Source organism: Gorilla gorilla, chromosome 3 (genome assembly GCF_029281585.2).
Source record: "Gorilla gorilla gorilla isolate KB3781 chromosome 3, NHGRI_mGorGor1-v2.1_pri, whole genome shotgun sequence".
In the NCBI taxonomy this organism is placed as follows: Eukaryota; Metazoa; Chordata; class Mammalia; order Primates; family Hominidae; genus Gorilla; species Gorilla gorilla.
This window is the reverse complement of record NC_073227.2, coordinates 13,230,246-13,459,233: the sequence shown is the minus strand read 5'-3', so window position 1 is coordinate 13,459,233 and position 228,988 is coordinate 13,230,246. Positions and strand designations below refer to the sequence as shown.

At 53.8% G+C, this 228,988-nt stretch overlaps 1 protein-coding gene, 1 long non-coding RNA gene and 1 other non-coding gene across 14 annotated transcripts; 1 reads left to right on the top strand and 2 right to left on the bottom strand.

The window, feature by feature from the left end:
* Positions 1–9,755: 9,755 nt before the first annotated feature.
* ABLIM2 (actin binding LIM protein family member 2) lies at positions 9,756–212,263 on the bottom strand. 11 transcript variants are annotated; one of them, XR_010133313.1, is made up of 23 exons: positions 212,077–212,191; positions 159,818–159,961; positions 150,408–150,591; positions 141,311–141,426; positions 133,746–133,872; positions 130,721–130,814; positions 114,103–114,190; positions 107,374–107,432; positions 98,089–98,166; positions 89,141–89,287; positions 85,125–85,157; positions 82,129–82,249; positions 80,258–80,356; positions 72,923–73,024; positions 72,325–72,378; positions 63,057–63,176; positions 61,702–61,754; positions 60,711–60,852; positions 46,546–46,607; positions 38,544–38,598; positions 36,957–37,247; positions 20,433–20,568; positions 9,756–19,572 (listed from the first exon to the last, which is right to left on the bottom strand). XR_010133313.1 is itself a non-coding variant. In XM_031010278.3 (22 exons), exons 1-22 carry the CDS (start codon positions 212,084–212,086, stop codon positions 20,455–20,457), a joined length of 1,971 nt encoding a protein of 656 aa, XP_030866138.2. In that variant the 5' UTR covers positions 212,087–212,191; the 3' UTR covers positions 9,756–20,454. The 11 variants fall into 11 exon arrangements, 1 of the variants encoding a protein (XP_030866138.2); XR_010133322.1 differs by having other exon boundaries at positions 9,756–20,568; positions 212,077–212,263; XR_010133314.1 differs by having other exon boundaries at positions 9,756–20,568; positions 60,711–60,849.
* MIR95 (microRNA mir-95) lies at positions 57,952–58,032 on the bottom strand. Its single transcript, NR_106230.1, has one exon. It is a non-coding gene; the product is annotated as a microRNA mir-95 (primary transcript).
* LOC109026659 (uncharacterized) lies at positions 163,997–174,254 on the top strand. Of its 2 annotated transcripts, none has more exons than XR_008679266.2 (3): positions 163,997–164,214; positions 173,297–173,631; positions 173,753–174,254. It is a non-coding gene; the product is annotated as an uncharacterized lncRNA (long non-coding RNA). The 2 variants fall into 2 exon arrangements; XR_002005710.4 differs by having other exon boundaries at positions 173,297–173,641.
* Positions 212,264–228,988: the final 16,725 nt, after the last annotated feature.

Sequence of the window (228,988 nt, the reverse complement as noted above, 5' to 3'; positions counted from 1 at the left end):
CGTTTGAGCTCAGGAGTTCAAGACCACCCTTGGCAACACGGTGAAATCCCATCTCTACAAAAAATTACAAAAATCAGCCAGGCACTGTGGCAAGTGCCTGTGGTCCCAGCTACACGAAAGGCTGAGATGGGAGGATGGCTTGAGCCGCAGGAGGCAGAGGTTGCAGTGAGCTGACACTGTGTGAATGCGTTCCAGCCTAGGCTACAGAGCCAGACCCTGTCTCAAAAAGTAAAAATGAAAATAAAAATAAAAAATAAAAAAAATCAGCCAAGCTAGATGGCTCATGCCTGCAATTCCAGCACTTTAGGAGGCTGAGGCAGGTGGATCACGAGGTCAGGAGTTCAAGGCCAGCCTGACCAACATGATGAAACCCCGTCTCTACTAAAAATACAAAAATTACCCTGTTGTCACGGCACGTGCCTGTAATCCCAGCTACTCAGGAGGCTGAGGCAGGAGAATCGCTTGAACCTGGGAGACAGAGGTTGCAGTGAGCCGAGATCACGCCACTGCACTCCCAGTCTGGGTGACAGAGTGAGACTCCATGTCAAAAAAAAAAAAAAAAAAATCTTAAAAGCAGCCATAGGAAACAAACATCACATCATTCTAGGTGATAACCAAAGGAAATACAAGGGATTTCTCAGTAGAAATAATGGAAGCCCGCCGGGCACAGTGGCTCACACCTGTAATCCTAACACTTTGGGAGGCCAGGGCAGGCAGATCACCAGAGGTCAGGAGTTCAAGACCAGCCTGGCCAACATGGCCAAACCCCGTCTCTACTAAAAATACAAAAATTAGCCGGGCGTGGTGGTGCATGCCTGTAATCCTAGCTATTCGGGAGGCTGAGGCACAAGAATCGCTTGAACCCAGCGGGCAGAGGTTGCAGTGAGCCAAGATCGTGCCATTGCATTCCAGCCTGGGTGACAGAGCAAGACTCCATCTGAAAAAAAAAAAGAAAGAAAGAAAAGAAATAATGGAAGCCAAAGGTAATGGAATAACAACAGTCTTGTCATGTTGAAATAAAAACAAAAAACCCTTGTCAATCCATCTCCTGCAAAATCTACAATCTCTACTATCACTCACACACACTGTCTTCAGTCCCCTTTGTGCACATGACATAATATGAAAAGAGCCACTTCCTGGCTGGCCCCAAGCAGCTCACGATTTTTGCACTACTTCGTGGCAAACTCTGGTCTATCAGGTTATTATGGTGGTGTGGTGTCTTGGCATAAGTTTGAGAGTAAAAACAATCATGTTTTGGAACCCAGCTGTAACACCTGTATGACCTTGAGCGTCTCTTTGCTTCTCTGAGCCTCAGCAGCTATATCAGTAAAATATGTATAATACCTGCCATGCCGGAGTTTTCTTAGAATTAAATGACATTGCATAGGTAAATTGCCTATCACATAGTAGTCACCTCATAGACGTAAGTTTTTGGTTTTGGTTTTTTGGGTTTTTTTTTGAGACGGAATCTCGCTGTGTCACCCAGGTTGGGGTGCAGTGGCGATAAGGGCTCACTGCAAGCTCCACCTCCCAGATTCAAGTGATTCCCATTTCCCTTGCACCAGCCTCCCAAGTAGCTGGGACTACAGGCGCCTGCCACCATGCCCAGCTAACTTTTGTATTTTTAGTAGAGAGAGGGGTTTCACCATGTTGGCCAGGCTAGTCTTGAACTTCTGACCTCAAGTGATCTCCCTGCCTCGGCCTCCCAAAGTGCTGGGATTACAGGCATGAGCCACCACACCCAGCCAAGCTTTTGCTTTTTTCTGGCAAGCAAACTCCTACCCATTCTTCAAGACCCAGTTCAAATGTCACCTCTTCCCCAAAGCTGTCCCAGCTCCTCAGGAGGGCATCTCTGCCTCTCCACCATCTCACAGCTGCCCTATCTTATCGTACTTCACACCTCATACGATCACAGTCTGTTTCTAGATCTGTCTCTCCCATGCAACAGGGAACTCATCCAGGGCAGAGACTCATCCTTATCTTCCTGGCTGGCACCCACGAGGTGCCTGGCTCCATAGCACACACTCCATGAATGTTTCTCATTTGACTGGAAACAGTTGGGGGTTAAAATGATTGTATGCTGAGCATTTCTATGCTGCAAACTCACCAGCCTCCCAGCCATCCTTTCCAACTCCCTTCCCTGTTATCATGGAAGGAGGGACTTCCCCTCCCCAGGTTTGACTTGGTTGTCACTTTCACCGGCCACCGTGTGTTAAACAGCACCTCTCGTCACTCTCTCCCTTATCCTGCATGTTTTTCCATAGCTTGTATCCTGCACAGGGATCGTCTGTCTGCTCCCCACACCCTGGATAGAAGCTCCAGGGTTTTATCTGTCTTATTCACTGTCACATCTGAAGATTCTGGAGGAGTGCCTGGCACCTGCCAGCACTCAGCAGTTCTGTGTTGAATTAATCAATCAATCTTATGCGGCTGTCTAGAGGTCTAAGTCTTCACAATGGTGCCTGGCGGGACTATGCCCTCAGGCTCTCAGCACATGCTGGTTTTGCTTCCTTTTCTTCCTCCTGCCTTCCCTCTCTCCATCCTTCCTCTTCCTCTTTCCCCTTGGTACTTGTGTGCTCAGGTCTCTCTCATTACAAGATTCTACATCAGCCACGCATCACCCATATGAACAGGCCCTCCGCCTCCCCGCTGCCCCCGTCAGCTGCCCCAGCCTCTCCACTCACCCCGATGCAGGCATGTATGCCCTGGTGGGCTCTTCTGTAGCCCCAGATCCTCCATCTCTTCTGCCTGGGTTCTGCCACTCCACTTGACAAAACTCTCCTTGCCAAGGTCACTGAAACTCTTTAGGACAAAATCCAAAGGACGCACTTTGGTCCTAGCTGGCTTGATCTCACCTCACCATTGCTCTCTGGGTCCCTCCTTTTCACACCTGCGACTCCCTTGCCCTCTGTTGTGCCATATGCCCTCTTGAGCTTCCTCCTCAGGCCTCTGCCCATCCTCCACGAAGCTCAGAAAGGCCCTGCATTCCTCTAAGCTGCTCCAGGCCCTCAGCTCTGCTTGCTGAGCTTTTGTCTCCCTGAGCAATCTCACACAGGTGATGACACTGGCCATCCCTCCCAGGCAGCTGTGCCCACCCACCCCTGTCTATTGGGCCTCCAGCCTGTGGCTCAGTCTCTCTTGGGCACCTCCACCTGGGCAGACATGGGCGGGTACATCAAACACAACACCCAGCAGACAGAACACATCTCCTTCTGCCCACCCCAGGCTACTCTTCCTGAGTTCCCGCTCTCTGAACAGCCCCCCCATCCGTCCCCTTGCTCACACCAGAAGGCAGGGCCCAGTGAATATTTGTTATTTGATTGGAAACAATATTCAGGGGTGCAGAGGGAGGCTGCACCCCTCCCCCTCCCTGTCCCCGTTCCACATCACTGTGAGGCCGGATGAATCTGTCCTCTGGATCCGCGTCCTCCTCCCCAGCCCTTGGCACTTCTCTAGGCCTTTGCTTCTCTCCACAGAGGTATGACAGAAGCATCCCTCAGTCTCCCCATCTCCAGACCTGGCCCCTCCAACCCATCCTCCTCAGGACAGCCCAGAGCAAAGGAAGAGGGATGCTAGTCATCCTTCAAGAACAAATCTTAAAAGTCCTTTCCTTGAGGAAAGCACCTGTCTAGGTCTGGGAAGCTGCCTTGAAGGACGCCTTTGATGGGGAAGCCTCTCCGGTTACAGGAGGATGGGCTGGGGCAGAGAAGCAGATAGACAGCGGAGCTACTCTGGAGGGACATGCCGGCCCCCAGGGATGGGGAGCAACACAGGGAGCAGAGGACAAGGGGAAGGGTGGGGAGCAGGGAGGAAGAGGAAGGGGCTTGCGGGAGAGTCCCCTGGTGGGAATCGCCTGGGGCATTTTGAGAACAAGGATATCTAAAGATTAGTCTTGTGCTCTCCCAGCTGTGTGGTAACCTCCTCCTCTAGGCCGTCACAGGCCTGACTTTTGTGAGCCATACTGGGAGGGTTCTAGTACATAAAAGGAGGGTGATATGGTTTGGCTCTGTGTCCCCACTCAAATCTCATGTTGTAGCTCCCATCATTCTCATGTGCTGTCGGAGGGACCCAGTGGGAGGTAACTGAATCATGGGGGTAGGTCTTTCCCATGCTATTCTCATGATAGTTAATAAGTCTCACGAGATCTGATGGTTTTAAAAACAGGAGTTTCCCTGCACAAGTTCTCTTCTCTTGTCTGCTGCCGTGTGAGATGTGCCTTTCACTTTCCTCCATGATTGTGAGGTCTCCCCAGCCATGTGGAACTGTAAGTCCAATAAACTTCTTTCTTTTATAAATTGTCCAGTCTCAGAAATGTCTTTATCAGCAGCATGAAAACGTACTAATACAGGGGGCCTGGTTCATGTCTGGGTCAGCTTGGAGCTGGGAGAGGGGCTGGCTGCAGGAAATAACACCTCAGTGTTCTCACCAAATCCTTCAGAATTTCACACTCTTACCCAATAAGTGGATTAAACCAGTCCAATCAAAGCATCAAACCCTATTTCACTACTGGCTTTTCTGAGGTCGTAGGGTTGGTACATACATGGCATTCTGACTAGCCAGACTAACAGTGACAAAATGCAGGTGTGGAACTCCTGCCCCGAAAACCCTAATGATATTTCCTTCCAGAACAGCTCACAGCTCACATCAATATCTTGTTTAAAAAAATTTGGGTCCTCCGCACAAGGACTCATGCATTTAAGTTCTCACATGGGGACTGAACCAGCTTAGAAAACCTGGGAGGTGGCATTAGGGCTCCTTCCTGGGCTTGGGGCTGGAGTAGTCTCTCTCCGCTTCCTTTGGCCTTAGATTTTCCTCCTGCAGAGTCGGGACATGGGACTGGATGATTTCTAAGGCCTCCTATACCATGGGCACTGCTCCTAGTCTGGTCTGTGATGAATATGATTATTTTAATTAAGCTCTCCATCCATCTATCCTTCCATCCATCCATTCATCCATCCATCCATCCATTCATTCAATGTTTATCTTTTGGCAGTGATAGGTGAGCTGTGCATCTTGACACAAGACAATGAGGCCAGGCACGGTGGCTCATGCCTGTAATCCCAGCCCTTTGGGATGCCACCTGAGGATCACCTGAGGATCACCTGAGGTCAGGAGTTCGAGACCAGCCTGTCCAACATGGCAAAACTCTGTCTCTAGTAAAAGTACAAAAATTAATTGGGCATGCCCCTGTAATTCCAGCTACCCAGGAGGCTGAGGCAGAGAATTGCTTGAACCTGGGAGGTGGAGGTTGCGATGAGCCGAGACCGCCCCACTACACACTCCAGCCTGAGTGACAGAGTGAGACTCCATCTCAAAAAAAAAAAAAAAAAGAAAGAAAGAAAATGATTTATACAGCACCTGTGCTAGCAACTAGCTTCCTTTAGAGCTCTTTACTGAAAAAAATGGCTGCACAATGAGCATCATCCAGGGCTGGAGAATGTGGCCCCGTGTGAGGAAGATGGAGAGGAGGAGGGTCCCAGGAACTGGAGAATGCGTGGGCTTAGAGCTCCATGGTCCTGGGCTTGAATCCCATGCCGCCATTCACCAACTGTACAACTGCAGACGTTGCCTTGTGTCTCTGAGCCTCCATTTGCTTGTATGTAAAATGGAATGCGTGTGCTGGTTCTGTTACGTGATCAGTCACAAAAACTCCCAGTACTGGGCCTGACATGTGGCCCATTCTCAAACACGGTGACTATAGAGCTTAAAAACATGGCCGTTGGCATCAAAGACTCTTTGCTTTGAATCCCAGATCTGCCACGTACTAGCTGCATGATCTCAGGCTGTTTACTTAGCTTTGCTGAGCCTCAGTCTCCTCATCTGTAAAGTAGAGATAATAATACCTGTCTTACAAAGCTATTCTGTGAATTGAACTGTACAATGCTGTAAAATACCTAGCCTGGTTTCTCTCACAGAGCAAGCACTGAATTAATGGTAGTTGCTGATACATAAAGATGAGGAGGAGGAGGAGAAAGAAGAGGAGGGTGAATACTTCTGAGAAATGAAATATGGGTAGGCCTTGATTGAAAATGGTAAGGTGGCCGGGTGTGGCGGCTCACGCCTGTAATCCTAGCACTTTGAGAGGCCGAGGCGGGCGGATCACCTGAGGTCAGGAGTTCAAGACCAACCTGGCCAACATGGTAAAATCACGTCTCTACTAAAAATACAAAAATTAGCCAGGTGTGGTGATGGGCGCCTGTAATCCCAGCTACTCGGGAGGCTGAGGCAGGAGAATCACTTGAACCCAGGAAGTGGAGGTTGCAGTCAGCTGAGATTGTGCCACTGCACTCCAACCTGGGTGACAGAGCAAGACTCTGTCTCAAAAAAAAAAAAAGGAAAAATTAAAAAGGAAAATGGTAAGGCTTACTTAGCTTTTAGATGCCTCCTCTCAACAGAATGATTTTTTTTTTTTTTTTTTTGCCTTCTGCAAAACAATTTCCTTAAGGCAACATTTCCACTTCTGGTTCTCTTCAGATTCGAATTCTCTGTACATATTGTTTTCCTTTAATTATATTTTATGTGAAACTCCCATTGATTTCAATGGGACTCCTTTAAGTACTGGCAAAAAACACATCCTGCTTAAGTGCTATCTAGAACAATGAAAGACAATGTCTCTGTTTTTCTAATTTCAGCAATATGCGTATGTTGAGTTTATTTATATAATTCCACTTCCCATATTTTTTTGCAGTTTCATGATTTCCCAAAAACGTGTAGATAATATAGGCACTTCCTCTAGAGACTTCTGTGAAAACATTTTACTATACACTAATCTTGCCTATGGTTGTTAAAGTAAAACTCTTCAATAAAACATCAACAAAGAGAATTCAACAGGACATCAAAAAAAATCTAATAAGATACTCGATTATTATATCTATTATTATATTCTATAATAATAATATTTTTTTGAGATGGAGTTTCACTTTTGTTGCCCAGAATGGAGTGCAATGGTGCAATCTCAGCTCACTGCAACCTCCCCCTCCCAGGTTCAAGTGATTCTCCTGCCTCAGCCTCCCAAGTAGCTGGGATTACAGGCATGCGCCACCACGCTTGGCTAATTTTGTATTTTTAGTAGAGATGGGATTTCTCCATGTTGGTCAGGCTGGTCTTGAACTCCTGACCTCAGGTGATGCGCCCGTCTCAGCCTTCCAAAGTCCTGGGATTACAGGTGTGAGCCACCACACCCAGCCTATAATGATTAAAAAAAACCAATAAACTCTGACCAGGTAGAGTTTATACCAGGAATGCAAAGATGGCTCAATATTAGTAAATTCAGGCTGGGCACAGTGGCTCACACCTGTAATGCCAGTGCTTTGGGAGGCAGAGGCAGAATCGCTTGTGGCCAGGAGTTGAAGACCAGCCTGGGCAACATAGCAAGACCCTGACTCTACAAAAATACTTTTTAAAAAATAGCTGAGTGTGGTGGCATGCACCTGCAGTCCTAGTTACTTGGGAGACTGAGTTGGGAGGACCTCTTGAACCCAGAAGTTTGAGGTTACAATGTGCTATGATGATTGCACCACTGCAGTAAAGCCTGGGTGACACACAGTAAGACCCTGATTCAAAAACATAAACAAAGAAAAGAAAATTTATTAATATATTAAATCATAGTAACAGGTCTTTCAAGGAGAAAAATCATGCAATCATATCCAAAAGTTCAATATTCATTATTGATGTTTAAAAAAATTCAGTAAGGCTGGGCATGGTGGCTCATGCCTATACTCCCAGCACTTGGGGAGGCTGAGGCAGGTGGATCATTTGAGGTCAGGAGTTTAAGACCAGCCTGGCCAACATGGCGAAACCCTGTCTCTACTAAAATAAACAAAAATTAGCCAAGTGTGGTGGTGTGCACCTGTAATCCCAGCTACTCGGGAGGCTGAGGCAGGAAAATTACTTGAACCCAGGAGGCGGAGGTTGCAGTAAGCCAAGATCGTGCCACTGCACTCCAGCCTGGGCAACAGAGCGAGACTTTGTAAAAAAAAAAAAAAAAAAAAAAAAAAATTCAATAAAATAGAACTGGATGCACATGAATGTTCCCCTAGCCTGGTACAATATAGCACTCAAAAGCCAGCATCAGTTTGGGCACAGTGGCCCACACTTGTAATACCAGCACTTTGGGAGGCTGAGGCGGGTGGATCACTTGAGGCCAGGAGTTTGAGATCAGCCTGGCCAACGTAGTGAAATCCTGTCTCTACTAAAAATACAAAAAAAAAAAAAAAAAAAAAAAAAAAAAGCAAGGCATGGTGGTGCAGGCCTGTTATCCCAGCTACTCAAGAGGCTGAGACACGAAAATCACTTTTACATGGGAGCCAGAGGTTGCAGTGAGCCAAGATCATGGCACTGTACTCTCACCTGGGTGACAGAGTGAGACTCTGCAAAAAAAAAAAAAAAAAAAAAAAAGCAAAGCAAAGCCAGCATTAGACTTTCGGCAGGGACTTGTAGAAGGATTCCTACTGAAACCCATCAACATCACCTCTATTTAAAATTGCACTTGAGCTGTACTGTTGAACCAGAGATAAGACTGGAGACGGGTGGAAGAACAAGGTGGGTTATCGACAGGAATATAAGAAAGAGTGTTGGCTGGGCACAGTGGCTCACGCCTGTAATCCCAACATTTTGGGAGGCTGAGGTGGGAAGATTGCTTCAGGCCAGGGGTTCCAGACCAGCCTGAGCAACATAGCAAAACCTTGTCTCTACAAGAATAAAAATAGGCCGGGCCTGGTGGCTTATACCTCTAATCCCAGCACTTTGGGAGGCCGAGGCGGGTGGATCGCCAGAGGTCAGGAGTTCATGACTAGCCTGGCCAATATGGTGAAACTCTGTTTCTACTAAAAATACAAAAATTAGCTGGGCGTGGTGGCAGGGGCCTGTAATCCCAGCTACTCTAGAGGCTGAGGCAGGAGAATTGCTTGAACCCAGGAGACGGAAGTTGCAGTGAGCCAAGATCATGCCACTGCACTCTAGCCTGGGCGAGAGAGCAAGACTCCATCTCAAAAAATAAAAATAAAAATAAAAAATAAATAAAAACATTAGCCAGCATGATGGTGTGTGCTCAGGAGGCTGAGTTGAGAGGAACTCTTGAGTCTAGGAGTTCATTAGCTGAGGCCTATTCTGGAACGTGCTACCTCCCTGGTACTCCAGGCCTGCCCTACATGCAGGTTGAGCAAGATCCCACAGCTGGAGACGCAGATGTCTGCATGAGAAGCCTATAGGACACACAGCAATGTTGAGTGCCCTGGGGCTGCAGGCATGGTGGTGTGTACAGGGAATTCCGAGCTGATACAGAAAGTGTCCTAATCAGGCACAATCAGGGCATTGTGGAGCCCTGAGGAGGGACTGACTCACCCTCCGGCCACTCTGGCATGGCTCCTGGATGGGCCGTGAAACTTCCTGTCCTGAGGCCTTTGCCTGTGCCATTTCCTCTGCCTGGAAGGCCCCTTCCCATCCCTTCCTGGCTGGGGCCTTGGCTGGCTGACCCCTGCTTGCCCCTTTGGATGAGGCTCCATTGGAACTTGGTGCTGGACTCCTCCCAGACACCCGGCTTCCCTCCTGACGAGGGTTTTTCCACACCAGCTCTGTCTACACCAGCACCGGCTGCCCTGTCGCGCTGGTGTCTGCTCCTTGGATGTCTCCTCCACCAGTCTGTGATCAGTCCTTGAGGTCAGGGATGGTGGCTTATTTATCTGCATTATTAGCACTCAGTTCAGTAAATATTTGTTGATGAATTGTGTCAACCTTAAATAATGAGATTCAGAAAATATGATCAAGTGCAGAGTTTATTTGAGCACAAAGCTTGGGTATGGCCACCCAGGAAGGCACCGACTCTAGATGAATGGAGTCAATGTTCCCAAAGTGGAGGAGTTAAGATTTCACTTCCAGAGTGAAATCTGTCACTTCCAGAGACGGAGAAGTTCCAGTAGGGTTACAGCATTTTCCATGCAAGACCAGGTGCATATGCCACAGTGATTTAGTTGGTTACAAGTTGCTACATTCCCAGCAAGATTACTTTATTACTCTGTAAGGAGGGGTAGTGATCTGAGGGAGGTCTTATCTCTGGCGCCATTTGGTCATAATTATTTACAGAAAAAAAAGGGTAAAAGTTGCAGCTGCATGAGTGTGACGCAGGCTGCATAGTCACATTTCTTCGAGGCTTAGGAAAATTTAAGTTCCAACAGCAGTAAATTCAAATTATCTTAAATTTGAATTATTTAGTTTTGCAACCGGATTATTTGGGTATAACAGTTGTGGGAGGGGGAGTTGTGTCTCAGCTGGGTACTGAAGGATGAATAGGAATTTGCCAGAGGGGGCATTCCAGGCAGAGGGAAGAGCCTTTGCAAAGGACACGGTGTTTGAAAAGCAGGCGAGACGGTGCTGCTCAGCAAGGAAGGGTGCAAGAGGGAAGGGCCAGGAAGAGGCTGGAGAGGGAGGCAGTGGCCAGATGATGGCCAGTGAAGGAGCTGGGGCCTCAGCAGGGAAGAAATTCGTGAAGTGCCCCCAGTAGTGCCAATCAAGTCTGCAATACATATTGCTGTGGGCTGCTGAGCAGACGATAGACTGGAGGGTGAAAGAAACCGAGATATTTCACCCCAAAATATACATCTTTGACACATTTCGAGATTGCTATCTGGAAGGGATGGAGCTGTAAGAATAGCCAGAAAACTTTTTTTTTCAGACAGAGCGTTGCTCTGTTGCCCAGAGCTGGAGTGCAATGGCATGATCTCGGCTCACTGCAACTTCAGCCTCCCGGGTTCAAGCAATTCTCCTGCCTCAGCCTCCCAAGTAGCTGGGATTACACGCGACCGCCACCACACCCAGCTAATTTTTGTATTTTTAGTAGAGACAGGGTTTCACCATGTTGGCCAGGGTAGTCTTGAACTCCTGACCTCGTGATCCAGCCTGCCTCGGCCTCCCAAAGTGCTGGGATTACAGGTGTGAGCCACCACGCCCAGCCAGAAAACTATCTTTTGTTGGGGAGATTTGCTTCTGTAGGGAAACCTGCATTGATGCAGTCCAGCTTTCTCTGAGGCCTTCCTTGGTCCGGATCTAGGAAAGGTTAACTAAGTCGGACGCCTTTAAAGCCTGAAAGAAACATTTCCCATCTATCCTGAGGACTGCTACCTGCAAGGTTTCCTCCTCTTCCCTTCCATAACCTCTTTTGCTGAGATCCAAGCCCTTATTTTTTCTGTAATTTCAAGATGGTATAAAAACATCAACTATTTTTCCTTTCTTTGAGAGCTTATATTTTGCTCCACAAGATAATGTTTGCCTCTCGGGCCCATTCAAACTCCAAAGAGAACCCTTTACAAGTTAGTGTCTTTTATTTTAATTGTTTTAACAGGTGGGGATACTCAGCACTATACAAATAGGAGAATCATTTACAAGTTGATTTTATTCTCCCTCATATTCAAGTACTGCTCCTCTAAAAATCCCCTACAGGCCAGGCACGGTGAGTCACGCCTGTAATCCCAGCACTTTGTGAGGCCGAGGTTGGGGGGTGGGAGGGGATCACCTGAGGTCAGGAGTTCGAGACCAGCCTGAACAACATGGTGAAACCCGGTCTCTACTAAAAATACAAAAATTAGCCCGGCGTGGTGGCATGTGCCTGTAATCCCATCTACTTGGGAGGCTGAGGCAGGAGAATCGCTTGAACCCAGGAAGTGGAGGTTGCAGTGAGCCGAGATTGTGCCACTGCACTTCAGCCTGGGCAACAGAGTGAGATTCCGTCTCACAAAAAAAAAAAAAAAAAAAAAAAAAAAAATCCCTACATCCTTTATCTCCACCCTCCCCTATGAAAAAGGGTAGAAAAGCTTCTGCACCCCTCACTCTGTTGCTCCTCCCAGCCGCCCCATTCATATGAATAAACATGTATGCCTTTTCCCCTATCAGTCTGCCTTTGTCTGTCGACTTTCAGTGAGCCTTCTGTGGGTGAAGGGTCCCCGTGGCCCCTGCAAAGGAGTGGCATGGTATACAAATGTTACAATTGAGAGAGACTCAGGGTGTTAGAGGAAGGGGAAGCTGGTAGCAGGCAGGGCTTGCTAATGGAGCTCTCAGAAGCGATGTCTGGCTGAGGAATGAGCCTCACAATTCAGACATGAGAAAAGGAAAGCTCTTCTCTTTATGAAACCTAGTTCAGCAATAGGCCCGGCAGCCTCTGCTGGTACCCCAGGGAAGCACTGATTTCCTCTCCCGTTTAATTGCTCGGAAGGGCTTTTATGCTTAGGGACTTGCCCCTCTCGGCTCTGTGGTACAGAAACTGCTGAATCCCAGGCTTCTCCACAGAGCACCCGCCCTAACCCCAGCCAGTCTGCTTGAATGGGTGGGCTACTCCCCCAACACCAGCCTTCATCCCCTCTGGAAGGTGGAGTTGGGAGGAGGGCAGTGGGGACCAGATTCTGGAATGATGCACCTTTAACTTGTGTAAGTTGCATTAGCTTAAGTAATAAATGGGTCTCCGGCTGGGCGCGGTGGCTCACACCTGTAATCCCAGCACTTTGGGAGGCCGAGGGTGGGCGGATCACGAGGTCAGGAGATTGAGACCATCCTGGCCAACATGGTGAAACCCTGTCTCTACTAAAAATACAAAAATTAGCTGGGCGTGGTGGCGGATGCCTGTAATCCCAGCTACTCAGGAGGCTGAGGCAGTAGAATTGCCTAAACCAGGGAGTCGGAGATTGCGGTGAGCCGAGGTTGTGCCACTGTACTCCAGCCTGGTGACAGAGTGAGACTCCCTCTCAAATAAATAAATAAATAAATAAATAAATAAATAAATAAATAAAATGGGTCTCATCTCCAGGCAGTGGGGCAGCCTGGGAACCCAGAAAGGGGAGTGAGGTGGATCACAGCAAGGAGAGGCCAAAAAAAAACAGGGTAGGGGAAGGCCCTCCACAGGCACAAAATGAAGGCAGCTTAGGGATGGCTGCTTTGGGAGGGACAAGGGAAGGGACCCAGCTGGGGTTTGGGGCCAGAAGGAAGTGTACCTGCTAAAGGCATGGCCAGAAGCAATGGAGCACACGCAGTGTTCCCAGGGGGACGGAGACCATCTGGGGAGCCTCGAGAACCAAGGGTGACAGGAAGCAGCCTCCCCGACAGGGAACACCAGGCTCCACCATCTAGGACACAGCCAGCTGTTACCCTCACTAGCACAGTGGAGTGCTGTCCACACAGTCCTGTCCACACAGTTGGACCCACCTGTCCACACAGTTGGAGCCCAGGGGTCCAGTGTCAGCCCTGGTGACCTATTGAGGAAGGTGGGTATTTGGAAGGAGGTAGCCTTGCAGGACCACCCCTGGTCCCCCGTCCAACCTGCCACCTGCTCCTCCCAGGCACATGAGGGGCTTCTCTGATTGGTAAGATACCCGGCTGCCGGCGGCCCACTGTAAGGTGACCTGCACACCAAGCTCTGCTCCTGGCCTCTGGGCAGGCTTGCTCAGAAACACTCCCAGGCAAGATGATGCATCTTATCGCAAGCCAGAGTGTGGGGTGTGCAGTGGCATGAGTGACTGGATCTCTCACCCAGTCGTTGACAGCTGGGTAATCCTGAGCAAGTTACATTGCCTCTCTCTGTGCCTCAGTTTCCTCATTCATAAAGTGGGGACTCAGGAAGGATTGGCCTCCTAGGATTCTCTGAGGACCCTGTGGGGATAAGAGCGACTTTATTTTAAATCCTAATCCAGCATGTGACTCCTGACTAACCCAAGTCCGGGAATGCCTCCAAGATGTCGAGTTGATGTATTGCTCTTTATGTAGAAACACCTCTTCACCAGCCTTTCCTCCAAAACAACCCTTGGTGTTGCATACACGATAGGCTGTGACGCCTGCAGCCACCTACACATTCCTTCCAGAGCACGTATACTTTTCCCCCAATCTGCGGGTCTGTGTGGTTGTGCTGCAGAGATCTACTGCCTTGTGGCTGCCCGAGACCACACTTCTGTTTGTTAAGTTCCCCCTCATAAGTCACCCTTTACTGAGAAACTGGATTTGTCTGCCTCTTTCTTTGGTTTCTTGGCTCCCTCTGCATTTGGGGGCCAATTTGCATATATGGCCTTTTCAGGAAACAGGCCCCACGTGGTCAGAGAGGAAGAAATGCCTGCTGTGATGATTCTCTTCTTCACCTCCCATGGGGGCTCCCGGGCCAGGCCCCAGGTCTGGGCTGGAGGTGGGCCTGGGGACCCATGCCTCTGGGCTCACAAGCAGACTTTGTCCCATGCAGCTACCTCTTCTTCATCCTGCATGGCCAGCTATGACCCTGGAAGGACCTAGGTCCAGGTTTGGGATGAGGATGGGGGTGGGCCACAGTGGAAGACTTTTCTGATCTAAAATACACTGAGCAGGGGCTGGGTGTGGTGGCTCACGCTTGTAATCCTAGCACTTTGGGAGGCCGAGGCAGGAGGATCACTTGAAGCAAGGGGTTCAAGACCAGCCTGGCCAACACTGTGAAACCCTGTCTTTTCTAAAAATAGAAAAAAATGCCTGGGTGTAGTGGTGCATGCCTGTAATCCCAGCTACTCAGGAGGCTAAGGCACAAGAATTGCTTGAACCTGGGAGGAGGAGGTTTGCAGTGAGCCGAGGTCGTGCCACTGCACTCCAGACCAGGCAACAGAGTGAGACTCTGTCTCAAAATAAATAAATTAATAACCAAAAAATAAAATAAAATACACTGAGCAATATCTTCCAACTCAGTCATTCCAGAAGCTCTGCATTTCAGGATTTGGGGACTGGTGCATTAGGGAAACTGATCCTTTCCCTGGGCCACGATCCCTCTCCTCATGCTGGTTCTCAACTCAGAACCCAGAGGGGGCCAGGTGCGGTGGCTCACACCTGTAATCCCAGCACTTTGGGAGGCTGAGGTGGGTGAATCGCCTGAGGTCAGGAGTTTGAGGCCAGCCTGGCCAACATGGTGAAACCCCATCTCTATGAAAAATACAAAAAATTAGCTGGGCATGGTGTCTCAAGACTGTAGTTCCAGCTACTTGGGAGGCTCAGGCAAGAGAATCACTTGAACCAGGGAGGAAGAGGTTGCAGTGAGCCAAGATCTCACCATTGCACTGCAGCCTGTGTGACAACAGCGAAACTCTGTCTCAGAAAGAAAGAAAAAAAAAAAAAGGCCGGGCACGGTGGCTTACGCCTGTAATCCCAGCACTTTGAGAGGCCGAGGTGGGCGGATCATGAGGTCAGGAGATCGAGACCATCCTGGCTAACACGGTGAAACCCCGTCTCTACTAAAAATACAAAAAATTAGCCGGGCGTGGTGGCAGGTGCCTGTAGTCCCAGCTACTTGGGAGGCTGAGGCAGAAGGATGGCATGAACCTGGGAGGTGGAGCTTGCAGTGAGCTGAGATCACGCCACTGCACTCCAGCCTGGGCGACAGAGCAAGATTCCATCTCAAAAAAAAAAAAAAAAAAAAAGAACCCAGAGGGGAGGCAGGATGCGCTTAAGTGCAGCCCAAGTGGTCAGCAAAGTCCACCAGACTCTGCCAGCCCTGACGCCCTCTGGGCTCCCCTCTTCCTCCTCTCCTGGTGAGCATCTCTCCTTCCGCTTCTCTTTACCCATGGCCTCTGCTGGCGCAGGCTTCTGGCTGAGTGTTCCCTGCCTTGCCCACCCCCCATCAACTCCCTGAGTGTTTCATGACCTCCCTGGGAGGGCTTCGGATTGGGTAGATCAATGTCCACATAGAGCAAAGTCTCTCCATGGGGCACAGCCGTTGCCCTGGGCCACTAGGGATCCACTCTGCCGATGGCTCAGGGGCCATCCTTGATCTGATCACCTGTGCTGGGGACAGCAGGTCACAGAGGAGAACATGGTGCTGTGTGGGTGAAAGCCCTCCAGGAGGGGGCACTGCACACGGCAGAGACTCGGGGGGTATGGGGGCCAGGCTGGAGCCAGCGTGCAGATCTGCGTGGATGAATAAGTGAATGGCTCACCCACAGAGGACGGTGGCCAGGGCAGGGGAGGGCTCCAAGTGAGTTCACACCAAGAGCCACCGAAGGCACTGGGGCTTGGACTTGGGGAAGAGAAGATACCCGTGTAGCCTCGGCTGTAGTTGGTAAGGCTTGCTCCTGGTTTTCATCCTCCCTCTTCTTAGACAGACGAATGCCTGTGCTCCCTAGACCCTTTTGCAGCTGGGCAGGGTCATGTGACTAGTTCCAACCACTAGAGGTGAGATGTGTCACTTTTGAACCAAACACTAAGACCCGTGTGAGATTTGTCACGTTCTCTTGCCTGGCTGCAGTGAATTCTGAAGCTTTTGGTTCAGATTTAAGTAGCTTGGAATGCACAGCTGCCCTGGGAAGAAGGGCTGAGGATGGAGGCCCTGCAGGCACCGATGTCTCCCTGCCCATCTCTCCCGGGAGTTCCTCACACAGGCCCAGGTTGGTGCTGATCCGGGAAGGTTGGTGCCACCGTCAGACATGAAGACTGGCATGGAAGACTGAGCCAAACCGGCTTAGAACCTGGGGCTCTGAGATTCAGATGGCAGACGTCATGAGCCTGGAGGGCAAGAACTGTGCCAAGCACACCTCTGCACCCAGGACAGTGCCAGGCACAGATGCATGCTCAGCAAGTGCATTCTCAATTGATCCTATAGACCAGGCACCAATGAACACTTGTTGCGAGACAAGAGTGACAGATCCCAAGGCCTGTGGACATGCATGTCTCAGCTTAGGGCAGCAGCAGTTTCTAATCCTCAGGGTGCTGCACTGTCTAGTATGCAGCCAGTAGCCACACGTGGCTCCTTAACTCTAAATGAGTTACATTGAAATCTCCGTTCCACTCGCGTTGGCTGCATTTCAAGCGCTGGTGGCTGCCGTGTTGGACAGTGTGGATGTAGAATGTCCTCGTCATCGCAGGCAGTGTGATAGGACGGTGCCATTCTAGAAGCACGAACGCCATAAGACTCTTTGGGGAAAGCACAGAAACCAGATGGACTCCAGCCTTGCTACGAAATACTCCAAAGATATTCCCAGTTCATAGACAGTGGTTACAAAATCGTCAGTCCTCTCGGGCTTAGGGTTTGATGGAGGGAAACGGTCAATAAAGCGAGAAAGAAGAAACTGTGGGCCGGGCGCGGTGGCTCACATCTGTAATCCCAGCACTTTGGGAGGCTGAGGAAGGAGGATCACCTGAGGTCAGGAGTTCCAGACCATTCCTGGCCAACATGGTGAAACCCATATCTCCGAAAATACAAAAAATTAGCCAGGTGTGGTGGTGCATGCCTGTAATCCCAGCTACTCGGAAGGCTGAGGCAGGAGAATCGTTTGAACCTGGGAGGTGGAGGTTGCAGTGAGTGGAGATCGTGTCATTGCACTCAAGGCTGGGTGACAGAGCGAGACTCTCTCAAATAAATACATAAATAAAATAAAATAGAAGAAACTGCTGATACACAGAGGGCATGAGGAGGTACCGTGAGGAGCGTGGGGATGGGTGGCAATTTGGAAAGTCAGCAGAGGGCCCTGTGTGACAGGGGAGCTTCTGAGTCGAACTGAGAAGGAAGGGAGGGGCCTGTGTGGAGAAGCAGCAGAGCTCCCCCAGGAGGGAGATCATGGGTGAAAGCCGGAAGGCTTGGTGTCTGCAGAACTCAGAGAGAGCCACAGTTTGGGGCTGTGACCACGGGGACAAACACAGGGGCTGGGGGGGACGGGAATGGCAAGTGGGGGTCACATAAGTCCTGGCTCTTGAGGCCACGGAAGAAGGCCGCTGGGAGCTTGGTGTGATCTGACCGATGTTTTCAAAGCATCACTCTGGCGTTGGGTGGACAAGATTTGCCCAGGGGCAAGTGTGGGAGCAGATGGCAGAGGAAGGCTGTGCTATAGTAGGGGAGGGGCCTGAGTGTGGCCAGGGTGCCTGCACGTTCTGGCTGCCAGGGCCAGACCAGGCTTATACCTGTGTCCAGGGTCATGGGTCAGAGTGCCACCTCCTGTTCTCAGCATGTCCCACTGGATAATTCCACGGTGGTGTCTGTGCAGGTGGAGAGCTGTAGGTCTATGCATGGGAGGCGGCACTTACCAGGGCTTGCTGACAGCTGTCCTTGGGGCCGTGGGGAGAAACCAAGGAGAATGCTGATTTCTGAGTGTGTAACTAGGTAGACGGTGATGGCAGGTTGTGTGTATGGACAAGCTTTTTGGGGGAAGACCCAAAGTTCAAAAGAATTATGAATGTCATTGGAATAAGATTAGAGATGATGAGATGTTTAATCCCAGCAGGGCACTGTTTAATCTCCCGTGGGAGCCCTGCCTGCAGTCACTTTCCTTCCACCCTTTTCCTTGGCCCTGTGCTCAGCCATAACCAGCCACCGAATTTTCCAGAACCTGGGAGGCTGTTTCCAGCCTCAGCGCCTCCACTACTGCTGTTCCAGCTGCCCGGGATGCCCTTCCCTTACTGGGGAGGTATTTATTCCCTTACCTCCCATTTATCAAGACTTAGTTTGGGCAGCATCTTGCCCAGAAAGCCTCCCCTGACCTAGGGGTGTATTTGGGACCTCCCTGGGGCCAGCTCCACAGAGCAGCGATCAGCCTGGCTGCCCTTGTCTCCCCAGCCTCCGGGGCAGGTGCCTATCAGGTTTCCCTCATCACTGCCATCAGCAGAGGGCCTGGCCCTGGTGAGGGCCCAGGAATGTGTCTGTGCAAGCTGTCTCTGCGGAATGTCCTACAGGGCCCTAATGCAGACACTTGGCCCCTCCCCAAGGCCTCACCTGCCCCATGCGCAGACCCTGCATTGAGCCTGGAACGGGTGCCCTCCGCAAGCACTGCTTGCAGAAGGGGCCTTGCCTTTAAAATCACACAAGTTCATAACAAGTGATCTTGTACTTCCGCAAGTTATAATGCATCGTCTTTTATTTTCCAGGCTTCCTGGGATCAGATATGACATTGCACTAATGAGAAATGGGGGTTTCCAGTTGCTCAGGCTCAGATTGCGCAATGGCAGGAAGCATATTAGGTGCTAAAAACTCCCCCTCCCTAGCCGAACCAGGCGGGTGAGAAGCCGAGTGCGAAACGGGACTTGGCGTGTCATGGGCGCTAAGGAAACGGAGTAAGGCCGACTCACAGGCGGGAACATCGGGACACACAAAGAGGCAACACCCACTGCGGATGGGGAAACAGACTCTGGTGTTTCATCCACCTCTCAGCGCGCTTATCAGCATCCTGTGACGGCCGGCGCTGAACCCTAACACACACCTAATGACAGACACCAACGCCTTCGCTTGGGGAGCCCGGCCAGCCTCCTGCTCCCGGATGCCCTGCTGGCTTCAAAGATGAGAAGAGCCACATCTCCATCCTATCTCCATCCTTCTCTCCCCAATAGCGTGTGGTTGTCTGTTTCAGGGAGCACATCGCTCCTGGGGCGTGTGGGGTTTATGTTTCAGGCTGAGACACCGCCAGCCACAGCACAAGGACGGTGCATCAAGAGCTACGTCGGGTATTAGGCGGGGTACGTGGAAACCCTTGATTCCAGGGCTTTGGCCATCAGAGGAGGATGTTTTCTCCCCAAGACTTGGAAAAATAACAGCAAGGAAAACAGTGGTGGCTACACCTCCCATGTATTTACAAAGCGTTCTTTAGAGGGGTCTGTCTTTAAGGTTACCTGTGTGACGAGAAAAAGAAAAAAGAAAAAGAAAAGAAACTAGACAAGGAGCTCTGTGTATGAGGACCACACCAACAACAGACTGAAACCACACCGATCCGAGCGGTGGAGAATAAGGCTGGAGGCCGCTCCCCTGCGGAGGGACCGTAAAATTAAACTCTATATATGTCATCTCGCGTTTAAGTAGGCTATACTTTTTAATAAAATAAAAACTTCTGTGTTACTTTAAAGATATTGTGTAGGCATCTAGGGGGCGATCTGGAAGAGGAACGCAGCGCATGGAGGGGCGCTGGCGGAAGGTGCCCTGTCTTGTCCCTTGTTGACATTTGTGCCTAAAGAGACCCATCACAGACGCCTGCAAAAATCACACACCCCACTCTTGGCACTGTCCCAGACGCTCACTGCCCTGTCTGCGTGTCTGCCTGTGAGGCCAGGCTGCCCAGGCTCCGAAGGGCCGTGTGCCCACCCCCGATGATGGTGTCAGCACCCGTCATCAACAAGCCTCACAGCTCATGTTCCGGCCACCTCTGTCCCCCACGTGCCTAGCACCGGGGCCAGGGCACCTCGAGAATGCTGGGAAGGTGGGCTGGGCTGCAGCCACCTGTGTGCTCCATCTGATGCCTGACAGCCACTCTGCAGCCTCTCCCTGACACCAAGCCACAGCGGGGAAGGGTGGTGTGAAGCTAGCCGTCTCGGCCCTAAACTACCGGCAGGAGTGTCGCTGGCAGGTGCAGGGGCCGCACCTGCTGGGGGACCCCCTCCCGCCCACCCCATCGACACAGAGAAGCCAGAGCAAGGTGCGTGGGAGGGGTGTGTGCGGTTCTCGCCAGGGGCCCCTCGCCTCGGCACCCGGCACACACCAGTGGGGCAGGCTGGCAGCCGTCAGAACAACAGGGCTTTCTTCTTAAGGTCATTCCTCTTCCAGAGGGCCAGGCGGTCAAACTCCTCCACGCTCATCCCAAACACTTCCTGGAACTCCTCGGGCGACAAGTGTCTCTTCAAACAAAAAGGCAAAACAGAAGGGACCAGTTAGCCACGCAGCAAGGGACACCATTGGGCAGTTTGCTGCCACCAAGCAATCCAGGGGCAGGACTGCATTGAGGACGGGGTGGCCCTCAGCCTGCTTGGCCTCCTGGCGGTTCCTGACACCCTCTCTGCAGTGAAAGAACTGAGCTCAGAGGACAGCGACCCTGCCAGGGACACACAGCACCCAGTGGTGGAGCTGGAGCCAGAATCTTCTGCTCTTGACTCCTACAAAGGTATCTGCTGCTGTGGACCAAGTTCATTAACATGTCCCGGAGCAGGACCCCCACCTGCGTGCAAATGTCTGAGCTTTTATAGATTTCCTTCAGTGGTCATATTTGTTACTTCAGTGAGTGGTCACAGCTGCCATCCGAGAGCAGGAGGTGGAAGGTTTACCCCCGGGACTTCATAGCCCAGGAGGGTAGAGTGCGGACAGTGAGCAAGAATGCCAGGCACGGCCCAGGCCCAGGCGCAAATCCTCCCTCCACCGGAAGCCCCTGGTGTGTAAGCGTGAGAGAGTTATTGTGCCTCTCTGAGCTCAGCTTCTTGTCTGTGGTCCCCGTGGAAAGGCACATAGCTTGGTGGTCAGGGCGTGGATACCAGTGCTTCTGGGATGCTATAGGAGTGAGTTAGCCCCTGGAGCCTCAGTCTGCTTATCTGTGTAATGGGGTCCCCTAGAGCCCACACCCTGGAGCTGTGGGGAGGAAGGCGTGGACATAGGTCAGCACTGGCTGTGGACTGTACCCGTGGGTGCTGGCTGCATGTGTTAGTATGACCTCAGCCACCGCAAGCTCTGTGGAGCTCCTTGCCAAGCAGCCACCTGCCTTCTAGCTCTGCCTTGCAGGGCCTGCAACCCCTACTCTCCTGCCTGTCTTCCTCAGCAGGCTGTGAGAAACCCCGCATCCCTCAGAGCTGGCTCAGGCGTCCCCTCCCCTAAGGAGCTTTTCCAGGGAGCCTGGGACTTTCCATCCACGGGGATGCTTCCCTTTACTCCCCTTGCCTCGCCTGGGCGGGGCTGAGAGGAGGAACTGAAAAGAGGCTGGAGAGGGCCAGTGACAGGAAGAGCCCAGGCTCTGCCTTGAATCCCCATCTGCTGCCCTCTGAAAAGCGTGGCTTCAGTGCAGCTCTGTGGGGAGTTTTCTGTAGTTCTGCGACAAGCGACACACTCCACACAGTTATCATATGCCCCAGCCATCCGCTCTTGGACAGACACCCGGAGGAATGGAAAACAGGGACTCAGAGAGATGATGGTCGCCCACGTTCCTAGCAGCATTACTCAAAATCACTGCAATGTGGAAACAAACCAGGTGTCCATCAATGGACGAATAGATACACAGAATGTGACATGTCCATGTGACGGACTAGCCTTCAGCCTTAAAAGGTCGTGAAGTTCCGACACATGCCACAGCGTGGACGAGCCCCAAACACACTGGCTCCATGAAGGAAGCCAGACACCAAAGACCACATAGTATATGATTCCACTTCTCTGAAATGTCTGGAACAGGCAAGTCCATAGAGACAGAGCATGGATTCGTGGTCGCCAGGGACTGGGGGAGAGAGGAATGGGGAGGGACTGTTTAACGGGTATGGGGTTTCCTCTTGTGGTGAAGAAAATGTTCTGGAGCTGGAATGTTCCGGAGTTGGAATGTTCCGGAGCTGGAGAGTGGGGTTGGTGGCACAATGTTGTGAATGCACTGAACTGTACTGAATGGTACACTTTAAAATGGTTAAAATGGGCCGGGGGTGGCAGCTCACGCCTGTAATCCCAGCACTTTGGGAGGCTGAGGTGGGTGGATCATCTTAGGTCAGGAGTTCAAGACCAGCCATGGCAAACCCCATCTCTACTAAAAATACAAAAATTAGCCAGGCATGGTGGCACATGCCTGTAATCCCAGCTACTCGAGAGGCTGAGGCAGGAGAATCGCTTGAACCCAGGAGGTGGAGGTTGCAGTGAGCTGAGATCACACCACTGCATTCCAGCCTGGGTGACAGAGTAAGACTCCATCTCAAAAAAATAAATAAAATAAAATAGTTAAAATGGTCAATTTGGATGGGCGTGGTGGCTCACACCTGTAATCCCAGCATTTTGGGAGGCCAAGGTGGGCAGATCACTTGAGCTCAGGAGTTTGAGATCAACCTGGGCAACATGGTGAGACTCCATCTCTACAAAAATTACAAAAATTAGCTGGGTGCACTGGCGTGTACCTGTAGTCCCAGTTACTGAGGAGGCTGAGGTGGGAGGATCTCTTGAACCCAGGGGGTTGAAGCTGCAGTGAGCTGTAATCACACCACTGCACTTCAAACCTGGGTGACAGAGTGAGACCCTGTCTCAAAAAAACAAACAAACAAAAAACTCAAGTGCTATATTAGAATCACTGTGATTAGCAAAAGAGAAAATGGAAGTGGAGACATCTGGTCAACTATGAAAAGTGAAAACCATTGCCATTCACGCATTTCACAAGAATCACCAAATCTGTGTGGTATGCCCTGGATTTTGGAGCCCCAGTAGTTGGCGTGATCTGGAGGAGGGACTCAGGAAATCCCCCAGAATGCCATGTTTTAGTTGAATCTGGGCTCAGAGTCAGTCTCTCTTTCTCTCTCTCTCTCTGACACACACACACACACACACACGCACACACACACACACAGCCTATCCAGCAAGTCTGCCAGGAAGAGGCCCTCAGCTGCCTGCTGCTATCTCGAGTTTGCAGAGAGGAAAAGAATCCTGTTGCTTGCCAGAAATGAACCACTTGCGTGGTGCTGAGATCAGGGTTTCTTGGTGCTGAGAAATCCATCAGCCAGTCCACAGAAACTTAGAATTGTCATTTCAGACCGCGTCTCTTAAGACATTTGACACTCAATGTGTCATTTAGATAGCAGCCCTGCACTTACAGGTACAAAATCACTGTCTTCTGAATTACGGTGGAACAATCAAGACGGATGAGATCAAAGGAACGAAAAAGGAAAATCATTTCTAGCTTTATCCAAGACCCGGTGATACCAGACCTTGTTCCAGACATGGAAAGTCAGAGACACAAGGCCCCTGGCAGGGGTAGGCTGGGGTGGTGAACTGACACGTAAGTAAATATGTAAAGGAGGGGAGGCTGACACCGGAAGGGCGAGGAGAGTTCAGTGCCTGTGCCTGGAGCAGGCCTCCCTGTGGCCACATTCCTGCTTCCTGCTGGGGGAGGCTAAGGGAGGGGCACAAAGGTGCTGGTGGGCAGAGGGAAGGTGTCAAGGGGGTGGTGTGCCCCCTGCCATCTGCAATCGCGTACTTAAAGGGAGGAGGACTGGTGAGTGAGTGGTCTCTTGGGTTTAGCTGGCATCAGGTCTTTGCCGGAGGAGGGAGGAGTGGAGAGGGAGCGGACGGTGGGCAGGCGTGCCCCACATGCTGGGGAAGGAGAGAAGGGCAGGCGTGAGAATGACACCGTGGGCTCCAGGCTGTGGGAGCCTCTGGGGAGGGCGATTCGAGGAAGACTTGGAGCTGGCGGGCAAGCAGGAAGGCTGGCAGGGTGTTGGGAGGTGGGTGTGGGAAGCAGAGGTGCCCTTGGGGATGACTGTAGGGGGGCGGTGGAGGGAGCATCCGGGTGGCTTCTGAAGTTGCTGGGAATGGTTACCTTCTCTGGGAGTGTGGCACTGGGACTGGGACGCTGCATCACCAGAGGCCCTGGGGAGCAGCCTGGTTGGGCAGACCATAGCAACAGGGAGGGGCCGGGGGTGTCCCGAGCATGTGGGCTGGGCCAGGCCACTCGTATGTGGCCTACAGGGCCCAGGACTTGGGGCCACGGGTCTAGGGGGCTGGCAGGGACCACTTCCCCGCAGGCTCCAGTCCTGTTTTCTATCTGCAGCATGAGAGAACTTGGTTGCCTGGGTATCCGGAAGGCTGGGTGAGGGTCACATGAGGGGCTCTCCCCAGCAGGGGGTCTGTTCATAACTCTGGGCTCCAGCTGTGGAATTCTGAGTGTCACACCTCACCTGGCTGAGTCTCCACTGCCTCCTAGGTGAGAAGGGCTCAAAGGTCCTTACTCTGTGGCCAGCTGCAAAACTGGCATTCAATCTCACTCAGGGCCAGAAGCAGGCAGGCTTTCTCCATGGGTCTGCCAGGGCAGGCAGGGTGGGTGAGGCCCAGCTGATCCCAGAGACTGGGCCAGCATTCTCGCCTCAAGCCAGCTCCTCTGGCCCCAGGTTCCTGAAGGCCCTGCAGGAGTGCACCTCACCCCCAGGGCCTGCGCAGGACAAGCACAGCTGGAAGGAAGGAAGCCTGGGGTGGGTGTCTTTGCAGAGGGTGGGGCGGCCTCACTGCTGAGGTGCACTGGTTTCCCCAGGGAACATCCTGCAGGGAGGCATTTTTGCAGCATGGCAGGGGGACTGCCTCAGGAGGCTCAGGCTCAGAGAGGTTGTGTGACTTGCCCAAGGTCACATAGCCAGGAAGTGGCAGAGCCAGACCTGGGAGCCAGGTTAGGTGGCTTGACCTTTCCTCCACCCTTACTTCCTGCCTCCCACCTGGACCTCCAGGGCCATCTCAGGTTTGCGGTGAAGCCTCAAGGACCTATGCCACCTCCACTCCATCAGGGACAGGTTGCCCTGGCCTACCCCCCTACCAACCTCCAGCCCTAAGTCCCCTCAGGGTACTCCCAGCTCCCCTGACCCCACCAAGTTCAGAGGTACCCCTGGGAGGGACTCTGACACCTCCTTCGTCCACACAGCCCACCAGTCACAGCCACCCCCCTGTACCAGCACAGGGCTGGCTGACCGGGTGGGCCTCAGGTCCTAACCCTGCTCAGCCTGGGCCCCCAGAGCCAGCAAGGGGCCACTTTTCTCCCAAGGCCTGGGCTCCGTGGTGCATCCCACCGGCTCACACTGCCTTGGCCTGCACAAGGAGGCCCTGCATACAGGGGTGAGTCTCACTTAAGCCGGGCCCAGGCCCGGAAGCTCCAGCCCTCCCAGCAGGAGGTCCCTGCAGGACCTACAGTGACATCACTGTCATAATGACGGTGGCCACTGCCCCTCCAGGAGAGCCTTCCCTCCATACCCCGGGACCTCTTCCACAGCCTATGGGGCACAGAGGGGACAGCGGCTTAGCGGGGCAATGACGTGGCTGTCAGGTGGCCCCAGGGCCCTGCCCCTCCACAGCCTTGCACGCCTCTTCTCCACTCCTCTGCTGCACGGTGTACTGTGGAAGCCCAGGGGAAGCACCACGCAGTGCTCCCTCTCCCATTCACCAGCAGCTCTTCTTCATCCTACTGGTCCTGACTCAAGTGTCCCCTCCTCCTGGAGGCCCTCCTGGATTGCGCTCACCAAGCAGGCCCTGGGGCTATGCTGTGTCCCTCAAGGCTGAGTCAGTGCTGACCTTCTCTGGCTCTCAGCACCATGAGGGTGGGCACAGGCCTGTCTGCTCACAGCACTGTCCCATCCTCACTGAGGGACAAGATGTCTGGTCTGCACTGTGAATCTGAATCTGGGCTCTCCCCTCTGCAGTGCTGCCTCCCAACACCTCCAGCTTCCACTGCCTGTCCTGCTCTCTGCTGTGGCGCCATGGGGGCTCCCCTGCCACTGTCCTGGCCTACGAGGCCCCTGCATTTGGCCTTTGCCTGCCACTCTCCTGACTCCCGACGCTTTCTCCCAGCCACACAGTTCTCCTTGTGTTTCTCTTCCTTGTCTTGGCCAGGGAGGCCGGGATTCTGGTGCAAACCCATCTCTCAGACACACCCATGTGGCTCCAAACCTCCTATTGTCACCCTCAGTCTACCAGGACACACCCTCTCATCAGACCAGTTGGATGAGTTTAAACAAAGGAGATATTCTTTCACTGTGGGGCCCTTATTTTTCAGGCGCATTCCAACAATTTGGGCTCTCACTGCTTGAGCAAACCCTTGTGTGCATTTGGCCTCAGGGCCCGGAAGACGACAGTTCAAGAAACCACAGGACTCCAGCAATGAGCTGCTCCCCTTGCTCTGTGTGTGTGTGTGTGTGTGTGTGTGTGTGTGTGTGTGTGTGTGTGTGTGTTTGTGTGTGTGTAGGGTGAGGGATGGCAAGTAGGAAAGGAATTCCAGGAAGGATAAAGTGCATGTGCAAAGGCCCTGGGGCAGGAGGAGCCTTGGCTGCTGGAGGAAGCATAAGAAAGCTGAGGTGTCGGCTGGGCACAGTGGCTCATGCCTGTAATCCCAGCAGTTTGGGGGGCTGAGGCGGGTAGATCAGGAGTTCGTGACCAGCCTGGCCAACATGGCAAAACCCCGTCTCTACTAAAAATACAAAAATTAACCAGGCGTGGTGGTACATGCCTGTAGTCCCAGCTACCCGGGAGGCTGAGGCAGGAGAATCACTTAAATTCAGGAGGTGGAGGTTGCAGTAAGCTGAGATTGTGCCACTGCACTCCAGTCTGGGCGACAGAGTGAGACTACATCTTGAAAAAAAAAAAAAAGAGAGAAAAAAAAGAAAGCTGAGGTGTCTGGACCTGAGCCAGGAAAGGTGAGGACAGGATAGGCCCTGCAGGGCCCTGGACCGTGTTAAGCAGTTTGGTTTTTAGCCTAAGAGCAATGGCATTTATGACTAAGTGTGCAATTTACAAAAACTCCTGTGGCTACTGGGTTGTTTTCCTGCTCAGCCCTGCCCTGCCAAGCAAGCAGAAAGGTCTCAGAGTGTGAATCCACGAGCCATGGACCGGGAGGGCCTCTGGCCAGACAACAAGTCCCTTTCCACCCATCCACCTTGCGTTCTGAGATGGCTGAGCTGTATGTGTCGCCGTGGCTGGGCTGTGGGGCCCAGTTGTTTGGTCATGCATTAGTCTAGATGCTGCTGTGAAAGTGTGCTGCAGATGCGGCTCACACTGACAGTCAGCTGACTGCAAGAAAAGGAGATCGCCCTCAATAATGCAGGAGCCTCATGAAGTCTGTTGGCAAGCTGAAGAGTAAATACTGAGGTTTCCCAGAGAAGAAACCCAGCCTGGAATATCAACTCCTGCCTGAGTCCCCGGCTTGCTGGCTTGCCCTTCATATTGCAGAATTGCCAGCCTGCACAATTGTGTGGGCCAAGTTCTTAAAATAAATTTCTTACTATATGGCTGTGGCTATCTGTCTGTCTGTCTGTCTATCTATCTATCTATCTATCTATCTATCTATCTATCTATCTATCTATCTATCCATCCATCCATCCACCCACCTACCTACCCATCCATCCACCCACCTACCTACCCATCCATCCACTCATCCATCTATCCATCCATTCACCTATCCACCCATGCATTCATCCACCCACCTGCCCACCTACCCATCCACCCATCCACCAGTCCATCCACCCACCAATCCATCCACCCATCCACCAATCCATCCACTCCTCCATTCATCCATCCATCTACCCATCCATCTATCCACCCACCCATCCACCAATCCATCCACCCACCAATCCACCCACCCATCCACCAATCCATCCACCCACCCTTCCACCCACCCACCCATCCACCTACCCACCCACCCAACTACCCACTCATCCATCCACCCACCCACCCATCCATCCACTCATGTATCTATCCACCCATTAATCCGTTCATCTGTCCACCCATGCATTAATCCACCCATCAATCCACCTACCCGCCTACCCATCCACCCATCCACCAATCCATCCATCCACTCCTCCATCCATCCATCCACCCACCCACCCATGCATCCAACCACCCACCCACCTATCCATCCACCCATCCATCCACCAACCCATCCATCCACCAACCCATCCATCCACCAACCCATCCATCCACCCACCCATGCATCCACTCATCCATCTATCCATCCATCTATCTATCCATCCATGCATCCCTCCATTCATCCACCACCATCCATCCACCTAATGGTTCTGTTTCTCTGGAAAACCCTGGTTGATACACTTTCCTATCTAAGGAGCAATATGCCTGTCTGTACTGGGAAGTTGGGGACACCTAAGATGGGTTAGAAATTCATTTTCAGGCTGGACGCAGTGGCTCATGACTGAAATCCCAGCACTTTGGGAGGCCGAGGTGGGAGGATCACTTGAGCCCAGGAATTTGAGACCAGCCAGGGCAACATAGTAAGACTCTGTCTCTACAAAAAGTAAAAAATTAGCTGGGCGTGGTGGCACATGCCTGTAGTCCCAGCTACTCAGGAGGCTGAGGTGGGAGGATCACTTAAGCTCAGGAGGTTGAGGCTGTGGTGAGTTGTGATTGTGCCACTGCACTCCACCCCAGGTGACAGAGTGAGACCCTGTCTCAAAAAAAAATTCATTTTCCACACTGTAATTAACTCAGAAGACAGCATATTGCAGTGGCTCTCAGCAACACCTTAGTTTGAATCTCAGCTCTGCCTCTTATGAGCTCTGTGTGCTCAACCCCGCTCTGCATGTTGGCACCACCTGATTCGTCTGACCCTCTTCCATGGGACAGCCCTCCCAGAGTGGAAGAGGATGATCACGGCTTCTCCACACTCCTCCGTACTTATCCACTCTAACTGAACACCTACTGTGTGCTGCGTGGCACCTTTCACTGCTGCGTGGCTGGGCATCCTGCATCCCCTTGGCCATGCCCCATCAGTGAGTGTTAATCACATCTGCCCACATGCTGCTCCACGAAATGATGTCCGCTCCATCCCCCTTGAAACCAAGGGACTCATCTGATTGGGCCTCCAGACTTAATCTGCCTGCTTGCTTCTAGTCACTTGCTCCTTAATTTTTTAACCTATATAGCTAAAAGTCACGTGGCCAAACAGTATGTAACTAAATTCCCACTAGCTCCCTTACAGATAACATCTCTGATGTGGGCGTCGCTATAGTAATGGTTGCTTAAAGTTGTGTTTTGGGAACTTAGAGTCAGCTCTTGTCCATTTTAAGCCAGTAGAGACCATGAGCCCTTCAAGTAGGCCTGAGCGAATGCCCGCCTTCAGAGGGCCAAAAACACCTTTCTCGGATCACGCTAACAATGTCTTTTTCTTAAACGTATGTCCCACGAAGAACCATGTAGCTCAATCGTGTTCACGCAAAGTCCCCATGCCCTCACCTTTCCCACCAGCAGTCATCTTTCCCACGCCTTAGGCTACCCACTTCTTATTCCTCCCTAGGCCCTATTCTCTGGGAGGCAAGTTTGAGATTTGTTCTGCAGTCTCCTTGCTCAGCAGTCTTGTGAATAAAATTTTCCTCTTTTGTGAAACCCACTGTCACAGTGATTGGCTGCTGCTCACGGGCACAGAGCATCTGGCTGGGTGTCACCATCGCACCCGCACAGCCTGCAGCCACACCTGGGGTACTTTTCCATCACCAAGTTCCGCCCCTTCGACTTCCCACAGATCACCTGCATCCATCCACTTCTCACACTCACCAGTCCACACACAGTGTCCAAGATGCCATCATGTTTTGCCCCAGACCCAAATGGCCCTGAAACAGTCTCCCTGCCTCTACGCAGCCAATCTGGGCTTCACCATGTAGCCACAGGGGTTGTTTTCAATTGCACACCTAGTCATAAATGCCATTGCTCTTAGGCTAAAAACCAAACTGCTTAACACAGTCCAGGGCCCTGCAGGGCCTATCTGGGCTCAGGTCCAGACACCTCAGGTTTCGTATACTTCCTCCAGCAGCTAAGGCTCCCTCCTGTCCCAGGTCCTTTGCACGTGTACTTTGTTCTTCCTGGAATTCATTTCCTACCTGCCATCCCTCATCTTACACAACACATGCACGCACACACACGTGCATGCACATGCATATACACACATACACATATGCAAACATACACACACATGTATACAGACACATATACACATACACACAAGTATACACACATACACACGTATACACACATAGATGCACATACACACATGCACACACATACACACATACACACATACATACATAAACACACACACATGCATATACACACATACATGTATACACACCCATATACACACACATACACACATATCCACATACATACATACACACACACAGTCACGTGTATACACACACACACACTGATATGGTTTGGCTGTGTCCTCACCCAAATCTCATCTCAAACTGTAATCCCCATAATCCCCACATGTGGAGGGAGGGACCTGGTGGGAGGTGATTGGGTCATGGAGGTGGTTTCCCCCATGCTGTTCTCGTGATAGAGAGGGAGTTCTCACGAGATCTGATGGTATTTTAAGTGTTTGCCAGTTCCTCCTTCACACTCTCTTTCTCTCCTGCCACCATGTAAGATGTGCCTTGCTTCCCCTTTGCCTTCCACCATGATTGTAACTTTCCTGAGGCCTCCCTAGTCATGCGGAACTGTGAGCAAATTAAATCTTTCTTTTATAAATTACCCAGTCTCGGGTATTTCTTTATAGCAGTGTGAAAATGGATGAATACACACACATACCCACATGTATACACACATATACACACATGCTAACACACATGCACACAGGTATACACACATACACACACATGCATGCACACAGGCACACAAACGTCCCCTGTGGGAACCACATTCCCAGTGGGCCACCATATGGCCATTTAAAAGGTAGGGCAGGCCGGTGTGGTGGCTCACGCTTGTAATCCTAGCACTTTGGGAGGCTGAAGTGGGGGGATCACCAGAGGTCAGGAGTTTGAGACCAGCCTGGCCAACATGGTGAAACCCCATCTCTATTAAAAACACAAAAAATTAGCCGGGTGTGGTGGTGGGTGCCTGTAGTCCCAGCTACTCAGGAGGCTGGGGCAGGAGAATCGCTTGAACCCAGGAGGTGGAGGCTGCAGTGAGCTGAGATTGTGCCACTGCACTCCAGCCTGGGAGACCGAGGGAGACTCTGTCTCAAAAAATAAATAAATAAATAAATAAATAAATAAATAAATAAATAAATAAAAGGTGGGGCAGATCAGCATTGACTGGCCTAGAAATATCCATGTCAAATTTGGAAGCAAAAAGCAGGATGTCAAACCTGGATATACAGTATGAGCCCTCTTGATCCAAAATAGGATTCAGTTAGCTCTGAGATGATGTGCAAGAGATTTCCAGAAGCATGTCTCCCACTGAGTTATCAGCTGTGACTGGGTGGGGGAATTCCTTAAGAGGTTTATGTCCTTCTTTGTATTTTTCTGGACTTTTATGACAGTTAAAATTTTTTAAATATATATTAAAAATAAAGCTCTTTCCTCTGAAAGAAAAACACCAGGGGTCCCTTTCTCTCCTGCTGGGAGGTGGCCACTCCTGCGCCCCCTCTGGCTCACATCCCACTCCCAGCCCGAGGCAGACAGGCAGCAGCTGCTGAGAAATGAGGGACATTCCCCATATGTGGTCACATTTCCAGTTGCCTCCTGGCTTGGCTGAGCCTGAGGAGGAAGGAGGACTAGGGTCGCACCCTTGGGTGTGTTCTTGGAAATCTGAGTGATTAAAACCATCACCCAGGTGTCAGGGGGTGTTTTAAAAGGATACATTTACAAATGTTCACCACTTGTATTTTACAATTTTCATGTTGTATTATTGCCAAAAAAAAGTTAAATAGAAGTCCCGTCAAGCATACTACAGTCCCAAGAGGGTTGCTGCGAGTCCCAACAGGCCCCTGGTTCCACACCGCTGCTGGGCCACGAGCTGCCAGACATGCTGGCTGAGCTCACCTTTTGTGGTGAGAGCAATTAACTCCAGCACCATTAGACAGCCCAGAGGGGACACGCCCTTTGAGGAACAAAGACACACAGCCAGCAGGAACCCTCCCAGCAGTTCCTGACTGGGTGAGCCACCCACCCCACAAGAGATAACCATTTTACAAAGGTTAGTAGTATTCATGCTTGGGATGGGACCTGACCACACAACTCACAAGGAAACAACTTCAACAGGAGCTGAAGAATGCATCCCTGCAGGCTGCTAGCAGTGTTGGAGTTCCTTTTGGGGTGCCTTCTCTGGCCACTGGGGGATGGTCCCATGTGATGGTAGGCAGAGGCTACCCAAGAGAGGTCTTGAGGATGAGATGGCAGGGGCGCCTCCTGGGTGTGAGGCGGGCCGTACTGGATTTGCAGCCTCACCTGCGCACTCATTGGATTCGCAGCCTCACCTGCACACTCACTCTGTGCAGATGCTGGGCTTCTCCACCCACCTGGTGCTGTCTGGACCCACATGCCAGCTTCCTAGCCAGTCCCTGCTGCCTGGCGTCCTCCTACTGATGACCCATGCACATCCTAACACATCAGAACCTTTTGGTGGCCTTTCCTCTTCTGTGGGGTTAAGTCCAAATGTCCCACAAGCTGCCAGCTCCCCCCGGCAAAGGCCCTTGTGCTATCTGGCTCTGCGGTTCCTTTGCTAGCACGATCCCCACACATCTGGGTGCTCGGCACACCCTGGAGGACTGACCGCACTGACTGGCCACGGCAGTCAAGGGCTTGCCATGTGGCTTCTCCCTCCTCCTTAGCCCCATCTCCCACCCTCCCGCAGGCAGACACTCGCCCCTCCTCAGCCCCATCTCCCACCCTCCCGCAGGCAAACACTCGCTGCCTGTGGCCCGGCATTCTCTTCCCCATCTTTAGGAATGTGAAAACAAGTTGCTGTTCAAAATCTAAGCTGTTGGAAATTTAACATATTTTGAGCCTTAAGAGAATGTGATTACAGGACCTGAGTCATGTGACAGGCAGCTGTAACCTAAGCAGCTGTCACCTTTGTTTCTCTGATTACAGATTAGTCTTTTTCCTTACCTACATTGTTTTGTAAAATGTTGTAAATGACCAAAGGGCACCAGAGAAGACCCCTTTCCTCATAACCATTCGCCTTCATTGTAGATTCACTTCCTTCTCTCCTCTCTCCCGGTTGTCTAAGATGGAGTGTTAAATACGACACCCAGCTCAGGTGATGTCAGCAGCCCTGTTAGCCCAGGCGTGGGCCTATGGCTGAGCCGGGCCAATTAGGGCATTGCATTCCTTGGGTCAAACTAGCTGATTAAAGGGTGGTCATATTACCTACTCAGGGGCAGAGACGGGGCTTTTTCTGGGACTGCTGAGAGAGAGAAAGATGTGGATCTCTTCCCCGCAGATTTAGAGCCTGAGAGAGGTGAGGTAAAAGTCTATCAATAGAGCCAGCACAGAAAAAGCACAGTCAAAAGATAGAAGGAAGGACACTGGGTGCTGGAGACATAATTTAGCCCTTGATTAAGCCACACCTGAAGGAGACATTCAGTCTTGAGAGCCAGCTGTAAGCCAAAAATTAATTCTAAGCCCTGCAATGGATGATTGAGGAGGAATGAACCCCCCCTCTCTGCCAAGGGGATTTCAAAGAAACCTACAAACCTAGTTCAGGCCATGAAGGGAAGAGGGGGCGAGTCAGACATGTCTCATTCTACCCTCCTCCCTTCGGAATTCAGGCACAACTGATAACATTAACATTAAAACAGAGATCTTAAAACTGTAGCCATAAGATACCAAATTCCTGTATGACTCTAGTATAGCATCACATGACAGAGAGCAGGCCCTGAAAGAAATACAAATATTGTACCCCTAAATATATATTTTTTGGCATATTTTAAAATGGCTCTGCAGGCCAGGCATGGTGGCTCACACCTGTAACCCCAGCACTTTGGGAGGCAGAGGCGGGCAGATTACCTGAGGTTGGGAGTTTGAGAACAGCCTGGCCAACGTGGTGAAACCCCATCTCTACTAAAAATAAAAAAATTAGCCCGGCGTGGTGGTGGGTGCCTGTAGTCCCAGCTACTCAGGAGGCTGGGGCAGGAGAATCACTTGAGTCTGGGAGGTGGGGGTTGCAGTGAGCCGAGATTGCGCCACTGCACTCCAGCCTGAGTGACAGAGCGAGACTCTGTCTCAAAGAAAAAAAAAAAAAGACTCTGCAGAGCTGTCTCTTGTGGGGGAAATTTACATTCCAGAATCCCTTTCCCTTTCTAGGTCTTTTTCTGATCCTGAAGAGATTAGCTGAGAGTCTAGCACCTTTTAAAAGTCCGAATAGGAAACATTTGCCATCTATTGCCTCTAAGGAAGGCCACCTATGAGACTTCATCTACGTAATAAGAACCGTGGTCTCCACAACCCCTTATCTTTTTTTTTTTTTTGAGATGGAGTCTTGCTCTGTCGCCCAGGCCGGAGTGCTGTGGCACGATCTCGGCTTACTGCAAGCTCCACCTCCCGGGTTCACGCCATTCTCCTGCCTTAGCCTCCCAAGTAGCTGGGACTATAGGTGCCCACCACAATGCCCAGCTAACTTTTTGTATTTTTAGTAGAGATGGGGTTTCACCGTGTTAGCCAGGATGGTCTCGATCTCCTGACCTCATGATCTGCCCACCTCAGCCTCCCAAAGTGCTGGGATTACAGGCGTGAGCCACCACGCCCAGTGCAAACAACCCCTTATCTTAACCCAGATGCTCCTTTCTATTGATTACAGGTCTTAATAACTTAACTCTTTCAACCAAGTGCCAATCAGAAAATCTTTGAATCCACCTATGACCTGTAAGCCCCCACCTCGAGTTGTCCCACCTTTCCAGACCGAACCAATGTGTACCTTATATGTATTGATTGATGTCTTCTATCTTCCAGAAACATATAAACCAAGCTGTAACCCAATCACTGTGGGCCGATGTTCTCAGGAGCTCTTTAGACTGCACCTCTTGGATGGTCACTCACATTTGGCTCAGATGAAACCTCTTGATGTATTTTACAGTTTGACACTTTTCATGGACACAGTAAATTCCTTCTCTGCTTAAGTCACTTTAGGTCAAGTTCCTACCATTTGCAACAAACAGGTCAAAATGGATGCATCCCATCCCCAGTGCTACAGTCACACCAGTGTCCTGGTCCCCTCCCTGTACTGAGGGAATGCTATTTTCCAGGCCCTGGGCAAAGGGCTTTATGCAGCCTCTCGTCTGCAGAGCAGCTTGGTCAAATGGAATCAATATCCTCATCTTAGAGGTGCAGAAACCACAGCTCAAGAGCACCCGGCCAGCTAGTGCAGGGCAGTGGGTGCCTGCTCAGTGTTCCTGGTAAGGACGTACTTCCTATCTGGGGACACAGCCTGTAGCACCTGCTCCCTGCCAGCCTTTGCTCAGGGGCTTCCCCGGGCCTGGAATGCCTTTCCAGACTTCCCCTTCTGAGGAGCAGCCTGGTGCCTTCTCCCCTCTCTGGCCCCAGCACTAGGGTACTGCTGAGTGCCCCTCAGCTGCATCCACGCCCCTCCAACTCCCTCCCCAGCAGCAGACGGAGCCACTGCCCCTCAGCTGCACCCACGCCCCTCCAACTCCCTCCCCAGCAGCAGACGGAGCCACTGCCCCTCAGCGGCATCCACGCCCCTCCAACTCCCTCCCCAGCTGCAGATGGAGCCACTGCCTGGTGGGCAGTTTGGGCATAGCCTGGCAGCTGGCCCTGTGCACATGGGGTCATACACACTCTCCAGCCTTGGGGCTCAGATGGGGCTGGGTGTCCCCTTTCCTTCAGGAGCCTCACGACCCTTCACTCTAGCAAGAGAGTCTACTGAAAGGCAGCAGCACATTCATGACAGGGCTCAGGAGATGAAACCCCCTGGCTGGATGCTGGGAAACCGTAGGACGGTTGTGAGGAGTAACGGAGGATTGCACGTGCCACTTTGGCACGTCGTAGTTACTCAACTAAGTCAGTTCTCTCAGTCAACAGATCGTATTCAAACACCTACTCCGTGCTGACACCTTGCCAGGGCTTAGAAACACATACTTGCTTTCTGCATATGTCCGGTTATTTTAGATGGGTGTCAATGTGGTCGGGTGGGAAGCTGGGGCAGTTTACTCAACCTCAGTAGGAGAGAACAGGCACCTCCTGCAGAGCTCATTATTATTATTATTATTTTTTGAGATGGAGTCTCTCTGTCACCCAGGCTGGAGTGCAGTGGCGCCATCTCGGCTCACTGCAACCTCTGCCTCCCGGGTTCAAGTGATTCTCTCACCTTAGCATCCTGAGTAGCTGGGATTACAGGCACCTGCCACCACGCCCACCTAAGTTTTGTATTTTTAGTAGGGAGGGGTTTCACCATGTTGGCCAGGCTGGTCTCGAACTCCTGATCTCTGGTGATCTGCCCGCCTCAGCCTCCCAAATTGCTGGGATTACAGGCGAGAGCCACTGTGCCCAGCCCAGAGCTCATTATTCTTACAAAGCCTTCCCTGCCTCATCCACAAACCAGGGTGGTCTTCTTTGCAAAGCCATCAAGGTTGGGGAACATCACCACATCGTTTGGCCTTTGAGGCAATGTGGGCCTGACTCTGCATCACGGCAAGGCTCTGCATCACGGCAAGGCTCTGCATCACGGCAAGGCTCTGCACTGTCCCCCACGGTGGCCCCTTGGGCAACGACCTTGACACCCCGCATCTGCGGGGACTCTCGCATGAGAAATGAGTCCCCTGCCCTGGCAGTCCCCCGCTTACCTCCAGTCTCGTCCGGTCCACGTCTTTGGGCAGTTTCACGCGAATTCGGTTTGTGACGATGAGGGAGTCATACGGATAGATCTGTTGGGGGAGGAAACCACAGGGTCACCTCACGAAGCAAGTGTGTGCTGGCACCAAAGAACTGAGCAGAAGGTCACCGAGAATACATACTTGCGTCTGCACCTGACACACACATTTCATAGGGAAAGCACAACAGAAAGGACTTTTAACCTGGGCAGGTGTGGCGCGGCACGGAGGTCAGGGTGGGAGCGGCCCCGCTTACCTTGTATTCTGTAAGAGAGAGAGAGCGGAGACCACGAAATGGTTTAGAAAGTGCAAGATGTCATACAAGGTGAGTGCAATCCCTGCCCTGGGGTACCCCTGTCTCCCCCCTGCAGTCAGCTGGGCCATGCATGGTCCCCGAGCAGCCTGCACTGGGGCCCTAATCTGAGAGCTGCAGGCAGAGGGGCCCTGAGGGCCTCCCCGGGGAAACCAGAGCAGGAGGCATGGTCAGGCTGGAGGCCAGGCTGCAGGCCAGGCTGGAAGCCGGAGGGCGGCACTGTGCTTTTCAGCTGTGATGCTGTCTCTCTGGTGGTCTGGGCCACCCTGAGGAAGATGCCAGCCTCAGTTTACCTGCCTGTACAGCGGGCATTTCAGGGGAAACTTTTAGAGGGTGTTGTGGAGACTGACATCTTGCTATGTTCTGAGCCTCTCCCATCTCTCACTGTCTTACCTTACTAACTCTACATTTTCTCCTTTTCAAACTACTGAGCTCTGCCCCCTAATGTCTTACTTCCAGACTGAAAGCGTCTTATCACGAAAATGAAATAGTGTAGATCGTAGGGCCTCCACGCACACAGAACCCACAGAAAGCAGTATCTACAGAACCTGGTCCTGAAGCCAGTCTCAGAAGGGAGACCCCGTGTTGGGAGCCGGTCCCTGAGTTTCGCCACTTGCCCCGTGTGGTTCTGGACCTGCTTGCTCTGAGGCCCGGGGACCGAAGGCCACTTAGAGGGAGCAGGCTGTGGTGCACTGATGCTCTCCATCCCCATGCAACCCAGTCCAGCAGAGCAAGGCTCCCCCGCCACTAGCGGGCACAGAGGCTGACAGGAGGTGAGCCTGTGGGAGGTGTCAGGCACCTGCCACAGGACCAGGTGGCCGCTCTGGTAACACAAACCTCCTAGCAGCCCTGCTGAACCCGGAGAGTTCACGCGGTGTGCCGGCAGCCACCCGGGGAGCAAGGCCCAGGCAGGGTTTGGCCCAGCGCCGTCCCGCTCAGACCCTGGAAGCCTTGTGCCTGTGACTCTGCTTCCCCAAGTGACACCGAGTGCCATACAATGCAGGACAGGGCCGTCGCGGCCATGGATGGGACAGAGGGAGCATCGCGGGTAAAGCTAGCTTGGAGTGGAACTGACTTTTGGCCAGGAGAGGCAGGGAAACCAGCACGCCCTCCCCCGAGGTGTCCCCGCCCGGCACTCCCGGAGCCTTCTGCAGGCCGTGGACGGGGTGGTTTCAGAACAAGTCTTGTGGAATGTGTTAGTGACCCCTGCCCCAGCCAGAGACCCACAGGGTCCCCGCTCTGTGTACCTCGCATGCCCCAGCTGGCATCCGGGTCTGCTCCACAGGGGGCCAGATTGGCATTCTGGAAGAGAAAGAGAGGTTGGGCGGCAAGAGACAGGCGGCACGAGGGTGTGTGGATGGGCGGGGACCAGGAGATGTGGCCTCTTGGAGGCCGCGGTCCTCGTGCTGCCTGGGGAGTAGGGTGTCCTTAGTACAGCAGTGGGGCATGACAGGACAGCGACAGTGGCTTGGGGAGAGTCCAGGATGCCGTGCCCGTGGGACTGGCCAGCTTTCTTGCTCATAGGATGCCCACCGCCTGGGCGGTCTCCACAGACCCTTCCTGTGTGGACAGCTCCAACCCCGTTTGAAAGCTGCTCCCAGGTGCCTGAGTTCCCCACTCTGCAGCTGGCACAGACGACAGCCGGGGGCTCAGCACCATTTCTTTGCGCACGCTGCGCTAGGCACAGTGCTCTGCGGTTCCCCGTTGGTGATCTGTCCCCTCCACATGGTGGGTTCCTGAGCACAGCGCCTAGAACCTGCTGTCCCAGGTGCTCAGGGAGCCCCAGGGTCCACCCTGGGCCCTCTGTTCCCTGCAAGATGGCCAAGGGGGAAGACTGGCTGCCGTCTTCTGGCACTGTGCACGGTTGTGGAACTCCTAGGGTATTCTCAGAGCTACGCGGATGCACGTGGCTGTGCGTGCGAGTCAAAGTCCATCCACCCCAAATGCTCCAAAATGAGGGGGCTCCTACCTCCCTGGAAACCGTGGTACTCACGGCAGCTCTGTGTGTGACTGTTTCAAAGGTTAAAGGAGCCCCGTGTCTGTAAGGCCCCTGGCATGTCACCTGGCATGTTGTAAGTACCCATACAGGGTGGCTGTGTCTCTGACAATGACTAAGGGTGACACTCTGAGGGGGGATGGGCCCGAGAGCTCCTGCACCTGTCTCAGGTGGCCGTGGCATTCATCAGCAAACTCTGCCATTTTAGCGCATTGCGACCATTAGTGTCTGGAACTCTTTCCCTTCGGTCCACCTGGAAGCATCATCGACACGTCCTGCAAACCTCTATGGAGGGTTCCTCAACCTGTAAAGCATGCATTGAACCCCCACAGGGGTCGGTCAGTCCTGACCCTGCCCACTTCCTGCCCCTCGCTGGGGCCTGGGGTTCGCACTATGAGCCCTGAGCCATGCTCTGTTGCGGTTGTGCCTTGGCTGCCCGCGGTGGACGGAGCCTGTTGAAGAAAATGTCTTATTCACGCTCCGTTCCCCAGCACCTGGAATGGGGTCTCAAACGGGGTCAGGGCTCTTGGCCAGTGCTGCTGAAACTGGGTACAGGGATCACATTTCAGCGGGGAGAGTTCTGCAGCCAAAAGAGAGATGGTATGCTCAGCCCAGCGGGTCTGTTACAGGGCAAAGTGTTTTCAATGCGAGCTTTGCAGTAGGCGATCAGTGAGGAGCTGGTTATAGCCTAGAGAGCACGAGAGCAGGAAGACCTCAGAGGGCACCGAGTCCAAAGCCCTTTATCTGAAACAGGAAAACCGAGGCCCCGAGGGAAGCTGGACCTTCTTCCTGATGCAGAACTGGAGTCAGAGGGCTAGAGTCAGGCTCACGAGTGGGGTAAGCACCCAGGCAGAGGACTGGAACTGGTCTCTATTTACATTTTTGCTATTTTGTTTATCGTGAAATTTTTTACATTAATTTGGATTTCTAAAACTATTGCATTAAACTTATCTTGACTGCATTTTCTTCTTTAGTGCCTTGCTCCCTCACTCTAGTTCTGGGCCTGGACCCTGAGCCCGGGTCCTCTTGCCTCCACCACTTCACAAAATAATTCTTCCCTTCAGGGGTATTCACAAAGAATTTCTTTTTTTTCTTTGAGACAGAGTCTTGCTCTGTCAGTCAAGCTGGAGTGCAATGGCGTGATCTCGGCTCAATGCAAACTCCACCTCCCAGGTTCAAGTGATTCTCCTGCCTCAGCCTCCTGAGTAGCTGGGATCACAGGCGCCTACCACCACAGCCAGATAATTTTTGTATTTTTAGTAGAGATGGGTTTCACATGTTGGCTAAGCTGGTCTCGAACTCCTGACCTCAGGTGATCCACCCGCGTTGGCCTCCCAAAGTGCTGGGATTATAGGCATAAGCCACTGCGCCCGGTCATGCAAATAATTTTTAATTTTTTATTTTAAGAGACAGAGTCTGGCTCTATCACCCAGACTGGAGTGCAGTGGCACGATCTCAGCTCACTGCAACCTCCGCTTCCTGGGCAATCCTCCCACCTCAGCCTTCTGGGTAGGTGGGACTACAGGCGCATGCCATCACACTTGGCTAATTTTTGTATTTTTTTGGTAGAGATGGAGTCTCCCTTCGTTGCCCTGGCTGGTCTTAGGAAAACTCCTGGTTTCAAGCTATCTGCCCACCTCAGCCTCCCAAAGCACTGGGATTACAGGTGTGAGCCATTGCGCCTGGCCATGCCTGGCTAATTAAAAAAAAAAAGTAGATATGGGGTCTTGCTGTGTTGCCCAGGCTGGTCTCAAACTCTTGGCCTCAAGCAATCTTCTCACCTCAGCCTCCCAAAGCACTGGGATTACAGGTGTAAGCCACCATGTCCACTCAAGAACAATGTTTTGATACATTTTCTTAGTCTCAGACTACCATCCCAGGTGCACCTGTTCTGGTCAGGGAACCTCCAGTATAAAGCAAGGCAACCAGCCATGGCCTTGTCTTTGCCACCTGGCATGTCTGATGTGAAAGAGAAATGCTGCCCCCTAGTGCCCACCGCTCTGCATAACAGGCTTCCAAAACTCGCAGGGCACCACCTTCACCTTGGACGGTTGGAAACTCACTCTCCAGCAGCAAAACCAGCTTCCTTTGGTATTCCAGGATCTGAGATAAGGTGGAGACTCTAGGACGGAGATGAGGCATCTACCAGGTGGAGAAGGGGGAATACTTTTTAGGTCTAGAGCAGGGAAAGTGGGGTCTACTTCCGGTCTTGTAAGTGCAAAGTGGGGATGGGGGTGTGCAAGGCCTCTCAGGTGCAAGGGGTCTTCAGTTACTGCCTTTATGTGTGAACCAGCAGGAGAGCTAAGTGGCCAGAGGGCACCACAAAGACAGCACTGCCTGGCATATTCCTGGCTGACTCCCCTATGCCGCTCAGTGCAGGCACCAGGGATTTTAAAAGCAACAAATGATTTAGCTGTCCCATTTGTTTACTACTTATTTTTATTTTATTTTTGAGCCAGAGTCTCGCTCTGTCACCCAGGCTGGAGTGCAGTGGTGTGATCTCGGCTCACTGCAACCTCCGTCCCTGGGTTCAAGCAATTCTCCTGCCTCAGCCTCCTGAGTAGCTGGGATTACAGGCATGCGTCACCATGCCTGGCTAATTTTTGTAATTTTAGTAGAGATGGGGTTTCACCACGTTGGCCAGGCTGGTCTCGAACTCCTGACCTCAAGTGATCTGCCCGCCTTGGCCTCCCAAAGTGCTGGGATTACAGGCGTGAACCACCACGCCCGGCCTGTTTAGCACTTCTTACGTGCCTGTGGCTCTATAGGTACATTCTCTAACCTTTGCTGCAACTCCAGGAGGTGGGCATTATTATCACTTTACAGATGAGCCTTAGAGAGATTAAATAACTTGTCTGAGCTCATATGACAAATACACGGGACTGTAAATATTTGAGCCCATGTGTTTTATTTTCCAAAAATTGTACTGAAATTGCTAATAGGAATTGAGATTATGGCCATTTGCCACTGGTCACCCTTCTTTCCTTGCTAAAGCTCACATTGGAATGTGTTACTTTACTCAGCAGCTAGTGACATGGAAGCAAGATAGAGTAGGAATTGCTTTTTAAATAATTACTCATGTGGGAACCATGCTATGGAGCTTATAAAAGATTTCACAACTCTAATGTTATTTGTCCTCAAAAAAACCTCAAGAGGTAAGGATAATTTTTTAAAGACTAGAAAAGAGAGACTCAGAAAATTTAAGTAACTTGCCCAAAAACAGAGCTGGGATTTGAACTCAGGGCTGTCTGATGCTAACACATGTGTTCTTTTCAGCATTACCGTTTGGAAATACCAAACTTTTTAAATTTGTTAATGCTTGTCTTGTAGTCACATGCATAAACATTTTAATAAATATTTTCTGAACATGTGAAAATCTGATTCAAGAGATATATTTTTCATATACCTATTTGTTTGCTATTTGTACTATTTAATTTTTCTATGTACATTTAATTTTTTGTTCACTAGACACATTCGTCTTTTTTTTTTTTTTTTGAGACAGAGTTTTGCTCTGTTGCCCCAGGCTAGAGTGCAGTGGAACAACCTCAGCAGCTCACTGCAACCTCTGCCTCCCGGGTTCAAGCATTCTTTATTCTTGTGCTCAGGTAGCTGGGATATTAGGCACGTGCTACCATGCCTGGCTAATTTTTGTATTTTTAGTAGAGATGGGGTTTCACCATGTTGGCCAGGATGGTCTCAAACTCCTGACCTCAAGTGATCCACCCACCTCGGCCTCCCAGAGTGCTGGGATTATAGGCCTGAACCACTTTGCCTGGCCCCATTTGTTTTATTTCAAAAGAGTCATATTCAAATCACCCACCATACTTGTATTTAATCAAGGTGTCTGGCATTGCCATGTTGCTTGGTGCATTTAAGTTGATGAATGCTATAACTGCTTTATTAAATTATGCCTCCATAATGAATTAGTGTTCTCCTTTTATACTATTAATTTTATTAATTCCTTTTAGTCTTAACTTTCACCTTATTTGATATTACTATTGCCACTCTTGCTTGCCTTTTGTGATTTTAGTATCTTTCTTATCCATTTGCTTATCCTTTAAAAGCAGTTTTTAAGTGTGCATCTTATGATAACACATCTGATTTTAAAAATCCAATCTGACAGTCTCTGTCTTTTAATAGGACAGCTCAGTCTCTTCACATTCGGCATCATGCTTTTTCAGAATGGGACTTCTTCCAGGGAGCTACCACAAGGACCTGCTGCCACCAGTCGTCACTCTCTGAATAACAGACACATGGTATGCATCAGAGTCATTACTGCCTCACCCACAGGAAGAGAAGCAGCAGGCCTCTGTTGCTCCGTTCACTTCATGGGTAGGTTATGAGCATCTACCATGCATCAGGCACTGTGGCAGGCTTGGCTATTAGGACATTTTAATGACCTTTAGGACATATTGTGCTTTAGGTCACTGGACCCTTGTAACAAATCCTTCTGGAAGAACACCCAGGAAAGCCTTTGCCTCCCATGATGAACTAATTTCCCCTCTTCCATCAGACAGTGAGGACTACATCACTGACATGATTGCCTCTATGCCTTGGCCACCAGGAAGCTCAGAGATAAGCTTTGACAGCTTTTCTTATGTAATATATATATTTTTTGAGATGAAGTCTTGCTCTGTCACCCAGGCTGGAGTGCAGCGGTGTAATAGCTCACTGCAACCTCTGCCTCCCAGGTTCAAGCAATTCTCCTGCCTCAGCCTCCCGAGTGGCTGGGACTATACGATGCCCGCCACCATACCTTGCTAATTTTTGTATTTTTAGTAGAGACAGGGAGGCAGGCTGGTCTTGAACTCCTGACCTCAAGTGATCTGCCTGCCTCGGCCTCCCAAAGTGCTGAGATTACAGGCATGAGCAACCGCGCCCCACCTCTCATGTAACATTTGTTTGTTTGTTTGTTTTTGATGTAATTTTCTCCATAGTTTCCTCCTCTCCTCCTTTGTGATTTGGTGTTCATGGGATTTTGGTCTCACTGCATCTATGCTTGAGGCCACCCAGAATCCTTTCTGGAAGTAAAGGCAAATCAAGAAACGACCTAGGAAATGACTTATGAGCACTGTCGGCCATCAGCAACAGGGCAGGGGCACGCACTCCCAGGGCATCTCCAGGGGAAGGGCATGAGTCCAGGTGCTGAGCAGGGCCGCCCTGAAAAAGGCTGGTCATGTGAAAGATCAAGTATCTGGCCTTCTCACTGAGAAAAAGGCATAACAGTACATAAAAGTCTTAGAAAGAGTGAAACAATAGGAAAGAACATTAGCAGGGAAAAGAGAATCCCAAAGCAAAGTCATTAATAATATTCACCAATCTCCCCCAGAAGCAACGTGAAAAGCTAAGAATCTCCACGTGATGATGAGTTCTGCGCATATCAGCTCTCCAAGCACATGCAGAGAGCACACCAGCTAACGCTCTCCTTCCCACCCCTTAGTCTGCAGGAGAAACACATTCACAGAAAGTTTAGTTCTTAATTCTGTAAAGCTCGAGGTTCTGCTCTCAATAGTTCTAGGAGAGGGAGTGAGGACCATCCCTGCCAGAAAGTCTGAATCGGCTGTTCTCAAACAGTGCGGCTTCTGGAGACCAGGACCTTCTCTGCAGATGCTGAGAGGCATCAATTTGCATCATTTTAGCATGTGAGCCTAGAGAAGAACCTTCCCAGAGGATGCACAGCCCAGGCGTCAGTGCCGCAAGACTACAAATGCAGAGTGTGCTGTTCTCTCGCTTTCGTTCTATATATTGAGGAAAGTCTCCAGGACCTCACTCGGATGGTGGAACACCTTGGCTTGGTCTGGACTGTGAACACTGTGCTCACCAGCCCCAGGGTCAGAGAACAGCTGTTCCAGGTGAGAAGGGAACATTCTAGACAGTTTTCCCACTGTCCCCAGGACCCCTAACATTGAGCTCAGGGATTTGCCCGTCTTGGTGTCGTTGGAGTCCTGTGGACATTGGTCCAGCTCTCTTATCTCCCCTGCTTTCCATGTGGAAGATGAAAAATGAATTCCCTTGGAGAAAATTCAAAGAAGCATGCCACATGCATGGTCCCCAGTTAGGCCCATTCCAGAATGGGAAGAGCAGTTCGTGGGGTGAGGGGTGGGCTTTGCTAGATTCAAACCATGCAGAGGTGCCTGGGCCCTGGGGGAGATCTGGGGAGGCTGGGCCTTGGACAAAAACACAGCAGCAGGTCTGACAGAGCCTGAAGGAGACGGAGAGAACAAATGCCAGCCCAAGAGGACACCCACGGCTTCTGGAGATGGTGTCCTGTGGCCTTGCCCCTGGGGAGAGTATCTGCTTAGGGATGCCATCCTGGGGTTACACACAGCCACGACTGCTCCAGCGCAACAAAGAGGGGGTCAGTTTTTTAGTGGCCTCGGTTGAGAGGTGAATTGCCTCTATTGACGAACAAATTTCCAGACTAGGACGAGGCTGCCTTGCGCAATGGGAGACCCCTAGGCTGTGTGTGTGTGTCTGTGTGTTGGGGGGTCTGGGACCAGCAAGCCTGCCCCACTCTACGGATCCTCACTGGGGACCCCTGTGATGCTGTGGGCAGAGGAACAAACATAAGCCGCTCTTCCTAAGGCGTTAACTGTCCTGGGGCACAGGGCCTGGCCCCTCTGCAAGGCAATCAGCCCGCAGATTATCTGGGCTCATATTCAGATGTCCCAAGCGTCAGAAAACTCAGGGTAGGAGGTGGCACCAGTCTTCAGCTAGGGGCAGCCAAAGAGCCTGACTTCAAGTTAATCCAATCTCCGTGCAGCCTCAAGTAACAGCCTTGGACGCTAAGGATTATTTGGTGTCATCATGGTAACAGTAATAGCAGGGAAGGCCAGGGCATCCCAGATAAGGAGGGGGGCACTTGGCTCACACTGGCTCACCAAATGCAACAGCCCTTGGTTATCAGGCTCTGCGCCACAGGACGAAGAAGAGGGTTAGGAGGGGCACCTTGGAGCTGCGCCTGATCACTCTGGGTGGCCCTTGTCTCCCCTGCTCCCACACACTGAGCTCTCCCTGGGGTCGGGGGCAGGGAGGCAGAGTGGGGAGGGTGTTGCCCAGGTCTGGTTCGGTCCTGCTAGGGAAAAAGCAGTGGTGGCAGTGGCAGCCCCTGGGAAGGGAATCAGGCAGAGGCAGGTGGGCCGCGGGGTCCCCGGGGCCTCTCCTCCTGCTGTGTGGTCAAGAAGCTGTGGGAAATGTGCTCAGCCTCACAGCAATCGTTAGTACCCTGCGGCCAGGGAGGGGTCAGTACCTACCCGCTGGTCCAAGCCATTCTTTCCATGTCCTGGGAGAGGGTCAGATTTGGAATAGGGGAATCCTGAAACAGACACAGCACAGCTTTGTCACGCGCGCAGACTCGGTGCAGCGACGGGGCTGCAGCCCTGGGGGGCTTCCCACCGGGGTGGGCAAGGCTGGGCAAGCAACACAGGAGAGGACCCCTGAGGACCATGCCCTGCCTCAGTGGTGACCTTCTGTTCCCAGGGCGCTGACCGAGGAGGAAGCCACAGAGGGGTAATGTCCTGAGCCTGCCCGTGACACCGGAAATGCCACAGAACCTCAGCCCAGCTGGCCCCTGTGTTCAGGGACAGGCTCGGGCCTGGGCACCACCTGGCACCTGGGCCAAGCCCCTCACTGTACAGACAGGGGAGCTGGGCAGAGTCAGGAAGGGGCGCAGTCTCTGGAACCCTGGAGGAACAGCAGAGCTGTGCCATCCTGTGCCAGAGGTGGCAAATGGAGGCCCACCACCAAGCACATGGGGCCCGGAGGCAATCTTATTTTAATAAACTTCTTGGCTGGGTATGTTGGCTCATGCCTGTAATCTTAGAGCTTTGGGAGGCCAAGGTGGGAAAATCACTTGAGGCCAGGAGTTCAAGACCATCCTGGGCAACATAGCAAGACCACCCCTACAAAAAGCAATTAGCCGGCTGTGGTGGTGCACACCTGTGGTCCCAGCTATTTGGGAGGCTGAGGTGGGAGGATCCCTTGAGCCCAGGAGTTCGAGGCTGCAGTGAGCTATGCTCACACCACTGCACTGAAGCCTGGGAGACAGAGTGAGATCCTGTCTCTAAAAAAATAAATAAATAAAATCCTGAGTTGCTTGCAATTGGGGGCTTCATATTAAAATCCAAATTTGTAGCTTCTCATGAAATAATAGAGGGCTGGTCTGAGACAATGAACTCTGGATTCCCTGTGGGGCAAGGCTCGCTGGGGCTGTCAGGAGGGGGCAGCCTTTCCCAGCCCCCACCGAGCTCCCTCCATCACTAATGTCCCTGGCTGGCCCTGGGTGGGCCTGGGAGCTTGCTGGGAGTTTGAGACCTCCGAAGTAACCTCTTCAATGCCACGTGAGGGAGAGCAGGGAGGAAGTGAACGCCTGCCTGGCTCAGAGGTGGTGTGGCTGCATTCTGGAAAGGAAGGGGCAGAGCCTGGACCCTGGAGGGGCAGGACCCTCTACACCCAGGGAAGCATCCTTAAAAGACCTGTCCTGGGTCCCTAAACTGTCTGTCTTTCTACTAGCCTGTGGGGCCTTAAAGAGCATGGCTCACACCTGCCTCATCTGGCAGTACTGGGTGTCACCCCAGTACTGGGCCCTGGTGGCGGAGATCAGCCAGGTACAGGGCCAGATGCCCACATTCACTCCTGGGAGCTGCCAAGCTGCCCACGAGGCCTCCGAGTGGAAGGTGGGTCACATCCTTCAGTGCTCACAAGGCCGCATGTCTGTAGCAAGGACAATGCCTCCAGGGGCAAGGCAGGTTCTGTGCACAGAACTGCCCACCCACTCTCTCCGGGGACCTCACTTCTGAGCAAAAGATGCTTCTCCGGGGGCCTTTCATTTGGGGGTTCCTCATGGACTCAATGAGGACAGAGAAGAAATTCCATGAAGGTCACATGGGGACACAGAGAAGCCTGTGGGAGGAGCCTCAGCCGGGGACTTGTTTGCAACAGGGTAGCCGGTGGAAAGGCTCCACATGGCGGTCAGGAAGGTGTTTTAAACATCAAGATCAAGGTCCTCAAACTTCTCTTAGCAGAGAAACTCCCTCGGCGCGTGAGCTTTTATGTGAACCCCGATATGCAAAACAGGCAAATGAGGAGCTGGGAAGACAGACATGTGAGAGGGGCGGGGGTGGGGCGCCAGACCTTCGGGCTATTCTCCCCCCTCCCAGCCCCTCCTCAGCACCCCTAGGTAAATGGCCTAGCCAGCTCTTCTCATGTCACAGAAGGAGAGTCAGGGCCCCGAGACGTGCAGGAACCTGCCTGAGGTCACCCAGCCAGGTAGCGGCAGCCCCAGGACGCCGGACGAGGCCTCCTGCCTTGTACTCCTGGGGTCCTCCAGGAGACACCTGCCTCCTCCTTCATGCCCAGAGCCAGGCATGCTCTGGGATCCCGAGGGCCCCTCCAGCTGCGCGCGGGAGCTCCTTATCAGCAAAGGTGCTAGAGGGGTGGTTCTCAAACTGGCATCCCCAGCCAGCAGCCCCAACCTTGCCAGGGAACTTGTCAGAAATGCAAATTAGTGGGCCCTACCCTAGACCTCTTGTGTCAGAATTCTGGGGCTGGGGTCCAGGGATCTGTGTTTTTACAAGGCTTCTGGACCATTCCGATGCACACTGGCCTACCGCCTCGAGAACAGAGAACACCCTTGGTGGTGTCCTGCACCCCTCTTAAGCCCGAGGGCCTCTACCTGCCTGCCCCTGGAGTCACCTGGACAGCATGCCAGGCTCCCAGTGCCCAGGCTGCCGCCGACCGGTCTCGACTTTTAACCACTTTCCACCTTGCTTCTGCGAAGGCCATTTTATCCTCCCCACTTTGACTACGATAGTCTCAGGGACGTCTTCTGTTTCCCCTGAGCACCCGTATCAGATGGTGCTAGAAATTCTGCTTCAACCATCCAATGTGATATAAGAATATGATTCTTTCCAAGAAGAGGGCTATTATGTTTTGTCCCCGGTTTTATCTATTCCGACGTTCTTCTTTCCTTTCTGAAGTTCCAAGCCTTCTTCTATTATCATTTCCTTTCTGTTTGGAGAAGATTCCTTACGCGTAGGTCTGCAGGATATTTCACTGAACACAGGATTCATGCAGACAGTTCTGCTCTTTCAGCACGTGAAAGACGTCAGGGCACTTCCTGCTGGCCTCTGTGGTTTCTGATGAGAAATCTGCTATCGCTTGAATTGGTGTTTCCCCTCTGTTTTTTCTCTCTGGTTGCTTTCAACATTTTTTTCTTTGTCCTTAATTTTCAGAAATTTAATTATGATGTGTCTTGGTGCAGATTTTTGGGGTTTATCCTCTTTCTTTGGGACTCACTTGGTTTCTGGAACTTGTAGGTTTATGTCTTTCTTTTGCCAAAATTGTTAGGTTTTCAGACATTATTTTTTACATATTTATTTATTTTTTTTGAGACGGAGTCTTGCGCTGTTGCCCAGGCTTGAGCACAGTGGCACGATCTTGGCTCACTGCAACCTCCGTCTCCCAGGTTCAAGTGATTCTCCTGCCTCAGCCTCCCAAGTAACTGAGACTATGGGTGCACGCCATCACGTCCAGCTAATTTTTGTGTTTTTAGTAGAGACAGGGTTTCACCACGTTGGCCAGGATGGTCTCGATCTCTTGATCTCGTGATCCGCCCACCTCGGCCTCCTAAAGTGCTGGGATTACAGGCGTGAGCCACTGCGCCCAGCCGCTAGTATTTCTTTGAATAGTTTTTCAAACCCATTTTCTTCCTCCTCTCTTCCTAGGAATTGAATGAAACAAATACTGTCCCACAGGTCCCTGAGGCTCTGTTAGTTTTTCCCCCTATTTTCTCCTTTGTTTATGTAGGATAATTTCTGCTCTGTCTTCAAGTTCATGGATTCTCTCCTGTCATATTTCGTTTTTTTGTGATTGAACCTATCCAGTGAATTTTTAATCTTGGTTATTTTTTCAGTTCTATAATTTCCATTTTCATATAGCTTATATTTCTTTGGTGAGGCTTCCTTTTCAGTTTCAAAAGTATCTGCAATTGCATGTTCTAGACTCCAGGCCCGGGTCTCCTGCTGCTGCTGGGTGGGAGGTGTGGGGTTGCTGCGTATTTCCCCGAGTCCTGAGACCCCCTCATCAGCTACTGTTTCTAAACTATTTGTAATTGCTTGTTGAAGCATTTTTTAGTGATAAATGCCTTAAAATCCTTGTCAGACAGTTCCACCATCTGATTCTTCTCAGTGTTAGTATCTGCTGTCTTTTCTTTTTTTCTTTTTTTTTGAGACAGAGTTTCACTCTTGTTGCCCAGGCTGAGTGCAATGGCACCATCTCGGCTCACCACAACCTCCGCCTCCCAGGTTCAAGTGACTCCTGCCTCACCCTCCCTAGTAGCTGTGATTACAGGAATGTGCCACCATGCCCGGCTAATTTTGTATTTTTAGTAGAGACGGGGTTTCTCCATGTTGATCGGGCTCGTCTTGAACTCCTGATCTCAGGTGATCTGATCCGTCCTCCTCGGCCTCCCAAAGTGCTGGGATTACAGGTGTGAGCCACTGCGCCCGGACTTCTGCTGTCTTTTTTCATTCAAATCATTGATCTTCGGTGTTCTTGGTGTGATGGGTAATTTTTCTGCAGTATCCTGGGCATTTTGGATATTATATTAGAAGACCGATCTTGTTAAGTGTTAAATCCTCTATTTGAGCAGGCTGTCACCCTGTTTAGGTTTCGCGTGTACAGCCTGTTCTTTTGGAGGCTACGGTTCCAATGACAATTTGCTTTTCAGAATGCTTGCTGAAGTGCTATTCTGGTCTGCTAAATTCACCTGGAGCTGCCGGTCCGCCCACCCGGTCCCTGCCGGTGCTGCCTGTGGGGATAAAATGCCCTTCTTGGGGTGTCCTGTGTCGCTGGGTGGGGGTGGGAGATGCCTGCCACGGGTGGAGACCATGCCCCTGGGTTCACTCCCAGGACTGCGGGGTGCCTGCTGGCCACCTGCCCATCTGCTAGTGTGGCTGCAGGAGGGAAACACCTGCCTCGTCACCTTTTGCCACCACATGGGAGGCTGGGAGTCTGCAGGTCTGGGCCACCTCCTGCCACTGCATGGGAGGCTGGGAGTCTGCTGGCCTGGGCCACCTCCTGCCGCTGGGTGGGGGTGGGAGTGGGCATGCAGGGCTGCTGTCCCTTGAGGTCCCGAGGCTGCCTCGCCAGGCCACTTTGCTGTTCCCACCTTTAGAGTTCTCCTGTGACCAACCGTCTGCCGTATCATTTCCAGGTCCGTTTAGCTGTATGTAGCAGAGAAGAGCAGGGAGAGACGAGGCGACACTATCTCACCCCCTGGACTGCTGTCTGGACTCCTGAAGTTGGTCTCTGTTGGGGTGGACCAGCAATCCGTAGATCTTAAAGGTCCCAGGGATCCTGTGCACAACCAGCGCTGAGAATCACTGGTTTATTTATTTTATTTTTTGAGACGGAGTTTTGTTCTTGTTCCCCGGGCTGGAGTACAATGGCGTGATCTTGGCTCACTGCAACCTCCTGGGTTCAAGCGATTCTCCTGCCTCAGCCTCCTGAGTAGCTGGGATTACAGGCATGTACCACTACGCCCAGCTAATTTTGTATTTTTAGTAGAGACAAGGTTTCTCCATGTTGGTCAGGCTATCTCGAACTCCCGACCTCAGGTGATCTGCCTGCCTCGGCCTCCAAAAATGCTGAGATTACAGGCGTGAGCCACTGCGCCCGGCCAAGAATCACTGGTTTAAAAAGTCCCTTTACATATTCAGAGATTTCACTTGACTCTCACCAGCCTACACACTAAACATGAACCCATTTTACAGATGAGGAAGCTGAGACCTAATGATATCAAGCGATCTGTTCAAGGTCAAACAGTTACTAACTAGAGAGGCTGAGATGAGGAGGGCTCCCTAGCTTCAGGAACCAGTAACCCTATCTGCTCCCAAGCCAGTGTGCCCTGGTCTGGGTTTGCAAGCATGTGGGTCTAATGCATGTCAGATGGAAGCAGACAGCCTTCAAGAGGCGGGGTGTGTGTAGTACAGAGAGAGACCCACAGGGAGAAGGCAGATAGGGGGCCAGGAGCATGGCGGCAACTGGGTAGTCCTGATGCCAGTTACATGAGGCCCTGCAGGCATCAGAGGCCTACCCACTCCATGCCCAAGCTCAGCCAAACCAGGATCCCGGCCGCCTCCCCTCCATGAAGCCTGCCATAGCCACCTTGCCCTCAGCACCCCGCCAGGCCTGCCCTTGGGGCCCTGAGCCTCTTCTCCACAGGTCTGTCCTCTTCCAGGCTGGCTCATCAGAGGTCAAAGTCACCGCTGGACATTCAAGGCCGGGCACCTTGTGGGCAGAGGACTGTGGCTCACACAGCATCCGGGTCTGCTTTGTGGACACCTGACCCATGAACCACTCACTTGGGTAGTTCCCATCCGCTCCTGGGTGCATGGGCAGGAGGCTTGGAGGCTGTGGCACTGCACAGGTTCAGGTCCCCTCTCTGAGTCTTGGCGTCTCCATCTGAGGAAGGGGGGCACCCTTCATCCCTGAGCAGTGGTGAATGAGAGGCCCCTTGGCTGGTCTGAGCTGCAGACTTCAGAAGCAAGTGAGATGGGCCCAAGATGACCACAGAGGGCTTGCCATGGCCTGGCTTGTAGACTCGAGATGCTGAGCCTCAACAACCCTCAGAGTCAGGCCGCAGGATCCCCGTGTGGTCACGTGCAAGCTCCTCAACCCCCACATGCTCCCTGGCAGGACTGGATCATCCCTGTTCTTACAGATGAGGGAACTTCAAACTCAGAGAGGGTTCTCTTGTGCACAAGGTCACACAGCAAGGGACGGGCTGAGATTGAATCATGGGTGGACTAGCGCCCGCATGCAGTGCCCAAGGTCACACAGCAAGTGACGGGCTGGGATTGAATTGTGGGTGGAGCAGCACCCTCAGGCAGCACTCTCTGGGGCCCCCTCAGGTGCTCTTCTGGACAGTTCTGCGGCTTTGTATTCTGGGTGGCCACCTTCATGTCCCCCACCCCACAGAATGAATGCTGGGTCCCAGGAAGGCAGGCTGCTGCTCAGGGAGCTGTCCCCGGAGGCTTTGGGAAGATGCGGCCAATCACAAGCACGGATGGCGAGGCTACTGCCTGGGAACGGGAGGCACCAGACTCTCACGCTGCTCCCAGGCACTAAGAGTCCATGGGGAGAAAAGCACACAGGTGACAGATCCGTGCTCCAGGGCCCTGAGCCTGTTCTCTGAGGGTCTGTCCTCTTCCAGGCTGGCTCATCAGAGGTCAAAGTCACCGCTGGACATTCAAGGCCAGGCACCTTATGGGCAGAGGACTGTGGCTCACACAGCATCCGGGTCTGCTTTGTGGGCACCTGACCCCTGAGCCACTCGCTTGGGCAGTTCCCATCCGCTCCTGGGTGCACGGGCAGGAGGTTTGGAGGCTGTGGCACTGCACAGGTTCGCGTCCCCTCTCTGAGCCTTGGTGTGTCCATCTGAGGAAGACGGGCACCCCTCATCCCTGAGCAGCGGTGAACAAAACGCTGGTTCAGCTGGACTGGGGACGGGAGGCAGAGCTTCCGGTGTGGGGGCCCAGGCAGCATTGGAGGAGGACAGAGGAGGCCCTGGGGCTGTGGCTATGAGACAACATGAGCTCTCAGAGGGACACGGGGTGCCACCCAGGGCCTGTGCTGCTACCCGCAGAACTGGGAGGCCACACCCTGTCCAGTCCCTAGGCGTGGATAAGCCTGCTGAGCAGGGGGAGGTGTGGGGATTCCGGCTGAAAGCTAGTCTCCAGGCAACCCAACGGCAGCGGCTGCTCCCTGGGGCTCCAGAGCCCAGCATGCTCTGCCTGGGGCCACCGTCCTCGGGGTGGTGTATACCTCCAGCCACAGCATCTTCTCCTGGGCTGGGGTCCTCTCCCTGACCTCTGGAGCTCCCTCTGCTCTCTCTGGGGGCTCAGAGAGCACCCTGCCTGCCCAGCAGGAGGCCAGGCCTTCCAGAAAGGTCATCACTGTGGCCCCAGCTGGCCACTCCTCCCTAACAGCCTCTGTACAGAGGGACCCTCCAGCCACTAGCTGGATGCCAAGGTGGCCACGCCTGAGCCCCCAGCTCTCCCTGGGCTGTCCCTCCACGCCCTTTCTGCAGGATCAGGCCTGCTGGCTGCCCCCTTCCCCACTTCCCTGGCCCACTCCCTCTCCTGGCTTTCTCCCTCCTGGGTGCTCCTCCCCACTTCCTCTGTGGAATGTCCTGCCCCCCGATGGCACCTTCCCACCTGCCCGCTTGTCAGCACACACGTGCGTGCTCTCTCTCTCTTTTTCTTGCTTTCTCTCTCTCCTACCAGCATTTTGCTGAGATGGGGAGATGGGAGGACACTGACAAAGAGTAGGCTGGGGGCCAGGCAGGAGATCACACCTGATTTGAGTCTCAGACCCTCTTGAGAAAGGAACACAAACTCAGGACACAGCCACGTACTCACAGTTGGAGTGGCTGGGGCTACCAACTCCCACGGTTCCAGTCCCATCTGGGAGCCGGGGACCCTCAGTCTCTGCCTCCAGCCTGGACCTCTCCTCTGAGCTCCGTCTGCCCCCTGGCAACCCCCCGGCAACCCCCCGGACGTCTCAGGCTCTCCAAACCAACATGAAGACACCCACCTGTTCTCATCCCATCTCTGAATAAAGGTGGCCTCTGCCGGCCTGCACCAGAGCCAACCCAGTGTCTTCTTTGATTCCGTCACCCCCGCAGCCAGTGGTTCCCGAGCTGCCACCATGTGGGCCCTGCCAGTGAGATCCTTCCAGGGCCTCCCACTGCTTTTGTGGGAGCCCTTTTCCTCTCGCCCTGACTGGGCAGCCTCCAGTCCACCGTCTATGCAGCTGCCTTCTGATGTTTTAAACACGGAAAATGCAACATCTCCTGTCACGCTCGTGTCGTGCTGACGTTCCCCTCCCTGGCACTGCGCTCCAGACCTTTCCTGATTGGACCTCGGCCTGCTTCCACCAGCTTCTGGCGAGTCCCACCTCCGCCACCCTCACCGTCTCGGTTTCCCAAGGCCGCCCTGCTCCTGCCTCCAGACCTGTCTACAGGCTGTCTGTGCTGCTTAAATCCTGAGTCAGGCCAGGCTTGGGTCCTCCCAAGGGCACACAAAATGCTCTGTGACCTGACGCATGGCCCTCACTGTTCTTCCAACCCACGGCCCGGCCTCCGCCCTGGGCGAGGTGGAATGCTCTCCCCCATATACGCCCTATTCAAGCATACACCAACTTCAAGCCATGCCAGGTACCGTCTCTCTGCCCTGACTACTTACTGTATTTGAAAGTGCACCCTTCCCCCAGCCCTCTCTAGCCCTCTTAGCACAGGGCACTGATATAACTCGCTTTCAGCTTGTTTCTCTCTGTCTCCCAGCCCCTAGTAGAATGTCGGCTCCCCAGACAGGGAACTTTGTCTGTTTTGGCCTCTGCTCTGTCCCCAGCACCCAGGACAGCACCGGAACACACCAAGCACTCATGAAATACAGAGAGATGCCCCTTGGCTTACCACGGGCTCATCATATCCCATAAACCCAGTAAGATGAGAAGATCAAAAGTCAAAAACGCATTGAATGCACCTAACCTAGCAAACACCATGGCTTAGCCCAGCCTGCCTTAAACATGCTCAGAAACCTGCATTAGCCTTCGGCCAGGCAGAGTCATCTAGCACACAGCCTGGTGCATCAGAGAGGGCTGGCCGTCTCGTGTCATTCGCTGAATGCTGCACTGAGAGTGAGAAACAGAATGGGTGTGTGGATACTGGAGGGTGTGTGGGTACTGAGGTTCGCTTTCTACCCAATATACATCGCTTTCACGCCAGCGGAAAGTCACACGGTCCCATGTCAGAAGTTGGGGACTGCTTGCATCTGTTGACTGGCAGCTCCCACCCACTGTCTCTGGACCACTACGCTCTTCTTCCAGTTTTCTTTTCTTTTCTTTTTTTTTTTTTTGGAGATGGAGTCTCGCTCTGTCACCCAGGCTGGAGTGCAATGGTGCAATCTCGGCTTACTGCAACCTCTGCCTCCTGGGATCAAGCGATTCTCCTGCCTCAGCCTCCCAAGTAGCTGAGATTACAGGCATCCTCCACCATGCCTGGCTGATTTTTTGTGTTTAGTAGAGATGGGGTTTTACCATGTTGGTCAGGCTGGTCTCAAACTCCTGACCTCAGGTGATCTGCCCGCCTCGGCCTCCCAAAGTGCTGGGATTACAGGCGTGAGCCACTGTGCCTGGCCCTCTTCTTCCAGTTCTGATGTCTGCATATTCCACACCTAGGGGGTCTCACGTCTCTAAGCCTGAGGCCAGGTGCCCTGCCCGTCCCACCAGATATCCTCACGAGATTGACAGTAGCACGTCAGGGAGGCTCTTCCTTCAACCACGGACTAAGGAACACGAGAAGAACTCTTCTGCCCCATCTTGCAGCTCCAGAGGAGTAAAAGGGGAAAGGAGGAAGACTACCTCTGCCCTGGTCCCCACCCACCGCCTTCCCTTCTGCTGCCAGGAACAGAAAAGCTGCAGCAGGGTCGCTGTCTCCTAACCCTCCCTCCCAACGGGCTCCGAGACCAGGCAGCGGAGAGACAAGCAGAGACAAGCACGTCCCACCAGACACGGGACTCCGCCCAGTCCCACAGCGAGAGGACACACAGAAGGTGACAGAAAATGCCAAGCCACAGGCAGGTTGGGGGTGAAGTGCCCCCAACTGGGGCCTCCCCTGTGCTGCTGCGGCAGTTAATTCAGAGCTTTCCTCACCCCCACTCCCACCTGGCCAGACCACCCTTGGCTCCCACTATCCCACCTCTCACACATGCCTCATGTGCTGGGATTGGAGGAAAGGGTCTTATTCCCTTCGGAAGTGCTGGGTCCTTTCTAGGGGCCACTGAGTCCTCTGGGCAGTGCCTCGAGCTGCCCAGGGGGTTTGTATTATGCTGACACGCCTCTGACCTTCGAGGGTGGGACGTGAGAGACCTCAAAAGAGAGGATGGGGCCTCAAGGGGCTAGGAATGTGGGACCCCAAGCAGCAGCAGGCCCTACTGCCGGGGACACGGAGTCCACACCACCTTGTGTTCCTCCCCCAAGGCAGCGAGTCTTGTCCTAGAAAACTTCCTATAACATAAAATCAATAGCCTCCCTTCCTGTCCAGAAATCAGGTGCACTGATAATATAAACTACTCTGCACATAGTCCAGATAATGCCCTATGTGTAATATAAACAGGAACAGAAAAGCAGTCAATAATAAAATATAGATTTCACTATGACGCCCTCTTTGGAGGGGTGGCAATGCCTGCTGGGAACTAATGGGATGGGGATGGCTCCCGGGTTTGTCACCGCCATAAACTCCTCTGGCTTCCCTGCTGGGGAACGGGGACTGGGCCATGCTCACCACTGCCTCTTCACTGCCTGGCACCATGCCCAGCACATAGTAGGTGCTCAGTAAGTATCTGGTGGAGGGATGGATGAATGACTGAATGATGAACTCAGTCCCGGGTGAGATGTGCAGATGGTGTTGCGGGTGAGAAGAGTTTGTGATCGGGCCCTTGCGAAGCCAAAGAGGTGCCCGGCGGGCAGGCGGCGGCGGGATGCGCGTGCGCTCGCTCTGTCGGCGTCTCTGCCTCTCTCAGCTCCCTGCATGCTTCTCCAGGTCAGGGACTGCTCTTGTCTTCTCTGTCCCCCTCGGCGCCCCGCTCAGCGTCTGGCACAGAGTGGGTGCTCAATAAATACCCGTTGAATGTAACGCATTTCAATTCAACAGACATTTATTGAGTGCCCACTGTGTTGGGTGTCACAATCCTACCTTCCTTGGGCGCGCTACAGATGGACGTCCCGGGGTGCAGGTGGCGTGCCTTGCTGTGTGCAAATGCTTTGTTCAGTAAAAGCTGTGTGCAAATGGAACTGGTGCCCACGGACTCAGGTCTGGGGGCTACTTGGTGACAATCAAAAGAACCCCGAGAGAAAAAAAAGGGTGGCTGGCTCTCAATCTCCGTGTGCTCCCCTTCCTGCCTGGATTCCTCAGGAGGCCGCAGACGGCAAGGCTCACCTGATCCAGGCACAGCCGGCAGCCTGGGTCCTCGCTGCCATTTGCATGCAAATCGGGAAACAAGGCAATGCCATCGGGACAGATGTAAAGGCACAATCAGAATGGTTAGACACAGCGGGTTTCCTGCTCAGAGGAAGTGGATGTTAGCACACCAGGAGAAAGCGAAGGAAGGACAGCATCACAGCCACATCTTCATAAGCAGGCACGGCCAGGGGAAGGACACATATGTCTGTGCTGGAGCAGAATCTCCCCGGGGAATTCATGAGTGCAGCACGGGCCATTGGAGTCCTGCAGACCCAGCATGCCAGGATGGAGGCAGCCGCAGCCTGCGTGCATCTGCACAGGCAGCCTGGGAGAAGAATGTGACGGCAAGGGGTGGGGCTGGCACACATGCCCTTGCCGCTGAGTGACCACCTGACATCCACACACCTGACATGGCCTCTGGGCCTCGCAAGGCTGGCCACCCGCCAGGCTCGTGTGCTCCTGGGGCAACTCCAGGGCACCTACATTCTGGCATTTTCAAACGAGGAAGCAGTGCACGAGGTGAAGGCCACATGTGCAGGTCACACAGAGTATCAGGGGCACGGGGGTCACAGGGGGCAGCCTGTCTCTAGTCCAGCTTCTCCCACACAGCAGCCCCGCTCCTTTCTTAGTCCTGAGCCACAGGCAGGCCACAAACGTCAGTAGGAATTCTGGGGACAGTAGTTGGCCTCCCTGAAGAGTCTGTGGGGAGGTCATCAAGTGGGGGAGGTCATCAGTATGGCCCCAGCCTTGCAGAGTTCTGCCAGCCACCTGGCAAGGGAAGAACTGAACACTGAACGATGCCACCTTGAGATCCCTAAACACTGATTTCCTGGTTCCCAGGGCAAATGCCTTGATGCCGGGACACTGAGCAAGGTGGGGAGGGTGCTGGGGAAGCTGCCGAGCTGGTGCAAGAGGAGGTCTCCTCCTCTAAACACAACGGCATCTGACACGTGAGTGCAGGGCAGAGGGGCCATGAGCCAGGCCAATGTTCCCTGGCCCGCAGGCAGGTGCTGCACCAGCAGGGGGCAGGGATTCCTGGGATCCGAGAGAGAGGGACCGGAGGACTGGCATGTAGCTGCCCACGGGGGCACAGGTAGGCGCGCGTGGACCAGCCCCATAGCCCCCTTGCCCTGCCTGCAGATGAGGTGGGCAGTTCCTCCGGAAGGAGCACGCGGCCATCTGGGGTGAACCCCTCTCCCTCTGGGGGATTTTTTTGGGGGGGTGGCTTTCCCATGGTGACATCAGCCTTGTGCCTGAATGCTGGGATCCTGGTATTTACAAAGCTGCAGCCCGGGCGGGGGCAGAGGCCCGAGGGGTGCACAGACACCTGCTTACAGAGATCATACACAAGCAACACACCTTTCTTTGTTCAAAGTGATTCTTTAACGCATTGTCATTTCCAAGCTTCTGTGTCTTCACTCTTTCCTGTCACATCGAAACACTTTCCTACTTTCATTGTTAAGTAAGACGGTTTACAGTTTGCAGGCATGAGGATGAGGATGAGGATGAGAAACAGTTTCTGTTTACTGAGCAGCTACTATGGCTGGCCGAACACCACACACATACCCAGTTCCAGTCTCCTAACACCTGGCGCCCATCACACGACGCGTCAGTGGTGAGCTCAGATTTGAACTTGGGACTGCCTCACTGCAAAGCCAGGTCTTTCTTCTGCTCTCACACCCCTATCCATCCTCTCCCAGCCCCTGCTTCCAAGCTAAGCCCAAGCCTTGCCCATTGAAAACTGTCCCCAGCCCAGCCGAGACCTACAGACCGCTTCTGGGAGGCACGGAGTGAGCACTTGCTACTGGTTTTCACCTATGATTTACAGCGGCCGGAAGCAAACAGCATTATCTGGAGTTTTCTCTACATTTGAAAATCACTCCTGATTCAGTCTTCAAAACACCCCTAGGGTCAGGCAGACACCATCACTGTCTCTCTATGAAGCCTGAGGCTGTGCCTCGTTCAGGATGAGTCACAGGGGACAGGGATGGTGCCCATCACCAACTCCAAGTCTGCACTCATCAGCCGGACCATGCCCATGTCTGCTCTGGAGGGAACAGGCCCTGACTTCCGCCCGGCAGCCCGGACGCCTTTCTCCTAAACAGCCCAGGAGCAGGTCTGGGTTTCTGCATTCTTGCAGGCCTTGGAAATCTGTGAGGGGACATGCAGGCGTGGCCCTCGTTAGCACACTGGCCCAGGGACAGTTCTTGGGAAGCCGGAAAACTGCAAAAGCCCCATATTTCCTTCCGGTCGGTCCTTAGATTTGTGGGCTTTGCTTTCATGCTTTTTAACAGGCAAGGCTTAGATGTGGGGGGATAGCTCTGAGTTCTGGGGCCCCTTTGCCGCGAGGCATTTTGTGCACATCACAGCTCCTTCTTCAAAAGAACCACTCACGTGAGTGAAAGCTGTCCCCTGCCATCCTTTGGAGAGGGTCTCTGTCGGTCCCGCTGCTGTGGGACAAGGACTGGGTGTCCAGGTCTGGAGAATTGGTCCTTGTGTCTGCATCCCCCTTGAGCATCAGCCAGCTGCTCTTCTGCTGAAGGTAAAAAACAAAGTCATGCAAATTTCAAGGTCATCTGCAATGGTGGGAACATCTCACTGGACCCTTCTTGTAGCTTCCTTACTTCTAATGTACGAGCTGACCCCACTGTGAGAAAACTCAATATGTGACAGACGCAGCTTTCAATAAAAATCTTGCCATTTAGTGAGACCTACCAAGATGCTATACAGGTACATGGAGCATCTGGGGGAAATGGAGCTGCCCCTTCTTACGGACACAGCCACTGAGGCTCTGGGAGGCCAGGGGCCCACAGGGCTCTGCACGGGGAGAATGAGGGATGCTGCCCAAGTCCAGCCTCAGGCTCTCCCTACGCACAGCCCTGCTTTCCAGCCCTAGCACAGGTAAAGCCCAGCCTGCAGCCTCCTTTTGTCATGAATACGTTGTTGGAACACGGAGATGCCTGTTCGTGCCCTGGCTCTGGCTGCGTTCACAGAGTTCGGTAGCTGCATCGGAGATGGTACAGCCCACAAAGCCAAAAGTACTTACTCTCTGGCCCTTTATGAAGAACGTCTGATGAACCTGTCCTAGAATAATGGATGCCCCAGGGATGCACTTTGATTTATTTCCCTTTCACGGTACACATCTCTTCAGTCACAGAACCATAACCAAGTCACACGGGCATATACCCAGGACCTCAGTAGGAGACGTGTGCATCCTAAATGTAGGAAGGAAAATGATGGAAGGGCCTCCTACCTTTGGCCTCGCAGGGCCCCTAAGGAACAGAATGTAAGAGGAAGATTCAAAGTCTCAATCGGAGAAGCCCTCACAAAACCGATTTCTTTCTGAGCAAGGCTGTTCTCAGCCAGATCTGCTCCCTGGCATTACCTTCCTGTTATCCTGGTCCAAGCTTCCGTCCTCCCCATCGGATCGCCTGGCAGCTGGAAGGGAAAAATCCATTTGTAAAGGCAACACACCATTGCTTGTGGGTTTCTGCCTCATGGTTTCCCATGTTACAGTTATGCTCAAAAATGAAAAATCAATCAAAGAGAAGGTCAGTAGTACAAGTGCCTTTCAAAGGGCAAGGAACAAGGTAAGCTGGAGGAGGCCCCCAGGGATCACGGCCCAGGGAGCATCAGCAGCAGGGGTGTGAAGTGAGGCCTGATTTCAGTTCTAGCCAAACACTCACACAGAGTAATGTTTTCAGATGTAGCCACTTGGCCTTTTGATTTTGTTTTGTTTTTTGTTTTTTTGAGATGGAGTCTCGCTCTGTCATCTCGGCTCACTGCAACCTCCGCCTCCCAGGTTCAAGCGATTCTCCTGCCTCAGCCACCCGGTAGCTGGGATTACAGGTGTGCATCACCATGCCTGGATAAGTTTTATATTTTTGGAAGAGATGGGGTTTTGCCATGTTGGCCAGGCTGGTCTTGAACTCTTGATCTCAAGTAATCCATGTGCCTCAGCCTCCCAAACTGCTGGGATTACAGGCATGAGCCACCGCACCTGGCCCACTTGGCCTTTTGAGAACAAGCATTTTAAAAACCTCCCACGTAACACAAGGTCTCAGTCGTGGAGGCCTACGTGTCTGACTTGGGCGAGGGGCTCTGGATACGCCACTGACTACCCCGCCCACCCCCGCAGGAAGAAGCTTTGCGCCATTTCACAGATCGGGAGACTGAGGCTCAGGGACATGGTATACCTCGCCCAAGGTCACGGGCGAGTGGGCGGTAGGGGCCAACATGAGCCCAGGCCTTCTGAGTCCAAAGTCCTTCCCTGTCTGCCCCACCTGGCTAACTGCTGCTGGCAAACTGCAAAATGGTGACGAGTTCTGCTGCTGGAAGACGTCCACGAGGAGCAGTCAGGAAATGACAAAATTACAGAATGCAACCAGAAATGGACTCAATGAAATAGAACAAGCAAAAGTTCATTTTGCAACAGTTCCTTTACCAAGAATACCATCTGCAGCTGAGCAACGAGGCATCTGGATTTTCCATTCGCCTTTTTCTGGGGGGTTGTCACCCAGCTGGGCTGACATTTCCAGCGAAGAATGAGCAAATAAATCACACAAGGCCATGCTGACATTTCTCGGCATCCAACTTAGTACGTAAAGACCCACACCTTGTGTATCCCTTACAGAAACACTGACCCCATGCACTGAACAATTACACAAAAACCCGTCTCCGTCCCCAGCCCGCCACGAAGACCCAGGCCTCAGGAAGGACACGCCGAGGTGGGCTTCTTACCTGCAGCGGGCGGCGGGCTCGGGCCCGTCTGTCTTTTGCCGTACCCTGCCTCCTGCACCACCAAGGACAAGACTGATACCAGGCCAGAGAGCTTGGAAATTTGGGATTGGGCTACAGGACCTTGACAAGATAAGGCCAAAATTGAAGACTGAGCAGTTCCGTTCCGAATACACTGACATCTCGTTACTCTCAACGGCTACCTGTTTCTCCTTCTTCCAGGAGAGACAGTGATTTTCAGCGTGAAAATACAAAGCCCTGCTCTCCCCACTCACAGAGGCAAATCAGCGCCAAGCCTGCTCAAGAAGTGCTTAATGGAGAGGCAGAGGGGGCAGGGAGCTCCGGGGGACGCATGCCCGCAGCTGGACTCTCCTGTTGCCCAGACAACAGCCGTCACCCGGCAGCGGAGCCCTTGAGTGTGCAGCCATACATCAGCCATGACTCTTGGCAGCTGCCCAGCAGGTCCCAGGGAGAAGGCAGGCTAGGGGCTGCTTGGAGCTCTAAGAGCACAGCCATTGTCCAAGCCAGAGAAGGGCCCTGGGGCTGAGTTGGCTGGCAAAAATAAGTGCATCGTTTCCTGAAAAGCCAGGAGGTTGGAAAGTGGATCACCACTCTTGGAATAATCTGCACGTGCATGGACAATTAAGTCGCTCCAGCTGAAGGGCCCTTGGGGACCTGAAATCCCAGCCCTTGGAATTCAGGCCTGGGTCCCCAGAGGTCAGCCTGGCTTCAGGGACTTTCCTTGGCCATGGAAGATGGGTTGACTGACATATTCTGGCTGAAAAGCCATCTCAGGCCTCAAAAACAGCCTCCGCCATCTGAGAGAGGGATGCTCTGCCAAGATTTAGCAAGTTTCCTTTGCAAACACTGCCAGCTCCTCCAGATGTGCACAGTTTAACCAGACTTGTACCAACGGCTTTTTAAAAACCAGTTTGCTAGCCCACAAAACAGATGACCGAGTCTCTTGAGAACTAGGAGCCTGGGTAGGAAAAGATAGGAAACTGGCATTTCGGATTATTGGTGGCTTGCTTCCATAACAGCTCTGAGCCTCAGTTTCCTCATCTGTAAAATGGGCAAAGGATGCCCACCCCTCCACGTTGTGAGGATCACATGAGATAACCTGCATGGATGCTGGAACATAATAGGAAACTCAGCTTACAGGTTTGAAAAATTAGGAATAAACAAGAGGCTAACTTTGAGGCTAATTTGCAGCATGCTGCTTTGGGATGTCAGAAAAAGATCAACTCAGGACAATCAGAGAAAGAGAGTTTAATATGTCTTTTGTATCACACAGGCAGCTCCTTCTGAGTTCTGGAATGCATTTGCCAATGAGGAACCCTCTTGGGAAAGGCTGGCTTTCTACTCCCTGTATTCCTTGGGAAATCTTTGGTTGGAGGCATCTGAATGAAAGTAAGAGGTCTCAAATTTTTTTTTCTGGATACAGAACTGGCCTGCCTTTCCTCTTTCCCAAACCCCATCTTATAATTCATTCATATCTGAACATCCATGCCAGCCTGTGTGCATCCCTTACTGCTTTATTCGTTTCCATATACTTATTCATTCACCCTTTTACCTACTTATCCATGCACCCACTCCTTGAACTATCTGTCCAATCATCCAGCCAGCCAGCCATCCACCCATCCATCCAGCCATCCACCCATCCATCCAGCCACCACCCATCCATCCAGCCACCACCCATCCATCCAGCCATCCACCCATCCATCCAGCCACCACCCATCCATCTACCCATCCATCCACCCATCCTTCACCCATCCATCCATCCATCCACCCACCCATTCACCCATCTATTCATTTAACTACTCATCCATCCATCTACCCATTCACCTGCCTATACATCCATCTGTCCATTCATCCAGCCAGCCATCCACCCATCCACTGTTCCATCCACCCACCACCCATCCATCTACCCATCCACCCATCCTTCACCCATCCATCCACCCATCCATCTACCCATCCATCCACCCATCCTTCACCCATCCACCCATCTATTCATCTATCTACCCATCTGTCCGTCTACCCATCCACCCACCTATACATCCATCTGTCCATTCATACATTCATCTACCCGCCCACCCATCAACCCACCCATTCGTTCATTTACCCGTTGATCCATCCATCTTTCACTCATCCATCCATCCATCCATCTACCCACCCACCCATCCACCCATCTATTAATCCATCCATCTACCCACTCACCCATCTATCCACTGCCCATCCATCCACCCATTCTTCACCCATCCATCGAGCCAGCCACCCAACCATCCATCTACCCATCCATCCACCCACCACCCATCCATCCATCTGTCCATCCACTTGTGCCTTCACTTATTTTGATATTTATTCATCCAGCTTCCACTTATCTACTCACTCACCTACTCATCCATCCATCCATCCATCCATCCACCCACTCACCCACACTCACGCATCCATCTACCCACTCATCCACCCATCCATCCATTCCTCTCTTTGTTCACTTCATTTCTTTGCCCACTGATGCATCCATTCATCCATGTAGCCCTTAATCCATCGATCAGTCCATCTGCCCGCTGTTCACCCTTAGCGCCTCAACCTTTATCCCCATCTCCCTGTGCTGAGTGCCTACTGTGCACTGTACTGTCTTAAGAATGGGGGATGCAGAAAAAACTCAGACATGACCCTTGTCTTTCAGAAGCTCACAGGCCAGTGAAGTCGAGGCAGAGGTGGATGAGAGGGTTTCTATACATAACAAGAGCTTTGATGGGAGGAGCAAAGTCAACACAGAGACACTTCCCTGAGAACATGCATGTGATAAACACTTACTGAATACCTACTCATCAGATAAGCACTGTATTGTGGTCTGGATAAATATTTTTCCTTTTTTTTTTTTTGAGATGGATTCTCACTCTGTTGCCCAGGCTGGAGTGCAATGACGCAATCTCGGCTCACTGCAACCTTTGCCTCCCGGGTTCAAGCAATTCTCCTGCCTCAGCCTCCCGAGTAGCTGGGATTATAGGTGACCACCACCATGCCCGGCTAATTTTTTGCATTTTTAGTTGAGACAGGGTTTCACCATGTTGGTCAGGCTGGTCTTGAACTCCTGACCTCAAATGATCCACCTGCCTCAGCCTCACAAAGTGCTGGGATTACAGGTGTGAGTCACTGCGCCCAGCCCTTGGGTAAACATTTGTAAAGCATGTTAACAGATAATAATAGATGCTATGAACCTCATTTACAGATAAGGAGACCGAGGTCCGGAGTCTAAGGTCACATAGCTGGTGATTGGAACCTTGTCTGTCTGACCCTGAAGCCAGAGCTGGAGCCACTTTGTCCTCCACGTCAGATGTGTAAATTTTCAGACTCAGGGCTGCATCACCACTGACTTTGCTTCCTGTGACTTGTACAAATCCACCTTCCCACGGAGCAGCTGAAGAGAGATGCTTCCAGGGAAAGGGCCGCATCTGATGAGTCTCTGCACTCCCTTCAGTAACTGATGTGCCAACCTGCAGCCTCAGGTGCACGAAGGAAGTGAGTGAGACGGACATGGCACAGGGGCCCCGTGTTTCCAAGGGAGGGCCCTACCAGCTCCCTCTTTGGCGGCATCAACACACCGACAGCTCTAACCTCCAAGGATCTCTTGCCCATGTCCAGGGGGCCAGCAGAGGTGTGGGGGCTGTTCCACCACTGTGCCAGGGGTGCCAGCCAAGGCTCTGCAGCCAGCAAGTGGTCTGTGCCATGCTCCTCACCAGTTTTCTCTGCCTCCAGTGCAGAATCATTCCTAAGACTGCAAGAGCCTGAGGCAAGTCTGGGACTCTGGCAGCCAGGAGCCAGGACCGGCACCCCGGCAGGTGCTCTCTCTGACAAGGGAAGGAGCTGATAGCAACTGGGGAAGGTGCCCGGGACTTCATCCCTTAGGCCAGAGAGAGACGTCCTCTCCACTCCTGGGACTTCGAATAGCTGTGCAGCAGGCTTTGAGGATTTGTCCCCTCCTATGTCTTCCAGACTTAGCCTCTAAGGAGTTGACCCATCAACAGGATTTTTTTGTTCTTCTCAGAATATCTCTATCTCTACAATTCACATTGAATTGGAATGACATTGAGAGGGAGAGAGAGAGGCAGAGGGAGGGAGAGAATGTGTGTGTGTGTATGTGAGTGAGTGAGTATGTGGGCAGGGCCCAGAGCATGGGCGTTGGAAACTAGAAACCTTACTGAGCCTCTCACCTGTCTGGCCGTGGGCAAATCCACTAGAATCTCAGCTCCACAGGATCGGGGGAATGCAGGGTCACCCATGTATCCCCAGCACTGGGACAAGCCTAGCACATAGTGGGGTGGGTGCTTGAAAAAAATCCTTTGGACAAATTAATGAAAAAGTCACTTAAATCCCTCCATGCTGGGGTTTCTCCTCTCTTGAGTCAGAATAAGAACCTCTGCTCCCTGGTTGATGTCAGGATGGAAAAAGACTGCAGAGGACAAGGAAAGTGGGCCTGCAGTCTTGGCCCCAGCCAGCGCCTTTGCCTCCCTCCCTCTCTCCTTCCGGCCTCTCTCTCTTCCACTTTTCTTCCTTCCTTCCTTTTTTTTTTTTTTTTTTTTTGACAGAGTCTCGTTCTGTCACCCAGGTTGGAGTGCAATGGCACTATCTCAGCTCACTGCAACCTCTGCCTCCCAGGTTCAAGCAATTCTCGTACTTCAGCCTCCCGAGTAGCTGGGATTACAGGCGCCGGCCACCACACTCGGCTAATTTTTATATTGTTAGTGGAGACGGGGTTTCACCATGTTGGCCAGGCTGGTCTCGAATGCTTGACCTCAGGTGATCCATTCACCTCAGCCTCCCAAAGTGCTGGGATTACAGGTGTGAGCCACCGTGCCCGGCTTGTCTTCCACCTTTCTAGGACGGCCTCTCTGCATTCTCTGCACTGCAGAACGAGAGGTCAGCGTGTCTTTTGTATCACACAGACAGTTCCTTCGGAGCCCCGAAATGCATCGGCCATGAGGAACCCTCTAGGGAGAGGCTGAGTTCCTACTCCCCGGCTCCCCTGGGGAGCCTCAGCGGGGGCTTCCCAGTGCAATCCGCACTCTGGACACAGCCTGCCGTTCCTCCCCATCCCGCCGGTCCCCAAACCGAAATGAGACTCCACCCTTTGGGGTCAAAAAGGACCCAAAACCAAAATGAACTCAACCCCACTAGAATCTGGAATCCCAGAGACACAGCAAGGAGTGATTAATTCCTGCTTTAAACCAGGGCACAAAAAGACACAGGGAACAACGTGTGTCCCGTGGGGTCACTTCCACTGTCGGCTTTGGGTGGGCAGGAGTGACAGCCCCCACCTGCCGGGCAAGTGGTGGGAGGTGTGTGTTGGGGGGTGAGGAGAGAGCTGCATTGCCATCTGGTGGCTCATGTTTGCTTAGAAATGAAACAGCAAATCTGGTGAACTATGAGGACTGTCCCTGCATCTGGAGAGTCGAACTTACTGGGAAATGTTGGGGAGCCATCATTTTTCCCTCATGAAATCCTTTTATTTATTTATTTTTATTTTTGAGTTTTTCATCTTTTATGAATATTTTCCTAAATTTTATATAGCAAATCGATGATAAAATCACCACACTTCCTCATTTTATGAGTTCAAATCAGATATGAGACGATCTTAAGCTACTATTCCTGTCTGTAATAAGAGGTGATTTCTTTTTTTTTGTTGCATTTTTTTTTTTTTTTTTTGAGATGGAGTCTCACTCTGTCGCCCAGGCTGGAGTGCAATGGTGTGATCTCAGCTCACTGCAACCTCTGCCTCCCGGGTTCAAGCGATTCTCCTGCCTCACCTCCCAAGTAGCTGGGATTACAGGCATGCACCACCATGCCAGGCTAATTTTGGTATTTTTAGTAGAGATGGGGTTTTGCCATGTTGGCCAGGCTGGTCTCAAACTCCTGACCTCACGTGATCCACATGCCTTGGCCTCCCAAAGTGCTGGGATTACAGGCATGAGCCACTGTGCCTGGCCGGTCATGAATTCATTTTAAACTGCGCACAGCTTCCCTCCCCTGAGGGAATCGATCCACAGAAGGTCCCTGCCCGATGTCAAGTGTCGTGTGTCATCTCCCTGAAACAGCCTCAAAGCCCCACGGGCTATATGGCCTTGAGTCCCATTTTCCAGGGGAGACAGGCTCTGAGAAAGGAAGCTCCCCACGATGTAGCTGGAAGCCAGGGGCTGTGGTTTGCACTGGGTCTGTCTCCTGGGAGGGTTGCAGGTCCCAGGAAGAAATCACTTTTTCTCAGACCAGACAAACTAGAGCCAGGAAAGCATGAGACAGGACAGCTCCTGCCTGCGTGCTGGAGATAAAGACTGTCTCGAGGACTTTCCACAATAACCTCACCAGAAATTCCTTCTCAAGGACCGCAGCAACTGAGATAAGATGCTCTCCACAGAACACCTGCCCAGTGTTGGCGTCTCTACCAATGAATGGACGCCAGCTCCAGCCTCGAGCCTCTGCCACCGATGAACTCTGTTTCTAGGCAGCTTATGTGAAACGCTTTTGCTAAGAAGAGCTTCCCTTTACCCTCTCCTCTTCGGGTGCATATATGGCTTGCCACAGCCATGCATCTCGGATTAGAATCCTCTTTTCTAATTCCTCAGTACTTTCAACATATTTGGAAATACTTCTCTCTGGTTTTTTAGGTCAACACTCCTAAAAGTAACTGGGTTTAATACCGTGAGTGACCCTAGATGGTGTGTGGAAACACAAAAATGTCCACACTTTTTCCTGACCTGTTAAACTTCCTCAACGTTCAGCCCTTGAGTAGATGACATGCTGGTGGGTGGGAGGCCTCCTGCGCCGCCTCCTCCCAGGCCCTCATACAACTAGCCCTGCTTCATGTCCATTCCTAACTGTCCAGGGAGGTGCTCTATTCTTGCCTGTCTTGTGTTCCTAATTCCCTTTTTATTTATTATTATTATTATTATTATTATTTTTTTTTCAGAGAGAGTCTCACTCTGTCACCCAGGCAGTGGCGCAATCCCGGCTCACTGCAACTTCCGCCTCCTGGGTTCAAGCCATTATCCTGCCTCAGCCTCCCGAGTAGCTAGGACTACAGGCGCACATTGCCACACCTGGCTATTTTTTTTGTATTTTAGTAGAGATGGGGTTTCACTGTGTTGCCCAGGCTGGTCTCGAACTCCTGAGCTCAGGCAATCCGCCCGCCTGTGCTTCCCAAAGCACTAGGATTACAGGTGTGAGCCACCATACCCGGCTTACAGCAAAATTTTGGAATGATAAAAGAATTTTGGTCATTGCTTAGGGTTTAATCAAACAGGAATTAACTTGCCTTTGGATAGGATAATCATACATAGCCAGATTTTTAAAAATACACAAAGATGGCCAGGTGCAGTGGCTCACCCCTATAATCCTAGCACTTTGGGAGGCTGAAGCGGGTGGATCACAAGGTCAAAAGATTGAGATCATCCTGGCCAACATGGTGAAACCCCACCTTTACTAAAAATACAAAAAAATTAGCTGGCACAATGGTTTGCTCCTGTAGTCCCAGGTACTTGGGAAGCTCAGGCAGGAGAATTGCTTGAAGCCAAGAGGCGGAGGTTGCAGTAAGCCAAGATCGCACCACTGCACTCCAGCCTGGTGACAGAGTGAGACTCGATCTCAAAAAAAAAAAAAAAAAAGCACAAAGACGATCACTGGAGACAGTAAAATCTAATCTCTCCACTGGATGGTTCAGGTAAAGGACTGAGGTCGAAACTCTTTGTCTTAGATCTGGGTCTGTTGGATGACAATGAACAATTTCATAATCCAGTTTGCTCTCTTCCCCTTTCTAAGGGGCAGACCCCCTCCTGTCCTGCACATGTTAATCACACATTTTAAGGCACCAATCTGAGACAAAATGGGGGGTTAATAAAAGGCCAAGGTAGTCAATCCCAATCTCGTAGCCCCACCAGCACAGAATACACAGCCCTCCAGGCAGGCTGTTCAGGCCGGGTGCCATGATGGAAAGCCAGTCACTTACTATGGCTGCTCCTTCTTTCGGCCAGGCCTCAGTTTCCCCACTTGTAACCCAAGGGAACTGGTCTGGACAATTTCTAAGGGCCCTAGAGTCTATCTAGCCCATCCCGCTCTGATCCCTCTTGGAGGTTCATGCTCTATGCTTCTCTGGTGGAAAGGCAATGGTAGAAGTCATCATTTCTGGAAACTCAAGAGATTTCATTCACTTTTTTCCTTCTTGGAAAGAGGAAAAAAATGCACAAAGTACAGGACCTATTGCCATGATGGAGAAAGTATTTTAAAAGTTTGTATAACCTGATCACTGATTTGTCGGCAAGTCACAGGAAACACACTTTTTATGAGATTCCATCTAAAAGTGTCCATCCAGTTGTCAATGTGGGATGTGGCTATTCGCTTTAGGTACATCTGGACAAGAACGTTTAATATGGAAATGCCTTTTCCCATCGCTAGTGACTTGATACAATTCCCATCATGTGCACAGCACTTTACAGTTTAGAATGCACTTCCCTATTCGATATCCCATGAAGTTCCCACGGTCAGCCTGTGGAAAGGGTGGGGTGGAGGGGATTGGTCCTGTTTTGCAGATGAGTAAACCGAGGCTCAGGATGGTGAAGCAACCTGCTGTCAATCACCCAGAAATCCCAGGAGAAAAGAGAGGGGAGACCATGTGGCCCCGATTCCTGCTCCATGGCCCAAGCAAGCTGCTCCCTGTGCACCTCCCAGGCAGGTTCACGTGGAGCAGAGCTGGGCGTCAGTCCCTATTTGCTTATGCAAGAAATCTCCGTAACGGAAGGCAAGGTCACCCATCCCATCATCAGAAATTCTCAAAACTCAAGACTAAAGTCTCCCTGAGGAATAAACGACCGATTCAAGTTTGTTCTATATTCCAAAGATCAGGCCTGGATCAGATTGTGGTTCTAGAAGCCTCTGTCCCTCACCATCTTGGCTAAAGTCTCTCTGGCTGCATAACTGAAGGCGCCACCACCAGGCTCTTGGCTATAAACCCCCATTCCAAGCCCTGGCTGATGTGCATTAGCCTCGGCGTCGTAACACACAGAAGTTCCTTACTCAGACATACCCTTCACCGTAATTTATCAGAACAGGACTCTCGGGAAGCTGCTAGTGAATTTGCATTTAATAGTCAGACTGCTAAGGGCCTTGGTGGTGCCTTCACTGCATTTATCAGAACACAACAAAAGGATGCATTCAGAAGCAGATGGGTATTGACAGGCATGCGGGGCAAACCACAGCAGCGGGAGGAATCCAACCGTACCATGCTGTCTGTAGATAGGGGGTTTCCTATAGATGTTATCTTTTACGCCAGTGTCTGGGGAAGAAGAAAGAAAAAAAAGGAGAGAACAGGAGGGTAAGCAGCAAGTTGTGATGGTTTCTGTTCTACAGCTTTTTGTAAGCAACAAGCACTCACCCAGATTTAGAATCATCAGGCAGGAACTGGCACCCAGCAAGCGACAGACACCCAGGCCCCAGATCAAGCCTCCCTGACTCCAGATGCCACCCTCATCTGCAGGAGATGGGGCAGCAGCCAGGAACCTTGTGGCCCCCTGGGAAGTGTAGCCAGCTCAGACAGCCCTTTTCCTTCACCCCATTCCCAGGAGGACAGGTGTATCTCCCTGCCGTTTGTGGGAATTTGGAAGAAACTCAAACACACATTGGTTTGGGGTTGTGAAAACCCGTCTGATGGTTTTAAAGAATCTCAGCGCCTGGGGAGCAGTGGAAGAGCCTGGAGTGTCGTCTGGCGCCTTCTGAGTCAAGGCAAGCTGACACTTTGGGTGTGGCCAGTTTCGGTGTGGCCAGTTTCAGTGTGGACAGTTTCTGTGTGAGGAGCCCAGCCAGTGTGTCCCGGAGCCTACCTGGGACGTGGAAGTGGCGAGGTGCCTGCTGGTAGGTGGAGGGGGGCGGCTTGCTGTCAGAGAGCACGGAGAGGCTGGGGGTGCTCCGGCCACTTTCACTGCCTCCAGACGGAAGGGCAAAGGCAGCAGATAGAAGGGGAAACGGGAAAGCAAAGTAGAATATTTCAAGCATGAAAAGCTTATTTGCAGCGAGCCCCATCTCTCCTGTCTGGTGGAGCAGCCCAGATCCCCTGCCCAGGGGAAGGAGTGTGGGCCTCATCCACGTTCCCAGACTGTGTCCAAGGACTTGCTAATCCAACCCTGAGTTGAAGTCTGTCCAGAGTCCCAAGGCAGAGGAGCGACATTGCTGAGGGCAGAGGGCTGGGCGGTGAACTAAGAACACCTTAGGGGGCTCACTCCATCTGCGCCTCTGCGTCCTGGCTGGTGTTTGAATCCAGCCAACTGCAAATTCGCCAAAACAAAGGCCCCTCTTCCTAATTATCCTTGTATATAAACATGCTGTTTTCCTTGAGAATCTAAAAATTAGCTGCTCAGAATAGGATTAAAGCACTAAAATGATCGAAATTGTCCTTTAAAAGCCATTGAGTAAAATTTTGCCAGCTGCAGAAGATAAGAAGAGAATAGTATCCATCCATTACCACATTCTTTTTTTTTTTTTTTGGGGGGGGGACAGGGTCTCACTCTGTTGCCCAGGCTGGAGTGCAGTGGCACAATCACGGCTCTGCAGGGTGCAGACTCCACCTTCTGGGCTCAAGCCATCCTCCCACCTCGGCCTCCCAAGTCGCTGGGACCACAGGTGTGCACCACCACGCCTGGCTAATTTTTTTAATTTTGTAAAGATGGGGTTTTGCCATGTTGCCCTGGCTGGTCTTGAACTCCTGGGCTCAAGCAATCCGCCCACCTCTACCTCCCAAGGTGCTGGGATTACAGGCATGAGCCACCGCACCCTGGCCACATTCTTAAATACAACTGTTTTTTGGCAGATTAAATGGAAAGCATCCTCTGACCCTGCTTCAATTGCTGAGCTCACCTGCAACTATAATTCTGTTTTGCGAACAAGGTTGGATTATCAAGTCACGCATCCAGAGGGCCGAGGTGACCTGGGTGACGCCCCTCCCCCCACACCTGTTTGGGCAATGAGGTGACAGACAGATGCAGGGTATTGAATGCTTGTGATGAGAGAAAGTGTACGCTCGCCGCAGAAGACACTCCCAAGGCCCCGTTCCTCCCGCCTGCCAGCCCCAGGAAGCCCCCTCAGCACTAGGCAACGGGCTGCAAGGGGAAAGGTGCTCTTCACCTGAGAACGTTCCCTCAAGCTGCACAGCCTTTCAGAGCAGCAGGACCCTGCGGTGACATCGAAATGAAACAGAAACAGAACTCTGCGGTGGGTGAGTGATGTGCTGGGCCTGAAGGTGGACTGGCCAGGGACCCCACAGTGGACTCGTGAGGAGGGCTCGACAGACACTGGCCCAGAGGGTGCTCTTGCCTGGTGGTGGGCTGCATGCAGCGGGAGGTCACCTAGGAGCAGGGTGGCCCCAGCCAGGCTGATGCCATAGAAGGGACTGCAGGCTCTAACTTTGAGCATTTTCTCATGCTTGGGCGTGGGTGCTGATTTTGCCTGTCAATGCTGATGGAGCGTCAGATAACTGCCCTTCCCTTAGCAACCTCCCTCCAGAACAGCACGGAACCTTCTAGAGCCTCAGTCGGCTCTACAGGTGCCCTTGCTGGCCGTGGCACCCTTGCTGGTCAGGTCACGCTCATCAGGATGCTCCACGGTGGACTCCTGCACCTCCTGGTGGCAGCAGGGGCCTCACAGCAGGGAGACTGGACTCACGTGCCCAGAAAGGACACCGCGGATCCCTCCTACCGACTACGGCTGTGCTGGACCCATCCCCAGTGGCAGCAAAACAGGGCAGGTTTTAAAAACTGCACCCACACGAACTCTGAACGGAGGAAGATGGTTTGCTTCAGGCACCATCTCTAAGCTGTGTGTGCTCTTGGCACAGCTGGTGGACCTGGGAGGCCAGGAAGGGCTGGTTTCTTCCTATCTGGAATCATGGCCCCTGATCTGCCTCATCCCCCACTCAGTGGGCCGAGGTTCTAACACATCACAGTGTACCTGTCCCTCCCCGGTTCCCAGCCACAGGGCAGCATCCCCTGAAGTTTCAAACCAGAGCCTGTGGACACATGAGCACGTCTATCTGAGGAGGGTCCGGAGACTCATCAGCTTTCGTCAGATACTCGGAGGGGCCTGAGGCCGCAGGGAAGCTGGGGACACAGCCATGTTGGCCCACCTCACTCTGGCCCCCCAGGGCCCTCTAACACCAGCCCGAGTCCTGCCACCCCGGTCCCTCCCTCCCAGCACCCCACCCCTTGACGAGTGTCCTCTCCAGGGCTTCCCACCTGTCCGGACCCTTCCTGGGTCCAGGTTCAGGCTCTGCCTCCTCTGCTCAGCCTTCTGGGAGGACTTGGTCTGTGAGGACCTCTCCCTCCTCTGCACTCATGCCTGCCTGCTGCCTGTGAGGCTTCGTTGGAACAAAATGCATCGCCAGCTCCCACCTGGAGCACTGTGCTGCTAGGCTCACATCCCAGGGGGCTTCTGATATGCTACAGACGGGGATGCTTCAGCATCCTTTAACCTGGGATGCTGCCTGTTAGGAGAGGAGCAGCTTCAGCCCTTTGGAAAAGTCTTCCTTCTCCTCTTCTTCCTCCTCCACTTTTCCCTCTTCCTCCTCCTCCTCCTCTCCTCTTCCATTTTTAAAAATTTCAGTAAATGTTTCATTAGGAACAGCTTCAGGTAGTCCAGGGGGCTCCCGCACCCTCCCGGCCCGCGTCCCTGCCGTCCCCTCTCCCATCACTAGGGTGCCCATAGATTGGTGCCACCTGCACGCCGCGCAGGATTCGGGTTTCCCCGGGTGTCACCTGATGTTCTTCCGCTCCAGGATCCCACCCAGGAAACATGACATTCTGTCAGCACGTCTCCCAAGGCTCCTCTCGGCTGCGACCTTTTGCAGACATTCCTTGTGTCTGAGGACTCTGGCAGTTTTAAGGAGGGCTGCTGAGGGTTTTTGCCTGATGTTTTCTCATGGAGATACTGGGCTTATGGGGTTGAGAAGAAAGCCCATGAGGTGAAGTGTCCTCACCACATCCTATCAAGGGCACCTGCTGTCAGCAGAGCGGATCACTGGCCATGGCGGCCTTGCTGACCGGGTCATGCTTGTCAGCCATGGTGGCCCGCTCCACGGTGGACTTGCTCCTTCTCTCCCGTCCCACATGGCACTCTCGGGAAGGAGCCACTCTGTGTAGCCCACGCTTGTCCACATGTCAGGAGTGGGAGTTAAGACCCCCTCCTGGAGGACGAGGCATCTACTCCCGTTATTTGGAATTCCTCTGTGTGGGAGATCTCGCTTTCTCTCCATTTATTTGTTTACTCAACATTTATGTAGATCCTTGTGGACTGACGGCTCTTGCTATTATACTCTAGTTTACAATCCAATGCCACATCCTTCATCGTGGTGCTCCCAGTGGCCCAGTGTGTCCCTGGTGCTGGCTCATCTGGCTCCTGTGGAGCCTCCTCCAGGTGACACCGCAGAGAGGCCAGCTGGCGGCCCCGGGCAGGCCAGGTAGGATGATGCCCATGCTACAATGTACAGCCACATCCTGGGTCCTCAACCACAATCACCCTGAGGACGATGCTTCAGTTATGAGGCCCTTTTGCAGCTGAGGGAATGGCCGCTCAGCAAGATGAAGAGGCGCTGCCGGGGTCTGGGCAGTGGAGGGTGCGGGCCTGGACCTGAGGCTCCATCCCAGGGCCCCTCCCTCCTTCCTTCTCAGGCCAGGGGTTCAGAGTGGGCCCACCGCTCAGCACATGGAGGCTGCCTGGCCAGCGGCTTCAGCAGCACCGACTCCCCTCCCAGCCTGCACTTCCTGCCCCCACTGTCGGCTCCTCCACAGGGGACACGCCAGGGACTGAAATTCACACAAAAGTGCCCATGGCTGTGGCCAGCACCTCTCCGGAAGCTGGGTCTTGGTGGGAAGGTGTGCCGGGGGTGAGGCCCTGCCAGCATTTGGTGGGGGGTGGGGCCAGGCCTTGCCTCGGGGAGCCGCCCCCGTACAGTGCCGTCCGGAGGGAAATGTCCACTGAGAGGGGCCAGAGACGCCAGAGGAGCCCGTGGAGCAAACAGGAAGGGCTTTCCCAGAGGGCAGGCGACGCTGCCTGGTGTCCAGCTGACCCCTGGGGGCTGCCACCAAGAGGTCTTAGGCTGGGACACACTGGAGCCCATGGCTGCAGAGGAGGACAGGCACCTTCGTGTGGCCTCCGAGGTCGACCCAGGACCTGAGGGTGAACACAATTTGTGAATGGGACCCCAGGTAGAAGCCTGACCCTGGGCTCTGCCAGAAGGAGCTTTGGGATCTTGGCCAGTGGCTTTTCTTCTGAGCCTCAGTTCCCTCAGGAGTACATTCTGGAAAGAGGCTGGGTGTTCCCAAGGTCACGGACAGCCAGGGGAATCTAGTAGGGGCAGAGCATGGGTGCCAGGTTCCCCCACGCCAGACACCAGAGAGGTGGCCAGGTGGCTTTGTGTGATTTCTTTTCTCTGTTTTTTTGAGATGTAGTCTCGCTCTGTTGCCCAGGCTGGATGGAGTGCAGTGGCTCAGTCTCAGCTCACTAAAACCTCCGCCTCCTGGGTTCAAGCAATCCTCCCGCCTCAGCCTCCCTAATAGCTGGGACCACAGGTGCGCCACCATGCCTGGCTAATTTTTTTATTTTTAGTAGAGACGTGGTTTCACCATGTTGGCCAGGCTGGTCTCGAACTCCTGACCTCAGGTGATCCGCCCACCTTGGCCTCCCAAAGTGCTGGGATTACAGGGGTGAGCCACCACACCTGGCCTCGTGTGATTTCTGAACGAAGGGCACTGGCAGGCAATGTGGCCGGGGGAACCAGGGCAGAGATGGGCATCAAAGAGGCAAAAACCTGGCCCCACCCAGGGGAGGTCTCAAAGGGACGGTGCCTCCTGGCCCCGGGAGATGCCCTTGGAGGGGCTGTGGCATAGACGGCTTCGGAGCCACATTGTGGTGGGGGGTGGTGGGTAGGTGGGCAGCCTCCTCTGCTACAAGGCGTGGAAGGAAGGGGAGAGGGCTGCCAGTCCTTGGGCTCTCTCCTTGGCTGTCTCGGGAGCTGAGGAGGGGGCTGCTCCCCAGGGGGCCTGTCCTGGGCCTTCTTCACCCTGAAGTGGTAAGAATTAGACGGTGGACACTCAGGACGGGGCAGAGGAGGGGAGGGTCGCCAGGCCTGGCTCTGGCTCTAGGACCCACAGAGGCTGCTCACAGGGGCTGCCTGGGGAATGGGGTGAGCCTGCCCTCGGCTCTGGCCACGTCCCTCTCAGGGACTCACAGTTGGGACAGCCATACCAGAAGGAGGGCTGAAGGTGGGAGGAGAGCCGGGTGTCCAGGGCCTCCTGGCATGGAGCAACAGGAGAAGCGGCATCTCCTTGGGTGCCCCGCCGTGACTCACCCAAATGGTTGATTCACTCTGGGTTTCAGGACCGCCCCCTGCCACACGACTGCCGTGGACCACACGCAGCAAAGCCCCTGCTGGCCATGCTTCTGTTCTGAGGAGGGGCCCTTTCTGGCTTTGCTTGTTTGTTTGTTGTTGTCTGAGACAGGGTCTTACTCTGTTGTCCAGGCTGGAGTGCAGTGGCACAATCGTAGCTCACTGCAGCTTCAAACTGCCGGCCGAAGCAATCCTCCCGCCTCAGCCTTCCGAGGAGTTGGGATTACAGGCATGCACCACCATGCCCAGCTTTTTTTTTTTTTTTTTTCAGACAAAGGGTCTCACTAGGTTTCCCAGGCTGGTCTTAAACTCTTGGCCTCAAGTAATTCTCCTGCTTGGGCCTCCCAAAGCAGTGGGATTACAGGTATGAGCCATTGCACCCAGGTGAAGACTTTGCTTCTTCTCAAAGGAGTCAGATCATCCCAAAGCTGTAGGGACAGGTCCTCAGAAAAATGAGGACGGCCATGTCCATCAATGGCCAGGAACTCTCAGTAGGCCACGGGGCCTGCCCAAAGCAATGATGATGAGGTACACGGAGAGGTGTGCAGGTCTGAATGAACCCCGTTTGGTGACCATCCAATGATGGAGAGTCCAGCTGCCTGCCCCACCTTCTCGCTCCCTGCGGCCTGGGAGGCTTTTCCAGAGACATTCCCACTCAGCAGCTGCTCAGGATGGGGAATTATTGCATCGCTTGGGGAATTGGCAAGAACATCATTGCTGCCTCCTCTAATGTTCCGAGTGTCTTTCTGTGGTGCACCAGTCAGCTGGGCTGTGTCACAAAATACCACAGCCTGCGTGGCTTAAACAACAGGCATATTTCCCCTCACAGCGCTGGAGGCTGCACATCTCTGAGCCAGGTCTGGCAGGGTGTGGCTTCTCCTGAGACTGTTTTTCCTGGCTTGCAGACATCGCTGTGTCTGCAGTGGCCTTTTATCTGGGAGTGTGTGTCTGCAGTGGCCTTTTATCTGAGTGTGTGTGTCTGCAGTGGCCTTTTACCTGAGTGTGTGTGTCTGCAGTGGCCTTTTATCTGAGTGTGTGTGGAGAGGGAGCGAGCTTTGGCGTCTCTTCTCTTCTTATAAAGATGTCAGTACTATGGGATCCAGGCCTACCCTGAGGACCTCATCTAACTGATCCCCTCTTTAAAGGCCCTCTCTACAGATACAGTCACATCAGGGATTAGGGCTCTATGAATGTGGGGGATGCATTTTTCAGTCCACAGCATACAGGAAAACATGAGCGTGGCCGTTTCCCTGCGTGACCTGCATGTGGGTGCCCATGCAGGGATGTGGATGGCTCATCCACTCCTGGAAGAGCCGAGAGTTGGAGCCACACTGGGTGTGAACCCTGCCCTGGGCCCCAGGAGCTCTGGGGCTGTGGAAGAGTCAGGGCCCTCCGTACAGCGTAGCTTCTGCTCCTGAACACAAACCCTGAGAGCACCTGTGCCCCCTGGCTGACGCATGAAATCAGAGGTGGTGACTTGGGTAGGGGTTCTGAGGACAAAGCCTGTGGGCGGGTGTGCAGGAACCCTGGTCCCCTCTTCCTGTAGCTTTCCAAGCCCTCTCTCCCTTCTGTTCCTTTATGTAACAAGGTACCTAAGTTTTCCTTCCAGGAACATTTGCACACGGACACACGGAGCCAGACACACAAGACACACACAGAGAGGGGCACAGGGCATGAAACAGGGGCTCCGGTAAAGCCATGCGGCAGACACGGACAGCGAGCACACAGACGCCGGGCGTGGACACCCATGAGCACCCACAGCCCACATCACTGCGTGCCTTACCTCGGAAGTAGGGGATGTAATGATGTCTGAACACGGATGTAGGGCTTGGGTGTTGGGACAGGGAGAGGCAGCTACTGGTACCCACACTCACAGTACCAGCTACGGGGTAACAGAGAGCAAGTCAGAGTCAACCTGGGCTGGCTGGTGCAAAGCCACACACATTCCTTATCCCCACTCTGCTAGAAACACTGTTGCTTCCTCTCTTGAGGAATGCACAACTTTCTGCACCTGAAGGTGGTCACCAAACATGCTTTAGACCACTCTCCTCCAGGAGCGAAGAAACCGGACCTCAGAGGACCAGGCAGAGGCCCAGGGTGCTGCATAGGAGCCTGGGGCTGGGGTTCCCCAGTGGGGGTTAGGCCCCTAGCCAGGCCTGTCGCTTAGCATTTGGGGTCTCCTGGGGATCAAGGACTCAGCTGGAGAGCAATTCAGGGAGTGGTCTGCCACCAGACATCGTCACCGGACTTGTCCGGTGAGATGCAAGCTTGGCTCTTGGGTTAGCCTGGGCCAAGCGCAGTCAACAAGCCCAGGCTGTCCTTGTGCTATGGGGATTGAGCCAGCAAAGGGCCCTTAGGACGAGGAGCTCAATAAAGTTGACTGCCCTTAGCTCACCTGCTCATCTGCTCGCTCACTCACTCATTTATTCACTCATTCACTCACTCACTCATTCACTCACTCACTTACTTGCTCACTCACTCAATCACTCATTCACTCACTCTCTCATTCCCTTATTTGCTCATTCATTCAATCATTTACTCGCTGACTCATTCATTAATTCATTCACTCATTCACTTGCTGACTCACTCATTCAATCACTCATTCACTCACTCACTCATTCCCTTATTTGCTCACTCATTCAATCACCCATTCACTCACTGACCCACTCACTTGTTCACTCACTCATTCATTCACTTGCTCACTCATTCCTTCACTCACTAATTCACTCATTCATGCACTCACTCACTCATTCACTCTCTCATTCACTCATGCACTCACTCCTTTACCCACTTTCTCAACATTTATTGAGCAGAATGTACCAGGCACATTGCAAGGAGTCAATGGAAATAACTTTGCAAATGAATGAGTTTTGATTTTTCCACAAAGGCTGCAAAAATAAGAGCCACAGTCCATGGATGTATAAATGGAGGCATGCAGCAGCTGGCCAGGAAGGAAGCAGCTTGGAAAAATCCCTCGAAAGGCAGTGTCTGTGTGGAGCGTCCCTGCTGTGGCTTTGACACGCTCGGGGGGTCGAGGAGTTTCACAGCTACAGGGATTGATACACAGCTGGGCGCCAGGCAGGGGACAAGGCGACACGTGTGGAAAGGACCTGCCTCGGGGCTCTCTCCTGACTGGCAGGGACCTCTCACCCATTCTCCCGTGAGGACAGCTGTCACTGGGTGATCAACCTAGCCACAGGTGAAATGTTAATGGGCTTCATTTTTCCACCACTGACTTTGCTTTCCCAGCTCAAGTCTTCCGAGACCCATATGAGCTTGTAGCTGGCCAACGTCTGCTCTCCTGACACATATGCTGTCTTATCTTCCTGACATCTCTTGCCACCGAATCATTAGCTGGAATCTAAGTGCTCAGCGTGTGCCCCCTAGGCTGTGTGCTCCATGGAGGGCTCCGCTAACCAGCAGGGCAGCCTCTGCAGCTCACCTCGCTCCAAGGCATGAGGAGGTCCTTTTCTTTATGCCACTAAATGAACAGGTTCTCAGCCACCCACCCGCTGGCAATCCCACCCATTTCCATCATGTTTCCAGTTGTATAAGAAAAAGGCCACTTATAACCGAAAAAAAAAAAAAACTAAAAAAGAAAAAAAGGAAAAGGACAGCATCCTGGGGGCTCAGAGGAACCAGGGGGCCAAGTACCTGGACGGCTGTAGTGCTGTGGTGACCGTGAGGTCGGAGTGTAGCGCCCGAGGCTGACCGACCCAGTGGAGCTTGGGCTGGAGGTCCGGCACTGCTTGTAGGACCGGTCATCCTGATCCCCCTGGGAGGGAAGATGCAGCCTGTGAACATTCGAGCCGGGAGCACTTCCCACCCCTTGTCCACCCATCCCCCCACACCATTTGGTGTTTGCCCTCCTGACCCAAGTGGATGACTCAACACGGCCCCGTGTGGGAATCTCCTGCACCTGTCAGGGCAGGTCTGAAGAGCCGAGTGGGGCTGGTGTGGTGCAGACACACTCCCCGCTGTGCCTGCTGGATCCTTGCCACAGGGTGTGGTACAGGGACCCACTGGCGGGGATGCCCCATCTTCCCCTCCTGCCGGTGGGGGCTCCAGCTTCATCCTCCAGGTCTCCTCCTGCCTGACCCTCACCAGCGCCCAGCTCTTAGAACACAGTGTGAGAACCACGGAGACTCCCCCAGTCCCTATGGGGGCTTCTCACATGTGAACTGGGGGCTCTAACAGCCCTGGAGGCACATTTGGAGGTAGAAAGTTACTCCACCCCAGGCCGGGAAGCCCAGTTGAGTCAGACCCACAAGCACCGACATGGCAGACTTCATCCAAGCAGGAGCAGCTGTTTGCAGCAGGCAGAGTGGGAGGCAGGTGGTGTGGGGTGGCGTGGCACCATGGCACGGGGGAGAGCAGGCTGCCTGGCCCACCACAGCTTGGCATGCTGTCCCGGGTCATTACATGGCCCAGCCCAGCGTCCTGCTGTGGGGTGGAGGCTGCTGTTTTGCCCTCAAGGCCAGCACAGTGATGAGCAAAGGAATTCCCGGTCTGGGCCCATGGCTCCCCTGGCCTGTCAGAGCACGTCTCCCACCCCAAGGTGTGCTGTCCCTAACGCCTGCCTGGTGCGCCACCTCCATGCGCTCAGGCCAGCCCTCATGCTAGGTTCCTACCTGCGCTTCACCCTGCTCCCTTTGGCGACTGTCTAACCCCAGCCAGGGGCACACTCTCTCGGGCCGGCTAGTGCCCTGCCTCTCTACCCCGGGCGTCCTCTGCACAGCCCTGTCCACCTTACAGGTGTCCTGGCTCCTTGTTCAGCCTGGACTCGGGGCTTCCAGCTACATGCGGGTTTGGCAGCTCGGTGCAAGTGGCCCCTTGTGTGTTTGGCCGTCACATCCTTGGATCCAAGGGTTTGATGCCCAGCCGCTGCTGGCTCTGCAGGTGGGCCATGTTCTTCCAGCAGAACAGCACCACCAAGGCCCACACTTGCCCTGTTCCTCTACCATCCCCCAGCACTGTGTCTATGGGGACAGGTTAAGGAGCCAAGCGGAGAAGCCAGGCAAGGGGCTCTGCAGAAGATTCCGGTTCTCCAAAGCTGTCAGGACCTGGGGAGGACCTCAGCCTCGGACCACTCCTAAGGGCTGGACTGGGAATCCTGGCTGTGTGCAGGGAAGGCAGGAAGCAGGCAAGTCCCAGTAAGGGTGGCCAAGGTCCTGTGACCACAGTGACCACCTCTGGACCAGAAGCCTGCAGGTTGTGCATGGCTGTGCAGCCTCCCACTGAGCAAGTGTGCATGATTTTGTGCCCCACTCTGGGGTATAGCCTGAGACAGGGGCCTCTGCAGGGAGACCAGGCTCTTCCCAGGAGTGTGCTCTCTGTCAGGCAGGCCCTGCACCTCATCTGGAAGGGAAGCTGACATCCCTCCCTTAGGGGTTCCCGGTGCAGGTAAATGAGGAGATAAAAAGATGCCCGGCCCCAGGCCTGGGACATCAAAAGTCACCGGTACATAGGAATCACTGCTCTAGGGATACAGCACCCAGGTACCATGGCCGTCACAGCTCCCATGGGGCAGGTTGTCTGGAGCAGGAGGCTGGAGATCCCAGTGGGTGAGCATAGGCTCTGAGCCGACCGCTGGGCTGAAATCCTCCCGCACCTCATAGTGCGTGACCCTGGAAAGGTTATGTGACTTCCCTGTGCCTCAGTTTCTCTGCGGTAAACTGGGGAAAATCACAGAACTTGCCTCTGGGTGTCATGGTGGGGGATGAATAAATATACATTTTTTTTTTTTTGAGATGGAGTCTCGCTCTGTCACCCAGGCTGCAGTGCAGTGGCGTGATCTCAGCTCACTGCAACCTCCGTCTTCCGGGTTCAAGCGATTCTCCTGCCTCAGCTTCCGAGTAGCTGGGATTACAGGTGTGTGTCACCACGCCTGGGTAATTTTTGTATTTTTAGTGGAGATGGGGTTTCACTATGTTTTGGCCAGGCTGGTCTCGAACTCCTGACCTCTGGTGATCCGCCCACCTCGGCCTCCCAAAGTGCTGGGATTACAGGTGTGAGCCACCATGGCCGGCCTATGAAATGTTTACAATGGCATCAAGCACAGGGGAAGAGCTCAGGGCACGGCCACTGCCCAGGCTGTCTATTCCTGGCTACCATGACACCTTTCTGCTGTGGCCACCTGTGCGGCCGCACAGACTGCAGTCTGATTGGCAGCTCTCTATGTCACTGATTAATTTTGAGAAACAGAAAAAAAAAAAAAAACTAGACCACTAACAGTAAAAGCTCTTTTGTAGAGAGACACGTCCAGTGTTTCTCCACGAGGACTGGGTGCTTCCATACATCCCACGTGGAGGGGCAGGAGGCAGGAAGCGCTCCCAGGCTCAGCCAGGATCCTGAATTTTCCCCTAAAAGAAGCCACGGCCCAGACCACGATCTGCTCAGGGTAGACCCGTGTCCCAGGCGGCCACATCCGCAGGGCTGGCAGACACATCGGGGAGGCATGCAGGTGCGGTGTGATCATAAAAATAACCAGCAGCCAGGAGGGTGCCCCATGTCACAAGGGCCGTGGCCCCGGGCCCCATGGTGAAGAGCCACCGAGGAGGCCCTTCCTGGGGGTGCGGCTGGGTGGTTATGTTTATAACCCAGGCAGCAGCGCCACGGCAAGCAGGGACAGGCGAGAGGGTGGTGGTTACCTCGGTCGGCGTTGGCGAGAGCAACTGAGGGGACTGTGGACACAACACACAAAGTGGCCGTTAGTGCTGGCGCCAGGCAGAGAGGGAGGAGGGCAGTTCCGTGACTGGCAGGCAACACAGGCGCAAACACCCACACAGAGCCCTGATCCTCCAGACAGGAAAAGAACTCTACCCCGAGAGACACAAGTCAGCATTCCAGAACCTTCTCTTTGGAGAAACATGGTTAATTCTTCCCAGAGAAAGAGGCCCCCGGGGAAACTGATTTCGTGCCAATGAGCCCAGAGCTTGTCTCTACCTGGCCACCCCCACGTCCCACTGTTCTCCCACAAAGATGTGTTTTCCCAAAAGGAAGACACTGGCTCAGGGCACGGGCAGCAACATCCTGAGGGCCCATCAACTCGGTTTTCTCTGGACAAGAGAGAAAAGGTGCTCAGCAGAGACAGAGGGTGACCAGGAGCCTTTGGGTTGGAGCCGGCTCTGCCGTGGGGGTCCTGGGGCCCTAGACAGCAGGCTGACCCGTCTGCCCAGGCTGGCACCCCATCCACCACCACCTGCACATATGTTCAGTGAGGAGCATGGAGGTGGGAGGGTCCCAGAAAGAGCACAGCCCTTGTGAGGTGAGCAAGCATTGGGAAAGAGAACGCCGTTCCCACAGCAGAGCGGGGAGGCACTCTGTTCACAGGAACCATGGTTATTACAGCGCAATAACTCGACGGCCTCTGAGAGGCTGCCACGGGCCCTGTGAAGCCCTGTGCCATGGGAGGTGGGAAGCTGAAGGCCATGGGTGGAATGATGGAATCGAGGGAGAAACCCTCAGGCTGCTCCCGGCCATCGGCATAGAGGAAGCTCTGTATGGACACACCTGACCCAGGAGCCCAGCCCTGTCCACCTGCCGAGGCAGGCCCCATGGGGTCGCACTTTATGGCTGAGAGCGGAAGCTCACACACAGGTGCCACTGTTTAGCAGAGCGGGGAGGCCAACCCAGGTCTCCCCAGAGGGAGGGGGTGACTCCTGAGCCACAGTCCCTCCCTTCCTGCCCCTTCTCTGCCCTCTGGGGACAGGTCCTGGGGTCAGGATCATCCATGGTTCACAGATGTCCTGCCATTTGAGAGGCGCAGCCCCAGAGAGGCTGAAAGAAACCTCAGTGACAACAGCTAAGGGCCCGTGTCCACTTGGGCCTGGAAGCTGTGTCCTGGTCATACCATGAGACCCCGGAGCAGGACAGGGAGAGATACCAGCCCACCCCCACACACATCACCTCTGCATGTGGCCCTTCATGGCCACAGAGCCCTCCCACAGGGACACACGCACTCAAACCAGGAAGGGGTGTGCCCGATGCCCCAAGGCTGCCAGGAGGTGGAGGAGGATCGTGAGGCCAGTCCTCTAGGCTTGAATCGCACGTCCCAGAGAGAGCGCCAGGATGTGCTGAGAAAATAGCCAGCACATCCTGTGGTCTTTGCGGGGAAGAAGGGACTGGATTTGGGTCTTAGCCCTGTGGCCGAGTCGCGAGTCCTCACGGACTCTCTTCCAGCATCTGGTCCAGGTGCAGACCAGATGTTGGACAATAAAGCCAACACACAGCCTGGGCATGTGGTAGGTGGGTACAGGTGGGTGCAGTGGGTGGGTGCAGGTGAGTGCAGGTAGATGGGTGTAGGTAGGTACAGGTAGGTGGGTGTAGGTGGATGCACATGGGTGCAGGTAGGTGGTTGCAGGTGGGTGCAGGGGGGTGTGTGGTAAGTGGGTGCAGGCAAGGTGCAGGTAGGTGGGTGGTAGACAGGTGCAGGTGAGTGCAGGTGGGAGGGTGTGTGGTAGGTAGGTGCTGGTGGGTGGTAGGTGGGTGCAGGTGGGTGTGTGGTAGGTAGGTGCTGGTGGGTGGTAGGTGGGTGGTAGGTGGGTGCAGGTGGGCGGGTGGTAGGTAGGTGGGTGCAGGTGGGTGGGTGGTAGGTAGGTGGGTGCAGGTGGGTGGTGGGTGGTAGGCAGGTGCAGGTGGGTGGGTGTGTGGTAGGTGGGTGCAGGTGGGTGGGTGGTAGGTGGGTGGGTGCAGGTGGGTGGTGGGTGGTAGGTAGGTGGGTGCAGGTGGGTGGGTAGTAGGTAGGTGGATGCAGGTGGGTGGGTGGTGGGTGCAGGTGGGTGGTGGGTGGTAGGTAGGTGGGTGCAGGTCGGTGGGTGGTAGGTAGGCGGGTGCGGGTGGGTGGTGGGTGGTAGGTAGGTGGGTGCGGGTGGGTGGTGGGTGGTAGGTAGGTGGGTGCAGGTCGGTGGGTGGTAGGTAGGTGGGTGTGGGTGGGTGGTGGGTGGTAGGCGGGTGCGGGTGGGTGGTGGGTGGTAGGTGGGTGCAGGTGGGTGGTGGGTGGTAGGTAGGTGGGTGTGGATGGGTGGTGGGTGGTAGGTAGGTGGGTGCAGGTGGGTGGGTGGTAGGTAGGTGGGTGCAGGTGGGTGGTGGGTGGTAGACAGGTGCAGGTGGGTGGGTGTGTGGTAGGTGGGTGCAGGTGGGTAGGTGGTAGGTGGGTGGGTGCAGGTGGGTGGTGGGTGGTAGGTAGGTGGGTGCAGGTGGGTGGGTAGTAGGTAGGTGGATGCAGGTGGGTGGGTGGGTGGTGGGTGCAGGTGGGTGGTGGGTGGTAGGTAGGTGGGTGCAGGTCGGTGGGTGGTAGGTAGGCGGGTGCAGGTGGGTGGTGGGTGGTAGGTAGGTGGGTGCGGGTGGGTGGTAGGTAGGTGGGTGCGGGTGGGTGGTGGGTGGTAGGTAGGTGGGTGCGGGTGGGTGGTGGGTGGTAGGTGGGTGCGGGTGCGTGGTGGGTGGTAGGTAGGTGGGTGCTGGTGGGTGGTGGGTGGTAGGTGGGTGCAGGTGGGTGGTGGGTGGTAGGTAGGTGGGTGTGGATGGGTGGTGGGTGGTAGGTAGGTGGGTGCGGGTGGGTGGTGGGTGGTAGGTAGGTGGGTGCAGGTGAGTGGGTGGCAGGTAGGTGGGTGCAGATGGGTGGTTGGTAGGTGGGTGTGGGTCATAATGCCTTCCCTCAGCTCCCCCCACTGGTCCCTCTCATTGTCAGTGGGGCTTGTCACCCACATCCTCAAATTCTGTGATCCGCGGGGGCAGAAGCAAGTCAGGAGGGCACCTGCTGGCCCTGAGCTCTTCTCACCCTCCCTGCACAGCCCTTGAGCTCGGCAGGTGCACCCAGCAGCCGTGACTTTCTCACCCCACACCATCCACATCAAACGCGCTGTCCTGGAGTCTCAGCTCTTGCTTCCCTAGAGGCCCTTGTTGAAGTCTCAAAACGAGAAGGCCCAAGGGAAACGTGTTTGAAAGGACTGAGCTTCCCCACCCCGGGGAGCCCCCCATGCCTGGCGGCACGCATGTCAAGAGCACACACACTCGGGCCAACAGCCTGGCAACGCCTCCTCCTACCCCAGGCAGCTGCAGTCATGTTGAAACCTCAGAACCACAAGAGGAAAAGCAAAAACCAACAATGCATTCCACAGGAAATGGACAGAGCAGCTCTGAATAAGAAACCTCTGAGGAGTAGGAACGCCGTCCACAGGCAGGCCAGGAAATAACTAATCTGCGGTTCAACCAGGTCGGTTACATTGGCTCATGAATTCATGGGGCAGAGGAGCATGGAGCAGAGCCATGGCAGCGAGGGTGGCACGGGCCAAGAGTCCGCTACAGAGGAAATGCATCTCATGCTTTATGAAAATAATCTAATACTTAAGAAAATTAGGAGATTTTCACTGAGTCACTATCATCTTTCCTACAAACCAGCATGCTTCCTACTTTCTACTCCATTTAAGGAGGCATTCCAGGCTCACTCCTTCAGCAACGGCAGCTTTGGGGCCACAGTGCCTTGGGCATTACTGAAATAGGATGTGCACGTGGCTATCTGATGGGAGTGAAGAGGCTGAGCGTGTGGGTGAGTGGTGAAGATGGAAGTGGCTCTGGCCGCATGGGACACATGCTAGGGATGACGCCTGTCCTGCAGGGCAGCACTTGGGGGCACAGGTGTCCAGGGCCATGCGGGCAGGGTCCATACCTCGCCGTAGCTCTGCCTGTCCCCTGCAGAGTGGCTGATGTAGGGTGAGTAGGAGATCATGTCGGGGCGGTCGATGTCATAGATGGCCTTACTTTTAGGAAGGGCTGCCAAGTCCCTGTAGTCCAGGATCTCACCACCAAGCTTGGCCTGAGAGGGGAAAGAGAATTGCGGAGGGGACAGTCACCAGAGGCACCCCAGAGGGCAGCACCCCCAAAGCCAGATGCATCCCACAGGACAGTGCCCCCAAAGCCGGATGCATCCCACAGGACAGTGCCCCCAAAGCCAGATGCATCCCACGGGACAGTGCCCCCAAAGCCAGAGGGCAGTGGCTGCTCCAGCAGCCGTGAGGAGGCTGCTGGGGTCACAGCGCTTTGGGCAGAGTCTGAGCTCACCCCCAGCTCCTGGTATAGGTGAAATGGGGACGGGGTCAAAAGCACAGGGAACTCCAGAGCAGGCAGGCTTGGGTCCTGAGGCCCAGCCACAAAAGAGCCAGTAGGCCTTGCGGAAGTGTCTTCTGTAAGCCTCAGTTTCCTTCTGTACAAAGTGAGGGAAATGATCACACACGAAGGCTCTGGCGTCAAGGAGGCCATGCCTGTGATGTACCTGGCATGGGGTCTGGCAGGCAGTGAGACTCAGTCCATGGCTTAAACATGTGTACATGCACGCACACATACAAACACAGACACGCACACATGCAAACACACACTGCACACACACAAACACACATATAGGCAAACACACACGCATCCCTTACTATTCATGTGGGATTGGCCCCAGGAACCTCCTCAAATCCCCAAATCCTCAAATGCTCAGGTTGTTAAGTAAAATTATGTGGTTCTTGCCTGTAGCCTGTGCACATCCTCCCATTTGCTTAAAACCATCTCTTGGTGATTTGTAACGCCTAACACAATGCAAATGTTGGGTAAATTGATGTTATACTGTATTATTTAATTTGCATAAATAAAATACTGTATTATTTTTATATTATTTTATTTGTATTATTTTTTATTGTTGTTTGCTATTTTTATTGTTTTTTAAGAATATTTTCAATCTGAGGTTGGTTGAATCTGCAGATGTGGAAGGCATGGATACAAAGGGTGATGATACATACCTACACATACATGTGCACACACATACGCACACATGCACACACATGCACATGCACGCACACACACGCACACACACGCGCACATGCATGCACACACACACGCACATGCATGCACACACACGCACACACATGCAGGCACACAATGCACTACACACATGTGCGTGTATACCCCCACACAGAGAACATGCCTGTCTGAGACTGTGGAAGTATAGACACCCCCTCACATCCCGGCCCACTCCCACATACTAGCACACATGTGCCCACACCCACACACTGACACGTGTTCACACATGCAATCACTCCCCAGGCCCATGGCTCACTCACACACAACCAGCACACCCCCACGCACTGGTACACACCTGCACACCCAGATTCACCCACAAACGTGCATGCACACCTGCCCACACATACTTGCACACAATCACCCCACCCCTACCAAGCAAGTTCACAGTCACCGCCCGCCATGCCCACACGCACTCACACACATTCACATGCTGCCTGCAGCAAACCACCTGGCATTTGACAGGCCAGCTGGGACACCCCTCAGCAGGGTCGGGGGCCCTTCTGTCCTGTCTACCCCTGGCCTACCCTGGCCCACAGTGGCGCTCCTGCCCTTGCTGAATGAATGCGGGACGCTGGGAGAACCCCTGTGTTTGCTCAGGGAGGTCCAGCTGGTGTGTGCTGCTCTCTGCTCTGATTCTGCCCAGCCTTCCTCCGCGGTACCCCACTGTGCACTGTGCACGTGCTCTTGCCCCTGCCTATCCCCTTCTCCCTGGCTCTGGGCTCCCCAGGAGCTGCCGGGGACATTTTCCAGCCACAGGTGACTCTGGTGGAGATCCCTGTTGCTGCTTCTTGATTCTGCCTCAGCCTCCTCTGGACATGATGAGCTGTCTACCCCGAGACATGCGCTGAGCTGAGCCCTCCATCATCTGCTCGCAAAACACAATGATGCCACGAAGGTGTGCTCACAGAAGCTCCTTTTCACAGTGTAGAAGCCAGAGCCCAGAGAGGTTGAGTAACTTGCCCAGAGTCACAGAGCCAGGAGGGTGCAGGGCAGGACATGACCCTGGCTGTCTGACTCTAAAGCCCATGCTCCCCACCACAGCTCTCCCCTTTCCAGGCCTCACTGCTGGGGGGAACGCCTCTCAGGCCCAGATGCATCCCAGTGGTCTCAGCTCAAACCCTCCGGGAGCCCCCTCTTCGGCTGGACAATGTAAGCCCTCATTATGGCCCCCAAACTTGGCCTTCCTGTTCCCGGCAGCTTCACCCTAAGCTGTCTCTTCCCCATGTCCCCAGGTGTGCCAGGTTCAGCCCCCTACTCCAGCTTTCCTGTATTCTTCAGGGTCTGTTAGCCTCCAGCCCACCTCCTCCATGAAGTCTTCCCTGATCACCAGGCTTGAGGGTTCTCCTGAGATGTTGGGTCTTGGGGTGAACCCTGACATTTGTGATATGCATGAAGAGAAAGAAGTTCTGACATCTCAGACCTCTGGCTGCCCCTTTGGAGCCTGGGGCAGGGTTCAAAAGACCTGAGATCCAATCCCGAGCCAGCTATTTGTAATCATGAGATCTGATCCTGCAGGATTTTCAGCAGCTCCCCTCTGCCTTCCGGGAAATTGGAACTCTGGCACTTGTTTACCCACTTATCCATGCCACTTGGCACTCAAGTCCTTTTAGCTTCCAGTCACTCACAGCCTGGGGGCTTTGCACCTGCTGTTCCCTCTCTGGGATGTGCCCTTCCCACACCTCTTCCCTAAGCTCTGCCTCTGGTCCTTCCAGACTCAGCGAAGGCCCCTCCTCGAGGCTTCCTTCCGCACACTCCCGCAACAAGTTAGTGTTGATCTTCATCTGTTGAGTTGTCCCTTATCCCCTCAAGACTGTGGCTCCTAGAGGCCCAGGATTCATCACTGAGTCCCTTGCCCAGCTGTGAGGTTGACAGCAGGCTTGTGAATTGAACAAAAGCCAATCAAGCATTTGCAAAAGTCAGGTGAACTCTCAGCCAGATGCCTGGTGGGGTGTGTTTTGCATCCTCCCTTCCCCACCTCCATCCCCTCCCAGCAGCGATGATCACAGCATTCACCTGTCCAGCCCCACAGCATAGGGGGCCGCCTTGCCCTGGGTTAGCTCCCAGCCTTCCTCAGGCTTCCCTGAACCACCCAGCCCTCACAGCAGGGGTCAGAGAGGGCAGCCTGCACGATGCCAACAGCCCCTGCCCGACCCCCCAGACAGGTTGCTAAGTGGCCTTGCAGATCCACTTCCCCCCATGCCAAGTCCTTGGGTGGTTGCCATGACAACGGGCTGCACTCTCTAACTGGCGGAAGGCCTCTGGAGTGTGTGTAAAGAGTTTTTCCTCTTCGCCTTCTTCCTTCCCACACTCCACCCAGCATAATACACACTAATAAGGCCACTTACAACAGTATCATTACCATATAACCCAGTCAATGATAACACAGAATGGAAGAACGTTGCTTTTATACTCTGCGCTATTGCCATGTTGAAATAAAGGTTACAAAATAATATGTTCAGTGTGACCCCATGTTATAAAAATTACACACACACAGAAGCGAGACCTGAAGCGTATCTCAGAAGCATCGGCAGGGCCACTGTGGCTGGCAGGATGTAAATGCTTTAATTTCCTCTGGTGTGCTGATTACTGTTTTTTTTTTTTTTTTTTAAATAAATGCAGATTGCTTTTGGAAGAAAGAAAAGAGCAGTAAAATAGGTGATGTCCAAAAGCCCCATGGTTTATGGAGGGTCTACTGTGTGCACATTTTATCCTGGAAACTAAGATGAATGAGGCCCAGTCCCTGCCCGCCAAGCCCTCACGGTCCGTGGAGGAGATGCAGCCACTCGGTGGATTCTGGTGCATTCCTGTGCACGTGAATGGCAGGGGGAGCCGGTCTCTTCTTCACGGTGAAGGAAGGGGATGCTGCATTTGACAACCACCCACAGCAGGCAGGGCTGGGCAGCTGCAACCTGCAAAGCACCCGACGGGGACATGGAACGGCCCCTTTCTGAGACCGTGGGGGTGCTCAGCACAGAGCAGGGGGCCAGGCGCACAGTAGGTTGATGACAGACACCAGCAGAGGTGAGATGAAAAGCAGGGTGGCCAGGCGCGGTGGCTCACACCTGTACCCCCAGCACTTGGGGAGGCCAAGGTGGGTGGGTCACCTGAGGCCAGGAGTTTGAGACCAGCCTGGCCAACATGGTGAGACCCTGTCTCTACTAAAAATACAAAAGTTAGCCAGGCACGGTGGTGGGCGTCTGTAATCTCAGAGACTCGGGAGGCTGAGGCAGGAGAATCGCTTGAACCCGGGAGGCAGAAGTTGCAGTGAGCCAAGATCGTGCCACTGCACTCCAGCCTGGGCGACAGAGCAAGACTCCATTTCAAAAAAAAAAAAAAAAAAAAAGAAAAGAAAAGAAAAGAAAAGAAAAGCAGGGCAGAACCCTGGGATAAGGAGGGCTTGCCCACCACATCACATCATCTTGGTGAAGAGCCGGACCGTGTGCAGTGCCCACTCATGTTGCACCAACCCCAAGGTGGGAGAGAGAGCAGGGCTGTTCAGGCTTCTGGCCTGTCTGGCCCCTGGGAGGGCTGGGATGCAGCCAGGCTGGGTGCCGACCATGGTGCTTGGAGCACGTGTCAGAATTGGGAGCACGTGTCCTTGCATTGTGGCTCCATTACTTAGAGGCCGCAAAGTCAGCTCATATCTCAGAGTGGCATCAGCGACGTGGGCACACTGATGGCAGGTCCCTGGGCAGCTCTGAGGCCAAGAGGAAGCAGCATGGCACCCCACGCATTCTCCCTTGTGTCAAACTAAGAGCCGGGAGACTGGATTAATTTGTTCGAGGCCTTCTGTTTAAAACTGGAATTGTGAGCACACCTACTTGGCCGAGCAGGAAGTCCATCAAAGCTGAGACACAGTGCACCAGGCTGCAGTTGACCTGGGTCAAGTGCATGCCCCACTGGTGCAGAAATTCTTTGCCCACCAACATCCCTTGGCAGGCGTCCCACCTGAAACCCGCACTTGGGTCTGCTCTGATCTCTCCTGTGGACGGGAGCCCCTTCCCCTACCCAGAACAGGGATGCCATCTGGCCTGATCGTGGCTGGCTCCCCAGGGCTCCACAGGGAGCTTGTGCTCGCCCATGCTTGTAACTGCCTGATGCAAGAAGAAAGGAGCCACCACGGCTGTTTACAGCACTGAGCAGCGGGGTCTCTTGGAAAAAACCTAAGCCTTGGAGTCACGGAGACCTGTGGGCTCCAAGCCCAGCTCTGCCTTGAAAGTGTTGCATGGCCTTGAAAGTGGGACCATGACAACAGAGGCCGCTGTCACTGCTCACTGCATGCACACACAGTCACTGCCATCCCACGCTCCTTGCAAATGCCAGTTTGTTTAAAAAAAAAAAAAAAAAAAAGAGGCTGGGCACGGTGGCCCACGCCTGTAATCCCAGCACTTTGGGAGGCCGAGGTGGGTGGATCACGAGGTCAGGAGATCGAGACCATCCTGGCTAACACGGTGAAACCCCATCTCTACTGGAAAATACAAAAAAAAATTCGCCATGCGTGGTGGCGGGTGCCTGTTGTCCCAGCTACTCGGGAGGCTGAGGCAGGAGAATGGCGTGAATCCGGGAGGCGGAGCTTGCAGTGAGCTGAGATCGCGCCACTGCACTCCAGCCTGGCGACAGAGTGAGACTCCACTTCAAAAAAAAAAAAAAAACTCATATTTAATGAGCAGTTACTATGTGTCGTGCAGGTTCCAACAACAACAGCAGCAACAACAACAACAACAGCAACAGCTACCACGAATGAGCGCTTAGCAGGCACCAAGCCGGATGCCAAGTGCTTTGCAAATGTTGGGGCTCAGAAAACAATACCCCAAAGTATGGAGCCACAGCGTGCTAAGGACTTTGACCTAAGGGAGAGTGGAAGGCCTCGGAAGCAGGGTCTCTCTGACCGCCTCCTGCCCTCCTGTCTCTCACCCTCTTTCTTCCTACCCCTGCTGAAGTGAGCCATAGCAACCAGAGTTCCTCTTCCCCAAGGCGGGTCATAGAAACTAGAAGCTCCTCCCCAAAGCCAGCCATGAAGCCTAGAAACATGAGTCTAACCTTTCCCTCATTCTGTGCACAACCTGGCCATGGAGCCATTCTCTGACCTAGCTTGCCTGAGAGTGGGTCCTAAGACCCCCTGTGCCCTATACCTGGAGGAAGAAGGACTCCCCAGAGAGGCCAAGGAGCATCTGAGCAGACGGCCCTGCTGTTTCCCCACTCAGTCTGTTCCCATCAGATCACACACCTTTTGTCCAATCGTATTTCTACATGGCCGCGCAGTTATCATCCAATCTAAGCATAAAAATAGGCCAGGCACAGCGGCTCACGCCTGCAACCCCAGCACTGTGGCAGGCCAGGCGAGTGGATCACCTGAGGTCAGGAGTTTGAGACCAGCCTGACCAACATGGAGAAACCCCGTCTCTACTAAAAATACAAACTTAGCTGGGCGTGGTGGCACATGTCTATAATCCTAGCTACTTGAGAGGCTGAGGCAGGAGAATCGCTTGAACCCAGGGGGTGGAGGTTGCAGTGAGCTGAGATGGAGCCGTGGCACTCCGGCCTGGGCAACAAGAGCGAAACTCCAACCCCCAAAAAAAGAACAGTGTTGGCCGGGCGTGATGACTCAAACCTATAATCCCAGCACTTTGGGAGGCTGAGGCAGGTGGATTGCTTCAGGCCAGGAGTTCAAGACCAGCCCGGGCAACATACAAAGACCTCATCTCAACAAAAAATACAAAAATTAGCCAGGTGTGATGGTGCATGCCTGTAGTCCCAGCTACTCGGGACGCTGAGGTGGGAGGATCGCCTGAGCCCGGGGAGGTTGAGGCTGCCATGAGCCATGATCTCACCACTGCACTCCAGCCTGGGCGACAGAGCCAGACCTTGTCTCAAAACCAAAACTAAAAAGGACAGTCCTCCCTGGGTCTTTGGACCCGCGTCCCTGAAGGCTCCTGTGTCACCTAAAACTTCGATTAAATACATCTGTCATGCTTTTCTCTTGTGAACTTGTGTCTTGTTATAGGGGTGTCAGCTGTGACCCTTTCAACGGGTGAGGAAACAGACCATACCTTTGTGCCCCTACACAAACATGATCTCATTCACATGATAATTGTCGTAATCATTATTCATGAGGATGATGATGGTATTATGGACTGAACTGTGTCTCCGAGGTCATCAAGTTAAAACCAGACCGTGAGGGTGGGTCCAATCCAATCTGCCTGGTGTCCTTATGGGAAGAAATCAGGACCCGGATGCACACAGATGACCCGTGAGGATGCAAGGAGAGGACGGCCGCCTGCGGACCAGGGATGGGGAGACCAACCCTGCTGACTCCTTGATCCTGGGTTTCCAGGCTCTGGAACTTTGAGACAATTTATTTCTGTTGTTCAAGCCCCCAGGAGGCTGACACAGATGATGGTAACAGTAATGGCAGCAAGCGTTTCCCACAGCCTTCTTCTGGGCAGGCGCTGTGCTCACTGCCACCCACGCAGCGCCTCAGTGAGCCCTGGACCGAAGGTGCCTGGGGGTCTCCGTGGATTACTGAGGCGCTCCCAGAGGCTCCAGGCGGGCGGCACCTCGCCCAGGGCACGCAGCCAACCTGGTGCCTTCATGCGCCCGCCTAAGCTTCGGAGTGCACATCCCAAGCGCCACAGTGCCACTCACCCTCCAGGCCAGCAGTGCGTCATGGTAACTGAGGACTCGTGCACCCCTCAGTGGCACTGTCAGGATTAAGGTCAGGAAGGACCGTGTGTCCAACCACTATGAGAGAGGAGGGTCAAAAAGAAGCACAGCAGAGAGCGGATCCAATAAATTGTCTCAAAGTTCTGGAGCCTAGAAACCCAGCGGATCCAGCCTCCGCTGAGGCATAAAGAACCCAGGTCCTGGCCTGGCGGGGACGGGGAGGGGAGAAGGGGCTCGTCCCAGTCACCAGCCATTCCAGTGCTGGGTTCTGGTGCAGGGGCAGCCTACATGGCAGTCCCGGGTGGCCCCTGGCCACCACCGCATAAGCCATCCCTCACCTGGCACCTGGGGGTCCTCGCCTAGATAAGGAATTTTGGTATTTACACGAGCAATATTAGCAAATATTAAATACAATATTAAATATTAAATTTACATATACATATGTATACATATATAAATTTAAATATACAATATTAAATATTAAATACAATAATCTCCCATCTCGAATCCCACCACCCAGAGGAAATTTCTGGTAACAACTTGTTAAAATGTTCTCAATCATTTTTATATTTGTATGTGATTATGGAAGCGTATGAGGCGCACAGACACACACACACATACACAGTCTCTCTCTCTCTCTCTCTTTAACGAAAACGGGATCACATAATTTACATCACCCTTAACTTGCTTCTTTTAGGGAACACGCTGGGAAAGTGTGCGTGTTGATGTACACAGATCTGGGCCGTTATTTGCAAACCCTGCAGGGTCCCGCCTGGGTGTCTGGCAAGCCCCAACTGTTGGCTGTTGATGTGACGTGTCTGCACCACTATAAACAACAGCTGTGTACACACCACTGTGTGGCTCTTGTCACCAGATAATTGCGGACAGGTTCCCAGGGGAATTGCCAGGTCAAACAAACATGTCTGTGTTTCAGACTCATAAAGCCTGTACCAAACTCCACCCCGAAGCAGGGACAAGAGCAATGGCCGTACCTCAGGCCCCAGATGATAGTTCTCAGGGAACTCTCTTAGGGGTGGGCTCAGCCACGGCCACCGGGCCCCCCTTCTCTCTCCACCCTCCCACCGCCGTCCCCATAAAAAGGCCCTGACTTACATAAATCACACGGCTCGGAGACCCTGAGGTGCTGGAAGCAGGGACAGAAATGATGCTCTCTGAGGAAGTTCTGGTTTCCTGAGAAAGGAGAGAGGAAGAGATTGAAGGCAGGTACCAACATTTGGGGCCTTCAGAGGCAACTGTCAGGAGTTCCACTCCAGCAGCCGTGCCAGCGCACTGGGGTGTTTCTTTTTTTTTTTTTTTTGAGACGGAGTCTCGCTCTGTTACCCAGGCTGGACTGCAGTGGCGCGATCTCGGCTCACTGCAAGCTCCGCCTCCCGGGTTCACGCCATTCTCCTGCCTCAGCCTCCCGAGTAGCTGGGACTACAGGCGCCCGCCACTACGCCCGGCTAACTTTTTGTATTTTTAGTAGAGACGGGGTTTCACCTTGGTCTCGATCTCCTGACCTCGTGATCCGCCCGCCTCGGCCTCCCAAAGTGCTGGGATTACAGGTGTGAGCCACCGCGCCCGGCCTGGGGTGTTTCTTTAAAGCTGGGGCTGGGCCGGGCACGACGGCTCACGCCTATAATCCCAGCACTCTGGGAGGCCGAGGTGGGCGGATCACGAGGTCAGGAGTTCGAGATCAGTCTGACCAACATGGTGAAACCCTGTCTCCACTAAAAATACAAAAATTAGCTGGGTGTGGTGGCAAGCACCTGTAATCCCAGCTACTCAGGAGGCTGAGGCAGGAGAATCGCTTAAACCTGGGAGGCGATGCTCAGTGAGCCAAGATCGCGCCACTGCACTTCAGCCTGGGTGACAGAGAGAGACTCCATTTCAATGAATGAATGAATAAATAAATAAATAAATAAATAAATAAATAAATAAAGTTGGGGCTGAAGGAATTCTTGGAATAAACACACAGGCTTGGATGAATGACTGAAAAGCTAGCATCAGGCAGACATGGTGGGCCACATGAGACCAGAGTGATGCACAGGCCAAGCCATTCTGCAAACTCCGGTTATGCTCAGAGGCGTCATTTTCCACCGGGATTATGGGGACTCGCTGCAGCTTAGTCCACTGGCCCAGGTTCCTGGGAACACGGGACCATCTTGGTCACCCTGAAGACCCTCTCTAGCTTGGCCCCCGGCTCTGTCCTCCATGCCCTCTGACCCTCCATGGCCCCCCAAGCTTTTCTCAGCTCAAAGAGCACCTGCTCCCACCTGACACACAACTTAGAAATGGCCGTTCGGAGGCCCCTGGCAGCCACTCTCCCCACTGCACCTCTGGGCTTGTCCTGGCCTTTTTGCTGCTGTCACGCCTGGGACCTGTGTCCTCCTTACATGCTCGCTGCTGTCTGGGGCCACTCCTCCCTTCCGGACCACACTCGCTGTGTCCCTTGGGCTGATGGTTTTTGTGACTATCCTGCCTCTCCCCCCACCTCAGCCCCTTCCAGCCCTGCGGACACACTCCTTCTGTGGTCCCCACACCTCTGGCTGCACCTGCTGTCCCTCCCCACCTGCAGGGCAGGGGCCTCTCCTGGTTCAGCTCTCATTGGAGCTGCATACCCCTCTCCTGGTTCAGCCCTCACTCCTGGGCCACCTGCCTGGCCTTCCCCACACCTCCTATTCACCCTGTCCAAAAGAAGCCCATATCCACAGAGGCCTCCCCAGCCCTCAGCAGCCAAGAGCTCAGCCCTCAGTCTCCCCACGGCCCCCACGTCCTCTGCTGCTTCGATGGTTTCCCACCCCGACCACAGCCCCCACTGCAGCTCCCTCCTCTCATTTTCTGAGTAGACCCTTTTCTTGCCACCCCCAACAATTCTGTCCTGCCCATTTAGGGGTCCATCCATGCAGCGGTGCCTGCAGCCCAGGAGGCACCACAGTGGATGGGCCGATCTGTGTCCACATTCGTAGGTTGAATCCTAACCCCCAGGACCTCAGAATGTGGCTGTATTTGGAGACAGGGTTTTTAAAAGGTCACTAGGATGGGCCCTAATCTGTTATGCCTGGGGTTTCTACGAGCAGGGATCAGGACACAGACACACACAGGGAGTCCACGTGGAGGCGCAGGGAGAAGGCAGCATCTACGAGCCAACGAGGGAGAAACCACCCCAGCTAACCCCGTGATCTTGGCCTTTTGGGCTCCAGAGCTGTGGGAAGGTGGGTTTCTGCTGTGCAGGCCACCCAGGCTGGGTGCCTTTATCGGGGAAGCCCCAGCTGCCTGACTCAGGCTGGGCATCGTGCAGCGGCTGGCGTGGGTGACAGTCAGCGCCTCCTACACTCAGCGCACACCAGCGAGGATGGGCAACATCAGCTCCGGATGTGGGGCCACGTGCAGCAGCAGGAGGACAACCCTGTGCAGCATGCGGGTGGTGCCTGGGCAACCCTGAGTGCAAACTTGACTCTGTATCTAGAAAGGAAGGAGAGGAGGGAGTGGGCATGACACTCCACCACCTGTCCGCCACCTCTGCACTCGCCTCCGCTCAACCGGCCCAGGTCCTCTCCATGCCCCGTGTCTCCTCATATCCTAAGCTTGGCAACTGCCGCTGCCACCGCCTCTTCCTCCTCCTCCTCCTCCTCTATGAGGCCTGCCCAGCTTCCTTGTGCCTCCCTCAGCCCTGGTGCTACATACCAGATGGGCATCAACTCTGGGGTCTGCCTGCCCCCTGGGACCACGGATTTCTGCAGGCTGGCAGGGGCTGGGTCCTCAGTCATGCCCAGGATGGCCCAACACCACCTGCTGTTTGCAAAGTAGACAGCTAGTTCTGAGGTATGTGGCATAGGATCTGCTGTTCCCACTGTTCCTGGGCCAGGTCGAATGTCTTACAGGCCAAAATGATGGCTGCATACATTTTATATGAATACATTGAAACACCCTTTGAGTCTCAGCATCCTCGTCCATCCCCCGGCAACAGCTCCCTGAACGGGCTTTCCGTTTCTGAGGATTAGATCAGGGATGAGGCATGTGAGAGGTGCTTAGCACTGAAAAATTCTCCCCACTATTATTTCAGCTCAAGGTGGGCTCAGGAGATGACCTTGACAGAGAACCCTCTTCTCTGCAAAGCAGACGAACACTGGGTGTTTTAGAAGAAAGATTCCCTTAAGCCGAGCACACCACCAGCAGCACAGGAAAGTCTCCCAGGCTCCCGAGGAATGTTTCACAGCCTCCAACTGTGCCTTGGTACAAACGGGAGGGAGGGAGCGTTGGCTGGTTTCAGCACGGGGCCAGGGGCCAGGTTTGCTCTCTGCATGTTTGAGGGGGTCTAGGTGGGGCAGGCAGGTAACTGTCCTCATTCCCTTCTCTGGGCTCAGTCCCCAGCTCTGTGATGGGTGGGGACGAGTCAGAAGGGAGCTGAGTAGGCCTGATTTTCCCCAGTGGGAGGAGGCTGGAGCTTTTTCTGACTTTCTCCCTACCCGACTCCAATCGCACAAAGGTGCTTGGCAATGGAACTCAATATCCAGATGTTCTCCCAGGCCCCAGTACAAGCGCCCTGTTCAGACCCACAGGGACGGAAGGGCTGGGAGCTCACCGGGCTCCAATCCCCACTGGCTTTGCCTGGCCCCGGGGAGGCAGCTGTCATTCAACAGCCACTGGGGAGGCCTGCCATTAGAGTCACATGGTCTGACCCCTCCCATCTCCATGTGAAAGCCGAGGGGCTGAGGCTCAGAGAGGGCTAGTGACTTGCACCAGGTCACACAGCTGGGAGGAGGCAGAGCAGAACTCCAATGCCAAGCCTCGCTCTACCGCCCTTGGCCACCGCGGAGAATTGCTGGGACCGTCTCGCTCCCATTCAGCCGGAACAGCCCCGCGTTTGGTCTCCACAAGCCTGCTTCCTCGTTCCTCAATGGCCCCAACAGTCTCCAGCTTCCTCCTGGACTCCCACCCACAGTAGCCACCACTGAGGCCTCAGTCTTAACTTTTCCGAAGGAGACCCACCTTGGAAACCCACAACCTACAGGACCAGCCTGGCCAGTCCAGGCTTCCTCCACTGAAGTCACCCAGCCCCTGGCCAGAGCAGGGACCCCTCTGAGCTGAGTTGTCCCTGTGGCTACCTTCACCGTTCTTGGGGCTTACCTTGGGCTACCCACAGACACAGGGCCACCCCCTTCTCACCCCAAGGTCCTGAAACCCACATTCAGTCCCCTGAAGATCACTGGTTCCTCAGACACACCACCCAGAGCCAGAACCAGACTGGACCATCAGCTGCAGCTCCAGGAAGCCACCTGTGACCACTGCCAGCTGGGCCCGGGCCCCTCTCGGTCATGGCGCCTCTGAGCATCCTGCACATCGGAGGCTGCCCATCCACGTCTGTCTCCCCCACCAGACAGGGGGCTCCTTGTGGGCAGGGACCCCTCAGGTCTTATTCACCTCTATGTTCACAGTGCTCAATCCCAGAGCACACACAGTAGGTGCTTTGTGGCTTGTGTGTTGAGTGACCATATGATCAAATGCCCGAGGCGGGGGCGTTTGCACTGGGGACAGGGCAGCTAGGACCACATCCTTCTCACCTCCGCTGAGCACCCTGGCCAGATGCCAGGGATGTCTGACATGCTGTCTGTAAACCAAAAATTAAATGCTGGGGCTCCCCAGCCATCTCAATGGACTCTATCCACTTGGCCAGGGCACGCCAAAGTTAACCTGAAAGACTGGTTCAGGCCATGATGGGAAGCGGAGGTCAGACATGCCTCACTATGCCCGCCTCCCTTTGGAATTCAGGAAAAGCTCACCAGCATTTAACATCAACGCAGACCTTAAGTCTGATGAGAAACATCTACAGTCTATTCTCTCTGAAGCCTGCTACCTGGCAGCTTCATTTGCATGACAAAACCTTACACTCCACAAAGAGACATTCCTTTCTACAGATATTAACTCTTTCAACCAACTGCCAATCAGAACATTTTATTTTATTTTTTTTGAGACAGGGTCTCACTCTGTTGCCCAGGCTGGAGTGCAGTGCCATGATCTTGACTCACTGCAACCTCTGCCTCCCGCCTCAAGCGATTCTCGTGCCTCAGCCACCTGAATAGATGAGATTATAGGCACGTGCCACCATGCCTGGCTAAGTTTTGTATTTTTGGTAGAGAGCGGGTTTCACCATGTTGGCCAGGCTGGTCTCGAACTCCTAACCTCAAATGATCCACCCACCTCAGCCTCCCAAGGTGCTGGGATTACAGGTGTGAGCCACTGCACACAGCCAGTCAGAATGTTTTAAAATCTACCTATAACTTGGAAGCTCCTGCTTTGAGTTGTCCCACTTTCTGGACCAAACCAATGTCAATCTTACATGTATTCTGATTGATGTCTCATGTCTTCCTGACATGTATAAAATCAAGCTGCACCCCAATACCTTGGGCGCCTGTTCTCAGGGTCACACAAGGGCTGTGTCATGGTCACTCATATTTGACTCAGAATGAATCTCTTCCAGTATTTTACAGTTTCACTCTTTCCGTGGACAGGTCCTTGTCCTGGGAGAGCTCCCATCCCCATGGTGCAGAAGGGGCAGCCATGCGATCAGGGCCACCTTCCAGGCTGCAGAGAATAGTGAGTGCTCCCTCCTCCCTACTGCAACCTTGCCTGGGGCCAGGTGCTCAGGGGTCGGCCTCTTGCTGAAGAGCAACCCTGAGGCAGGGATGGACTGGCTCCTGTGAGGGTCCTGGAGTCCCCCAGGAGCTGGCACAGAGGGGCTAGGACCGGGAGTCATTTCTCCTCTTGACTAGCAGGTAGCATTGAGAAGCTACTTCCACCTGGGTGTCGGGTTTCCAAAAACAAGTGAGGTTGATGCTGCCGGGAGCCGGCCAGGTCTGCCTGCCTTCTGCATATTCTCTCCTTAACTGGCTTGCACCTGACGGAACAACACAGAGCAGGAGGGCTCTCCCTCCCACCCCCGGGCCAGGAAGCGCCAGGCCCTCCGGGTCAGTTAGCTCCAAGGGGACCGAGATGTGTTTGAGAACCATTAGGCCGGGAGCCACGCCAGTCCCTGGACTCGGCGCTAAGAGGCCAGCCGCTCTTAGCCTGCGCCGCCTCCTCCCTGTGTTGGCTAGAGGCCAACTAGCCCTCTGTTAAAAATAACTGCTTCAAAAGCAACTTCAAACAGAGCCCAGGAAACAAGGACGCCTGCACAGGCCCCCAAGCACAAGGACTCCTTCCTCCTCTGCTGGCAGCATCCGGTGGTTAAGTGACCCGTGCCCGCTAGGCCAGTGACCCGGAGGTCAGCACGGGCTGGCATCAGTGGGGACAGTGAAGCTGTTGCTGCCGCCTGGCCAGTCAGGCCTCTTGCAGGTCCCATGGCCGCTCCACAGTAGGGGTCAGAACCTGGGAGCTGGCGCCAGCCGCCCCCCACTCCGCCCTTGCGGGGACCTGGCTGTGGCCGCGGAGCTCCCTTTTCTAGCCCTGGTCGGTTTCACTGTGGTAGGAGTTATTAAGAAATTATTTTAGGGGCCGGGCATGGTAGCTCACGCCTGTAATCCCAGCACTTTGGGAGGCCGAGGTGGGCGGATCCCGAGGTTAAGAGATCGAGACCATCCTGGCCAACATAATGAAACCCTGTCTCTACTAAAAAAAAAAGAAAATACAAAAATTAGCTGGACGTGGTGGCGCGTGGCTGTAGTCCCAGCTACTTGGGAGGCTGCGGCTGAAGAATAGCTTGAATCTGGGAAGCAGACGTTGCAGTGAGCTGAGATCACGCCACTGGCCACTGCACTCCAGCCTGAAGACAGAGCGAGACTCCGTCTCAAAAAAAAAAGAAAAGAAATTATTTTAGGCAGATAGAAAGGAAAAGGGGTCCTTGGGCAGTTTTCGTTTTCAAAGCAGCTCTTAGAACCAGGCAGGCACCGTTTGATATGCAAATGCAGGCCACTAGAAACTGGGTCCACCCAAACATGGCGATTCCTGTGGCCTTCTTGCCCTTGCCCCACATGTCCCTGGCAGCATGGCTGCCCCCACATATCCACATGTATGTGGAACATCAGGGCGCCCTGCATTTGCATATTAAAAGGCTAGGGTGGGAGGGCCAGCTTTTCCATGGGCTATGGGAATGACATGCCTGGTCAAACCAATCGCCTAAGCCCTATGCAAATCAGACACTGCCACCTCGAGCCCGTGTATATACCTGACTGGTATCGACCCCGCTTGGGGTTCCCTGTCTTGGCTTTGGAGCCCCCCCTCCCTCTTTCTCTATACCAGGGAGCTTCCTCCTTCTGCCTTTCTTCTTTCTTGCCTATTAAACTCTCCGCTCTTTAAGACTACACCACGTGTGTCCGCGTTTTTTCTAATTCTACTTGAGTCGAAGACCCTGGTGTTCCTCCACTCATCGGAGCCACATCATCAGGAGACAGGGTGGTGTCCCCATGCACACGTGCAAGCCACAGTGTGGTCTGGTGGCCTTGGCGTGAGAGACTCCCTCACTCAGGTCCCTTCCACAGGCCTTCGGTGGGCATGGAAGGATCTCACAAATGGTGCGGGCCCTGTGGTCACTTCGGAGTCACACACCGTGGCTTGCTGAGGGAAGGGCTGCTGCCTTGCTCATCCCTGAGACCCAGGGCAACCTCAGGGTACCTTGTAGAATGAATCATGGACTGCAGCAGCTATTTGAGAGGACAACAAAATTCACAACGTGCCAGCTAGCTGCTGCCATCCTGGCCAAGCTCACAGCGGGATTTCATCGCATGACTCTTCTGCCACCGTGGAAGGCAGAAAAGGGCAGACTTCCCCTGGGACCCCCTCCGCTGCCAAAAGCAGAGCCGCTAGGAGAGCATCAGGGACACAGGTGGGAAGCCAGGGCCCCTGCCTGCCCCTGTGCAGCCCTCCAGCCCTGCCTGCTCTGCTAGCCAGCAGGGGAGCTGGCCTTCCAGGAAGGGTCCAGATGCTGGGCATCCTGCAGCTTCGCTCAGACGGGCCTGCGTCGGAATGCTGTCCCGAACCCCATCAGACGCTCTGAATGCCCCACTTTGTTCCCTGCAGGCACAGCTGCTCAAACAAGAGCCCAGACCTGCCGCTACAGGACATCAGAGTCACTCAGGACCCCCAAGGTAGCCTGCTTGGTGGACTGGATGAGGTCTACGGGACACCCCACATTCGGGAGTAAGTGGGAGGCCAGGGGTTGCTGAGATCCGCAGCAGGATGAGGACACGGCCTGACCTGTGGGCCTTAGGGGTGTCCTCAGGTCCCGTACCACCAGCCAGATGGGGCCATAGACCACCCTTGGGTCACAGACCACCAGCCAGATGGGGACTGCCCCAAATCACTAAGCTAAAGGGAAAAGTCCAGCTAGAAACTGCTTGGGGCCAACCTGCCTCCCATTCTATTCAAAGTCACCCCTCTGCTCACTGAGATAAATGCAGATCTGATTGCCTCCTTTCAGAACTCAAAAGAATGCAATCACTTGTCTCCTATCTACCCATGACCTGGAAGCCCCCTCCAGGCTTTGAGTCATCCTGCCTTTGCTTCAAGTTTTCCCGCCTTTCCAGACTGAACCAATGTTCATCTTGCATATGTTGATTGATGTCTCCTGTCTGCCTAAAATGTATAAAACCAAACTGTGCTCTGACCACCCTGCACACATATCACCAGGACCTCCTGAGGCTGTGTCACGGGTGCACATCCTTAATCTTGGCAAAATAAACTTTCTAAATTAACTGAGACCTGTCTGGGATTTTCGGGGTTCACAGACATGAGGGGGGTCTTGGGGACTGTTTGGGCCCCCTAACACTGTAGTTGTTCTCAAATTTTCACGGCCATTGGAGTTCATCAAATGAGAGGAAAGCTCAGCAGGCCAGTCCACAAAGGCTCTTAGATGCCTCTTTGCTATGTACACTCCAAAATTTGTGTGTTGGAAACTTGGTGTCCTTTGTGACAGTGTGGGAGGTGGGGCATTTGGGAAGTGACTGTTCATGAGGGCTCTGCCTTCCTGAATGGATTGATGCCGTTACTGTGGGAGTGGGTTAGTTATCTCGGGAGTTTGGCCCCTTTTTCCTCTTTGTTCATGAGTTCTCGCCTTCTCTCCCCCTCCTGCCACAGGACGGCTCTCATCAGATGCTGCACCCTGCTCCTGGATTTCCCCACCTCCAGAACCATGAGCTGAATTAACTTCTTTTTATGTAGATTACCTTGCCTGCGGTATTCTGTGATATCAACAGAAAACAAAGATGCCCTTGTTCCATCTGTATTATTGCTCACCAGTCTACTTGTTTACCCTCCCCACCTCCTAAGCCTGGCTGCCCCCATCCTGCAGCCCGTGGGACTGGACAGTGAGCCTGTAGAATCTGGTCAGTGTCCTCTTAACTGTACAAAGACGGTGCAGGAGCAGTGAAGAGTACATCAGAGACACCAGTGAATGCCACCAACCTTGTTTCTGTCTTCAGTTCTGGCTGCTTGTCGACACGCCGGATGCCAGATGGAGGAACCTGTTGACAAATTCCCAAGAGGGAAATGATTAGAGTTATTTCCCATGTTGCAGGGGCCTGTGTGGAAACGCAGAGGAGGGAGCTGGTCCATGCACAGACGTGCACTCGGACTCCACCCTCCAAGCGGCTCTGAGCATCCTCTCTGTCCTGGAGTTAGTGCTGGGCAGGGAGTACCCAGATCACAGTCCCCGCCCCTCAGGGGCTCATAACCCAGTTGTGGGACGGAGGCAGGAAACAAACAGGGAAATGGCTGCTGTGCACTAACTGCTCCCACAGGAGGAGGCATAGGGTCTTGAGGAACCTAGGGGGCAGTTGGGGGCATTTGGAAGATTCTTCTCTGAGGAGGGGGTATTTGAAGGGGTTTCAAGTCCCTGGCTAGGATGTAGGATTGGCTGCCTGCATGTTGAGGGCAATGGCTGGGCCCACCTGCAGAGACAGCTGGTGCTGCAACCTGGGTGGGAGCCAGCCTTGGGGAGGAGGACTTGCAGGGCAGGGCTCTAAGCTGAGAGGTAGGAAGAGAGAACCTCAGCTGGGAAGTGGGCCTGCTCCTTAGGGTATGGGGTGAAGAACAGGTGTGTTTGGTGGGAGCTGGGCACAAGGCTCAAACACCGGCCCCACCCTGTTACTAATTTACTCAGTCTCTGTGGCTTCTTGTGTCTCAGTTTCTCTAGCTGTCAGTTCTGCCCAGTCACCCATGTCAACAGCCACTACCATCAACATAACAAGGTCACCCGGCACCAAGTGCCCCCAACATCCCTGGCACTCTGGTCTCTTCTAATTCAACCTCAAACTACCCCAAGTCTTTGTTTTTGTTTTTGTTTTCCACCTAAGAATAGAGCTAATAAGAATTCTACCTTGTCAGGTCGCTGGGTGAATTTAATAAAATCAAGCAGAGGTAATAGAGTATCAGAAAAGTGCTTTGTGAGTTGCTGCATACAAATGTTAGTTGCATTAGTGCGATCCTTCTTGTGCATGGGGGACCCAGTGAATGTCAACTCTCTCTGCCCCCCTTCCCATCCTTCAGGATCTGGGGCACTTGCTTCTCCTGGGGCCTCCCTGAACCTCAGCCTGACCTGCCGCTCCCTGTGACGGGCTGGCACTGTGCTCACACACCCAGCCTGACCTGGCCCCCCCTGCGATGGGCTGGCACTGCACTCACACACCCAGCCTGACCCGCCACTCCCTGTGATGGGCTGGCACTGCACTCACACACCCTCTGCTAGGTGCATGGCTGTGTCTCCATCTCTTACCCATTGCTCCCATGAAGGTGAGGGCTGTGGCTGACTTGTGTATCCCACAAAAAAGCCACACAGGCTAGCACATGGTAGGGGCTGAAAAGTGTGTGTGGAATGAGGGAACTTATCCCATCTCCTGCCTGCAAAGCCCTCTGGGTCATGTGGATTTCACGGCGGCTCGTTTCTAGGGACATAGCAGCAACTCGAAGCTCTGAGAGATGGTGATTGGACTACATGTGTGTGTGAGTGCATAGAAAACATTTCTTGTTTATAAATTAAAAATAAATTATGACCATAAAAGTAATAGGGCTGGGCGCGGTGGCTCATGCCTGTAATCCCAGCACTTCGGGAGGCCAAGGTGGGTGGATCACTCGAGGTCAGGAGTTTAAGACCAGCCTGGCCAACATGGTGAAACCCCATCTCTATCAAAAATAGAAAAATTAGCCAGGCATTGTGGTTGCTACCTGTAGTCCCAGCTACTCAGGAGGCTGAGGCAGGAAAACTGCTTGAACTTGGGAGGCAGAGGTTGCAGTGAGCTGAGATCGGCACCACTGCATTCCAGCCTGGGTAACAGAGCAAGACTCTGTCTCAGAAAAAAAAAAAAAAAAAAAAAAGTAACAGATGTCTCTTATTAAACATTATAGAAACCTTAAAAAATGTAAATGAAATTAAAATCATTTCTAATCTCTCACCCACTTTTTGTTGGTTGCCTTATAGTACAGGTGTACCTACAAATGGAAGGGGTTCAGTGTACATACACAGTTTTTTCTTTCTTTCTTTCTTTTTTTTTTTTTTGAGACAGGGTCTCACTCTGTTACCCAGCCTGGCAGTGGTGCAAATATAGCTCACTGCAGCCCCCACCTCTTAGGCTCAAGCAATCCTCCTGCCTCAGCCTCCCAAGTAACTGGGACTACAGAAGCATAGCACCATGCCCAGCTAATTTTTCATTTTTTTGTAGAGATGGGGTCTCACTATGTTGACTAGGCTGGTCTCAGACTCCTGGGCTCAAGCAATCTGCCGCCTTGGCCTCCCAAAGTGCTGGGATTATAGGCATGAGCCACCACACCGAGGCTACAGACACAATTTCATATCCTACATATTTGCTTAAAAATGTCTTGAACAGGCCGGGTGCTGTGGCTCACACCTGTAATCCCAGCACTTTGGGAGGCTGAGGCAGGCGGATCACGAGGTCAGGAGATAGAGACCATCCTGGCTAACATGGTGAAACCCCGTCTCTATTAAAAATACAAAAAATTAGCTGGGCATGGTGGCGGGCGCCTGTAGTCCCAGCTACTAGGGAGGCTGAGGCAGAATGGCGTGAACTCAGGAGGCGGAGCTTGCAGTGAGCTGAGATCGTACCACTGCACTCCAGCCTGGGCGACACAGCGAAACTCCGTCTCAAAAAAAAAAAAAAAAAAAAAAGTCTTGAACATTTCCCAGTTAATTAAATTAAATATCAAAACATGCAACTTTAAGGGCTACACAATGTGGACAGATAAGAATTTTATCTCTCTACTCCTCTCCTGATCTTTCTTTTTTCTTTCCTTTTCTTTTCTTTCTTTCTCTCTCTCTTTTTTTTTTTTTTTTTTAAGACAGAGTCTCACTCTGCCGTCCAGGCTGGAGTGCAGTTATGCAATCTCAGCTCACTGCAACCTCTGCCTCCCAGGTTCAAGAGACTCTCATGACTCAGCCTTCTGAGTAGCTGGGATTACAGGCATGCGCCACCACACCCAGTTTTAGTAGAGATGGGGTTTCGCCATGTTGGCCAGGCTGGTCTTGAACTTCCGACCTCAGGTGATCCATCCACCTCGGCCTCCCAAAGTGCTGGAATTACAGGCATGAGCCGCTGCACCTGGTCTCCTCTTTTGATCTTTCTAACGTTTTATTTATTTCTAAATGACATTGCAGGGGCTCCACTGCACACAACTGGCACATACTTCCTAGAAATGGAGTCTTGGCTCAAAGAGTGTGGTCATGTTTAGGGCTCTTGAGATTTTTCCGTCAATTTCCCAATTTTCACCCCTACTAGCTGCATAAGAGGCCTGTGTCCTTGACTTCTCACCAACATGGGGCTCACACTTCCTTTTTATCTTTTCACCCCAGTGGGAAAAAGGAGTATCTCATTATTTTAATACGGACATCTTAACAATTAGCAGGATCTAATGCCCCATCCCATGTTTATGGGAAAGTCCACGGCAGGAACGGTGGTGGCATTGCGGGGGTTGGCCTGCCTCATCGCCCCGGAGACCGTGGGGGTTGCTGGGGCCCATGCTTTTCAGAACTTTTATCGCAGCAGGATTTGCCAGCCAAATAACATCTGCATGGAGCCCCGACATCCCTGGAGGCCACACAGAGGGTCTCAGGATGACCAGACAGGGTGGGTGCCCCAAGGAGGCCTGTGCCAGGGAGCAGAGCCTCAAAGCCACACAGCTGGTCAGACCTGTCATGATTCAGACTGAGAAATCCAAGTTAGGAGAGGGGATGGGCCTGGGTTCGACATCCCACAGAACCTCACAGCAGAAGCGGGGGCTGGCCTCAGGCCAGTCCTGAAGGGCGCCTTTGTTCCTGAGATGAGGTTACCCTTGATGTGAACTCGTGTCCCCGAGCTGCTGTCCCAAGGCCATTGTACTCAGTGTCCACCGTGCCCCACTGTCTAAGGGTGCCCTTTACTGTGGGGGCCAAACCCCATGCAGAGCAAGGCCCCTGCCCAGACAGCCTGGCACTGCTGGGACGGTCCCAAAGGACCCTTTGACGGGCTCTTGAGCAGAGACTCAAGGAACAGGCGACACCAGGGATGAGGCTGTCCTGTCTGACATCACCCCGCTGGGTTCGGCCTGAGAAAGGGAGGCCTGTGTGATCCACGGCCCTGTGACAATGGCCGCATGAGGTCATTCAACAGCCCGCAGGCACCTGCACGGCAGACGCTCTGACAGCAGCTCTCCCAGACCTGGCCAGGCCCAGCTGGCCTCTGGGAGCACTGGTGACAGAGAATCTTCAAAAGGGAGCTGTGGCTAAAGAGATGAAGTCTCAATAGCAGACCTGTCCTCGCCGGGGCCCCTTTGCCCCGTCCAATCCATCATCAAGTCTAGGAGCTGCACTCCAGCACACGGCCCCTGTCCCACCAGTGCTCGCTGGGACCAGGCCCTTGGGTCAGGCTCCTCTGAACCCCCTTCTCAATTAGGCCTCGAACTTTGCCCAGGTCTCCACCATCACCCTCCCAACCCATCCAGTCTCAGGCCTGCCTGGCCCAGTTTCAGCGAGAATCCTGCAAAATCAGTCTGGCAGGAATCCCCCAGCCTAGAAGCCTAATCTCCCTCCACTTCTGATTGAGTTCCTCATCCCGTCTTTGACAACTCAGTCCTTAGCCTGTCTTCGGCAACCATCTCGTGGGGTCAGTTCAGCAAGAAGCCCAGTACCTCGAGCGACTTTCCACCTGCTGCCCCAACCCTGCTCATTGGCTGCAACCCCCACCGTCTGCCATATTCAAAATCTCACCCCCTCTCTCGTCCATTGCGATGGTCCTGACTCCTGTTGGGAAGAGTCTTCCTTACCGGTTTTAATGAGTGCCACAATAATTTTCTTTAGCAGGGAGTGCTCAGGGAATGAATAAGCAATACATGGCGGGGTGGTCAGAGTGATAAGATGAAGCATAACTCTAGGTGCCTGTCTGCAAGGAGAGTGATGGGGCTCAGAACATGCCACCCCAAACAGGACTAGCAGGCCAGAATGTGTTGCCCCTGACATGCCCCTCTGGCATAAGGGTTATTTTGAGTTGATTACTGGAGGAAACAGCAGACTCAGAAAAGCATTGAAAACCAAGCAGAAGTGACCATTTTGTAAGGGGAACTGAGATCTCCAAAGGAAACCTCCAACTCTAACGATGTCTCCTCTCTGCACCAGGAAGATGAGGATGACCCGAAGTCCCTGGGTCTCTTCTCAGTGGAGAAGGCACACAGCACTCCTCCCCCTTGCCTAAGGTGCCCCCTGCCCCCCCGGCCCCCCCACTTGACATAACTGTGCCTCCCCACACCTTCCTTCTTTGTTGTAGGGGATGCCGTTGTCTCAGCCTGAGGTCAAAACTGCCTCTTTGATGGCCGGGGCATGGTGGATCATACCTGTAATCTCAGCACTTTGGGAGGCCGAGGCGGGCAGATTGCCTGAGGTCAGGAGTTTGAGACTAGCCTGACCAACATGGTGAAACCCCATCTGTACTAAAAATACAAAAAAAATTAGCCGGGTATGGTGGTGCATGCCTGTAGTCCCGACTACTTGGAAGGCTGAGGCAGGAGAATTGCTTGAACCCAGGAGGTGGAGGTTGCAGTGAGCCAAGATCTTGCCACTGCACTTCCAGCCTGGGCAACAGAGCAAGACTCTGTTTCAAAAAAAAAAAAAACCCCAAAAAAACCCCAAAAAAAACCCAAAGCTGCCTCTTGGAGATCTGCCCCTGCGTGTCCTCATTTCTCTGGGCCACCCTTTGCACGTACACAAGGTGCACATGTTAATAAGCTTCTGTTCATCCTTATCTTGTTAATCTGTCTTGTTACAGGGATCTGTCCCAACTAAGACCTATAAAAGGTAGAAAATTGTGTTTCTTCCCCTTATAAGAGTCATTGTCTCCCTCCTCCCCTGCCACTGGATACCTGCATTGTGAAGGTATAAAGGGTAGCCGAATGCCGCCATCAGAAGCTTAATTTAATTGTGAAAATGAGAAGCTATGAGCTAAAAAGGGTTAATCTGGGAGGAGGAGAGACGACCAGTCCTCAAGTCTCGCCCTTTCTTCAGGTCTGGCAGCCCACAGGACACCCCGCCTTTGTGATGACACTGATTTTTAATGGTGAGTGGGCCTGGGGCATTTCCCATGGGGCCTGTTAGAAGTCCGCTACATTTTCCTCCAAATCCTCCTTTCATCAATGCTCTGTGGGGCTGGCTCTTCCCTTGCTCCTGGAAGAAAGCCTCGGCTGCTGCCAGTGGCCCTCAGTACCTCATTACCAACCTCCTTTGTGGACAGAGGGGTTGCAGCAGGCTGGGGTGGCTGGGGCGGGAAACACCTAAAACTCCTAACTTGGACTCCCTGAGCTGGGGCCGCTTTCTAGAAGGGGCCTAAAGTGGCGACGGATGTGATCAGGCCGCATTTGTTTAAGCTTTGCTACTTGGAGCCAAATAGCCAGCACTTCTGGGTGCTGGTCTTTGGCTCGGCCCTTTTCCTTTCTTGCTGGTCTCGGGCTCGCTGAGATCATTGGACAGACAAGGCAGGCTGAGGAGGCTGGCCTGGCACGTGCCCCTGCCCTGCCCTGCCAGCTCCCCGCTGTGGCTGGGCTGCTCGTGACCTAGCGAGATGACACTGTCACCAACCTGTTCACACCTAGCATGTGTGTGGACCTCGAAGAGGGTAGTTCCTTGCTCTAGGGGACCAAACAACACATTTTAATTTGTACCTTGAAGATACATCTCTTCGCCTTCTGCAAACATCTGGCCGCACCTGACACATAGCGCGCAGGAAGGGTGGTAGTGCTTCTCTCCGGCCTGTAAGAAAAGCACAAAGCAGAATGTTTCTACTAAAGCCAGAAAGGTCGGCTGGGTCCCAGCGCCCGGCATGGATACAGCATGCCCTGCGCACAGGTACTCAGGGGATATTGGAAGGGCCAGCCCCCACCATCGGGACCCAAGACCCCCGAGCAGAGCCCAGACCCAGGGGGTGCCCCCGGGCTGTCCAAGGCGCCCTGTGGGGAGGCAGGGGGAGACCTGGCTGCACTTGCCCAGCCTGCAGGAGCCCAGCGTGCAGCTCCCTGCCGGGGTAGTCCAGGAGGGGTCAGCCTCCTTTACCAGGCGGCATCCAGAGAGAGGTCTTGGTATTTCCAGAGGGAGCGGGAGGGACAGGAGGAGGAAGAAAAGGGGAGAGGGAGGGGAGGGAAAGATAATATGATTTCCCCAGGTGCAAGAATTAGGGGAGTGGGGTGAAAAAGGATGAATACTTTCCTTTTCATATCTCTGTATTGCTCAGTATGTTCAATGAGCATTTTGTTTTTATCATTCTTGAAGTTTATTAAATTAGACTACAAATGCTAATACTGAAATAACCCAAACAAATCACATTGCCTGATTTGGCTTATTTTTGCCTGGAGCAAAAAAAAAAAAAAAAAAAAAAAAAAATCACCCTGAAATGCTCCCTTTACCCCCACGTTCCAGCACACACTTCCTACCCTGAGGGCATGGCGGGTGCAGCCTGTTGCTAAATGTGGATGCTAAATCCCCGTGGCTCATTCTTTCCTAAAACGGGAAGAAGTTTCCTAATCCCTACCTACATCTGAATTTGTAATAACCAGTTTCCTGAATCAGTAAGTAAAGGGCTGAAATGTCATTTTGAGCATCCCGTTTTCCCTGTCCTGTGCCTTCCCTAGGATGAAAACAGCCCCAAGATGGCCCCTGTGTATTGGGAGGAAAAGCCCAGAGCAGGCTTTTCTCCTACGCAGAGCCTGGTGTGGCCTCCTCTGCCAACCTCCGGGCCAGGTGATAAGGCTGTGAATCTTCCAGCAAAGGGGCTCTTCCCGCAGGTGAGGAGGTTGACTTCAGTCCTGCCCAGGACTGAAGGCACCAGGGCCCAGGCCTCAGCACCAGCTGTCCCCTCCACTGGAGCAGCCCTCCCACTCTCCCGCCCCTGCCACCCTGACTGCTATCTCATCCCACCTGCCACCTCCGCTCGGGACCTTTCCCTGAACCCTTCCCCAGTCTGGGCATTCACAGCCCCATTTCCACACTGTTCGGGGATTACTTGGGTGTATTCTTCCCCACTAGACGGCCAGTCTCTCAAGCGCAGGGCCTGGCACCTGGGCCACGGCAGGGAGCACCAGGTGCAGGGATCTCTCTGGATAGCAGGTCACACCACAGCATCTGGCCCCAGAATGTGGGTGAAACAATCATTTTGCTGATCACAATGATTCAAATGCCCAGTGGTCTGGGTAGCACTCTTTTTTTTTTTTTTTTTGAGACTGAGTCTCACTCTGTCGCCCTGGCTGGATGGAGTGCAGTGGCGTGATCTTGGATCACTGCAAGCTCTGCCTCCCAGGTTCACACCATTCTCCTGCCTCAGCTTCCGAGTAGCTGGGACTACAGGCCCCCACCACCACGCCTGGCTAATTTTTTTGTATTTTTAGTAGAGACGCGGTTTCACTGTGTTAGCCAGGATGGTCTCGATCTCCTGACCTCGTGATCCTCCCGCCTCAGCCTCCCAAAGTGTTGGGATTACAGGCATGAGCCACCACGCCCGGCCTGGTCTGAGTAGCACTCTTAAGTGTAAATCAGAGATTGAGACAGCTCTGTATCTTTAAAAATAAAAGTCACCAGGTATCAACGTCACAGTTGTCAACTGCTGGCTCACTGCATTCATAATGAGTATTCCTGAGTTTGTGGCCTGTGACCTGTCCTCACACCTGCTTAATCCAGGTGCCCCCACTTCACACTGACTTCCTCTAACAGCAAGAGTTCTGTGACAGCCACAGGGGACAGAAAGCAACCCTGCAGGGCAAACAAACCCTGCTGTCTACACAGCATGTCTACATGGCACGTCCACATGTGAATCAAGGGAGAACACTGCTGGGACAGTTTCTTTTTTTTGAGACAGACTCTTGCTCTGTTGCCCAGGCTGGAGTGCAGTGGTGCAATCTCAGCTCACTGCAACCTCTGCCTCCCGGGTTCAAGTGATTCTCCTGCCTCAGCCTCCCGAGTAGCTGGGACTGCAGGCACACGCCACCACGCCCAGCTAATTTTTGTATTTTTAGTAGAGATGGGGTTTCACCATTGTTGGCCAGGATGGTCTCAATCTCTTGACCTTGTGATCTGCCCCCCTTGGCCTCCCAAAGTGCTGAGATTATAGGCGTAAGCCACCGTGTCCAGCCTTCTGGGACAGTTTCTAAGACGATGGGCTTGAGCCCTCCACAGCAGCAGTGGCTATGGTCTCCACAGCTCGTGCCAAGAAGCTTGTTACACACATTAACTTGTCAAGTCCTTGCAGCAGTGCTATGGGTATATTATTACTCTCACTGACCATAACAGGCCCAGAGAGGTGGAAGAGCTTGAACAAGGTCACACAGCAGCAGGTGGTAGAGCTGCGGTTACAGTCCAGGAGCCTGGCCCCCAAGTGCAGAGCTTAAGCCCATGCCCAGGCCTGGCAGGCACTCAATCCCCAGGCTGGCTGTCCGCAAGTCCTGCTACAGATCTCAGGTCTGGGGTGTGCACCCCCTGCTCACATGCTCACTGCTACGGCTTGAATGTTTGTCCCTGTTAGATACAGTTAGGTTCCCTCTTCAAACAGCTTATCCAGTTTCCCCATTCTCTGTACTATAATTCCAAATACCCCCCTTGCCTTTGCTGTGCCCCAACTTGTCTGAATAAGCCTAGGCATGCCTGAACTTGCTACAGCCCCAGTCCACATTCCTTTCGTTACTAGGGAATAAGTTACCTTCCTAGTCGCTCCGTAAATGACCCCCTTTCTCTCTCTTCTCACCTCCCTTACATGCCTACCTTATCTAAGAAAGTTTAAATGTTTAGCCCATTGGGACTAGTTTAGACTGTGCAGTCCGATCCTAGCCAATAGAGGAAAGACACAGAAGCAGAAGCTGCATTAGAGATAATAAAAACCCTGATTTCCTTTGTTCTGTGTGTTCTCACCATTGCTCCACAAGCGAGACACGCTCTTCTGCAGAAATAAATTTGCCTTGCTGAGAAACCCTTTGTCCTTTGTCCAGTGCTCATTCTTCTTTGTGGCACCGAGCATTTGTTTTCAACATCCCCTTCAAAACTCATGTTGAAATCTAATCACCAGTGTGGCAGTATTGAGAGGGGGGCCCTTAAGAGGGGAGCAGACCGTGAAGGCCCTGCCATCAGGATGGACTGATCCATTCATGGATTAACAGGCCATCATGGGAGCAGGACGGGTGGCTCTGAAGACAGGAGGAAAGCTCTGAGCCAGCCAGCATGCTCGGCCCCTCACCATGGGACTCTGCAGAAAGTTCCCAACAGCCACAGGACGTGCCCCCTTCATGCTGGACTTCGCAACCTCCATCACTTTAGGAAATCCATCCTTTTCTTTATAAATTCCCCAGGAGTTTCAGGTATTCTGTTACATGTCACAAGAGTGAACTAACACACACCGCACCCTCGTGTCCTGAACGAACAACACGGAGGATGCTGGTGAACTGATCCAAGCCAAGAAGTCGGACACAAGAGAACAGTCCCCAGGTTTAGGATGTTCAAAACCAGGCAAAGCGATCTACATGGCTAGGGTGCCCTTGGGGACTCACGGGGGAGTCTGGAGCACCAGACCTGTTCTCTTTCTTGACTCGGCACTGGTTCCATGGGTGTGTCCAGTTTGTAAAAATGTACCAAGATGCACAGGTATAATTAATGCACCCCTCTGTGTGTATTACATGCCAACAAAGCAAAGACCTAAACGCAAGAGCTAAAACTGAAAAACGATTAGAAGAAAACATGCTGTTAAGAGGACAGGTGCAGTGGCTCACACCTGTAATCCAAGTGCTCTCAGAGGTCGAGGCAAGAGGATCACTTGAGGCCAGGAGTTCAAGACCAGCCTGGGCAACACAGTGAGACACGGTCTCTACAAAAAAAATTGAAAAATTAGCCAAGCATGGTGGCTTGCATCTGTAGTCCCAGCTACTCAGGAGGCTGAGGTGGGAGGATACTTTGAGCTCAGGAGCTCTAAGTTACAGTGAGCTCTGATCATGCCACTGCACTCCAGCCTGGATGACAGAGTGAAACCCAGACTCTTACAGAAATGTTTTAAAAAGGTGGGCAAAGGACCTGAATAGACACTTCTTCAATGAAAATATACAAATGGCCAACTGGTACATGAAAAGATGCTCAATATCCTTGTCATTAAGAAATTGCAAATCAAAACCATAGGAGACACCACTTCATACCCATGAGGGTAGCTACAATAACAACAACACAGAAAGGAAAAGAAAAGGTGTTGGTGAGGATGTCAAGAGACAGGAGCCCTCGTGCGCTGCTGATGGAAACACAAAACGGTGCAGCTACTGTGGAAGACAGTGTGTTGGTTTTTCAAGAAGTTAAACACAGAATTACCAGGAGCCAGGAAATTCACTCTTTGGCATTTAAAGAAAATGAAGAGAAAAGAACAGGAGAAATGAAAACTTGGCTGGGCACAGTGGCTCAAGCCTGTAATCCCAGCACTTTGGAAGGCTAAGATGGGCAGATCACCTGAGGGCAGGAGTGTGAGACCAGCCTGACCAACATGGCGAAACGCCATCTCTACTAAAAATACAAAAATTAGCCAGGCTTGGTGGTGGGTGCCTGTAATCCCAGCTACTCAGGAGGCTGAGACAGGAGAATTGCTTGAACTTGGGAGGCGGAGGTTGCAGTGAGCTGAGATCGCGCCACTGTACTCCAGCCTAAGCAACAGTGCAAGACTCCAGAAAGAAGGAAAGAAAGGAAGGAAAGAAGGGAATGGAAGGGAAGGAAAGGGAAGGGAGGGGAGGGGAGGGCAGGGGAGGGGAGGGAGAAATGAGGGAGGGAGGGAGGGGGCCGGGCGCGGTGGCTCATGCCCGTAATCCCAGCACTTTGGGAGGCCGAGGCGGGCAGATCATGAGGTCAGGAGATGGAGACCATCCTGGCTAACACGGTGAAACCCTGTCTCTACTAAAAAAAATTACAAAAAATTAGCTGGGCATGGTGGCAGGTGTCTGTAGTCCCAGCTAATCGGGAGGCTGAGGCAGGAGAATGGCGTGAACCCAGGAGGCAGAGCTTGCAGCGAGCCGAGATAGCGCCAGTGCACTCCAGCCTGGGCAACAGAGAGAGACTATGTCTCAAAAAAAAAAAAAAGAAAAAAGAAAGGAGGGAGGGAGAGAGGGAAGGAAGGAAGGAAGGAAGGAAGGAAGGAAGGAAGGAAGGAAGGAAGGAAGGGAGGGGTGGTTCCACACAAAAACCTGTACATGATGTTCACAGCAGCATTCTATATAACAGCCAAAGGATAGAAACAGCCCCGGTGTCCATCATGGATGAAGAAATAGTGGCGTATCTATGCCAGGGAGTATTATTCAGCCATGGACAGGAATGAAAGCACTGATCCTGCTACAACATGGATGAACTCTGAAAACGTGTGCAGTGAAAGATGCCAGATGCAAAGCCACGGGGTAGAGGATTCCTTCACTATGGAAAATCCGGAGCAGGCAAATCCATGGAGACAGAAAGCAGGTGAGTGGCTGCCAGAGGCTGGGGGAGGAGGGAATGGGGAGTAACTGCCTAGTGGGGGTGAGGTTTCCTCTTGGGGTGATGAAAAAGTTTTGGAACTAGAGAGAACTGGAAGTTGCATGATATTGTGAATGCACCAAATGCCACCGAACACTTTAAATGGTTAACTGTACGTTACGTGAATGTCACCTCAACTTTTTAAAGAAGAGTTGATCCCCAAATGGCCAACTTTTGAATGACCAACCACATACCAAGCATTGTGTCAGGTGCTCTGCCTGCCTCAAGTTCATCCTCACAGCAGCCCCTTGGGGTGAACACTCTTGTCTATCCTTGTTTTCCAGAGGAGGAGGTCGAGGCTCAGGGAGGCGAGGGGGCCTACCCAAGGCCATGTCATTGAGAGAATGAGGAGCCAGGATCCAAAGAAGGCGGGCTGGATGCTACCTCCTGGGAAGACTCCATGGGCCATGGGGACAATCGGGGACATTTGTGGCTGAGCCCCTGCAGGTCCAGGGCCTCAGAGCGTGGAATTAACTGCATCCTCAGCTCACCGGCTCCCTGTCAACAGCCCTCCTCCCACACCCAACGCACAGACACAGGAAAAGGAAGGGTCGCAGAGCTCCTAGTGAGCTGGGGGCAGAGACGGAAGCCTTCCACGCTGTACGGCCTGGCCCATGGCACAGAGGAGCAGCCTTGGGTCTGAGAAGCCACACAGCAGAGTTAGAGCCAAGTCTGAGCCAGTGCCAGCTCTGCACCCTTTTCAGTGATGGCACAGCCGCGTGGCCAGGGGCAGCCAGCACCCTCACTCACAGTTCGGGCCACTCATAAAGTATGAGAGTCAACAGCCAAACCCTTACATTTTAAGGACGCTCCATGTTCTGGAACAATCCACCCGTGGTGGAGGGGCAGGGCTGGAGTGCCTGTGTCTTCAGGCCCTGGGGAACACCACGGGGCCGTCCAGTGGACAGAGCAAATGCGCCTGCCAGTGCTCAGGCCTGTCCCAGGCTCGTGGCCAAAGCCATGGAGGTGACAGATTCCAGCCTGAGATTCTCTCTTCCTGGCTGTGTGACTCAGGCCCTGTGTCACGTGCTGGGGTTCAGCGTCCCCGTGTATAAGATGGAGAGGACTGTCCTTCCCTCTCAGGCTGGGGTAGTATAACCGGGCTCTGTGATTCCAGAGGACATTTAGCTGGAAGGTACCAGCACGGCACAGGTCACCCCCTCCCTACCCCATACTTCCTGCCGAGAACCAATGGGTCACAGGCGGCCATCGATGGGCTGATGGAGTCAAAAATTAGAAGTGTCCTCATTCCCTGTGTCACCTCCTGTTGTCATTCCCATTCTCTCATAGTGACTGGGGCGTCCCAGTCATCAGCACAGTGGCCACATCCTCCCAACTGCCACCCGAGGAGTGCCTGAAACCTCGGCCGCTGGTTGTTCCACTGGGCGCACGGCTCCCCAGGCAGGCGGAAGTCCCACCCTCGCCCGCGTGGGGCTCATGATGGCTCGGATTTCAAAATATATGAGCAACTGAAAGACTTTGCAGTGAGTGGTTTTAGGAAGACATCTTGTGCCTTCTGAGGGGTGGCTGTCATCTTTAATAAGGCAGAACGAGGTGCCAGGGAAGCAAACCCACAGCCTGTGGTGGCTCAGGGCGACCACAGGTCCTCAGCCAGTGCTGGGTCAGAGGGCAGCGGTTTAAGGGACATCCCCACTGTGACGTGCAGAATAGGGCCAGCAGGACAGAGGTGTGGCAAAGCTGTCCCGCCTCCAGAAACCCCTCCTGTCCTGGCAGAGGAGAGCTAGCGGTCCCTCGTCTCTGGGCTTCTGGAGAATGGATCAGCCCTCTCTGCCATGAGCCCCTCACACCTGAGGCAGGAGGCCCCTTTCCTCCCTGAATCCAACCACGGAATCCGGGTGCAAAGGCCTCCTCTGCCCACTGGAGAGCGGCCACACTTCCCCTCGCTCCTTCCCCGCTCCGGGCTCCCGCTCAGCCGAGGGCCAGGGCTGGGCCTGCGGGCTGTGCCTCCCTGCAGCAGGCAGCTCCCAGCAGCTGCTCCTCACCGTCATCGGCCCAGTTCAGAGCTCTAGTTTCCTTTCTGAACTTCCAGAACTGAGTCCAGGTCTTAAAAGACCTAATCACCGTGATGCACAAACAAAATGAAATTTACAAAGAAACAAATGAAAGCTGTGAGCAGGGGATCCCCCTGGGGGTGTTCGGCAGCCAGGACAGAATCCCCAGAATCCCCAGGGGCCACTGCATCCCAGAAAGAAGGGCCCCACTCTGAGCAGTGCCCAGCAAGGCCCCTTGAGATCTGGGCCCTCCCCAGACCTTCCACACCCTCTGGAACACAGCTCCTCTTGGCCCCAGGCCTGTCTAGCACACTCACTCCTGGCCCCACTCCCTCTTCCTCTCTACCCAGCTCCCGTTAGGGCCTGAGCCTCAGGAGCGCTTGGCCCAGTGGCCTCATTCTCTGCTGTACCCCGGCGTCCCCTCCAGCAGTGGCACTGGCAGAGGAGCTGTCCAGTGGGGACGTTCTGAACAAGGCAACACGGTGCCCAGGAGGCCAGCCTGAGCAGCCCTAGAGGACCAGAGAACTCGACAAAGTTTGGGAAAGGCTATGGCAGAATCCCGCCTGTGGATGTTCACACGCACTGCAGCATGTCCAGGCTCGGAGGGTCCCACCGCAAAGACAGTGATGAGCACATTGCCCGGGGACCAGGGGACGCAAGGGAGGACACGACAGGCCAGCGTGGAAGTGTAGGACCAGGGGCTCTGATGCGCTGCCGGCATGAGGCAAGGCAGGAACGCAGAGATGCGGCGAAGGGTGTGTGCGCATGTGCGTGTCTGTGTGTCTCTGCGTTTTGCCTGGTGTCTGTGTGGATGTCTTTCCGTGTGTCTGTGTATGCATCGTGTGTGCTGTCTTGGTTGTCTGTGTGCATTTCTGTGTGTCTCTGTGTGTGTTTGTGTGTTGTCTGTGTTGCTATGTGCAGTCTCTGTGTCCATGGGTCCTTGTGTTGTCTGTGTACATGTCGGTGTGTCCATGCATGTTGTCTGTGTCTCTCCGTGTGCTTGTGTGTCTCTAAGTGTTGTCTGTGTGTACGTGTCTGTGGGTGCCGTGTGTGTTTTCTGTGTGTCTGTGTTGTCGATGTCTGTGTCCCTGTGTTTATGTTGGTTGTGTGTGTCATGTGTTTCTTTCTGTGTGTTTATTTCCATGTGTGTTGTTTGTGTGCCTAAGTGTGTTGTCTGCACGTCTCGTATGTGTATGTGATCTGTGTGTCCTTTTGTGTGTTTGTGTGTGTCTATGTGCTTTGTGTATGTATCTGTGTATCTGAGTGTGTCTGTGTTTGTGTGTCTGCATGTGTCTATGTATGTCTATAATCTGTGTCTGTGTGTGTACGTCTGTATGTGTACGTGTGTGGCCTGTGTGTCTGTGAGTCTGTGCTGTGTCTGTCTTGTGTGTGTGACCGTGTGTGTCTGTGTTTTTTCCTGTGTCTCTGTGTCCACGTGTGTTGTCTGTGGGTTGTGCATGTGTGTGTATATCTCGTGTGTCTGTGGATGTGTGTATCTGCACATGTGCAAAATCTGAAGGGATGACTTCTAGATGCCAGCAGTAGTTAGCTGTGAGGGTGGCACTATGAATGTTTTGGCTTATTTTATGATACACAGGTACTCCTTCTGAGTGAGAGAAGTTGGGGACTTGAGAAGTCGCTATCACCTCTACCCATCAGAAATGCTGTATTTATTTGGAAACACGGTTTGTTTTCTCCCAATGACGAAAGTCATCCGTGCTTCCTGCCCCAAGACAGACAGGAGGAAGCAAAGAACAAACGTCCCGCAATTGCAAGAATGATGTTCAACTGGTCCCTGACCCAGGGCAGAGAGAGCCTGGGCACCCCCTTTCCTGCCAGCCTCCCCCGTGGCAGGGATCTGTCACCTGCGTCTCCGTGAACCCAGCATCTAGCCCAGGGTGGAACACACAGTGAGGCCAGGAAGGGTCTAGAAGGGAGTGGTTGAGTGGGGAAGGAAAGAGAGGAGGGGCAGAGGGAGGGAAGGAGGAGGGGAGGAGTAAAGGGAGGAGGAATTGATTTGCAGAACCAGGGGGACGCTGGGCTTCTTGTTACCGGGGAGACGGCCCCTGCACAGACTGCACGAGGCACACCGGGCCCAGACCTCAGCCCTGACAGGGTTAACAGAGGGTGGGGCTGGGAAGAGGCACCCCCACTCCCGCCCACCTCTTCAGGAGGTGTTGACAGGGCGAGGGAGGGATGGGGTTCCTGGAAGGTGGGGCTCTGAACACATGGCCAGTGGCTTCTCCTCATCCACACCTCCTCCCTTTATGCAGCCCTGGTCTAGAGGCTGGTCACACCGCTGTCCCCGTGGATTCGCCAGCTGAGTCCCAGCTCCCTCTGTGGGGGCGGTGCCATCCGTCCCCAGCAGCTGGCTCTGCCGCAGTTGCTGCCAGGCGCCACCCACCTCTGCTGCCACAGCCCAGTGCCTCCCCCATCCCTAGCCAGCCATCCCGGCCCAGGAGTGGGACACAGATATCAGCCCCTCCCATGCCCCCACAGGACCCCAGCAAGGAGCTGGCTCATCAGGACAGACACCCAGAGATGGGTGGGATGCAGGACAACACGCATGAGGGTGCTGCACGTTTAGGAGAAACTGAGGGAGAGACGGGGAAGGAAAACCCCACTGTCCCACCAAATGCACATTTCGCGGGCAGGCGGGCACTGCGGGCGCCAGCACTTAGGATGGCACCATGCCCACCACACGCAGACACAGCACAGGCGAGGGCTCGGCTGGCAGTGGGAGCCTGGGATGCTCTGTGCTTGGGTCCTGCAGAGGGAAGCCAGGGGCACTGCCAAGCGCCTTATGGGGCAAAACGGGGGTGGGGGAACAGGTGGCTCCGAGGTCTCACACCTGACTGCTCTGTCCCCAAAAACCCACCCACCCGCAGCCCCGCCTGGCCCCTGTGAGCCCCCATCAGCCCCTTGGAGTTGCGGGCCAGGTTTCCTACCTGCACAGCTTCTGGGCACCAGAGCCCAGTCTGACGGCCCTGCTTGAGTGCCGTGCTCCCTGGAACGTGTGCCTGCGAGGGTGGACACCCTCACCTTCAGCCAACAGTCTGTCACCTGCTCCTGCTGCGCCCCGGGAGTCCACTGTCACCCGGCGGGGCGCCGGCACACTGGGCCGAGCATCAGGCAGTGCCACCGCGGCGGCGGCAGCTCCCCTTCTGCGGAGCCAGGCTTGTCCCCGCCCGCGGTTCCCACCTTGCACCCGGGGAGGATGCTCAGAGCTGTGCAGAGCCCGCCGACTCAGCCACGCCGCCACAGACTCGCCTCCCCGGCAGAGGCGAAAACAAAAGCATTAATCTTCCCCGGGAGGCCCTTTCTCCTCCACAGCAGAGGAGGAGGAAAAAACCCAGACCTGTTTTGCTCCTGTTCCTCGAATTAGGATGGTTCCTTCCCGATGAACCAGGGTGCACCCCAAATTCTGTATTTGGCATTAAATACCAGGGATGCTTACATTGCAGACATGGGACGCTTGCCTCCCAATCCATCAAGGGGAGGGGGGCTGCCTGATGAAATCCACTTTGCTCGCCCAGTGCGGAGCGTGCCTGAGGCAGAGCAGCCCCAGTTTGGGTGGGGTCTGCCCCCGACCCCAGGCCAGGGCCTCTCTAGTGTGGGGGCTGCTGCCCATGGGTGTCAGAAACGCGGGGCAGGTGAGGCTCCTGCACCAGCAGCAGCAACAGCCGCAGCTGACTGCACCCAAGATGCACCCCACTTTAGGCCACCGGATGTTCCAACGTGGCTACGGTATTAAGCCAAAAATGCAAACCTGCATCTGTGCACCAGGAGAAGACAAAGGGTTGGGGGAAACCTGCGCAGCCCAGGCTCCAGTCTGGCTCTGCCACCGGCTCTCAGTGGCTGATGGCCGGGCACGTGGGTGGATCCAGCTGGACGCCCAGGTGAGTGGTGGGAGGCAGTGTGTATGTGGGGGAGGGAGAGTGCCTGCACGTGGTGTTGGCCTGGCTAAGCATCAGAGCCACCAGCGCATAAGAGGAGCAGGGTCAGGGACAGCACCTGAGTGGGGAACGCAGGCCCTGCACGGCCCCTGGGGAAGTAGGGAGGGGTCGGTAAGAGGAGGCTTAAAGGCCTTAGGGTTTCCTGCACACAAAGCCCCCGGATCTGCAGAAGAGCAGGGAGAGTGCAGGTGGAGGAGCACAGAGAGGGTCTCTGAGAGGCAGTGGGGCCACTGCGAAGGAAGAGGAGAGGCTGAGTCTCTGCAGCGGGGACTTCCATACTAGGCTGCTGTTTTTAACGGGAGAGACGAACGCTCTCTAAAACGCCACTGGAGGGGAAGCCCTGGCAGGTAAGGTGGGGAAGATGGGAGGAGACAGGATCAAGCACGGCAGAGGGGGCGATGGCCAGAGGGGCTGGACCCAGGCACAGGCATGGTAGGGGTGGGGGTGGTGTGCGGGAAGCAGCAGGGCAAGGGAGAGAGTCAGGATAGAAATGGGGTCTCATAGAGAGTGAGCCACCCAGGCCGTCCTCGCTGAGGTCTGGCTGCCAACTCTTTGTCAAGCAGAAGACAAGGCCGCTGTGTGGGCAGGGAGCGCAGTCCAGGACAGTGTGGAAGGTCTGGGCTGTTCTTTGTGGAGAACGGAAACGTGGCTTTGGACTGCCAGGCAGTGCATCAGGCCAGGCTCCATCCTATCCTGCAGGCTCCTCCAGAGCCCTCACCATCTCCTACAGGGTGGGGTGTGCCAGCAAGGGCTGAGCAAGGGGAGGGGTGAGGAGGGAGAGGCCACGGCCCCAGAAGAAGGGGACAGAGGAGAGGGCCAGGCAGGACGCCGTCCCTGGGATGCATCACTGGCTGTAAATATCAGATACGATCGCCACCCAGGAAAATACTTATAGGACAGACAGAACATCTGCAGCCTTATGTGATCTGCCCGCACAGAAGGCACAAAGACCCTAAATAGATAAGCAGGCAACATTTACAACAGATAACTGAAATACAAGAATTAGGAATGGCTACAAATGACAAAAGGTCGGGCACGGTGGCTCACGCCTGTAACCCCGGCATTTTGGGAGGCTGAGGCAGGCAGATCACCTGAGGTTGGGAGTTCGAGACCAGCCTGCCAACATGGTGACATTCTATCTCTACCAAAAATACAAAAATCAGCCAGGCGTGGTGGCTCACGCCTGTAATCCCAGCTACTTGGGAGGCTGAAGCAGGAGAATGGCTTGAACCCAGGAGGTGGAGGTTGCAGTGAGCCGAGATTGTGCCACTGCACTCTAGCCTGGATGACAAGAGTAAAACTCTGTCTCAAAAAAAAAAAAAAAAAAGAAAAAAAAGACAAGACTCAGCCTCACTAGGGATGGAAGAAAGGCAAATTAAAGCTAGACCCTGCAGGGTGCCGTGGCTCACACCCCTAATCCCAGCACTTTGGGAGGCTGAGGTGGAAGGATCACTTGAGGCCAAGAGTTCCAGGCCAGCTGGGGCAACACAGCAAGATCCCTGTCTCCAAGAAAATTTTAAATACTATCCAAGCATGGTATCGCATGCCTGTAGTCCCGGCTACGTGGGAGCCTGAGGAAGTATTGCTTGAGCTCAAGAGGTCGAGGCTGCAGGGAGCTATGACTTCATCACTGCGCTCCAGCCTGGGTGACAGAGCAAGACCCCATCTCTAAAAAAAGAAATTTAAAAAAGCAAGATCCCATGTTTCCACCTATCAAATTGGCAAAGGTTTAGAGGAGAAATACTATATCTTGTTGACAAGATTGTAAATCAGAATAATCTTTCTAGAAAGCAATTTATAGTAACCATCAAGAACACTAAAAATGTTCCTAGTTTTTGACTCAACTTCTACATTTCTGTGAATATATCTTAGGAAAAATTAGAAATGCAAACAAAGCATTATTTTTAAAGGGTGTTCACTGCAGTGTTACTGATGGTTGTAAAAAACTGGAAGGCACCATTGTGTCCAGCCATAAATGATCAGCCTGGTAATTCTTTTTTTTTTTTTTTTTTTTGAGACAGAGTCTCGCTCTGTAGCCCAGGCTGGAGTGCAGTGGCACAGTCTCGGCTCACTGCAATCTCCGCCTCCTGGTCCTGGTTCAAGCAATTCTCCTGCCTCAGCCCCCTGAGTAGCTGGGATTACAGGCACCCACCACCATGCCCAGCTAATTCTTGTAGTTTTAGTAGAGACAGGGTTTCACCATGTTGGCCAGGTTGGTCTTGAACTCCTGACCTCGTGATCCGCCTGCCTCGGCCTCCCAAAATGCTGGGATTACAGGCGTGAGCCACCGCGCCTGGCCCAGCCTGATAATTCTGAGAGTCATGATGAAATATGATGCGAGAGTAAAGCTTATGTCCGAACAAACCTTGAAAACATCAAGTTATGTGAAAGAAGCCGGTCATGAAAGACTACATATTTCATGATTCCATTCATATGAAACGTCCAGAAGAGAAGTCTATGGAGACAGAAAGTAGAATGGTGGTTGCCGAGGGCTTGCGGGTACAGGGAGTGACAGCTAAAAGGTATGGGGTTCTTTCTAAGGTGATGAAACTGTTCTAAAATTGGCTGTGGAGATGGCTGCAAATATCTATGGTTATTGATAAAGAAAACCATTGAATGGGCTGGGTGTGGTGACTCACGCCTGTAATCCCAGCACTTTGGGCGGTTAAGGCAGGTGAATTGCTTAAGTTCAGGAGCTCGAGACCAGCTTGGGTGACATAGTGAGACCCTGTCTCTACAAAAAATACAAAAATTAGCCAGGTGTGGTGGCGCACACCTGTAGTCCCAGCTGGTCGGGAGGCTGAGGTGGGAGGATCACTTAAGCCTGGGAAGTGAGGCTGCAGTGAGCTGTGATGACACCACCGCACTCCAGCCTGGGCAACTGAGTGAGACCCTCTCCAAAAAAAAGAAAAAAAGAAAGCCATTGACTTGTGCCCTTTAAATGGGCAAATTGTGAACTCTATCTCAATGAAGCTATTTAAAAAGACCACACAATACCAAAAGAAGAAATGCTTATGAGGAGTTTATAATAAACTGGGAATCTGCTAAATAGGAAATACGAGTTGGGAAACACAGGGATGTTTGGGATACAACATGGCACAGATGGTTTGAGATCAACTATGATTACATGGAAAGAAAAGATGAAAGAAAACTGGCCAGAAAGTTAGGCTAACTATGATTGCATAGTCAGTGGTTTTATTTTCTTCTTAGCACCTCTCTGGACTTTGCAAACTTCCTCACATCAATGAGAATGGAGGACATCCCTCTTGGAGCCACTCCACAGAGGAGTGCAGAGCTCTGTGCAGGGCCAGGACCCTTCCCGTGGGGGCATCCAGCCCCCTGGAGTCTGCAGCCGGGGAAGTGAGACACAGTGACTGGGACTGGGATGGATGTGGCCACCCCTGTCTGCCCGCCAGGTAGAGTTGCTGGATGCGGGTTTGAAAGAAGGCGGCCTGAGGCCAGGTCCAGCTCTCCGCCAGCTGCCTTTCTCTTGCCAGAAAAGCCACTCTGCGCTCACTGTTCCATTCCCCTCCGCATTCTGAATGCTTTTGGGTCCTGGGTACCAGCTGTGGGAGCTGCAGAGGGCAGCCTTGGGGATCCAAGGGTACACCCCACTCCACCCTCTCCAGACTGGCCTCTGCGGCAGCCAGTGGGAGCTCTCTAAAACTCTAATGTGGCCCAGCATTCCCTGCACCAAGGCCTTCCTCAGTGCCCCTCCCTACAGCCTTATCCCCAGCCCCACCCTATACTCCCAGCCAAACCCCAGAGGCCAGCTCCTGCAACCTCCTCGAGAGGGGCTCCCACACCGGGCACAGCTCCTCTCCATTCTCGAGACCCCCCTGGTCACCTGTCGCTTCCCCCATGGACCACGGGCCAATCCAGGGATGGGGACAGTCCACCTGCCTGACCAGCACCGCAGCACTGAGGCAAGGAGGGGCCGCAGGGTCGGGGGGGGTCTGTGAATCCAGAGGGTGGACTACAGGGTGGGGGGGGGGTCTGTGAACCCAGAGAGGGTGGGCTGCAGGGTGGGGGGTCTGTGAACCCAGAGAGGGTGGGCTGCAGGGTGGGGGGGTCTGTGAACCCAGAGAGGGTGGGCTACAGGGTGGGGGGGGGGTCTGTGAACCCAGAGAGGGTGGGCTGCAGGGTGGGGGGGTCTGTGAACCCAGAGAGGGTGGGCTACAGGGTGGGGGGGGGTCTGTGAACCCAGAGAGGGTGGGCTGCAGGATGGGGGTTGGGGGCCTGTGAATCTGGAGGGTGGGGTTTGGTCCTAGTTGCCCCATGGGATTTATCTTATTGAACAAAACGCAGAAAAGGGCATAATGTGTAATTTTCACACAGGGAACATGCCCACATGACTACCTCCCAGACCAAGGCACACAAAGCTATCAGCACCTCAGAAGCTCCCCCTGCATAACTGCTATCTGCCCTGCCTGCTGGGTGACCCCGCTGTGCCTCCTATGGGGACGAGGTCCTGGTGTGGGCTCTCTTCCATCTTCCGTGCCTCTGAGTCCCAATCTAGACAGCAAACGGCTGGGCCAAAACGTCTCAAGGCACTTCCCACATGCTCTGAATTTGTCAAGTGGCACAGAAGAGAGCATCACAAGGCAGGCTTCCTGGAGGAGGTGGCACTGGGCAGGCCCTGGACAGCTGATGAGGGTGTCCATTGGCTGAGCTGGCAGGAGTAGGGAGGTGAAGCTGCAGCCAGACAGATTCTTGCACAAACACACACAAATCTCCCAGTCAACTCCCAGGGGGCAGTTAGGCCCTAGCTCAGAGAGGGCAGGGGCCCGGCCCGCCGCACTTACCTCCAGCACACGCCCTGTGATGTATTTCTCACAGCTGTCACAGCGGATGCCGAACTTGGCGTGATAGTCGGCTTCGCAGTAGGGCAGCCCATCCCTGCAATGAGACAGGCAGTCAACACAGGGCGGGTGTCGCCCGAGGACCCTTGAGATCTAACAACCCTCACCAACAAGAGGGTCTGCCCTCAAAGTGGGGGAATGCCCACCTCCTCCTGCTCAGGTAACAATGCTTCCAACAGGCAGTGTCATTGGGCTGTCACAGACACCAGCCCCATGAGAAATATGACAATGGTCCCATTTCACAGACGGAGAAACTGAGGAGCACAGGCCAGACCACCTGCCCAGTGGGTGGGAGGGGCTGACAGCAGCAGCTTCTGGGAAACGAGAGCTGCTTCTGTAGACCTGGCTCTTCTTTCTGGCTCCTTCCATCCAAAGTTCAACATCTGGGGTGCCTTAGAAAACTGTGAGCCAAAGAGGGGGGACATTAAGGGCACCCACATTGGGAACAGGGCTGGAGAATGACAGAAAGCCCAGATGAGGGTGTGGTAGGTTAGGACAAGACTTTACTGTCCCCCCTGCATCCTGGCCTGCATCACAGCCCCCGAATATGAGGGGTGACAAAGGCTGGCTCTGGTCACACTTGGAGAGGCCTGGCCTTCCACAGTGCAGGAAAGAGCAGGAGGGCTGCACGTATGCGTCCATCCCCTCTCCCCACGCACACGTGCAGCCTGCCTGCTATGTGCCAGGTGCATAGGGCTCAGGGAATTGGTGTCGAATGCCCGTCATCCTGGGCCTGCCCCTCCAGCAGTGGCTTCCTCCGAGTCTCCATAAATGAGCTACAGAGAAAAGCCGTCTGCGGGGTCATCCCTGGCACAGCTCCTGAGCTGATCTTCACACCCGTTATCATGATTATTAAGAGATCAACATGCCAAGATGGATGGCTGTGCAGATGTGGGGACAGCAGGTCAGCAGTGGCCACACTCGGTGTGGGGAGGCGTTGCTCTGCTGAGCCGTGGTTGAGTGAACAGGCCTGTGCTCAAATGCCACGTCCCAGCTGTGTGACCCTGGGCAACTCACTTAACCTCTCTGAGCCTCAGCTTCCCCATCTGCATAATGGGGGAAATAAAAGTAAGGACTAATGAAGAGAACGGCAGGCACTCTCCAAGGTGGCTGAAGCATTGTCATTACTAACCAGGGCTGTCCTCTCAGCCCCGGCCATACCCAGCACGTGCGGGGGTGACTGGCACAGAGCGAGGTGCCTGCCACTCCAACGCGCCCCCCCCCCCAGCATTGCTGAAGTTGCTGTAGTGTTCCAAATTTGGTTTGAGTTTTTGCACAGCTACTAGAGAAGGGAGGATTTCTCAGGCTGTCATGGATTAGACCCCAGCTCACGTTCTTTTCCTCCAAGCTCTGGGCTGTTGCTAGGTCCCCAGGATGTGGGGTCATGAGCCCTGGGCCTGGGTGCCCCTCTCTGGCTGCGGCCTGGAAGTGGCCCACAGCTGGGATGAGCCATCGCTCAGAGAGTGGCAGCCCTTCCTTCCACGTGAGGGGGAGACAAACAATGAGTCCTCAGGCTTACTTCCAAATGCCGCTGACCTCAGGACTCCCGTAATAACCCACCAATGGGTGTATTTGCAGCAAATGGGAGGTTAAAGATAACATCTCCATGGCAACACCAACGCCCTCCTTGTCAATTCTGGGACAGCTCTGGAGGCTGCTAAGTAACATGCACGGTGTGGGTGAGCTGCCAACGCTGCGGGAGGGGCCTGCCGCCAGCACAGGGCTGGGCATTTTCATTTTATATTAAAGTGCTGCGTGCACCACACCGGGCGGTCCCTGGCTGACCGTGACACAGGCGGGGAAACTCATGCATCGCACAGGTCCCTCACCCTGGGTGCAAGCTCACCTTGGTTTGGAGGTTTTACTTAAAATGATGTCTTGAAGATCACTGCAGATTCCCCAGCAGTTGTAAGAAACAATACAGAGAGGTCCCATGTACCCTTTGCCTAGTTTCCCCCAGTGGTGATGCAGAATCAGTATATACCCTCAGCCAGGAAGTCAACACGGGCACATCCGCCGACGTGATTCAGGTTCCGTGTGACACGTGCTCAAATGTGCATGCATATGCGCGCGCGCCTCACTCCATGCAGTTTTATCACAGGGCGTTTTTCATCCCCATCAATTCCTGTGATGATTTTGTTCCCATTGGGCATTGAGAACAAGCACAGCATAGATAAAAGTGGCCAGAAGATCCTCTAGCTCCCAGGAAGGGGCCCTCTGCGCTCAGAGGAGCTGCCCGCCTTCAGCTCGTCCACATATTCGCCCCTCACCTGCGCCATGCGGAAGGCTTGCCTGCCTCAGGTCCCCAATCCCCCAGGGTTAAAACCGACCCCCAGCTCCTGGCCCTGAGCTGCCTCCATTCAAGGCCATGATCTTCCCAGAAGCCTTCCCCGGTTCCCAAATCGGCCACCACCCCAGTGTGACTGCACATTTGTGGGACATGTTTGGTGTCGATGGCAGCTGCCCCAGGGGCCCCCGCTCTGCAGAAGACAGACTGCGTGGCTGTGGGGCCCCAGCCCTGACACCTGGGATGGGTCAGCCCCCTCTCCTCATCCCCATGCTGGCTTCTGCTGACATTGCTTCACCTCCTGCAGGACATCCAGGCGCCAGAAAGGCAGCTGATCCCATGGAGATGGTGGAGGGGGACTGCGACGGGGAGGGAAGGCACTTCAAAAACTCAGCACTGGCAGCCCTGGTAGCTCTGCTTCTCATCCACAAAAAGGAGCCGGATGCTGCAAATGCCGTTAGAGAAGCCAGGGCTGGCCAGGGAAGGGGGACATAAGGCTGTTGGGACAAATTCGCTAAGCTCTGAGCCATGCTTCTCACCCAGCAGCAGGGCAGTAGTAGCTGTGTGAGGAATAGGAGAGACACAGAGAGGGTGGCGCTGGGGACACGTGCAGAGTGTGGGACCCCCACAGAGTAGGGAAGCCTGAGCGGAGGCTCTCACTGGAGCCCTCCCCCCACTTACTTGCTGATGTACTCGGCGTTCAGGAGCTTCCCACAGCTCTTGCACTTAAAACAGCCCAAGTGCCAGTGCTTGTCCAAGGCTACCAGGGCCTGGCCGTTCTTGATTTCTGTGCCGCAGCCCCCACAACCTGGAAGAAAGAGAAGAGAACACAGACACCCCCACCATTGTGAGAGGTGTTGGGGAGGCCTCCTGCTCTCCACACTCCGTGAAGGCCCCTGGGGCAGCCGGGAGGGGCGGGACAGACGAGCAGCCACACCGAGTGTGCTTGGAGGAGTCTCTTACACAGCAGTCTCTGGAGCATGGGGAAGGCAACTGGGGAAGTTTGACCCTGCATGCATTGAGCACTGACTGCATGCAGCCTGGGCTATGAGCTGGGGAAACCTAGATGAAGAAGCAGAGGTCCTGTCTTGCGGGAGAGCGGAGTTGGCTCCTGGCACCGAGACGTACCAGGTTGAACCCAACTGTGACTCGATGTGCCCCCCAAAGGGAAATGGACCATATTAGAGAGGGCCGAGCCAGCCCCCAGCCCCCAGCCCCCAAACCCGTCAGCCCTGGGAGCTCTCCCGCCACACCCAGCCAGCCAAACCCACCTTCTCTCTTTCTGCCATCCCTACGGTGACTGGCGCTCTCCACCCCGTGGCCACCAGCCTCGTGGCACCCTGCCTGGCCTCCTGGTGCCTTCTCTGTCCTTCCCAGCCGTGCCTGCCCTACTCACTTGCCCTGTGTCCCAGGGCCTGGTCTTTGTGCACAGGGCCTCCAGGTTTTGGCCCTGCCCTGAGCCAGTGGCCCACAATCCCTCCACCCTATGAGCCACCACACTGGGGGCTCCACAGCCAGCATCATGGGCGCGCTCCCCTGGCAGAGCGGGTGGAGCAGGCTGGGGAGCTGGGGAGAGCCTGGTGCACGAGCCTGAGCGGGGTGCGTGTGAGTGCGTGTGCATCTGTGTGCATAGCGTGTGACTGTAAGTATGTGGATGTGTCTTATGGGACTGTGAGCATTTGTATGTCACCTGAGTCTTCCCATGAGTCTTCCTGTGAATATATGAGGTCAGGGGCGGGGAGTGGGAGGCAGAGTGGCAGAGATGCCGTGACAGCATCCCCAAGGGAAAGGGCCTCTCACAAGGTGAACACCTGGTGACAACAGCAGCAACTGGGACGGAGCAGGGCCCACTGAGTCAACCACCCAGGTGTGCACTGATTCATGGATCACACACATCCTCACTCCAGGGACCTGCACCTGTCATAGCTGAATGTGCGTCAGTGTGTGTGACTGGTGCGTGAGTGTGTCTATGTATGTGTTTGTGTCCGCATGTGTGACTATGTCTGCACATGAGAGTGTGTCTGTGTGTTTGTGGAAGTGTGTGTCTGTGTGTGTTTAAGGGTGTGGTTGTGTGTTGGGGGCATGACAAGGGCAGGGCCTCGGACCCCGTGATGGACAGGGAGGAAGAGGGTGTCTGACAAACAGGGCCTTGCCGCCTGCAGGAGCCCCTGAGTAATTCACAGACCAAGCAGGGACCCCTCGTGCCCAAGGAAACCTCTACCCAAGATTGAAAGAAGGTGGCCCCAGGGCCCGACGCGCTGGGTACAAATCCTGGCCCTCACTCTGCGCTGGGTCACACTGAGCGTATTCCTCCTGCAGGAGCCCCCATTTCCTCATCGTGGGGTAGGGTGATCACCTCCTCACTTGGTGCCTGCCCGGATCCAGTGCTAATTTACACGGAAGACCTGGCCCAAAGCCTTGCGCATCCCGGGTGAACAGTGAGCATCGGTGAGACCCCCTGTGGGCCTGCTGTGCGGTGAGAGCTCAGCGGAGGCTGCTTCCCTGCGTGGCTTCATTAGTTTCTTTTGGCAGAGGCCTGAGTCATATTGTTTTTAACAATTAAAACAAACGAACACTCACAAAGCCGTTGGTCAAGCTCAGGATTTCCTAAGTGACCACACTGTGCACATTCACATGCTACTTTGGAAAACAGCCAGAGAGCAGATTCAAACTCTGAGGGAAAGGGGGGCCTCTTACTCATTTCAGGACCCTGGATGCCCAGCAGAGGCTGTGGGCTTGAGAAACACGTGGGGAATGAATGAATGAATGAATGGGAACCAAAGTGAGAGGATGCCTCCGCCCTTCTCAAGTCCAGGAGGCGACCCCCACATCACCCAATTTGCCACGCTCCTTCCTGTGTCTCTGCAGAGTCACACGACGCACAGCCCTGACTTAGCCTCCTGGCTTCCCCCACTTAGCAGGTGATAAGGCACATTTTGCAAAGCTCTGCATCAGTGGCTCTCAACTTGGGGCACTTTTGCCCAAGAGACATTTGGCAATGTCTGGCGACCGTTTTGGTTGTCATAACTTGGAGGGGGTTCCAGGCATCTAGTGGGTAGTGGACACAGGATGCTAACCGTGCCAGGACAGCCGCCCTCAACAGGGCTCTCTGGCCCCACATGTGAATGGTGCTGGAGCTGAGATCCCCGGCTCCAAGCCTCTGCTGGCTTCTCTGCATGTCAAGGGAGCACAGCACATGGGGCTGTGTGGCGACCAGAGGACAGACAGCAGACAGCAGCGGTCAGATCCCAGCAATGCCCCCCACCGGCTGTGACCTGGGGAAGTCACTTCACCTCTCTGTGCCCCTGGAATGAGGGCACGTGTGATCCGTGAATAAATGCACACACGTTGACCGGTGAGGTGGGCCCACCTCTGCTCTCACTGCCACTGCTGTTGTTGCCAGGTGGTCCCCTCATGGGTGGCCTGCTCCCTCTGTGATGCCTTTGTGGGCATCTCCGCCATTCTGCCTCCTACCATATTGGCCGGCGCCCTCCCCTGCCAAGAAGCTCCCTTGACCTTGAGCTCCAAACTGCAGGGGGGATGTGAACCTCACACATGCCTCGGCCCCCTCATTCTCCTATCAGCAGTACACGTGGAGATGAGAGCAAGGTGCAAAAGGAGTGTTGCCATGGAAACCACATCCTCACTTTCTAAACACATCCGGAGCTCCACATTGCTTTGCGGGCTCTGCACATGGCAGCTCAGAGTCCTGTGTGACACAGGCTGTGGACTAGAGCTGTCAGCGGCAGGATGTCCCCAGCAGGGCAGAAGGGACCCCAGGACCCCCCAATGTCAGCTGGCCACGTGCCCGTACATCCTGGCTGGCACTGCCATCAGCGGCAATGGCATAACCCTCCTAGAACCTTCCACTTTCCTATTTTCCCCAAAATGCTCCCTCTTCCACAAGATGTGGTCATGGTGGGGGTGGTTGTTGGGGAGTGGCTAGGATGTGCCAGGCAGCCTCCTGGAGCCTCAGCTGGAGCTCAGGGGGTGCAGATGCAGGAACCAGACCCCCTCTGCAGCACCCCAGGTCTAACTGGGGGTCAGGGGAGTAGGGGGGAGTCTCAGATTCTAGATCAAATCTGAGATTGAGTTTTGGAAACAAGGACTCTGACCAAGCTCCAAAACTTGAAAGTGATTGAAAATCCATGAACTTGGCTTGCAGCTTCATTTAGGAACCTGTACTGAGGAAGAAAAGCTGCTGGAAAAGATAAAACACGTTCAAGTTCAGCCTCAGCGCACTGCGGTCAGGACTAGACCAGGACAGACCTGCCATGGGCCCAGAGCGGGATGGGGGCTCCTGCGAGGATCCTGGGTTTACCTCCCAGGCACACCCAGGGGTTCTCCTGTTTCCTAGGCAGCCCGGGAGCAGTGGGAGCTCCTGGGTTTAACCCCGGCCTCACCCCGAGGCTCTCCTGTTTCCCAGGCAGCCAGCAAGGGGGCGGGGGCTCTGGTCTGGGCACCCACCCTCGTAGCTCTACCCTTGCAGGGGCAGAAGACACAGGGGCTCCACGTGCCACAGCCCAGGTGGTCAAGCCCCGTTGCTGGAAGAGTGGAGGACCCCAAAGCCCCATTCCTGGGCCTGGGACCTTAGAACTGCATACACCCCTTCCTGCCCCTTCATCCCTCACTCTGGTGGGGCCTCCCCAGGTCCAAGGGATGGAGCTAAAGAGCCAGGGGCGGCCAGGCCCAAGAAGTAGCCGCGGGGTCTTCTCAGCACGGATGGAGCTGCTCGCCATCCCTTTTCCCCAGGCCAAGCCCATTTTTCCCAATTGCCAGCCTGCCGCCCACGCCCCTGGCTGGCCCCACACCCACATCAAAGGCCCAGAGAGGGGACACCTCTTGTCCTCGGCACACAGTGGTGAATGCAGGGTCCACCCAGGGTATCTGGGCTCAGAGCTACCTCTGGGTCGGCACGGCGCTCGCACTCTGCGACGGCCGCCTTGTGACAGGCTCGTGACCAGCAATGGGTCAGCACTGGAGAGCTGGGGTCCTCACGGGAAGGGGCAGAGCTTCAGGGACACAGGGGACCTCCCAACGAGTGTGGTGGGGAAGCTGAGGCATGTAGGGTGTTTGCTGCTCCTTCTGGAAGAAGCCTGTGCGGCCCACCCTAAAGGATTTCTTGTTCCTAAGTGGCCTGCTTGGGGCAGCAGAGGGAAGCTCAGGGCCACGGGACTCAAGCTTGAGCTCTGCCTCAAGAGCCAGCCACTCTCCCCTCCCCAGGGAGGGGCAGCCGCACAGGCAGCCATATGAGGCCCCACCCTGCTGCCCCCCGGCCCAGCAAGCTGGCCAGGCAGACGGTGCTGCTTCCTACATTCTGGACTGACTTGACTCTACCCCACTCCACAACCATCTATGGCTCCTCACGGCCTCCAGATGTGCCGAGAACACCACAGCGTGGCTTTGGAGGAAGCTGCCATCTGGTGTTGGTGTCTCAGTGCCATTCCCATTCCCTGCCCCCACGCTGCAGCCCCGTCCACTCACACGGGTCTGGGGGTGCCCACGCTGCAGTCCCGTCCACTCACACGGCTCTGGGGGTGCCCACGCTGCAGCCCCGTCCACTCACATGGCTCTGGGGGTGCCCACGCTGCAGCCCCGTCCACTCACGCAAGTCTGGGGGGTGCCCATGCTGCAGCCCTGTCCACTCACGCGGGTCTGGGGGTGCCCACGCTGCAGCCCCGTCCACTCACGCGGGTCTGGAGGGTGCACCCAGCACATTTCACAGGTGTTTAGTCTTTGTACTCATCTGTAGCATCCTCCCCCTTCCAGACCCACCTGCTGGAATTCAGCCTGCGTCTCCAGTTTCAGAACCAAGGCCACCTTGGACAGCCTCTAGTCCTAGTGGGGTGAGCTCACTTGCTTTGGAGTTGAAAGGCCTTGGCCCACCCCTCGGCACTTCCGCCCCCTGATGGACACTGAGAACCCAGCACACCCACCCCTGCCAGGTACAGGGCACTCCTGCACCTGCAGAAGAGCTCCTCCAGGCACAGCTGCTGGGAAAACTAAAGGAGGCTGGACTGGGAAGACTGCAGACATCCACGCAGGAACCAGGACTGCTGCTCAATGCTTTCTAGGCACAGAAATGGTTCTAAGCTGAGGATTCTCACCACAGGCTGGGGGAAGGGGCAGGTTACATTATTAGATATCTAGGGGTCCAGGGAACATTTGTTCTTTGAAAATGCAAATTTGATATTTCAAAATAAATTTACATTTGGAGAGGGCAGAGGCTTTCTGCCAAGGGTATTTTTGAAAACCTCAAAAAAAAAAATCTCAGACAGTGATTCTGTGGTTGGTCATATTTCCATCCCCTCCCACTTTTTTTTTTTTTGACATTCTCACTCTGTCACCCAGGCTGGAGTGCAGTGGTGCAATCCCAGCTCACTGCAATCTCTGCCTCCCAAGTTCAAGTGATTCTCCTGCCTCGGCCTCCTGAGTAGCTGGGACTACAGGTGGGCACTACCACACCAGGCTAATTTTTGTATTTTTATTAGAGACAGGGTCTCACCATGTCCAGGCTGGTCTCGGACTCCTGGCCTCAGGTGATCCACCCGCCCCGGCCTCCCAAAGTGCTGGGATTACAGGCATGAGCCACCACACCCGGCCCATGTTTCCCTTTTTAATTTGGCTGCCAGGAAGCTGTGGACAAACTGTTGAAAACTGATCTCCCCCTTTTAAAATTTGCCATACAGCTTTTGATTACTATCTGAATTTAATTATAACAGTACTACTGTTTGTGAAGCCAAATTCTCAAAGATAGATAAAAGGCATTAAATAAAACCACGTTTACGTTAAAAAAAAATCAGTCAATCCAGGCCCCAGCTGGAGAGAAATTTTTGAATGGAGGACTCTCCTAGCAAGCCCCGAAGCAGCACCCTCCCGACCCGGTGCTGCTGTGAACTTCATCCCAAGGGATGAAGGCTTTGCTTCGGCTCACAGAGTCAAATTATAACCAGCTCCCAGGGCCAGTGCTGCACCCCGGGGAGGCTGGAAGTGGAATCGCCTCTGTAGAGACTCTCAACACAGCAGACAAGGTTGGGGAGAAAGGAGGCATTTGACACAGGAGAGGAAATTAATTGCGGGCAAGATGCTGACCCCAGAAATCAGGAGAAACCCCTCCTCTGTCTGGGGACACGTGGCCCTGCCTCTGGGGACACCCCAGTGACCACGGTGCTCAGAGCGGGCTTCTGCAGCAGGTGCCTGGCAGCGGCGGGGCCTGGTTTGCTGGGCTCCCCTCCCAGAGCCTGTGTGCCATCTCATGATCCGGCAGAGCCACCCCAGATGGGAAAGGCCACCTGGCTGCCCACTCCTTGCTGATACTTGGCCCCACACCTGCAAACCCCTGACACTTCGGCTGGCATTTGTTTTTTTTCACACTAACAACCTCCTGCTTCCTAATTCAGGAAGCATCTTGAGCCCCCACTGCATACACACCTGGCCTAACTCCTGGGAGGTGGAGCAGTAAACCCAAGGGCCCCTGACTGCGGGAGCCCGGAGCTCAGTGTTCCTCTATGGGTTCCCCCAAAGGGGTCCCGGGTGGCCTGGAATTAACAGAGGGGAGCTAAGGGGAGTGAATGCCAGAGGGAGAGGACCTGAAGGAGACCTGGAAGGCTTCCTGGAGGAGGTGTGCTAGAGCTGGGCAAAAGCAGCAGTGGACATTAGATGGGAAAGCAGCAGTGGGCATTAGATGGGAAAGCAGCAGTGGACATTAGATGGGAAAGCAGGAGTGGACATTAGATGGGAAAGCAGCAGTGGGCATTAGATGGGAAAGCAGGAGTGGGCATTAGATGGGAAAGCAGCAGTGGACATTAGATGGGAAAGCAGCAGCGGGCATTAGATGGGAAAGCAGCAGTGGACATTAGATGGGAAAGCAGGAGTGGCACATGGGGTGGAGGAAACAGCCAGTGCAAAGACTTGGCGGCACGAGAGCCCCAGAAACTTCCATCCCTGGCTGCCTCCTCACATTTATTCACAGCGTTCACTGCAGCTGCTGCTGCTCTGGGTCCCCGTGTCTCAGGCTCTGTCCCTGGGCACTGCAGAGACCAAGCCCCCAACTCAGCACCACCCCCACAACCAGCAAGCCCCCACTTAGCATGCCCTACACTCAGCACCGCCCCCACTCAGCGCCCCCCAGCACATCCCACTCAGCACGCCCCACTCAGCGCCCCCCAACTCAGCATACCCACCCATTTAGCAACCCCCACTCAGCATGCCCCCACTCAACACGCCCCCACTCAGCACCCACTTACTTCGGAGGCCCTGGGACAGGTGTGCGCTGCTGCCCACTGATACAGGCAGGGAACACTTCTGGCACATGCATTCCTTCCCGTTGAAGGTCACTCGGTCCCCGGGGGGGAAGGGCAGCCTGAAACAAGAGAGCTCGTTACCAGCCAGGCCCACCTTCCGGCTCCTCTCTGGGGGAGCCCTGTCCCAGCGCAGGAGACCAGGGCCAACGTCTCCCCAGGATCTCACAAAAGTACCACTCACAGGCTGAGGAAATGCAGGGCCTCTCCACCCAGGCACTGCTGCGTCCCCGCAATAGGACCTCAGGTAGTCATCGACATCTGAGCCTCAGTTTCCTCATCTGTACCAACAGGCAGAATCATAGCACCTAAGGTGGTGGTGAGGACCAGCTGAGGGCCAGCCCAGTGCTTGGCACACGGCAACATGCCAGGCTGCCTGGGCGGCCCCTCCAGCCCACCCTGCCTTCCCAGTCACATGGGATGCTTTCTTCATATCAGCTCAGCAGCAAGCGCAGCAGCTATGTACACTGGGCATCTCCTGTGTGCCCAGGGTCCACTACTGTGATAGGTGCCCTATAGGCATGCCTCATGAATAACCCCACGCCATTCAACCTAGTTGGTTTTTGCTTCATGTTTTCTCTATAGGTGAGAAACTGGACTTCAGAGAGGATATGTAACTTTTCCAAGGACACATGGATACGAGTCAGAACCAGAATCAAACCAAGACCTGTCTGGCTTCAAAGTTCCACGATTTAACTACCTGGGCCTCTAAAAGGGCAGTGTCTATAAAAGCACACCTCATAGACAGGAAGATGCTGAACAATCGGATCCTGTCTTTATTTAAAATTCTGCCATTTTGCTCTAAATGGATTTTTTGCATTTATTTCAATTTTTTAAAATATCGCATTAAAATATCATTTACTTGACTACTGAGTTTTTTGGCACCCCCTTAAAGTCCGCCTCCGCAGCAAGTGCCTGGAGCGAGGCCAGGTGAGGGACCGCAGAGAGCCGGCCCATCCTCCTGCAGCCCGGGGATGTCTTTGGAGACTGAGGGATGGCTCAAGTAGCTGCATCTAGCAAGCTAAGGCCAGGCCACCTGCAGACAGGGCCAGAAGCACAGCCTGAGAATGCTGCCATGTCTGCCCTCGACACCTGCTGCCATCAAGCTCCCAGCAGCCACCGGGCCACTTTCCTTCCCCATCTGAGCCTGGCCAGAGAACCAGGTGCTTTTCAGGCAGAAGCCCGTGGAAGTGTCAGACCACGGGTGCCCCTTAAATCCCCTGTGTGGCCAGGCGCAGTGGCTCACACTTGTAATCCCAGCACTTTGGGAGGCTGAGGTGGGAGGATCACTTGAGGTCAGGAGATTGAGACCAGCCTGGCCAGTGTGGTGAAATCCCGTCTCTACTAAAAACACAAAAATTAGCCATGCGTGGTGGTGCGCACTTGTAATGCCAGCTACTTGAGAGGGTAAGGCAGGACAATCGCTTGAACCGGGAGGTGGAGGTTGCAGTGAGCCGAGATTGCACCACTGCACTCCAGCCTGGGCGAAAGAGTGAGACTCATACCAAAAAAAAAAAAAGCCCCTGCTCAAACACCTTTGTTGGGTTCTGTCTGTCTTCTTCAGGGAGGAGACAATGGATTCATTGCTGAATGAATGAATGGGTGAATAAGTGAAGGACTGAAGCTCTCCTAGGGGACCATGCTTGGTCTACTCTCTCCTGCCAAGTCCCTGCCTGGCATCCCACCAGGGCCTGCCAGATGGAGCTCCCTGAAGCTGGAGACCACCGTGCCTTCCCCTGCTGAAGGCCTGCCAGAGCACCCACCTGTGGGGCTGGCATCCAGTACCCTCGGTCCATGCAGCAGGTGTGTTCCTGGGTTCCCACTGGGCCAGTACCTTCTGGGGATCCAGGACAAATACAGGCTGAGCTGAACCCAGGGCCCTCTCCCCACATCCGCTGCCCAGGAGCCTGCATGGCTGTCCCATGCCCGTGTTGCCACCGTGTGAATGCTGTGGTCTGCTGCCGCCTGGGTCTCCGTGCCTTGCACCCTCCCTGTCATGGGGGATCTTGAGACAGAGTGGGAGCCCCTCCCCATCCCTGGATGTGCTTGGAGCGAATCTCTGGCTGTTTAACCTGGAACAAGCTACTCAGCCTCTCTGAAACACTTCCCACCTATAAAGTAGGACTGAGAATGCCTGCATTCCAGGTTTGTATTCATACATTCATTCGCCCACAGGACATCCTGCCTAGGAAGCTCTGGATTATTGCCTGGACCTGGGAGGGGCTGACTCAATGGCAGCTATGATTGTATTTCCTCAACTTTATTGAGGTACCTTGTGACAAATGTACACACCCATATAACTGCCACCACCACAGTCATGATATGGAACATTCTTTCCACTGCAAAAAGCCCCCTGTGGCTGTCTACAATCATGCTGCTCACGACCTCTGGCCCCAGGCACCGTGATCATCATTGTCACCATGGCCCCAGACACTGTGATTGTCACTGTCACCGTGCATTAGATTTGTCTTTTTTTTTTTTTTTTGCGGGATCACAGAGCACGTAGTCTTTGGTGTTTTGTCAGCCTCGCGTTTTTGAGGTCTACTCATGTTATTGCCAATATCGATCCTTTGTTCCTTTGAGGACGGAGCAGTGTCCATCCCATGGATAAATCACAACAGCCATTCCATGCAACTGCTGTGGGCTTCTGGGCTGTTTCCAGTTTGGGGCTGTTACAAATAAAGCTGTTAAGCACGGTTGCCAACCAGCCTCTCCGCGGACACAAGCTTTCCTTTTGGGTGAATACAGAAGATGGATTTTCTGATCATATACTAAGTGTGTGTTTAACTTTATCAGAAACTGACAAGCCGGTTTCCATGGCCGCTGTGCCATTCTGCATTCACAACGGCACTGGAGGGACACTCCTCTGGCTTCACATCCTCACCAGGACTTGCCATGGTCCATCTTTTCAGTTTCAGTCGTTCTCATGGAGGCGTAACGGCATTTCTTTGTAGTTTTCATTTGCATACCCCTGTGACTAATGATGGTAAACACTGTTTCATGTATGCTGTTGGTCATTTGTGTGTATATATATTACATATATAATTATATATCATATATAAAATTACATATATAATTATATGTCATACATAAAACTACATATATAATTATGTCATACATAAAACTACATATATAATTATATGTCATATATAAAACTACATATATAATTATATGTCATATATAAAACTACATATATAATTATATGTGATATATAAAACTACATATATAATTATATGTCATATATAAAACTACATATATAATTATATGTCATATATAAAACTACATATATAATTATATGTCATATATAAAACTACATATATAATTATATGTTATATATAAAACTACATATATAATTATATGTTATATATAAAACTACATATATAATTATATGTTATATATAAAATTATATATATAATTATATGTTATATATAAAATTATATATAATTATATGTTATATATAAAATTATATATATAATTATGTTATATATAAAATTATATATATATAATTATGTTATATATAAAATTATATATATAATTATATGTTATATATAAAATTATATATAATTATATGTTATATATAAAATTATATATATAATTATATGTTATATATAAAATTATATATATAATTATATGTTATATATAAAATTATATATATATAATTATATGTTATATAAAAATTATATATATAATTATATATTATATAAAAATTATATATAATTATATATTATATAATATACATAATATAATTATATAATATACTATATATTATATTAATATGTATTATATATTTATTATGCATTTATATATTAATAATTATATAATTAATATATAATATATATTATATAATATATTATATAAATAATATATTATATATACAATATATATAATATATAATATATTATATATAATATATTGTTATAATATATAATGTATATTATAATATATAATACATATTATAATATGGAATACATATTTATATTATATTATAATATATAATATAATATAATATATATATATTTTTTGAGACAGAGTCTTGCTCTGTCACCCAGGCTGGAGTGCACTGGCACAATCTTGGCTCACTGCAACCTCTGCCTCCTGGGTTCAAGTCATCCTCCTGCCTCAGCCTCCTGAGTAGCTGAGATTACAGGTGCCTGCCACTACACCTGGCTAATTTTTATATTTTCAGTAGAGATGGGGTTTCACCATATTAGCCGGGCTGGTCTCAAACTCCTGACCTCAAGCAATCTGCCCACCTCAGCCTCTCAAAGTGCTGGGATTACAGGCATGAGTCACCACACCTGGCCCATTTGTATATGTTCTTTAGTGAAGTGTGAAAGACAATAGAATCTCAGGACCCCAAACTCACTATGCCAAAGGGAAAGTTAAGCTGGGAACGGAGTCATGCAAAAACTGCTTTCCTTTTGTTTCCAGAGAACTGTAGTTTCACAACCCCATGTCACATGTAAAATGTAAAACAGAATGGCGTATGACAAATGTAAAATGTAGATTTACAGAGGGTTAGTCTTAACTGTTTCCTGGACTCCCTCTTTTCACATGTAAAACATAGATTTACTGAGGCTCTGATTAGCATATGAGATGTAACTATAAAGACTGTAGCTATCTGCCTCATGGTCCTCCTCCTCCTCCCCTTTTTTCTCTCCTTCTTGCTCTTTCCCCCTTAAACACTGAAGTGTCCCAAACCCCCTTTGGAAAAAGCACAGCTCACAAGTGCTCCTGTGGCTTGCGTTTGACCCCAGGCACATCCTCAACCTTGGCTAAATAAACCTCTGTTGATTGAGCCCTGCCTCAATCTCTTTTTGGTTTATAGTCGTCTCTATTAAACTCTTTTGCCCATTTTTTTAAAAGTTTTTTTGAGATGGAGTATCCCTCTGTCACCCAGGCTGGAGTGCAGTGGCGTGATCTCGGCTCACTGCAACCTCCACTTCCTGGGTTCAAGTGATTCTCCTGCTCGGCTTTCCAAGTAGCTGGGATTACAGGCGCCCACCACCACGCCTGGCTAATTTTTGTATTTTTAGTAGAGACAGGGTTTCACCATGTTGGCCAGGCTGGTCTCAAACTCCTGACCTCAAGTGATCTACCCGGCTCAGCCTCCCAAAGTGCTGGGATTACAGGCGTGAGCCACCGCACCCAGTCTCTTTTGCCCATTTTTAACAGTATTTTTGGTCTTCTTATTATTGAGTTGTGAATAATCAATATTTTGTAAATAATATTGTGTAGAGCAGTGCTTCATCGGACACAGGTGTGAGGGTGCACCCTTGAACTCATATCTAACATGGCACTCTCTGCCAGCTGATGGCTTGCTTTTGCAGTTTCTCATTTTGCGTTTCCTTCAGCCCACAAAACTTCCTGTAAGTTTATTTTGGTGCAGATTGGCTGGCAGCAAATTCTCTTAGCTTTGCGTGTCTAAAAAAGTCTTTATAGTGCCTTCGTTTCTCAGTAACAGTTTTGACACTTTATTCACATACAATGTAATGTACAATCCAGCAGCTTTTAGCATATTCAGAGTTGTGCAACTATCACCATAATCAATTTTAGAACAATCTTATCACCCACAAAAGAAATCCCATACCCTTTAGCAGTCTTGCCTTTATTTTTGGAAGTTTTTTGTGCTTAGTCTAGAATTATTTGATATTTTTCTCAGCATTTAAGAAATGTTGTTCTATTGTCTTCTAGCATACATAGTTTCTGATGAGAAGTCTGGAGTCATACATTTGTTCCTCTGTAAATAATTTTTTTTCGTCTGGCTGCTTTTAAGATTTCTTTTTAGCACTGGTTTTTAGCAATTTGATTAGGATAGATTTGGTAGATTCTGATGTGTTTATAGTTTTCACCAAATTTGCAAAATGTTCAGCAATTACTCCCTTAAACACTTTTTGGTCTCCCTTATCCACCTAGATAGAGAAATAGACCTACATCCACAGATCCCTGAGGTGCTTTTCGTGTTTTTCAGTTTTTTTGTCTCTCTGCTTAAGTTTGAATTCTTTCTAATGCTGTGTCTTCAAGTTTACTGATATTTTCTTCCAAAATACCCAATCTACTGCTAATTCTTTTCATGAGATTTTCCACTTCGGCCATTGTATTTTTCATTTCTACAAGTACCAGTGGTTTCTTTTTATATCTTCCATAACTCTCCTATTATGTTCATATTTCCTTAAAATACTTAAACGTATTTACAGTAGCTATTTTAAAGTCATTATTTGCTCATTTCACCATTCCTGTCATTTCTGGGCCTATTGCTGCAGCAGGACAAGCCACAGACAAAACTCCTCAAACACCGAGTTAAAGAAGGAAGGGCTTTATTCAGCCAGGAGCTTCGGCAAGACTCACGTCTCCAACAACTGAGCTCTCCAAGTGAGCAATTCCTGTCCCTTTTAAGGGCTCACAACTCTAAGGGGGTCTGCATGAGAGGGTCGTGATCGATTGAGCAAGCAGGGTGTACGTGACTGGGGGCTGCATGCACCGGTAATCAGACAGGAACAGAACAGGACAGGGATTTTCACAGTGCTTTTCTATACAGTGTCTGGAATCTACATAACATAACCGATTAGGTCAGGGGTCGATCTTTAACTACCAGGCCCAGGGCACGGCGCCGGGCTGTCTGCCTGTGGATTTCATTTCTGCCTTTTAGGTTTTACTTCTTTCTTTGGAGGCAGAAATTGGGCATAAGACAATATGAGGGGTGGTCTCCTCCCTTATTGCTACTGACTTTTCTTCTGGCTTTGGGTCACATTTTCTAGTTTCCTTTTATTAGGTTGCTGTTTTTTACTATTACTTTTAATGACAAAACCCACAATTACTTTTGCAACAACCTAATACAACTAGTAATTCCTTCCCTCCCTCCCTCCCTTTCTTCCTTTCCTCCGTTTCTTTCCCTTCCTTTCCCTCCCTCCTTCCCTCCCTCCCTTCTTTCTTTCTTTTTCTTTCTTTCTCTCTCTCCCCCTACTTCTTTCCTTCCTTCCTTCCCTCCCTCCCTCCCTCCTTCTTTCTTCCTTCCTTCCTTTTCTTTCTTTCTTTTTCTTTCTTCTTTCCTTTTCTTTCTTTTCTTTCTACAGGATCTTGCTCTGTTACCCAGGCTGGAGAGCAGTGGTGCAATCATAGCTCACTGCAGCCTCAAAATCCTGGGCCCAAGCAATCCTCCCATCTCAGCCTCTCACATAGCTGGGACTACAGGCATGCACCCCAATGCCAGACTAATTTTTAAATTTTTTGTAGAGACAGGGTCTTGCTGTGTCACGCAGGCTGATCTTGAACTCCCAGCCTCAAGTGATCCTCGCACCTCGGCCTCCCAAAGTGGAGGGATTGTAGGCATGAGCTGCTGTGCCCAGCCATCACCAGCAAGTTTTGACTGGACACTGAACACTTATAAATTTTATGTTGTTGAATGCTGGATTTTTAAAAATCTTCTTGTGAAAAGTGTTGGGCTTTGCTCTGGCAGACAGTTTATTTGCAGATCGGCATGATCTTTTTTAAAAAATAATTAATTAAAAAATAGAGATGGGGTCTCTTTATGTTTCCCAAGCTGGTCTCCAATTCCTGGTCTCAAGCGATCCTCCTACCTTGGCCTCCCGAGGTGCTGGATTACAGGTGTGAGCCTCCGTGCCCACCCAGCATGATCTTCCTGAGGCTCGTTTTGTGCTTTGGTAGAGCAGGTTCACTGTAGCCTTTCCTCTAGGGCTGTTTTGTCTTCTGAATGAGACGCGACCTTTTGGCGTCCACACTGCATGCCCTGGGGTTCAACGAGGAATCTCCGCCCGGGACAGGACTCAGATGTTTCCCAAATCCAGGAATTGTTTCGCTCGCAGCAACCTGGTCATTCTCTGCCCCACTGTGTGAAATTCCTCTACGACTACAGGGCTTCATACTTGGTCAAAGACTCCAAGGTACCCGTGCAGATCGGCGCTCTTGCTGTGTGGTGCCCCTGCCCCTCTGGTATTCTGCCCAACATGTTCCAGCCGTGCCTGCCTTTCTAGTCACTGTCTCCTGCCTCAGGACGATGCCACGCTCCCCTTGGGTCTCTCCCCCAACCCCACGCTATCCTTCCGGAAACTGCCTCCAGGAAGGAAGCTGGGGCAATCACAGGCCTCGCCTCGCTTAACTTGTTCCTTTCTCTTAGTTCTGAGCTCCAGAGTCTGGAAATGGTTGTTTCATACATTTTGTCCAGTTTCCTAGCTGTTGATGGTGGCTGGACAAGTCCAGCTCCAGTGACTCCAATGCGACCAGGGCTGTCTGTTATTATTTTTTAAAATAATGGATTAACCAGAGGCGATCTTTCAAACCAACTGTGAGATGTCAACCCTCATCTCTAAGCCACGTACACAAAAATCAAACATTCAGATAATCCCTGGGAGGGAGAGGTCTGACCCAGGTCACGCTATGATGACACAGAGTGACTCTCCCTAGACATACTCCTTGTCATCGTCACCTCCTGTCCTTAGCATCCTCTGACAAAGGTTCCATTTCTGTCTCCGGCACATGCTGTAACCACAGGGAACTGCTTTGGAAACAACATTGAAAACGTCCCCTGCAAACAGGGTGTGGTGAGACAGGGAGTACAGAACAGAAAATAAACTGTTTTTCATGTTTTTATTCTTTGTTTTCTAGAAACAGAACATTTCCTCTGGGAGGAACGAGTCAGGCGCTGGGGAGGGAAGGGGGAGGCAGGCACCACGTAGAAAGGCTCCTGCTCAGCCTCAGGAGGTGCAGGTGGAGAGCGGCCGGTGCAGTCTTGCTGCCGGGATGAGGACCCAGTCTCCGCAGCCAGCACTTGCTGCATGCTTGCTCTATGCCATGCACCAGACCCAAAGCGGGGCAGCCCACCCCTGCCCTCACGGAGCTCCCTGTGAGGAGGCCTCTGTATGCACCAAGACAGAAGGGTGCAGACTATGGGGCCTGGGACAGCCTCGCTGCAGGATGCAGAGGGTGGGTCACGGGAGGGAGCAGGAGGAAGAAGGGAAGGGAGGGAGGGAAGGAGAAAAGGCCCAGAGAGGCAGGGAAAGCAGAGGCCAGGTGCCCACTTACTCACCGGCAGACGGCACACACGAAGCAGTCGGGGTGGTAGGTCTTGCCCAGCGCCGACACCACCTCACCCTCAATGAACTGGTCGCAGCTGAAGCAGCGGGTGCCATAGAGCCTCTGGTAGTCCAGCGTGCAGATGTACTCGCCCTGCCGCACGAAGAAGCCGCCCTCGGCCAGGTCGCAGCCACATGCTGGGGGAGGACGGGCGAGGTGGCGTTAGCGGCAGAGGGGACCATCTCCACGTCCCTTAGGCCCGATGTGCACCCCCCTCCACACACACACCACCACCTGACACAGGCACTGAGGCCTCGGCACACACTTGGGGTGGGTTGCTCAACTCTCGGCGGGCCGGGCTCCTGGGACAGACTCCAGCTCTGGCCCCTGGCCTGGTGGTGAGTGGACTTTCCTTACAGAAGCTTGGGAAAGGGCACTGACCGGGACAAGAGCCAGGCTCTCTTGAGGGGCTGCCCAGCCTCCCACCCTCGCTAGAGTGCCCCCAGCCTCTGTGACCCCGCCAGGGATGGTCCCTGAGCCCCTCCTGTCCTCCAGTGGGCTGTTTCCAGCACTGGGCATACACATCAGGAAGGGGCTAACGCCTGATCACCTACTGTGTGCTAGACTCTGTGCTGGGGGCCGAAGGTTCCCAGGAGGACAGACCAGGTCCTTGTGGTCGGTGCCTCCAGCCCACCTCTAGGCTTCCCACCCCCTCCCCCACTCCTCTGGGTCTCCATGCCCTCATGGCCCTCGACGCCTGTCTCCCCACAGTGTGAACAAGGCCAGACCTGCAGGAGGAGAGAGCCTGTGGACTCCTGAAAGGGAAGCACTTTGTCTCTTTTCCCAACACACACCCGGCCCAGGAAGCTGAAGCCCTGGAGCTCCATGGAGGGCTGAGGGATCTCTGCCAGGTAGGGAAGGGAACACTCGCCCTCAGGACAACCTGCTGGTCACCACCAGCTCAGAGGCCCCGAGTCCATGTCCTGAGACCCGATTGCATTCCTCCCATAAGCTTCCCCTCCAGTGCCCAGGCGACGTGGAGGCCATGCATGGTTTCAGAGGGAGCAGCCCACAGCCTCCCCTGACCCGGCTGGCCCAGGCCCTCCCTGCTAGAGTCACAGAGGAACCCCCTGCAGCCCCAGCCCCTCTGGCCTGGTCAGTCCTGGGTCCTGCCTGCCAGGTCAATGCAGCTCACAGCCACCAAGGAAGGCCTTTGAGAAACCATGTAGCCCTCATATATTTTAAACCTGACATCTAAAAGTTTTCATCACAATGTTAATTGCTTGCAAAGGACGTCGTTTCTGCACATTGTGAATATGGGCACCTTTAAAGTTAACTGTTACATCATTCCTTTGAGGGCATCCAGTGAGATATCGAGGCCAAAGCAAGACCCTCAACATTTGCCTGCAAAACCCCCAACAGCGCTCTGGGAACAAACTGGCTGGAAGCACCAGAGTGGCTGGAAAGCCTGCATTCCAGGGTTTACTTGTCTCCATTTCTCCAAAGAGATGTTCGCTCTTCTGATATGGTGAGACATCAGCCGAGCAGCTTAGATTCCAGATGCCGGAGCTGCCAGGATTCGAATCCCAGCTCTACCCGTGTAGTGTGCTGTGTGTCCCTGGGCAAGTTCCTTAACCTCTCTGGGCCTCCTTGTCCTCATCTAGCACACAGAACCTACTTCAGAGGGGTACACGGCAGCACAGATGAGCATCCCGTGAGCCAGTGCGATGTGAGACCTGAGTCCTGCCTGGCTCAGTGTCGAGGCCCTGGCTGCTGCTCTAATGGCTGCTCCTAAGAGGCCCAAGGCCAGAGATGCTGATTCTGAATTCTGTCTCGAGGTAAAAATGAAAACCCAGAACGAAATCCAGTCTAGATGGTCTGGGAGGGATGAGGGCATGGTGTAAGATGCCTGCACTCGCTCCTCCTGGGCGTTCCGGGGTGTTTATGAGAAACAGCCAAGGACTCCCAGCATCAAAGGGAAGCTCCAGACAGGTGGGCCTCAGCCCTGGGCCAGGGCGCCCTTGCTCTGCACTCCATGCTCTGGCTCATGAAAATCCAGAAGGAAACCTGGGCTGAGGATGAAAATGCTTTGTCCGATCTTGCACCATAGCGTAGACCAAGCAAATGCATCCCAACTGGGGAGAAGCAGAGACTTGGGGGCCTCACTTTGGAGCATTATAGTATTCTGATATCAGCGCCACCTGCCCCAAGACAGTAGCTGGATGGTGACTGGGCTCACAGCACTCTTGGCTCTGGGATTTGTGTATTTCTCTATTCTTCTTAAAGACGTGACGGTGTGAGCTGTTCCTTGAAGGAGAAACATGTGGCAGTGGTGCTGGTGCCCCACTCCAGTGCTGTGAGTCCACTCCCGGGAGCACCAGGCAAGTGAGCACGTCCAGCCCCAGCCGTTATCTGGGAGGTTGCTGGCCAGATTCTAGCTGTCCTGAGTATGCCAAGGTCACCACAAGGTGGTTAAAACCCAGACCTCTGACTGGGCACGGTGGCTCACGCCCGTAATCCCAACACTTTGGGAGGCTGAAGCAGGCAGATCACGAGGTCAGGAGATCGAGACCATCCTGGCTAACATGATGAAACCCCGTCTCTACTAAAAATACAAAAAATTATCCGGGCGTGGTGGCGGGTGCCTGTAGTCCTGGCTACTCGGGAGGCTGAGGCAGGAGGATGGCATGAACCTGGGAGGCGGAGCTTGCAGTGATCCGAGATCGCGCCACTGCACTCCAGCCTGGGTGACAGAGTGAGACTCCATCTCAAAACAAAAAACAAAACAGCAACAACAAAAACCCCAGACCTCTGTCTGCTAAAAATAAAATGTTCAAGTTCCCTGGTCATTTTAGAAATCCTTATGGAGACAACACATTGTTCTTATATTGCATTTTACAATTTATCAAATTAGCACAGACACTGGCGGGAGGCAGGGCAGGTGGGGGTGATGGGAGCACCATCCTTTGGGCACACGCTGTGTTCATTTACGAGAAACAGGCAGGAGAGGGTGGCGGCCGGGGGGAAAAGATGAATCAACATCACTTTCTGGAATATCATTTGGCACTGACTCTAAGGAATGTGAAAACTTTTCCCGCCCTTTGACCCAGCAGTCCCTCTCCTGGGATTGTCCCAAGGAAATGACCATGACTGTCACAGAAATTCAGTTGCAACAATGTTCCCTGCATTATGGGTACAGTAAAATGTTGTAAATAGATGCCTGGGCTTTAGAGTCAGGCAGCCTGGGCTTGAGTCCTTGCTTCTTCCACTTACCAGCTGTGTGACCTTGACCAAGTTACTTACCCTCTCTGAACCTCAGAGTCCTCATGTGTAAAATAGAGTTAGCAGTACTGATCTTGCATGGTGGCTGTAAGAAATCAGTGAGATGAAGGCAGGGTGCGGTGGCTCACACCTGAAATACCAGCACTTTGGGAGGCTGAGGGGGGCGGATCACCTGAGGTCGGGAGTTCGAGACTAGCCTGACCGACATGGAGAAACCTCGACTCTACTAAAAATGCAAAACTAGCTGGGTGTGGTGGTGCATGCCTATAATCCCAGCTACTCGGGAGGCTGCGGCAGGAGAATCACTTGAACCCGGAAGGCGGAGGTTGCGGTGAGCCAAGATCGCACCACTGCACTCCAGCCTGGGCAACAAGAATGAAACTCCATCTCAGGAAAAAAAAAAAAAGAAAAAAAAAAAAGAAATCAATGAGATGAGGTCTAACAAGTTGATTAGCCCAGTGTCTGCCTGGAAATGATGTTGACATCCAACAGTGCAAGAGTGACGACTACATTTACTGTGGGGCATGCATTGGAAGGAGTTTGGGAGGATATTGACATGAATGTGAGGAATCTGCATGGTGAGGAAAGTGCCCACACACTAAATTGAAGCGAACGAATCAGGTACACGGCACGCCTTCACATTTTAAAGAGACTCAGACCAGGGGAAACCTGGGAGGAATATACACCCAGATGCGAACAGGGACCACCCAAGGTGCTGTCCACCCACTGCTATTTTTCTATATTGGTGAGTGGAAGACGGAGATGCCAATTCACATCAAAACACAAGAAAACAGAGAACCCCAGGGGCCTGAGTGAGCCTTAACCTGGGCGAGGGCTCCAGGGCTGGCCGGGCATCGCGGCTCCAAGTCTTGGCCCAGCCTGGCTCAGGATCCCCTTCTGTGAATAACAGGGGGATGAGGCAGACGTCATCTGAGATTCCTCCTGCCGGGACTTTCACAACTCTGCCATGTGATCTTGACACTCGTGCCCTGTGCGGCTTAGGCTGTGCGGAACAAGGAGTGCCCTGGGCCAGGGCCAAGGCCCACCTGTCTAGAGCTTCCCTTTGATGCTGGAGGCCCATGGCTGTTTCTCATAAACGCCTGGAACGCCCAGGAAGCACATGTGCAGGCATCTTGCACCAATCCTTCATTCCTCCCAGACCGCCTAGAACAGGCGGCTATTTATAGTCCCAGACGGATGCATCCTCAGGGACAACTCCACCTGCCTTACATGCGTAGCTCACGGGCTCTCCTCCCGGACACACGTCCTTCCCTCCCTGCCTGTTTTCTTGGCTCTTGCTAACACTGTGGACTTGCTCAGTTCCACTTCCAATAGGACCAGAAAATGCCTGCTTTCCCGAGGGCACACATGGGTGTGGCCTCATCTTTTCATCATTGCATTAACAACAGATCACAGTTAAAACATATTCCCAAAGCACAGAGCTCAGCCACCCTTTGAAGGCCAAGTAAAGCACATTTGTTTTTCCAGGCATTCTGTGCTATGCGTTTGACGTATTTATGTTCTGCATGTATTCCCATTTGTAGAGTAAGGACAGAGCCAGCTGGATCTCAAAGACATCCAGAATGAGACACCTTCACACCCCTCATCCCAGCCGCCATCGGCTCCAGCCTAGGTGCCTGCACCTGCCTCTAGCCTCCTCCTGACTCCCACCCTGGCCTCCCTGCACCAGCAAGCACCCAGAGATCCATGGAAACCTACAAGGATGGAGCAGGACCCTCCTCTGTGCTTCCTCGCTGGTGTCAAAGCCACGGTCTTTGCAGGGATGCAGAGGGTCTATCTCCCTAATCCCCTTGGTCATTCTGCTTCAGCCACATGGGCCTCCTGCTGTTCCCAAGCCTGCCTGCTTCCGGGTCTCTGCACTGGCTGTTCCCTCTGGTGGGAATGCTCTTCCCTCACTAACTTCCTCACCTCCTTCCACCAGGCTTTGCCCAAAGGTCACCTCCTCCGTGAGGCCCACCCTGACCACCCAGTTTGCATCTTTCCTTCCCTAGCAGGGCTCACTTTCTAGCACATGATGAAATTTGCTTATTTATTCTTTATCATGTTTATTATCTGTCTCCTTGCATTAGAACTGGTCCCCATCCCCATAACGGGACGTCTGTCTTGTTCATGGCTATCTCCCAAATACCCTGAACAGTGCCTGGCACATAGTAGGTGCTCAATAAATAGTCATTGAATGACTTTTCCTTAGAAAAACTGGGTTGAGACACCTGCCTAAGATCCACATGAGCTGTAGGTGGCAGAGGTGGAATTCGAATGCCCAAGCCTGGGGCAGCCACGGACAAGAGGATAATCATATGATTTCACAGATTTTCCCAGGTAAACTGAGGCACAAGTAAGTGCCTGGGTAGTGGGAACCCAACACAGTAGGAGTTCTTGAATTGTCTTCCCTGCTAACAGATCCTGCTTTGGCTCAACTGGTAATGTGCCCACCTGAGGACGGCCATGATTGGGCTAAGTCAGCCACGATCCCCCCGTTCCTCTTTGCCACTGGGGGTGAAAGTGTGACCGAGTTCTGGCCAATGAGTCATATGGGGAGTCTATGGGGACTTCAGGAAAGGGTTCTCCTCCCTAATGAGAGGGAGGGTTATGTGAGGAGAGAGGCTTTGCCTGTGCACATCTCCAGGCTGGATGCCATGTGGTGAGAACGTGATGTTGGAGCAACAGCAGCCATCTGAGACCATGAGGAGAGGCACTGCTGACACGCACAGGGTGCAGTGTGGGAGAGGGAACGTTTGGGCATCCATGATGACCCTGGTGAGTTGTTTAATTAGCCAGCCCTGGGGTAGGGGTGTGGGGCTACCTCCAGACTTCGTGTTAAGATGACAAATATCCATGTTGGATATTTATGAGTTGGGTCTTCTTTTTATTCATCCCAAAGCACCCTCAATGATTCATAAGCTGCACTCTCATGAGAGCCTGGAGAGAAGATTAATGCAAGACTGCAAGGTCCTCATGCTTAAACAAGTGCAGCTCATTTGAAAGCTTGCAGGAAATCGTAGTTACTCTGTGCCATTCTCCAGCACAGAGGCCACCCACTGAAGGCAGAGCTTTCCCAGGAGAAGGGGTGGTCACTGCCCTGGCTGCCACATCTGCAGGGCCAACAGGCCTGGCACAGGTGCCTGGCACAGAGTGAGACTCTAACTGGCTGTGGGTGGGTATGTGGTGGATTTTGGCACTGGGCCTGCCCTCAGACCCCTGCTACTGCTGGAGTCCATGGTCACTAATCATCTTGGGTGATGGAGTGTGAGTCCCCAGCCCTGGGTCAGCCTGCCATTGACACTGTCTCATCCCACCGCCTGTCGCTGGCGAGGAAGAGGTTATGGTTATTCCCACATCCACTGAAGGAGGCTGAAGTGGCCTGCCCAGGTGACAGAGGAGGGGGACCCGGGGCAGTTTCCACCAGCTATGAGTCCGCTGGGTCACAGGAGGTGATGAACTTGACTCGGGTCTGATGCATTTTGCTGCACGCCCAAGGTCTGTGCTTATGGAAATCCTTTCAAATAAAGTGCAAGCTTCCCCTTTGTCTTTTAAAATAGGCTTTTAAAAAGAGGCATCTAATGGATTTTGCTTTCCAGAAATGTGGCAAATGTATCTTTACGGAGAGCTGAAAAAATTGCACCAGCTAAATCCCACGATGCCCTGGAAAGCCCAAATGAAAAGCATGAAATCCACTAGCTGCAGGGAGAGAAAGGCCAGGGTGGAGGCCACCCCTTCTCCCAGGCAATCGCTCCGTGGCGCTGACACACCCCCTTCGCTTTGCAGCCTGGGCGGGGGATCTCGAGGCTCAGGAGGGCAGGTGGACCACTTGCTTGTTTTTGGAAATGTGGGAGGAGGGAGGCCGGCCACACTCACACCCACAGCTCGTGCACTCACTCTCAGAAAACAAATCCTTCCCCGCGTGTGCCGGAGAGCGTGCTGTTCACTTCATTGTTCTTCCAAAGTAGCCCCCAGAACTGCCATCCTGGGGGTGTCCCTGGGTCCCCCCATGAGGACTGGGCTTCACGCTACCTTTGTCAGGGCAGTGGTATTGGGGTACCTGGGATGCCAGGGTGCTATGGGGAGAATTCACTGAGGGCTGAGCCAGGCTGTGGATGTACAGGGAATCCCTGGATCCAGGTGATTCTTGGGGCATCAAGTGCCCCCAGTGATGTCCCTGATAGTTACCCATGTCCTTGGACAGAGTCTCAGCATCTCTGAAGGTCGGGGCTGGGGTCTGCCTCAGCCCAAGGGATTCAGGGCACTCCCACTCCTGCCAGAAATGGTGTAGCCCCCTTGGGGTCCCAGGGCCAGTGGAGAGCTGGCTGAGCTCAGCGTCTTCCCTAAGTCACCGACCCCCTGCAGGGCTCCAAGTGCCGCGCTGTGGACTCTGACCTCCTCCAGGGCCAGCAGCACCAGGGTTGGTTCTCAGATGGTCCCCTTTTAGCAGCAGAAGACTCTAGACCATTGGTTTTCAAGCTTCCTTTTCAAGCAACAGGACTCTACACACAGTCTTTAGACTGCGCCTGCAGACATGAACCGGACTAGTGGACAATGTCTGCACTCCGATGGGCAGCACTGGAGACAGCACCTGCTCCCCTCCTGCTCCCGCTCACACCCAGGAGACCCTCAAGGCGCCTCCACAGAAACCCAGGAGGGAAGACCCTGGCCCAGGGCTGCAGACACGCCTGGAATGCAAACCCTGGGCAAGCTCCTCGTGCTTCCAGACCTCAGTGTCCCTCTTTCTGAAACACAGTCACATGTCCCCCTGGGCTGCTGGTGTCGGGAGGATTGATTCCCTTCCGTCTGGAACAGCCTTGCTTCTGCCAGGCGGATTTCTACTCTCGAGGTTCTAGCCAGCACGCCACCTCCTCTGCGAAGTCCCTTCTGGAGTCTTCGAAATCCTTCCCTGTGGGCATCCCCCCTACACACACATACGTGGTTTTTACTATAAAAAGCCACCTTTTCAAATCGTATTGCACACCTTACCTAACATTATCTCCCTCAGCAGACAGCGAATGTGTCCATGCTAAAGCTTGTGCCTTCCTGGTCTTTAGAACATTCAAGAGCCTGGCGCACAGCAGGGCCTCCTAGAGCCTTTGTGGAGCGGATGAATGCAGCCCGCAGCCATTGGATGGGGGCCGTGCAACGCCTAATGAAAATCATCATGCTCAATTATCGGCTTGTGGCACATTTCCTAGTTTTGTTTGCCCAGAAAAAAGCAAACCGTCAGCGCACTAGGGTTCATCGAGGGTCGTTATGGTCAAGCGAGTGTGAATCTCCAAATGGCCCAGGGGGCCGTCATACCGAATCCGCAGAAGGCAGGCAGGCACGGGGCCGCACACCGCAGCAGGGATTTGCAGTGTCCTTAATGTGATTCCTTTAAAACTGCAAACTCCTCGGGTCGACATCCATCAAATTGGTTTGATTTGCACATCCCTTCCTCCCGTGCTATTTTTAATCTATTTTTAGAAAATTAGCAACGGCACATGCGTTATCTTTGTATAGGAAGGAGGAACAGGCTGGAGGGACACTCGGCATGGGCCATCTCCGTTGGCGGGGCCCGGTTGGCGGGGCCTCACGTGATTTTTTTTTGTTTTGCTTTTTTCTCATCTTTTCAGGATGATTGGAATTCAGTAGATTATTTACATTATTGTTTTATAGTCATAGAGAAATTGAAGTGATTTTAGTCTGGAGTAATGGTAGTATTCGCAGTGCTACTTCGGGTGGGGGTCCCCGCGTGCCTGGGATCCAGCAAAGGTCCCGCGTGTCCCCCACTATTGAGTTCATGCGGCTGACCATGACTGTTTATTTACCTGTGTGGCTACAGCGCTCAGGTGGCCACCTTCCTCTGGCCGCAGGACCAGAATTCTCTGAGGCTGGGTGCAGCCACACGAGGACACCCCTAGGGACCTGGACCCTCATCCCCTGACCCTCCCCACTCTGGCGATTTCTCCATCACACCCACAAGTGACAAGGCTATGTTGAAAAGATCCCACTCTCCTATGAAGATTCTGTATCTGGAGTGTTCTCCAGTATCCCAGGCCCAGGCAGAGCTTCCCAGGAAGCTTTGCGGGCCCAGGATCGCCGCTGGGAGGCCCGTTTCAGGGGCCACACTGCAGGGGACCGGGGGACACTCACCTTTACAGACGAAGCACTTGATGTGGAAGTACTTGTCCTGCACCCGCAGCACCTCGCCCTTGCACACATTTCCACACGTGTTGCACAGGATCGCCGTGCTGGGCGACTTCTCCAGCGGGCTGGGAGCAGCCTGGGGCTGCGACACTGTTGGGAAAGAGAGAAGAGCAGCGTTCAAGGGTGGATGTGTGAGGCACAAAGGTGAGCAAAGCAGGGGTGTGAGGATGCAGAGCTGACCCTCCCAGCGGGCCCCACACCCACCAGCACGAGCCGCACAGGGCATCGGGGTCGGTCTGTTGTCTCATTTTGCCTGGGGACCCACAGGAGTCAGATTATGCAGGGGTGAGGGGCCAGAGGGTGAAGGTCATCTGGTCAACCCCCAGTGTGGGCTCCTGTCTACAGCAGCCCCATGCAGGGAGGGGCCCGTGCTTCTCATCCACATGCACAACTGCGGCAATGAGGCCATCACCTCCCCACCTGGAAGATGGCCCAACCACTGCTGCCTTAACCTGGCACGACCTTACCCTCAGGGGTCTCAGGGACAAGGCACCCCTCTGTGAGCTCAGTAACCCTCAGCAGCAGGGACCAACATCCTCTCAGCAGCCACGGTCCTCAGGGGAGCTCACTTCCAATTTCCTCTGGGTCCTGGGACATGGAGCTGAATATTGCTGCAGTCCCCTTAAATCTCCCTTAAAGCCACCACAGCACAGGACATTTAAGGAGTGGATGGATGGACAGGTCAGGATGGATGGTCACAGGGCCTGACTGTGGGGCTCCCGGGGACCAGGCAGGGGGACACACTCCTCATCCCCATCTTCACAAAGCATCTGCAGAGACCAGCGCCCAGGACAGAGGGCCACGGCCCAGAAGCCTCGGGTCTGCCCTTTGAGGGGCTCCCAGTGGGCATTAGGGATGGCCAGGTGAGCAACAGTGACCACCAGGTGGCCGACCTGGCATCGCTTTGAAGCTTGAGGAGGAGTTGGTAGATGGAGGTGCAGGATCTGGATGTGGAGCTCTGCCAGGCACAGAGCCAGCCACACAGGACCCAGGCAGGACCCAGCTGCCCGGACAAGTGGAGGCAAGTGCTGGCCTGCGAGAGTGAATCAGCATGGGGACTGAAGGCTCAGACCCCAGGGCAGGCACAGGTGGCAGGCAGGAGGTTCTGTGTCTAGTGCTGCAGTCGGCAGAACAATGCTCCCAAGATGTCCCCTTTCTAATCCCCGGAACCTGTGCATATGCTTTCTGACATGGCCAGAGGGGCTTGCAGGTGTGACTAAGTTAAGGGCTTCGATGGGATATGATCTGATTATCTAGCTGAGCCCAACATCATCACAGGGGCCTTAAAATCAGATCATTATGCGGCTGTGGCCAGAGGGAGGCGTGACTGTGGAAGAAGGTCAGGGAGATGACACATTGCTGGCTTTGAAGGCAGAGGAAGGGGCCACAAGCCAAGGAATGTGGGAGCCTTGGGAAGCTAGAAAAGGCAAGGAAAGGATTCTCTTCCAGAGTCCTCAGAAGAAACCAGCCCTTCTCACACCTTGATTTTAGCCCAGCAAGACCTGGTGGGCACCGTGACCTCTGCAACTGGAAGCTAATAAACTTGTGTTGTATTCAGTTTGTGGTCACTTGTTACAGAAGCCAGGGAAGATAATGCAGTGGTCAACCTGTCAGATAGGTGGGGGACACAGGGGCTGAGGCACCAAGCCCCTCCCCTCTGCCTTCTGCCAGCCACTCCTTGTTTGGGAGTGAGAGCCACCAACAGCAAGGACCACCCCAGTGCAGCAGCCCAGGGCGGGCTTTCACTCGGCTAGGGCTGCGCCCCATGCCTTCTGCTCATGCCAAGTTCACCCCGAACGATCTCATTGACAGACTGAACACACAGACAATGGCCGGGCCCAGAGAAAGGCAGAGCTCAGACAACACCTGCAGCTGCCGGCCCAGGAGTCAAGTCCGGCCACGGTACCCAGCCGGGAAGCCAGCTGCATGGCAGACTCGCAGGGAGGCGACTACTCTCCCTCGACAACCAGGAGGTTAAACAATAACTCGGTCCCACATGGCCAGGACTTGACTCACAACTGGCAGCCGTCCTAATTCGTGCCCCCGCTTTCCAGTTACGATCATTTGGAGAAAGCCAAATACATCCCTAACCAATCACACAGGACGCCCCCCTTCTGGGAGCCGCCTCCAGTCCCCTGAGGCCAACAGCCTCCATGGGGGCTCACCGGGAGCCATCCTTTCCTCTCAGAGGCTTCCCCACCACTTGCCTGCCCATGTGGGCAACTCCCTTGCCACAGCGGCTCTGAGAAAGTTGCCTCCATTTGTCCTCACGTCTTCCTTTATTTCCACAGCAGTCTAATGCCAGCTCCCCGTCTTGGTCTGGGTTCCCATGAAGCCGGCCTTGAGACCAGGCTGTGGGTGCGATGGTCTATTTCGGGGGCCCCAGGCACCAGGCCAGAGCGAGGAGTGGGGAAGATGAAAGCTGGTGGCAGGTGTGTTGTTGAGCTGCTCCCCACGTGGGAGAGGGAACTCAATGGGGCCGTCCAGGAAACCCTGCGTAGCATGTCCCAGCTCATCCCGTGGAAGGAAGGGAGGCCGGGGCACTGGCCCCCCACCACCTGTCCCCTGAGTGCAAGAGCTGCTCCAAGGCGGAACTCCCAGCCCCCTCTTCTGGTCTGCCTGGCGTATAGGCTGAGTGAGTCTCTGAGGCACAGAGCCAGGGGTGCTGCAGATGCCAGGGCTGGGCAGCCTGCAGGTGATGGGGCATGGCCCACCTGGTTGCAGTCGAAACCACAGGTGGGCCGAGGGATGTGGCACAGGCCCAGAAAACACCTGCCCCCCTTCATTTGAGGGCTAAGCGTATTCACGCACAGACGTACTCACTCACATATATTTACCCAATTGCTAAATGCCAGCACTGATTGAGCTCTGAGCCTAGAAGGTCTCCTCATCTCCCTGGTAAAAATCCAGTGACTGCATCTCAGACAGAGGAGGCCATTTCCCCATCCAGTTCCAACCTGCCCCTAAGCGTTCCCAGAACCCCACATCCCGGAAGCCACCGATCTGGCCACCCATCCTCGCCTAGGGTCCCTGCTCACGGATGGAACTGTGACGGGACAGCGCAGAGGAGGAACCTGGGTCACGCTGGGGCCGCAGGTCTTTCCAGGCCAGCGGTTCCAAACAGACCAAGGGCGGTGGGTGTTAGCTGTCTGGGGATGAGGGAGAGGGGTTGGCTTGGGAAGCAGGTACGGGAAAGGAGATGAATGGCATGAAAAATAACTCAGCACCACCCTGGGCCTGCCTCCGGTTTTGCAAACTGGATGGGGCACAGCCCAGTGAGGGTCCCTGTGGGCTCAGTCTGCAGCCGCTGGAGGCCACCGTGGCCTTTCTCACTCTGGTTGAGTCCACAGCAGGCTTGTCCCACGCGCCTTTTGCCTGCGGAGTCATTGTAGAAACCACCTCATCCGTTATTTAATAAAGATGGTGGGGAGGGTACAGCAGGTGAAGGCTTTCTGGGCTGGAATCGAAGCCTCCCAGTACAGAACGAGGATTAGAATTGTGGACTGAACTTCAAATGGTGCCTCTCTCAGCCACGCATGGCCCAGACCATGGGGGCCCCTGTAGGCTGCCACACGGGTGATGCACCCAGTCCACATCTGAGGCTCAGTCAGAGCTCACAGGGGTGGGGGCCGTGCATCTTCAAGACGCTTATGTTCTCATCTATTGGCAACAAAGAGAAAAATGCACAAGCATCTCTTCATGATCCGACAAGGGAGAGGTTCACGCTGCTGGAATCTGGCCCAAATCCAGCCTGAGGGAAGTGTCAGCTTCAGATTCCCGGGGGACAGCGTGGGTGGTGGGGTCAGCTGGCCTGGGATGCAGGCTCAGCTGGCCTTCTGCATGGTGTGACCTCAGGTGAGGCCCTGAAACTCCTGGTCTTCTGTCTGTGTGTCTGTCTGTCTCTCCATCCAGGCATCCATCTTCTTCTTGTGTTACCTGGCCCCAAGGATGCCAGGACCATGAGCAATAATGCTCCCATAGCAACCAACCCAGCAAACAACAAGTGCTCAATACACAATTGTGATGGTTATTTTCAAGAACACTGGCCTGACATCACTGTTTCCAGGCGACTGGAAATATACTTGGTCGGGGGTGGCGGGGGTGGGGTGTGGGGGTGAGGGTTGGGGGAAGCTGCTAAGAGCATGGATTTGCTTGGAGGCCCCAATCTCGCCTGCTGGGGCCGCCTCCGAGGCGTCTGGGGGCTGCAGGGTCATGGCGGAGGCGCTGCCCTCTCGCGATGGGAGATAGACATTGCGCCGTGGGGACGCCGCTGCCTCCATGCAGGTGCCGCTCCTACAGGCTTCCCTCCAGCTGGCCCTTTCTGCCAGGCCCTGGGACCACAGGTAGGTAAGTGGGTATGCGCTTGCCTCCCAAGAGGGTTCATTCCTCACCTGGCTGCAGCTGCCAAATTGTGAGGACGGCTAGGGGGGCAACAGCCAAACCATGCAAAAGCAGGGGCCAGGTGTCATTCTCTGTTCCCCCAAACCTGGCCCAAAGTCAGCCACGTGTTTTACATTAAAAAGAAGTTTCAAGTGGTCCTTCAGCAGGCGAATGGATAAACGAGCTGGGATGTATCCAGACGATGAAATATTATTCACCAACAAAAAGAAGCATGCCATCACACCGTGAGAAGGCATGGAGGGACCCTCAATGAATACTGCTAGCTGGAAGATGCCAGCCTGGAAAGGCTATGCCCTGCAGGATTCCAATTATGTGACATGCTGGAAAAGGCAAAATGAAGGAGACAGTAAGAGGATTGATGGTTGCCAGGGCTGGGATCAATGGAGCACAGGGCGTTTTTAAGGCAGTGATGCTGCTCTGGGCAATACTGTAATGGTGGATCCACGACACTGTACATTTGTCCAAACCCATAGAACCTAGAACACTAAGAGTGGCCCCCAATGTAAAGTATGAACTTCGCTTAAGAATACATCAACGTTGGTACAGTTACAACAAATGCACCTCACCAGTGCAAGGTGTTAATCATAGGGAAGACGGGATGGGAGCACATCGGAACTCTCTGTGTCTTATCTAGAAACGAAGAGATGCTCTGAGAAATAAAATCTATCAAAAAATTTAAAAAATTCTAGGCCAGGCGCTATGGCTCACGCCTGTAATCCCAGCACTTTGGGAAGCTGAGGCGGGTGGATTACTGAGGTCAGGAGTTTGAGATCAGCATGACCAACATGGCAAAACCCTGTTTCTACTAAAAATACAAAAATTAGCCGGGTGTGGTGGTACACACCTGTAATCCCAGCTACTCGAGAGGCTGAGGCAGGAGAATCACTTGAAACCCGGGAGGCAGAGGTCGCAGTGAGCCAAGATTGTGCCACAGCAATCCAGCCTGGGTGACAGAATGAGACCCTGTCTCAAAAAAAAAAAAAAAAAAAAAAAATTTAAAAAGGAATTAACCACAATTGCGGCAGGTTCATTTCACTGCAATTTCAAGATTGGCTCCAATAATTTGGCTTAACAAGTCTCTAACTGTGATAATAACATAAAACATAAACTCAAGTGCTAAGAATCTATCACACAGGGGCTGAGAGTATTTAATCCCTCGTGATAATGAAACCCCAGCCTTGGGAAGCCCCACCGGGAATAACAAAAATGATTGCTGGTGTCGTTAACACACAACCTTCACAACAAAGGGACGTGGCTCTCTCAGGAAATCCCCCTGCCTCCCCCTCCAGGCTGGACTCCTGGTCTGCCACCAGCCAGCCAGAATGGGAGCCAGCAGGGTCCGGTTTGGACCCACCATCAAGGGGCAGCGGTGTGACTTTGGTGAATGGATTTAACTCTGCAAAGCCTCAGTTTTCACATCTGTAAATCAGGGCTTGATCTTAGGAGGATGTTTTAAATGTCCACTGAAGTAGAGAAAGCTCCACGTGCAAGGTCTGACAGGTGGCCGTGAACAGTAGCTGTTAGCTGAGTCCTCTCCAAGGCTCAGAGACCAGACGTGCAGGCCGCAGGGTGGAGGGGTCAGATCAGGGGTGGCTATCAGAAAGAGGAAAAATGATGACTCTGAGGTCCACTCAAGGTTTCCCAGTCCAGAGCGGGAGTCCACAAGCATTTTCAGGAAAAGGCAAGACAGTAAATACAGTGTAGGCCTCAGGGACACCACAGTGAACACAACAGCCACGGTCTCAGCCCTCGACACTCTCGTTTGTTCCATACCATGCCCCATAGGAATGGTCAGTCATCCTCATCTCACAGATGAGGATGCCAAGGCTAGGAGATGGTCACACGGCTAAGAGACTGAGGCCCAGCTCAGGTGTGTCCGAGGCTCCTCCTCCCACCCCTTCCATCACCTGCTGGGCTGCAAACCACGTGTTCACTTGTTCAACAGACACGGGAGCAGACGCACTGTCAGGTACTGGAGAGAGAGGTGTGCCATTCAGCACCACACCAGCGTGACAGGCACAGGAAGAGGGACATGGCAGGCCAAAAGGGCATAGGCAGGGGGGCAAACTCCTCTTTCTGCCCAGCGAACCAGCTCTCACGACCCAGACAGCAGAGTCCTCATCATTCTGTGATCTCTGGGAATGTTTTTTCTTCTCTCGAGGCAGGGTCTCGCTCTGTCAACCAGGCTGGAGTGCAGTGGCGCAGTCTCAGCTCACTGCAGCCTCAACCTCCCGGGCTCAAGCCATCCTCCCACCTCAGCCTCCCGAGTAGTTGGGACCACAAGTGTGTGCCACCACGCCCAGCTAATTTTTGTATTTTTTGTAGACACGGGATGTCGCTATCTTGCTCAGGCTGGTCTCACACTCCTGGGCTCAAGTGATCCTCCCATGTCAGCCTCCCAAAGTGCTGGGATTACAGGCGTGAGCCACCGTGCCTGGCTGGGGATTTGCTTGACTGTTTATTTCCGATCTGTGCCCACGGATCTATATTTAGTTCCACCCTTCTCTGAGGGCCCAGTGAACTTTGGACCTCTGAGCATGTATTCCTGGTTTGGCCAAAGACCACCAGCTGTGCTCGCCTTGTTCTCTTGCTTTCCTCGTTTGCTCTGGAGGTAAATCCACCTTGAGAATGGGCAGGGGACCCCCTTGTGTACTCACACAGGGGAAAACTTGGGGTCTGCCCATGGCAGGGGTTCTCATCGGAGGCCCGCTCCATCCGCCAAGATGATTTCAGAAAGCTCCCCGTCTGCTGTTTGTATCATCCAAATGGCTGGCTTGGGGTTTCCAAATGTCCTAAGGATGTTCTAATAATATTCAGTTTTCTAAGCCTACACACGCACACATGAACTCCAGAGGTCCCGGCTCACCCAGAGCGGGTCACAGGACACACAGTTCCAGCTTCCCTTTCACACCTTTCCTTCTGACCATGGCAACGAGCAGAGAAATACAGAGAGGGGCACAGGGCTGTGTGCAGGCACAGCAGGGAGATGAACCGGTGTACAATCAGGGAGGGCTTCTGGGAGGAGGTGACACGAACTAGAAGCTCAGAGGATGGGCAGGCACCTTCTGGGACAGGAGCAAGCACACATCACAGTGCTCAGCTCACCTTCGTTGTGGCACAGCCCTGACACATGGGTGGCTGCTGTCCACTGGCCTGCCTGCCTGCCTCCCCTGGCCTGGAAGCCCTCATGGGCGAGGGCTGTGCCCGAGGGATTTGTCTCCCTAGGGCCAGGTGCTGAGGAGACCAGAGCTGATGCTGGCCCTGTGCTGACATGTGCTCAGCCAGTCCTTGCCGGGAGACAGGCATGGCTCTCACACACCATGGGGCCACACGCACCCTGTGCCAGCTCTGCCCTGGGGCACAGGGCTTTCTCTGGGCTAATTTTATGAATATGGAATTAAAGCGTACAGGCACACGCACTTTGCATCCTCATGGATCCTGCCACACTGTCTTTTCGGGGACTTACAAACCCCCGCCCGTGCCTTCCAGTGTGTCCCCTCCCTCAGGTTCTCACTTTATAGGTCGTGCCTCGGTTTAAGAGCAGGTCCAGGCCTCCCTACTGCCCTGCCCAAGTGTTACTTGTTAGAAAATCATGCCGGATCACAGGCGGGCACTTCCTTCCTAACCTACTTAAGGGCTGGCTGCTAATTATAACCATGAACCGAGGACACTGCTCTCTGGAGCCGGCCCCATTCTCACCACGGCCATCACAGCCTGGGCTTGGCAAGGGAGCTCTGCAGGTCCAGACAGGGCGACCCTCTGTTCAATCCCCCTTTAAGCAAAGATGCACTGGGCACTCTCTCCTTGCCAAGAGCTAGGCCAGCACGGGGCCGATGTTGGGCAGCCACCGCCCCGTCCCCAAGCAGTCACCAGACAGTTCTGGACACAAGAGCACACAGAAAGCTCATGGTGCCAGTGCTGTGGGACCCCAGGCCCAGGGACACTCCTCCCGGGGCCCACCCAGCTCTATTTCAGTGGTGACATGAGACACCTGCGGGGCGCCCTGGAACGCCCACCAGGAGACAACCTGGCCCTCTTCCAGTTCCCCAGGATTGCAGTCTGGCTTCTCCCATCTGAGTCCTTGACCTGCCCATGGCCAGACCACGGGTCCTTGAGGACCGCAAACAGCTTGGCTCTGCTTTGGGGTCCTGAGGATGGACGCAGGGCTTGTGCGCAGATGTGTGCAGATGAAACTGATTATGGAAAAATACCTCAGGCTCCTGACCTCCACATGCCCCTCTCAGCATCACTGTCACCCCAAACTACGACCTCCTGGGGTGTCATCCACCCTGGCCCTCAGTGCCCTGCTCAGGGCTGGCCCGGACATCGGCAGCCAAACTCCTCTATCTGTCCAGCGAACCAGCTCATGAGGGGAATCACTTGAGCCCATGAGCCACTCCTCCTTTCGCGCTTGCCTGCTGCACAGAACACATCCTTTGACATCCATCTCCTCTGTAGGGCCAGTGGGCTCCATGCCTGCTGGGCTCACCTGAAGGCCCAGCCCCCTGCCAGTGCCTGAACCCTAAGATGTGCTTGGGGAACAGGATGAACCTATGCATCTCACTCTGACCCGCAACCACCTTCCCCTCAGCATGCGACAGTAGCATCCAGCCATCTCAGCACCTCCCACGGTGTCCTTCTGGAAGCCTCTGAGCTTATCCCTCTGAGCTCCCCACGGGCTGTCTGAGCAAAGCCCTGTGGCATGCTGCATCTTCAAAGGTGACGATCACAACAACCGTTCTTACATGCTCTCCTACAACACTGTGTCGACCCTTCTCCTATTACCTGATGGGGTCTAAAGCCCCTCACCTTGAACCTGGGTGGACCTCTGCAACTGCTTTGACCAAAAGGATATGACAGAAAAGACACCAGGCAGCTTCCAAGCTGGGTCATCAAATACCCCCAGCTTCTGCCTTGCTTTCTTAGGATGCTCATTCTGGGAACCTGGCGGCCATGCTGGGACGAAGCTCAAACCACTCCACGCTGTGACCACGCATGGAGCCCACATGCCGCTATTCTGGCAGAAGGACCACAGAAGTCCCCACGGATGGCCAGCAAGAAGTTTCAGCAAAGACGCCAGTGGAGGATTCTGGCTCCCAGCTCTTGAGTCACTCTCAGCCTTTGGGTCGGCCCAGTGAAACCACAGACATTGTGGAGAGGAGACAAGGCATACCCACCGTGCCCTTTCTGAATGGCAGCCCCTCCCAACCCGTGAATGTAACAGGATGTTTGTCTTATGCCACTGAGGCTTGGGGTGGTTTGTTAGGCAGCCATTGAAAACCAGAATGCCACCACAGTGATGGCCCCAGACATCAAAAGACCTCTTTGCAAAGCTTTTGCTCACATCATTTCTATGCAGCTCTCTCTGTGCATGCCCCCCAAGGGCAGGAACCCCATCCCACCCTGCTGAGAAGCTCCCCCTCCAAACCCAAGGCTGGCCACCTCCTCCTCACTCTCCGATCCCACTTCTGCTATCGCACACATGGGCTTACACAAGATGCCCAGGAACGGGTTCTCTAAATCAGTGGGTTTCCACTTGGGGACCTTGGGGATTTTGCAAGGGGTCTGTAAATGCATTTGTACACCATGATTGTCTGCAGACAAATGGCTCGATCTGTGTTGCACATCTGGGGACTATGGTTTTCAGTTGTAGGTAGATGCTCAAGGGATTTTTTAAAAATGAAGGCTGCTAGAAAGTGTTACAAAATCCCCAGTTGCCTTTGTTACTCAATAGTTCTTAAGCAATATAATGATTGGATATAGCACGAGGATGTGAGTTCATTGAGAAAGGGGTCTTCACTTAGGTGGCTCATAACACAGATCACAGCAGCTTCCCTGCTCTGGAGAAACAGCTCCAAAAAAATACTAGGTTCCAAACTGTTCCTGATCTAATTTCTGGAACTTGCCCACCAAGCAAAAAGTTAGGTTTGATGAGGATAGCAGTTTACAGTTTACAAATAAGCCTTATGCATTTTATCTCTGCTCATACAAAAACTCCCTGGTATAGACAGTAGGAGAGGGGACTCAGTGGCGACGCCTGGTCTCCTCACCATCTCTGCACAGCCTGGCTCCAGACCTCTCTAGAGACAGTAAAGTCACTTTCTCCACAGCCAAAGTCCCAAGAGGAGGCACTTGCCATTTTGATCCAAGAAGGGAAATGCCCTTCAAATCCTGGCGTGACCTTGCCTGGAATCTTCACAGCCACTCTTGGAGGTAGATATTCTTTTGCCCATTTGGCAGAGTTGGAAGCTTAGAGAGGTTTAGTGACCAGCCCAAAGCCACACGGTGAGGAGTGGCAGAGCAAGGATTCAAGCCCAAGTCTGTCTTTCTTCAGCTACCCATTTCCAAAGACAGCTGCGACTAACCAATTTGCAGCCCACTGCCCCTACCCACTGCAAGTCACACCCACAGACTCCACCCACAGCAGATTCTCCTGCTTCAGGCTCCACTCACCAGACTCCACCCACTGCAGACTCCACCTACCACAGGCTCCACGCACTAAGACTCCACCCACTGCAGACTCCACCCACTGCAGACTCCACCCACCACAGGCTCTACTAAGACTCCACCCACCAGAGGCTCCACCCCCAGCAGACTCCACCCACTGCAGTGCCGCCACTGCAGCCTTCCTTCCTCTCAGCCTTGCCTGGGATCCACCCACCTTTCCTCTGGCCCCAAAGACTGCTTCTTCTCCCATACCCTGTGATCATCATTCTCCTAAGCTCGACCGAGAAGACCTAACCGTACTGGGATGACTTTATTATCTCCTGGGCATGTTTCCAGAAGCCAGCTCCGCTTACTCTAAATTCAAGCAGGGTGTCCTGGCCAATTCCCATGTGGGCCTCTCTCCTATCCCCCCACGCAGCGTCCTGTTGGCCCAGCTGCTCACCGTGGGAAGAGATGATGGGTTGTCCCCACCCCAGTGATCAACTGTAAAGCTCAGGACAGTTCAAGGGAATCAAGCCCCACATTCTCTGGGCTTCATGCAGGACATCACAGCCAAACACAGCCCCAGGAAGAGGAGCCCTGGTGATTTTCAGAGGCCTGTGTTATGGTCCAGGCCAGCCCTGCTAGCTCCAGGCCACATGCTCCCAGGAAAGTCATCACCTCTGGAGCCTCTCCCTGCCATCTGCGCAGGAAGGCCGCAGCTGTACTGAGCTCTTGGTGATGTGGTGAGAATCAGAGGCCGAGGCTGGACCCTGAGCCCAGCACACAGCATGAGCTCAACACACACCAGGGCTTAGGGGTCCTTGCACACTGACTGCCATCTGGGGAGATGCCAGAGGACAGTTCCAGAAGAGCACTCCACAATCATGTCTAGAGGCCCTTGAGAGCTCAGGCAGGAGCTGGCCCCATGAGACTCGTCCTCCAATCCCACAGGGTTGTAGGGAGGCCTCTGTCTTGCTGGAAAACTTGGAGTAGGTCCCTTTTCCCTCCAGCCCAGTTTCTAATCTGAGTCGGCCTCACTGCGAGGGGGCCGTCAGCATGATGGAGTCCCCAAGACAAGCTCTCCAAGTTGGCAAGGTGGCAAGATCTGGGAGGGTAGCCTCAAGCACAAGCTGCACCCCTCTGCTTAGGTCCCTCCCCCATTCAAGAACCTTCCATGGCTCCCCACAGAACACAGCCCAGCCCCTAAACCAGCACTCTAAGCCTGGTACCCACCTGGTTCCCTGACTTCCTCACTGCCCTCTGATCCCACACTCTTTCCCAAAGTTGTCCTCGATAGTCCTGGCACCAGCCTGGGCTCCCACCATTCCTGCTCCGGGGAGCACTGTGTGCCCATCTCACCTGGGAAGACCCTACCTGTCCTTCCAGGCCCACGTCAAATGCCCCCTCTGTACCGACAGCGTATTCACAGACAGTGATTCACTCTTGTGCTGAGCTCTGCACTGGAGGCTTCAGGACCTGAGCGCCCTTCTTTGCACCCTAACTTTAAGAAAATTGTCCTTATTTTACAGATGCAAAAGCTCACCAGGTGAGGGGATCTGTCTGTTGTCCACCTGGGCCCACTGATGGGGTGACCTTGAGCAAGTCAGGGCACCTCTCTGAAACAGGACGAGCCTCTGGCTTTGTCTACAGTCCCATGGTGCCAGGGCTCCCCTAGAGACCTGTGCTGGGCCTGGGGAACAAGTGGCCCAGCAAGCCTCAGGCTGTCCCAGGACACTTTTGTCCTGGCACGATCACTGGTCTCAAACGTGTCTCAGTGTGGGGTGTGGGGCTGAAGAGAGCCCCAATCTCACTTCTGAGGTGAGGTGAGTTGGGGATGCTGGGTATGGAAGGATCTAGAAGCCCAAAGGAGGCTGGAGAGGGCGTGTAGTCTTGTGGCACAGGTCTCGGGCTTCCTCCTTCTTCTTTTTTTTTTTTTTTTTTTTTTTTTTGAGACAGAGTCTCGCTCTGTTGCCCAGGCTGGAGTGCAGTGGCATGATCTTGGCTCACTGCAACCTCCGCTTCATGGGTTCAAGTGATTAGCCTCCCTTAGCCTCCTGAGTAGCTGGGATTATAGGCGCGCGCCACCACACCAGGATAATTTTTGTATTTTTAGTAGAGATGGGGTTTCACCATGTTGGTCAGGCTGGTCTTGAACGCCTGACCTCATGATCCGCCCACCTGGGTCTCCCAAAGTGCTGGAATTACAGGCGTGAGCCACCGTGCCCAGACTGGGCTTCCTTCTTACTAAAAAATCTTAAAATCACCAAAGAAAATGATTCCATTTGCACAGTGCTGCAAATAACAGTGACACTGTCTTTTAAAAAACAAACAAACAATCAAACTAACAATTTCCTCTTGGGCCCTGGCTCCAGAGGGCTTGGTTGCTTGGACCCTTTGTGAGGTTGGGGCTTTTGAGAGGCTGAAACTCCACTAGCCCCGAGCGAGGCTAAGGGGTCAGGGGAGGGGTTCCCAGCCCAGTGGGAAGAGCAGACCCTTCACCTCCGCTCAGATCTGGGGTGCGTGCTCAAGTCCTGCGGGTGGAGGTGTCCTATAGCTCCTTCCGGCATGAAAGCCCTGTGATTTCCCTATTTTGAGGCAGGGGCCCATGAGGACAAAGTCACTCTTGCCACAAATAGGCTCTGTTCACAGAGCGACAGGCACAGACGTCGGGCGGCAGGGTCCCTGGCGGCCCCCAGAGCCTGAGAGGAGCCTCTCCTCCGGGAGGCAGGAAGAGAAAAACAGCCGAGCGGCCACGCTGCCCCTTCCTCCCAGAAGAGGATGTGGCAGGAAGCAAGAGCGGTGCCAGGGGGGAGCTCGAGCCATCTCTGTGGGCTGAACCGGGACCCCCAGATGCCCATGTTGAAGTCCTAACCCCAGGACCTCGGCAAGTGACTGCGTTCGGAGACGGGGCCTTCAAAGGTGTCGTTACGGTAAAGCAAGGTGATCTGGAGGGTGGGTCCTCATCCAGTCTGACTGGTGTCAGAAAAAGGGGAAATGTGGACACAGAGACAACCCCAGACAATCCCCCGTCTGTGTGTTTTGTCGTGGCAGCATGGGAGACCAGAGGGAACCCGACATGAAGATGTGGGAGAAGATGGCGACTTAGACGCCAGGAGAGGGGCCCTGGGACGGGTCCTTCCTTGCAGCCTCAGAAGGAGCCAGCCCTGCCCGCACCTTGATCTGGGACTTCTGGCCTCCAGAACTGTGGGAGGATGCACATCTGCCAGTCCAGCCCCCATCTGTGTGCTCTGTCTTGGGAGCATGGGAAAGCAGCAGGAGCACTTCTCAGCTTACAGTGCAGGTCCGTCCTGATGAACCCGGGGCAAGCTCGTGACATCACTAAGTGGAGACTTCACTGACTGCACCTAACCTAGCGACCATCACAGCTCAGCCCGGCCTACTGGAAACATGCTCAGAACACCTACACCAGCCTACAGCTGGGCACACACATCTAACGCAAAGCCTGTTTTATAATACAATGTTGACTGTCTCACGTAAGAGTACTGTACCGCAGATTGCTAGCCCAGAGAAAGATGGAAATTCAAAATTCAAAGTATGGTTTCTACTGAATGCATATTGTTTTTGCAACATTATAAAATCAAAAAACGATAGTCCAACCATGGTAAGTGGGGGCCTGTCCACACGCCATCCCTGCAGGCGGGAAGAGCCAGAGCTGGCCTCAGAGCCTAGCTGGGGACTGGTTGGCTCCCTGGTCACTTCCCTGAGCCTGTTTTCCATCTGCAAAGTGGGACACTGATCCTACCCGAGGCCGGGCTTTTGGAGAACGGTGATGTGACGGTGACCACACGGGGCTGGCAGGAGGTTGTGTGAGTGTCAGGTGGGGGCTTCCTTCCAGGGGCAGAGCTGGGAGAGACGGTACTGGGCAGCCACCCCCGCTCAGGCTGGCTGTGGGCTCCGGGTAGACGCCAGCCCAGCTCCTGCTGCTTCCAGGACTCTTCAGGCCTCCAGTTGCTGGCCCAGGCGCCCCCGGCACCCACATTCCTGGAGGGTGTTATTCCATCACCAGAAGAGTGCAGCCGTTCCAGAGCAAGGAGCATCTGAGGAGCTCATGGGAGGTGTCCCGGAGGGTCAGGGCTCAGAGCATGTACACTGACTCCCCTGCTACCCCCCACACAGAGGCAGACAGGGCGGCCCAGCCCAGGTCACGCAGCAAGTCTGTGGCCAGGCCAACACCAAGGCTCGGGTCTGCAGGCTCCCAGCCCAGGGCTTGTCCCCCAGGGTCTTATTGCCTTGAGCCAGAGTGGCCACGCTGGTCCAACAGGTGCCCTCCTCTAGGCCTTCAGCGTACAGCAGATGCCCAGTGAATATTTCTCAAATCTAATAGGAAACAGGAAATGCACTGAGTGACCGCAGGGCACTGTCCAGTGGATGGGGGGGTGATGATGAATAACCCGTGCCACATCATCTTTCAGTTCCTGTGTCCAGGCAAACACCAGGGACTGCACTCAGCACCTCCACCCACAACCCAGGTCACAGAGCTGCAAATGGCAAAACCACACAGTTGGGCACCGGACCCAGACCTGCCCAGACCTCAAGCCAGCTCTCAACTCCCTCTCTGGGAGGAGCTGAGGGGCTGAGCTAGTCCCACCAGGGACCCTACTCTCTCTCCAGGCAGCTGCTGTGGTACATGTCCCCAGTGCAGGGACCTGGCAGGCTAGGGGACCTGACAATATGCCCCCAAGCATATACTGGCCACACCTCAGCTGCAACCCACTCCTCCCCAGGCCTTTGAAGATGGGGCCACAGCCTTGACCTGGAGACACCACACCAGCCTGGATGGGGAGTCTAGCTGCCCCCTGTGCATCTCCATCATATCCGAATGGCCTGGTAAGGATGGCCACAGAGAGCTGGAGAGGTCCCCCACTTTGTCCTCGGCTCCCATCCTCCATTTCCCAGGGGACACCCTCTGTCCTGGTCCGTGTGGGCTGCCAGAACAATACCAGATGTGGTGGCTTAAAAGACTGACACTTATCTCCCACCGTTCTGGAGCCTAAGAGTCTGATATTAGGGCAGCAGCATGCTCGGTCCCTGGTGAGGGCTCCCTTCCTGGCTTGCAGACAGCCGCCTTCTTACTGTGTCCTCACAAGGCAGAGAGCGCGCTCTGGGCAGGAGTCCCATCATGAGGACCCCACCCTCACAACCTCATCTAAACCCCATCACCTCCCCAAGGCCCCTCCTCCAAATACCGTCACCCTGGGGGTTTGGGCTTCCAAGTGTGAATGCTAGGGGAACATGAACATTCACTTCTTAACACCATCCACTGTCAGACCCTACATGGTACTTGCCACTTTAGTCCACTTGGACTTTAGTCTACTTGCCACTTTAGTTCTTTTCATCCTGCACAGCTGGGACCTGTCCTCTCTTCACCATTTACGGATGGGCAAACAGAGGTTCCAAGCAGGAATGCACCTCCCCAGGCCACTGGGACCCAGGCCTCTCTGACCCTGGCCTTTTCCACCATGCCCCACCACGTGGATGAGGGGATGGGAGAGGGAGAGGGGTGAGGGGCGAACCAGCCCTAGGGGTGGCAAATCTGTCTGGGACCTGACCAGTGTGGGACGTCTTCCTGGAAGCCGTGCCTGCCTCCCCTGGCGTTCCCACTCTGCGAGCCTCCTTCCTATCTGCTGCTGCTCTTCCTGGCATGAAGCAGTCCCCTGTGCGTGGTTAATGCCCTCAAAGCCCAGCACTGTGTCCCAGCACTGCTGGAGGAAGACCTCTTTGCCCGGGTCTGGACTCCTTAATCCTAATTGCGGTCCTCAGAGCATTCTTCCCTGGCAGCTGGTGCCCCTTACTTGGGGTCTCTAATCCCTGCCTGGCCCTCCCCTGTGCAGGCATGGTGTGGGCACAACAGCACCAGCCCCGTCTCCAACTGGCATGAGAGGCATTGTCACCCTCAGGCTGCAGGCAAGGGAACCCCAGCTCAGAGATGCTCAGTAACCTGTCTAGATCACACAGCCTTCAACTGGCAGGGTGGGGCCTGGAGCCTGGGCCTCTATGTCAGGGAACTGGTTTTCTGCCTGTCTGCCCTCCCGTCTCCCCCTCAAATTCCTGACCCTTCTCATGTTCTCCTGATCTGCTGATTCAAGGGAGGCTGGTGTGAGGGAAGCATTTCCGGCATGTCTAATTAAAACTGGTCGTCGGGATGGGTGGCCTGGAGCCCAGGGAAAGCCAAGCCAGGCAGGGGAAACTGGTGCAGAGGCTCTGTGACATTCACTCACCACCTGCATGACAGAGGCAGCCAGCCCCTGCCTTAAAGCGGGTCTCCTGGGGGCATCATCCTTGTACTGACAGGGTCCGGCTCACACACCAAAGCCTGCAGGTCTACACATGGGCAGGTAGGGGTATGCCGGCACTGGGTCACACAGCCCAACTGGGGTGACAAGGTCCCGGCTCCACCCGGACAGGCCAAGAGGAGGGGCAGGAGGTGGTGCGGAGAGGGAGCCCTGCCTGGGATCCTTGCTAACCTCTGGAGACACAGTTCCTTTGGGTTCAATGACAAAAATAACTTCGTTTTGATGACCTAAGGAATGCTACTCATGGCCAGAAACCCAAACAGTACATCAAAGATGAAGGGAAATTTAAAATCCCCTGCTTCCCTTTTACTGAGACGACCACTCTTAACAGCTCAGCGGCTGCTCTACCACGTGTTTCTGTAGGCCACAAACAAAAACCACACACTCTCACACACCTGGGACATACGATATGACATCACATCCTTGAATAATTCATCTATCTTCTCATAAGGCAGCACCTCGATGTGCTTTCAGAAACAATATTCTCAGCACCTCCACAGAGCCTAGCCAGCTCTGCAGAAGTGCTTGGTGCACACATCTGAAAATCATAACTTCATTGAGATATAATTCACATAGCAGTACAATTTGCCTGTTTGGAATGCACACTCAATGGCTTTTGGTATTTCACAGAGCTGCGTGCTGATCACCATAATCCATTTTAGAAAATTTCCATTACCCCAAAAAGAAATGCTGCATCCTTTACTGTCACTCCCGTTTTCCCTCCGCAGCCCCTGGTAACAACTGGTCTGTCTCTGTGGATTTGCCTGCTCTAGGCATTTCACGCGAATGGAATCCCACACTGCGTGGTCCTTCGCGACTAGCTTCTTTCACTCGGCGTCATGTTTTCAGGGAGCATCCGTGGTTTGGTGGGCGTCAGTGCCTCTTTCCTTTTGACGGCTGAGAAATATTCCGTTGTACAGACAGACCCTATTTGGCTTATCCATTAGTCAGTGGATGAACTTTGGGGCTGTGTCTACTTTTTGGTGATTGTGAATAACACGGCTGCGAACATTCGAGTGTGAATATTTGTGTGGACATAGGTTTGCACGCTTTTTGGGTAGATACCCAGGAGTGGAGTTGCTGGGTGCTGTGGTCACTCTGTGTGCCACCTTTCAAGGAACAGTCAGACTGTTTCCCACACCGGGTTCTGATTTCTACGCATCCCCACAGCCTGCTCTGGGTGTGCCTGCGATTTTGATCCAGCCATTCTAGCGGATCTGTAATCGCGTCTCACTGGGATTCTGACGTGCCGTTCCCTGTGGGCGAATGATGCTGGGCATGGTTCATGTGTAGATTCTCCCTCTGGGAGTCTTCTTTGTAAAAATGTCGATGCAGATGCTTTGCCCATTTTTTAGCTTGGTTGTCTTGATAGGATTGAGCGGTGAGAGTTATTCGTATATTCGAGATACAAGTCCCGTGTCAGCTTGCTAATTTGCAAAGATTTTCTCCTATTTTGTGAGTTGTGTTTTCACTTTCCTCACGATGTCTTTGGCATCACAGAGGTTTTTGATGAAATCCAGTCGTCTATATCTTGTTATGACGACTTGTGCTTTGGTGTCTTTTCTAACAAACCATTGCCTGATCCACAATCATGAAGATGCGCTTCTGAGTGTTCTAAGAGATTTACAGGTTTTTTGGTTTTACTGTAATTTTACATGAATAATTTTACACAAATAGAATTGCATCTACGTGACTGCTAGTTTTAATTGTGGATACCCTTGCTTCGCATGTGAATCGCGATCTGCAGTGCTGATGGCCGCAGGTTTGCCTGGGGCCTCGGCGCCGGGGCTGCTTCTGGGATGGTCATGGTCGGCTCTGCCATCAGCGTGATGGTCCGGTCCGTCCAGCACAGTTGTCCACAGTTGGAAGCACCGTGGGCCTGAGAAGGCATCGCAGACTCAGCTGAGCTGGAGAGGCCCGCCCAGCCTCTGCCATGGAAATTCCATTTGGGACACGGACATTGTCACCTGCTGTCTGCTCTGGGAATCCACGGCTGTCCTCAGAACGCTCCAGCACCCCAGCCACGCCAGCTCGCCCTCCTGGGCAGGAGGGAGAACTCACACTCGGCTGTGCGTGGGCAGCCTTGGGGGACCCGCCGCTTTTGGGAACACACCTGCATGTCTCCTCTTTTGGTTCACAACACCCTGGGAGGGAGGAGCCACACAGCCAACCCGCTTTTTCTGCGGGCCTCATGGGCAGGGAAGTGTCTCCTCCAGGCCCCACAGTGAGGCCAGGCAGAATCAGGGCTTGAAGCTTCATGGGTTGGACTCCAGGGCCACTGCTACTGCCTGAGCCGGGGCTGCTCCCTTCAGTAACATTCCACGGAGTTTCAGAGTGTGAGGCACTGAGCGGGGAGCTATGGACAAGAGTCCCAGTTCCTCTGTGCAGGGCAGACCCCACAGGCCAGAAGGAGCGCACCAGGGAGGGAAGACTCTGGTCTGGCTGCCCAGAGATGAGGCCCTGCTGGGCACCAGGCCTCGTGCCCACACAGAGTGGGGAACATTTCAGGGGGAGGAGGGAGCCGCTGGAGGTCCTGGCACTGTGTCAGGCCCCCTCCCCTGTGTACCCCCTGCTCTGCTTCCAGGGGTCTGGGCTGCCTCCCCACTGTTCTCCCTCCCCTCCCTTCCCTCTCCCCTCATCTCACTCCCCCTGCCTGCCTTTTCTCCTCTCTCCCTAGCCCCCCAAATTTTGCCATCACCTTCACCCCACAGGCCGCCTGGTCAACACGCAGGATTGGAGCTATTGGACTTGCTGGTTGTTCGTATCTAAGGAGCTTGATGGGCCCTGTCTTTTATGTTAGTATCAGGGAACTGCGGCATTCATGCTGTCCCCCAAGCAGGACACCGGGCCAGGCAGGTCCTACTGCGGGGTATCCTGTGCACCACAGGATGCTCAGCTGTGGCCTGACCCCTTCCCGCCAGATGCCAGAGGCACACCCTCCTGAGCTGTGACCATCAAAAATGTCTCCAGATGGCCGGGCGTGTGGCTCACACCTGTAATCCCAGCACTTTGAGAGGCTGAGATGGGAGAATTGCTTACACCCGGGAGTTCAAGACCCACCTGGGCAACAAAGTGAGACCCCGTCTCTACTAAAAAAATTAAAAATTAGCCAGGCATGGTGGCGTGCACCTTAGTTTCAGCTACCCGGGAGGCTGAGGTGTGAGGATCACTCGAGCTCAGGAGGTTGAGGCTGCAGTAAGCCATGTTCATGCCACTGCACTCCAGCCTGGGTGACAGAGTGAGACCCTGTCTCCAAAAAAAAAAAAAAAAAAAAAAAAAAATGCCTGCAGACATTGCCACATGTCCCCCTGGGAGCACAGGAGCACAGCTGCCTGTGGGTGAGAACCACCACCTTAAAGGAAAAAAGAAAAGGGAGGGAGGGAGGCCCAGACACTGTGGTCAGTGGGTGCTGGAGTCCAGACGCAGCTCCGATACCAGCACCGTGTGAGGTTGGATCAGACTCTTCCCATCCCCAGCCTTAGCTGACCTGTACAATGGGGTCACCCTCCTCACCCCACAGTGCTGTCTGTAGAGAGTGTCCCCGAAGCCTGCACCCACTGGCGCTCGTGGTGCTGGTGCTCATGACCTTCACGTAGGGCACAACTTGACTGGACCCGTCCTTTCCCACCAGACCCCTGAAGCTGATTCATGGAGCTCACGGCTCCCAGTCCCCTGAAGCTGATTCATGGAGCTCACGGCTCCCAGACCCCTGAAGCTGATTCGTGGAGCTCACGGCTCCCAGACCTCTGAAGCTGATTCATGGAGCTCACGGCTCCCAGACTCCTGAAGCTGATTCATGGAGCTCACGGCTCCCAGCCGGATGGTCTGGGCAAAAGCGCAGTTTGGGGATTTACCTGTGTCTCCCCCTGGCACCCCCATGGAGCGTGGCTGCTTGCAAAGGGCCAGCGGGTCGGCGGCTCTCCCTCTGCGTGGCTGGGCCTGGCACCCACGGAGGATCGGGCAGGAGTGGACCGGGGAAGAGCCTCTGCGGCCCACAGGGCTCCCACAAGGTCACGTGGCAGCTGCCACCCTCTGCCCGGGGAGGGGCAGAGCCAAGCCCTTCCCGGCACACTGAAATAGACTCCCGCCACACTATGCGCCAGAGACGCACCTGTCTCCCAGGCATCCGGGAAAGGGGCTCTGAAAAGGCGCTCAGGGTGGGGGAGGAGTGGTGGGGGTGGGGAGCATCTGCTGACCCTTCCTCCATGTGTAGGGGCAGCACGAGTGAGCTCACAACCCCCACAGCCCCGCGTGCTGGGAGTGACAGCCTGCACCAGGGTTCCCTGAAATGGGGGCTTCAAACAACAGATACTGATTCTCTCGCAGTTCTGGGGGCCAGAAGTCTGACATGAAGGTGCCAGCAGGACCCTGCTCTTCACAGGGGTATAGGGAGCTCAGGCTGCCTCTTCCTGCTGCTGGTGGCTCCAGGCGCCCTTTGGTATGTGGCTTCAGGGCTCCTGTTTCTGCCCCCACCTTCACAGGCCGTCTTCCCTGTGTGTCTCTGCGTGTCCTTTTTAGTCTCTTCTGAGGACACCAGTCACGGCATTTAGGGTCCGCCCTCATCCACAATGACCTCATCTCCATCTTTACCATAATTACATACGGAAACACCCAAACAAGGTCACATTCAGAGCTTCCAGGTGGGTGTGACCACAAGAAGACGTGTCTCTATCTAGCGAATCAGAGTCCAGCACCCCGTCATAGGATGCGTTGCACCTGCACACCCAGCACAGCTGCCTGCAGCTCGAAAGGCCCCTGCATACCGAAACATGGCCAGCACCATGCAGAACAGAGTTTTAGATTTTATTTAATTTTAATTCAACCAGGGGACCTGCTGGTTACCAGATGTGCTCCCAGGCTCTAAAACACGAATGCACTAAACCTCCAGTGACCTTGCACAGCAGGTCTCCTTGCCCTGGCTCTAAGGCAGGAAAGAGATGAAGTCATTGTCTAGCCCAAGGCCACTGCCGTGGATTGAATGTGGTGTCCCTCCCCAGACTCACATGCTGATATCCTAAACCCCAGTGTGACAGGATTTGGAGGCGGGACCTTTGGGAGGAATTAGGTCTTGCAGGTGGAGCCCTCATCATGGGATGAGTGCCCTTGTAAGAAGAGGCCAGAGGCTGCCTCGCTCTTTCTACCACATGAGGGTGCGAGGAAAAGGCAGCTGTCTGCAGCTCAGAAGAGGGCCCACCCAGAGCCCGACCATGCTGGCACTCTGATCTTGGACTTCCAGCCTCCAGAACTGAGAAAAATAAATGTCTATTGTTCAGAAGCCACCAGTCTATGGGGCTTCGTTGAGCTGCACCGAGACCACACATCCTACCTGGCTGCCCCCAGCTTTCCCCCAACTGGGCTGCCAGCACCCCCATAGGCTGTGCCCATCCAGGAACCTGAGGCTGGGGGCAGAGGCCCTGGAGGACCACACGTGGTGGGCGTGTCTAGGCACTAGGGGCAGGAAATGTTTCCTTTCAACATTTCCCCAAGCTTTTGACATTTATAATTTGACATCAGAGGAAACACTCTCAATGCCATCTTTAAGGGAAAAGGAATAAAAAGCAGAAATACGTATGCTCCACCCCCTCTGTGACTCACTCAAATCCCCTGCACAAGCGAATCAGAGGCCAGCACCCCATCGTAGGATGCATCCCACCTGCACACCCAGCTCAGCTGCCTCCAGCTTGCGCGGCCCCTGCGCCCCCGAAACACGGCCAGCACCATGCGAAACAGAGTTTTAGCTTTTATTTGATTTTAATTCATTTTAATTTAAATAAACACATGTGGCCAGTAGCTACCATATTGGTTCATGCAATAAGACTAAGACACACTGTAAGACAGGTATTTAAAGATGGTGTTTCTAAGATTCAGGGAGAAATCCGGGGCACAGAACTTGAAACCTTGACACCCCATCCCAAAGCCCACCACACTGTGCTGTCATCGTGACTGTGTTTGCAAGACAAGTATATGCACAGATGAGTCCCCTGCGGACACACCTTTCAGCAGCAGCCAGTGGGGCTGGGAGCAGAGACAGGTATGCTCCCTCTCTGTCTCTCTCTGTGGCTCTGGGGTCCTGGGAGGGCTGGCGTTGAGAAGTGTCAGGGCTAGAAGAGGCCATAATGATCACCGGCCACCCCCCTCCCCGCCACTGTACGGATGGGAGTGCAGGGGCAGTCTGGAGAGTTCTGTACCTAATCCTGAGAGGAGACCTCTTCCATGCTCAGAGACACTGGGGAGCCAACCGCACCAGCCCAGGACGTGGGCCAGGGAGGCTGCTGGAGCCAGGCTTCTGCTAGTCAGCACGGCTGGTGCCCTGTGGGCTCCCAGCACTCAGCACTGCCTGGGGTTCCCATGGAGAAGGAGCCTCAGATTCCCCTGGCCTCCAGCCTGCTGTTCACCCCTAAGCATCTAGTTTATTCAAAGGCAGCCCCCAAGGAAGGCCCTGGTGGTCTCAGCCTGGAAGGGGAACACTCAAGTCTTGAAGGAACTCAGCCAGCAGGTACTGATGGCTCACAGGGCCAGGGATGGAGACGCAGGGTAGCCAGGGTGGTGCTGGATGGCCGAGGCCTGGCCGCGTCTGTCACCAGTTCCGGGATGGCCCATGCTGGGAAACATCACGTTGCTTTGAGGCCATCACCTTAAGGGGATTGTCTGTAACGTTCAGGAGAGGGCCATGTGGAGAGGTTGGCCTTCTGAGTCCTGCCTGGGCCCTCAGGGTCCTCTTGGCTCAAGACCAACAACTACAGGGGCTATGGCAGGGAGAGTGGATGCTGGCGCCGCGCACTGATCTGGGCCTTTCCACAGCTTTTTAGAATATCAAGTTGTCTAAGCTTCCCCAAGACACTGTGAGGTGGCGCCACGCTTGGCCCCGCCTTACTGGGACTTGAAGGGAGGCAGCCTGGCCCGAGTCCAGGGTGTGCTTGACGGCACCCAGGGGAGAACAGGGTGATCTGACCTGGCCTGGAGGGAGCAGGGGGGCTTCCTGGAGGAGGGGGTGTCAGAGTCCAGCTGTGAGATGGAGGAGGAATTAGCCAGGCCCAGGGAGGGGAGAGACAGTCTAGGCAGAGGGCAGTGCAACAAGGACAGGAATACAAAATCGGTGTCACTGGGCTGATGTCAAGGCAGCCCCAAGGCCGAGCTCCCCGAAGGCTCTAGGGCAGGCTGTCCTTGCCTTGCCTGGCTCCTGGGGTGGCCTGCGTTTCCTGACTTGTGGACGGCAAGGTGGCCCCAGGGCTGAGCTCCCCCAAAGGCTCTAGGGGAGGCTGCTATTACCTCGCCCTGCTCCTGGGGCAGCCTGCATTTCCTGGTGATGGCAGCATCACTCCAGCCTCTGGCTCTGTGGTCACCCCACTCTGCCTCTCAGAATAACTGTGATGGCACTGAAGGCCCACTCAGATCATCCAGGATCAGCTCCCCATCTCAGCATCCTGGTGTAAGCCCATCTGTAAAGACCCTTTTTCCACATAAGGCAATATTCACAGGTCACAGGGATCAGGACCTGATATGCTGGGGTGGGGCACAATTTCTCAGCCGACCACATGCAGCAGCAACTTAACTGATACTATATGTAAATGGCGAACAAAAAATTCACAGAAAACACCTTTATTCCTTGTGATGTGCTCTACTATTTTCTACTCAAATCACCTTCTTATATAACGCACACTGCTGCGACCCACTAAACTGATTTCCTGCCAGGGACTGGGTCGCCACCTGCAGTGCAGAAAATTATATCCTAACCTCTGCAGCTGCATCCTGCCAGGGTGGGGACCGGGGCGAGAACTATGATGACTTTAGTAAAAGAGGGGGATGAGCTGTTTCTGCACGCGGAGGGCAGATGGGACTGACAAGGGCCTGGGAGGACCCCCGACCCCTCCCTGACTCTCTCACATGCTCTCAGCCACCCTCTGCTGGCCTGGGCACAGAAGCCTGCATCCCTGAGCAAAGCAGTCCGTATCTCCAGCACAGCAGCCTGCATCCCCAGAACAGCAGCCCGCATCCCTGAGCACAGCAGCCCGCATCTCCAGCACAGCAGCCCGCATCCCTAGCACAGCAGCCCTCATCCCCTGCACAGCAGCCCGCATCCCCTGCACAGCAGCCCGCATCCCCTGCACAGCAGCCCGCATCCCTAAGCACAGCAGCCCGCATCCCCTGCACAGCAGCCCGCATCCCCTGCACAGCAGCCCGCATCCCCAGCACAGCAGCCCGCATCCCCTGCACAGCAGCCCTCATCCCCTGCACAGCAGCCCGCATCCCCTGCACAGCAGCCCGCATCCCCAGCACAGCAGCCCGCATCCCCTGCACAGCAGCCCGCATCCCCAGCACAGCAGCCCGCATCCTCTGCACAGCAGCCCTCATCCCCTGCACAGCAGCCCGCATCCCCTGCACAGCAGCCCGCATCCCTAAGCACAGCAGCCCGCATCCCCTGCACAGCAGCCCGCATCCCCAGCACAGCAGCCCGCATCCCCTGCACAGGAGCCCGCATCCCCTGCACAGCAGCCCGCATCCCCAGCACAGCAGCCCTCATCCCCTGCACAGCAGCCCACATCCCCTGCACAGCAGCCCGCATCCCTAAGCACAGCAGCCCGCATCCCCTGCACAGCAGCCCGCATCCCCTGCACAGCAGCCCGCATCCCTAAGCACAGCAGCCCGCATCTCCAGCACAGCAGCCTGCATCCCCTGCACAGCAGCCTGCATCCCCAGCACAGCAGCCTGCATCCCCGAGCACAGCTGTGCCGGCCGAGCTCAGGCCTCGGGGTTCCTGGACATCCCTCCGTGGGGTGTGGTGTGCTAGCGGGATGGCTCAAGTGGCACAGGAATGACCTGGTTGGAAAGGAAACAGCGTACATGGTCCCACGAGGCTGCGATCACCCCCCTGCTCACTCATGCTCACCCCTCCCCTGCACAGAACCCCTCACTCCCTGACAGCCCAGCGCTGTGGCTGCCACCCATCACAGGGGCATGGATGGGGTATAATTACTCACATCTTCATTTCTGAATGCTGCTTAAAAGCTGAGAAGTAATGAGATCAGGCCCTGACACATGGGACAGGTGAGAGAGATTTTCACTGAGACTTAAAGCGAGGAAGACACCAGTGCTTTTTCAGGATTGTAAAACCTAGGTTTAGAGGGATCTGAGACCATCCAGTCCCTGGAGAAGGACGCCCAGCCCTGGCCTTTCCTGAGCACTGGGCCCCCAGCTCCCTCTGAGTGCTGGATGCCTCCGTGGGGATGCTCCAGGCACCTCACGGTCAGAAAACAGAATGCGGAAGGCCTGCTCACTGCCACCCTCCCTCACCGCCACTCCTGCTCCCCAGCAATGCCGCACATCATGAAGCAAGGCCCCTACCCCGCTGTCTTCCCTCGGGTGACTCAGTCCTGGGCCTGCAACAGGCCCCAACACTCCACAGCCCTGGGACCTGGGCCCAGCGACTGAACCTCTTAGAGCCTCAGTTTCCTCATCTGTAAATGGGGATACCACGGACTGGGTTGCAGGGAGACTAAATGAGATGATGCCTCTGAAAGTGTCTGGCCCCTACCTGGGCACGTGGTGGGCACTCGGTAATTGGCATCTTTGTTCCCCAGTTCCTGACTCGATGGGTGTCCCGTGGCCGCTGTGACACAGTGCCACAGACGGCAGCTTAACAACAGGCATTTACTCTCCCCGGTTCTGGAGGCCAGAAGTCCCAGATCAGGGGTTGTGAGGACAACGCAGGCTCTGGGGCTCTGGGGCTCTGGGAAGGACCTTCCTGGCCTCTTCCCGCTTCTGCTGGCAGCCGGCAATCCTCACGAGCCTCAGCCTGCAGCCGCGTCACTCCAGTCTCTGCCTCTGATGTCACGTGGCCTCCTCCCTGCGTGAGTTCACATCACCTTCCCTCTTCTCCCTTCCCAAATCCAGCATGACCTCATCTGGACGAGTTCCATCCCGCAATGACCCTACCACCAAATAAGGTCACATGCGGAGGGGTCAGGGCTTAACTTAGTGGGAATACAATTCAACCCATAGCGGCGGCTTTCCTCTTTTCATCAGGGGACCTACACCCCGGGTGCCCTGGCACAACATGTCCCCATTAAGGGAGTTTTCTCCCCGTCCCCTGCGGGGTATCTCTTCTCCTGCTCTCTCCTGCCTGCCGGTCCATATCTCTCCTGGTAGAGACGGGAGGTCCCCACCCCACCCTCATGGGCCCTCCACTCCTTGGCAAACTAGCCTCCCAGTCTCCAGCACACAGTGTCCTCTTTGGGGCGCACTAGGCCTCCCAGGATGAGAGCAAACCCCTGGTTTCGGATCTGAAGATCCCAGCCCGGCTGGAGCTCCTCCCCGGGTCCCGCTCTCCTTGCCCCTCACCCCTCTGTGCTCTGCACACACCCAGGCTGCCCAGCTCCACCTGGGCCCATGCCCCGGCCCCCCGACAGCATCTCTGCAGGACAATGAGCATTGCAAATGCCCCTTGAGACAGCGATTCCCAGAGCCCCCTGAGGTGTCAACAGGGAGCTGGCCACCATGGAAACAACCCAGGTAGCCAATGGCTGGGCTAGTTAGGCAGTGTCCCTGCCCACAGTCCTGAGTGCCACTAACATCAGTGCATTCATCCATGGGGGGAGCACCTGTCAGGCACCAGAGCAAGGCACGTGGGGACATGGGGGTCTCGTCATGCATGACGCTGGCAGGTTGTGGGGGGGTGACGAACAGTGAACAGCAAGGTGAGTGCCCTCTGCAGCTGCTACGGCTGCCATGGGCACAGGCGGGCGGATGGGCCTCATGAGGACAGGACATCTGCACCAAGCACTGAAGGGCACAGCTGAAGAGGGGATGGAGGTACAGAGGCTCCGAGGCCAGGCGGAAACAAAGGCTAGCGGAGGATGTTGAGCGGCCATGAGGGAAGCCTCGAAGGCCAGGACTAAGCATGCCAACTCCCTTCCTGAGCTCTCAGGCAGCCCCAGGGCAGGGTGAGCACAGAGACGCAGTGAGAAAATCCACCAGGGCGGATCGGAGGGGATGGTGCTGCGTCTCCCTGTTGGGAGATGCCGCTCCTCCACCACTCCCTGCCTTCTGTCCCCAAGGAGGCACTCGCCCAGGCCAACGGAAACTGGGCCGTCTCCTGCTGCCCCTCCCTCTCCACACCCACAGCCCCTCCACGCACAGCTCGGCCCAGCCCCCGTCGGCAAGAAGAACGCATGCTAAAACCAATAGCGATCCATCTCCCTGCCTGCAAAATGCAGACCACATGCCCCATCTGCCTCCTGAATCAATAAAGACAAATAATCCAACAGAAAAATAAGCAAAGAAAGGGACAGGAAATTCACAGAGACACAAATGTGCCGGAAATGTATGAAAACGCTCTCAGGCTCCGCAGCGCCAGGAAGGCCCCCTTTTCCCATGGTCTGGCAAATATTTAAAAGACTGACAGTGTCCTGAGCTGGGCTCGGAGGGACCGGGGATGAGGGACTTGTGCCCTTTTGGTACAGGTACAAATCAGGACAGCCACTGGGGAGGGTGGCTTGGCAGAAGGCATTTCTAGCCAACAATTCCTCTTCCAGGAATATCCCTTACATGTCTATTTGCATGTGGGTGCAAAGACATATGTGTGAGAATTTTCATCTCCACTAGGTGCACACAAGGTGTGCTAAAATCTGAAAGTACTTGGGAGCCAGTGGGTCCCATGCGCCTCTGATGGGCACAGTGGCAAGGACCCAGCGTCACCGAGGCAGGCCCTTGTCCAGAATGCTCAGCCAAACCCAGACATGAAGAAACAGACCAGTCCTGATGGTGGGACATGCCACAAGGCCACAGGTCTGGACTTTTCAAGTGTGTCCGTGGCACAAAAGAAAGATAGAAAAGGAAAAAAGGTAGGGAGAACATTCCAGAATAAAAGCTACTAAGGACAACGACACATGATAACCAACTGCAACGCATGATTCTGGGTCGGATCCTGGAGGAGAAAAGGTAAGCAAATACCCGCAACAGACAACTGGGGGTAACCGGGGCAGCCAGAAAGTGGACATTGCACAGGCGATGTTTTGCTATCGATGGGTACTAATGTATTGCTATGTCTGAATGCCTGCGTCCCCCAAATTCATGTGTCGAAGTCCCTGCCCCCAGTGTGAGTGTGTTAGGACGTGAGGCCTTCGGAAGGTAATTAGTTCATGAGTGTGGAAGCTTCATGAATGGGATTAGTGCCCTTTCAAAAGGGACCTCAGAGAGCTCCCTGGCCCCTTCTGAGTGTGAGGACACAGTGAGAAGACATCATTGATGAACCAGGAAGCGGTCCTTTCCAGACACTGCATCTGCTGGTGCCTTCATCTGGGACCTCCAGCCTCGAGGACTGTGAGAAATTAATGTCTGCTGTTTATAAGCCGCTGGGCTGTGATATCCTGTGAGAGCGGCCCCAGTGGATGAAAACAGATGCTCTCAAGGAGCGCAGATGACGCGGGTTCCGAAGGTCTCGGCACCCAGCCCGGAGGCCGGCAACACGGGCAAGGGGCCTCTCATGGCTGACCTGTTTCCTCATCAGCACATCAGGACGATAAGAGCTCCCACTTCACAGGTGGTGAAGAACCAACGTGGTGAAGAATGAATAAAGCAGCTCGTGGAAAGTGCTGCGCACGGGGCCTGGCAACCGGTCCCTGCTCTGAGGTCACCTGCCATGGAGCTGCTGACAGGACCATCAAAAACACAATTGTGCAAGTGCTCACCCACATTCACAGCAGCAGAATCTCCACCAGCCAAGCACTGGAGACGATCCTTGCACCCATAGACATGAACAGATGAGCAAAACGTGGTCTATACGGACGATGAAATAGCACTCAGCCCTAAGAAGAAATGAAATCCCGACAGAGGCTACAGCATGGATGTCTCTTGAGGACACCATGCCCAGTCCCAGAAGGACAAATATCACAGGATGCCACTTATATGAGGTCCCAAGAGTCGTCAACTTCATAGAGATGGAAAGTAGAAGGGTGGGTGGCAGGGGCCGGGGAGTTAGTGTTGAAGGGGGACACGGCTTCTGTTTGGGGACATGAGAAGGACCTGTGGATGGATGGCATTGCTGGTTGCATGGCACCGAGTAGTGTGTGTGTTTAGTGCCACAGGATGGCACACTTAAGAATGGTCTAGATGGAAATATAATGTATACATAGTACCACCGTTTTAAAAAATGATGCCAACAGATGCTCTCTGTGCCCAGGGCAGCAAAAATCCAAACTAGACATGGGGGAAGGGCTCTGCTGTACCAGGTGGGGCCCTCGCCTTCCGCACCCCACGTGGCTGACTTTGTTTGTCAGTGGCCTGTTGCCCACCTGAGTACCCGGGACCCACCAGACAACTCGTGGTCTGCAGGGCATCTGCCATCAGCGCCACTGTCTGAGTCATGCTGACAAGGCCGAGGGAAGCGGAGGAAGGAAGGTGCATGACATTTTCCCACTCAGCGTGGCTAAATGTACACCTCACTGCCTAGTGCCATGTCCTGCCACGTGGCCTCGGGTCCAGCTGCAACCTTCCAGAGCACACAGCGGGGCCTCCCCGCTCAGGCCTCAGGAAACCAAGTCCTGTCACTCGCTACTATGGTCTGAATGTTTGTGGCTCCCCCTCCAAATGTGTGTGAGAAAATCCTAACTCGCAAGGCAATGTATTAGGAGCTGGGCCCTTGGGAGGTGATTAGGTCATGAGGGTGGGGCCCAAAGAGCTCATTGTCCCCTTCCATAGGAGGACACAGTGAGAAGGCCCCATCTATGAGGAGGCGGCCCCCAACAGAGCCCACTCTCTGTGCCTCCATCTGGGACTTCCAGCCTCCAGAAGTGTGAGAGTTCAACGTCTGTCTTTGTAAGCCACCCAGGCTGTGGTATTTGTCACAGCAGCCAGGCTGACTCACACACTGACCTGGGCACTGCTCAGGCCCTTAGTCCCCAGCAAGCGCTAGGACCCCCCCACTCTGCCTTAGGGGCTCACTGGCTCAAGGGATCCTGAGCTGGGTGAGACAGTCCCTGCTCTGGGAGTCCCTGGTCAAGGAAGACAGACAGAAAGGGCATGAACCCCGGACAAGTGGACAAGCCCATGCCTCACAGGGACAAAGACAGTTGGGGCGGCCAAGGGCCTGGGGAGTGGCCACAGACATTGTGCCCCATGGGGCAGGCCTCTGGTGGATTTGGGTGAAGGGGCAGGGGAGCGGGGGCGTCCCATGAGGGGAAACGCCTGTGCAAAGACACAGGGCTGGGGAAGGGCCTGGCCCTCATGGGAGCCCCTAAGAGCTCAGCCTGGCCGGGCACAGGGGGTGGTGAAGAAGTGATGGGAGGTGCAGTTGGCCAGAGGCAGCCACATCGCAGCCCCTCAGCCAAGCTGTGGAGTCGCTCCCTCAGCACAGGGCTCACAGGCCAGCCTGACATGGTCCTGCCCTCAAAATGCCCCCACCAACTGTCAAATGGTGCAGCCACTGTGGAAAAGTAGGGTGGGCCCTCGAAAACTTAAGAGATAGAATGGCCATTTGATCCGGCAGTCCCACTTTCTGGGTATCGTATCTACCCCAAAGAACAGAAAGCAGGCTCCCTAGGAGATACCTACACACCCACGTTCACAGCAGCCTTAGTCACATCAGCCAAGAGGCAGAAGCCGCCCAGGTGTCCTTCGGCAAATGAACTGATAAACAAAATGTGGCCCAGCCATTCAGTGGAATATTATTCAGCCTTAAAAAGGAGAGGAATTCTGACACAGGCTATGACATGGATGACCCTTGAAGACATTACGCTGAGTGAGATCCCAGTCACGGAGGGCAAATAGCGCAGGATTCCACTGATAGGAGGCCCCTAGAGATGTTGAATCCACAGAGACAGAAGGAATGGGAGTGACAGGGGCTGGGTGGGGGAGAATGGGGAATGAGTGTTTAATGGGGACAGAACCTCAGTTTAGGGAGATGAAAAAGGTTCTATGGATGGACAGTGATGATGGCTACATCATCATTCAACCATGTGAATGGACTTAATGTCAGTGAACGGTATGCTTAAAAATAGTTAAAATGGTAAATTTTAGGGTGAGTGTATTTAATCACAATAAAAAATAAAATTTAAAAATACAAAACAATCATATGGAACCAAAAAAGAGCTCATATAGCCAAGACAAACCTAAGCAAAAAGACCAAAGCTGGAGGTATCATGCTACCTGACTTCAAACTATACTATGAGGCTACAGTAACCAAAACAGCATAGTACTGGTACAAAAACAGACTCACAGACCAATGGAACAGAATAGAGATCTCAGAAATTAGACCACACATATACAACCATCTGATCTTCAACAAACTTGAGAAAACAAGCAATGGGAAAAGGATTCCCTATTTAATGAATGGTTTTGGGAAAACTGGCTAGCCATATGCAGAAAATTGAAACTGGACCCCTTCCTTATCCCTTATACAAAAATTAACTCAAGATGGATTAAAGACTTAAACGTAAAACCCAAAACAATAAAAACCCTAGAAGAAAATCTAAGCAATACCATTCAGGACACAGGCATGGGCAAAGATTTCATGACAAAAACATCAAAAGCAATTGCAACAGAAGCAGAAATTGGCAAATGGGACCTAATTAAACTAAAGAGCTTCTGCATAGCAAAAGAAACTATCATCAGAGACTGGGTGCAGTGGCTCACGCCTGTAATCCCAGCATTTTGGGAGGCCAAGGTGGGTGGATCACCTGAGGTCAGTAGTTCAAGACCAGCCTGGCCAACATGGCGAAACCCCGTCTCTAATAAAAATACAAAAATTGCCGGACATGGTGGTGGACACTTGTAATCCCAGCTCCTTGGGAGGCTGAGGGCAGGAGAATTGCTTGAACCCAGGAGGCGGAGGTTGCAGGGAGCCGAGATTGCACCATTACGCTCCAGCCTGGGCGACAAGAGTGAAACTCTGTCTTGAAAAGGGAAAAGGGAAAAGGGAGGGAGGGGAGGGGAGGGGAGGGAGAAAAAACGAAAAGAAACTATTATTAGAGTGAACAGATAACCTATAAAATGGGAGAAAATTTTTGCAATCTATCCTTCTGACAAAGATCTAATATCCAGAATCTACAAGGAACTTAAACAAATTTATAAGAAAAAAACAACCCCATCAAAAAGTGGGCAAAAGCCATGAACAGACACTTCACAAAAGAAGACGTTTACGCAGCCAACAAACATATGAAAAAAGCTCAACATCAATGATCATTAGAGAAGTGCAGATCAAAACCACGATGAGATACCATCTCACACCAGTCAGAATGGCGATTATTAAAAAGTCAAGAAACAACAAATGCTTGCGAGGCTGTGGAGAAACAGGAATGCTTTTACACTGTTGGTGGGAATATATATTAGTTCCACCATTGTGAAAGACAGTGTGCGGATTCTTCAAAGATCCAGAACCAGAAATACCATTTGAACCGGCAATCCCATTAGTGGGTATATACCCAAAGTAATATAAATCATTCTATTATAAAGATACATGCATGTGTATATTCACTGCAGCACTATACACAATAGCAAAGGCATGAAATCAACCCAAATGCCCATCATTGATAGACTGGATAAAGAAAATGTAGCACATATACACCGTGGAATACTATGCAGCCATAAAAAAGGAATGAGATCGTGTCCTTTGCAAGGACATGGATAGAACTGGAAGCCATTATCCTTAGCAAACTAACACAGGAACAGAAAACCAAACACTACATGTTCTCACTTACAAGTGGGAGCTGAACAATGAGAACACATGGAAACGGGGAGACGAACAACACACACTAGGGCCTGTCAGAGGGATGGGGGGAGGGAGAGCATCAGGATAAATAGCTAATGCACGCGGGGCTCAATACCTTGGTGTGGGTTAACAGGTGTGGCAAACCACCATGGCACACGTTTACCTGTGTAACAAACCTGCATGTCCTGTACATGTATCCCAGAACTTAAAGTAAAATAAAATTAAGAGAAAAATACAAAACAAAAGCAATGCTCCCCATCTGGTGAAGGAAACAGAGAATGTGGTCAAACACACCACAGGGAGCCATGCAGTGGGATCCTACACGGCAGCTAACGAATCAGCCATGGCAGGGGATTTCATGCCAGGCAGGAACTTCGTGAAACAGTGCCAGAGGAGGACTGCATCATGCACCACCCGGAGGCTTGGAAACCTGGCGGGGAGCATGGGGAAAAGGTGGCAGTGGCACGGGGGCCTTGCCTGCATGTGGGAGCCACCACACGTGGCCTCTCTTTAACCGGCTTCAATGCCCCTTCAAAAACAAACGTGCATTCTGTCTGTGACACCGTTACTCCCATGGCCACTGCTACTGATGATGGAAGCAATGATGATAAAATCGACCCCAGAGAATACACAAGAGGGCAGTGACCCAGGGGAGCTGGGGCCTCCTGAAGGTCCCACGGAGGCCGGCAGAGAGTAGCACCCAGACACATGTGGAAGGAGGGAAAGGGCTGATGATATTCAGAAAAGAGTGCATTTAACCCAGCTCCTGAGTCAGGGTGCGGTTCAGGGCAGGGAGGTGGCTGCCAAGAAGAGCTTTGAAGAATTAGAAGCTGGACCAATGCAGAGGAGGCCTGGGTGGTGTGAATGGTGTTTTTCTAGAACTCCTTACTCTTTAAAATCCACGGTAAAGCCTGCAGCTGTGGGCTGGTCTCCAAGGCCACTGAACCTGACTTCAGGCTCAAGTGGACCCTGCCCCTGTCTCCAGCCCCCTGAGCTGCCCTTGCCTTAGCCTCACCTGTCTAGATATTCTCGCCATCCTGCAAGTCATCTCCAGGTAGCGGGAAGGGCCTGGGACTGGGAACAGACAGCCCTGAGCTCAAATCATAGCCTTGTCTCTTCCCGGCCATGTGACCTTGGCCACCCCCTCTCCCCAACCCCCAGAGCCCTAAGTATTTCTAAGAATTCTGGAATCACTCTAAAGAGATCACAAACATCGAAGTGCCTGGCCCTGAGCAAACAAAAGCTATAATCTTATGGATTATGAGACCCACAAGTCCAAGCCCCAGACATGACCTGCAGTTAATTACCAGCCCCTCTTCCTCCTCAGCAAATCACAGCCACACACGCCTCCTTCACAGCTTTCCCCGCAGCTAGCTTCCGTTGGCCTGAAGCTCACAGGCATCCAGGGAATGATCTTTGCCAAACACATGCACCAACATTTGAATAATTCAACTTCCATAAAAGGGGAAGGGAGGTTATCCTTAATATTAAGCAATGATTATGCTTTTTTATTTTTTATTTTGTAGAGATGGGGTATCGCTATGTTGCCTAGGCTAGTCTCAAATTCCTGGCCTCAAATGATCCTCCTGCTTTGGTCTGCCAAAGTGCTGGCATTACAGGAGTGAGCACACAGGTCTGCTCCTAGTATCAGCCAGTTATGCTTGATATTAGGAGCAGGTTCACGTGCAGATCTATCCACAGGAGACCTATTTGGGAGGGCGCCTGTGAGTTCTAAGTAAAGGAGAATTTGCAACCAGTGCTACTTGCCACTCTGTATCTAGGGTCCCATCTTAAATTTCATATGTCCACCGGGGTGGGGCCAAATGCTCCACCTGCACTTTGAGTAGAGAGCGAATACATGCACCCTGGATCTAAGAAGAGGGGGAGGCCCCCCCCCCAGCTCCATGCAGGAGCCCACCAGAAAACCTAACCATGGGTGCACAGGGGAACAAGCTGCTTGGCCATGTCATCCTGGGGCTAGCGGGGCGCCGTGACCAGCCCACCTCCCTCCAGCTGCAAGCCCAGCCTCTAGTGGCGCAGCTGTTCGAGTTGTCCTGAGTCAGGTGGCACCATGGGAGATAGAGGGTTCTATTCCTGGCATAACTAACCCTCTTTCCTGGATCTGGGACAGCAAGGGCCAGGACACTGTCCGGGTCTCCACATCGGCTCGAGCCCCTCCCAGAGTGTCTGGGTCTCACAGTCTCTATGGCACTGACCCCTACTGCTGTAACTGCCTGCTCCCAGCTGGTCTCTCCTGCTGCCCGCACTGCCCGAGGGCATGGACTCTGCCTCACCTCACTGCCCCAACATCACCCCTGGGGCCAGCACCGAGGTGCAGCCCAAGGGGTGCACCGGCAGAGTGCATTACGATGACTCTCCACCTTCAGGCACAGAGGGCACACGTCCTGGTCACCCGGCTTCCCCATTGCCCTCCCTGGCCCAGGAGTTAAAGAGCCACTAGCTTGAACAAGATGCTGCTAAGCCTCAAAACAGGTGCCCACCCCAGCCCTCTGCTGCTCTTGAATGAAATTATGACAAGGGCTGTGGGTGTGCAGCACGGGCTCACTGGGGTCAGCTGCTGAATGGTGCATGGTGGGCGCTGGCATCCTTGATGTGTGCTCGCAGCCACGAGGTGGGCACAGAGGGGGACCAGGGCTCCTGAATCAGCAGCCTTGCCCTTGATGGCCCTCACTCTTCCCCTGCACGGTTGGACAAAGGTGCCACTTCCTGCAATTGTGCAGCACCAATTGTCCCCTCTCTGGACCCTGCCCTCCCCAAGGACAACACCATCCCTTTCTGGTCAACAAGCCCTCAGTGAGAACATCAGCCTGGCCCGGCCCTTGAGGAACCTCAGGTCTGGAGAAGGTGGGAGGGTGAGGAAGATAGCTCAGGGAATGAGAGGGGAGGCACAGGGACGTGGCCTTGGCACCTGTTCCCTGAACACTCTCAGCCAGCTTCCCTCCCCTCTGCAGGCCCCCTCTTCCCATCTGCAAAGGCCCCAGTCCTCCCTTGACCCTGGCAATACCGGCTCTTGTCCTTCTTCTCTCCTTCCTTCATGGCTAAACGTCTTGAAAAGGGTGTCAGTGTCAACAGTGCCCATACTGGGAGGGGGAGCGAGAGTGGGGGGGGGGGGCGTCTGCAAATGCATCTCCTGGGGCCTGCCCAGCTCTATCACAGCATCCCAGGCTGAGGCCCAGGCATCTGCCTGTTGTACTGTCAGGGGTCTCCACCCCTCTAAGGAAGGAGCTTCCTTCAGACACTGACTCCCAGGCCCCCGAGGCTGGGTTCCCCACACTGTCACTGAGCACGTCCTACCAGCCAGGTGCTATGGGAGGTACTGGAGGACCACGGTGCACAAAAGGCAGATAGCACTGTGGAGCCCTGCACCCTGCATCCTACCCAGGGCCTAAGGTCAGGGCACGGATGAAATTCCTCAAACACACACTCTCCCTCCCATCTCGGGGGCTCTGCACTAGCTGTCTCTGCTGTCAGGTGCCCTTCTCCCACTGCTTTGTCTGGCTAACTCCTACTTGGTTGGATGTCACCTCCTTCAGGAAGCCTGCCAGGATTTCTTTCTCAGGCCAGGTTCACTTTCTCTCTGGCCCCACAGCCTCCTTCCCTGAGAAGTGCTTTCTCATGGAGTGTCATCGCTTACTGCATGCCTTCTTTGTTGGCTGGGTGCTCCTGGAGGGAAGAACTGCCTCCAGTGCCCAGCAAGAGGATCGACATGCTCCAGGGAACATACCACCTCTAGCCTCCCCGCCAAGCCTGTGGATGCTGCTTGGCTGCATCTTAGAGGACACGGCTGCCTGTCAGCCCTGGGGTGGGGCCAGGCCTTTGCAGCAGGCTGGGGGGTCTTCTGTGAGGGGCATCCTTCCTGGTGTCGGTCTCCTCGGGGAGCGGCAGGTCCTCACCGAGGAAACTGGCGCACGGAGGGGAGGACTTAGGTCCTGGGAGAAACCACCAGCCCCCACCCTGAAAGCTGCCCCTTGGGGACTTCCCAGGTCAACGCCAAGGAGGGGCCGGCTGTAGCCTGATGGTCCCCTTCCTCCCAAGTCCAGAGCAAAGTCCTGCTGGCATCTCCTGCTGGGCCACAGGGGTGCCTGGCAGAGTTGGGGAAAGGGAAGGGATCAAAGCACCCAGCAGAGCCTCAGGGGGGAAGCAGTCCCTGGTGCTGGGCCAGAAATTCCTGGTAAAATCCCAATTTCCAGCAAAATACTCCTTCTAAGTTGTCAACCTCCTAGGAGGCTGTGGGTCACATTTTAAGGAAGAAGAGAGAGAGACAGTTTCTAAGTCCTTCCAGAATCCGCATCCACCCCCTATGGCAGTGATGACACTGCCCCTTATGCCCCAGGGCCGCCGCTGGGGGACTTGTTCTATTTGAAAGGCAAGGCGTGGAGGAGAATCACAAATACGCAGACAGCACATAAAATGACTCCCGCGCTGAGCTGCGAGAAGGCTTGTGAAAGCCTCGCAGGAAGCTGACCCACATTTAATGCAGATTATGGAGGGAGGGAGGGAGGGTGCCATTCAGCTGAGCACAGGGTCTGGAAGGACACAGCCTGAGCTCCAGTGCCAGCCCAGCGGGTGACGCGGGGCAGGCTTCTCCATGTCACTTTGCCTCTGTGTCCCCACCTGTAAAATGGGGAGTCACAGCTCCCCACCCCACCACCCGGTGTGAAGAGGACTCACAGAGGTGACACGGCCCACACTCAGCCAGTAAGCTGCTGTTCTCTACCAGCCACCGGGCACCCTTTTATCAAGAAGCGTGAGCTCTTTGGAAAGCATAAAAATGCACCATCCGCAAAAGGGATGCTTTTTATCAGGCGCAGAACTCTTTGTTCCCTATTGGCCTGGGAATTTGAAGGAACCCGTGGGGAGACATGCTCTGGGGAGGCGGCAGCACTGAGTGGGTGTTCTGAGAGGCAGGCATGCCAGTGGGAAGCCCACCTCCCATCCTTACCAGCCGTGTGACCTGGGGCGGTCGTGCCTCCTGTCTTATCCAAGCACCCTCATCTGCCAAGTGGGAGCAGTGACATCACCCCACAGGGCTTTGTGGTGTCGGAGATCAATCTGCAGCCTCGCTCCCGTGCCCAGTGTTGCTAGGTGCTCTGTAAATGGCAGGTATTGATTTTTTTTTTTTTTCCAGACAGAGTCTCGCTCTGTCGCCCAGGCTGGAGTGCAGTGGCGTGATCTCAGCTCACTGCAACCTTCGCCTCCCAGATTCAAGCAATTCTCCTGCTTCAGCCTCCCGAGTAGCTGGGATTACAGGCACACACCACCACGCCCAGCTAATTTTTGTATTTTTAGTAGAGGCGGGGTTTCTCCATGTTGGCCAGGCTGATCTTGAACTCCTGACCTCAGGTGATCTGCCCACCTCGGCTTCCCAAAGTGCTGGGATTACAGGCGTGAGCCACCGCGCCCGGCCAGGTATTGATTTTCATTAGACAAATCAATCACTCCCTTTGGATCCCACTCTGGTGAGCGCCGGGGGTTCCTGAGGTTGCCAGCACACCCAGGATATATTTAGCTCTCTGCTGGAGCCCTGCTGGGTGCTAGCATTCCAGCTGAGGACATGAAATCTCAGGCCAGCTCCTAATTTCTCATTGGCAACCATGGATTTTGCTTCAGAGAACTCCCTCTCTTTTATAACCGTAGACTAAATTATCCCCAGACTACACACTCATATATATACACACACACACACACACACACACACACACACACGAGATCCCTGTGCTTGTAACATGTCAATACCGCTCACAGCCCTAGCTCAACAGTGAAAGTCCACCTCTCAAAATAGAGAATCTCAGAGCAAGAGGACCTGGCCAGCCGCCGGGGAGGCTGACAGCTGCTTCCTAATGGAGTGTCCTTGAGAACTAGTATTGAGCAAACTCGCCACTAGCATGTCCTTAAAATGGATCAGCAGTGAAAACACAGAACAGCAAAGCATTAGGAACAAAGGAAAATTGCCCATGATCCTAGCACATTTTTTTCTGAGATGTTTTTCTGCATCTTTTGCAGACTGTAAGAAATGATGCGTCCTGTATTCTTCGTCTACCACCAGCCGTCACACAGACTTTATTCATGCTTCATAATATTTTTAATGCACAATATTCCATGTTTTATCAGCAGCTGTCAAAGTATGGTCTAGGGCGGTCCTCAGGACCTCACACAGGGTTTGGTGGTCAAAATCCTTTCAATAACAACACGAAGATACGGTTTCCCTTTTCATTCTCACTCTCTCCTGAGTGTACAATGGAGTTTTGCAGAGGCCGCATGACATGTGACGTCACAACTGATTTAACGTAGGGCAGACATCAGAATCCAGCCGTCACCTACAAAGTCAGATATTAATGAGATTTGCAAAGCTGTAAAGCAGTGCCTCGGCTCACTAAAAATGCTCTTATGTTAGCGTGCAGAGAAGTCATTGTCCTTTTGCAGTTTAACACATTTTTTATTTTTCAATTTTCATTTATTTATATATATTTTTGGAGACAGGGTCTCACCCTGCCACCCAGGCTGGAGTGCAGTGGTGCAATCATGGCTCACTGCAGCCTCAACCTCCCAGGCTCAAGTGATCCTCCTGCCTCAGCCTCCAGAGTAGCTGGGACTAGGCACATGCCCAGCTAATTTTTTTATTTTTTGTAGAGGCGGGATCTCACTATGTTGCCCAGGCTGGCCTTGAACTCCTGAGCTGAAGTGATCTGTCCCCCTTGGCCTCCCAAAGCGCTGGGATTACAGGTGTGAGCCACCATGCCCAGTCAACAAATGTTTTTTTAAATTCTGTTTTAATTTCGAATACAATAAATATCAAGAAATATAATGCACATAAGCAAAAGCTCTCTGGGGTCCTCAGTAATTGAACCCTGAGGCCCTAGAAGTTTGATAAGTGCTGCCATAGATGGACAGGAATTTCCTTAGCCAGTGTTCTGCGGTTGGACATTTACGTTGCAGAGTATGTAACGCCTGCAATCAACGGCTTTTTATTTCTGAAATTCATGTCTGTGTTTCAGAGCCTTTCTTCAGAAGAGATTCCCAGAAGTCGCATTATTCCATCAAAAGGCATGAATGTATTTAAGTCTCCATACATTTCACCTAACTGCTCCTCAAAAGATTAGACCAATTCATATTCTTATCCACAGTCTGTGACAGGATCTAACTCCTGGGATGTTTAAATTTAGCGAGTAACATTTTTTTTATCCTATGAGAAGTCATTCTCACTCTCTCATCCATCTTAGAGACCCCACAGGGAGAAGAAAAGGTATCGACCCGGTAAACAGGATGCACCAAAAGACTACCTGTGCCCGGCTGAGTAATGCCTCCCCCGGAAGATATCCACATCTAATCGCTAAAACCTGTGACATATATGGTTAAAAGGGGAGCGGTCTTTGCAGATGTGATTTACATAAAGCGTCTAGAGACTGGGAGATGATTCTGGATGCTATGGGCGGGCTCTGAGTGCAATCTCAAGAGTCCTTATGGGGAGGAGGGAGCGGGAGACGACACACACAGGGGAGAAGTAGCATGAAGATGGAGCTGAGGGAGGTTTGAAGACGCTGCCTTGAAGATTGGAGCAACGTGGCCACAAACCTCAGAATTTGGCAGCCACCAAAGCTGCAGGGGTGAGGACTGAGCCTCCCCTGAGCCCCTGAGGGAGCTGCCAGCGCCGTTTAGCCTTGGACACTGACATTCAACTGCTGGCCTCCAGAGCTGGGAGGAAATGCCTTCTCTTGCTTTAAGCCTCCCAGCTTGTGATCACTGGTGACCGCAGCCCCTAGACACTCACAGGTGGCCTTTGCCCAGCACTCCGGTTGTGCCACCTTCCCTGAGCGAGGCACGGACCTGCACAAAACCCTTTCTTTAATGGGTGAATCACCCTTTAATCACGAAGTCAGCCCTAGGCCCAATATCCCAGAAGAGGGGGCACGAGTCAGGGCCCAGCTGGAGACCAACCCCAAACTCTGGTGTGGTTCCCTGAGGCCCAGGTGGGTAGGCAACAAGGGATAGTGGCCCGACCTTGCTGGGGGAGAAACCCCTCACCAAAGCCCACCATGCGCACCTTCCCCAGCACAGAAGGGGTTTGGGGTGGCAGGAGGCAGGTGCAGAGGGAGAAAAGGAAGACGTGGCGGCGGTGCAGCAGAAGCTCTCCTGCGGGTGCCCTGGGCGGGGCAGGTTCTGAAGGGCCCAGTGTGTCTGGAGGGGAGAGGATGAGCTGGTGGACGAGAGGGCTGCAGCTGCAGGTGACCTAAGCAGCACTGAGGTCCTGCGGAGGCCTCCCCACTGGATTCCAGAGGGGGCTCTGGGCCTACAGTGAAGCAGGGCCCACACGAGGTGAGGGAGCTGCTCAGGACGCGGGGGGGCCATGGCGCACCACAGTTAGGAGTGCGGGTTCTGCAGCTGGCACGGTGCTTCTCAGCCGAATAACCTCGGGAGAGTTACCTAATTCCCTGGGCCTCTGTTTGCTCACCTGTGAAGTGGGAATACTGGTAGTCCCGAGCAAGGAGATCTGATGTAAGGATTATAGGGTGAAAGCACATCGCGGTGCAGGGCCCCAGCACGGTGCTGGGTCCACATTGGGGAACCGCGTAAGCCGTTCCCCCGTGGGCATGCACAGCAGAGTCCTGCTTGCCTGGAAGCAAATGCTACATCCCAAGGTGTCCACTGCCCCAAACCATACACGAACTCAGAGTCGGAAAGATCCTCTAGGACAAGCCCAACCCCAACAGAGATGAGGAGGCCAAGGCTCAGGGGGTACATGGCCTGGGCCGGTTCCTGGCCCCCCACCTCTCCATGAGACCACCCCTATCTCCTCCCAGAGCTGCTTATGTACCAAGAGACCCGGGCTCCGCAGGCACCCGGGAGATCAGGCCACGCCAGGACCTGGGATCTGGAGGCACCAGGGAGAGTCCAGCTGTGCCGAGGCCCAGGGTCCCCAGACACTACGGAGAGTCAGGCCACGCTGAGATCTGGGGTCCCCAGATACCAGGGCAGATCCAGCCAGAGTGTGAAGGAGTCTGTAGGGCTGGGGCCATCTGGAGGCTCCGGGGGAGATCCACTTCCGTGCCTCTTCCAGCTTCTAGGGGCACCCGAGTTTCTTGGTGTGGGGCCCCTCCCTTCATCCTCAGAGCCAGGTGTGGAGACTTCTCTCTCCTCTCTGCTGCCTCCTGCCTCCCGTTAGCGAGAAGCCTCAGGCCCCCTGAAATCCAGAGCAGTCTCCCTGTGGCAAAATCCTTCACATAGTCACATATAAACAGTCATTTTGCCGCATGAAGTCACATAGTCACAGGGCCTGGGATTAGGACATGGGCACCTTTGAGTCCACTGTTCAGCCCCCCCCGCACCATCCAAGAGGAGGTATTTCAGAGAGGGCAGGTCCCTGCTCCAGGCTGCACAGCAGGCAGGAGCAGGCACAAATCTCCACAGGAAACCCCAGCTTGGTCTGTGTCCACAGGTTCAGAGGAAGGAGGGAAGCAGAGGGCCTAAAGATGGGAAGAAAGCTTCACAGAGGCCCTGGAGTCCGGCAGAGCCTTGAAAGGGAGAGGAGGAGGGACTCCAGGGGAGTGGGGGCAGGCAGAAGGTGGCAGGAAGAATGCAAGGCTGTTGGGGGATCAGGGCAAAGACAGCACATAGTAGGTGCTTAATAAATAGTCGTGGAGGGACGGAAGGAACATTCTGGAAGAGCTCTGAGCCCTTGGGAGGCTGTTGACTGCTGGACACAGAGGAGGCCCGGACCTAGGCTGAGACTTCCCTAGCATCTCACACTCAGGACCGGCCCTGTGCCCAGACAGGACGGGGCCTATGGAGTAAGACCCCACACAGCCGGTCCCTCTGTGGGACAATTCAGAGGCTCCCAGTGGGACTGAGTCCCCACTTGCCAGAGTGGTGGTCCCCATCCAAATGCCCCTTCCTGGCTTCCCCTCCCTTCCCCCCTTACCCTCCTCACACCTCCCTCGTGCTTCCTGGGGTCACCTCCTAGGTAAACCACCTGCACCCAAGTTCCCACTGCACCTACTCAGGGAGCCTAAATGGAGAGAGTTGTGGGGCAAAGGGGTTGGAACATCATGAGGGCATTTGAAACTTGGCTGCCAGGTTGAAGGTCTGGATGCTCCTTGGAATTCTTCCTTCTGGGCACTTCGTGTCCAGCTGCAGCATCAACTGATGTCATTTTCCATGTGCGATCCCGGGGACACTGAGGTCCGCAGAAGCAGAGGGTCAGAGAGACAGGCTAGGCTGTCTTATGGAATGATGGCAGACAGATGAGGAGGCCATGCTGAACTGGGGACAGAGTTCCACCCATCACACATCCTCCAATCCTTGGGTATTCACGAAATGCCTCCTCTCATTCCACCTGAGTGGCTTTCAGGGGAGCCAGCACAAGGCCCCGTCGTGCCCTGAGGACAGATGCCAGCGAGGACAGAGGCAGCATGCTAGCCGTAGTGACACTGAGCACTTTTCTTGGTGCGCTGGCTGGACTCACATTTCCAGATTGTCTCTCTAACTCGTCGCTCTAAGCACGGAGAAACCAAAGTCCCAAACTTCCAGCACAGGGTGCGAGCTCCGTGCCGGAGGCGGGAGGAGCCACTGCTGCTGCCTGGGATGGGGGCTGCTCAGTAGAATGCAGCTAAAATGAAGCTTCGAGCTGAGACCGATGACTCAAGACACCACGCCTCCTGAGGATGCTGTGTCGAGAAAACCGGGAGCTGGGTGGCTCTCTGGAGACAGTGCTTCTCCTGGCACTGGGCTGCAGCCTTGTAACCAGGACTGAGATGGGGCTGGCAGGGGAGACAGCAGGACCAGAGAAGGGGAGGGGAAGCTATGAACCCAGCCTAGGGTGTGGCTGATGATGCCAAGGCAGCTCCCACGGGGCACGACATCAGGTTTGTCCCTGAGCTGTGAAGGGTATTTACGGCTGTGACAAAGGCCATCCTGCCCGTTCCCTGGTGCCTGCTGTGCCCAGGCCCTTGACTCTCACTCAGCATCTCTGAGTCTACAGTAACCCCTCAAAAGCAGCTGTCATCACTTGTACTTTTTATGTGGGGAAACTAAGGCAAAGGGCATTTAAACAATCCGCTTGGAGAAACACACAACTAGCAAGTGACGATTGGGGCTGGGGCCCAGGTGTGCCCAGCCCCAAAGCCAGTGCATCTTCTGAGGCACCCAGACTGCCCCCCTCACGTTTGGAAATGTTCAGCCAAGGGAAGTGACATGAAGCCACCCAGCTCGTTATCCGCAGCAGACCTGTTTGTTCTAGGCCTGGAAGCTGCTGATGGCGAGAAGCCCCAGAGCCAGCCCTGGTACCTACAAGGGCCGGGTGCCAAATCCAGCAAGGACCAGTGAGCATCCCAGAATCCAAAGCCCCCTCCTCCGCCCCAGTCCTTCCCACAGACGCGAGGGACCCAGCTGCCCTCCTAGCTCGAGCTCTAGGCAGACATCCACAGAAGCTGCTAATCCACAGGTGGCAAGGCACCTCCCTCCACGCCAGAGACCCTCAGCGTGAGGCTCAAGTACTGCTCACCCAGCTGGGAGCATCTTGAGAGCCAGATGAGAAAGGTGGGCGCAGCACGGTCCCTGAAATGGCAGCCAGGCCTCACACCCAAACAGTGGGCAGGGTGGGGCGGTGGTGTCATAAGAAAGCAGGGTTGTACCCCGAGGATGGCAGTGGCCCTGTTTTTACAGATGGGTACACTGAGGCACAGAGGGACGGTGACTTGTCCAAGGTCACAGAGGTCCAGGCGAGGGGCTGGAGACGCTGCTGGGCTGGGCTGTGTAAACAGGGGGAGAGGCACTGCCTTCAGTGGAACAGATGGGCCCTGGGGGGATTGCAGGACTTGGGGTGGGGGTGGGGGAGTCGGAGCAGAGGGTCAGGGTTCCAGGGGGGCACATGGGCTCAATGTGGTGAAAATCCTTCTCAGGCCCAGGCTATCTGACGGTGAGTCACAGAGGCCATGCAATGATGCTAGGCAGGAACCCCCATAGGAGGCGGGTTTGGGTCTTGTCCTGCCTCCTGGCTCTGTGCTGGCAGGTCCTGCAGCTGGAAAATGGGAATAACACACCACGGCCCAGGCGAGAAGATGGGCTGTGTGAGACCCTCACCAAGAAGCACCATCATGATGCCCCCAAACGGGCCAGGCCTTATCCACACCAACACTCAGCCACACGTTATGAGGCAACAACCAATCCCCCATAGCCACCGGCTAAAGCATGCAGGCAGGGGATAGGCAGACAGAACCCGCCCAGCCATGCAGGCAGGGGATAGGCAGACAGAGCCCGCCTAGCCAGGGACACGCGTGTTGTGGCTGAGTCGGGCACACTGGGGTTCAAATCCCAGCGCTGCCATTTACAAATCACATGACACCAGACGCCAGACGGACTCGCAGGCATTTCTTCCTCCGTAGGTAGAGATGCCACCAGCCGCTCCGAGCAGCGCTGCAAGGACCCCGGGAGGAAACCTATATGAGCATCTGGCCCAGGGCCCTAGGGCGGCACTTGATGAGCCGCGGTCTCTGCGACATTTAAGCCTGTCCCACCTGGGTGCTGTCCGACACCCTAGACACCCTGAGCAGCCCTGGCGATGGAAAAATTCCTTGAGTAAATTAAGACTGCTCGACTCGGGTTGCTCTGTGCTGGGTGAGAGCCTTGGAGGTCTGCTCTTTCGGGGCTTCCCCGGGACTGGGACAGCCGTGTCCATCATGCGGGGATGACTGCAGGACCCATGTGATCAGCCTCAAGCACTAGGAGCTACCCCAGGACATGACCCATGTTTTCCTATTGCAACTATTTTAACAACCTCTGTGAGCCTCTACCATGTGCCAGGCAGAGACTGGTCAGCTCATGAGACCCTCAATCCCTACCAAGACTCTGGGGAGGGGCAGCAATAGAAAGAAGGACACGGGGGTCTTATCTTTGATCATGCTAGCAAGTGGCAGGGCTGGGTGTGAGCCTGAGACCCCACTTCAAGGTAGGTTTTACAGAGCCCTACCCAGGCAGAGGCACAGCCAAGGGGTGCAGCAAGGAAGGCCCCTAAGTATCTTTGCAGGGAAGGGACTATGGAATCCAGGCTCTGGGCTTGGTTGATGGCATCAGGCCAGCAGCCTGATCTGGCTTCAAGGATAGGCAGTGCCCGCTTAAAGGGCCAGCGACAAGACAGGCCCCTTCATCTCCCAGTCTTGCCAATTTCCTCTCTCGAGCTCAGAGGTCTCCCGTGACCCAGATGATGCTCTGGAAGCCCAGGGTGTGGGCCAGGCAGCTTTTCCATGTGTCAGGGACACACACCTTTTTCTGGGACAGTAAGATTGAACTTTCCAAGAGTTCATCAAACTCAAGACTTGATTCTAGAAAATATCCTATCTACCCCCAAACTATCTCATTGACAGAAACCATAAAGAGTCAAAGGATCTTGGGTGGCCAGGTTAGGAAGGAACCCTGCACATCACGGAAGAACAGGGCAGAGCTTGGGGGTGACCAGGCTAAGCGGAGACTGCCAATGTCTGGGCAACGGCAGTCCTCTCCAGATACAATCTCAGATGAATTTCTGGGTCAGGGGGGTCTGGCTTCTGCTGCACCTCATTCAGAGTGGAGTCAGGCAGGGAAAATCTGCAGCAGTGCAGCTGCCTGTGCTAAGCTCCCTCAATGCTGGGAGACACCCCCATCCCACGCAGCAGACAGTGGCCCTGCAGAACAGAATCGCCGGGCTTCTCCCGGAGTGATGGGTTTCTACCAGTGCGTGCCCTTCTCAGAGCTGGAGGCAGAGTGTGCTCTCTTCTTTCCATTTGATCTTTCAGTACAAAAGAAAAGGGCACACAATGAAGAAAACTTGGAAAACACATGGAAAGCAAAAAGGTGCAGAAGACGGAAAACTTTGTTCCTTCTCCCACATCTTACAGATGGGCACCGACGGCACTTCCCGACATTGCCTCCCTGTTTCTGTAGAGTTGACATCCTATATGACATACAATTTTGTCCTGAGCTGTTTTCTAAATTAAACTTATTTTCTTTTTTTTTTTTTTGAGACAGAGTCTCGCTCTGTCGCCCAGGCTGGAGTATAGTGGCACGATCTCAGCTCACTGCAAGCTCTGCCTCCCTGGTTCAAGCGATTCTCCTGCCTCAGCCTCCCGAGTAGCAGGGATTACAGGCACCCACCACCACACCCAGCTAATTTTTGTATTTTTAGTAGAGATGGGGTTTCACCATGTTGGCCAGGATGGTCTCAATCTCCTGACCTTGTGATCCGCCCGCCTTGGCCTCCCAAAGTGCTGGGATTACAGGCGTAAGCCACCGCACCCGGCCAATTAAACCTATTTTCTTAAGCATTTTCTCCTAACATTAGAAATTCTTTACATATGTAGTTAATTCTTCACATGGGTAGTAACTTCATATACGTCTTCCCCACCGCCCAATTAGAATATAAGTTCAAGAGAACATAGATTTTGGGTTGTTCTCGTCCGTTGCTGAATCCCAGGGCCTGGAGCAGCGTGGGCTCATGTATTAGTCTGTTCTCATGCTGCCAATAAAGACATACCCAGGACTGGGTAATTTATAAAGGAAATAGGTTTCATGGACTTACAGTTCCACAAGGCTAGGGAGGCCTCGCAATCATGGCGGAAGACGAAGGAGGGGCAAAGGGACGTCTCACACGGCAGCAGGCAAGAGAGCGTGTGCAGGGGAACTGCCCTTTATAAAACCACCAGCTATCGCGAGCCTTAATCACCACCATGAGAACAGTATGGGGGAAACCACCCCCATGATTCAATTATCTCCACCTGGCCCTGCCCTTCACACGTGGCAATTATTACAACTCAAGGTAAGATGTGGGTGGGGACACAGCCAGACCGTATCGGCTCATAGTAGGCATTTTGTGCGTCTTTGCTGAATAACGAGTGAGTGAGATGGAACAGATGGCTCATATTCCATCACTGGCTTCCACGGTTTGGTGGTTTCTAACATTTTGTTGTTACTAGTAAGGCTGAGATGAATGTTTCTGTGGCTACATCATTGCCCATTCTTGGATTAGGTGAAGAAATGTGTCTCTGTTCCATATACTAGGATCTGCACCATCCACAGTCTGGGGACTAGGGCTCAGGTTCGGGCTCTGCCACATCCTCTCCTTGGCCCTGGACAGCTGCTTTTCCTTCCCTAAACCTTGGTTTCCCCCTTTGGGCAGGTGGGTGGGTTTGGGCTGGAATATTCCTCATGTCCCTTCCAGCTCCATGATCCTAAGAGCAGCATGGAAACAGAAGGCTGAGCCAGCCACAAGGCCGCCCTTGGCCCTGCACCCCTTCAGTTATGGACTGAATTGTCTAAATTCATATGCTGAAGTCCTAACCCCCAGTACTCCAGGATGTGACTATGCATGGAGACAGGACCTTTAAGGAGGCCACTAAGGTGACACGAGGTCATGAGGGTAGGCTCTAACCCAGTCTGGCTGGGGTTTTCATAAGAAGTACAGATTAGGACACAGACACACACAAAGGGAAGACGGGGTGAGGACACAGACACACACAAAGGGAAGACGGGGCGAGGACACAGACACACACAAAGGGAAGACGGGGCGAGGACACAGGGAGAGGGCGGCCGTCCACAAGCCAAGGAGAGGGGCTTTGGAAGGAAGTAACCCAGCTGACACCTTGATCTCAGACTTCCGGCCTCTAGAATCAGCAAAAAAATAAGTGTCTTCTCTTTAAGCCACCTGGTCTTTAGTACTTTGTTATGGAGCAAATTAACACAACCCCTCAGGAGCCTCTGTCCACCTGGGGGAATCTGATCTGCCAGGCCAGCAGCTGCCCAGGAGGATATTTAGGCTCAGAAGGAGCACAGGCCTTGCTCAAGGATCTGGTGCCCACTGGTGGCAGACCTGGCACTGGAATCCCCCCACCCCACCCCCTGCCCCAGCTCAGGTACCTTCCTCAACCCAACCCCCAGCTGGCCCCCTTGTGACCACATGGGCTGCAGTGAGATGAAGCTACACCACACTGATTGTCACCTGCTGGACTCACCATGTGTGGACTGGCTGGCCATACTACTGGGGAAACTGAGGCAGGGGGCACCCCACAGCTAGGACATTGGATTCGGATCCAGGCCTGTCTGGTATGGGATGCCATCTCCTTCCACCTTGCCATGTGCTATATAAACAATCGCTCTGGCCACCTGAAATCAACATGCAACAAAAGTAAGGCAACTGCATGGCCTCGATCCACACCCAGGTCATCCTGGAGGTGCCCTGTGTCATGAACTGAAGACATGCACACAGCCCAAAGGAACAGGGAGCCTGCAGCACAGGAGGGTTAGACAGGTTGCCCTGGGCTCTGAGCCTTCGGCCCATTCGGGCAGCTGGAGACTGGACCAGATGATGCTCAGCCACTCCTACCAGTGCTGAGCTCTGGAATAATGCCAGCGGGTGTGGGGAGGGCCACAGGGGACCTGCCCTTGTTGCCCTTGTTGATGATGGAAGCTCCTGTCCTGCCAGACATACACAGTGGCCGGACGTTAGAGCCCACATGCCAGGAACAAGGGACCATGCTGTCTGCTCTCCCCCACTGTGTGGGTGGAATGCCTGCTGTGAGCATCATCGGCTGGGGACAGGGCTGGGCAGGGGCGACAGGTGGCCCGGAGAGCACACACTGCCAGTTCCAAAGGGCTGGATTGATTCAGAGGGTCTGAGCTGAGCTGGCCACCCAGCAATGACCATCCCAAACTACCGAGGGCCTCCCAGGTGTGGGGCTCTTCATGTTGTACCTTGTCCCCTCCAGGCAACCAATGCTACTGCTCTTACAGGTCAGGAAGCCAAGCTCTGGAAGGTGCCACCTATGCCTAAGACCACCAGGCAGTCACCATGGTTCAAACCCCAGTCTCTGCCCCCAACTGCCCCAGTGCCCCCACACCCCTTCTCGTCAGATGCAGAGGAGAGATGCCAGCACTGCTTCTGAGGCTCTCCCTGATGACAGGGGGAACCACAGGTATCAATTATGGCCACAAGAAGCATAAAATTACTCTGTGTGCACCCAGCCATTATCCCCACCTGCCATTAGATAAATGTGTCTGGAGGTTCTGCCAAGTCTCAGGGTGCCCTGCTCCCCAGCCACCCCCAGATAACTAGGTTGGCCATTTCAGAAATCCTCTTCCAAAGGGTTCTGCCTCTGACCTCCCCAACCGCCTGTCATTGCTCTCAGCTACTCCCAAAGGCTCCCGGCAACGCAGTCTCTCCTTCCTTGGATTGGAGGGGGAGGGAGAAAATCTCCCCAGGGAGGGGAGTCCCTGGCCCTTAGCCCCCGCCCCCTTCTAGGCCTACAGCCCACAGGAAGCTCTTACTAAATTCACATTCTCTCCCCAGTCCGATCTCCCTCAGGGGAAGCGGCTGTCCCATTGGTTTCTGCACCATGGCCAAGGGCCATACTGCAGTCCCTGGCGCGACAGGCTTAGAGGAAAGAGCACAAGAGTCAGGGAGCCCGGGGTTCGAATCCCCGCCCCCCTTCCTGAGCCAAGCAAGTGACTCAAGCCTGGTGCGCCTCGGGTCACACCCTGAAAAATGGGGTGACAGCCCTTCCCTGCCGGGAATGCAACGACAAGCCCTCAGCCAGGTGCGGGCCCCAGGAGGCTCTCAGATCCGGGCATCCTCAGGCCGCCTCCAGGGCTCACCGCCAAGGGCTCCAGTTCTAGGTCTCAGTTTCCCCAACAGCACAAGGCGCGGCTGGGCTCCAGCGCTGTGGGATTTTTCCAGCCCCGCACAGAGGCTGTCAGATCCCGGAGGGTGGGTGCGGCGGGAAAGGCAGGGGTGCGACGCGCAGGGGAGAGGGGCTGGAGACGCGCAGAGATCGGGTCGGGGCCGGGTCTGACACATGCGGGCTCCGGGTCCCCAGATCTGCTGCGGAGAGTCCTGGGCGCCGAGGGTCGGCCTGACGCCCCCAACCCAGGCGCTGCCAGAGCGGCGCAAGGGCGGCGCCCCCAGCTGCAAAGCCCCGCCTATCATCTCACCTCTGCGTGCCTAAGTCTGCTGGGGCCCCGGCCCTTCGCCCGGACCCCAGGCCCCCGCGCGGACCCTGACCGCTTTCTGCAGCCTGGAACAACCCGGACCCCCGTGAGAAGCAAAGAAGGGGCGCCTTCCAGACATCCTGGCGCAGCCACGCCGGCCGGCGCGCTGGGAAAGGATCCCCGGCCCGCGCCACTGAGCTACGCGCTCCGGGCGCAGGGCAGAGGGCTGCGCTCTGGCCCCTCGGGGCTGCAAAATCCTGGAGCAAAAGTTGGGTGGAGCCGCTGGGTGATTTTCCCCGGCGTTGCAGGTGCAGCCTCCGAATGCCACCCAGCCCTTGCGGCGCCGCGAGCCAGCGCGGGGACCCGCTGGTCCCTCGGTCCCCAGCACCCACCTGCACTCATCTCAGCAGCAGCTCGGAGTCGGGGCGGCCCGGCGCTGCGACAGCCAGACCCTCGGGCCCGCAGGTGCCGCGCCCGCGCTATCCTCCGCCCGCCCGCCGGCTCCGCGCCCGCTCCTTGCGCACACGCCCGGCAGCGCCGCCGCAGCCCCACGGCGCGCAGGCCACGCCCATGCCACGCCCACTCTCACGCCCCTCCTGGCGGCCCCGCCCCGCGCCCGCTGCCTCCCGGGAGCACCCTGGGAAGTGTAGGCACCTCGCCCCCACCGCTCCGCCTGGCTTTCCAGCTGCGGGGGCGATCGGACTACAAGTCCCAGCACGCTTCGCGGCCAGCGCAGGCGCAGACGGGCGACGGCGGCTGAGGCCTTTCGCAATCGTTCTTAGATCTCTGCAGAGCTGTCGCCACGGCCTGAGGGGCGACCTGGGGAGTGCCGCTCACGGAAGACCGGGAGTCCCTAGGAGAGCGGCGCGGGGAAAAGCGAGCTTGGTGCAGCTCTTCTTGAGTAGTGGAGCTACAAGGCGCCTGAAGACCTTCTGGGCCAACTCTTCTTTCCCAGTTTACAGAGAGGGAAACTGAGGCGGGGGCGGTGCTCGGGCAGGATTAGCCCGCATCGGTCGGCGAGGCTTGCACTGGTGGGGATTCGTGCGCAGGTTTCCTGCCTCCGGGCCTGGGCCGTCCGCGCCTCGCCACCCACCCCAGGCTCCCGTCGCTCCTCGCCGGCTGGCGCCCAGCTGGGGGGTGCACCGGGAGAGGTGGCGCGGCTCACTTCGGCGCAGTCCCCGGCCCCAGCCTCCACGGTGACCGGCTACCCTGTGACATCAGGCGCCCAGCACAGGGCCTGGACGCGGGTGCAGGAGAGGGAGTCAGGGAACGGGGAGGAGCAGGGGTCCCCACTGTGTGCCTGGTGCGACAAAAGGCGAGCTGCAGAGAGGTCGGGAGGAGCCGGCCAACACAAGGATGCCCACCGGGCGCGGAGGGCCTGGGCTGGAGGAGCATTTAGGATGCAGAATCGCGGGAACCTGGCATGGAGAGAGAGGCCGAGGACTTTTGGCTTGGGCCAGGGCTGTTTGGAGATGCTTTCAACAGGGGGAAGAAGATTGGGCACAGAAAATGTAGACTGAATGGAACACTGAGGCAGGAGCAGGTACTCCTCCCCCTCCCTCAGCAGCAGCCATCTCCCCCAAGAGGGGCCAGGATGGGAGGCCAGGAGTACAGTGGCTCGGGGGGGAGCTGAAGTCCTGGGGAACCAGCCAAGCCCCACACACCCTAGAAATCCAGGAGGCCCAGCTAGGTGATTCTGCCCGCAGCCGCAGGGTTCCCATGCCAGTCCTCTGGGATCTTGTGCCGTGTAATTGAGGGGGCGCCAGATCTAAGGATCAGTGAGCTAATGTGTGCCATGACCCAGTGTGAGTTGAGATCAATAAATGTCTTTGCTTTGCTATTATTATTCTCGGTGGCTAACATAGGGCCTGGCACAGAGCAGGCAGTCTGCAAATATCTGTTGAATAAACGGAGAGAATGATAGAGGGGAGGGGAGAGTGCTGGCACCTGGCACTCCTGGATCATAGCCTGAGAGGTAGGCCAGGCACCCACCTGCCGTAGGGACACCCTGCTGCCACTTGCCCTCTAAGGAGCTCTCGGTCAGGCTACCCCGCATCCTCTGTTTCCTCCCTCTGTTTCCAAAGGCTCCTGAGAACCTCCCAGGGGTGCCATGATTTCCCCCACACAGCCTGGTGAGGACGGCAGGGAGCCCTCACACCTCTCCGCCAAGACCCTGTGAGCCAGAGGGTGGATGTGGGTGCCCCATTCCAGACTGGTTCCAGAGCTCAGGACAAGGGGCTGGGGAGCCTTAACAGTTCTCAACCTGGAAGGGCCTCGGGGCCGTGTGGTTCCAACATCTTCTTTCACAAGGGCAGAAACCAAGGCCCAAAGACATACTGCCTCAAGTCACCCAGCAAGTTAGTGACAGGGTGGGGCTTGAGCCAGGTCTTTTCTTTCCTTCCTGCGCCGTGTCTGCTGAACTGGGACTTCAGCGAATCTGCTGGTTGAATTGAATCGACTGAAACAGACTTGGTTCTCTGTCCGTGGTACTACAGGCCAGGTGTGACCTCAGGCAACTTGCTTGCCCTCTGTGTGCCTCAGTTTCTATATCCTTCAAATCACAGTGCATACATACCCCTTAGGATTCTCAAACACCTTCAGTGTGCTGGGCTTTCTAGTCCTAGTGAAGAAGATAGACAAGAAATCATTTCACATGCCACAAGATTCATTCTAGAAAAATGCTGCCCCTCTTATTTTTTAGCAGGCCTGGTGGGGTATCAGGGGGTCTTCAAGGGGCTCATGGACACAGGGAGGCCCCAATATGTCAAACCAAGGTCCTTTAAAGGTTTATTAAAAGGGGACTGGACGCAGTGGCTCGCGCCTGTAATCCCAGCACTTTGTGAGGCCAAGGTGGGAGGATTGCTTGTGCTCAGGAATTTGAGACCAGCCTGAGCAACATGGCAAAACCCTGTTTCTATAAAAAATACAAAAATTAGCTGGGTATAGTGGTGTGTGCCTGTGGTCCCAGCTACTCTGGAGGCTGAGCTGGGATGATTGATTGAACCTGGGAGGCGGAGGTTGCAATGAGCCACGATCGGACCACTGTACTCCAGCCTGGGTGACAGACCCTATCTCATGAAAAAAAAAAAAAAATTCATTAAACGTGCATTTAGAGGAGGGCCTTGGTGGGTACCTTGGAGGGTACCAACATGGAAGCAGGAGCCCCTGCCCTCCTCCTCCAGCCTCAGCTCACATGCCCTTCACCACACAGGGAAGCCCTGCAGTGACCCATGCCCCCTTCCAGCAGGCAGCGGGTAGAGACCTGAACTCCGGGGGCTCCCTTCTACCTCCAGTGCTTATCCAGGTTCCCTGGGGGCTCCCATCCCATTTCAGTGGGGGTCCTATCAAGCCCCTGATAGGCGGGTGCCCCAGGCAGTGGCCTTGAAGGCCCCAGGCCCCATTTGCCCATTTCCACACCCACACTTGGAGCACGGCCCTTGGCTGCACCGCTCCTGCCTGAGGATCTGCCTGCTTCACTGGACTGTGGACTTCTCTGCTCTGCAGAGAGGAGTCTTATACAGGGGAAGAAACTTGGCCCAGGCTTCTCATTCCGGGAAGCACTAGGGGGAAAGCTAAGAGTTTTCCAAGGCACCAGCGTAAAGGGCAGGATTTCCTTCACCCCTCCTGGTGCCACTGGCTGGAGGCTTCAGGAGGCACCCCTGGCCTGGCCTCCCTGGGACGCGCTTTCGGGCACTCTGCCTTCTTTTGAGATTAGGAGACACTTAGGGGTGATGTGTCCACCTTTCCCCTGCTCTATGATGGGGTGCTCTGGGCTTCGAGGAGGACAGCAGTGTTATGGGGGCCTGCCAGGGGCCGGCCCAGGGCCAGCAGGAAGGTGACAGGTCCACAGGAGGCCAGAAGACAACGGTCAGAACCCCCAGTAGGACCCTGGGGGAAACAAGAGCACCCCCTCCTTCTGAGTGTCCTAACCACTATTATGGGATGTTGGTTGTTCCAGCGATGGAGGGAGCAGAATGCAGAGAGGGCAGCCCCAGGTCCGTGGCCCATCACACCCCAGGTCAAACCATCCGAAGCCAAACGCTGCTTCCCTGGGGCTCCAGGTTTACATGTGGGGTCCCGGACCCGGTGATAGAGGCAGCCATAAAAAAACAAAAAGGCAGCCAGGTGCGGTGGCTCATTCCTGTAATCCCAGCACTTTGGGAGGCCGAGGCTGGCAGATCACGAGGTCAGGAGTTCGAGACCAGCCTGGCCAACATGGAGAAACCCCATCTCTACTGAAAACACAAAAATTAGCCGGGCGTGGTGGTGCACGCCTGGAATCTCAGCTACTGGAGAGGCTGAGGCTGGAGAATTGCTTGAACCTGGGAGGCAGAGGTTGCAGTGAGCTGAGATCGTGCCATTGCACTCCAGCCTGGGTGACAGAGCGAGACTCCGTCCAAAAAAAAAAAAAGAAACAACAAAAAGGCAATTCAACACAAACACGCACTTTCACACATGTCTATTGAAAACAAAGCCAGGCGCTCGAGTGAAGAGCTGCGCCATGGCGTGTCTGGGGAATACTTTTCCTGCATGGCTGAGCTGGGTGAGGCTTCCTAAAATGTGAGTCCTGTGACCGCAGGTAGAGACTTGTTCTCTTCGTGATAAATGCCCCCACCACAAGCACAGGCACCTGTCACTGCTCCATGACCTTTAAATTGCTTCAGAATTAGGATCATTTGTCCTGAAAAAGCTATTGCCCTTTCAGAGAGTGTGAAGCTCTCAGAAAGTGTAGAAGGACACGTGCTGGATGGGGATGGGGGCTGAGGCAGACCCCACAGTGCCGGCCTCGCATGGACTGGGACAGGTGGGGCTGTGGGTTTCTTCAGCAGGGGCCAGGAGGGAGAGGGGCCAGCACCCCATGGGCTGGCAGCTGCTTTAGGGGGCAGGGGAGCCTTGATGGAGGGGTCCTGTCTAAGTCCCAATGGGAGCAACTCCGGGCTGGCTCAGAGGTGGAGGGATGTGTGACACTGCACCCGAGAGCTCCCAGGGGCCAGGCCAGATGAGTCAAACAGTGACGGCCAGGACTGCTGTGTCCTTAGGGCTCTGCGCCAAGGCTCAGAGGATCCTATCATTGTCATCGTATCATCATCATCCAGATGTCACAGATGGGGAAACTGAGGGATTCACTTACCCAATTGAAAACTATGACCAAGTGGAGCAGGCAGGACGCACACCCAGGCCCTGCTGAAGAGACAGCCCGTGGGCTTCAGCCCCATGGCCCTCCGGAATCTGTCATCCCCTCCAGGGGGCATTCAAGAAGTCAAAGGATGAAGCTGGGAGTTGTGGGGTCTAGTGTGAGGTGCATGGCCAGGGGACCTGCTCCACTTGGCCCAAGCAATGCCAGGCCTGCTGCCCCCATCCTGGGCTGCTGGGAGTGCCGCATCTTCTCCTGGACAGCTCATGCTCACCCTCTGAACCTTGTTTGAGATCCCCTCCTTGGACAAGCCTCCCTGGCCCTCTAGTGAAGTTGGGGGCCACCTCCACTCCCCCAGGGGGTCTCCAGCAGAGAGGAGAGTGCCCACTGAACTGTGGGATCAGCAGGTACCCGCACTGCGGCTGCCACTCTCACTCAGCGAAGGAAAGAGGTCAGACCCGCCTGAGCCCCTTTCCCACCGTCCTGACCTCTCCCTGGGTCTGCTGGGGTTTCCCACAAATTGCTTCTATGGAGAGCAGCACCGTGTGGCTGCGCTCACCTGGGGCCTGAGCTAGAAAGAAGGTGCCTGCTCTGGAAACCCAGCGGTATAGAAACGTTGCAAGTCAGAGACGCAGGGCAGCAGACAGAGCAGACGGCGTCCTGAGGCCATCAGGGGCTCTGCTCAGTAAGGGAGCCTCCAGGCTTTCTCTCACCAAAGCGGCAGGATTCCTTGTCCTTTCTTCATCTCTAAATACAGTCCAGGAATTGATTGACTTCACAGCCAAATGGAGAAACAAATGAAATATGATTTCATTGTGGGATCTTTCCAGCCGCTCAATAATTTAAAACCACGCCATACGAAACCAGGAGTAAAAATAGCATGTGACTCATGGCTTGGAGCCTATCTCTCAAGCACGGGTCCACACACCTGGATTCTCGCTAAGTCAGGCCCAGCCTCACCCTCGCATGCCCATGGCTTGCCTGATGCCTCCGGGTGGGTCAGGAGGGGAAGCGCAGCCCTGGGTTACACAGGTATCTCTTCTCCCTAACACCGGATCTATGCCACAATTCCAGCTGCCCAGTTAACTCTGAGTGGTTTGTAGACTTGGCAATGTTTTGCCATCACAGAAAACTCACAAAAGATGGTTCATTACAAGTGATGGAAGGAAGTAGAATGTATAGGCCTGATTTGGGAATATGACCCACACCGTGCAAGGCTTGGATGTGGCTGGTCTTCTGAAAACACTTCCTCCCATTAAACTTTACTCCTGTTCAGCAGAAACAGACGAGGACCATCAGGAACACCTGGGAAGGAACGAGAATGGGAGAGCAGAGCAAGGGGCAAGCTCTGAGATGAGGTGCTGCCTCTATTCAGCACCTACTGCATACCTGCCTCTGTGCTGGAAGTGAGATGAAGAAGCTCAGCTAGAGCAGGCAGGTGCACGAGTCAGCCGCGCTGTGGAACAGAGGACCGCAGGCTTTGCTGAAGGGGCTTGTAAAAGGGTAGGGCATCTCTCCCAGTGCCGGAGGCCGATCTCTTCATTCTGCCCCTGCTGTCACACAGCATTCTTCTCTGAATGTTCCCCTTCTGTTCTCATAAGGACACTGGTCCTAGGATGGAGGGCCCACCTTAATCCAATACTGTCTGACTTCATCTTAACCAGTCATGTCTTTGAAGACCTGATTTCCAAATAAGATCATATTCCTGGGGGATAAATCTTGGGGTTAGGACTTCAACATATCTTTCTGGAAGGTACAGTGCACCCCACCAGAGGGGACCACCATTATTGGACCCCACAAAGGGCATGGTCTTCCAGAGCTGTGGCCTGTGGGACCTGGGAGGAAAACTGCAGGTCTGAGGGCTCCCAGTTGGGGAGAAGAAATGGAAGCCCAGAGAGACAAAATCACATGGAGCCAGGTCCCCAGGAGGCCAGAAGCCACAGTGCTCTCCCAGCCACCTGACCCTTGGTTGACAACCACGCAGGCACACAGCCCTGCAGGGAACCCAGAAGGCAGCCATCCCTGACAGTGAGAGCAGCTCTTGTCCTGGGAGGGAAGATGGGTCCTGCCAGAAGCCTGGGCCTGGCCTTGTTGGCCTCACCGGCAAGCTCAAGCTTGCCCCCCAGCTGCTGATCAAGCAAGACATCGTGTCCCTTCTTAGCAACTTTGTCACCAGGCTGTGCTTCCCAGAGCTGCTGTGTGGGCATGGAAGGGATAAGGTTTCGAAGAAGCTTAATCAGGAGCCCTTGCCTGCATAACTTACAAAGTGCTTGTTCTGTGGGCCTCCCAATCGGGTGTTCCCTTGAGGTCATGGTGCTGAGTGTTACCCAGTCTTACAGACGAGACACTGTAGGCTCACCAAGGCTAAGAAATGTGCAGTCAGCCGGGTGGGGCTGGACCCGGCTCCCTGAGATGACCAGAGCAGAGCAGTCTCCACTAGAATTTCTTCTTTGGCTATGGGCAAGCTGCTTGGAGCAGGAATTGCGTGGTTTGATGATAACACTAGTGGTTTGATAATAATAAAATGACTTTAAGTAAAGGAGATCACCCTCATCCAATCTGTTGAAGGCATTAAGAGCAAAAACAGTTTCCAGTGGAGAAGATCTGCCTCAAGACTGCAGCACTGACTCCTGCCTGAGTTGCCAGCCTGCCCTGCAGATTTTGAACTTGTCAGCCCCCACAATACCATGAGAACATTCCTTAAAATAGAACCCTGTTTGTCTATCAATTGCCCTTTGTACCTGTCTGCTTACCTACCTACACACTCATTCATTCATCCATTCATCCATCCACTCCCATCCATCCATCCACCCACCATCCATCCATCTACCACCCTTCACCCATACATTCATATATCTACCCATCTATCCACCCACCCAACCACCCATCCATCTATCCATTCATCCAGTCACCCAACCATCCATCCATCCACGCATCCATCCACCACCCATCCACCCATCCATCCATTTACCTCTCTGTTCATCCATTCACCCATCCAGCCATCCATCACCCATCCATCCATCCATTCACCCACCATCCACCACCCATCCACCCATCCGTCCATTTACCCATCCGTTCATCCACTCACCCGTACAGCCATCCATCCACCACTCATCCACCCATGTATCCATTCAGCCATCTATCTATCACCCATTCACCCATCCATGCATCCATCTATCTACCTACCCATCCACCACTCATCCACCCATCCATCCACCACCCATCCACCCATTCATCCGTCAGTCTGTCCATCCACCCATCCATCTACCACCCATCCACCCATCCATCCGTCTACCTATCTGTTCATCCACTCACACATACGGCCATCCATCTCCCACCCATTCACCCATCTGTCCACCACCGATCCACTTATCCCTCCATCCATCTGTCCATCCACCTATACATCCACCACTCGTCCACCCGTTTATCCACCACGCATCTACCCATCCATCTACCCATCCATCCACCTACCATCCATCCATCCACCCACCCATTCACCATCCATTCACCTATCCATCCTTCCACCACCCATCCACCCATCCATCCATCTGCCACCCATCCACCATCCACCCACCATCCATCTGTTTCTATCAGTACTGTTTCTCTGGAGAAGCCAGACTGATATACTTTCCAAATCTATAATTCCCTGGGCTCTCTGGCACCATGACTTGAAGGCCCCTGGCTGAGCTCAGCCTGTCCTAAGCTCCTCCCAGCTCCAGAAACGGCACCTGCTGCCACCCTATTGCTCTCCCTGACTCCTGAGAACCCCTCTGGGAGACTTCTCTTCCTGCTCCATCACATTAGTCCAACCCCAGGTCCTGCCTCCAAGTCCTTCCACAGTGTAGTTAGACGCAAGTGCAGGCTCCTTCTCCTGCTCTCTTTGCTCCTACTCCCGCCACCCCCATTCCTTCTCCTGCAGCCAGAGGGATTTGCTAAATGAAAGCTTATTCCACTCCATCACACCCCTGCCTGCCAGGGGCCTCCCTCTCCTCCTCTGCCTGGCCAAATTCTCTCCACTCTTTATGGATCAGCCCAGGCATCATCTCCTCCTAGAAGTCCTCCCTGGCCCCTGGCTAAATTGTGCAAACCCCCGGTTTCCATGAGTCCTGGGACTTCCTCTTTTACAGGCTGGTCACTTGGGATTGTCATTGATTGTTTCCTTGTCTGTCTCCCTAACTAAACAGTGAGCTTTGAGTACTATGAGCTTCTCTGAGGAAAGCTGAGATTTAAAAGGGCCAAGGTAATGGGCCAGGTAAAGGATGGGGCGAGAAAATCCAGGAAGGCCTGCGTGTTTTACTTGACTTTTTGATTGCAGTACCTGGAACATTAAACATCGAATGCTTTTATCCTATCTTGTTCTAAAGAGTATATGGGGCTTCTTACAAAGGAAGCCTTACTATAGAAAGATCTTTTTAAAAGCTCGTAAGAAAACTAGAGTTAAGGAAAACTACATAGATTAGGAGGAAGTTGGGGCTGAGATCAAGCCCTGGAATCTCTGCCGTGGGCGGTGACACAGCCAAGGGCAGCCCCTCATTCCTTTCTGTACTGCCCAGCAGCCCCAGCAGAGAGAGGAACAGGGTCAGTTACATAATTCTCTGTGTCCACAGGATTAGAAGAATTGCTGAGAAGAAGCACGCTTCCCAACCCTGAGACTTGAAGAACCTGCCTCTCCAGGTCCTGTGGGGTGAGGCCAGTCTGGCTTCCCCCACAGCCCACAGCCAACACAGTGTGCATCTCAGAGCACTCCTTCTCCTAACCATCCCTTCCTTCCTGTCCCTTTTTGTCACTGGATGCAGAGACCAGGGGACTTACCATGCATACAGTAGGTGATGAGCAACCATCTAAAAGGAACCTAGTTGTATAATGAAGTGGTGTTTTTAACATAAAAGTTACCTATAATTTCACGGAGAAAATATGTGATCATCTACATTTCTCAGGATGCCAAGGCAAATGAGCTTTTTTTTTTTTTTAATTTCGCTGCCCCCTCGTGGCAGAGTACCCTAATTGCAGGCATACTATCAAGGATCAGAAATCCCCTCCATTCCACCAGTGACACCCAGACTGTGAAAATTGGGCAGACACTGCCCTCATCAAAGATCACCCAAACATCTGCCTTCGGCCAACACGAAGAGACAGACGGGAAGGGGTAGTTTCATGTAAGATCTTTAACCACCCTCCCTTCCTGATTTCTGAGGTCTTGGGTCCAGAGGCTGTGCAGGCTTATAACTGTGATCGCATTAAGCATATGAGTGTGGAGAAGGTGAGGCAGCCAGTCAGACACGCCGTAGTCTCTGTTTTTGGGTGGGTTGTTTACTTCACTCCCATTTCCCCTGCTCCCTGCTTTCTTATAGCACCCCAGTTTTTGTGCAGGAGCCACAACACCTACCCATGCAGTCCATGGACTTCTCAGTGAGTGACTCCACATCCAGCTCAGAAGGTTTTAATGAGTCTAAGGATGACCCCATCTCTGGAGACAGACAGGCTACATTAGTCAACATCCCTGGACACAAAGATTTGCTCCAGGAAAGGCATATGACCCAATTCGGCTCAATGGGGTGTGGTAGGTGGCTTGCTAAGAAAGGCTGGAAAGGGCATCTCCTGACCTTCAGGAGAGAGTTTGGAAGCTGCCCTCTCTCCTGCTCTGGATATTGCAGTGTGGGATGTATGCCAGGGACAGCTTGGGCAATTTTGTCTCCATGTGGGAAGTGAGCCTGAGAGTGAACCCAATTGTAAAGAAGTGGTCTCAGAGCCCCTGGATCAAGCCAGTCCTGAGGCCACCTACCTCTGGACTTCCCAGTCCATGAGCCAAGGAAGACTTTTTCATTTGAGCCACTTGGACTTGAGTACTTTATTATTTATAACACTCCACGAAGCCCCAAGTCATCAGTGTTTGTGATGTCACTGAAATGAATGCCAGTGGGCTTAAGTGTCCTTGGCATGGTCTCCCTCAACACACCATGGCATTTGGATTGCTTTTGGTTTAGAACACTGCAGGGGGCCCTCACCCCTCACCTGCTCCCTGGTCTGGCGGGTGTGCTCGGGGGATTCCTGGGAGCCTCTGGCTTCCCTGACCCCTCTTCAGAGGTGGAAGGAAAGATGACACCTCTCAACTCTACTTCAGGCAAGACTCAGGAAGAAAGGGATCTCCGCCGTGTGTGAGGGAGCCTCCTTAGCATCCGCCTCGCTGAAAGATGGAGGAGAAATATGTCCAGTACCAAATGTTCCCAAGGCCCCCCATTCCCTACGCAATGCAGGCTGGCAAAAAGTCTTGCAGGCCATGATCAGGACTTATTTACTAATGACAATTGATAGTATTGTCTATGCAGCCTCCTGGGGAGGGGGCTCAGACCAAATGTCCCATTTTGCAGCAAAGACGGTGAGATAATGAGCTCCTGACCATGGGGCTCACTTGTCCTTCCACACACCCCATCTCAGGACAGCTGCCGGGTGCTAGAATGACCCACCCAAGGCTCAGCCTTCTGAGCTGTGTGCTGAGGGCTGGGTCCTATTTCCCAGGGCACAGCACGTGCACCAAGCCAACAGGCAGTGCACAGGGCCTGGAAGCAAAGGACAGAAGTTCTGTCCTTTGCAGGGACCTCCTTGTGAGCTTTGTGCTTCAGTCTTGAGCTCTGTTGCATCAGAGGTCTGGGTTCAGGGTAGGAGGATGGCGATGTTTCTGCCAAGGGAAGGAATAAAGTCTCTGTTGAATCTGTTGAACCCGTTGAACCTGAAACTGACTATTAATGGGCTACTCATCCCAATGGACGGGAAGGCAATGAAGAGTTCTTCTACTGGGAGGGAGGGGGCAGAAGACTGCAAATGACCCTTATTACCACGAGAGCTGGGGGTGCGCCTTCACCATGAGAGCCTCAGCCCGGAAGCTTCACTGGGGCATTTCTAGGTTCTTCCATGCCCAGCGATAATGGTAAATAGGCAATTGCAACAACTACTGACCGGCAGACACAAAGGACTCAGGGCTCGGATACCTTAGAGCTGGGGGGTGTGGGTCACCAAGCCTGACTGACAGGCTGTCCAGGGTGCACGGCGGGAGTGGCTGGTGGAGGAGATGGTGGCGTCCACCATAGCCCCGGGATCACCCGCAGCCATGGGGCCGGGACTTGTCTGGCTAACCCTCCTGGAGGAGTCTGCAGAGATGGTGGGCAGCTGGTGGCCCCATGGTGGGCTGGCCTTTCTGAGGCAGTAGTGGGGGAACCACATGGGCCACATAACGATGGACACTGCTGGACCCAGACCCCAAGCAGCAGAAGCAGAGGCCCCGCAGCAGCCAGTGGCCGGTTCCGTTGTTTCTCTCTGGGATAAGCAGTATACCCTGAGGCCAGAGCAAGACACAGAGAGAGGCAAAGGAAAGGTGGGTGCTCTGGCAGGGCAGGGACAGTTGGACCCCCTGAGTGGGGGAATCCCAGCTTCACAAATGAAAGGCTGAGGCCAGTGGGGTGGGTAACACTGAGGCCACACAGGACCTGAACTGCGCCCTTCTGACCTGGCAGCAGGAGCTGGACCTCACCCCTCCCCGGGACCCACCCTCCCCAAAGCCAGCTTGGTCCCTGACACCAGGGGTCTGCCCAGCCCAGCGGGGAGTCAGGAGCCACTGAGAGTGACTGGCAATGTTCCAGTAGAACAGTGACTGCGTGGGAGACAGTCTCAATGTATTCCCCCAGGCAGGCGAGATCTCAAAACATCGTGCTTCTAAAAATGCTCTTAAGAAGAAAAAAGTTGGACAGAAGAATGTGGAAACATTTGCTGCGGTCATCAGAGTGACAGGTTGGAGCGAATAAATGTTCATTATCCTCTTTCTGTATTTTTCATGTGCATTACTTTTAAAATCAGAAGATGATTATTTTTGTAATCAGAAGAAATGTCATTAGTGTGATAATAAAAGCCATTTGTTGGTGCAAGTGTATAGAGGATGGTGTTTCTGAGAAAGTTTATAGACAAAAGAGGTGTCCCTCTTCAGGGGCCCAGAGTCCCCGGCCCAGCCCAAGGACAGCACACCTTGCACAGGGGGCTCCTAGGGCCTCGGTCTTCAGCAGCCCCTGACACGGGGCTCCCCGACTCCTCCCACAAGTTTGCAGTCCTTTAGGCTCCCCCCACGAGTTTGCAATACCTGTCTGTGGTGTGTCTCTCCACAAGCGCCCATTGTGAACAAGCGTGTGATGGGCCCTGGGAGCCGGAGGCAGCTCTCCCTGGTAGCTTTGAGCAAGTCCCTCCTCCTGTGTAGACAGAGCACCAACCTCTACAGCTCCCCTGACATTTACAGGCCCCGTTAGTGTCAACCTGGAGAGGACGGCCCTGACCCGCCACTGTCCTCTAGCGGAAAATCGGAAGAACAACAGCAGCACCCAGGATTGAGCTCTGGTCTTGGACAGGCGCTAGGCTGAGACCCTCCTGTGGTTCCCCTCAGTGGGAGCGCCCCGAGTGCACGTTCCTAAACCAACCCCTTCCATGGATGGGAGAGGGGCATGGCTTGCCCAGCCCATCTGGCTCTCTCCAGTTGTGAGATCCCCAGCCCTTAGGCATACAGTAGTACTGCATTGAACGGCAGAGAACTTGCATGGATCTCTGCAGTGGAGGGACAGTGTCCCGTGCATGTATCCTGCATGTGCTGACTCAGCTACCGCTCCACTGGGCTGCCCCATCTGATCACCAGTGTAGCCTGTGAGGTGGGAGCTTCTCTGGCTTCACTCTTTAGAGTAACGAGCCGAGAGACGATGCAGGGGTGGGGAGCTCCCAACATCTCCTGCTGGGGAGTGGGATGAACATGGGGACGGCCCAGGCACTCTGGCCCCTCAGCCTGGACTCCACCATCATACTTGCCTCCCTGGGGGTGTCTTCCGCCATGCCTGTGGCACCACGCTTGCGATGACCAGGTCACGAGTTGATTGTATCAAGGTGAGGCCCTGCACTGGGGCTCAGGTGTCTCTGCCACTGGACACAGGAAGCTGTTTGATGGAGCAAGAACAGGGGCTTTCGGCTGGAAGACCTGGTTTGCATCCCATCTCCACCAAACCCCCAATGTGTGACCCTGGGCAGCTGCCCCACCTGAGCCTCGGAGACATCTATGAAGTCAGGACGGGATTACAGAAAGGCCTGGCCTGGCTAGGATTTGTGGATTGATGTCTGAGGAGTGTGCTGTGGGTGCCCACGGTGGCAGCTGCCAGCAAAGACAGAAGACAGCGGGTTCCATGCCCTGGGAAGCCCCAGGAGCTGCATCCACCTGGAGCCCCTGTCTCCTCACAGGCTGATGAATTCACCTGGCCCTGATCCTTCCAGCTGTATTTTCTGGAGTGAGACCCTTAACCCCTCTAAGACTCAGTTTGTTCATCTCACAAATGAGGCTCATGCCTGAGCAGGTTCAGAGGTGGATCCTCCCCCAGTGAACCTTCAGATGACACCACAGACCCTACCAGCGCTGACTGCAACCTCATGAGTGGCCTTCAGCCAGAGGCACCTGATTCCTGACCCACAGAAACTGCAAAAATAAATGCTGTTTTAAGGCACTAAAAATACAGGATTCAACCTCTCTTCCTCCCCAGCCTACATGGAAGCACCGTTTGTGATTAAATGAAGGAAGGCAAGGTGAGGTTCATGATTCCAGCTGTGACTGTGTGCCAAGCAGACTTACGGTCTGTGCTTCTACTCTGCGATTTGCTGGCTACTGGGGAGGGCATGGCCTCGTGTGCCTTGGTTTTCTCACCTGTGAAATGGAGGTAGCAGCCTCTGGCTCTGTTGGGAGGAGGTCACACAGGTGAAGCGCCAAGGACACTCAGTAACTTGAGGGTTGCTCTGGCATCAGGCCTTTGTCGTGTAGCTGTTGGTGCATTAGCGTCCACTCTCTTCCCCTATGGCCCCCGGAAAGGCAGTGTCTCTTCTGGATAAGAAAACACAGGAAGGTCCCAGGTCTGTTTGTACCTTGAGAGAGCAAATAATAAACAGAGCCTGACTTTCTGGAAAGACAAGGATGACAGTGATCTGATAAAATGCTCTGGCAGGCCCCCTTGGTCCGTCCAATTCACTAAAAACACTGGGATTAGAATGTACTTCGCCTTGGTGTTCCTGGCTCTACCAAAAGCTGGCTGTGTGACCTTGGGCAGAGCACTCAACCTCTCTGAGCCTGGGTGTCCCCAGCTGTGAAGTGGGTCAGGGTGGACCGGATGACACAAACTTGTGGTGGCCCTGCCCTGCTGTCTCCTCTCCTGCCCACCTCTGACTCCTGGAGTCCTCAGTTTTCCTAGTCTGCCTTTTCTTTTCTTTCTGTTGTTTTTTTTTTTTTTAATAGAACAAGAAGTTTATTACTGCCACTCAGTAGTTCCTGGGGGCTTTGATGTTAAGTCATACATAATTCGAGAAATACCAGGAATCTTCTTAATCTCAGTGACCATCTTTAATACCACCTCTACAGGGATCTCATTGCCAGGTGTTGCAGGTATACCAGTCATGGAGTCACTAGTAATAAAGGTTCGAATAACCACGGATCTCTGGCATGAAGGCTGCTTTTGAAGTGGGTCCCTATCAAAAAGTAATGGTGTCAAAATCACCGGCATCTGGCTGATTTTCCCGGCATACCCAGACTCCCTGGGAATGTTATGGGCCTCAAAATCAGCTTGGCGTAAAGTACTGAGCACCCCTGTTGTCAAGAAAGTGGGAGTAACATCTGTAGGAGGTTCTTTAACTGGTGGGCCAAATATACAAATAACTCTGTTAACATTGTGACACATGCGAGGTATAAGCCTAGCAAGAAAAATAAGTGATTCCCAGTCAGGTTCATCTTTACTGGAGATGCCACACACGTAACTGTAGGAACGACAGTCACCCTGCACACCTACAGTTTTAATTGGCAGCAAGAAGGCATTGAGTGAATGCAGCCTAGTCTGCCTTTTCACCCAAGGTCCAGACTTTACCGAGTCAATCCATCGATCGATCTAAAACCTCCAGCTCCCGGCCTGAAGATGCTTACTGCACAACTCCCTGAAGTCCCTTCTCCTATGCCATTCTGCCCCTCGCCAGCCCTGCAAGGCCAGTGCCAGCTCCCTTTTATGGAGGAGGAGCGGCGAGGGCTCAGGAAACACCTGGGTCTCACAGTTGGTCGGGGTGTGGGGCGGTCCAGTCGGCCCAGTCCAGGTCTCTTGCACTCCAGAGGGCCACCAGGAAACCCAGCCCGGGGTAGGCCACAGGCCAGGAGGGGGCCCCAGAGACCCTGAGAAAGGCGGGAGAGAGGGGAGGCAGGGCATGGCTAAGCCTTGGGCTGTGATGGCCACTCTTCATCACCTCTGGCCCTGCCCCCAGAGTCCCTTCTGCCAGGCTGGCTGGCGCCTCTGCTCCTGGCCTCCAGCCCTGAGGGGCAGGTGTGGCCACCTTGGCCATGGGCAGCAGCAGGTAGCTTGAGTTCCCCCTGGGTGTGCTCTGCAGCAGATGGCCCAGGTTAATAAGCTATGGGGAGTGATTTCCCAGGAGGAAAGGCACAAGTGGGCAGGCACTGACCCTGGTGTAGTGGACGAACATTCCAGAATCCAGACTCACCCTGGCAGAACAACTTCAACCTACTGTGTGACTTCACAGTGCACTGTGGGCCTGGTCTCCAGTCCTGGCACTGCCACCTCCGGTTCCGTGACCCTGGGAAGTCCCCTCCGCTGAGTCAGCCTCGGTTTCCTCATCTGTGCAAGGGCGATGGTGGTGCAGGCTCAGTGAGGGCTTCTAGGTAGCATAAGGGAATGCTGTGTACCCAGCGTAGGAGGGTGCTTATCTAGTGGTGGTGTTGTTTCAGTACTATTATTTTTTAAACTTTTATATACAGTAACAGTTACCTTGTTTGGGTTCTCACCATTCTGAGTTTTATCCTGTGCATCCATTCATTTACTCACCCACCCCTGCAAAAATAAAAGGTAATTTCATCACTTCTTAAAAACAGGTCTTTTTTTTTTTTTTTTTTTGAGATGGAGTCTTGCTCAGTTGCCCAGGCTGGAGTGCAGTGCACGCTCTTGGCTCACTGCAAGCTCCACCTCCCAGGTTCACGCCATTCTCTTGCTGCAGCCTCCCAAGTAGCTGGGACTACAGGCGCCTACCACCACGCCTGGCTAATTTTTTGTGTTTTCGGTAGAGACAGGGTTTCAGCACATTAGCCAGGATGGTCTCGATCTCCTGACCTTGTGATC

What these genes read in the sequence shown, in the direction of transcription:
- ABLIM2 (XM_031010278.3), bottom strand. An exon ending in ACAGCACTACAGCCGTCCAG is followed by an intron (nt 80,357 to 82,128) that starts GTACTTGGCCCC and finishes GTTACCCCGTAG; the next exon opens with CTGGTACTGTGAGTGTGGGT. An exon ending in TGGACCGGACGAGACTGGAG is followed by an intron (nt 20,569 to 36,956) that starts GTAAGCGGGGGA and finishes TTTTGTTTGAAG; the next exon opens with AGACACTTGTCGCCCGAGGA.